The 285,945-nt window shown below is 42.5% G+C and overlaps 20 protein-coding genes, 1 long non-coding RNA gene and 1 other non-coding gene across 39 annotated transcripts in view; 15 read left to right on the top strand and 7 right to left on the bottom strand.

The window, feature by feature from the left end:
- The window catches only part of rspry1 (ring finger and SPRY domain containing 1), a 14,944-nt gene extending 3,943 nt beyond the window's left edge, over positions 1-11,001 (top strand). The window contains exons 4-15 of the mRNA XM_060060991.1: positions 773-885; positions 1,036-1,162; positions 2,160-2,218; positions 2,985-3,051; positions 3,402-3,533; positions 3,739-3,854; positions 4,352-4,495; positions 4,808-4,919; positions 8,426-8,528; positions 9,697-9,849; positions 10,014-10,118; positions 10,565-11,001. Of these exons, the coding sequence (XP_059916974.1) occupies positions 773-885; positions 1,036-1,162; positions 2,160-2,218; positions 2,985-3,051; positions 3,402-3,533; positions 3,739-3,854; positions 4,352-4,495; positions 4,808-4,919; positions 8,426-8,528; positions 9,697-9,849; positions 10,014-10,118; positions 10,565-10,661 (1,328 nt within the window). The 3' untranslated portion in view covers positions 10,662-11,001. The remainder of the gene's footprint in view (positions 1-772; positions 886-1,035; positions 1,163-2,159; positions 2,219-2,984; positions 3,052-3,401; positions 3,534-3,738; positions 3,855-4,351; positions 4,496-4,807; positions 4,920-8,425; positions 8,529-9,696; positions 9,850-10,013; positions 10,119-10,564) is intronic.
- Positions 11,002-13,372: 2,371 nt separating this feature from the next.
- Positions 13,373-15,864, top strand: arl2bp (ADP-ribosylation factor-like 2 binding protein). Its single transcript, XM_060060994.1, has 7 exons — positions 13,373-13,518; positions 13,804-13,873; positions 14,015-14,076; positions 14,580-14,686; positions 14,874-14,959; positions 15,254-15,350; positions 15,716-15,864. Exons 1-7 carry the CDS (start codon positions 13,500-13,502, stop codon positions 15,815-15,817), a joined length of 543 nt encoding a protein of 180 aa, XP_059916977.1. The 5' UTR covers positions 13,373-13,499; the 3' UTR covers positions 15,818-15,864.
- Positions 15,865-17,849: 1,985 nt separating this feature from the next.
- pllp (plasmolipin) lies at positions 17,850-22,714 on the bottom strand. 2 transcript variants are annotated; one of them, XR_009527288.1, is made up of 5 exons: positions 22,090-22,714; positions 20,780-20,953; positions 20,176-20,295; positions 18,228-18,704; positions 17,850-18,151 (listed from the first exon to the last, which is right to left on the bottom strand). XR_009527288.1 is itself a non-coding variant. In XM_060060990.1 (4 exons), exons 1-4 carry the CDS (start codon positions 22,252-22,254, stop codon positions 18,597-18,599), a joined length of 567 nt encoding a protein of 188 aa, XP_059916973.1. In that variant the 5' UTR covers positions 22,255-22,714; the 3' UTR covers positions 17,850-18,596. The 2 variants fall into 2 exon arrangements, 1 of the variants encoding a protein (XP_059916973.1); XM_060060990.1 differs by having other exon boundaries at positions 17,850-18,704.
- A 500-nt stretch (positions 22,715-23,214) lies between these two features.
- trnal-cag (transfer RNA leucine (anticodon CAG)) lies at positions 23,215-23,297 on the bottom strand. The gene has a single exon. It is a non-coding gene; the product is annotated as a tRNA-Leu (tRNA).
- A 991-nt stretch (positions 23,298-24,288) lies between these two features.
- On the top strand, positions 24,289-77,894 carry LOC132464546 (protein-glutamine gamma-glutamyltransferase 2-like). Of its 5 annotated transcripts, none has more exons than XM_060060987.1 (16): positions 24,289-24,396; positions 24,874-25,044; positions 72,019-72,249; positions 72,475-72,593; positions 72,814-72,942; positions 73,284-73,458; positions 73,681-73,813; positions 73,949-74,052; positions 74,303-74,445; positions 74,565-74,664; positions 75,145-75,225; positions 75,669-75,748; positions 75,886-76,015; positions 76,307-76,467; positions 76,771-76,907; positions 77,346-77,858. In XM_060060987.1, exons 1-16 carry the CDS (start codon positions 24,381-24,383, stop codon positions 77,530-77,532), a joined length of 2,097 nt encoding a protein of 698 aa, XP_059916970.1. In that variant the 5' UTR covers positions 24,289-24,380; the 3' UTR covers positions 77,533-77,858. The 5 variants fall into 5 exon arrangements, with proteins under 5 accessions (XP_059916970.1, XP_059916969.1, XP_059916968.1 ...); XM_060060986.1 differs by lacking the exon at positions 24,874-25,044 and adding an exon at positions 71,299-71,469 and having other exon boundaries at positions 24,366-24,396; XM_060060985.1 differs by lacking the exons at positions 24,289-24,396; positions 24,874-25,044 and adding exons at positions 70,741-70,889; positions 71,299-71,469 and having other exon boundaries at positions 77,346-77,894.
- Positions 49,454-52,776, top strand: LOC132464545 (uncharacterized). The gene is made up of 3 exons (XR_009527287.1): positions 49,454-49,861; positions 50,703-51,442; positions 52,753-52,776. It is a non-coding gene; the product is annotated as an uncharacterized LOC132464545 (long non-coding RNA).
- Positions 77,895-86,416: 8,522 nt separating the features above from the next.
- On the top strand, positions 86,417-93,339 carry LOC132464539 (protein-glutamine gamma-glutamyltransferase 2-like). Its single transcript, XM_060060976.1, has 16 exons — positions 86,417-86,581; positions 87,058-87,228; positions 88,079-88,309; positions 88,535-88,653; positions 88,875-89,003; positions 89,128-89,302; positions 89,509-89,641; positions 89,782-89,885; positions 90,109-90,251; positions 90,381-90,480; positions 90,653-90,733; positions 91,057-91,136; positions 91,274-91,403; positions 91,691-91,851; positions 92,159-92,295; positions 92,775-93,339. Exons 1-16 carry the CDS (start codon positions 86,566-86,568, stop codon positions 92,959-92,961), a joined length of 2,097 nt encoding a protein of 698 aa, XP_059916959.1. The 5' UTR covers positions 86,417-86,565; the 3' UTR covers positions 92,962-93,339.
- An 11,385-nt stretch (positions 93,340-104,724) lies between these two features.
- Positions 104,725-112,038, top strand: LOC132464540 (protein-glutamine gamma-glutamyltransferase 2-like). The gene is made up of 16 exons (XM_060060977.1): positions 104,725-104,872; positions 105,235-105,405; positions 106,008-106,238; positions 106,454-106,572; positions 106,878-107,006; positions 107,350-107,527; positions 107,821-107,953; positions 108,088-108,191; positions 108,450-108,592; positions 108,707-108,806; positions 109,290-109,370; positions 109,797-109,864; positions 110,002-110,131; positions 110,421-110,581; positions 110,885-111,021; positions 111,467-112,038. The coding sequence occupies exons 1-16, from the start codon at positions 104,857-104,859 to the stop codon at positions 111,651-111,653; spliced, it is 2,088 nt and encodes a 695-aa protein (XP_059916960.1). The 5' UTR covers positions 104,725-104,856; the 3' UTR covers positions 111,654-112,038.
- Positions 112,039-112,622: 584 nt separating this feature from the next.
- On the top strand, positions 112,623-118,862 carry LOC132464541 (cytochrome P450 2D15-like). 2 transcript variants are annotated; one of them, XM_060060978.1, is made up of 10 exons: positions 112,623-113,063; positions 113,749-113,911; positions 114,376-114,528; positions 115,067-115,227; positions 115,464-115,640; positions 116,497-116,629; positions 116,761-116,846; positions 116,968-117,069; positions 117,242-117,383; positions 117,851-118,862. In XM_060060978.1, the coding sequence occupies exons 1-10, from the start codon at positions 112,908-112,910 to the stop codon at positions 118,042-118,044; spliced, it is 1,467 nt and encodes a 488-aa protein (XP_059916961.1). In that variant the 5' UTR covers positions 112,623-112,907; the 3' UTR covers positions 118,045-118,862. The 2 variants fall into 2 exon arrangements, with proteins under 2 accessions (XP_059916961.1, XP_059916962.1); XM_060060979.1 differs by lacking the exons at positions 112,623-113,063; positions 113,749-113,911 and adding an exon at positions 113,953-114,107.
- Positions 118,863-119,909: 1,047 nt separating this feature from the next.
- On the top strand, positions 119,910-124,978 carry LOC132464544 (lathosterol oxidase-like). Of its 2 annotated transcripts, none has more exons than XM_060060984.1 (6): positions 119,910-120,549; positions 122,628-122,845; positions 123,108-123,240; positions 123,437-123,537; positions 123,983-124,111; positions 124,442-124,978. In XM_060060984.1, exons 2-6 carry the CDS (start codon positions 122,636-122,638, stop codon positions 124,709-124,711), a joined length of 843 nt encoding a protein of 280 aa, XP_059916967.1. In that variant the 5' UTR covers positions 119,910-120,549; positions 122,628-122,635; the 3' UTR covers positions 124,712-124,978. The 2 variants fall into 2 exon arrangements, with proteins under 2 accessions (XP_059916967.1, XP_059916966.1); XM_060060983.1 differs by having other exon boundaries at positions 119,924-120,514; positions 124,442-124,977.
- Positions 124,979-125,966: 988 nt separating this feature from the next.
- LOC132464542 (transcriptional enhancer factor TEF-1-like) lies at positions 125,967-149,128 on the bottom strand. Its single transcript, XM_060060980.1, has 12 exons — positions 148,887-149,128; positions 140,447-140,927; positions 136,092-136,156; positions 135,629-135,691; positions 134,879-135,010; positions 134,623-134,672; positions 133,776-133,837; positions 132,239-132,366; positions 131,583-131,759; positions 129,856-129,996; positions 129,499-129,651; positions 125,967-129,360 (listed from the first exon to the last, which is right to left on the bottom strand). Exons 2-12 carry the CDS (start codon positions 140,649-140,651, stop codon positions 129,247-129,249), a joined length of 1,290 nt encoding a protein of 429 aa, XP_059916963.1. The 5' UTR covers positions 140,652-140,927; positions 148,887-149,128; the 3' UTR covers positions 125,967-129,246.
- A 3,049-nt stretch (positions 149,129-152,177) lies between these two features.
- On the bottom strand, positions 152,178-164,813 carry parvaa (parvin, alpha a). The gene is made up of 13 exons (XM_060060982.1): positions 164,513-164,813; positions 161,535-161,624; positions 161,339-161,409; positions 160,990-161,092; positions 160,426-160,566; positions 159,254-159,369; positions 159,024-159,082; positions 157,597-157,616; positions 157,415-157,476; positions 157,069-157,137; positions 156,284-156,385; positions 153,700-153,772; positions 152,178-153,239 (listed from the first exon to the last, which is right to left on the bottom strand). Exons 1-13 carry the CDS (start codon positions 164,646-164,648, stop codon positions 153,163-153,165), a joined length of 1,119 nt encoding a protein of 372 aa, XP_059916965.1. The 5' UTR covers positions 164,649-164,813; the 3' UTR covers positions 152,178-153,162.
- A 901-nt stretch (positions 164,814-165,714) lies between these two features.
- On the bottom strand, positions 165,715-204,431 carry mical2b (microtubule associated monooxygenase, calponin and LIM domain containing 2b). Of its 9 annotated transcripts, none has more exons than XM_060060967.1 (37): positions 203,875-204,413; positions 196,080-196,497; positions 193,927-194,134; positions 191,855-191,974; positions 191,488-191,589; positions 190,422-190,577; positions 190,154-190,254; positions 188,850-189,107; positions 188,482-188,597; positions 188,021-188,147; positions 187,681-187,771; positions 186,741-186,888; positions 185,358-185,557; positions 184,530-184,624; positions 184,274-184,345; positions 184,011-184,136; positions 183,205-183,363; positions 182,650-182,943; positions 181,975-182,115; positions 180,786-181,283; positions 180,447-180,548; positions 180,190-180,282; positions 178,290-178,476; positions 177,914-177,984; positions 177,703-177,802; positions 174,202-174,324; positions 173,727-173,783; positions 171,252-171,382; positions 170,792-171,013; positions 169,757-169,944; positions 169,349-169,665; positions 169,182-169,255; positions 168,958-169,047; positions 167,937-168,030; positions 167,091-167,202; positions 166,608-166,681; positions 165,715-166,448 (listed from the first exon to the last, which is right to left on the bottom strand). In XM_060060967.1, exons 2-37 carry the CDS (start codon positions 196,341-196,343, stop codon positions 166,192-166,194), a joined length of 5,568 nt encoding a protein of 1,855 aa, XP_059916950.1. In that variant the 5' UTR covers positions 196,344-196,497; positions 203,875-204,413; the 3' UTR covers positions 165,715-166,191. The 9 variants fall into 9 exon arrangements, with proteins under 9 accessions (XP_059916950.1, XP_059916949.1, XP_059916951.1 ...); XM_060060966.1 differs by having other exon boundaries at positions 174,190-174,324; positions 203,875-204,412; XM_060060968.1 differs by lacking the exon at positions 183,205-183,363 and having other exon boundaries at positions 174,190-174,324; positions 203,875-204,411.
- A 731-nt stretch (positions 204,432-205,162) lies between these two features.
- dkk3b (dickkopf WNT signaling pathway inhibitor 3b) lies at positions 205,163-211,983 on the top strand. 2 transcript variants are annotated; one of them, XM_060060965.1, is made up of 7 exons: positions 205,163-205,449; positions 205,584-205,667; positions 206,258-206,338; positions 208,818-208,907; positions 209,127-209,271; positions 210,656-210,806; positions 211,174-211,983. In XM_060060965.1, exons 1-7 carry the CDS (start codon positions 205,282-205,284, stop codon positions 211,196-211,198), a joined length of 744 nt encoding a protein of 247 aa, XP_059916948.1. In that variant the 5' UTR covers positions 205,163-205,281; the 3' UTR covers positions 211,199-211,983. The 2 variants fall into 2 exon arrangements, with proteins under 2 accessions (XP_059916948.1, XP_059916947.1); XM_060060964.1 differs by having other exon boundaries at positions 205,165-205,449; positions 208,815-208,907.
- A 276-nt stretch (positions 211,984-212,259) lies between these two features.
- far1 (fatty acyl CoA reductase 1) lies at positions 212,260-231,160 on the top strand. Its single transcript, XM_060060963.1, has 13 exons — positions 212,260-212,365; positions 218,620-218,741; positions 219,115-219,231; positions 219,411-219,586; positions 219,798-219,977; positions 220,536-220,713; positions 220,846-220,890; positions 221,023-221,150; positions 221,239-221,306; positions 222,314-222,485; positions 225,681-225,810; positions 226,313-226,440; positions 228,408-231,160. The coding sequence occupies exons 2-13, from the start codon at positions 218,670-218,672 to the stop codon at positions 228,568-228,570; spliced, it is 1,557 nt and encodes a 518-aa protein (XP_059916946.1). The 5' UTR covers positions 212,260-212,365; positions 218,620-218,669; the 3' UTR covers positions 228,571-231,160.
- A 6,889-nt stretch (positions 231,161-238,049) lies between these two features.
- Positions 238,050-240,330, top strand: LOC132464534 (ovochymase-2-like). Its single transcript, XM_060060961.1, has 3 exons — positions 238,050-238,118; positions 238,493-238,590; positions 238,777-240,330. The coding sequence occupies exons 1-3, from the start codon at positions 238,056-238,058 to the stop codon at positions 239,006-239,008; spliced, it is 393 nt and encodes a 130-aa protein (XP_059916944.1). The 5' UTR covers positions 238,050-238,055; the 3' UTR covers positions 239,009-240,330.
- A 1,815-nt stretch (positions 240,331-242,145) lies between these two features.
- On the top strand, positions 242,146-245,617 carry LOC132464533 (ovochymase-2-like). The gene is made up of 5 exons (XM_060060960.1): positions 242,146-242,409; positions 242,667-242,791; positions 243,079-243,172; positions 243,670-243,801; positions 244,137-245,617. Exons 1-5 carry the CDS (start codon positions 242,382-242,384, stop codon positions 244,466-244,468), a joined length of 711 nt encoding a protein of 236 aa, XP_059916943.1. The 5' UTR covers positions 242,146-242,381; the 3' UTR covers positions 244,469-245,617.
- On the top strand, positions 245,616-248,526 carry LOC132464957 (serine protease 56-like). The gene is made up of 5 exons (XM_060061591.1): positions 245,616-245,858; positions 246,520-246,574; positions 246,739-246,949; positions 247,991-248,177; positions 248,463-248,526. The coding sequence occupies exons 1-5, from the start codon at positions 245,662-245,664 to the stop codon at positions 248,524-248,526; spliced, it is 714 nt and encodes a 237-aa protein (XP_059917574.1). The 5' UTR covers positions 245,616-245,661.
- Positions 248,527-249,557: 1,031 nt separating this feature from the next.
- LOC132464530 (NADH-cytochrome b5 reductase 2) lies at positions 249,558-253,495 on the top strand. Its single transcript, XM_060060958.1, has 9 exons — positions 249,558-249,721; positions 249,968-250,120; positions 250,419-250,491; positions 250,762-250,868; positions 251,099-251,228; positions 251,370-251,453; positions 251,656-251,741; positions 252,069-252,168; positions 253,032-253,495. Exons 1-9 carry the CDS (start codon positions 249,707-249,709, stop codon positions 253,202-253,204), a joined length of 921 nt encoding a protein of 306 aa, XP_059916941.1. The 5' UTR covers positions 249,558-249,706; the 3' UTR covers positions 253,205-253,495.
- Positions 253,496-253,940: 445 nt separating this feature from the next.
- On the top strand, positions 253,941-259,258 carry poglut3 (protein O-glucosyltransferase 3). 2 transcript variants are annotated; one of them, XM_060060956.1, is made up of 6 exons: positions 253,941-254,263; positions 254,930-255,127; positions 255,692-255,975; positions 256,512-256,728; positions 257,246-257,442; positions 257,557-259,258. In XM_060060956.1, exons 1-6 carry the CDS (start codon positions 254,029-254,031, stop codon positions 258,004-258,006), a joined length of 1,581 nt encoding a protein of 526 aa, XP_059916939.1. In that variant the 5' UTR covers positions 253,941-254,028; the 3' UTR covers positions 258,007-259,258. The 2 variants fall into 2 exon arrangements, with proteins under 2 accessions (XP_059916939.1, XP_059916940.1); XM_060060957.1 differs by lacking the exon at positions 253,941-254,263 and having other exon boundaries at positions 254,987-255,127; positions 255,781-255,975.
- rep15 (RAB15 effector protein) lies at positions 258,697-261,730 on the bottom strand. Its single transcript, XM_060060959.1, has 3 exons — positions 261,525-261,730; positions 260,933-261,327; positions 258,697-260,627 (listed from the first exon to the last, which is right to left on the bottom strand). Exons 2-3 carry the CDS (start codon positions 261,248-261,250, stop codon positions 260,085-260,087), a joined length of 861 nt encoding a protein of 286 aa, XP_059916942.1. The 5' UTR covers positions 261,251-261,327; positions 261,525-261,730; the 3' UTR covers positions 258,697-260,084.
- A 21,786-nt stretch (positions 261,731-283,516) lies between these two features.
- The window catches only part of LOC132464528 (liprin-beta-2-like), a 2,670-nt gene continuing 241 nt past the window's right edge, over positions 283,517-285,945 (bottom strand). The window contains exons 2-3 of the mRNA XM_060060955.1: positions 285,251-285,439; positions 283,517-284,756 (exon numbers count right to left, since the gene is read on the bottom strand). Of these exons, the coding sequence (XP_059916938.1) occupies positions 284,451-284,756; positions 285,251-285,439 (495 nt within the window). The 3' untranslated portion in view covers positions 283,517-284,450. The remainder of the gene's footprint in view (positions 284,757-285,250; positions 285,440-285,945) is intronic.

The raw sequence follows: 285,945 nt of genomic DNA, 5'->3' as shown, positions 1-285,945 counted from the left end.
GTGTGTGTGTGTGTGTGTGTGTGTGTGTGTGTGTGTGTGTGTGTGTGTGTGTGTGTGTGTGTGTGTGTGTGTGTGTGTGTGTGTGTGTGTGTGTGTGTGTGGATAGATATAGATCTCGACCTTCGTTCTCCGGGTTACATCAATGTAATTCAGAACGTGAATATCCAAGATCTTTCCAGCTTAACAAAAAAACGACAACCTTGTCAACTCCCCCTCGTCAGCTACATCCACAAGTTGAATCTAATTCTGTCAAACAAGTAATTTCTATGGTAATGTTATAAAATTACAACTGTTCAACATGCTCATGATTTTTTTGTATGATTGTTTTGACCAGGAATAACCTTGCTTGTCTAACCCAGAAATCATAATATATAGCTGTGGGTAGTCATCTAATGGTGGGCGAGCACGTTAACCTCACTTGACGTGAGGTGAATAAATTAACTTGACTTTGAACATGATTTTTGCGTAATTTACTTCATTTCGATTTTCAATGGCCATGGTAGTGAAAACAACAACTCCTATGTTCCCACGTTGCTTCACTGCATCATCAAACCACATCCTTTGTTATTGTTTGATTAAGAGAACCCTAGCTGCAAAAATGACTAAAGACTAGAATAGATATACTATTATTATTATACAATTGTTATGTGTTTGTGGTTATTCTCTAGGAGAATATATTTTTCTAGTTGAATGTGTGCGCCTCTGTATGAATTATGGTTTAGACGTCTCCCGGCTCATTTCTGACCCATCAAATGTAATAATGTCTCTCCAGACGACGGCTGGCTGGAGGTTGTGCAGTCTCTAATCCGAGTGATTCCATTGGACGATCCCCTGGGTCCTGCTGTGATCACCCTCCTGCTCGACGAGTGCCCCTTACCCACCAAGGTGTGCACCTTTTGTAGAGATAGTAATGAAGGATTAAAGAGTGATACAAAAAGGTGTCCAGTTGATCCATGGGGCAGACAAACTTGTGTAAAAATGTGTGTTTCTGTGCCGTAGACGACCTCAGGTTCTTAATGTGGTCTCTGTTTGTAGGATGCTCTCCAGAAGCTCTCAGACATGTTGAGTCTGAGTTCAACTGTGGCGCGTCAGGACGCTCTTAGCCCAGCGAAACACAGGAACACCACCGCTGTCCTGGGCTGCCTGGCAGAGAAACTGGCTGGTACGACACGCACACATGCGAGCACACGCACATTTCCCCAGGCGCTCACAGGCACATGACCAGACGCACAAACACACCACATGAGCACATGACCACACACACATACTAACGCATGACTGGACACACTCACATTCCCTGGACCTCACAGCTCCTCCAAGTGGTTTGTTGTGTTTACAGCACACCAACGTGGACACGCAGGCACATGCAAAGCAGGCCAAGCTCCAGATCGGGGGAATTAGCTGACTTTGTGGGATTTGGCTTGGCTTCTCTAGATAATGACAGAGCCTGGAGTACTTTCAGATGCAATGGTCAAGTTCGCTACAAGATAATATTACAGTCGTCGTACTGAAACAGATTCTCAAGCAGCCCTCTGCTAGCCACAGTGTAGCTCAACGGCTCGAAGGCTGCAGTACTCTTGTCATCCACTTGTTTGCTATATACAAGAAGGGGAGCGCACTGGGTTAGGGTTAGCTTCCATTGAATTGCAGAGTTACAGTTGCCTAGCTCCTGTTCCTGTAAGGTGAACACACTTGAGTACGTTCCAAGTCTCTTATTAAAGGGGAGATATCATGCCTAATGCAACACGTTTTTGAAAGACGCTGAAATTGGTTTTGCATAAATTAACAGTGTGAGAATAATAAGTCGTATTTCTTACATACAGGCATGTACCCATATTCTAGTAGTACCCCCAAATATAACTATTAACCCTAAAAAAACATGATATGGGATCTTTAAAAACGAGTTCACTATTTTCGGCGCTGAGGTCATTAGGCTACCTGTGATGCACCGCTGACCAGTAACCCGACTTGTAGACGACCCAGCCAGAAGAAGATGAGCATATAACTGCGCCGGCAGTGCATCACAAGTGGCATTATAAGCACAGCACCAAAAAGAATGAAGAATTCTCTGTTTAGAATAGTAATGTGTTTGAAATGGTGGCTTGATGTTTGATGGACCCACCCTTTCTTTAATAATGTCATGTTATTCCTTCTCTTAGGACCCGCTAGTATCGGACTATTGAGCCCTGGAACTCTTGAATATCTTCTGGAGAGCCTGGTGAGCATCTTTACCACTCAATCACTTTTACATTAACCTTTATTGGTTGAGACCCTATGGATTAAGATAGACCGTTTACACATTGTTGCCTCATTTCCACAGTCATCGTTAATATTCACCCATCAAAAAAGGTAGATATTTGATAAATGATGACTGCATTAGTGTATTAGTATTAGCCTAGTGTAGAAAAGGAAAAGATGATTCAAACAACCTCTACAAGTGAAGAAATCGTTACTTTTTTTCATCTGCCCCTCAAATAAGTCCTTCAAAAACAAAACACGGTAACAAGAAGCTGCATTTCCAGGTTAACCAGATATGTTAAGTCAGAATTCAGGGAATGCCTGAATTTTTTGGTTTCAAGTACTACAATTAGACTACTCTCAGTTCAGTTAGCATAGCGACTCAGGCTGTGAGCCTCACCCAGAGAAAACCTTTTGTTAGTTTGTTCATTGGTTTAGGTAATTGCAACAAGCAACAAGCAATTATATTGTTATGTAAAACTGTTGTATTCCATGAATTTTTTTTGTGTGATTTGTCTAAATTGAAGGAAAGGCAATTCATCTATACACACTGAATACATTTTATTATTAGTTTCACTATTAATGAGTGATTAAAGCTGCGTTAAAGCTTTGTAGGCACTCTCAACTTCTACATTCCGCATGACATGGTACTCTCAACTTCTATATTCGGTATGACAACTTCCATAGTATAGCGAAAGCACTAGCCTTTTTGTCCCTTCACTCTTGCCTTCTGTTTGGTTTTCCAGAGCTCTGAGGCCCACCCTACAGTCATGCTGTTTGCTCTCATTGCTTTGGAGAAGTTCTCCCAGACCAGTAAGTTCAAACACTTGACACAGTGGACTGCTGTATTTGAGGTTGATAGGTCTTTTCTTTTTGTGCTGGTTTCATATACAATTTCAAGTCAGCACCTGACTTGAGAGAGCACCACTCTTTTCCGACACCATTGCCACTTCACTATCCTGCCCCTTTGTTGATTAGCACATGCTATGTGTGTGAAAGTACAGGGTTAGTGTAATGGTGGGTGATTCTGTCTTTGATGTTTGATGGCCTTGGGTGACGTTTTGTTACAAATACAAAGTCTATTATGTTCTCGGGAACATACATCGATTACAATTCGTACACAGAGTATCACAGATCTCCGTGTGTTCTCCTCCTGTGTCCAGGTGAAAACAAGCTGACCGTGTGTGATTCGTGTATCAGTGAACGTCTCGCTGTTCTGGAGTTGTGGGCGGAGCAGTCTGATTACCTGAAGAGACAGGTTGGATTCTGCTCCCAGTGGAGTCTGGACAACCTCTGTGAGTAACCCTTCTTGATAGAATGTAGGCCCTTGTTGAGTGTTTTGATTAAAATGTGTAATTTGTACAGTACAAATCAAAGTATTAAATGTAACGAAAAAAAATTTATGTTTAACGACTTGTTTAATTAGTTTTCCACGAGTTGGCCTTAATGCCCCATACATTTTGACTAGAAAGTGACTTGTGCCTCTCTCTCTCCAACCAGTCCTGAAGGACAGTCGACAGTTCACCTACGAGAAGGTCAACCTTACGCACATCAACGCTATGCTGAACAGCAACGACGTCAGCGAGTACCTGAAGATCTCCCCTACCGGCCTGGAGGTGGGCTTTTGTGCTCCGCAGTCTGCCCTGTTGCTCATTTATGGAGCTCTTTATTCAATCAAACATTCATTGTTTGCTTGTGCATACTGAGGGTGATGAAATTTAATGAATTATAATGTAAAACATGTTTTTCTACCTGACTAGAAGAGTAAATGTGTAGCAGTCTGGCATAGCAACCAGATATGTGGGTGGACTTCTATTACCCATAATACAGTGAGTGCCCTTGAATAAATAGTTAAAGGACAAGGCCGTGATGGCCGTTCTGTCAAAATGGGAACCAGAACAGCAGTAAAAGTCTTCTTAGAGGACACTATCCAAGCTAAAACTATTAAAAAGAAAACAGCCTAATACGATTGAGGGTACCAATAATGGGGTCATAAGTAGATTTATTCTCCCTGCTTTTTCCGGTTTCTAAAATCCGTCTAAATGGATTTTGTTCTCTCTTGATCCTCCTCCTCCGATCGCCCCCTCCCTCCTTCCCCCCCGGCGCCGTGCAGGCGCGGTGTGACGCGGCGTCCTTCGAGAGCGTGCGCTGTACGTTCTGCGTGGACTCTGGCGTGTGGTACTACGAGGTGACGGTCATCACCTCCGGGGTGATGCAGATCGGCTGGGCCACCAAGGACAGCAAGTTCCTCAACCACGTACGCTCAAGACATTCATCCATTTGTTTTACGTCTCGGCTGTCCGATAGGATGGCTCATCATTGGTTTCTGTGACATTTGTAAAGTCTTTATAAAAATTAGGTACACTTAGCAGATCATTCCTATGTCTTGTTTCATTAGAAGCTAGTATTATAGACCTATTTTTGCATGGCATTTGTGTGATTTATAACAATCCATCATTGCCACCCTTTTTGAAGCACCTTCAATTACATATCATTTATCGATGTGAGTCGGTTTCGTGTTGTTTTTCTTGTATAAGAAAAGTTTTCTATGGTGTCCTTTGTCCTACAGGAGGGTTACGGGATAGGAGACGATGAGTACTCGTGTGCATACGATGGCTGCAGGCAGCTGATCTGGTACAACGCCCGCAGTAAAGCCCACTCTCACCCCTGCTGGAAGGAAGGTATAACGTCATTAAATGACCATACCTGTCAAATCTAATTCTTTGTTCTACTTTCAGTCCAATTACCTCTTAAAGGAGAACCAAACCCTAACACCACTCATAGATTTGTTTGCATCAGATGACTACCCCTATAGGTTAACTTTTAAATGTCCTTAATTTGTTGGATGATATCTGCTGATATCTCTGACCTGCTGATTTAGCGCTGATGTGATACACCTGCCCTCCGCCTACTAAAGCTGAAGAAGCCCTAGCCCAGAATGAGAAAAGCCTGAAAGCATTTTTACACAGGGGGCAGAGTGTTTCACTTTCCTTTTAACAATTGAAGATCCTGCCACAACCCCTTCTTAAAATGTACCCCCAAAACCTTGTTAACTCAATGCCAACCGTCTTCTCGTCGGGATTTTATAAACCAAGATCCTAGTTATCCCAGTTATCTGAAGTGTCTTTCACGCAGCCACCATTCGTGGGTTTGGGACCCAATCAGCTTAAATTTCCTCCACTAAAACAATTATCTGCAGTTCACTAACAGCCCATGGCGTTGCCCTCTGGGTGGGACAGTAACGGTGTATTTCGAGCCCAAGCCCAATCAGAATCAGAATCAGAATCTCTTTATTGTCATTACACAAAGTGCAACGAAATTGGGGTAGAGGCTCTCAAAATAAGTGCTTTTAAAACAAAAACTAAATGAGAAAATGAGTATTTTTTGAAAATAAATTTAGAATGTTGAACTCAAAAAAATATATACATTTTAAAATGTCAGCCAATTTAAAAGATCAGATTGGTATGATAATGCAGTCATTTATAATCCTGCATTATTTAGAGAAATAACAGCTCTGGGGTAGAAACTGTTTTTAAGCCTATTTGTTCTTGACCTGATTGCCCTGTAGCGCCGTTCAAACAGGTTATGGCCTGGGTGGGATGAGTCTCTCAGGATACTATGAGCTCTCCTGAGGCAGTGTCTATTGTACACATCCTCAAGAGAGAGAAGAGGACATCCAATGACTTTCTGTGCCGTTTTTATGACCCTCTGGAGCGCTTTCCTCTCAGCTGCAGTGCAACTGGCAAACCACAGCGAGATGCCGTAGCTTAGGACAGTCTCAATGGTGCAGCGATAAAAGCTCATCAGCATTTTCTCCTGAAGATTGTTCTTCCTGAGGATCCTTAGGAAATACAATCTCTGTTGGGCCTTTTTCAGAAGCGCCTTGGTGTTTATTGTCCAGGTCAGGTCCTGCTGAATGTGCATGCCCAGGAACCTGAAGTCCGAGACTCTCTCCACACTCTCCCCGTTCATGTAGATGGGCTGAATGTCCGGCTTATTCCTCCTATAATCAATGATCAGCTCTTTGGTCTTTGAGGTGTTGAGGATGAGGTTGTTCTCCGCACACCATGTAGACAGTCTTTGGACCTCCTCCCTATATGCAGTCTCATCCCCACCTGAGATGAGCCCCACCACTGTTGTATCATCCGCAAACTTAATGATGGTATTGCTGGGGTGGCTGGGGATGCAGTCATTGGTGTAGAGAGTGTAGAGTAGGGGGCTCAGCACGCAGCCCTGTGGGGAGCCGGTGCTGATGCTAAGTGCAGAGGAAAGATGGGCACCTACTCTAACTCTCTGGGAGCGCTCTGTCAGAAAGTCTTTGATCCAATAACAGATTGGTTGTGAAAGACCCAAGGCCATTTGTTTGGTGAGCAGTCTATTTGGTATGATGGTATTGAAGGCAGAGCTGAAGTCTATGAAGAGCAGCCTGGCGTAGCTCCCCTGATGTTCCACGTGTTGCAGCGTGGTGTGGAGCGCGGTGGCTATGGCGTCCTCTGTAGACCTGTTTGCTCTGTATGCAAACTGGTGGGGGTCAGAAGTGGTTGGCAGGCTTGTTGTGATGTGGCTCCGGACTAGTTTCTCGAAACACTTCATGATGACTGGTGTAAGGGCCACCGGCCGGTAGTCGTTGAGGCTGCTGACAGTAGTCTTTTTTTGGTATAGGAATGATTGTGGAGGACTTCAGGCAGGGTGGGATCTTGCACTGGGACAGGGATTGGTTGAATATATCAGTGAAGACATCAGCCAGTTGTTCTGCGCAGTCTCTCAACACTCTCCCCGTTACAGCATCCGGTCCAGCAGCTTTCCTAGGATTCACTGCCCGTAGTATGCGCCTCACCTCATGTGCCTGCACTGTGAAGATGTCGTTGCTGGGGGCTGGTGGATGTGATGGAGCCACCTCCAGTGTCTCAGCCTCGAAGCGGGCAAAGAAGCAGTTAAGTTCCTCAGATAGTGAGGCATCACCGTTGGTTACTGTGAGGTTGCTGGACTTGTAGTTTGTGATGTGTTGGACCCCCTGCCACACCTGCCGTGAGTTGTTGCTGCTGAAGTGGTCCTCAATCTTCCTCTTATATGCTGTCTTGGCCTCCCTGATGCCTCTCTTCAGGCAGGTTCTGGCAGCGCTGTAATGTACCACATCTCCAGACCTGAAGGCAGTGTCCCTCTCCTTCAGCAGGGTCTGGACGTCTTTTGTCATCCAGGGTTTTTGGTTTTGATACACCCGGATGCGCCTGTCCACAGTGACGGTGTCAACACAATGCTTGATGTAGCAGAGAACGGTGGAGGTGTACTCTTCCAAGTCCTGATTGCCCAGTTGGTATTTCCAAAACAGTCCTGCAGCTGCTGTGCGGCATCATCAGGCCAGGTTTTAACAGTCCGTGTTACTGGGGGGGCTTTTTTCCTAATTGTGGTGTATGCTGGAATCAGAAACAGGGACATGTGATCAGATGTTCCCAGGTGAGGTAGCTGTTTAGTCTTGTAACCATGCTTGATATTTGAGTAGGCTTTGTCCAGAGTGTTTCCTCCCCTGGTAGCACAGTTTATGTGCTGATGGAATTTGGGAAGCACTACTTTCAGATCAGCATGATTAAAGTCGCCTGCTATGAGATGCACTGCCTCTGGATGAGTGTTTTGCTGAAGGCTAATGGCGTTGTACAGCTGACTAAGGGCGGAGTTAGCATTTGCATTCGGTGCTATGTAAACAACCGTAACCATGACAACGGTAAACTCCCGTGGAAGATACTTGGGCCTGCATTTGATGGTCAAATACTCCAAGTCAGGGGAGCAATGGCTATCGATGGTAGTAACGTTGGTGCACCAATCGTTGTTCACATAAATGCATAAACCCCCTCCTCTGTTCTTACCGGAGTCGCTATTTCTGTCGTAGCGGTGGGCTGTACGACCTGTTATTTCGATAGCCGTGTCCGGTATGGATGAGTGAAGCCAGGTCTCCTTTATCAGCAGAATGCAACAGTCCTGGATTATATTGTTTGCTGCAATCTGTAGTTTTAGTTCATCCATTTTATTTGCGATTGATCTTGCATTAGAGAGGAAGATGCTGGGAAGCGGCAGTGTGTGTTGTCGTCGTTTTAGTCGCAAGAGAACGCCAGCCCGGCAGCCTCTTTTTTGCCTTCTCTCCCGTGCTTGTTTTTGATCCTTGGGGTTTCTCTTCCTCTTTTCTTGGTTGCAGGTGATGCTGTTGGGTTCCTGTTGGACCTCAGCAAGAAGCAGATGATCTTTTCCTTGAATGGTCACCAACTGCCCCCAGAAAAACAAGTCTTCTCCTCAGCCACGTATGCACACACACACATGCACGCACGCACGCACGCACGCGCACACACTCTGCAGCGGTGTTCATTGAACGTGCTCCTATACTTGCTGATCAGTGAACGGAAGGTACCCGTTTGAAGCTACTGAACATGTACGTGAGCGTCGTTCCCTCCGGCGATATATTGAACGACGCTCCCCGACGTATACCGGCACCCGAGTATTTACTGTAACCGGCATGCGGCTTCTGAAAACAATAACCACAACGTAGCTACTGCTAAAGCCAAAAGTGCAGAGGAACATCTATAAAAGAGTTGTATGATCAAACAAATAGAGATTTGAATGTGCCCTCCGGGTCTGGGGAAACAATTCTGAACGTCAGCCACATTAGCAACGAATTTGAAAAGACTTTGAGAATTGAAGAATCTGACCAGTCTAGGGGGATACATAGCCCATTTTGATGTTCTATGCCACTGACTTTTCTTTTTCTGTTTTTTTTGTTGTTGTTTATTCTACATTTCCAATTTCATAGGGTAAATATAATTTTGGACCCAATATAGGGTCCAAAATTAGCCTGGTCCTACCAGACTCTTGTACTTCATTTGCATTTGAGTCTGGCCACTCTCCATTTACAAACGTTTACTCACTTAAAGTCTGGTGTCTGTTGGAGTTTAAAACTATTGGATCTGCCCAGTTCCACTCTGGATCTGCCATAACCAATCGCTACGGTTTGACTACAACTCAATCTAGCGCACAACCTCAACGTCATTGTTCTCAGCCACTCCCTCTGTTCGCTGAATGGACAGCCGAAAAATTGTCTGCAGAAAACCCGCGAATATACCGCAAATCCATGTGAACGTGGATTTGCGGGAAAGGATAATTGAGCGGAGGAACGTAGGCGGGCCGTGCCAGGCTAGTCCAAAATAACTATTCAAAACTATGTAAGCAGTTGCTGCTGAAGAAAGATGTCTTGTTCATATTTTATTTTTTCTCTAAAATAACTGATAAGAGTACAGTTTAAGTACCGGATCAACAAAGAGTATCGATAGGAGTAGTAGTATCGTTCAAATCTTAACGAGACCCATCCCTAAGTATGGGCCTGTCAAACAGATGCATACTTTCCAGAGTAAAAAAAACTGGAGAAAACCAGTTGTATACAGTGACCTTGATCTCCTTCCCCTTCCTCTTCCCCAGGTCGGGCTTCTTTGCGGCGGCCAGCTTCATGTCCTACCAGCAGTGTGAGTTCAACTTTGGGGCCAAGCCGTTCCGCCACGCGCCCCCCGTCCGGTTCAGCACCTTTAACGACTTTGCCTCCCTTTTGCCCACCGAGAAGATCATCCTGCCCCGGTAGGACCTGCGCTGCACGCCCCCCCCCCCCCCCCCCCCCCCCCCTCCAACACAGACACGGCTCTTATGCAGGAGGAAGAGCCGTTGTCCAAGTGAACGATGGGTGTGTGATGTGTGTTTGGTTTGCCGTGTCACTGAGCTGGGATTGTGCTTGCCTCCACCAGACACCGTCGCCTGGCCCTGCTAAAGCAGGTGAGCATCCGGGACAACTGCTGTACGCTGTGCTGTGACATCATGGCCGACACAGAGCTGCGCCCCTGTGGACACGGGTACGTCTCGTGTGCGTGTGCGTGTGCGTGTGTGTGTGTGTGTGTGTGTCTCTGTCTCTGTCTCTGTCTCTGTCTCTGTCTCTGTCTCAAACTGACATGCTGTTATAAGACTAGATAAAATGTTTGCCAGATGGTGGTTATTTCAGCATAAGTACAGGACAGTAGCAAGAATTTAACAGAGATGCATACCTAAATAAAAATATCAAGTAATTGACAAAAAAGTATAAGTTCTGCTTACATTCTGCTAAAAATTGGATCAGTTCATATAATAATAACTATCCCAGGGGTCATCAACCTTTTTGAACCTGAGGGCTACTTCATGGTCACTGAGTCAGACGAAGGGCACCCAGTTTGATACACTCTTCTGAAATATCAAATTTGCTGAGTTTGCCTTTAGTTGTATATTGGTGTTGGTGTTAACGGTGTCTCTCTGTCTCCCTCCCCAGTGGTATATGCATGGAGTGTGCCTTACAGTTAGAGACCTGTCCGCTGTGCCGCCAGGACATCCAGACCCGCGTCAGACTGATTGCACACGTGTCCTGACACAGCCCCTGACGCCTCACACCAGGACACGCTCAGCACCCCCCTGGGCCCCGCACCTCCACGCCCCGGGGCCCCGGCACGGGTCCCCGGGTACGGCCATGCTTGAATGGGAAGGGACTGGCACAGGTGAGGGACATCGGGTTGGGGGAGGACAGGAGAACCCGAGCAAGGGTCGTTGGGAAGGGTGGATACCTTGGAGCCTTTTCTGGAACTGCCCCAGCTCACTGCTGGCGAGAGGAAGATGTCCGCAATTCACCTGCTTGATTGTTCTGGAACCAGAAGGAAGAATGGGAGGAGCTTATTCAATCACATTACAAATGGCAAGATTTTTTTTTAGACACTTGGAAGCCCCTTCTTTAAATGAATGATTATTCAAACAGCTCATAGACTACTTCTATTTACGCTGTTTTTACATCAGATTTAAAAGGTGTGTGTGTGTGTGTGTGTGTGTGTGTGTGTGTGTGTGTGTGTGTGTGTGTGTGTGTGTGTGTGTGTGTGTGTGTGTGTGTGTGTGTGTGTGTGTGTGTGTGTGTGTGTGTGTGTGTGTGTGTGTGTGTGTTCCATGTCATTCCTGAGAAAAGTTCTTAAAAGTTAAGAACGTTTCCTTCAGAAAGCCTTGCGTAATCAGTAGGTTAGATTGGCCATCTGACTTGATCGCACTGTTTGTGTTGAGCCTGTGAGTGATGAAATGATACCCAAGGTGCAATACTATATTATTTCATCATCATTATATAATCATAGCACAGTCACAGGCTTGATTACTACACTATTGCAAAGAAAATGGGCTTTCACTGAAATCAAATCCATTGAAAAGGCCTCCTTACAAAACCTCTGTCATCTACATGGTATCTCCTGGAACTACAATTGGTATGAAAACACCATCCAACCAACACAGCTCTGGCATTTCTGTGTCCTTTCAGCTTGTCATGGTCAGACACATATTACCTGCAGGCAGCCTGGTGAGATTAGGCAACATGTTTTAATTCATTGATAATGATTAACTGAAAAGGCCTCCTAACAACAAAACCTTTGTTATCTATATGATATCTCCTGGAACTATAACTTTGTCAATGTGCGGTCTGCCATTATGTCGATTTTGCATTGCCTACAGTTTAATGGGGTCACTAATTTATTCAGAAAGTAATTTGTACAAACCCCATGTGATGTTGCTGTCCCATGTGCTTTAAATAATTGTGCAATTTGATGTTGACACCTGGCTAGTTTACAGTAGGCTACAGGTAGTGGGCTATAGGCAGCCAGCGAGCTTTCAGTTGATGAGAGCAAAGAGCCGTCGGGATTCTGTGTTGTATCTGCCAATAAGTAAGCTGTTTAAGTATAGTGAATTTCAAATGATTTATTCGACTATTTTTCCTTCTACATACCCATACACAATATCATCAGTCAATGCATCACACAAATGAAGGTACTAAAAATAAAAATTAAATATCCCCATTGTAAAAACAATGGACACTTTCACAGAGATGTCATCATAGGTGAGGCAAAGCTCATATTACTAATTTTGGGTTGTCTCCTTTTGTGTAGCAGGATTATCTTCACTTTTACACACAAATACCGTGCCCAGGTACCTAAACTGAGCAGAATCATGATTGGTGTTTTGAGAGACAACGTTTGTCCTACGATAATACCTCTGTGAAAAGGGCTTTAACAGGCCCCACTGTAGACTTGAAAGGCCTCAGTCTACATTGAGTCGTAGTGAATATAATATAATACCATTTGATGCTACATTACTAAAAACAACCTGCATTTACATGCTTATGAATTGGATGATGCTGAATTCCGAAAAAAATAAGTTAATACTCTTGAGAATATTTGCTGTCTCTCCATTTTCTCTCGTTCTTCGTCCTTTCTCTTCAGTTTTCTCATATTCTACCCGGCCTCCTCCCTCATTCTCTCCCGGCGTTGTTTACTTGAAAGACCTCTGGTTTGACTGAATATCGATAGTTGATATATCTTTTTTTGATTTCCAATATGTTATATTAACACAATTATGATTGAAGAAAAATATATAACTTTGTAAAAGTGAAAAGCTTCATTGAATTGAGAGCTGGGAAAAGTTCTTAATGCTTTTTTCTTTAATCAAATCATTTAGCTCAAACAATTGTTAATGGTTCCCAATCTTACAATATTGCATGTAATTGGTTTCTAAAGCCATTCAAACAACTAGCGGGATTTCTATATATATGCATTTCTGAGAATGAAAAACACATGGTTATTGTTTGCTCTTTGAGCACTTTGTACATCCCAGAGCACCTTGAACATGGAAGAAAAAAAATACAATTCATCTCCGGGGCAGAAAATATTAATTCAAGACTGTAAGAAATTGTGAGTTTTACTTAAACATCTATATTGAATATTTTGGCCCTGGGTTTCCAAAGATGTGATTTATTAAAGAATTGTTGTTCCCTGGATTGTGATATTTGTAATAATTGTAAATTCTATTTGCTGGATTGCCCTTATTTTAAGTGGAAAAAATGGCATTTCATGACATAAACCCATGAAATTTGTAATGCAATGTTATGAACTGTAATATGCTGTATTATAAATGGAAAAAGAAAAGAAGTTGGCTATTTTATCGTTATCATTTTATTTTACAAATGTATTTATTATTGATGATAAAATGCATCACATGACGATATACCATCAAACACACCTAAAAAAATATGATTTGTTAATCTGCTGTCTACACGCTGTGGAACGTTTTGGGAGAAGATTGTCGCCCGGAGGAAAAAGTATGGACGCACATGCTTTACCCGTTTCCTTGGCAACAGAATTGTGCGTAAATAGTCTACGGTGTCTTTTCAAATTGCGGAGAAGATAATGGATGTCAAAGAACTTGGTAAGTGAATGATGTTACTTAATTTCCCTATATTTTGAAAGTACCTACATACTGGCTAAGGTGAAGGGCATCTTTAATGCCTTTCATCATTGCTAACGTTAGCAGGTATGCTAGTGAATACGATGAAGAATGTTTACGTTTGGGGAATTAATGCTTCTGTTGTGTTGAAAGAAGAGAGGTCATCATGCTATTCGTTAATGTGACCCCTACTAGTGTCTTACGTGAACCCTCTTCTCCACGGCTGTGACTAGGCTCTGATGTTCACTTAATTGCTCTTAATTTCAGATCTGTTGGATTTTGAGGATAACATGGTTGAGATGGTGGAAGAAGACGAGGAAAACTTTGCCCTTTCTAGGTAGGCCTACGTTTCATGACGTTCCTTATATGTAGGCTATTCGGCCCTGTTCTGTCTGTATGCTGTGGTAAATGTACAGTCAATGTATTGTCAATGAATGTACCATTTGGAAATGCGATTGCGTCTGTCCTTCTCTTCCAGTTCGTCCGCAGCAGACGCAGCCTTCGATGCCGTCATAGGGAGGATAGAGGACATCATCATGGGTCAGATTTCTCACTCCCAATTGTAAATAAATGCAAAGAGCCGGTGTTACATGAATCTCTTTGACCCTGTTGGTCACAGCTGTTTTTAGCAAACATCAGCTGGATAGTAGTCAGAATGCCTCATAGAGGTGGTCAGCGATGTTCATGAACACATTCCTTGTGTTGGGTTAATGCAACTGCATTCCTCGCAACATCCCTCAATACATTCATCACTGCGTACACATGGTGTCATGATGGAAACAACGCCACTAATTCTCTTTGTTTCTTCCCTCAGAAACAAATACTCTTTTACTTGTTTGCCTCATATTGGTGTCAATATGAATAGCACTCGACTGTGCTTTAATAATGTAAAACAACAGCTGCCACAGCAAGTTAAAGGGCATGGGTGTCTTCCATAGTGGCCAGCTGGTATTGTTGGCAACACTCTTGTTTACTCCAGCCAATGTAAGTGGACCCCAGGTATCAGATCTGAACAGGGTCTCCTTGTCTCTGGTGGTCCGCAGAGGGGGAGTTCCAGCAGCTGCAGCGGAGCTTCATGGAAAAACACTACATGGAGTTCGAGGACTCGGACGAGAACAAGCTCAGCTACACGCCCATCTTCAACGATTACGTATGTACGCCACTGTCGCAACTGCACCGCAGGTCCACACATGCTCTGACTCAGAACCCACGCCCGTGTTTGAGGAACACAGGTCATCTAGGTCTGTAATCAGCTTTACCGCTTGGCTGACCACAATATAAGTGGTTCCGGTCAGGGGTTGTTTTCCCCCACTGACGAGGGAGGATTTTGTTTCCAGGTGGACCTGCTGGAAAAGCACCTGGAGCACCAGCTGATGGAGAGGATCCCTAGCTTCAATATGACTGCCTTCACACACCTTCTGATGTAAGGCTCCCATTAAAACCTCTTTCTGGAATAGAATAGGGTTTTTATGGTGCGGCTTGAAATATTGTGTGACTGAAAGTCAAATCTTTATATACTCGTTTTGGTGATCCTGAATGATTAATATAAATGTACATTTAATTTAATTTATATTGTAAGGCACTTTATATAGTGAATGTGGGTATATGACACCTCACCCACTTCCAGGACGTATAGGGTGCACAGGCCGATAATGGGTATTTCTATTGATTGTTGTTCTCATTGGTGACTTTGTCCCACCTTCTCACACCTCTCCAGGCAACATAAAGAAGAGGTGCCTGTGGATATCTTCGACATGCTGCTCAGCTTCACTGACTTCTTGACCTTCAAGGAGATGTTTCTAGATTACAGAGCAGTAAGTGGTCACCTAGATCCAATATAATGACTATTGATCATATAGTGACTATTGATCAATGCTTGATCAAACAAATATCAATTTTCAATATAGCCTAGCATCAACCTTCATCTTAATACCTTAATATATTTTTTAAGGTAAAATAATTATAAGCATACAACACAAGTTACTTTAAAAATAATAATTAGGGAACATGTTAGTAATTGTCTTTACTATTTTTACTTTTACTTCTCCCTAACGTGTGTGTGTGTGTGTGTGTGTGTGTGTGTGTGTGTGTGTGTGTGTGTGTGTGTGTGTGTGTGTGTGTGTGTGTGTGTGTGTGTGTGTGTGTGTGTGTGTGTGTGTGTGTGTGTGTGTGTGTTAAGGAGAAGGAGGGGAAAGGGCTGGACCTGAGCGAGGGCCTGGTGGTCACCTCTTTGAGTTGCACAGGATGCAGCAGACATATTGGATCAACCGGAACTTCGTGACACACATGGCAAAGCTGGTCCTAGTGAACCCTTTTAGTTGCACTACGTGAAAATTGTTTGGCTTTGTTTTTTGCCTATTCCATCCTGATAACTGGTTACAAGCATTGCTTGAAAACAAAAGTGTTTTATAGAATCCACAGAATGCTCTGCGGTGCTCATGGGAAATGCTCGCTGGAATCTGAGTTATCATGAGGGGTCAAATGTGGTGGATGTAATGTTTGATGTGATATTCACATGCATTTGTGGATTGATCAGCAAGTGTTGGAAATGTACTTATTTTGTTTAAGATGAAAACGTGGCTTACACATCAACATAGGCATTGTAATAGTAAGATGTGTGTTGTTCATTTGTAATATAGATCTTTGTTATTTGTACACGTTATTTTCAATAAAGATGTCTTTCAAAAAATCATGTACAAATCTTTCCTTATTAGTTGGCTATTCCATAGTGATAACTGTTTCTTAACCATAGACTGTAACAAAAACAAACCCTCTTCTAAAACCCTCTCCAAACCATGAATGTGGTTGACAATTCTCCCCGTTTGCTTCATGAAATCTGCAGTGGGGATTGTGATGTAACTTAATTCTGGGGTCATGGCTGGTCTGTTTCCTCATGATAGAAGAAGAAGAAGGTCGCATTTGGTTATAGCTGTCTCAACACGTGATCAAGAACACTACAGCTTGACTGCTCCACCCTTCTTTCCCTTTACACACAAGGGCGTCGGCACACCCAGATACAGCCAATGTCTTCACTGATTCTCTCCCGTAGTGCGTGCCTTCATGCCTGGTCAGTTCGTCTGCTGAGATGGATGTCAGGCCCGACAGACAGGGGGACTGGCAGTTGTTTACAGACAGATGTCGGGCAACTCTGAATTCAGGATGCAATCAGAGAGCTGTCAAAACTCAAGTTGTAAGACAGCCATTTAACCGTGGACCCCCCCCCCCCCCCTCTCCATTATGCCAGCTGTATGACTGGGGTCTGTTAGGTCCAGATGTTGAATAATAACTAACGTGGGTGGACTGTATATCATCTAAATAAAAATACTTGATAATACACAACTGTCAAATATCAGGTTTGGAGGTCACTGCATGGTTTATACCCTTTGGAGAATCTTATGACACAGGAGTTTTTTCATTGCTTCTTTTGAGTCTTTCTTTCATTGTGAAAATATGACATTTTGTGCCATGTGTGTGTATCTGTCAGAGTAATTGTCTTTTCAATTTATTTTTTCTTTCTCTGTGGCGATTAGCGGTAATTTCCATGACATTCATAATATTGCAAATGCAACGGTTTTCTACAGTGGTTGAAAGGCTCAATGAGTATATTGTGATACGTCATTTGGCAATAGATAGACATAACAGACATAGTATTTACATAGCATATAGTAGGGCATCTGTCTCATAGCTTGCCTGAAGTTTCAGGCCCTTGGGAATGCTGCATTCAAAAGATATCATACATTTTGCACAGATAGACAGAAATGTGTTTCCCAGCTCAATGGTCAGCTGTTATTAATGCAAGGGAAAAAAGATTCTCCACCCAGTGATTCATACGAGATGTTGCATTGGAACGTGAATTATCTACAGGCAAAATCAGCTGATTACCATCAACGTGGCCTGTTCAAACGGACTCCCAGAGTGTGAGATCATGGTTGTCAAGATGTTGAGGAACTGGATAAGGAATAGAACTTACAACAATGTTTGATTTGATATTCACATGCATGTGTGGATTGATCAGAAAGTGTTGGAAATATACTTAGTTTGTTTAAGATAAAAACGTGGCTTACACATCAACATAGATAATGAAATAGTAAGATGCATGTTGTTCATTTGTAATATAGATCTTTGTTATTTGTAGGCCTACACGTTTTCTTAAACAAAGATGTCTCTCAAATAATCATGTACAAATCATTCCAACAAATCAGTGAGAGTGCCATTACATCCACCGGCACCACTACATTGTATTGGAATCTAAACAAACAAGACATATTTTGTCTCATTAGGCACAAAACTAAATAAAAGAATATGCAATAATGTCAATAAAAAAGGTTTTATTTTTGCCTTGAAATACTTACAGTACTTTGATAATGTACAGAATCACAGAATAAACATCTAGAATCATTCTTCATTATGTAAACTGCTGTACAGATTATGTTATTTTAATTGGTAACTCTACACAATAAGGGTACATTAATTGACCATTAACTTAAATTAATGCTGTTAGAAGCATTACCAGTTAATTAAGATTTAATGTATGTCATGTTTACTTGTGGTGTTCATGTTGACAAAGGTGTTCATGGATATTTAATTTGTCTAGGGTTAACCCTGACCGACATCCCTATGCTGAAGCTATATATTAATGCTCATTACTGCTTTAACTAATATTAATTAATGGTATTGTAGTTAATGTAAACTTATTGTTAAGAGTTTCCTTTTCATTTGTGATTGATGGTCTGAGTATAAGCGAGGTTAAGCAAGGTGTATTATACATATATGTCGATGAATGCTTTGTACTCCATTGAGCCTTTCCATTTGTAAACAGTTGCGTAGTTTAAAACTTTAAATGGGATGTATAGCTAGATTTATTTTAAATAGGATGCATTTCAATGCATGCCAGGCACTTTTTATATTTTTCCAATACCAATGATCAGAGCTGTATGTATTGGTTATGGAAATGTGTGTAAAAGGACTTAGGCCTTCACCCTTCCAGCTAAGGTTCCCCCAGAAACCAGTCAGGCTTTAGATCGTTCTTCCTTTAGGAGATAGAGGGTGCGTCTTGGGTTCTATGAGGGCCCAGTGCCTGATGCGCCATTTCCTCTGTCTCCCCTCCAGTCCAGGTAGGAGAAGTAAGCGCTAGCGCCATAGGCTACGGTCGTCACCGCCCCAAAGAACTGAGAGGGGAGAGAGAGAGCGACCACAAGATGAAGGACGTGAGTAGCAGGTACATTGTATCACATTTAAGAATACAAATAGAAAAAGCCCTTCGCAACCTCTTCACAAGTAGATGGATGATGAGATAATAGTCACATGTTTACTTATTTAAAAGGTAGATGGTATAGGCAGCTGTTGATGTTTTCACCAGTCTTTCGCCAGTCACCGTTTCCTCAGTCTCTTTTTATAGTTGGTCAAGTTGTAAACGGATATGAACTCTGCACATTGGCATGAATAAACCACCAACCACTCTCTCTTTATTTATTTCTCTCTCTTTCTCTTTCTCTTGTGTGTTTGACAGCCTTTGCACAGAAACACAGCCTTTGAATACTGCAATGGCCGTTTCCTCAATTTTATCTTTAGCCACCTTCCAACTGCCAACTCATTCTATGCAAACTGACACAAACTATGAGACATGAGAAACAAAAGCACGAGAAATGAGACAAGACACAGGACACAGAAATATGAGACACAAGACATGGGTCACAGGACATGAGAGACAACATGAGACAAAACACACAAAAGACATTACACACAAGTCACAAAACATGCAACATAAGTTCAATTCTTCAGTTTTCTCCTTAGAAAAACTGTTGCATAAAGTTGTGAGTGGTTGGTAATAAGTTGTTACGGTTTCACAGCCTTTGAATCTTGAAATAGCTGTATCCTTCCTCTCTCTTCATTGTCTGTCTTAAGTTTGTGCCATCGTTTTTATGCAAGCAGCATAATTAGCGCATAGCCCAACAGCCAGCTTTGTCAGTAGATCGGAGGCTGCATGTTTGGATGTTTCATTTTCTAAAATACCCTGACCACTTCCAGCAAGGTGTTTCCTATGAAGTAACACTATTCATAGTAACATCTTAGCTACACAGACCTCGGCGCCCTGGCATTTGTTCTACTTTCAAAGACAACCATCAGACACAAATGATCAATAAGTCTAAATAACATGTCTTAAGTGTGTGACACTTTTCTATGTACAGTCAGCCCGTAATAAGCACACACATAGCCCAACAGGCAGCCTCATGAGTAGATTCCAAGTTTAATGCTTGAATGTTTCACTTTCAAAAATGTATTTGTGACTCGAATCGTCTGAGACCCAGGCCACCTACCAGGCAGCTGTGGATGGTAACACATATAATGCAACAGTGAAATATGAAAATGGATTTGAGGCTGAATGCGTGGCTGTGTACTTTTCAATACTTCCTCATCCCCTCTTGCAAGGTGTTCCTTCCTTAGTTACACCTTCATTACACAGACTTTTGCCCTGGCCCTTTTTTACCTTCAATGACACACATCAGGAATTTGATCTGATATTGGTTAGAGAGAGAGAGGGAGAGAAAGAGAGAGAGAGAGAGTGTATGTGTGCGTATGTGTGCATATGTGGATGTCATTGTTTAGGAGGGGTAAGTTTGTAGGTCTTATCTGCCTTACTGCAGCGGCTCCAAAATGTCCATGAGTGAAAACGTGGTATCGATATGGGTAGACCGACGCTGCATTGGCCAGGAACGCCGTCAGGCACAGAATAGCAGCTACAGTGTGGTACAACATCACCTGTGAGAAATGATCAAGCAATTTGCTTTAAATATCCAAACACACCCATGACATGTTGAATGTCCATGGGAAACACATGAGACCAAGACATGAGACAGAAGCCACAGAATGAGACACAACCCACGCGACAAGCGATGAAAGAGAAAACTTGCGACACAAGACATGGGAGATGAGCCACAAATTTTTTTTTCTCTATTTAGGTGTAGTTTGTTTATTTTTCATCGTTGATCTTACTCAGTATCTGAGTTCGGCCCATTGAAGGATACTATGGATTTTGGTCCCTTTTCTTTTTGTTTTATCTCTGAGGACAACATATTTAGAAAAGTAGCGGCTGGGAGATGGAGAATGAGATGACAGAGGACACAAAACACGAGAATAAGATACAAAACATAAAACACAGCACACACAACACGAGACACCAGATATACAATAGGGGACATGAGAAAAGACACAAAGCATGAGACAGACTTGTGGGCGTGTATACCGTCAGGGGCCAGGGCACGGAGACGAGTTTACTCTGGAACTCAAAGAGGATCAGGCAGAAGAGCAGGCTGGTGAATAGCCAGAGGGTGACGGCCACGAACATTACCCAGCCGTACACTGGCAGTGCCCAAATGTAGGCGCTGGCTATCAGCGTCCACTGGAGCAGGCCTGACACCTGGTGTGGTGGAGGGGAGAGGGAGGGGTGGGGGCAAAGGTGTTATGGCTCGTTGAGGCTCTAAGGATCAATATGATCCTTAGAGCCTCAAACACACACACACACACACACACACACACACACACACACACACAAACACACACACACACACACACACACACACACACACACACACACACACACACACACACACACACACACAATGACACAAACACACGCACACACACACAAACAAAAACACAGAGACACACACACACACACACATTTTCTGTTGCCGTAGGTAAATGGAGTCTATTATTTATTTTGAGATTCTGTTTCAGCTCACAGAAATGCACAGAAAAACATTCACACACGCACGCACGCACACACACACACACACACACACACACACACACACACACACACACACACACACACACACACACACACACACACACAAACAAACCAACACAAAGGCAGGTAGTTGCGCTGACCTTTACAAGACCCCAATCAGAAGCTCAGTATCCTATATTTAGCTATTTATAGCCCAACTTCTAGCTCCACGTGCCCTACAGTAATTCTGTATCATGCATTTTGCTACATCTAGCTTCAAGTGTCCCACATCGAGCTTGCTGTATCCCACATCTTAGGTACCTCCTACATCTAGATGTATCCTACATCTAGCTATACACATTCTACACTCTACGTGTCCTACAGCTAGATCCATGTGTCCTAATTCTAGTTCCCTGTAACCTACATCTAGCTCTCTTTATCTTAGGTCTTGCCCTCTCCATTAGGGCCTTCTTGGATACGGGAACATAGTCTTGTTCCCTTTACTGCATTGCAGAGCGATTAATGGCATACCTTAGAGGGGTGTGAGAGCAAACAGAGAGGGCCTCAAGGGAGCAAAGATCTACCTGTCGCTAAGCCACTCACGTGACAGAGCAGGCTACTTCTGCACCAGCTGCCTTCGCAATTGGATGGGGTGACTCAGAATATAAAAAAGCTTCTATCATGCAAAATCAAGGTAGTCAAGACCTTTCTCTGAAGTATATTTGCATTGGAGATCGTTTTTGAACTTTAATCTGGCTTCTTTACTTTTTTTTTTAAGCTGTAAGTAACACAAAACAAACTAATAAAAAAATTATGTCACTCACTATTTCCACCAGCATGAGAATAGCAGGGATGCTTCTGATAAAGGACTGGTCCATCCTATTGGTTACGCCAGCAGCCAACCCCCGAAGACTGTTTCCCCCCTGTTGGCCGCCGTCTGACTGGGGTGCACTGGTCTCTGTGGTCACCTTGGATGGGAACTCGGCCATCTCTGCAGGTGTGTATCTTTGCCCAAATAATCCCAACAAAAGGAGATAATCTTCTTTGTAGATGGGAAACACTCCTCAGATTAAAGTCACCCTTCTGTAAAAAAAATCTGCTTTTCTTCCCCAACTCTAACTGTATGAATGGATTTAGAGAAGTCAATACTTCCAAGAGAAGCTAAACGTTAAAAAGAAAAACCGCCCCTTTGACCAAATCAGATCCGAATGAGCACACAATCGAAAGTCGATTGGGAATGTTGAGAAGGTTCCTGGTGAGATCACAGTCTGCTCGAAGTATCCTGTATCCAGGTAGACGAGCACAATTCATTTGAGTTTGTATAGAAAACCCAACGAAGTAGTGCACAGGTCAATAGCTGCACCTCTCAGTGTCAGGTGCTTCATCAAAGGTTGTGGGAGATTTCACTGTCTCATGCTCTTTGTATGTGTGTTCCCCTAGTGTGGTTGTTCTACTATCCCCGCCCCTGATAAGGCCCTAGAGGCTGTGTGCTGGAGTCCTATCTGAGTAATACATTAACATTGAGTGTGTGTGTGTGTGTGGGGGAGGCGGGGGGAATATGGGTTGCACTCACGTTGCATGACACCTGACATATACAACCAGATTCAGTGCCTGACAGTGTTGCCTTAGTTACAGTGTCTGATACTAATGGACACTGCTACATACCCCTTTAGGAAACTCGGATACCGTTTATTGAACCTCAAACAATATTACAATTATCAAGGGTTATTATCAGCAGTTGGCCTCAATTAAAAGAGGACAAATTGTACATAATGTAAAGCTTCGATTTAATTTTTGTATTGAGAAGCTGATTTGAAAGAATGCATTTAGCTGAAAGTAAGCCTCCTGATAAAAATGTTTTCTTAGACACAATATTCTTTAGACAATATTGACACAATATTTTTTACAAGAATGTTCAATATGCCAACTAAATGAAATGGAAAATGTAATGTCAGAAGTGGGATTCGAACCCACGCCTCCAGAGGAGACTGCGACCTGAACGCAGCGCCTTAGACCGCTCGGCCATCCTGACTTGTAGCACTAAGACCGCTAAATATAATTTTAAAACTCAAATTCGATTTGAACTGTAACTATATTAATGTATTAGGAAGCAGGATGTTATGCACGTGGTTATATTTCCGCTGCTTAATTTAGTAGGTAAAATGTCCAGTGCTGGCCCAAGCGGGGCAATTTGAACACTTTAACAGCAAATGCAAAAAGGCATCCACAATGAATCGACGACAACGTGCAAATATAAAGTTTTCTCGGGAACATAAACGGATATGGCGTTTTATATAGCTGCTTATTTCCCAATATAAATGTTCTATCATAACTATGATTCTTGGTTCCATGCATCCATGCATCGTATGTATGCATCGATGTATCTTATCCACTGACTGGTTAATTCTTAGTCAACAAATGTGACACTGCCCCCTAGCGCATCCAAATTGGTAACATCCATAGGGGGTTCTATAACTCACGTTCAATTTTAAACGCCAATGTTTTCCCAAATCTGTCTGGATAACACTTCTCTAGAGTGAAACTGTAGAAAAGACCAAGAGTATGATTCTTTTTCAATTATACCATTGGACAACCTTTTTTAGTCCAACTAATAACCTTTTACTCAAGTTTGTGCTCTATAGAACCATTAATTATATGGTTATATGAAAAAACAATTAAGGTTATTTGGGATGAGGCCATAGGAGAACCTTTTTGAGTTCCACAAAATGGGTGTTCTTTGAACAACCAACCACATACATACCATACAGTGACGGGTATGGGGTATGGGGAAGCAAATAACAATATGAGCAATAATGCTGAAACCTAATGTTGCAATATTCAAACTCATTTTCTTCCCCTCCCTCATCGCTTCCAGTTTTTATTATGCAGATAACCAAAAATCAGAGGGAGAAAAATAGGGATGCTAGTGGGTGTGTTCAGAAAGTTATGTCCAAGGTCAAGAGGTCAAGTTGTGTGTGATTCTGGAGGTGGGCTGAGAGCAGTTCAGTTCTGTATAAATACAGCGTCTTGATGAGGAGTAGGAGTAGGCTAGAGCCTAGCGCTGTAAACTTGGACCAGTGTAAGAGCAACTCTTGGAAAGAATTAAGCAAAGATAATGGCCCACACAAACCGTGAGTAGCATTCTAACATTGGTTTTCATCCCACGTTTTCCTCGCCTGTCCTTTGAATCAATTACTCTCTCTCTCTCTCTCTCTCTCTCTCTCTCTCTCTCTCTCTCCTTTTTCTTCTTCTCTCTTTCTCTCTCTCTCAAATATCTATTTGCATCTGCAAATATCTTTCCTCACTCCCTTTTCCACTTGTTTCTTTGCAAAACGTTCCTCTTACTGTCTGTCTCTGTTCTACACCTTATAAGGACAACAAGATGTCTTTTGCGATTACAGTAGGAAAGAGAAATGTGCTGCGTCTAACTCTGCACTAGAGTGTGATATGACCAATCCATATTTCATAAACTAATAGACCCACTACAGCAGATCTGAGGCACTGGGCCTCCACATAAAGAATTCATCAGGACAGTCATCCCACTGAAGCCAATAAACACGTAGCTGTGTTTTACTTCTTAACATCCTGTCTCTGATTTTCATTTTAAGGTTTAATTGCTGGTGTTGATCCGAGAAGCCAGGAAAACAACCGGGCACACCGAACTGAGGAGATTGATAGGAAGCGTTTGATTGTTCGGCGGGGACAAGCCTTCTCCCTGACGGTGCACCTCTTCCACCCGCTGCAGTCCGGCCATGAGCTGGCCCTGGTCTTAAAGCAGGGTAAGCAACTCAAGGGCCTCAATGCAGAGATGGTTGCATAAAATAGAGCTACGTGAATTGAAGAGTCTCACTTCTTGCTGCTCTATTCCTTTAACATTTTGAAATATTTATTGGACCAACTGTTTTTCAAAAGGTATGATACACAATCCATAAAACAAATCAAATCCCTCAGTAACTCCATCGGGGATAGAGGGGTAACTAGGCCTAGGGAACACATTGAATTAGCTTTTCATAAATGGCCTATCCTAAAATAAATAATGTTAAGAAAATAAAACAGTTAATTTCTGTAGCAAAAGTAGCTGAACCAATTAATGAATGTGTGTGGCAAGTATGAAGGAAATGGGGGGGGGAGGGGCAGTTGTTGGCGGGGAATGGGGGGGGGGGTACAGTTGTTGAGGGCGGGGAATATCCGGGTCTATGCGCTATATTTGTGTGTGTTTCTACCCTAGAGTATGTCTGAGAGAAATAAAGAAGGTAATCAATAAATCATTCACTTGAATTAGAGTATGATAAGGCATAATAACAGGATTTGAATATCAACATTTAATGCATGGCCTTACTCTTTGCATAGTGCATTCCATTTTGATATTGGAATTCTGCGTTGACAATGATCAAAATAAAAGTAATGAAATACATTCATTTATTCATTCTTGTCCATTTGTTACCCACAGCTACTTTGATTGACCTTGTGTTGCCTTCGTGTGTGTGTGTGTGTGCGTGTGTGTGTGTGTGTGTGTGTGTGTGTGTGTGTGTGTGTGTGTGTGTGTGTGTGTGTGTGTGTGTGTGTGTGTGTGTGTGTGTGTGTGTGTGGTGTACCACTGCTGAAATTGACGGACCTGGAAACCGGGAACAGGGTTGCTTGCTATGGGCCAGAAAAATACCTTGATACTTGCCTTTGTCAAACATTTATGGAAGCTTCTTTTTCTTCTTCTTTACAGATCAAATTTTTTTGCCTGGGGTGAAAATAAAAATCAATGATGCAAAGTCTTCTGTCTTTGGTTTATTTGACTTAGCTAATATAATTGAGTGCACGAAATAATATGTGGCCTCAGATTTAGCGGTGCTGATCCTCATCCCAGCCGCACTCGGCCGCCAGCCGATCCAGTGAGTGCTGAAGGTCACAGGCCGATGATCCAATGAGGACCACATCATCTGCAAAAAGCAGTGACGAGATCCTCGGACCACATAACTGCAAATGTGTCTTGTTTTAAATAAATGTAATAAACACAGGGAGAAACACGTACACACACACACACACACACACACACACACACACACACACACACACACACACACACACACACACACACACACACACACACACACACACACACACACACACACACACACACACAAACACGATCAATAATTAAATTCTTGAATATAATATATCCCGGGTTTGGATTGACCTGGGCACTGTTACATTTCTTTGGGGTAAAGCCTCACAATGGAGAGGGACAATCAATAACAGAGTTGGTTTTCATCAATTTGGGAGATCGCTTATCTTGTTATGAAGGGGTTAATGAGAGCCCGACAGGACAGACTAATAAACCAAACAGTAGATATCAATAATTGCAATAATCACGTTTCCAAATGGCTTCATTATACCTAGTTCGTATGCGACCCAAATACTAAATAGAAAAGGTAGGCTACGTTAATATTTGATCACTTTTATTCTAGAAAGGCTTTTCATGCGCTGCGTTCGATACGGAGGGAAACTCTTTATCGGCTCGAGCTTCTGGCTTGTCACAGCCATCCCGTTCTTGTTCTCATTAGCTATTAATTGAGTTCACCTGTGTCGTCCATGGTGTCGCCCCGCATGTGCGGGATGAATATTTTTGCGTTGCTCCCAAAAGCGAATTAAAATGGTCCCGCGGTTGATTGTTGGTTTTTTGTGCGCTTTTGACTGAACAATCCGGACAACGTGGCCACCAACGGGGGAGCGAGGACTCCCGCATGTAAGTAACCAATCGTTTGTTATTCCTTGAGCTGGTTGAAGTTGTTTGGTTGTGTTTGGCTGCTGTTTTCAGAATGTGTCCACCGCACACACGCATCGCTATATTCTTTCCCCTAAACTTAACCTGGATGTTACCGCTCGTCTGTTTGGTTTTGGCTCATTCTAAGTTTAGTGCAGTGTTGTAGGTTGTTTTTGAGTGCATTGTTGCACGTGTTTGTATGAGGCCTAACGGGGGACGACTAAACAAACCGAAATTAGGGCGAGTGTGAAGTTGTGACCTCAAACTTCCACAATGGGGTTTGTTTTCGCTCCACCCGTAACCCCACTGGACTGGTGTATGAAAAGCTGCCAGACTGACTTCACTAGACGAATGACTGCGGGCATGTTATGGTTTGGTTTCAATTGTTGGTTTTTGGCTTGGTAGGTTTGAATTTAGGAGATGGATTAGTTGATTTACACATCCACACAGTACTCTACATTCTCCCTTTTTTTAATCTTTCCTTTTTACAACTTTCCATACATTTGCAAATTGTTGACTGCTGCTGAACTTGTAGGCTACTGCTGCTTCATACTTCAATGTGGTTTTATTCTGTGCTAAATTATTTTATTTCCTTGCAATGTGGTTTGATTCTATGCAATACGGTTTTAATTCTTTGCAATTCTATGCACTACGATTCTAATTCTTTGCAATTCTATGCACTACGATTTTAATTCTTTGCAATTCTATGCATTATACGATTTTATTTCTTTGCAATTCTATGCACTACGATTTTAATTCTTTACAATTCTATGCATTATACGATTTTATTTCTTTGCAATTCTATGCACTATGATTTCAATTCTTTGCAATTCTATTCTAGTTGATTTACACATCCACACAGTAGGCCTACTCTACATTCTCCCTTTTTTGAATCTTTCCTTTTTACAACTTTCCATACATTTGCAAATTGTTGACTGCTGCTGAACTTGTAGGCTACTGCTGCTTCATACTTCAATGTGGTTTTATTCTGTGCTAAATTATTTTAATTCCTTGCAATGTGGTTTGATTCTATGCACTACGATTTTAATTCTTTGCAATTCTATGCACTAAGATTTTATTTCTTTGCAATGTGGTTTTATTCTGTGCAATATAATCTGAAATATGTACTCGGACAATTGCAGTTGGCCAATTGGGGAGTATGGTCGACCTATGGCTATAAGATGTGTATGTAAACATACTGACTGTACAGCAAATGCAATTGTGTTGGGAGCGTTTCACCTGGTAGCCTGGAAGCTAGTTTGCTCCAACGCAACTGTGTTGGGAGCGTTTCACCTGGTAGCTTGGAAGGTAGTTTGCTCCAACGCAACTGTGTTGGGAGCGTTTCACCTGGTAGCCTGGAAGCTAGTTGCTCCAACGCAACTGTGTTGGGAGCGTTTCACCTGGTAGCCTGGAAGCTAGTCGCTCCAACGCAACTGTGTTGGGAGCGTTTCACCTGGTAGCTTGGAAGGTAGTTTGCTCCAACGCAACTGTGTTGGGAGCCTTTCACCTGGTAGCCTGGATGAAAAGCTGTCAGACTGACTTCACTAGACGAATGACTGCGGGCATGTTATGGTTTGGTTTCAATTGTTGGTTTTTGGCTTGGTAGGTTTGAATTTAGGAGATGGATTAGTTGATTTACACATCCACACAGTACTCTACATTCTCCCTTTTTTGAATCTTTCCTTTTTACAACTTTCCATACATTTGCAAATTGTTGACTGCTGCTGAACTTGTAGGCTACTGCTGCTTCATACTTCAATGTGGTTTTATTCTGTGCTAAATTATTTTAATTCCTTGCAATGTGGTTTGATTCTATGCAATACGGTTTTAATTCTTTGCAATTCTATGCACTACGATTTTAATTCTTTGCAATTCTATGCACTACGATTTTAATTATTTTGCAATTCTATGCATTATACGATTTTAATTCTTTGCAATTCTATGCACTACGATTTTAATCCTTTGCAATTCTATGCATTATACGATTTTATTTCTTTGCAATTCTATGCACTAAGATTTCAATTCTTTGCAATTCTATGCACTACGATTTTAAGTCATTGCAATGTGGTTTTATTCTGTGCAATATAATCTGAAATATGTACTCGGACAATTGCAGTTGGCCAATTGGGGAGTATAGTCGACCTATGGCTATAAGATGTGTATGTAAACATACTGACTGTACAGCAAATGCAATTGTGTTGGGAGCATTTCACCTGGTAGCCTGGATGAAAAGCTGTCAGACTGACTTCACTAGACGAATGACTGCGGGCATGTTATGGTTTGGTTTCAATTGTTGGTTTTTGGCTTGGTAGGTTTGAATTTAGGAGATGGATTAGTTGATTTACACATCCACACAGTACTCTACATTCTCCCTTTTTTGAATCTTTCCTTTTTACAACTTTCCATACATTTGCAAATTGTTGACTGCTGCTGAACTTGTAGGCTACTGCTGCTTCATACTTCAATGTGGTTTTATTCTGTGCTAAATGATTTTAATTCCTTGCAATGTGTTTGATTCTATGCAATACGGTTTTAATTATTTGCAATTCTATGCACTACGATTTTAATTCTTTGCAATTCTATGCACTACTATTCTAATTCTTTGCAATTCTATGCACTACGATTTTAATTATTTTGCAATTCTATGCATTATACGATTTCAATTCTTTGCAATTCTATGCACTACGATTTTAAGTCATTGCAATGTGGTTTTATTCTGTGCAATATAATCTGAAATATGTACTCGGACAATTGCAGTTGGCCAATTGGGGAGTATAGTCGACCTATGGCTATAAGATGTGTATGTAAACATACTGACTGTACAGCAAATGCAACTGTGTTGGGAGCGTTTCACCTGGTAGCCTGGAAGCTAGTTTGCTCCAACTCAACTGTGTTGGGAGAGTTTCACCTGGTAGCCTGGAAGCTAGTTGCTCCAACGCAACTGTGTTGGGAGCGTTTCACCTGGTAGCCTGGAAGCTAGTTGCTCCAACGCAACTGTGTTGGGAGCGTTTCACCTGGTAGCTTGGAAGGTAGTTTGCTCCAACGCAACTGTGTTGGGAGCCTTTCACCTGGTAGCCTGGATGAAAAGCTGTCAGACTGACTTCACTAGACGAATGACTGCGGGCATGTTATGGTTTGGTTTCAATTGTTGGTTTTTGGCTTGGTAGGTTTGAATTTAGGAGATGGATTAGTTGATTTACACATCCACACAGTACTCTACATTCTCCCTTTTTTGAATCTTTCCTTTTTACAACTTTCCATACATTTGCAAATTGTTGACTGCTGCTGAACTTGTAGGCTACTGCTGCTTCATACTTCAATGTGGTTTTATTCTGTGCTAAATTATTTTAATTCCTTGCAATGTGGTTTGATTCTATGCAATACGGTTTTAATTCTTTGCAATTCTATGCACTACGATTCTAATTCTTTGCAATTCTATGCACTACGATTTTAATTATTTTGCAATTCTATGCATTATACGATTTTAATTCTTTGCAATTCTATGCACTACGATTTTAATTCTTTGCAATTCTATGCACTAAGATTTTATTTCTTTGCAATTCTATGCACTAAGATTTCAATTCTTTGCAATGTGGTTTTATTCTGTGCAATATAATCTGAAATATGTACTCGGACAATTGCAGTTGGCCAATTGGGGAGTATGGTCGACCTATGGCTATAAGATGTGTATGTAAACATACTGACTGTACAGCAAATGCAATTGTGTTGGGAGCGTTTCACCTGGTAGCCTGGAAGCTAGTTTGCTCCAACGCAACTGTGTTGGGAGCGTTTCACCTGGTAGCTTGGAAGGTAGTTTGCTCCAACGCAACTGTGTTGGGAGCGTTTCACCTGGTAGCCTGGAAGCTAGTTGCTCCAACGCAACTGTGTTGGGAGCGTTTCACCTGGTAGCCTGGAAGCTAGTCGCTCCAACGCAACTGTGTTGGGAGCGTTTCACCTGGTAGCTTGGAAGGTAGTTTGCTCCAACGCAACTGTGTTGGGAGCCTTTCACCTGGTAGCCTGGATGAAAAGCTGTCAGACTGACTTCACTAGACGAATGACTGCGGGCATGTTATGGTTTGGTTTCAATTGTTGGTTTTTGGCTTGGTAGGTTTGAATTTAGGAGATGGATTAGTTGATTTACACATCCACACAGTACTCTACATTCTCCCTTTTTTGAATCTTTCCTTTGTACAACTTTCCATACATTTGCAAATTGTTGACTGCTGCTGAACTTGTAGGCTACTGCTGCTTCATACTTCAATGTGGTTTTATTCTGTGCTAAATTATTTTAATTCCTTGCAATGTGGTTTGATTCTATGCAATACGGTTTTAATTCTTTGCAATTCTATGCACTACGATTTTAATTCTTTGCAATTCTATGCACTACGATTTTAATTATTTTGCAATTCTATGCATTATACGATTTTAATTCTTTGCAATTCTATGCACTACGATTTTAATCCTTTGCAATTCTATGCATTATACGATTTTATTTCTTTGCAATTCTATGCACTAAGATTTCAATTCTTTGCAATTCTATGCACTACGATTTTAAGTCATTGCAATGTGGTTTTATTCTGTGCAATATAATCTGAAATATGTACTCGGACAATTGCAGTTGGCCAATTGGGGAGTATAGTCGACCTATGGCTATAAGATGTGTATGTAAACATACTGACTGTACAGCAAATGCAATTGTGTTGGGAGCATTTCACCTGGTAGCCTGGATGAAAAGCTGTCAGACTGACTTCACTAGACGAATGACTGCGGGCATGTTATGGTTTGGTTTCAATTGTTGGTTTTTGGCTTGGTAGGTTTGAATTTAGGAGATGGATTAGTTGATTTACACATCCACACAGTACTCTACATTCTCCCTTTTTTGAATCTTTCCTTTTTACAACTTTCCATACATTTGCAAATTGTTGACTGCTGCTGAACTTGTAGGCTACTGCTGCTTCATACTTCAATGTGGTTTTATTCTGTGCTAAATGATTTTAATTCCTTGCAATGTGTTTGATTCTATGCAATACGGTTTTAATTATTTGCAATTCTATGCACTACGATTTTAATTCTTTGCAATTCTATGCACTACTATTCTAATTCTTTGCAATTCTATGCACTAAGATTTTAATTATTTTGCAATTCTATGCATTATACGATTTTAATTCTTTGCAATTCTATGCACTAAGATTTTGATTCTTTGCAATTCTATGCATTATACGATTTTATTTCTTTGCAATTCTATGCACTAAGATTTCAATTCTTTGCAATTCTATGCACTACGATTTTAAGTCATTGCAATGTGGTTTTATTCTGTGCAATATAATCTGAAATATGTACTCGGACAATTGCAGTTGGCCAATTGGGGAGTATAGTCGACCTATGGCTATAAGATGTGTATGTAAACATACTGACTGTACAGCAAATGCAACTGTGTTGGGAGCGTTTCACCTGGTAGCCTGGAAGCTAGTTTGCTCCAACTCAACTGTGTTGGGAGAGTTTCACCTGGTAGCCTGGAAGCTAGTTGCTCCAACGCAACTGTGTTGGGAGCGTTTCACCTGGTAGCCTGGAAGCTAGTTGCTCCAACGCAACTGTGTTGGGAGCGTTTCACCTGGTAGCTTGGAAGGTAGTTTGCTCCAACGCAACTGTGTTGGGAGCCTTTCACCTGGTAGCCTGGATGAAAAGCTGTCAGACTGACTTCACTAGACGAATGACTGCGGGCATGTTATGGTTTGGTTTCAATTGTTGGTTTTTGGCTTGGTAGGTTTGAATTTAGGAGATGGATTAGTTGATTTACACATCCACACAGTACTCTACATTCTCCCTTTTTTGAATCTTTCCTTTTTACAACTTTCCATACATTTGCAAATTGTTGACTGCTGCTGAACTTGTAGGCTACTGCTGCTTCATACTTCAATGTGGTTTTATTCTGTGCTAAATTATTTTAATTCCTTGCAATGTGGTTTGATTCTATGCAATACGGTTTTAATTCTTTGCAATTCTATGCACTACGATTCTAATTCTTTGCAATTCTATGCACTACGATTTTAATTATTTTGCAATTCTATGCATTATACGATTTTAATTCTTTGCAATTCTATGCACTACGATTTTAATTCTTTGCAATTCTATGCACTAAGATTTTATTTCTTTGCAATTCTATGCACTAAGATTTCAATTCTTTGCAATGTGGTTTTATTCTGTGCAATATAATCTGAAATATGTACTCGGACAATTGCAGTTGGCCAATTGGGGAGTATAGTCGACCTATGGCTATAAGATGTGTATGTAAACATACTGACTGTACAGCAAATGCAATTGTGTTGGGAGCATTTCACCTGGTAGCCTGGATGAAAAGCTGTCAGACTGACTTCACTAGACGAATGACTGCGGGCATGTTATGGTTTGGTTTCAATTGTTGGTTTTTGGCTTGGTAGGTTTGAATTTAGGAGATGGATTAGTTGATTTACACATCCACACAGTACTCTACATTCTCCCTTTTTTGAATCTTTCCTTTTTACAACTTTCCATACATTTGCAAATTGTTGACTGCTGCTGAACTTGTAGGCTACTGCTGCTTCATACTTCAATGTGGTTTTATTCTGTGCTAAATGATTTTAATTCCTTGCAATGTGTTTGATTCTATGCAATACGGTTTTAATTATTTGCAATTCTATGCACTACGATTTTAATTCTTTGCAATTCTATGCACTACTATTCTAATTCTTTGCAATTCTATGCACTAAGATTTTAATTATTTTGCAATTCTATGCATTATACGATTTTAATTCTTTGCAATTCTATGCACTAAGATTTTGATTCTTTGCAATTCTATGCATTATACGATTTTATTTCTTTGCAATTCTATGCACTAAGATTTAAATTCTTTGCAATTCTATGCACTACGATTTTAAGTCATTGCAATGTGGTTTTATTCTGTGCAATATAATCTGAAATATGTACTCGGACAATTGCAGTTGGCCAATTGGGGAGTATAGTCGACCTATGGCTATAAGATGTGTATGTAAACATACTGACTGTACAGCAAATGCAACTGTGTTGGGAGCGTTTCACCTGGTAGCCTGGAAGCTAGTTTGCTCCAACTCAACTGTGTTGGGAGAGTTTCACCTGGTAGCCTGGAAGCTAGTTGCTCCAACGCAACTGTGTTGGGAGCGTTTCACCTGGTAGCCTGGAAGCTAGTTGCTCCAACGCAACTGTGTTGGGAGCGTTTCACCTGGTAGCTTGGAAGGTAGTTTGCTCCAACGCAACTGTGTTGGGAGCCTTTCACCTGGTAGCCTGGATGAAAAGCTGTCAGACTGACTTCACTAGACGAATGACTGCGGGCATGTTATGGTTTGGTTTCAATTGTTGGTTTTTGGCTTGGTAGGTTTGAATTTAGGAGATGGATTAGTTGATTTACACATCCACACAGTACTCTACATTCTCCCTTTTTTGAATCTTTCCTTTTTACAACTTTCCATACATTTGCAAATTGTTGACTGCTGCTGAACTTGTAGGCTACTGCTGCTTCATACTTCAATGTGGTTTTATTCTGTGCTAAATTATTTTAATTCCTTGCAATGTGGTTTGATTCTATGCAATACGGTTTTAATTCTTTGCAATTCTATGCACTACGATTCTAATTCTTTGCAATTCTATGCACTACGATTTTAATTATTTTGCAATTCTATGCATTATACGATTTTAATTCTTTGCAATTCTATGCACTACGATTTTAATTCTTTGCAATTCTATGCACTAAGATTTTATTTCTTTGCAATTCTATGCACTAAGATTTCAATTCTTTGCAATGTGGTTTTATTCTGTGCAATATAATCTGAAATATGTACTCGGACAATTGCAGTTGGCCAATTGGGGAGTATGGTCGACCTATGGCTATAAGATGTGTATGTAAACATACTGACTGTACAGCAAATGCAATTGTGTTGGGAGCGTTTCACCTGGTAGCCTGGAAGCTAGTTTGCTCCAACGCAACTGTGTTGGGAGCGTTTCACCTGGTAGCTTGGAAGGTAGTTTGCTCCAACGCAACTGTGTTGGGAGAGTTTCACCTGGTAGCCTGGAAGCTAGTTGCTCCAACGCAACTGTGTTGGGAGCGTTTCACCTGGTAGCCTGGAAGCTAGTCGCTCCAACGCAACTGTGTTGGGAGCGTTTCACCTGGTAGCTTGGAAGGTAGTTTGCTCCAACGCAACTGTGTTGGGAGCCTTTCACCTGGTAGCCTGGATGAAAAGCTGTCAGACTGACTTCACTAGACGAATGACTGCGGGCATGTTATGGTTTGGTTTCAATTGTTGGTTTTTGGCTTGGTAGGTTTGAATTTAGGAGATGGATTAGTTGATTTACACATCCACACAGTACTCTACATTCTCCCTTTTTTGAATCTTTCCTTTGTACAACTTTCCATACATTTGCAAATTGTTGACTGCTGCTGAACTTGTAGGCTACTGCTGCTTCATACTTCAATGTGGTTTTATTCTGTGCTAAATTATTTTAATTCCTTGCAATGTGGTTTGATTCTATGCAATACGGTTTTAATTCTTTGCAATTCTATGCACTACGATTTTAATTCTTTGCAATTCTATGCACTACGATTTTAATTATTTTGCAATTCTATGCATTATACGATTTTAATTCTTTGCAATTCTATGCACTACGATTTTAATCCTTTGCAATTCTATGCATTATACGATTTTATTTCTTTGCAATTCTATGCACTAAGATTTCAATTCTTTGCAATTCTATGCACTACGATTTTAAGTCATTGCAATGTGGTTTTATTCTGTGCAATATAATCTGAAATATGTACTCGGACAATTGCAGTTGGCCAATTGGGGAGTATAGTCGACCTATGGCTATAAGATGTGTATGTAAACATACTGACTGTACAGCAAATGCAATTGTGTTGGGAGCATTTCACCTGGTAGCCTGGATGAAAAGCTGTCAGACTGACTTCACTAGACGAATGACTGCGGGCATGTTATGGTTTGGTTTCAATTGTTGGTTTTTGGCTTGGTAGGTTTGAATTTAGGAGATGGATTAGTTGATTTACACATCCACACAGTACTCTACATTCTCCCTTTTTTGAATCTTTCCTTTTTACAACTTTCCATACATTTGCAAATTGTTGACTGCTGCTGAACTTGTAGGCTACTGCTGCTTCATACTTCAATGTGGTTTTATTCTGTGCTAAATGATTTTAATTCCTTGCAATGTGTTTGATTCTATGCAATACGGTTTTAATTATTTGCAATTCTATGCACTACGATTTTAATTCTTTGCAATTCTATGCACTACTATTCTAATTCTTTGCAATTCTATGCACTAAGATTTTAATTATTTTGCAATTCTATGCATTATACGATTTTAATTCTTTGCAATTCTATGCACTAAGATTTTGATTCTTTGCAATTCTATGCATTATACGATTTTATTTCTTTGCAATTCTATGCACTAAGATTTAAATTCTTTGCAATTCTATGCACTACGATTTTAAGTCATTGCAATGTGGTTTTATTCTGTGCAATATAATCTGAAATATGTACTCGGACAATTGCAGTTGGCCAATTGGGGAGTATAGTCGACCTATGGCTATAAGATGTGTATGTAAACATACTGACTGTACAGCAAATGCAACTGTGTTGGGAGCGTTTCACCTGGTAGCCTGGAAGCTAGTTTGCTCCAACTCAACTGTGTTGGGAGAGTTTCACCTGGTAGCCTGGAAGCTAGTTGCTCCAACGCAACTGTGTTGGGAGCGTTTCACCTGGTAGCCTGGAAGCTAGTTGCTCCAACGCAACTGTGTTGGGAGCGTTTCACCTGGTAGCTTGGAAGGTAGTTTGCTCCAACGCAACTGTGTTGGGAGCCTTTCACCTGGTAGCCTGGATGAAAAGCTGTCAGACTGACTTCACTAGACGAATGACTGCGGGCATGTTATGGTTTGGTTTCAATTGTTGGTTTTTGGCTTGGTAGGTTTGAATTTAGGAGATGGATTAGTTGATTTACACATCCACACAGTACTCTACATTCTCCCTTTTTTGAATCTTTCCTTTTTACAACTTTCCATACATTTGCAAATTGTTGACTGCTGCTGAACTTGTAGGCTACTGCTGCTTCATACTTCAATGTGGTTTTATTCTGTGCTAAATTATTTTAATTCCTTGCAATGTGGTTTGATTCTATGCAATACGGTTTTAATTCTTTGCAATTCTATGCACTACGATTCTAATTCTTTGCAATTCTATGCACTACGATTTTAATTATTTTGCAATTCTATGCATTATACGATTTTAATTCTTTGCAATTCTATGCACTACGATTTTAATTCTTTGCAATTCTATGCACTAAGATTTTATTTCTTTGCAATTCTATGCACTAAGATTTCAATTCTTTGCAATGTGGTTTTATTCTGTGCAATATAATCTGAAATATGTACTCGGACAATTGCAGTTGGCCAATTGGGGAGTATGGTCGACCTATGGCTATAAGATGTGTATGTAAACATACTGACTGTACAGCAAATGCAATTGTGTTGGGAGCGTTTCACCTGGTAGCCTGGAAGCTAGTTGCTCCAACGCAACTGTGTTGGGAGCGTTTCACCTGGTAGCCTGGAAGCTAGTCGCTCCAACGCAACTGTGTTGGGAGCGTTTCACCTGGTAGCTTGGAAGGTAGTTTGCTCCAACGCAACTGTGTTGGGAGCCTTTCACCTGGTAGCCTGGATGAAAAGCTGTCAGACTGACTTCACTAGACGAATGACTGCGGGCATGTTATGGTTTGGTTTCAATTGTTGGTTTTTGGCTTGGTAGGTTTGAATTTAGGAGATGGATTAGTTGATTTACACATCCACACAGTACTCTACATTCTCCCTTTTTTGAATCTTTCCTTTTTACAACTTTCCATACATTTGCAAATTGTTGACTGCTGCTGAACTTGTAGGCTACTGCTGCTTCATACTTCAATGTGGTTTTATTCTGTGCTAAATTATTTTAATTCCTTGCAATGTGGTTTGATTCTATGCAATACGGTTTTAATTCTTTTCAATTCTATGCACTACGATTTTAATTCTTTGCAATTCTATGCACTACGATTTTAATTATTTTGCAATTCTATGCATTATACGATTTTAATTCTTTGCAATTCTATGCACTACGATTTTAATCCTTTGCAATTCTATGCATTATACGATTTTATTTCTTTGCAATTCTATGCACTAAGATTTCAATTCTTTGCAATTCTATGCACTACGATTTTAAGTCATTGCAATGTGGTTTTATTCTGTGCAATATAATCTGAAATATGTACTCGGACAATTGCAGTTGGCCAATTGGGGAGTATAGTCGACCTATGGCTATAAGATGTGTATGTAAACATACTGACTGTACAGCAAATGCAATTGTGTTGGGAGCATTTCACCTGGTAGCCTGGATGAAAAGCTGTCAGACTGACTTCACTAGACGAATGACTGCGGGCATGTTATGGTTTGGTTTCAATTGTTGGTTTTTGGCTTGGTAGGTTTGAATTTAGGAGATGGATTAGTTGATTTACACATCCACACAGTACTCTACATTCTCCCTTTTTTGAATCCTTCCTTTTTACAACTTTCCATACATTTGCAAATTGTTGACTGCTGCTGAACTTGTAGGCTACTGCTGCTTCATACTTCAATGTGGTTTTATTCTGTGCTAAATGATTTTAATTCCTTGCAATGTGTTTGATTCTATGCAATACGGTTTTAATTATTTGCAATTCTATGCACTACGATTTTAATTCTTTGCAATTCTATGCACTACTATTCTAATTCTTTGCAATTCTATGCACTACGATTTTAATTATTTTGCAATTCTATGCATTATACGATTTTAATTCTTTGCAATTCTATGCACTAAGATTTTATTTCTTTGCAATTCTATGCATTATACGATTTTATTTCTTTGCAATTCTATGCACTAAGATTTAAATTCTTTGCAATTCTATGCACTACGATTTTAAGTCATTGCAATGTGGTTTTATTCTGTGCAATATAATCTGAAATATGTACTCGGACAATTGCAGTTGGCCAATTGGGGAGTATAGTCGACCTATGGCTATAAGATGTGTATGTAAACATACTGACTGTACAGCAAATGCAACTGTGTTGGGAGCGTTTCACCTGGTAGCCTGGAAGCTAGTTTGCTCCAACTCAACTGTGTTGGGAGAGTTTCACCTGGTAGCCTGGAAGCTAGTTGCTCCAACGCAACTGTGTTGGGAGCGTTTCACCTGGTAGCCTGGAAGCTAGTTGCTCCAACGCAACTGTGTTGGGAGCGTTTCACCTGGTAGCTTGGAAGGTAGTTTGCTCCAACGCAACTGTGTTGGGAGCCTTTCACCTGGTAGCCTGGATGAAAAGCTGTCAGACTGACTTCACTAGACGAATGACTGCGGGCATGTTATGGTTTGGTTTCAATTGTTGGTTTTTGGCTTGGTAGGTTTGAATTTAGGAGATGGATTAGTTGATTTACACATCCACACAGTACTCTACATTCTCCCTTTTTTGAATCTTTCCTTTTTACAACTTTCCATACATTTGCAAATTGTTGACTGCTGCTGAACTTGTAGGCTACTGCTGCTTCATACTTCAATGTGGTTTTATTCTGTGCTAAATTATTTTAATTCCTGGCAATGTGGTTTGATTCTATGCAATACGGTTTTAATTCTTTGCAATTCTATGCACTACGATTTTAATTCTTTGCAATTCTATGCACTACGATTTTAATTATTTTGCAATTCTATGCATTATACGATTTTAATTCTTTGCAATTCTATGCACTACGATTTTAATCCTTTGCAATTCTATGCATTATTCGATTTTAATCCTTTGCAATTCTATGCACTACGATTTTAATTCTTTGCAATTCTATGCACTACGATTTTAATTATTTTGCAATTCTATGCATTATACGATTTTAATTCTTTGCAATTCTATGCACTACGATTTTAATCCTTTGCAATTCTATGCATTATACGATTTTATTTCTTTGCAATTCTATGCACTAAGATTTCAATTCTTTGCAATTCTATGCACTACGATTTTAAGTCATTGCAATGTGGTTTTATTCTGTGCAATATAATCTGAAATATGTACTCGGACAATTGCAGTTGGCCAATTGGGGAGTATAGTCGACCTATGGCTATAAGATGTGTATGTAAACATACTGACTGTACAGCAAATGCAATTGTGTTGGGAGCATTTCACCTGGTAGCCTGGATGAAAAGCTGTCAGACTGACTTCACTAGACGAATGACTGCGGGCATGTTATGGTTTGGTTTCACTTGTTGGTTTTTGGCTTGGTAGGTTTGAATTTAGGAGATGGATTAGTTGATTTACACATCCACACAGTACTCTACATTCTCCCTTTTTTGAATCTTTCCTTTTTACAACTTTCCATACATTTGCAAATTGTTGACTGCTGCTGAACTTGTAGGCTACTGCTGCTTCATACTTCAATGTGGTTTTATTCTGTGCTAAATGATTTTAATTCCTTGCAATGTGTTTGATTCTATGCAATACGGTTTTAATTATTTGCAATTCTATGCACTACGATTTTAATTCTTTGCAATTCTATGCACTACTATTCTAATTCTTTGCAATTCTATGCACTACGATTTTAATTATTTTGCAATTCTATGCATTATACGATTTTAATTCTTTGCAATTCTATGCACTAAGATTTTAATTCTTTGCAATTCTATGCATTATACGATTTTATTTCTTTGCAATTCTATGCACTAAGATTTAAATTCTTTGCAATTCTATGCACTACGATTTTAAGTCATTGCAATGTGGTTTTATTCTGTGCAATATAATCTGAAATATGTACTCGGACAATTGCAGTTGGCCAATTGGGGAGTATAGTCGACCTATGGCTATAAGATGTGTATGTAAACATACTGACTGTACAGCAAATGCAACTGTGTTGGGAGCGTTTCACCTGGTAGCCTGGAAGCTAGTTTGCTCCAACTCAACTGTGTTGGGAGAGTTTCACCTGGTAGCCTGGAAGCTAGTTGCTCCAACGCAACTGTGTTGGGAGCGTTTCACCTGGTAGCCTGGAAGCTAGTTGCTCCAACGCAACTGTGTTGGGAGCGTTTCACCTGGTAGCTTGGAAGGTAGTTTGCTCCAACGCAACTGTGTTGGGAGCCTTTCACCTGGTAGCCTGGATGAAAAGCTGTCAGACTGACTTCACTAGACGAATGACTGCGGGCATGTTATGGTTTGGTTTCAATTGTTGGTTTTTGGCTTGGTAGGTTTGAATTTAGGAGATGGATTAGTTGATTTACACATCCACACAGTACTCTACATTCTCCCTTTTTTGAATCTTTCCTTTTTACAACTTTCCATACATTTGCAAATTGTTGACTGCTGCTGAACTTGTAGGCTACTGCTGCTTCATACTTCAATGTGGTTTTATTCTGTGCTAAATTATTTTAATTCCTTGCAATGTGGTTTGATTCTATGCAATACGGTTTTAATTCTTTGCAATTCTATGCACTACGATTTTAATTCTTTGCAATTCTATGCACTACGATTTTAATTATTTTGCAATTCTATGCATTATACGATTTTAATTCTTTGCAATTCTATGCACTACGATTTTAATCCTTTGCAATTCTATGCATTATACGATTTTAATCCTTTGCAATTCTATGCACTACGATTTTAATTCTTTGCAATTCTATGCACTACGATTTTAATTATTTTGCAATTCTATGCATTATACGATTTTAATTCTTTGCAATTCTATGCACTACGATTTTAATTCTTTGCAATTCTATGCACTACTATTCTAATTCTTTGCAATTCTATGCACTACGATTTTAATTATTTTGCAATTCTATGCATTATACGATTTTAATTCTTTGCAATTCTATGCACTAAGATTTTAATTCTTTGCAATTCTATGCATTATACGATTTTATTTCTTTGCAATTCTATGCACTAAGATTTAAATTCTTTGCAATTCTATGCACTACGATTTTAAGTCATTGCAATGTGGTTTTATTCTGTGCAATATAATCTGAAATATGTACTCGGACAATTGCAGTTGGCCAATTGGGGAGTATAGTCGACCTATGGCTATAAGATGTGTATGTAAACATACTGACTGTACAGCAAATGCAACTGTGTTGGGAGCGTTTCACCTGGTAGCCTGGAAGCTAGTTTGCTCCAACTCAACTGTGTTGGGAGAGTTTCACCTGGTAGCCTGGAAGCTAGTTGCTCCAACGCAACTGTGTTGGGAGCGTTTCACCTGGTAGCCTGGAAGCTAGTTGCTCCAACGCAACTGTGTTGGGAGCGTTTCACCTGGTAGCTTGGAAGGTAGTTTGCTCCAACGCAACTGTGTTGGGAGCCTTTCACCTGGTAGCCTGGATGAAAAGCTGTCAGACTGACTTCACTAGACGAATGACTGCGGGCATGTTATGGTTTGGTTTCAATTGTTGGTTTTTGGCTTGGTAGGTTTGAATTTAGGAGATGGATTAGTTGATTTACACATCCACACAGTACTCTACATTCTCCCTTTTTTGAATCTTTCCTTTTTACAACTTTCCATACATTTGCAAATTGTTGACTGCTGCTGAACTTGTAGGCTACTGCTGCTTCATACTTCAATGTGGTTTTATTCTGTGCTAAATTATTTTAATTCCTTGCAATGTGGTTTGATTCTATGCAATACGGTTTTAATTCTTTGCAATTCTATGCACTACGATTTTAATTCTTTGCAATTCTATGCACTACGATTTTAATTATTTTGCAATTCTATGCATTATACGATTTTAATTCTTTGCAATTCTATGCACTACGATTTTAATCCTTTGCAATTCTATGCATTATACGATTTTAATCCTTTGCAATTCTATGCACTACGATTTTAATTCTTTGCAATTCTATGCACTACGATTTTAATTATTTTGCAATTCTATGCATTATACGATTTTAATTCTTTGCAATTCTATGCACTACGATTTTAATCCTTTGCAATTCTATGCATTATACGATTTTATTTCTTTGCAATTCTATGCACTAAGATTTCAATTCTTTGCAATTCTATGCACTACGATTTTAAGTCATTGCAATGTGGTTTTATTCTGTGCAATATAATCTGAAATATGTACTCGGACAATTGCAGTTGGCCAATTGGGGAGTATAGTCGACCTATGGCTATAAGATGTGTATGTAAACATACTGACTGTACAGCAAATGCAATTGTGTTGGGAGCATTTCACCTGGTAGCCTGGATGAAAAGCTGTCAGACTGACTTCACTAGACGAATGACTGCGGGCATGTTATGGTTTGGTTTCAATTGTTGGTTTTTGGCTTGGTAGGTTTGAATTTAGGAGATGGATTAGTTGATTTACACATCCACACAGTACTCTACATTCTCCCTTTTTTGAATCTTTCCTTTTTACAACTTTCCATACATTTGCAAATTGTTGACTGCTGCTGAACTTGTAGGCTACTGCTGCTTCATACTTCAATGTGGTTTTATTCTGTGCTAAATGATTTTAATTCCTTGCAATGTGTTTGATTCTATGCAATACGGTTTTAATTATTTGCAATTCTATGCACTACGATTTTAATTCTTTGCAATTCTATGCACTACTATTCTAATTCTTTGCAATTCTATGCACTACGATCTTAATTATTTTGCAATTCTATGCATTATACGATTTTAATTCTTTGCAATTCTATGCACTAAGATTTTAATTCTTTGCAATTCTATGCATTATACGATTTTATTTCTTTGCAATTCTATGCACTAAGATTTAAATTCTTTGCAATTCTATGCACTACGATTTTAAGTCATTGCAATGTGGTTTTATTCTGTGCAATATAATCTGAAATATGTACTCGGACAATTGCAGTTGGCCAATTGGGGAGTATAGTCGACCTATGGCTATAAGATGTGTATGTAAACATACTGACTGTACAGCAAATGCAACTGTGTTGGGAGCGTTTCACCTGGTAGCCTGGAAGCTAGTTTGCTCCAACTCAACTGTGTTGGGAGAGTTTCACCTGGTAGCCTGGAAGCTAGTTGCTCCAACGCAACTGTGTTGGGAGCGTTTCACCTGGTAGCCTGGAAGCTAGTTGCTCCAACGCAACTGTGTTGGGAGCGTTTCACCTGGTAGCTTGGAAGGTAGTTTGCTCCAACGCAACTGTGTTGGGAGCCTTTCACCTGGTAGCCTGGATGAAAAGCTGTCAGACTGACTTCACTAGACGAATGACTGCGGGCATGTTATGGTTTGGTTTCAATTGTTGGTTTTTGGCTTGGTAGGTTTGAATTTAGGAGATGGATTAGTTGATTTACACATCCACACAGTACTCTACATTCTCCCTTTTTTGAATCTTTCCTTTTTACAACTTTCCATACATTTGCAAATTGTTGACTGCTGCTGAACTTGTAGGCTACTGCTGCTTCATACTTCAATGTGGTTTTATTCTGTGCTAAATTATTTTAATTCCTTGCAATGTGGTTTGATTCTATGCAATACGGTTTTAATTCTTTGCAATTCTATGCACTACGATTTTAATTCTTTGCAATTCTATGCACTACGATTCTAATTCTTTGCAATTCTATGCACTACGATTTTAATTATTTTGCAATTCTATGCATTATACGATTTTAATTCTTTGCAATTCTATGCACTACGATTTTAATTCTTTGCAATTCTATGCACTAAGATTTTATTTCTTTGCAATTCTATGCACTAAGATTTCAATTCTTTGCAATGTGGTTTTATTCTGTGCAATATAATCTGAAATATGTACTCGGACAATTGCAGTTGGCCAATTGGGGAGTATGGTCGACCTATGGCTATAAGATGTGTATGTAAACATACTGACTGTACAGCAAATGCAATTGTGTTGGGAGCGTTTCACCTGGTAGCCTGGAAGCTAGTTTGCTCCAACGCAACTGTGTTGGGAGCGTTTCACCTGGTAGCTTGGAAGGTAGTTTGCTCCAACGCAACTGTGTTGGGAGCGTTTCACCTGGTAGCCTGGAAGCTAGTTGCTCCAACGCAACTGTGTTGGGAGCGTTTCACCTGGTAGCCTGGAAGCTAGTCGCTCCAACGCAACTGTGTTGGGAGCGTTTCACCTGGTAGCTTGGAAGGTAGTTTGCTCCAACGCAACTGTGTTGGGAGCCTTTCACCTGGTAGCCTGGATGAAAAGCTGTCAGACTGACTTCACTAGACGAATGACTGCGGGCATGTTATGGTTTGGTTTCAATTGTTGGTTTTTGGCTTGGTAGGTTTGAATTTAGGAGATGGATTAGTTGATTTACACATCCACACAGTACTCTACATTCTCCCTTTTTTGAATCTTTCCTTTTTACAACTTTCCATACATTTGCAAATTGTTGACTGCTGCTGAACTTGTAGGCTACTGCTGCTTCATACTTCAATGTGGTTTTATTCTGTGCTAAATTATTTTAATTCCTTGCAATGTGGTTTGATTCTATGCAATACGGTTTTAATTCTTTACAATTCTATGCACTACGATTTTAATTCTTTGCAATTCTATGCATTATACGATTTTAATTCTTTGCAATAATATGCATTATACGATTTTATTTCTTTGCAATTCTATGCACTAAGATTTCAATTCTTTGCAATTCTATGCATTATACGATTTTATTTCTTTGCAATTCTATGCACTACGATTTTAATTCTTTGCAATTCTATGCATTATACGATTTTATTTCTTTGCAATTCTATGCACTACGATTTTAAGTCATTGTAATGTGGTTTTATTCTGTGCAATATAATCTGAAATATGTACTCGGACAATTGCAGTTGGCCAATTGGGGAGTATAGTAAACCTATGGCTATAAGATGTGTATGTAAACATACTGACTGTACAGCAAATGCAATTGTGTTGGGAGCATTTCACCTGGTAGCCTGGAAGCTAGTTGCTCCAACGCAACTGTGTTGGGAGCGTTTCACCTGGTAGCCTGGAAGCTAGTCGCTCCAACGCAACTGTGTTGGGAGCGTTTCACCTGGTAGCTTGGAAGGTAGTTTGCTCCAACGCAACTGTGTTGGGAGCCTTTCACCTGGTAGCCTGGATGAAAAGCTGTCAGACTGACTTCACTAGACGAATGACTGCGGGCATGTTATGGTTTGGTTTCAATTGTTGGTTTTTGGCTTGGTAGGTTTGAATTTAGGAGATGGATTAGTTGATTTACACATCCACACAGTACTCTACATTCTCCCTTTTTTGAATCTTTCCTTTTTACAACTTTCCATACATTTGCAAATTGTTGACTGCTGCTGAACTTGTAGGCTACTGCTGCTTCATACTTCAATGTGGTTTTATTCTGTGCTAAATTATTTTAATTCCTTGCAATGTGGTTTGATTCTATGCAATACGGTTTTAATTCTTTGCAATTCTATGCACTACGATTTTAATTCTTTGCAATTCTATGCACTACGATTTTAATTATTTTGCAATTCTATGCATTATACGATTTTAATTCTTTGCAATTCTATGCACTACGATTTTAATCCTTTGCAATTCTATGCATTATACGATTTTATTTCTTTGCAATTCTATGCACTAAGATTTCAATTCTTTGCAATTCTATGCACTACGATTTTAAGTCATTGCAATGTGGTTTTATTCTGTGCAATATAATCTGAAATATGTACTCGGACAATTGCAGTTGGCCAATTGGGGAGTATAGTCGACCTATGGCTATAAGATGTGTATGTAAACATACTGACTGTACAGCAAATGCAATTGTGTTGGGAGCATTTCACCTGGTAGCCTGGATGAAAAGCTGTCAGACTGACTTCACTAGACGAATGACTGCGGGCATGTTATGGTTTGGTTTCAATTGTTGGTTTTTGGCTTGGTAGGTTTGAATTTAGGAGATGGATTAGTTGATTTACACATCCACACAGTACTCTACATTCTCCCTTTTTTGAATCTTTCCTTTTTACAACTTTCCATACATTTGCAAATTGTTGACTGCTGCTGAACTTGTAGGCTACTGCTGCTTCATACTTCAATGTGGTTTTATTCTGTGCTAAATGATTTTAATTCCTTGCAATGTGTTTGATTCTATGCAATATGGTTTTAATTATTTGCAATTCTATGCACTACGATTTTAATTCTTTGCAATTCTATGCACTACTATTCTAATTCTTTGCAATTCTATGCACTACGATTTTAATTATTTTGCAATTCTATGCATTATACGATTTTAATTCTTTGCAATTCTATGCACTAAGATTTTAATTCTTTGCAATTCTATGCATTATACGATTTTATTTCTTTGCAATTCTATGCACTAAGATTTAAATTCTTTGCAATTCTATGCACTACGATTTTAAGTCATTGCAATGTGGTTTTATTCTGTGCAATATAATCTGAAATATGTACTCGGACAATTGCAGTTGGCCAATTGGGGAGTATAGTCGACCCATGGCTATAAGATGTGTATGTAAACATACTGACTGTACAGCAAATGCAACTGTGTTGGGAGCGTTTCACCTGGTAGCCTGGAAGCTAGTTTGCTCCAACTCAACTGTGTTGGGAGAGTTTCACCTGGTAGCCTGGAAGCTAGTTGCTCCAACGCAGCTGTGTTGGGAGCGTTTCACCTGGTAGCTTGGAAGGTAGTTTGCTCCAACGCAACTGTGTTGGGAGCCTTTCACCTGGTAGCCTGGATGAAAAGCTGTCAGACTGACTTCACTAGACGAATGAATGCGGGCTTGTTATGGTTTGGTTTCAATTGTTGGTTTTTGGCTTGGTAGGTTTGAATTTAGGAGATGGATTAGTTGATTTACACATCCACACAGTACTCTACATTCTCCCTTTTTTGAATCTTTCCTTTTTACAACTTTCCATACATTTGCAAATTGTTGGCTACTGCTGCTTCATACTTCAATGGGGTTTTATTTTGTGCTAAATTATTTTAATTCCTTGCAATGTGGTTTGATTCTATGCAATACGGTTTTAATTCTTTGCAATTCTATGCACTACGATTTTAATTCTTTGCAATTCTATGCATTATACGATTTTAATTCTTTGTAATTCTATGCACTAAGATTTCAATTCTTTGCAATTCTATTCTAGTTGATTTACACATCCACACAGTACTCTACATTCTCCGTTTTTTTAATCTTTCCTTTTTACAACTTTCCATACATTTGCAAATTGTTGACTGCTGCTGAACTTGTAGGCTACTGCTGCTTCATACTTCAATGTGGTTTTATTATGTGCTAAATTATTTTAATTCCTTGCAATGTGGTTTGATTCTATGCAATACGGTTTTAATTCTTTGCAATTCTATGCACTACGATTCTAATTCTTTGCAATTCTATGCACTACGATTTTAATTATTTTGCAATTCTATGCATTATACGATTTTAATTCTTTGCAATTCTATGCACTACGATTTTAATTCTTTGCAATTCTATGCACTAAGACTTCAATTCTTTGCAATTCTATTCTAGTTGATTTACACATCCACACAGTACTCTACATTCTCCCTTTTTTGAATCTTTCCTTTTTACAACTTTCCATACATTTGCAAATTGTTGACTGCTGCTGAACTTGTAGGCTACTGCTGCTTCATACTTCAATGTGGTTTTATTCTGTGCTAAATTATTTTAATTCCTTGCAATGTGGTTTGATTCTATGCAATACGGTTTTAATTCTATGCACTACGATTTTAATTATTTTGCAATTCTATGCATTATACGATTTTAATTCTTTAAAATTCTATGCACTACCATTTAAATTCTTTGCAATTCTATGCATTATACGATTTTAATTCTTTGCAATTCTATGCACTAAGATTTTAATTCTTTGCAATTCTATGCATTATACGATTTTATTTCTTTGCAATTCTATGCACTAAGATTTCAATTCTTTGCAATGTGGTTTTATTCTGTGCAATATAATCTGAAATATGTACTCGGACAATTGCAGTTGGCCAATTGGGGAGTATAGTCGACCTATGGCTATAAGATGTGTATGTAAACATACTGACTGTACAGCAAATGCAATTGTGTTGGGAGCGTTTCACCTGGTAGCCTGGAAGCTAGTTTGCTCCAACGCAACTGTGTTGGGAGCGTTTCACCTGGTAGCCTGGAAGCTAGTTGCTCCAACGCAACTGTGTTGGGAGCGTTTCACCTGGTAGCCTGGAAGGTAGTTTGCTCCAACACAACTGTGTTGGGAGCCTTTCGCCTGGTAGCTAACCTGTGTGTTGTATTTATTCATATTACTTGATTGTCTAGCATCTGCATTAGCTAGCTATAGCTGCTGTATACGGGGAATGGGTTAGCCTAGCGATTTTTAGTACTTGCACTTGGTCCTATGAACATCAACACCGGCAAATTCAGATTTGTACTGCAAATTTAAATTTTTGACAAATTTTTCGTTTCAATATTTTGACAAATTTTCCATTTCAATATTTTGTCAAATTTCACAAAGTCCATTCCCAGATATGTACGAACTTCAGCAATGGAGGCAAGTAAGGTTTATCACTTTCTATGGCAATTTACTTGAGTTAAATTATTTGCTCTATAAAAACATATGGTTCTCACTGTACCATAATCATCTTGCTAGATATGCCTCATGCTGTCCTTTATATTACTTATTTGCAAGGAATTTAAGCATTGACAATTATTTATGAACGTTTGAACCATGAAAGAATTGAATTATTTTTGTTCAGGGGTGGGTTTGCCCCTGTACATTTATTTCAAGATCAGTGTTCTACAGCGTTTGTCAAATTCAGGACTGGCGCTGGAAGCTGTAGGTGGAGGGAAGACCAGGAATGGTGCAGCTCTGCAGATGCTGAAGGGTAAGACAATGGAATACACATATTGATGGCTTGCTTGGATTGTTTAGAATGACACGGTCAGCGACTCATCGTACAGATCTAAAGTAATCCATACAGATGTGTTCATTCTGACTGGCTGTTAAGAAAGCATTCTCGGCCACTAGGACTAGTCAGGATGTGTATTACATGTGGCTGGCTTTTGGGTTTGGGAGTAATGACTATTGTAATTAGTTCTATCAAAACAGCCCACTATGTACTGTGCTTTAAAAGTGCATATAAAATACCCTATTGACATCTGAGTGAAGTGTTGGACTAGCCTGGTTCTACCAGACTCTCGTACTTCATTTCATTTGTACAGAGAGTCTGGACCTAATCAATTGACAAACGTTAACTCACTTGAAGGCGGGTGTCTGTTGAAGTTTAAAATGATTGGATCTGCCCAGTGCCACTCTGGATCTGCCATAACCAATCGCTAACGTTTGGTTGTGACGTATGTCATGCGCCGGGAATCACGCGCAGGTTGTACACAAACCAAACACCTTGCGCGTCTGCACGAAAATGTCCGTCAACGACAGCTGCAGGTTTTGTTCGTCGAATTTAATTTATCAGGGAAAAATTGCACATTGTAAATCAACTACCGACCTACAACAACTCAAACTAGCGTACGACTTTATCGTCATTGTTCTCAGACACGCCCTCTGTTCGCTGATTGGCGGCCGCTGTGGCGGCACCAGAAAACCAAATTACATACAGCAGGTCCAGACCTAGTACCGAAGGGAAATTCAAATTGAGCGGAAGTACTTAGGCGGGCGGAGCCAGGCTAGTGTTGGACTGCATTAATGGGGAGAAAACAAATGTCCAGTGTGCCAAAGGGTCACGTGTGTTCCTGAAGGGACTGAGGCGACGCAGTCGGAGGTCCCTGCGGTGGCGGTCAGCGGGAGGTGTCAAGACCAACCAGCTCCTCGTCCAGGAAAGGGTTTTGTTTTTTAAACGATTTATGATGACTATATGCTCTGTAAGCTGACCTTGGGTGTCTTGAAAGGCGCCTCTAAATTAAATGTATTATTATTATTATTATTTCCTATGGTAGAGAGGTGCGTGATATTTATTCGAGAGATGGTACATGAAACGGATGACCTGTTAAGATGCTAGGGGGATCAACTCCCAGCAGCGGTACCGTATCCCCAACGTCTTAATGTTGTAACCTGTCAAACCCAACGCTAACATTTCGGGAAGCTTTCAGTGCATCCTGACAATGCCACTGTTGGATACATTTACACTTGGTTGGGGCCATTGTATAAAATTAATCCATCGATACCATCTCAAAATAATGCTCTCATAGTGTGTGCTTTTGATTTATTTTTTTCGCTTAGTCAAACTGATATTGGCTAATGCTTAAGAATCGTACAAATTAATAATTGCTCTTCCGGTCACACAATGCTTGCTTCCATCCTTTGTATAATTTTTATACCTACCCTTGGTGTATATTTTTTGCCCTTCTTGCTATGACTAATTTCCACTTGGGATCAACAAATTACTGTTTTTTTCAGGTCACGATGGAAGAGCAGATGGCTGTGCAGTTGCCATGGTGGAGAGACCCAGGTGAGAACTTTGATAAATGGTTCCTTCATTCTTAAATGGACCAAATGGCAATCACATAATCCCTCCCGATTTTAATAAAATTTTTGAAGACTGGGAATAGCTGAACTGACTTGTATACATTTATTGATGAAAGATGGTAATCCAGCACTGACTATTTTAATGTGGTTTTGATGTTGATGCACTATACAATTTTAATTCTTTGCAATTCTATGCACTATACAATTTTAATTCTTTGCAATTCTATTCACTATACGATTTTATTTATTTGCTATTCTATGCACTATACAATTTTAAGTCTTTGCAATTCTATGCACTGCGATTTAAATTCTGTGCAATTCTATGCACTGTACGATTTTAATTCTTTGCCATATGGTTTTATTCTGTGCCGTATAAGACGGAATATGTGCAGTGCGGTTCCTTTGTGATTGTTCTCAGGCGGTGTCCTTTTGGTTCAATCCATCTAAACATGTAATCACCAGCGAGACTTGTGTTTACATGACACTCGAGAACCAAATTATTGGGTTAGTCTCACTGTGATTGTATTTTTAAGATGCATGTATACACTTTAGTCTGACTAAAATCAGACCGGATCGGGTTTCTCATCGTCGGATTAAGACCTCTAGATTATTCGATTGATGGTCTCATTAATCGTGCATGTACGTTCAATCAGGGTTATGCGTTCTGCGCATGCTGGAGATTTTTTCCCAGAGCAGGAAATAGAAGGAGACAATAGTCATGGTGTTGTCACTGTCAATCGGCAAACACGATGGAGAGGTCCAGGAGCAAGACACACTTTTGGACTGACGAGGAAACTCACCATGATGTACCAGTTACAATACGTGCACAATTTACAGTTTATGGATGGGAGGAAGACTAGAAACTGATTTATTTAAAAAAGGTGATTGAAATGGGTGCCATGCCACCTATCGTACTGGGACATGACATGCTTCGGCCATTGAATCGATGTGTACGTGGACATTTGCAGTTGTTTCATGAAAACGTTGAAGACTCCCTGGGAATAGCTCAACTGACTTGTATCAATTATACATACATTTATTGATGAAAGATGGTAATCCAGCACTGACGATTTTGATGTTGTTGCCGTAATGACTTGAAGCCTTTTCTCTCCTGTAAATCAATATAAAATCCAACCTAAATTACTGAATGTAATGACCTATGTTTGATGCCAGATGGTGTTGTTGCTGCATTTGTGTCTTTGATTGGCCTTCACGTTTGGTGATCAAAATGTCTTCTAAATCTGCCAGCACACTGTGAGACGGACTTTACTTTGTGCCTTCAATTTATTTCAGAGTATGATGACCGAACAGTTGATCCCTGGCTACACCTACAATCCAATCTACCCCAGACATAACCACTCGGAGCTCAACAACTCCTACAACTCCTCCTGCCTCCTACACACCATACTGTTACCACTTTACCATTTTAACTTTAAAAAAAAGTACTGTAATTCACACCATGTTGTAGGAAAAGCATGCTCAATGATTTATACATTCTATTTCTGTGACCCCAACTATTGTATTTCTAACCCAGTTACCTTGTAACCCTCTTTCTAAGGGAGCGACTAAAGGGACAAAGCTGGAGCAAACCTGAGCTTAACAATCTTTCTAATCTTTCTTTCAAATGTCCTAAATTGAAACACATAAAATGCCTAAAGTAACTTGTCTAACAAAACAAAAAGCCAACCTAATACCCAAACTTAACCATCTAACTAAAGATCTCAAATGCCTAAACTCTCTTACCTTAACCGAGTACCTAAACCGAACCATTTAACTAAACGTCTCAAAGGCCTAAACTCGCTTACCTCAACCTAACCTAATACCCAAACTTAACCATCTAACTGAAGAGCTCAAACACCTAAACTCTTACCTTAACCTAGTACCTAAACTGAACCATCTAACTAAACATCTCAAAGGCCTAAACTCGCTTACCTCAACCTAACCTAATACCCAAATTTGACCATCTAACTTAAAAGCCCAAATGCTTAACCTGGTACCTAAACTTGACAATCTAACTAAGCATCTCTAATAACTAAACAATCTTTAATACAATCACTAATGCCTAAACTTAAACAAACACCAATAATAAAAGTTAACCATCCTTAATCTTAAACCCAAACCAGACTTGTCCCTGGGTCGCTCCACTTTGTTTCTTTAAAGGCATCTCTTTTCCCCTGCATCTGTGTTTTATTCCTTGAGGACTTCAGGTGGGGTGCCATACAGTGTTGCATGGGTTCTTGGGTCAATTGTGGCACCCATTGCACTCCTGACCATCCCTGGAAGAAGGGATCCCCTCCACTGCGTTTCTTCTCAAGATTTCTTCCTTGCTGATTCAAGGGAGTTTTTTCTTGCCCGTGTGGGGGCATGGGTAAAGGGGGGTGTCACAAATATTTGGCCTGTTAAGCCCTTTGAGACTGTAATGGTGATTAAGGGCTATACAAATAAAATTTAATTGAATTGAATAAAGATACTTCATCTTTACAGATTTTGTTTTGGGGAATTGGGACAGCTGAGCAGCTTAAGCATCCTTACTGGTGAATCTGATCTGACGATATCAATCATAGGACTATGAAGCTGCAGAGTTCTTCCAAGAAAGGGTTCCAATCCAGGATAGCTTTTAACACACTTTATTTGTTAAAGTATTTCGGTATGGTAACTACGGAGCAAAAGGAGGTGGAAGCGTGTTGAACACGTGCTGAGCGTCTCCCTGCTGATCAAAAACATTAACCCTTTGTCTGGTAGCAGCTAGAAGATTCTGAAGTCCAACTTCTCTGTCGAGATTGAACTGAAATGCAATGCACAACATGCAATTTGTCCTTATCTCAATTTTTAAAACTTTTTATATTTTTTATTATTACTATTTATTGTGCTGCGCTCTCTCGCTCTCTCGATCTCTCTCTCTGTATTAATACTGTACTTGACTTGGGAAGCCCTGCACAAGAATTCCAATGTGTTTGAACTGTCTGGTTTATGCACAAATGGCGAATAAAAACCTTTGAACCTTTTTGAGATTGATAGGGTGAAGTGGGCGTGGCCTATGTGACGTATTAGCCTCGGCTTCACCTATCTAAAGGTGCAGCCTTCTGTGTGGTTGGAGCAGCTATTGCAGCCTTCAATAAGGTCCTGCTCCCCTTGTGGCAATGTATAATATTTAGGGCTTATATGTTTGGTCCTGCTTCCTTGGTGCTATGTGGGGGCAGCTCAGGTTCTTAAAATACGTAACAAAGCCAATAACATAAGGCTGAATATGTGAAAAGACAAGGTAGATAATGATCGAGGAGTAAACAAGGAAATGATTGGTAAATATCTAAGATGGAACCAAATGCCTATTTATTTGATCTGTTACTGAGGGGTCGGCTTAGGTAGGGATAAGGCAGGCTTGTCTTCATCCTCAGTGTTTTCAGCCCCTGGCTTTTTGACCTTTTATAAATCTAGCCTTACCAGATTTATAAAAAAATGGTAAAAGAAAATTGTATTTCTGACGCCACTCATTGTGCAGTACATTTATATTATTGAGGCAGGGTGTAAATCTTAAATCTCATAAAATGATGAGAGCAAGAATTGAGAGCGGGTTTTAAAGGTAGGGGAGGTTTCACAAACGGTTATTTGGTCTCCGGTTCTCCGAGGTGCTCGTGCACCAGCAGTCAGTCCGTGAGAATCGTTCCCGGTTCGGGGCGATTCTCACGGGCTCCTCCCACCAGCAGGCCGGGAGGGGTCCGGGCCGGTCCCAGCGTTCCAGGGGGCCGCCTCCGACTCCAGCCCCGGTGCTGCAGCAGCCGCAGCTGCCGCAGACGGGTAGAGCAGCGCCACGGACCGCGAAGTTCCGGAAGCTTGCTCCTACTTTTTCTTTCCCTATTAAAGAAAAAAAGTAAAGACCGTTCGGCCGAACGGCAGTACATGGTACCTAAAGAGCGATATTCCTCAGGCCACCTGCGTCCTACGCTTGTGGTGCGTTCCTCCATGTTGCCTCTTTCCCCCCCTCAGCCCGGTGGCTGTAGGGTGGCGGTCGGACGGCGTGTTCACATGGCCTTTGGTTCATCTGCTTCTAAAAAGCGGCATCCTTTGGAGCCTCGTGGACGGATCAGAGACTCGTTGCACGAGCCCGTGGATACGGCCGCTTGTAGCGGTCTCCTGGTTCCCCACATTATAGGTGAGGAGACGGGTCCGCGCGCTGTGGCTACAGCCTGCGGACAGCGCATGCGCACAGGTGCGGCGGCCGGACGGCTCGCTCCCTGTTCAGCGGGCACCAGCGCGACGTCTAGACAGCTCGTTGTTTTTACAGCGGCTGGTTCTGGTACGTCTCCTACGCTCGCTGTGCCTCCTCCCTTTCATGGGAAGCCCCCCTTGGTTCACACGCAATGTGGAGGCGGTAGGGGCAGAGGAATACAGGTTATTCCTGGACGGTCTTCCTCAGCTGTCGGCTCGCCCTCTCTCCGACCGCTATGCGTGTTGGCAAGAGCGGTGCGTTCTGCCATCGTGGTTGGACACCACGTTGAGATGGGGCCATCCCATACAGTTCAAGCGTCGTCCCCCACACTTTATGGGGTTGGTGGAGACCACGCTACGGGACCCGGCTGCGTGCAGGGCTCTGGCATTAGAGGTGGCCCATCTCTTGGAGAAGGGGGCCATCACTGTCGTTCCCCCCCACGAGACTCACCTAGGGTTTTATTCCCGCTACTTCCTGGTTTCCAAGAAGTCAGGGGAAAAGAGACCTATTCTGGATCTTCACGTGTTCAACAGATTCATTGCCACGAGGAAGTTCAGAATGCTCACTGTCGGAGCGTTGTTCCGGTGTGTGAGAGAGGGCGTTTGGTTCACATCCCTGGATCTCAAGGATGCTTACTTCCACGTCCCTGTTCGGCAGGCGCACAGGAAGTTTCTCCGCTTTGCCTTTATGGGGATGGCGTACGAGTACCAGTGTCTGCCGTTCGGCTATTCCCTGGCTCCGCGCACCTTCTCGAAGTGTGTGGAGACGGCGTTGGAACCGCTCAGGCGTCAGGGACAGAGGATTCTCTTCTACCTAGACGACCTGCTTATTCTGAGCAACTCGGAAGAGACCGCGAGAAGGGACACCATGTTGGTGATAAACCATCTCTCCTTCCTGGGTTTTGCCATCAACTGGGAGAAGAGCTCCCCGCTCCCCAGCCGGCAGACAGTCTACTCGGGGCTTTGCCTAGACTCAGCCGCCATGACTGCGATGCTTTCGCCTCCTCGGCGAGACGCCATCCTGTCGGCGCTCTCCCGTTTTTTGCGTTCGCCGAAACGTGACCGCACTGTCCACCATGCGCCTGTTAGGGCGCATGGTGGTCGTTCCCCGTTCGGTGTCGCCAGACCTGGAATATTGGAAAAGACCCTCCGCCCTTCTCAGGGGTGTTCCCCTGGGCAGGGTGGCGTCCTACGTAGTGGTCTTCACGGACGCCTCGTTGACGGGTTGGGGAGGAACGTGCCTCTCTCACTCGGTCGGAGACGAGTGGCGCACGCCCCCTATAGCACACATAAATGTGTTGGAGCTCGACGCTGTGAGGAAAGTGCTGTTGCATTTCTTTCACCTGGTGCGCGGCCGCCACGTTCTGATCAGGACAGACAGCGTGTCGGCGGCGGCGTACATCAACAGACAGGGGGGAGTCCGCTCCCCTGCTCTCCACTGAAAGGCGGTCGAGCTCTGGCTTTGGGCTCATCAGTATCTCCTCAGTCTGAGAGCCCTGCATATCGCGGGCGCCCAGAACTTTGGGGCGGACCTCATGTCTCGAGGCGGTCCCCGCCGAGACGAGTGGCGGTTACATCCCGACATTGTCAGACTGATCTGGCAGAGGTTCGGGACAGCGCAGGTGGACCTCTTCGCGTCCAGGGAGAACACGCACTGCAGGTGGTGGTTCTCCCTCAGCCCTCGGGATCTTCCCCCGTTGGGGGTGGATGCGTGGGCACACACACCTTGGCCGCGGGCTCTCTTGTATGCGTTTCCCCCGCTCCAGCTGATCCTTCCTCTTCTGGAACGGGTCAGACAGGAGAGACTGTCCCTGATATTATTGGCCCCGGAGAACCGTTCAGCTCTGTGTTTTCCAGAGCTGGCCGCGCTCTCGTGGTCGGCGCCGTGGCCGGTACCGTTCAGGCCGGATGCGCTTTCACAGGCCCACGGGACGGTGCACCACCCGTCCGATGTCTCGGGACGGCTGTTGGTTTGGCTCCTGAGAGGTTGATCCTGCAGGGCAAAGGTTTGCCTGAGACGGTTATCAACACTATTCAGAGCGCTCGTGCGCCTTCTACTTCTTCCCTCTATGCGGCGAAGTGGTGCGCCTTCTCTAATTGGTGTGAGAGGAACCACGCTGTCCCATCTCGATGCGAGGTGGGAAGCGTGCTTTCGTTTCTGCAAAACTTATTGGAAAAAGGTTTGGCCTTCTCCACTATCAAGGTCTATGCGGCAGCCGTTTCGGCTGGCCATGCAGGCTGTGATGGTGGACCGATCTTCAGCCATCCACTGGTCAAGTGGTTCTTGCGTGGGGCTAGATGGGTTAGGCCTGTTTTCACGCGTGCTTACACCACGCTGGGATCTCCCCACCGTGTTGCGCGGATTGTCCAGGGATCCTTTCGAGCCTCTTTCTCAGGCCCCCTTGGATGCCCTGTCCTTTAAGACGGCACTCTTGTTGGCCTTGCTTTCTGCCAAGCGGGCCGGTGAGCTAACCGCTCTGTCTGTCAGCCCGAGTTGCTTGTTGCTAAACGAGGACAGCTCCTTCGCGTTGCGCAGACCTAATCCTGCGTTCCTCCCGGAGAACATTAATAGTTATTTTCGGTCGAGGGATATTGTGCTTAAGATGCAACTCCGCCTCTAGTGAGGCGGAGGCGGAGTTGCATCTCCTGTGCCCGGTGCGGGCGCTGGCTATGTACGTGAATCGCTCGGCCGCGTTCCGCTCCACACAACAGTTGTTTGTGTGTTATAGCGACGCTAGCAGGGGCCGCGCTCTCTCTAAGCAGCGGTTTTCTCGCTGGGTATGTGAGGGTGTTTGCTTAGCCTACTCTCGGCAGGGCTTGGCGCCACCGTTGGGCGTTTTTTCCCCCTCTTCCCCTGTCTTCAACATACGTTGAGTAGGATTGTATTCCGTAATATTAGAATAAGTAGGCTAGTAGAATGTAAGCCATACTCTGCAGCTGTTGGTGTGGGAGTGAATTCTAAATTATATATCATGTGACCAGATGAAGATAAATACCTCTTCCTCCTTCACCCTCAACTTGAACTTTTTTAGGACACAAATCCTTTGAGCAACTTGTGTCACATCTCGGTCAGATCTCCCCCCGCACCACGCTCTTTTGATTGTTGCTGACTATTACATTACTGTTTGGCGAGATGTCGAAACACTTTCAGTTTCACACAGAAAAATAAGCGGCAAGTTCTTTTCTGTTGCAAATGTTGCATATATAGGGGTTGATGGTTAACACGTTTTTCGTTATTCTATTTATTTCAATGTAAATGTGTAACTGTAAATGTATACGTTTGCATGGGAGAACTGCTTGAATTATAGTTATTAATTAATTTAGTAATTAATATATATAGTATATTAGAGTAATTATATCTATACCTATATCTTTATCAATACATGATATAACAATTTAAATAGTTGCTGGCTGCACTCAGCGGTTTTCTCGCTGGGTATGTGAGGGTGTTTGCTTAGCCTACTCTCGGCAGGGCTTGGCGCCACCGTTGGGCGTTAAAGCTCACTCCACACGGAGCGTGGCCTCTTCAACGGCTCTACTCAGGGGCGTTTCGGTGGAAGACATCTGCGCGGCTGCGTCTTGGTCTTCCCCCAGCCCCTTTGTCCGTTTTTACATGTTAGACATGTCCAGGGGCTCACTCGGCAACTCTGTGCTGGAGTCCGGGACCCCTTTTACGGCTTAAGAATATAGACATGTTCTTTAAAGCGGCGTGGTTGGATTTCCTCTCGCCGGCTGGCGAGTTGGACTTGATGTCTGAAGACTTACCAGTCGCAGCCTGTCCCCTCCCGTCCTATTAACTATTTATGGCTATGCCTTTTTTTCTTTTCAATATGACCAAACACAATGGCCAGAGGACCAGTATCCTTTCTTAACTGATAAACAAGATAATCTTTGAGTTTTACATGTTCTAGAAATGTTCATTAATTGACAGTCCTAATGTTTATTTTCTTGTCGTCTGATTCTTTATTACAGTATGGAAGGGGAGATTTGGAGGTACCTGGTCAGGGCTTGGTCAGCCTACAATTCCCAGGTGCGGAGACTTCAGGGATACCGCACAGAGAGGACACTAAAGAGCTGTCTCTCATTCATCGAGTGGACTCATTGGTTTGCGAATGACCACAAAGATGCTCCCATAGGCAGATTGCTGCATGGCATTCGCCACTTATTCAAATTGTAGAGGTTGAAGCAGTCTTCATTTTGGTCACTTGGCATAACACTGTCATGTGTTTTATCAAAACACCATCAGTAACATTTAAATTGAGTTGATGTGGACGGCTCTTTTTTTGTCCTATACTTTCAGTGTTCAGTGCCTGTTTTTGAGATATGCATTGTTTGAAAGATAAGCCTTTGATTTTGTTTAATTTTAATATGCCTTTCATCAACAGTGGTTTGGGGTTTTATAACTAATTAAGGTGCTTAACTACTGGTGAACAACGTTGCAGAACATGGTACAAGTTTGTGTTGATTGCATTGAAAAGGGAATAACCAGTTACAATTTATATGGTAAGAGCCTGATAATACCATGGAAACAAACAAGGCTTCCTTTTACACTACAGTTTCAGCTTACTTAGTGGGTAAATTCTCATGTTTTACTTAGTAACGTTGCAGAACATACATGGTACAAGTTTGTGTTGGGAAAAGGGAATAATCTATTACAAATGGAACCTGGTAATACCATGGAAGCAAGCAAGGTTTCCTACAAGGCAACCAAAAAGAGTGTCTTTGACACGATCTAATGCCATTGTATCAATCATTAGTCTACACTTAGTCAGTCGCTCCTTCCGCATATAGGCTATAAAGCTGGCAGTAGTCATAAATAACTATTACATTCCTTTAAACAAACCTCCCTTTATGAACCTTGTGCTGACACATTTTTTACGTTTTTTGTGGCACGTGTATGAACTGGATAATGAATTGCCCTTCTTGGGATACATAAGTTTGTCTGAATCTGTTACGGCCTCGTCCGTACCCAGCGGAAGCTCTGCTCCGTCTGTTGGGCAAGACGATCCCTAGTTTTCCGCGGCTCTACACCTGTTGGACACGCACACCTGCCATCCATCTCCGGTCATCATCCTGCCCTACCTAAACCCCGGTTCTTCACCCACTCATCGACAGATCGTGGGACTTCTGTGTTAGAAAGGTTTATGACACTGGATCAGTGTTTAATGATAGGAACCTGTAGACCTACTTACATTTTTTGGTTAAACACCAATAAGAACATTTGCAAAACTTAATATTTGGCGTATTGAATAGTTATGAGCAGAGGCTGTCATACAGTAGGGTATATAGGCTACGCTACTTGGACGGCTTGATAAAACAAGAGTGGAAAAATGGATGATTGTCTAGCAATAGGCTACAGTGCCACCCCATGGTAGATATAGGGACCTGCCTCTCGACTACTCTGTGGTGCACTAACCGGAAACTACGATTGCAACTGCCGCCGCGGCTCCTCCCCCGCAATAAACATCCTGCTTTGAACGATGAACTCTTAACACATAGTAGTTATAAAAAGCTATTAAAACTACAAAATGACTCCATTGATGCAGGCTATCTGGAAAATGCATGGACCTATTAAAGAAAATGCGCAGACGTTGGCTCAGCCTGGCTCCGCCTCTTCCGCTACGTAGCTAAGATGGCTGCCATAGAGTAAGAATAGGGGGGACGCATCCTTCGAAGGACGCGGTCTATGAAGGTCTGGCCATCGTAGACCGTGAAGGCCGGACCGAAGGCCGAACTAACGTTTTTAATGAGACTGTCTGTCCTACGGAGCATTTCAAGTTTGCGTAACAAGCCGTTAACACCCTTTACCTTGCGTGATGACGCGCCGCACCTGTCACCTAGCAACCCTGACAGCTGCGGTTCAAACCGGACGGCGGAGGAGAAATATGGAGCCGTTTTCAGAGATGTCCACTTTCACTTAGATGTCCACTTCTTACTTTATTCTTACTTTTATTTTATTGTATTTTATTCATAATTTTCTATTTTTTATAATCTTATCTTCTATGCTTAATTTCTATTTGTACGGAGCACCTGGAACAAAACAATTTCCCCCCGGGATCAATGAAGTTTTCCGATACTGATTCTGATTCTGATTCGGTTATATAATAATTTTTTAAAATATAACGTTAATTCGTTTAACGTTATATGGCTCGTGTTAATGAAATTGAACTTTGACAATAAAGTTACAAATTTAAACTAGAATTGCAATCCCTGAAGGTATTGCGGTGTGAATGCTAACGCTGAAATGCTCCGCTCTACTGCTGAAGCTGCACGTTGAAAAATCAATACCCTGAATCTAGGACATCTGCTGAAAATTTTGAAGGTAGAATGAAGTCTGTAGAATGAACTATGAATGAGTTGAATGGTAATTTTCGGTGAATAAAGTTGAATATCTCGGGAATTATGAAGAATATCAATGAGAAAAATAATAGCACAATAGAACTTTTTACATAGTTTTGTCATTGAATAATGTAATTTGCTGCAACTGCCGCTTCCGCTCTCTCTGACTGAAAAAAATCCAACGCGCAATGAATCTTGGGATACGTTGGGCCGTGAAGGATACATGTATCCTTCAAATCCGGGAAAAGAAGGCTGCATTTGTCGGCCGCATTTGAAGGAGTCTTCGAAATGGGACAGCCCTTGACGCGTCGCAGTGACGCAATCGCCCTTCGAATGCACCCTTCGAAGGATGCGTCCCCTGAATTGGGACACAGCCTATAGCTCTATAGCCACCTAAACAGACTTGTTTAGGTGACTAGGCTAACTACCATCACCGGAGCAAGTCCGGCTGTTTTCAAAAGCATCTGTCATTTCAAAGCAACAACAAACAGGTCGCAAATATCCTAACAACAGCACGGACGAGAGAAACGTATAAATCCCTTTATTTAAGCCGTTATGTTGTGATATACTGTCAATAAAGACCGAATATATATAGCTTTACATTTACGGTAATACTTGTCTTGAAATTATACGGAGGAGGCGGGCCGTGCTGGTGTCACATACCATTGTTGGGAATGGCAGTTACCGTTCCAGAATGGCATATGCCCTTCCACCTGAATGGCAGTTACCGTTCCTGAACGGCATATGCCATGGTATGTCAGTGGTCGTGGTGGCACATGCCACAGGCCAATAAACGATCTCGGCCCTACTGCAATCTGCATCACCAACATCCTCTACAGCTGTGAAGCCTGGGTTACTTACAGCCGCCACATCAAGTCCCTGGAACAGTTTAATATCCGCTGTCTGCAGCGCATCCTAGGAATCACTTGATGTGACCGAGTGCCGTACACTGAGATCCTTGGGAGGACAGGCTGCAAAAGTATTGAGGCCACAATCACTCGGCACCGACTGCGTTGGCTGGGGCATGTCACAAGGATGCCCTACAACCGTCTGCCCCTCAGAGTATGGACGTCATCATCGGTCTCGATGGACAACAACTGCTGCTGTGTAGTGTGGCTGCCTAGAAAAGTATATTAGGATCCTGAGACTCCTCCATGACAATATGTCAGCAGCTGTCCTCTGCAATGGCTCTGAGACTGAACCTTTAAGGTTGAAACTGGAGTCTGCATTATTTCCCCCGCCCTCTTCACAGTCTTTATAGCAGCCATCCTCCACCTCATTGGTAACAATCGACCCACCGGTGTCAAGTTTTTCTGCAGAACAAACGCAATTTGTTCTGCATTGTCATCTGCAATATGCAGATGACAATGCTATTGTGGCCCACACAGAAGAAGATCTACAGATCACATTGAATTTTTTTGCTAGGGCTTACAAGCTCCTTGGACTGATCCTGAACATCAAAAAGACCCTGGTTCTCCACCAGCCCCCACCAGACACCTTTGCACCTCCGCCGACAATAACAATTGCAAATGAATGCCTTGTGAATGTGGACCACTTTCCATATCTGGGTAGCCACCTCTCCTCAAAATCAGACATTGAAAGTGAAACACAATATTGAATCTGCTGTGCAAGTGGAGCTTTTGCAAAGCTCCGCAAAAGGGTCTTTGAGAATCCAGATCTAGGACTTGTATGTAAAGCAATCATCCTTCCCACACTCCTCTATGGCACAGAGAGATGGACAACATACAGCAGGCATCTAAGAGCTTTGGAGTCCTACCATCAGAGACACCTCAGGAAAATCCTGCGTGTCATCAGGGAAGAGGAACAGACAAAAATCAGCATCCTGGATGATGCAAACATACACAGCATCACCACCACTATCACAAGGATCAGCTGCGACGGACAGGCCACGTCATACAAATGCCTGATACCCGCCTCCCAAAGCAGGTACTCTACTCCAAGCTTTCGATTGGCCACGTGCACCTGGAGGCCAGAGAAAGCACTACAAGGACACATCAACAGTTTAAACTGGGAGGACACTGCGCGACACAGATCTACCTGGAGAAACTGCCTGAAAGAAGGTGCCACTTTCCATGAGGACCAACTCCCACAGGCTGCAAAACTCAAGCAGCAGCAAAGGAAGGAGAGGTTCACCACCAAACAGGCCTCCCCAATCCCTCCCCCTGGCACCTCAAATCCATGCCCACACTGCAATAGAGTATGTGGCTACAGAATTAGCCTCAGTGATCGCCGATGATGATGATGATGATGATATGTGTGTGTGTGTGTGTGTGTGTGTGTGGACCTTGGAGGAGAACTCATTATTGGCCTTGTTGTACTCCACAGCGCTCTGCAGGACCGACAGACGGACCTCCAGCCGCTGTTCAGACACACGGACAGTTAGCCTGTAGCCTCTGCAGCTAGCCCTAACCTAGTAGTTAGCCTATACCAGTCATACTCAAGTAGCGGCCCGCGGGCCTTTTGTGGCCCGCGGGGTGTCTATTAATGGCCCTCGAGCTGTTTTGAAAAGTTTATTTAATTATCCTCATCCTCATCCTCATCGTCATCCGTTTATCCGGGGTCGGGTCGCGGGGGGAGCAGCTCAAGCAGGGGGCCCCAGACTTCCCTTTCCCGGGCCACATTGACCAGCTCTGACGGGGGGATCCCGAGGCGTTCCCAGGCCAGTGTTGAGATATAATCTCTCCACCTAGTCCTGGGTCTTCCCCGAGGTCTCCTCCCCACTGGACGTGCCTGAAACACCTCCCAAGGAAGGCGCCCAGTGGGCATCCTTACCAGATGCCCGAACCACCTCAGCTGACTCCTTTCTAAGTAAAGGAGCAGCGGCTCTAATCCGAGTTCCTCACGGATGGCTGAGCTTCTCACCCTATCCCTAAGGGAGACGCCAGCCACCCTTCTGAGAAAACTCATCTCGGCCGCTTGTACCCGCGATCTCGTCCTTTCGGTCATCACCCAGCCCTTATGACCATAGGTGAGGATAGGAACGAAGATCGACCGGTAGATCGAGAGCTTTGCCTTGCGGCTCAGCTCTCTTTTCGTTACAACGGTGCGGTAAAGCGAACGCAATACCGCCCCCGCTGCTCCGATTCTCCGGCCAATCTCACGCTCCATAGTACCCTCACTCGCGAACAAGACCCCGAGGTACTTGAACTCCTTCACTTGGGCTAAGGACTCATTTCCTACCCGGAGTAAGCAATCCACCGGTTTCCTCCTGTTTATTTAATTATTAAAAAAAATAAAGAATATATATATCGTGCTGGGCGCTCTTATTTTGAAACCGCGCGCCGCGATCTCAATACGAGGCTGGGGGTTGCAACGATAAACAGATAGCACTCCAGCCCACAGACCGCTCCAGCCCTCCCAAACTCGAGGCAGACAGTCCATCTCAGCAGCAGTCAGTCACACGTATACCGACTGGAGCCGTAATGGCATGCTCCAAATTTGCCCCAAAAAGAAAACTGGACAGCGAAAACCGCCAGTTCCAACCAGAGTGGACAGAAAGGTTTGCATTCTTTCTACCACCGTCCAGCACTCGCCCTCTGTGCTTAATATGTCAACTGCGGCCAATTTCCCCCTGCTGAATAGGATGGCAGTGCACATCCTTACAATGTTTGGATCCACATACAGATGTGAATCTGCATTCTCAAAAATGAACTTCATCAAAAATCTGTACCGGAGTCGCCTAACCAACGAGCATGTGCATCAGTGTGTCTCCCTGGCAATCACACCATATCAGCCCAGGTTTGAAGCATTGGCCAAAGAAAGCAGAGGCCAATTCTCCCATTAAAGGGGACATGTGAGAAATGTGAAATAGTTTGTTAAACAAAGCACAAAAATGGGCTGTCTGAAGGCTTTTTTTTATTTTTTTTATCTTGAACAGGGTTATGTTTGGTTTTATTTTGTTATTTTTTTTAATATATGCCCAAATTAAAATTATATTTTTATTTTAGGAAATATTTTTGTTTTTAATAAAAAGGAAATGTTATGCTATAAAATGTTGTAAATGTTATACATACGTTATGTTATGATACGTTATCGGACGTACACGGTCCCAATAAATGGCCCCTTGAGTCACTGAAAAAAAATGTTGTGGCCCCTCATCATTTCTACTTGAGTACCCCTGGCCTATACCCTCTGTAGCTGATGATTTCAGATACTGTATGGCGACTATCGAACCACTTATTTAGTCACCGAGAGGCTAGATCGGGAAAATATGTTTTTGCCAGACGCGCTGCTTGTTCCAAGAATCACTTAAGAATGGGTACTGCGTTTTGTTGGTTTTATTAGAGATAAGTTAAAAACGTTCCATAGTAGCATAGTCCTAAAGTGATCGGTGCTAAAGTGCGTTAAATGTTAATAGATTGTGCGGTCAACAAAGTTGGACTTCCCCCGTCCACCCCCTCTCATCTCAAACATTTCATTCAAAAACCCACCCGCGCGTGAACAGCTGACTTTTACCACTGATCCTGACTGACGTAGCCCCAATACCACGTGACCTGTCAGTCTGCCTATACCTGTCACCAACAGATACTATGAAGAAATTACGAGACAATACAGCAGAATTTTGAATGTTCTTTCATGTAGAATTGTTTTGCACAACCCATAATGTGATCAACATCAGCATTTTAGTCACTTAGAGTTTTCCCCAAGGCCATCAGGCTTCAGCAGAATTTTGATTGTGTAATGTTTTGCAGAATTGTGTTGCAGCATGTTTGAGGTTTTATAGAAAAAATCTTGCGATGACACCCTCGCCCAGGCCTTTTATGTATTTATTGCTTGACATGTCACAAGGGATTTCACTATTCAGAAGGACCTTGGGTTTTACTGTGAATAGGACAAATCAAAAATTTCTCTTGGCATTCTCTTGGAAAGAAGCAAAAACAAAACGTCTAATCTTTTGCTTATAGGTATACGTAAACTTATGATAATGCAATCCTTCTTACTGCAGACATTGCATTCTATCACAAAAGTATTTAGCAAACCATTTTACTGCTTGGAAGAACAAGCCAATGTGTCAGGTTTCACAAAATGGCAGAAGAGAACCCAATAGCACGACAAGAGAAACAGTTCAGGTGAAGAAACTGTGTTTATTCCAAGCAGAGGTCAAATCAGGCAGTCAATCCGTGTAGCAAACAAATTCAGTAGGAGCAGGCAAAAGGGAAGGTCCAAAATCCAAACAGGCAGGTCAATCCAGTTGGAGCAGGCAAAAGGGAAGGTCAAAAGTCAAAAAGGCAGGTCAATCCACAAACAGGCAGGTTCAGGATCAGAATGAGAAGATGCGGGAGGGCTAGGTAAACACACTAGACAATCTGGCAAAGAACTGAGGGAAATGGGCCGTTACATATACTGAGGGGCTGATTAGCTGATGAGGAGCAGGCGACGTGAATGAAATCAGCAGGTAATGCAGAGCATGAGGGAGTGGCAGAGTCTGAGGCCACGTTTATATTGTGGCCTCACAATATAATATTTCCCCCCCTCCGTTTTAAAAAATAACATCGTGCACACAACATCGTTTTCAAAAGAGTTGTTGTTTACATCAAAACGCATAAATACGCCGTCGAGCGCCATTATAACTATGCCAAACCTATGGGCGGCATTGTAGGGAGAAGGATAAAGCCATGCAAGCCAATCAGAATCCTCAGAATCAGCAACAACGAATAACACAAGCCTCTTCCTGTAACAAACAAACTGTAAACATAGGGCGCTCATATGACGTTAAGCATTTCCTGGCGCATAATGTGACGTTTCAGAACCTAAAACCCAGTTTCTCACCGTTGACACGACAACACATAACCGGCGTTTTCAGAAAATCTCCACTTTGGCCGGAGTTTTTAGTAATGATTGTTTTCTGTGACAAAAACTGCGTTTTCGTGTAAATGAGAGGCCAAACCCGCGTGAAAATATCTGCGTTTTCCCTTAGTGTAAACAGGGCCTAAAATGACATGAGTTAGTGTGGCAAAACAGGAAACAGACAAATGAAAACCTAAAGCCTTGCTGAAGTTGACACAATGCTGAGGAACCTTTGTAGAAGGATAGGGGGATCAGTGTCAAACACTTTTGACAAATCTTTAATAACTGCACTGGATTAACTGCTGTCCAGATTCAGTAATATCATTTATGAATTTTAGAGCAACAGCAATGGTACCGTGCAGTTTTCTAAAGCCGGATGGAAATTCTGATCAAATAAAGTTGATTAATTTCATTTTTCAATTCCTTTTTCAAGCACTTTGATAGGACAGTGTCATGTTATGAAAAATAGGTCAAGGGTTCAATGATTCAATCAGCTGCTTACTTTAAGTATTCATCTAATTTATCAAGGCCTGCAGCTTTAGAAGTGTCCAGCAGCTTAAGGTCTTTGTGGACCTCCAGAAGGTCGTTTGACCAAAACAGGCTTCCAGGTGAGATAAAATGCTTAGATGTGTAAGAAAAAAAAAATATTAGATTACTTCAGATACTTCTATGAAGAAATGATGAGACAATACAGCAGAATTTTGATTGCGTTCTGTCATGTAGAATTGTTTTGCACAACCAATAATGTGATCAAACTTCAGAATTTTAGTCACTGACATGTGACACAATTCAAGCACAGGCAACCAGACTCACTTAGAGTTTTCCCCCAGGCCATCAGGCTTCAGCAGAATTTTGATTGCGTTGTGTTATTTAGAATTGTGTTGCAGCACGTTTTTAAGGTTTTATAGATAAGATCTTGCGATGCACCTGGACACATCTTCAGTGTTGTATCCTGTTGTTCATCAGGTGTTTCGGGTCTGCAACAGACACCCTCGCCCAGGCGACCCAGGAGGGATTGATTAAGTCCTGGCTTGTGTCCAAGTAGCACTCTGGTTTGTCTAAATGGTATCTACATCTCCTTTTATTTTTCTGTTGCTTCTGGCACTTGCCCTAAGCTCCTATTTAATAGGAGCTTTTTTTCTCCTATTTTTCCTAACAATTGTAATTACTTAATTCATTTTGATCCTTTCCCAATCTGAATTAACTCCCTAATTTGAGACCTTAGCAAGCCTTTCTTGGTAAGCGGTGTCCGCAGAGGTCGGTTCCACCCAGACAATCCCTTTCTATTAGAGGCAGTATCTCAGAATAAACTCACAAACCCAGCACACATATATTGGAGAGAGTCTCCTGCTTCAAGTTCCTCACTGTGTTTGTCAAAGATAATCTCACCTGGACCAGGCAGGTGGACTCTCCGGTCAAAACTGCCCGAAAGCGTGTTTACTTCCAGAGGAGACTGAAGAGGTTTGGCATGTCCGGCAAAACCCTCAACAACTTTTACAGATGGATTATTGAGAGCATCCTTTCTACTGCATTACTGCCTGGTACGGCAGCTGCTGCAGAGCTGATTGTAAGGCCCTCCAAAGGGTGCTGGAGACAGTGGAGTGCATCCTCATCCGGTCAGCTGGTTATGCCTAGGGTCAGGTCTAAGCAGGGTGGAATGGCATTTAGCCATTATGCTGTCCACTGTTGGAACCAACTACCAACAGAAATGAAATCTGCTCCAACTGTACTTATTTAAAAAAATTAATGAAAAACCCATTTATTTTTTATTGCTTTTAATTAATCTTGTTTTGTTTTATTCTATTGGTATTTGAATATATATTTTTATTATTATTTATATATTTCATTCATTCATTTCATTTATTTTTATTTTATTTATTTTAAAACACTTTGAATAACCACTGTGTATGATACTGTGCTATACAAATACATTTTACTTTGACTTCGACTAAGCACTGATTTTTTTACTTTGACTTCGACTAAGCACTGATTTCGCCTTGTAGTTTTGAGGTAGACCTCACACGTTTTGGAAGTTTGTTCCAGATATGTAGTGCGTTCAAATTAAATTCTCCACCAGGCTTTGTTCCAACCCTGGGAACAGTGAGCAGATCAACTACTGATAACCTGAGAGCTCTATTGGGTTTGTAACACAGAATAGATTAAAGAAGTATTTGGCCCTAAACTATTTAGTGCTTTGCAAACAACAAGTCATATCTTGATTATCTAGAAAAAAGGAAACCAGTGCAATGACCTTAGAACTGATGTTATGAAGACAGAAACATGAACACAATGGTTAGAGTGCAACTTTTAGTTGGTTATGGACTTGGCTTGAAATCCTTGGCTGCACTCTATAATAGGTATTCTACAATCATTACAGTCGCACAATCACACATTCTATGTTTCTCCATGTGGCTTCTCCAGCTCTACTTTTGTAGGCAGACATTTGGAAGGTGGCTTCCTTCTGCTGAAATTTACCTGGCAAGAAAACTAACTCTGATTAAAAGGGATATTTGACCTGACTTTAAATATTTGCAATATTGGTGAGCTCAACACATCAAGGTCACGTTGGACGCAAAGAGGAACAGGAATCAGATTTGGCTATTTTCCGCACAGCTGAAAGGTAACTTTTTGAGTCTAATTATAGACAAAACAGGAATATTAGAGGACACAGGCATTGCCATATGATAAGCACCGGTCAAACCAGTCAACCAACAGATAACCATATAGCCATTTCTGTTGTTATTTTGTCATTTATTTATTGTGCTATTTTGTTCTATTTTTCTTAACACTAAAGGTTATATTGGCCTCAGAGTGACATCAGGGTGGGAGGTATCGGGAAGCAATTACCTATATGAGCAATACTGCTGAAATCGAAGAATGTTGCAATATTCTAACACCCACACACACACACACACACACACACACACACACACACACACACACACTGAGAGCAGTTCAGTTCTGTATAAATACAGCGTCTTGATGAGGAGAAGGCTAGAGCCCGGCGCTGCAAACTTGGACCAGTGTAAGAGCAACTCTTGGGAAGAATTAAGCAAAGATAATGGCCAACACAAACCGTGAGTAGCATTCTAACATTGGTTTTCATCGCTAGTTTTCCTCGCCTGTCCTTTGAATAAATTATTCTCTTTCTCTCTCTCTCTCTCCCCTTCTTCTTCTCTCTTTCTCTCTCTCTCAAATATCTTTTTGCAAATCTCTTTCCTCACTCCCCTTTCCACTTGTTTCTTTGTAAAACGTTCCTCTTACCGTCTGTCTCTGTGATGTTTCTACACCTTGTGCTGCGTCTAACTCTGCACTAGAGTGTGATATGACCAATCCATATTTCATAAACTAATAGACCCACTACAGCCGATCTGAGGCACTGGGCCTCCACATAAAGAATTCATCAGGACAGTCATCCCACTGAAGCCAATCAACACGTAGCTGTGTTTTACTTCTTAACATCCTGTCTCTGATTTTCATTTTAAGGTTTAATTGCTGGTGTTGATCTGAGAAGCCAGGAAAACAACCGGGCACACCGAACTGAGGAGATTGATAGGAAGCGTTTGATTGTTCGGCGGGGACATGCCTTCTCCCTGACGGTGCACCTCTTCCACCCGCTGCAGTCCGGCCATGAGCTGGCCCTGGTCTTAAAGCAGGGTAAGCAACTCAAGGCCTCAATGCAGAGATGGTCACATAAAATAGAGCTACGTGAATTGAAGAGTCTCACTTCTTGCTGCTCTATTCCTTTAACATTTTGAAATATTTATTGGACCAACTGTTTTTCAAAAGGTATGATACACAATCCATAAAACAAATCAAATCCCTCAGTAACTCCATCGGGGATAGAGGGGTAACTAGGCCTAGGGAACACATTGAATTAGCTTTTCATAAATGGCCTATCCTAAAAAAAATAATGTTAAGAAAATAAAACAGTTAATTTCTGTAGCAAAAGTAGCTGAACCAATTAATTAATGTGTGTAGCAAGTATGAAGGAAATGGGGGGGGGGGGACAGTTGTTGGCGGGGAATGGGGGGGGGAGTACAGTTGTTGAGGGGGGGGGAATGTCAACAGTTGTTGACATTCCCATGGGCCCCCCTATGCCTTGGCCCCCCCAGCCAGTCCACCTTACACCCCCAGTCCGGCGGCCCTGATTTTCAGATCACCAATTTGAAACCTATTGCTGTATCCTACCTTGCATTTCCACAGATAAGAACAACGATGATATTGTGATCAGACAGCGAACGGCTGGAGGGTCCGGTGACAAGTGGTGGTTACACCAGCAGAGCGCGAACAACGAATTACTGCTGACTGTGTACAGTCCCGCCCGTGCTGCCGTTGGCGAGCACCGCTTGGCTGTTGAACTGATGTCAGGGAATAGACTTCTGGAGAGGACGGACTTTACCAAAATGTACTTGCTGTTTAATCCCTGGTGCAAAGGTAAAACTAGCAAACACTCGCACACAAAGACGCAGCACATGTGCACAAACAAACGGAACATCCACATACATCTAAAATCTTAAAACGATAATGAATATACTTGACCTTTCACCTGTCATTTCACTTCTGCAGCACATCCCCATTACCCAGAAGCACGTATATAAATATGGAGGTTCATATAGGCTTTGTGTGTGTGTGTGTGTGTGTGTGTGTGTGCGTTATTAGATGATGCCGTGTACTTCCCTGATGAAAGTCTGCTCGAGGAATACATTATGAACGAGAATGGTCGCATTTTCCGTGGGAGTGCGGATTGGATGAGTGGGATGCCATGGAATTTCGGACAGGTAACACAGAAATCACACACACACACACACACACACACACACACACACACACACACACACACACACACACACACACACACACACACACACACACACACAGTTGGATAATTCCTATATTATTACTATTATGATACTGTATCAAAATCAGTAATTTCTACTCTCTTTCTAAATTGTATGACACTCCCAACATTTGCTGTCTGTCCCTTTGTGACTTTTTCAGTTTGAAGACAATGTGATGGACATCTGCTTTGAGATCCTTGACCGCTTTAAGCCAGCGAGGTCAGACCCCCCAAACGACATGCGTCAGCGATGGGACCCTGTCTACATCAGCAGGGCAGTCGTTGCCATGGTAGGAGATATACACTTCCACCATTAGTTCTTTTTATGTGTGTGTTGCATCAGGACAACAGAGCCAAACGCAAAACCAGATCGCAGAGCTGGTTTTATACGGATGTGATGCATACGGAAATATTAGTAACTAAAATCTTTTTTATCCTGAAGAAAACCAAAATAAGCTATTGTTTGTGTATGGCTGTGAAACTTGAAGCGATAGGACTCTTTCATTAAAATAACTGTTGTAATAATTATTGAAGTAATAACGACATGACAGTCACAGGAGCATGAAACAGTTACATTAAGATCATTTTACATCGTTAATAATATTTAATACTGTATCGCCCCCTTATCCAGGTGAATGCCAACGATGACGGTGGAGTCTTGGCGGGGAAATGGCAGGAACCTTACACAGGTGGAGTACAGCCAACCAAATGGATGAGCAGTGTGCCCATCCTGGAGAAGTGGAGCAAATCCAAGTCTGGAGTGAAGTATGGCCAATGCTGGGTGTTTGCAGCCGTGGCCTGCACAGGTCAGAGGAATAACTTAATATTAAAGTACACACACACATATACACACATACTGAATCAAACCCTCATCTGAAAGTCGTCCTGAATTTAACTTTGCATTGTTACATGACTTGTGTGAACTGTAATGATTACAGTTAACACAAACTTGGTTGACGCAAAATAAAGGACAGACAGATGCATGGTGGGACTCTAGCCTTTCTAATGTGTCATGTGTCCCCTCACAGTGCTGCGATGCCTGGGCATCCCCACACGCTGCATCACCAACTTTGAGTCAGCCCATGACACAGACGGAAACCTCTCCATCGACCGAGTGTACAACATGCATAGGGAGAATGATGACCATGCTGACAGCATCTGGTAGGATCCTCTCGTGTTCACAGCACATGCAGAGACACAGAAATCTGTTATGTTATGTATTATGAGTCCCTGTAGGAATTCATAGCTCACAACTTTGTGTGATTATAATGTTTATTTTTTTATTATTTGTGTCAGGAACTTTCATTGTTGGATCGAGTCTTACATGCAGAGAGAAGATCTACCTGAAGGATATGGTGGCTGGCAAGTCTTGGACCCCACACCTCAGGAGAGGAGTAGTGGTAGGGCCCTCTTGCCAAGTTTAGAAATGGGCATCTTTACGCATATATATTTTCTTTTGCAACTTTTTTGTGTTCCCATATCAGTTTATATCCATATCAGTTTATATCCGACTTATGCTTTGGATATCATGATTATTCTTTAAACTCTTCTGTGCTCCGGTAACTATGGATTATTATTGCCAGTTAAGTGCAAAGTCGCTTTATGTACACTGAAAAATAAATTAATGAATCTGTATTTTTTCCTTTCTAGGTATGTTTCGCTGTGGCCCATGTCCTTTGAAGGCCATTAAAGAAGGGGACCTCAATGTGAAGTTTGATGTTCCATTTGTCTTTGCTGAGGTGAATGCAGACATCATCAATTGGGAAATCAGACCAGACGGTCAGCGAAAGCAGGTGGGTGATTATAATGCATGTCTTCATTCTTTATCCATTTTTATTATAACTTTTATTATAACACTTTTTGCTTATCTTTAAAAAAAAACATTTGCATTTTCTTTTTAAATGTTTCATAGCTTTCATCCAACTCTGCAAAAGTGGGGAGGAACATTAGCACCAAAAGTCCTTACAGCAACGAGAGGGAAGATATAACCCATCAGTACAAGTACCAAGAAGGTTGGTGTCATTTCGACATCAAGAGACAGTGTCATACTCACTTTAACCTTTACGATGAGGTGCTATGCTCACCCTATCATACAGTATAAAATACTATATCTTTAACGGCACCCTGTGAATGGAACAGGGGACTCTTAAAGATTTAGACTTTTCTTACCTATATTAGTCATGTTGATTGTTGCTGATCAAGATAAGACTAGAATGAGGGACTAATAATGACAATGATCCAAATTGATTATATGACATTATTTGAATTCCACTTTTTTATGGTATGGTGAGGATGAAGGGCCACAGCGATCGACAGACAGAGATAACGAAACCTCTCATTGATCACTGTTAGCCCCAACTCTAACTACATCAGAAGGAAAACCTTCTGTTTAGTTCAGAGCACAGTTGATGTTAATATTGGCCTCGGCAGAGGTTGTGGCTCTGCCCATGTCCATTGGGCTGCGGGTGACCGAATCTGCTCCTGCTCCACAGGTTCAGCCAAGGAGCGGGAGGTGTACAACAAGGCAGGGCGGTGCATCTCCGGGCCGGATGGAGAAGAGGAATCAAAACCAGGTGCAGTTTAGAGTCCTTTTGTTACAAATCGACCACAGAGCAACAACGTCATGTTCAATCGTTTGATTCGTACCCCCACGGAGGATAACCCACAACAAGATAAATTACCTTCTTTGAAAAGTTTTGTACATGCTTATAAGGCAGATGAGAAGGTGATTCTTCAGAAAATATAAATTAATTAGCATGTGCTTTGATAATGGTCAGCAGTATATATTCTGATGCTGATTGACCTGATCACTCCATAGGTGATTCCGGCCAGCATAAAACCTAAAAATCTCCTTTGGTTCGGAGCCCTTGACCCCCTTCCCCCCCCCCTTAGACTCCATGTTGATCCCCTTGATCACTTCTTGAGAGGTCCCATCACAGCAATATATACTTCAATATATACGTTAACATGTGAATGCATTCATCTTCATTATGCATTATTAATGTACTCTTCACAGCCAATGAACCAGGAAAGGTGCAGCTGGAGATCAAGCACGCACAACCTGTGTTCGGGACCGACTTTGACGTCATCTTTGAGGCAAGTTGTAATGTCATTCAGTGACCTACAGATGGAGATGCAGAGAGTGCATAACCCTGTACGATCCTGTCTTTGTGAGGTTATCGCTCATGGATAGGTCCTATCATCAACGGTTCTATCATTTTTCTTTCTCTCAGTTGGAGAACATGGGAGACGAAGAAGTCAGCTGCAAATTGAACATGATGTCAGAGGCTGTCACCTACAGCTCAGTTCACCTTGGATGGTGCCAGAACAGCACGGTCAATGTTGTCATTCCTGCTCACAAAGGTAGGTGGTTGAATGCCAGCACTTCAACCCTTCTTGGTTTAGAGACATAACTGCGGCGTTGGCTATTTAGTGTGAAATCACCAATTACACCCTGTGTAACAAAGCCTTGAAGTCTTCCTTCTATTTTGGACTCGTGGACAGGGGGTGCGGTTTATCTCTAGAAACGTTGTAGTTCATACATATATATTCCCATATTCTATGTCTTGGTAAATGGAGTGAAACGTTTTGGCTAGCTATGGTCGTTTGTGAATACAATATTTTTCTGTTGTGTTCATTCTGTTCCCCACACAGTCCACAGGGAGACGGTGCGTCTACTCTACACTAAGTATGCCTCAGTCGTCAGCGAACACAACATCATCCGGGTGATAGGGGTGGCAAGAGTGTCCGGCCAGGAAAAATCCATCCTGGAGATGGTCAACATCCCACTGAGCAAGCCCAAACTCAGTATTAAGGTGGGTTTCCTATTCATAAGCAAGACGCTAAGCCTCGTCCTTTGTGACATAAGTTGATATAAGTGTCAGTGCTGAATGACTAATATCTAAAAAGCTAAAAAACTGTTGATTAACCTTGAACCATTGCCAGTTTATATGCAGGTAGACAGGTTAAAGGTCAGATGTCATTTGAATAGAGTTAAATTCAACTCAGGCTCCTCTATTTAGTGTTAGTTTTTCCACAACATCGTCCACTCAAGAAGCCAGTGTGGACATAGAGTGGAGTGCACCCCCATTTAACATCCTAATCTCTCCTTTCTCCAGGTTCCTGGCTGGGTGATTTTAAATAGGAAAATCACCACCTTGATCTCCTTTACCAATCCATTGCCGGTGCCACTGAACCGAGGAGTGTTCACTGTTGAAGGGGCTGGCCTACTTTCAACCAAAGAGTTCCGTATTTCGTAAGTATCTGACCAAAGAAATCAATAAATCAGTAATGGCATACAACACATATCACATAACTGATATGGAAGGGTTTTCTTAATTTATGATCAACTGTCATACATACACCAGTATGTAAAAACATCTGATGCTGGCCTGACAGTGGGTTTAGCATTGAGCTGTCAGTCAATATACGCACAGTGTTTGTATATAAAACGAATCAAATGCAGTGTAAAATACTTTTATAGATAATTTATGCAAAATACTAATATTTTTCTGCAAATTAGTCTGTTAAGTGATGTTACCTTTCTCTTCAATATTCCATATCTTCCTAACCATGCCTTAAACTACTCTTCTCCTCATCTTCTCCTCCCTCCGTACTCAACTCTCACTCTTCATAACGCTCTTGAGATAATGTAAACACTACTACATATGTACATATGTTCTCTCCCGCTCAGTGGTAGCATCGCTCCAGGCCAGCGTGTGTCTGTGGAGCTGTCCTTCACACCCATGAGGGCGGGGGTCAGGGAGTTCCTGGTGGACTTTGACTCCGACAGGCTCCAGGACGTGAAGGGAGTCGCCACGCTGGTGGTCCGCAAGACTCCACCCTCGTATTCTTCCAAGTGTCCAGTCATATGTGGATAGAGAGGATTGTAATGCCCTACAAGTTGTGATCAAACCTTTAGCTGCCAGCAACGCTCTGGCACTCACTTTTACACTCACAAATATATTTAGCAAAGTCAAGCAATGGTTTCACTTCTCTTAATATACCATGATTGAACCATGATTGTGTAGTGCTGATTCAATTAATGAATAAATGAATTTCTATTAAAATGCAAACATTGCCTTAATTCTTTGCAATGTGTCAGGGCTATTCTAAAGCAGGGCTTATTGATATTAAATGTAGTATTGATATAAATATATGTCCATGCATTTTGCGCTTCTGCAGATCACTAATAGGTTGTTATTGATTTTTGTGTCTATTCTTGTAATTGTAATAAAGACATTTTAAGCAAACTATTATTTGAGCCAAATATGTGTTGGCTAAGCTGAGTGACTGGCTCACGGGTTATCCAATCTCTCCCAGGGCTTTGGTTGATGCAGTATTTAAAGAACTCCTTATGTGGATTCTGAAAGACATACAGTCTGGAGATTGGATTGAAACCGCTGGATTGCTCTGCTTATTATGTTGAGCAGGATGCTGTAGATGTGGTAGCTCATATGCTTTATTGAGCTGGGAGGAAGTGCCTCCCGGAGTTTCAACCAAACCCCTTCTCATGGCTAGCCAATTTGACATAAATTCACTAGACTGGATGTGTTGCAGATATCCGTAATTCAGTTTTCAAAAAGAACATTTCGGATATCCGCAACTGAATTCTTCCTATCCACAATTCAGTCATTTCAGATATCCACAAAGACATTCCTCACAAAAATGACGTCACTTTTGTGATTCATGTCTATGGGGTTTCTCACGGCCTATTCCATAGACTTCCGCACCAAGGCCCCCCATGTGTGACTGGAGCCCGGCCGCTCTCTGTGATGTCTTTGTGCGGGGGCCGGGTACATTAAACATGACCTCGTATATTATGAACTGCCGTCTACACTGGGGGGTCACCCGTCTCCACCTGCGCATCCAGGCTCGCCGGAGGGAGAGACGCTGAGAGTTCCAGTCATGTTCTGCCCTGCCACACAGTTCCCCTCACTCCAAGTCTCCAGTTACTCCTGCCTCCACCTCGTTTGCCTCAACCCGCTCCTGTAAGTGTGGAGGATCCTGAGCCTATGCAGCTGGGTCGCACCCGCCTCTCACCTGAAGAGAGGGAGAGAAGGCAGAGACAGAACCTTTGTATGTACTTCGGCCAGCCAGGACACTTTGTCAGCCGGTGTCCAGTAAAAGCCAGAGCTCACCAGTGAACGGAGGCATGCTGGCGAGCTCCATCGTGGTCCCTGCCTCCCCTAAAAGACCCAGCCTCTCCGGTGAGTTCCTGCTGCCTTCTGGCTCCCACTCCATCACCATCCTCGTCGATTCAGGGGCCGACGAGAGCATTATGGACCAGGCCCTCGCTCTCCGGCTTGGACTCCGCCCAGAGAAACTATCATTGCCCATCTCTGCCAGCACCCTGGATGGACATGTGCTGGGGAGGGTGACATTACAAACCAACCCTGCGCGCATGCTCCTGCCGGGGGGCCACAGTGAGACCATCCAGGTCCTGCTCCTGTCTACACCAATATGGAATGGGTTGTTTTGAGCAACCCATTCCATATTCTGAGCTAATTTCAAACCTTGGCATGACAGTTCAAGTCAAAACAGCATCTACCTTGATTTAATTTCTTACTACTTCCCTCCTTGCGCATGGCCAATACCATGAGGATTAAATGATAAGCAAACCTAACAACGCTGTCGGTGCAACCAACTTTGAAGACCATAACCTTAACTAAAATAAAACCAATCTATTGGGAAGGGAAATCGAAGCCAGTATATCCAAAACCAAAGGTAGCTATTGATGGGTTTACCATCAGCCGCCTTGAAACAACGCTGTACCCAAAGTCATGCACTAAACCGAAAACGTTACATGTGTCAGTAGGCCTATATACCGCAAAGGTTAAATAAACGAAAACGCAACATGCCCCGTTCCAAGTCCATCACTTCCACACAGCTGCCTGAGCTGACATATCTGACTCCTGTTCCTCTCACCAATTGGCCCTTCCTATGATGGTTGCAACTCATCCCTTCATGATCAAGTGAGCCAGTGCTCACAGTGACTCTGCCAAGTAATCGTGCCTGTGCCTGTCTTAGGTTGTCCCAGATGTCAAAATAAGCATGTAAGCTGTAATATCCGCACATAGTGGGAGCATCATCACACCAGAGCATGTACTACGTCATATAGACCACGCCTACTCTGTATAGGAGTAGGCGCGCGCCCCAGGGAGGACAGAAACACATGGTAGCCCATCTGATGGTCGGCTGGTTGGATCTCCGCGCGCGTCATATACAATTCCCCTCCTATTGCTTCATAGTTACCATACCGACACTTTAACGAATAAAGTGAGTCAAAAGCGAGCCTGATTCGAGTACCTTTTCGAAAGAACGCGACAATTCTGCATTTTATTTTCTTGCTGTGTAGGCTATATTGTGTGCTTAATAACCAGCAATAAATAATTTCATTTCGATTCAAATATTGAATTGGTATCCATTATTATCAATTGAATTTTCTTCTCTTCTATTCTTCCACTTTACCACGGCTCTCATGCGTCTTCGCGTAGTCGGTAAACTTTGTCGGTGGCAGGTTGCTTAAAATATTGCCGCTGTAAAGGATTAAGGGATACCTCTATCTCCTTCCCTTTCGCAAAGGTTGCTCAGGAGTAACCTTTGTTAAAGGAGGGTTAAAGGAAGCATCGAGGCTCCTTTCCTAAGCATTTTTTGAATTCGAACCACCTTTCCTCCAAGCACTTCCGGGTCATCTCCATAGGAAAGAAAATTTCCTATGTAAAAAAGAGAATGCCTAGAGGCCCCAAGGTTTCCTTCAAAAGGCCCCTTGGCATATGTTTATATTTTCTGAAGTTTTGACTTGTAATTAATAAGTTACTTTTTTAAAAACTAGACTTGTTTTTTTTAAATCGCTGTCTGGTGGCTTGTTACGTCACTCTGAGAGACACGCATGGACAGATTTTATAGTGACACAGCCTAAAAATCATTGAGCTCATTGATTTAACGAGGCAGGGTTATTTTAAACAATTAATTAAATATGTGTGAGAGGTCATTCCTCCTCTTGAGTGCATTTCCTATTTATGTCTAGTATACACCCCTACTGTCCACAAGCACCCCCTCCCCATATGGATATGCAGAATTCTTGCCACGTCCCAGTGGGGGTGGTATCATATATATGAAAGAGGGCATTCAATTATGCTACAATGATCAATTAGGATGCCGAAGTGATGCAATAGGTGACTGAGTCGAGGACATTAACAAGTAAGCTATAGACCTGGGGTCTCTTTTGTATCAAAGGGGGTCTCAAAGGACGCATACGATGATCAACTTGTGGCTCCAGCCCTACAGGAAATGACTCACAAATGCTCCAACTTGTTGCACCTCACCCAGCGGCTTGCTTGCAAGATTTTGGCCTGAAGTTCTTCCCAGACCTACAACCTAGCCATCCAACATGCATATCTGAGAATCAGGCCTCTCTTTAATAATGACAAAAGGTGAGAGGAGAGAAATGCACATTAACTTTTTGTTATCTCATAAGCGGCGTGGTGCCGGCTCCTTTTGACCCCAGACATCAAAAACCTCCTCAAAGGAGGAGGAGAGAGACTAATTACTCCTCTTCATACACACCTCGACAAAGGAGGAGGAGGGGGAGGAGGATGAGGAGGAGGAGGGGGAGGAATGGGGAGATAGGGAGGAGGAGGGGGAGAGTCCTACCAGGTAGCCAACTGGAGACTTCTTGCTCTTGAAAAACTTCTCTAGCTCCTCCCACTCCTCCTTCTCAGCCAATGACCTCAGCTTCAGCCACCAGTACCTAAAGACACACAGGCCATTACACACACACACTGTGGTAACCCGGTGCTCGGTGGGGCGGGTTCCAGGTACAAATGAGTCGATTAGTCAGGGTTCTAGCCGTGCTTGGCATGTCCTCATGGCCCTTTTAACGTGGCTCCGGTGCCATCCAGCAGGTGTCCCCCAATCACGCTGATTGGGGAGAGAGACGTGGTGCTCTCTGTCGCCGGTCGGTGGGTGGCGGCGGTATACGCCGTCCACCACCTCACCTCGGACCCGCCCGGGCCGAGGTTTATGGGGCGGGATGCCACAACACACACACACACACACACACACACACACACACACACACACACACACACACACACACACACACACACACACACACACACACACACACACGCGCCATTACACAAACACACTAAGGCCATTTCACACACACACACACACACGCCATTACACAAACACACTAAGGCCATTTCACACACACACACACACACACACACACACACACACACACACACACACAGGCCATTGCACAAACACACATAGGCCCAATCCCAAACATAACTTTTGAATACTTCAGTACAAAGGATGTATTGAATAATTTAGGTGAATATTGGCCTACACATACTAATCATAAGTCAGAACGGGCTACATTTGGCTGAAATATAAAAGATACAAGTAGTAATATGAAGAGCCGTTTGGGAGCCAAAAGAGCCGGCTTTTGTTGGTGAGCTGATCCAAATGATCTGGCTCACTAAAAAAAGGCTGAAATTCCCATCTTGTCACGCATTGACAGTAGCGTCTTCGTGTTGTTTACCTACCTAATTTCCGAATTTGGTCTCCGCAGTAACGTCACAACGCTTTAAACTGTGGGTTATTCCCTTAGATGAAGTCTGCACTGATGCTCACTCACGGAAAGGGCTCGGTAAGTGTGGACTCAAACCCTCACGACATTGGGACATCCTTAATAATTTTGCAAGAACGCGCAGCAAAGTCTGTGAGTCTGTGAGTCCGGACATTGGGATTGGGCCATAGACACACACACACATACACACAAACACCAAGGTCATTATACACACACACACACACACGCACACACACACACACCTCTTGTCCAACACTCTGAAGCCCCGGTAGAGGTGGTGTGTTTCTGGAGTCCAGACGCCAGCAGGGCCTCTATGGTCGACTGGCAACACACGGGGCCCTATCTTGCATCCGGCGCAATTTACTGTCTACACTGACGCATGTGTCGTTGCTAGTTTGCAACTGGCGCAGAGCGTTCTTTTCCCTCCTGCGCCACTCGTCGGTAAATTAGGGAATGATCTTGCGCCCCAAGGGGCGGTTCAGCGAAAGGAGGAGGCGTGTTCTGGCGCAAGCGTTCCCTGGTGCTATTTTGCAGTTTCAGAAATCACTTGCGCCACAAACCAGGAAATACCTGGTTTAAAGTCAGTGGTGCGTTGTTCAGATACTATTTTAAGGGCGCATGCATAATGTTGCTTGTGCACCTCACGCATACACTTTGCTTCTCTCATCTACCTATCCACTCATTCTTGGTCAATTATTTGGGAAAGAACAGCTGATACAGCGGTAATAAGTTGTACTTTTAAATCAATGCATCCTCAAACACCAGCAAACACATATTTTCTTGACCCAGACATCGTGTACATGCCCATAACTTTTAGGGTTGATGAGTATTTGATCGTGAGAAAACATTGTTTTACCGCGAGTGAGTGTTAAAAAGAATGAATGAATGCGGGCGCGTGTGTGTGTATCTGTAAAATAATAATTAACGTGTGTGCGTCCATCTGTTTAAACACACGCAAACTAAACACATAAAGCATAATACAGACAATGGCAATGTATATTAACGGGGGGACACATGCATATTAGGAAAACAAGTCGATAACGATCATGCATTAAATACTGATAAGAAACTATGTTTATAATGTATTGCGTAAATCATTAAATAGAACCACAGTTATCACATATCATCTGTGTGTTAAGTGTTCTTTGCCGAAATTGATTTGAGGAAGTTTTGGAAGAAAACCTTATTCCATGTGTGAATTAGGCCATATTATTTGGCCATAAACTGAGCCATTTGAAGTTTGAAATTCATGTGCATCTGTCTCATCGGAGACTGCAGACGCGCTGTCAAATATCAACTCGTCAGATTCAAATGCGCTCATGGCTCTTAAAGGGGATGGGGGGATTTATGAGTATCCCCACACCCGCCCGGCGCCTCACGCCCTCGGCAACTCCGGAGAAGAATAGAGTCCAACCCTTATCCAGGAGTACGGTACCAGAGCTGTGACTGTGCGTGGAGGTAAGCCCCACCAGATCTAACTGATAGCGCTCCACCTCCCTCACAAGCTCCGGTTCCTTTCCCCACAGCGAGGTGACGTTCCACGTCCCCAGAGCCAGCTTCTGCCGCCCGGGTCTGGTCCGTCGAGACCCCTGACCTTCACTGCCACCCATGTGGCTGCGCACCCGACCCCAACGGGTCTTCCCACAGGTGGTGGGCCCATGGGATGAGTTCGGGCTGTGCCCGACCGGGCTCCGTGGCAAACCCGGCCACCAGGCGCTCGCCATCGAGCCCTCCGTCTGGGCCTGGCTCCAGACGGGGGCCCCGGGCTTCCTCCGGGCCGGGTCACATCTCCTCTTCTTCCGTTATTCATTGAGGATTTTTTAACCATTCTTAGTCTGGCCCCTCACCTGAGACCACTCTGCCATGAGAGACCCTACCAGGAGCACAAGGCTCCAGACAACACAGCCCTCTGGTTCACAGGGACACGTAAACTTCTCCACCACGATAAGGTGACGGTTCCAGGAGAGGTCAATGGAAGTCTAAAGCTGCAAATATAAACACCAGGCTTTGTTCGAACCCTGGGAACAGTGAGCAAGTCAACTACTGATAACTTGGTAGTATTTTGGCCCTGAGCTATTAAGTGCTTTACAAACAACAGGTCATATTCTGAACTTGATTATCTAGAAAAAAAGAAATCAGTGCAATGACCTTAGAACTGGTGTTATGAAGAAAGAAACATAAACACAATGTTTAGAGTGCAAATTTTAGTTGGTTATGGACTTACGCTTGAAATATGGGGCTGCACTCTATAATAGGTATTCTACAGTCATTACAGTCACACAATCACACATTCTATGTTTCTCCATGTGGCTTCTCCAGCTCTACTTTTTTTCTTTCCAGACTGTTTAATTGATGGCTCATCCCCACACCTGAAGGTAGACATTTGGAAGGTATCTTCCTTCTGCTGAAATTGACCTGGCAAGAAAACTGTAACTGATTAAAAGGAATACTAAACATTAAAGGTCCCAGGGCATGCTACTTTATGGATGCTTTAATATAGATATTAGTGGGTGCCTAACACAGTATTTGAAGACGTTCCCGAAATTCAGCCGAGGTGCCGAATTCCAGGCACTACGAGCCAGTCCCACATTGAGCTTTCCCCAAACGCGCCGTTTCGGTGTCTGTAGCTTTAATGCAAATGAGGAGGAGAGAGGAGGGTCAAGGAGGCGGGTGGGGGTGTGGCCCTGAGCCGCTTGCGGCCATGGTGTTATAATTGGTAAAGAGGAACAGAAATCAGATTTGGCACTTTTCCGCACAGGTGAAAGTTACCTTTTTTAATCTAATTCTAGACAAAACAGGACCATTCGACGACACAGGCATTGCCATATTATAAGCACCAGTCTATTATTGGAGCAGTCAGTGAAGGGTGCCATTTCTACAGAGACCGGGAACTTGGAACATATCGATTGCTAATTTTATCGGAAAAACTAGGGGGACAGTGATATAAGGACTATTTGTACCAGTGCCAGGCAGTAGGCATCCTGGTGATAGAAGCCTAGAGATCCCACGGCCTCTAAAGAAGGTGTATGCATGTTTGTCACTTGTTGGCCCACCTATTTGACATCTGCTGGTCTTCAGCCATAAGGCCCATATGTCTCTAACAAAGAGCCAGTTGTTGCCCTGGACAAACACCTATGAGTGTTTGTGTGCATGTGTACAAATGTTTTTGTGATGGTTACACTAAATATCCTAAACCATCCAGATGGTAGTCCTTCAAACTTCCAACAGTCTATGAGATAGCCATTTCTGTTGTTATTTTTTATATTTCTCCGTTGTGCTATTTCTTAATCGTGCTATTTGTTCTATTTCTCTTACCACTAAAAGTTTTGGCCTCCGAGAGAAATCAGGGAGGACTGAAGAAAATATCTGCGTGCCATTACCCTTCCTGCATCCATCAACTTCCCTTCTGGAGGGAGACGGTGTGGTTGTGGTCCAGGTCACTGAACTAGCACTAGGGTGAGATTGGGACGAGGTCAGACTTCTTCCCGAAAAAGCTGATATCCAAACATTCCAGGAATACACGCCTAGTTTTCAGCCAAATAGCAGTTGGCTGAAAACCAAGCGGGTATTCCTAACAACAGAACGATGAGTATGGGGAGATATCGGAAATATTATGACATATTACAACGCATAATTTATATTGCATTCTTCAAATTAATGTGGATGCTCCCCACAAGGCTACATCCTTTCCAAAGAGGTCAACGAACGCAAAGTAACACAAACGCTGAGGTGATGTTCCCTGATGTGTCATAATCACTGATCTGTCACCAATCCAAGGGCTTGACCCAAAGTCCTAGGAAATTAAATACATTCGTCTCAGCCCCTCTTGTAAGACACACGATATTATAAAATTGTCTGCTAATTCACAGAAATGTATAATAGGACTGTTCAGAGCCCATGAGAATAGATGGAAGGACAGACACACACGCTCTGTGTACATACATACCATAAAGTGTAAACATAAACATACCATACGGTATGGGGAAGCAAATAACAATATGAGCAATAATGATGAAACCTAAGAATGTTGCAATATTCCATCGAATTTTCTTCCCCTCCCTCATCGCTTCTAGTTTGTATTACGGAGATAACCAAAAATCGGAGGGAGGATGTGAAAATAGGGATGCTAGTGGGTGTGTTAAGAAAGTCATGTCCGAGGTCAAGAGGTCAAGTTGTGTGTGATTCTTGAGGTGGGCTGAGAGCAGTTCAGTTCTGTATAAATACGGCGTCTTGATGAGGAGTAGGCTAGAGCCTAGCGCTGTAAACTTGGACCAGTGTAAGAGCAACTCTTGGAAAGAATTTAGCAAAGATAATGGCCCACACAAACCGTGAGTAGCATTCTAACATTGTTTTTCTTCCCACGTTTTCCTCGCCTGTCCTTTGAATCAATTACACTCTCTCTCTCTCTCTCTCTCTCTCTCTCTCTCTCTCTCTCTCTCTCTCTCCTTCTTCTCTATTTCTCTCTCTCTCAAATATCTTTTTGCATCTGCAAATATCTTTCCTCTCTCCCTTTTCCACTTGTTTCTTTGTAAAACGTTCCTGACTTTCTGTCTCGGTGGTTCTACACCTTATAAGGACAACAAGATGTCTCTTGCGATTACAGTAGGAATGAGAAATGTGCTGCGTCTAACTCTGCACTAGAGTGTGATATGACCAATCCACATTTCATAAACTAATAGACCCACTACAGCAGATATGAGGCACTGGGCCTCCACATAAAGAATTCATCAGGACAGTCATCCCACTAGCCAACACATAGCAGTGTTTTACTTCTTAACATCCTGTCTCTGATTTTCATTTTAAGGTTTAATTGCTGGTGTTGATCTGAGAAGCCAGGAAAACAACCGGGAACACCGAACTGAGGAGATTGATAGGAAGCGTTTGATTGTTCGGCGGGGACAAGCCTTCTCCCTGACGGTGCACCTCTTCCACCCGCTGCAGTCCGGCCATGAGCTGGCCCTGGTCTTAAAGCAGGGTAAGCAACTCAAGGCCTCAATGCAGAGATGGTTGCATAAAATAGAGCTACGTGAATTGAAGAGTCTCACTTCTTGCTGCTCTATTCCTTTAACATTTTGAAATATTTATTGGACCAACCGTTTTTCAAAAGTGTTGCACAACTTCAACAACTTCTCCTGCCTCAAAGTGTGTGCCTGTTGCCCTTCCTTTGTTTGGGATACCGAACCTTTTGATACACAATCCATAACACAAATCAAATCCCTCAGTAACTCCATCGGGGATAGAGGGGTAACTAGGCCTAGGGAACACATTGAATTAGCTTTTCATAAATGGCCTATCCTACAAAAAATTATGGTATGAAAACAAAACAGATAATTTCTGTAGCAAAAGTAGCTAAACCAATTAATTATGTGTGTGGGAAGTATTAAGGAAATGTATTAATGTTGTGAGCATTAGATTAATTTAAGTTGGACTAATCGTACTAATTAAACGGGTACGCAAACTAAATCAAACCCATCATATACACCACGTAACACGCCATCGCTACTGAAAGCGTGCTGACTGCAGTGACAACCTCTTACAGAGATCTTGTCAGCTCATTGACCACCAATGCCGCTTTCTGTCAGGGTGGGAGCCTAGGTTTCCCCCTTATGACCATATTGTGCAATGCGTGCTGCGCAGCTATATTACTTTGCTAATTGCATCAGTTGCTGGCAGCAACAAAAAAAAAAAACTTGATATATTCCTTCTACGAGCACACATGGTAATTAATGACACAATTTACCGGCACGTTGCACTTTCAGTTCGAGGGGAATTTTCAGAATACCAATTTGAAACCTATTGCTGTATCATACCTTGCATTTCCACAGATAAGAACAACGATGATATTGTGATCAGACAGCGAACGGCTGGAGGGTCTGGTGACAAGTGGTGGTTACACCAGCAGAGCGCGAGGAACGAATTACTGCTGACTGTGTACAGTCCCGCCCGTGCTGCCGTTGGCGATCACCGCTTGGCTGTTGAACTGATGTCAGGGAATAAACTTCTGGAGAGGACGGACTTTACCAAAATGTACTTGCTGTTTAATCCCTGGTGCAAAGGTAAAACTAGCAAACACTCGCACACACAGACACAGCACATGTGCACAAACAAACGGAACATCCACATACATCTAAAATCTTAAAACGATAATGAATCTGTACTTGACCTTTCACCTGTCATTTCACTTCTGCAGCACATCCCCATTACCCAGAAGCACGTATATAAATATGGAGGTTCATATCAACTTTGTGTGTGTGTGTGTGTGTGTGTGTGTGCGTTATTAGATGATGCTGTGTACTTCCCTGATGAAAGTCTGCTCAAGGAATACATTATGAACGAGAATGGTCGCATTTTCACTGGAAGTGCGGATTGGATGAGTGGGTTGCCATGGAATTTCGGACAGGTAACACAGAAACCACACACACACACACACACACACACACACACACACACACACACACACACACACACACACACACACACACACACACACACACACACAGTTGGATAATTCCTATTTTATGACTATTATGATATAGTATCAAAAATCAGGAGTTTCTACTCTCTTTCTAAATTGTATGACACTCCCAACATTTGCTGTCTGTCCCTTTGTGACATTCTCAGTTTGAAGATAATGTGATGGACATCTGCTTTGAGATCCTTGACCGCTTTAAGCCAGCGAGGTCAGACCCCCCAAACGACATGCGTCAGCGATGGGACCCTGTCTACATCAGCAGGGCAGTCGTTGCCATGGTAGGAGATATACACCCACTTCCACCATTAGTTATTTTTATGTGTGTGTTGCATCAGGACAACAGAGCCAAACGCAAAACCACATCGTTAATAATATTTAATACTGTATCGCCCCCTTATCCAGGTGAATGCCAACGATGACGGTGGAGTCTTGGTGGGGAAATGGCAGGAACCTTACACAGGTGGAGTACAGCCAACCAAATGGATGAGCAGTGTGCCCATCCTGGAGAAGTGGAGCAAATCAAAGTCTGGAGTGAAATATGGCCAATGCTGGGTGTTTGCAGCCGTGGCCTGCACAGGTCAGAGGAATATATGAAAACACACACATACACACATACTGAATCAAACCCTCATCTGAACGTCATCCTGAATTTAACTTTGCATTGTTACATGACTTGTCCATGAATGTCTTCAGTTAACACAAACTAGGTTGACCCAATATAAAGGACAGACAGATGCATGGTGGGACTCTAGCCTTTCTAATGTGTCATGTGTCCCCTCACAGTGCTGCGATGCCTGGGCATCCCCACACGCTGCATCACCAACTTTGAGTCAGCCCATGACACAGACGGAAACCTCTCCATCGACCGAGTGTACAACACACATAGGCAGAGTGTTAACCATGCTGACAGCATCTGGTAGGATCCTCTCGTGTTCACAGCACATGCAGACACACAGAAATCTGTTATGTTATGTATTATGAGTCCCTGTAGGAATTCATAACATAACTCACAACTTTGTGTGATTATGAGTTTTTTTATTTTATTTTGCGTGTCAGGAACTTTCATTGTTGGATCGAGTCTTACATGCAGAGAGAAGATCTACCTGAAGGATATGGTGGCTGGCAAGTCTTGGACCCCACACCTCAGGAGAGGAGTAGTGGTAGGGCCCTCTTGCAAAATTTGCCTAATTTCTTTGTGCTCCCAGCTCCCAGTTTAAATCCTGCAAAATAAACGACTTATGCTTTGGATATTATGTTTATTCTTTAAACTCTTCTGAGTTTGGTATGCTCCGGTAACTATGGATTATTATTGCCAGTTAAGTGCAAAGTCGCTTTATGTACACTGAAAAATAAATGAATGAATCTGTATTTTTTCCTTTCTAGGTATGTTTCGCTGTGGCCCATGTCCTTTGAAGGCCATTAAAGAAGGGGACCTCAATGTGAAGTTTGATGTTCCATTTGTCTTTGCTGAGGTGAATGCAGACATCATCAATTGGGAAATCAGACCAGACGGTCAGCGAAAGCGGGTGGGTGATTATTATGCATGTCTTTATTCTTTATCCATTTTTATTATAACTTCTACCTCTTTTTGCTTATCTTTAAAAATAGAATTGCTGCGGAAATTAATTTGCCTTTTCTTTTTAAATGTTTCATAGCTTTCATCCAACTCCGCAAAAGTGGGGAGGAACATTAGCACCAAAAGTCCTTACAGTAACGAGAGGGAAGATATAACCCTTCAGTACAAGTACCAAGAAGGTTAGTTTCTTTTTGACATCAACAGACAGTGTCATACTCACTTGTACATTTATCATGGGGTGCTATGCTCACCCTATCATAACGGTATAAAATACTAAATCCTTAATGGTACCCTGTGAATGGAACAGGTTGACCGAATCTGCGGGTGACCGAATCTGCTCCTGCTCCACAGGTTCAGCCAAGGAGCGGGAGGTGTACAACAAGGCAGGGCGGCGCATCTCCGGGCCGGATAGAGAAGAGGAATCAAAACCAGGTGCAGTTTAGAGTCCTTTTGTTACAAATCGACCACAGAGCAAGCAACAACGTCATGTTCAATCGTTTAATTCGTACGCCCACGGAGGATAACCCACAACAAGAAAAATGACCTTCTTTGAAAAATTTTGTACATGCTTATCAGAAGGTGATTCTTCAGAATATATTAATTAATTAGCATGTGCTTTGATAATGGTCAGCAGTATCTATTCTGATATGCTGATTGACTTGATCGCTCCTTGGGTGAAACCGGCCAGCAGATATTTTATTCAGCTTCATTATACATTAGTAATTTACAGGGATTCAATTTATTTCTCTTCACAGCCAATGAACCAGGAAACGTGCAGCTGGAGATCAGATACGCCAAGCCAGTGTTCGGGACCGACTTTGACGTCATCTTTGAGGCAAGTTGTAGTGTCATTCAGTGACCTACGGATGGAGATGCAGAGAGCGCATAACCCTGTACGATCCTGTCTTTGTGAAGTTACCGCTCATGGCTAGGTCCTATCATCAACGGATCTATAATTTTTCTTTCTCTCAGTTGGAGAACATGGGAGACGAAGAAGTCAGCTGCAAATTGAACATGATGTCAAAGGCTGTCACGTATAACTCGGTCCACCTGGGAGAGTGCCAGAACAGCACGGTCAATGTTGTCATTCCTGCTCACAAAGGTACGTGGTCTAATGCCAGCACTTCAACCCTTCTTGGTTTAGAGACATAACAGCGGCGTTGGCTATTAAGTATGAAACCACCAATTACACCCTGTGTAACAAAGCCTTGAACTCTCCTTTATTTTTTGACTTGTGGACAGGGGGTGCGGTTTATCTCTAGAAACTTGGTAGTTCATATATATATTCCCATAATCTATATTTTAGTAATGGAGTGCAAAGTTTCGGCTAGCTATGGTCGTTTGTGTATACATTATTTTGCTGTTGTGTTCATTCTGTTCCCCACACAGTCCACAGGGAGACAGTGCGTCTACTCTACACTAAGTATGCATCGTGCGTCAGCGAACACAACATCATCCGGGTGATAGGGGTGGCAAGAGTGTCCGGTCAGGAAAAATCCATCCTGGAGATGGTCAACATCCCACTGAGCAAGCCCAAACTCAGTATTAAGGTGGGTTTCCTATCCATGAGCAAGACGCTAAGCCTCGTCCTTTGTGACATAAGTTGATATAAGTGTCAGTGCCGAATGACTAATATCTAAAAAGCTTAAAAACTGTTGATTAACATTAAACCATTGCCAGTTTATATGCAGATAGACAGGTTAAAGGTCAGATGTCAGGTCATTTGAATATATTAAATTCAACTCAGGCTCCTCCCTTTAGTGTTAGTTTTTCCACAACATCGTCCACTCCAGAAGCCAGTGTGGACATAGAGTGGAGTGCACCCCCATTTAACATCCTAATCTCTCCTTTCTCCAGGTTCCTGGCTGGGTGATTTTAAATAGGAAAATCACCACCGTCATCTCCTTCACCAATCCATTGCCGGTGCCACTGAACCGAGGAGTGTTCACTGTTGAAGGGGCTGGCCTACTTCCCACCAAAGAGATCCGCATTTCGTAAGTATCTGTCCAATTTTTTTTATAAATCAGTGATGACATACAACATATAACACATATCACATAACTGATATGGAAGGGTTTTCTTAATTTGCGATCAATTGTCATACATACACAAGTATGTAAAAATATCTGATGCTGGCCTGACAGTGGGTTTAGCATTGAGCTGTCAGTCAATATACGCACAGCGCTTGTATATAAAACGAATCAAATGCAGTGTAAAATACTTTTATAGATAATTTATGCAAAATACTAATATTTTTCTGCAAATTAGTCTGTTAAGTCATGTTACCTTTCTCTTCAATATTCCATATCTTCCTAATCATGCCTTAAACTACTCTTCTCCTCATCTTCTCCTCCCTCCGTACTCAACTCTCACTCTTCATAACGCTCTTGAGATAATGTAAATACTACTACATATGTACTCCGTGATATAGATATGCCCATCATGTCTGTGTCTGTGTCTCTCTCCCGCTCAGTGGTAGCATCGCTCCAGGCCAGCGTGTGTCTGTGGAGCTGTCCTTCACACCCATGAGGGCGGGGGTCAGGGAATTCCTGGTGGACTTTGACTCCGACAGGCTCCAGGACGTGAAGGGAGTCGCCACGCTGGTGGTCCGCAAGACTCCACCCTCGTATTCTTCCATGATGCCCAACATATTCGGGTAGAGAGGATTGTAATGCCCTTCAAGTTGTGATCAAACCTATAGCTGTCAACAGGGCTCTGGCACCCGCTCTTATACTGACAATTATATATAGCGAAGTCAAGCAAGGGTTTCACTTCTCTTGATATACCATGATGTGTAGCGCTGATTCAATTAATGAATTAATTAATTTCAATTAATGTGAAGAAAATGCTAACATTGCCTTAATTCTTTGCAATGTCATGTAAAGCAAGGCTCATTGATATTAAATGTAGTATTGATAGACATATATCCATGCATTTTGCACTTCTGCAGATCACCATTTTGTTGTTATTGAATCAATGTTTTGCCACGATTTTTGTATCTATTCTTTTTTAATTGTAATAAAGACATTTACATAATTGTGGGGGCCAATGTATAGATATTGTGGTTGGGATATGGGGCAGTAATAGGGTAAGGGTTAATTATAGGGTCAGTGTTACACAGAGAACCTGTTGCTCAATATTTCTTTAAATAACCTTTCATTAAATAGTTCTATGACGAACCAACATACGGTTGAAAACAGCTGCATAGGGAAAAGAACTACAAGCCGACCAAAAAAAGTGTCTTTAACACCATCTAATGTCATTGTATCAATCATTAGTCTACACTAAGTCAGTCACTCCTTCCACTATTAGGCTATCAAAAGCTGTTAGTAGTCATTATAAATAACTATTACATTCCTTTAAACAAACCTCCCTTCATGAACCTTGTGCTGACACATTGATCTGTGGCCTCTGACATCTAACTAACTTGTCTTGTCTATGATTTTTTATTTTTTTTTGTGGCACGTGTATGAACTGGATAATGAATTGCCCTTCTTGGGATACATCTGGTTGTCTGAATCTGAATCTGTTACGGCCTCGGTCGTACCCAGCGGATGCTCTGCTTCGTCTCCCCCGTCTCCCCCCTTTGGGCAAGATGATCCCTAGTTTTTTCCGCAGCTCTACACTTGTTGGACACGCACACCTGCCATCCATCTCCAGTCATCATCCTGCCCTACTTAAACCCCTGTTCTTCACCCACTCATCGACAGATCGTTGTTTCAACGAGAGTGGTAGGTAACCAGTGTCGGCATTTAGAATGGTGCATTTCTTAATACATTTTGTATTCCATGTTACCTTCTGTTCTCAATCTCTGTGTTCTCCTTGCCCCAGGATCCACAACCCCATACCTGCCTGGCCTGCCATCCACCCTGTGTGCTCCTCTACCTGCCTACCTGACAGTAGCGCTGCCTGCCTGCCTGCCATCCATCCTTGCCTGTCTACCTCCTGTTTATTTCCTACTGCTCTCATCCTCCCTACAATAAACCTCTGGTTTAATTCAAACATGTTGTCTGCGTCTGAACTTGGGTTTGTTTGTAACCCTAACAGAATCTGAAAAAATTCCTTTTCATAAAAATTCCTTTATGAAATTACTTCATATCCCAACCAAAAAAAGTCCTCAACATACTAAGCCCGTAATGTAGTGTCCTTGTGTTTATGAATCCGATAAGTTGGTATACCGAATATCCGGCGTATATCAAACCGGAGGCTAACTTGCAAATGTTGAGGCAGCATGCTCCGGTAGAGCTGCTCTTTAGCATCGCCCTAACCGGGGCTAACAGAGCCTGTCTCTTCCCGTCCTATTAACTGTAGGCCTACTTATGGGAGAGAGCCCGATTAAATCCGGATATTTAAATAAGTTGGGTGTTTTAGGTTTTAAACAACATGTCCGAGTTGTTTGAATGACAGAAGCTCTGCTAGCTCGATGCTAAAGTGCTAACCGGAGCTAACAGCCTGTCCCCTCCCGTCCTATTAATTAACTGTATTTATGGCTATGCCTTTTTCTCTTTTCAATATGACCAAACACAATGGCCAGAGGACCAGCATCCTTTCTTAACTGATAAACAAGATAATCTTTGAGTTTTACATGTTCTAGAAATGTTCATTAATTGAGTCCTAATGTTTATTTTCTTGTCGTCTGATTCTTTATTACAGTATGGAAGGGGAGATTTGGAGGTACCTGGTCAGGGCTTGGTCAACCTACAATTCCCAGGTGCGGAGACTTCAGGGATACCGCACAGAGAGGACACTAAAGAGCTGTCTCTCATTCATCGAGTGGACTCATTGGTTTGCGAATGACCACAAAGATGCTCCCATAGGCAGATTGCTGCATGGCATTCGCCACTTATTCAAATTGTAGAGGTTGAAGCAGTCTTCATTTTGGTCACTTGGCATAACACTGTCATGTGTTTTATGAAAACACCATCAGTAACATTTAAATTGAGTTGATGTGGACGGCTCTTTTTTTGTCCTATACTTTCAGTGTTCAGTGCCTGTTTTTGAGATATGCATTGTTTGAAAGATAAGCCTTTGATTATGTTTAATTTTAATATGCCTTTCATCAACAGTGGTTTGGGGTTTTATAACTAATTAAGGTGCTTAACTACTGGTGAACAACGTTGCAGAACATATATGGTACACGTTTGTGTTGATTGCATTGAAAAGGGAATAACCAGTTACAATTTATATGGTAAGAGCCTGGTAATACCAAGGAAACAAACAAGGCTTCCTTTTACACTACAGTTTCAGCTTACTTAGTGGGTAAATTCTCATGTTTTACTTAGTAACGTTGCAGAACATACATGGTACAAGTTTGTGTTGATTAAATGGAAAAGGGAATAATCTATTACAAATGATATGGTAAGAACCTGGTAATACCATGGAAACAAGCAAGGTTTCCTACAAGGCAACCAAAAAGAGTGTCTTTGACACGATCTAATACCATTGTATCAATCATTAGTCTACACTTAGTCAGTCACTCCTTCCGCATATAGGCTATAAAGCTGGCAGTAGTCATTATAAATAACTCTTACATTCCTTTAAACAAACCTCCCTTTATGAACCTTGTGCTGACACATTGATCTGTGGCCTCTGACATCTAATTATCTTGGCTTGTCTATGATTTTTTAATTTTTTTGTGGCACGTGTATGAACTGGATAATGAATTGCCCTTCTTGGGATACATGGGTTGTCTGAATCTGAATCTGTTACGGCCTCGTCCGTACCCAGCGGAAGCTCTGCTCCGTCTGTTGGGCAAGACGATCCCTAGTTTTCCGCGGCTCTACACCTTTTGGACACGCACACCTGCCATCCATCTCCGGTCATCATCCTGCCCTACCTAAACCCCGGTTCTTCACCCACTCATCGACAGATCGTGGGACTTCTGTGTTAGAAAGGTTTATGACACTGGATCAGTGTTTAATGATAGGAACCTGTAGACCTACTTACATTTTTTGGTTAAACACCAATAAGAACATTTGCAAAACTTAATATTTGGCGTATTGAATAGTTATGAGCAGAGGCTGTCATACAGTAGGGTATATAGGCTACGCTACTTGGACGGCTTGATAAAACAAGAGTGGAAAAATGGATGATTGTCTAGCAATAGGCTACAGTGCCACCCCATGGTAGGGACCTGCCTCTCAACCACTCTGTGGTGCACTAACCGGAAACTACGATCGCAACTGCCGCCGCGGCTCCTCTCCCGCAATAAACATCCTGCTTTGAACGATGAACTCTTAAAGGCACCCAGTGCAACTTTCGAGGCTTAAAAATAAACATTCAATTTCTAGTATTTTTTACACGTAGTAAGTTTCAATAACTCCATACCATTACATACCGACATTTAAGCAGCAAAGATGAGACGTCGTTGTGTGGTGAGAACTGATACAAAATCGATAACAACAACAATGCCGCCATTTTCTTTATTTTTTGTAACCTACAATAAATAAAGCAGGCTTCCAGTCAATGGAAAAATGGCTTCTCCCCACCGGCGATTGTTGTTGTTTACGATTTTCTATCAGTTCTCACCACACAACGACGTCTCATCTTTGCTCCTTGAATGTCGTTATGTAATGGTATGGAGTTATTGAAACTTACTACGTGTAAAAAAGACTAGAAATTGAATGTTTATTTTTCATTGAATGTTTACATAAAGTTGCACTGGGTGCCTTTAACACATAGTAGTTATAAAAAGCTATTAAAACTACAAAATGACTCCATTGATGCAGGCTATCTGGAAAATGCATGGACCTATTAAAGAAAATGCGCAGACGTTGGCTCAGCCTGGCTCCGCCTCTTCCGCTACGTAGCTAAGATGGCTGCCATAGAGTAAGAATAGACAGGTGTCCCAATTCAGGGGACGCATCCTTCGAAGGACGCGGTCTATGAAGGTTTGGCCGTCGTAGACCGTGAAGGCCGGACCGAAGGCCGAACAAACGTTTTTAAATGAGACTGTCTGCCCTCTCCCAGCTCCAAGACTGCTTCTCAACAACAGAGTGGGGTCTATTTGAGAGTTTGGACCTGGAGGAGTACACAGAGTCTGTTTTATCCTACATCACATTCTGTGCTGAAAATGTCACCATCACAAAACAGACCAGGGTCTTTCCGAACCAGAAACCCTGGATGACGAGTAAAGTGCGGCCCCTTATCAAGGACCGCAACACTGCTTTCAGGTCAGGAGATAGGGCTCAGTACAGCACAGCCAGAGCGAACCTAAAGAGGGGCATAAGGGCTGCTAAGTTAGCATATAAAAGGAAAATAGAGGGCTACATCATGGACAAAAACCCTTGTCAGGTGTGGCAGGGAATTCAGCACATCTCTAACTACAAGGGCCACAACATCACAACTACCAACTCTAATGCTACAAGGGCAGAGGAATTAAACAGTTTCTTTGCCCGGTTTGAGACGGATAGACAACCAACGCCCCCCCCCCCCAGCCTTCACCAACACCCCGCTGACGCTCCAAGAACATCAGGTTAGAAGGACACTGAGGCAAGTGAACCCGAGGAAGGCGGCAGGACCCGACGGCGTACCGGGGAAAGAACTCAGAGCTTGTGCAGACCAACTCACAGGGATTCTCACCAAGCTCTTCAACATCTCTCTGTCCCTAGCCACCATCCCATCCTGCTGGAAATCAGCAATTATCATCCCAGTTCCAAAAACGTCAGCTGGTAAAAGCGGAAATGACCTCAGGCCCATTGCACTCACGTCAGTGGTGATGAAATGCCTGGAGAGGCTGGTTGCCCAGCACATCAAGGCCTGCCTCCCAGCATCATTTGATCCCCACCAGTTCGCTTATAGGGCTAACCGCTCTACTGAGGACGCCATCGCCATCACCCTCCACTCTACGCTGAGCCACCTCGAACACCCAGGCACCTATGCAAGACTGCTCTTCATAGATTACAGCTCAGCCTTCAATACAATAATCCCGGACATCCTGATAAATAAACTACTGGGCCTACACCTCCCTGCCTCCACCTGCGCTTGGATAAAGGACTTCCTTTCCAACAGACCACAACAAGTGAGACTCGGCCCCCATCTCTCCTCCCCCCTCACACTCAGCACTGGCTCCCCCCAAGGCTGCGTGCTGAGCCCACTTCTGTATACTCTATACACATCTGACTGCTCCCCCTCCCACCCCCCTCCCACCCCTCCAACCTCATTATAAAATTTGCTGACGACACCACTGTGGTCGGACTCATCTCTGGGGGCGACGAGACGGCATATAGAGATGAGGTCCAGCAGCTGTCAGCATGGGGTTCAGCAAATAACCTCCAACTAAACACATCCAAAACTAAGGAAATCATCATAGACTTCAGACGACACAGCCCAGCCCATGCCCCTCTGCACATCAACAGGGATTGCGTGGAGAGGGCTCCGTCCTGCAAGTTCCTGGGAACATACATCTCTCAGGAGCTTTCTTGGTCCACAAACACAACGGCAATAAAAAAGAAGGCCCAGCAGCGACTACACTTTCTGAGAATTCTCAGAAAAAACCATCTTGAACAAAAGCTGCTGGTGTCCTTCTACCACTCAACCATTGAAAGTGTGCTCACTTACTGCATCACAGCATGGTATGCTGGGAGTTCGGCGGCAGACAGGACGGCACTTCAGAGGGTCATAGGCACAGCTCAGAAGATCACAGGCTGCCCACTGCCCTCCCTGGAAGAGCTGGCCAGCTCCCACTGCCGAAACAGGACCAGATCCATTCTAAAAGACGCTGCGCACCCTGCTCACCACCTGTTCGATCTGCTTCCCTCTGGCAGGCGTTACAGATCAATGAAATCACGCACCACCAGACTAACCAACAGCTTCTTCCCCTGGGCCATACATACGCTAAACAAAAAATAACCCCTGTGCAATACAATAGACAACCACATAAACGATCACAACTACCTCTGGACATTCCTCATCTTGCTTACCTTCCTGGACCTGCTGCTATTTAGATATATGTGGGCAGAAGGCGTCTGGGAGGGAGGGGAGGGTGTAGGACACTTTAATGTGCCTTAAGTGGAAGGCAGGGGGAGGGGTTATTGTTGTTATTGTTGTTATATATTTATTAATAATTCTTACTGTATTCTATCTATTTATTTATTTATTTTTAAAAAAGCACTGAACAAGATCTGCACCTTAATTTCGTTGTGTAAATACATTGTATTTAACCCAATGACAAATAAAGATTATATTCTATTCTATTCTATTCTACGGAGCATTTCAAGTTTGCGTAACAAGCCGTTAACACCCTTTACCTTGCGTGATGACGCGCCGCACCTGTCACCTAGCAACCCTGACAGCTGCGGTTCAAACCGGACGGCGGAGGAGAAATATGGAGCCGTTTTCAGAGATGTCCACTTTCACTTAGATGTCCACTTCTTACTTTATTCTTACTTTTATTTTATTGTATTTTATTCAGAATTTTCTATTTTTTATAATCTTATCTTCTATGCTTGTAATTTCAATTTGTACGGAGCACCTGGAACAAAACAATTTCCCCCCGGGATCAATGAAGTTTTCTGATTCTGATTCTGATTCGGTTATATAATAATTATTTAAAATATAACGTTAATTAGTTTAACGTTATATGGCTCGTGTTAATGAAATTGAACTTTGACAATAAAGTTACAAATTTAAAATAGTCCCAACTTTATTTGAACACCAAAAAATGTTTTTACATAGTTTTGTCCTTGAATAATGTAATTTGCTGCAACTGCCGCTTCCGCTCTCTCTGACAGAAAAAAATCCAACGCGCAATGAATCTTGGGATACGTTGGGCCGTGAAGGATACATGTATCCTTCAAATCCGGGAAAAGAAGGCTGCATTTGTCGGCCGCATTTGAAGGAGTCTTCGAAATGGGACAGCCCTTGACGCGTCGCAGTGACGCAATCGCCCTTCGAATGCACCCTTCGAAGGATGCGTCCCCTGAATTGGGACACAGCCTATAGCTCTATAGCCACCTAAACAGACTTGTTTAGGTGACTAGGCTAACTACCGTCACCGGAGCAAGTCCGGCTGTTTTCAAAAGCATCTGTCATTTCAAAGCAACAACAAACAGATCGCAAATATCCTAACAACAGCACGGACGAGAGAAACGTATACATCCCTTTATTTAAGCCGTTATGTTGTGATATAGTGTCAATAAAGACCGAATATATATAGCTTTACATTTACGGTAATACTTGTCTTGAAATTATACGGAGGAGGCGGGCCATGCTGGTGTCACATACCATTGTTGGGAACGGCAGTTACCGTTCCAGAATGGCATATGCCCTTCCACCTGAATGGCAGTTACCGTTTCAGAACGGCAGTTACCGTTCCAGAATGGCATGCCCTTCCACCTGAATGGCAGTTACCGTTTCAGAACGGCAGTTACCGTTTCAGAACGGCAGTTACCGTTTCAGAACAGCAGTTACCGTTCCTGAACGGCATATGCCATGGTATGTCAGTGGTCGTGGTGGCACATGCCACAGGCCAATAAACGATCTCGGCCCTACTGCAATCTGCATCACCAACATCCTCTACAGCTGTGAAGCCTGGGTTACTTACAGCCGCCACATCAAGTCCCTGGAACAGTTTAATATCCGCTGTCTGCAGCGCATCCTAGGAATCACTTGATGTGACCGAGTGCCGTACACTGAGATCCTTGGGAGGACAGGCTGCAAAAGTATTGAGGCCACAATCACTCGGCACCGACTGCGTTGGCTGGGGCATGTCACAAGGATGCCCTACAACCGTCTGCCCCTCAGAGTATGGACGTCATCATCGGTCTCGATGGACAACAACTGCTGCTGTGTAGTGTGGCTGCCTAGAAAAGTATATTAGGATCCTGAGACTCCTCCATGACAATATGTCAGCAGCTGTCCTCTGCAATGGCTCTGAGACTGAACCTTTAAGGTTGAAACTGGAGTCTGCATTATTTCCCCCCGCCCTCTTCACAGTCTTTATAGCAGCCATCCTCCACCTCATTGGTAACAATCGACCCACCGGTGTCAAGTTTTTCTTCAGAACAGATTGCAATTTGTTCTGCATTGTCATCTGCAATATGCAGATGACAATGCTATTGTGGCCCACATCAAAAAGACCCAGGTTCTCCACCAGACACCTTTGCACCGCCGCCGACAATAACAATTGCAAATGAATGCCTTGTGAATGTGGACCACTTTCCATATCTGGGTAGCCACCTCTCCTCAAAAGTGTGTGTGTGTGTGTGTGTGTGTGTGTGTGTGTGTGTGTGTGTGTGTGTGTGTGTGTGTGTGTGTGTGTGTGTGTGTGTGTGTGTGTGTGTGTGTGTGTGTGTGTGTGTGTGTGTGTGCGTGTGACTTGGAGGAGAACTCATTCATGGCCTTGTTGTACTCGTCCACATCGCTCTGCAGGAAGGACAGACGGGCCTCCAGCCACTGTTCAGAAACAAGGACAGTTAGCCTGCAGCCTCTGCAGCTAGTGCTAACCTAGCAGCTAGCCTGCAGCCTCTGCAGCTAGTGCTAACCTAGCAGCTAGCCTGTAGTCTCTGCAGCTAGTGCTAACCTAGCAGCTAGCCTGTAGTCTCTGCAGCTAGCCCTAACCTAGTAGTTAGCCTATGCCCTCTGTAGCTGATGATTTCAGGTACTACTATGAACAAATTATGAGACAATACAGCAGAATTTTTTTTGCGTTGTGCTATGTAGAATTGTGTTGTACAAGCCATTATGTGGACAACATCAACAGTTGCGTTACTGATATGTGATATGTGACAATTCAAGCACAGGCTACCAAACTCACTTCCAGTTTTCCCCCAGGTCATCAGACTTCAGCTGAATTTTAATTGCTTTGTGTTTGGTAGAATGTGTTGCACCACGTTTTGGAGGTTTTATAGAAAAAGATCTTGCGATGCACCTGGACACATCTTCAGTGTTGTATCCTGGGTTCATCAGGTGTTTCGGGTCGTGCAACAGACAACCCCGCCCAGGCGACCCAAGAGGGATTGATTATGTCCCAGTACGGTGCAGTTCTCAAAAGCCAGATTGAAATTCTGATAAAATGAAGTTGATTCATTTCATTTTTCAGTTCATTCAAGCACTTTGATAGGACAGTGTCAAGTTATGAAACATAGTTCAAGGGTTCAATGGTTCAATCAGCTGCTTACTTTAAGTATTCTTCTAATTTGCAGCTTTAGAAGTGTCCAGCAGCTTAAAATCTTTGTGGACCTCCGGAAGGTTGTGCTGTGAAATGCTTAGATGTCTAAGAAAAAATATACATTAACTGACCGATACTACTATGAAGAAATTATGAGACCGTACAACAGAATTTTGATTGTGTTGTGTTATTTAGAATTGTGTTGCATAACCCATTATGTGGACAACATCCTCATTTGCGGCACTGATATGTGATACAATATGTAAAGGAAAGGGAAGAAACCTTTATTTGACCTTTCAAACACAGATTCTATTCAAAGTACTTTTGGCTGGAATAACATTCTAAAGTCATTTAAAGGAAGTCTAAAGCTGCAAATAGAAACACACCATACAATGCTGCTGCCAGAATTTTAACAAAATCCCCCAAAAAGAGAACACATCACACCAATCCTCAGGTCTTTGCATTGGCTTCCAGTACGAGAATCTTTAAGACACTCGATGGCCTGGGGCTGAAAAACATCTCAGATATGCTAGTCTATTACAAACCTAACAGGTCACTTAGATCTACTGACACTGGTCACTTGGTTGTGCCTAGGGTCAGGTCTAAGAAGGGTGAAATCGCATTTAGCTATTATGCTGTACATTGTTGGAACCAACTACCAACAGAAATGAAATCCGCTCCAACTGTAATTAACTTTTAAAATAAAAATTAAAAACCCATTTATTTTCTATTGCTTTTAGTTAATCTTGTTTTGTTTTGTTTTATCGTTACTTGAATAATAATATATATACTGTATATATTTGGTTGATTTATATATATTTCATTCTATTTTATTTATTTTAAAGCACTTTGAATAACCACTGTGTATGATACTGTGCTATAGAAATACATTAGACTTTGACTTTGACTTTTATAATAGGCATTCTACCGTCATTACAGTCACACAATCACACATTCTATGTTTCTCCATGTGGCTTCTCCAGCTCTACTTTTGTTCTTTCCTGACTGTTCAATTGATGGCAGCTGCCTCATCCCCACACCTGAAGGCAGACATTTGGAAGGTATCATCCTTCTGCTGCAATTTACCTGGCAAGAAGACTGTAACTCTGATTAAAAGGGATATTTTACCTGACATTAAATATTTGCCAGATTGGTGAGCTCAACACATCAAGGTCACGTTGGACTCAAAGAGGAACAGGAATCAGATTTTGGCAACTTTCCGCACAGGTGAAAGTTACCTTCAATTCAATTCAAATTCAAATTACTTTACTTATCCGTTAGGAACTTCACATGTGGAGGGGCAGCAGGGTGTGTCCATACCCAACAGTACATACAATAAACACACACACACACAAACACACGCACGCACGCACGCACGCACGCACGCACGCACGCACGCACGCACGCACGCACGCACGCACGCACGCACGCACGCACGCACGCACGCACGCACACACACACACACACACACACACACACACACACACACACACACACACACACACACACACACACACACACACACACACACACACACACACACACACACACACACACACAGCATCAGCCCACACTAGACATGGCAGATAAAATAATTAAAATAAAAATCCTTGCTAAGGATTTATTTATTTTTTTATCTGCCATGTCTACTTTTTTTATCTAATTCTAGACAAAACAGGAATATAAGGGGACACAGGCATTGCCATATCATAAGCAGCAGTCTATTATTGGAGCAGTGAAGGGTGCCATTTCTATAGAGACCGGGAACTTGGAACATATCGATTGCTATTTTTATCTGAAAAAATAGGGGGACAGTGATATAAGGACTATTTGAACCAGTACCAGGCAGCAGGCAGCAGGCAGCAGGCAGCAGGCATCCAGGTGATAGAAGCCAAGAGATCCCGAGGCCTCTAAAGAAGGTGGCTGGAACAGCGAAATATGCATGTTTGTCACTTGTTGGCCAACCTATTTGACATCTGCTGTTCTTCAGCCATAAGGCCTACGTGTCTCTTACAAAGAGCCGGTTGTTGCCCTAGACAAACACCTATCAGTGTTTGTGGGCATGTGGACAAATGTTTTTGTAATGGTGACAGTAAATCTCATAAGCAATCCAGACGGCAATCCTTTAAACTTTCAACAGCAATCCGCTAACAGTTATATTGGCCTCAAAGTTACATCAGGGGGGACAGTATTGGGAAGCAAGTAACGATAAGAGCAATACTGCTGAAATCTAAGAATGTTGCAATATTCTAACACACACACACACACACACACACACACACACACACACACACACACACACACACACACACACACACACACACACACACTGAGAGCAGTTCAGTTCTGTATAAATACAGCGTCTTGATGAGGAGTAGGCTAGGGCCCGGCGTTGCAAACTTGGACCAGTGTAAGAGCAACTCTTGGGAAGAATTTAGCAAAGATAATGGCCCACACAAACCGTGAGTAGCATTCTAACATTGGTTTTCATCACACGTTTTCCTTGCCTGTCCTTTGGATCAATTATTCTCTCTCTCTTTCTCTCTCTCTCTCTCTCTCTCTCTCTCTCTCTCTCTCTCTCTCTCTCTCTCTCTCTCTCTCTCTCTTTTTCCTACAGTAGGAAAGAGAAATGTGCTTCGTCTAACTCTGCACTAGAGTGTGATATGACCAATCCACATTTCATAAACTAATAGACCTACTACAGCAGATCTGAGGCACTGGGCCTCCACTTAAAGAATTCATCAGGACAGTCATCCCACTGAAGACAAACGAAACATAGCTGTGTTTTACTTCTTAACATCCTGTCTCTGATTTTCATTTTAAGGTTTAATTGCTGGTGTTGATCTGAGAAGCCAGGAAAACAACCGGGAACACCGAACTGAGGAGATTGATAGGAAGCGTTTGATTGTTCGGCGGGGACAAGCCTTCTCCCTGACGGTGCACCTCTCCGACCCGCTGCAGTCCGGCCATGAGCTGGCCCTGGTCTTAAAGCAGGGTAAGCAACTCAAGGCCTCAATGCAGAGATGGTCACATGAAATAGAGCTACATGAATTGAAGAGTCTCATTTTTTGCTGCTCTATTCCTTTACAATTTTCAAATAGTTTTTCAAAAGGGTTGCACAACTTCAACAACTTCTCCTGCCGCAATGCGTGTGCCTATTGCCCTTCCTTTGTTTGGAATATCAAACCTCTTTCATACACAATCCATAGCACATAGTACTAATTAAACGAGTAAGTGCACTAAATCAAACACATCATAATACACCACGTAACACGCCATCACTACTGGAAGCGTGCTGACTGACAACCTCTTAAAGAGTAACATCTTGACAGCTCATTGACCACCCATGCTTCTTTCTGTCAGAGAGGGAGCCTAGGTTTCCCCCTTATGACCATATTGTGCAATTCGCGCTGCGCATCTATATTACTTTGCTAGTTGCATCACTGGCTTGCAGTAACAAAAAAAAATACTCCTTCTATGAGCACACCATGGAATCTAATAACATAGTTCACCGGCACCTTGCACTTTAAATTCGTCGCGTATTTTCAGATTATCAATTTGAAACCTACTTCTGTATCCTACCTTGCATTTCCACAGATAAGATCAAGGATGATATTGTGATCAGACAGCGAACGACTGGAGGGTCCAATGACAAGTGGTGGTTACACCAGCAGAGCGCGAACAACGAATTACTGCTGACTGTGTACAGTCCCGCCCGTGCTGCCGTTGGCGAGCACCGCTTGGCTGTTGAACTGATGTCAGGGAATAGACTTCTGGAGAGGACGGACTTTACCAAAATGTACTTGCTGTTTAATCCCTGGTGCAAAGGTAATACTAGCAAACACTCGCACACAAAGACGCAGCACATGTGCACAAACAAACGGAACATCCACATACATCTAAAATCTTAAAACGATAATGAATCTGTACTTGACCTTTCACCTGTCATTTCACTTCTGCAGCACATCCCCATTACCCAGAAGCACGTATATAAATATGGAGGTTCATATAGGCTTTGTGTGTGTGTGTGTGTGCGTTATTAGATGATGCTGTGTACTTCCCTGATGAGAGTCTGCTCAAGGAATACATTATGAACGAGAATGGTCGCATTTTCACTGGGAGTGCGAATTCGATGAGTGGGTTGCCATGGAATTTCGGACAGGTACCACACACACACACACACACACACACACACACACACACACACACACACACACACACACACACACACACACACACACACACACACACACACACACACACACACACACACACACAATCACACACACACAAACACACCCACAAACAAACAAACAAACAAACAAACACACACATACACATTTGGATAATTCCTATATTATGACTATTATGATATAACGGTAGTATCAATATCAGTATTTTCTTCTCTCTTTCTAAATTGTTTGACGCTCCCAAAATTTGCTGTCTGTCCCTTTGTGACATTCTCAGTTTGAAGATAATGTGATGGACATCTGCTTTGAGATCCTTGACCGCTTTAACCCAGCGAGGTCAGACCCCCCAAACGACATGCTTCAGCGATGGGACCCTGTCGACATCAGCAGGGCAGTCGTTGCCATGGTAGGAGATATACACCCACTTCCACCATTCGTTCTTTTTATGTGTGTGTTGCATCAGGACAACAGAGCCAAACGCAGAACTAGATCGCAGAGCTGGCTTTATACGGATGTGCATGACGAAAATAGTAGTAACTAAAATCTATTTTATCCTGATGAAAACCAAAGTAAGCTATGGTTTTTGACTGGCTGTGAAGCTTGCGGCGTTAGGACTCTTTCATTAAAATAACTGTTGTAATAATTAATGAAGTAATAATGACATGACAGTCACAGGAGCATAAAACAGTTGCATTAAGATCATTTTACATCGTTAAAAATATTTAATGCTGTAATCCCCCCTTATCCAGGTGAATGCCAACGATGATGACGGTGGAGTCTTGGTGGGTCAATGGCAGGCACCTTACACAGGTGGAGTACAGCCAACCAAATGGATGAGCAGTGTGCCCATCCTGGAGAAGTGGAGCAAATCAAAGTCTGGAGTGAAATATGGCCAATGCTGGGTGTTTGCAGCCGTGGCCTGCACAGGTCAGAGGAATAACACAATATAAAAAACACCTACACACACACACACACACACACACACACACACACACACACACACACACACACACACACACACACACACACACACACACACACACACACACATACTGAATCAAAGCCTCATCTGAACGTCATCCTGAATTTAACTTTGCATTGTTACATGACTTGTCCATGAATGTCTACAGTTAACACAAACTAGGTTGACGCAATATAAAGGACAGACAGATGCATGGTGGGACTCTAGCCTTTCTAATGTGTCATGTGTCCCCTCACAGTGATGCGATGCCTGGGCATCCCCACACGCTGCATCACCAACTTTGAGTCAGCCCATGACACAGACGGAAACCTCTCCATCGACCGAGTGTACGACATGCATGGGCAACTAGTTCACAAAGATGACAGTATCTGGTAGGATCCTCTCGTGTTCACAGCACATGCAGAACACGACACACTGTTATGTTATGTATTATGAGTCCCTGTAGGAATTCATAGCTCACAACTTTGTGTGATTATAATGTTTATTTTTTTATTTTGCGTGTCAGGAACTTTCATTGTTGGATCGAGTCTTACATGCAGAGAGAAGATCTACCTGAAGGATATGGTGGCTGGCAAGTCTTGGACCCCACACCTCAGGAGAGGAGTAGTGGTAGGGCCCTCTTGCCATGTTTAGAAATGGGCTTCTTTACGCATAGATATATTTTCTTTTGCAAATTCTTTGTGCTCCCATATCAGTTTAAATCCTGCAAAAGAAACGACTTATGCTTTGGATATTATGATTATTCTTTAAAATCTTCTGTGTTTGATATGCTCCGGTAAATATGGATTATTATTGCAAGTTAAGTGCAAAGTCACTTTATGTACACTGAACTTTTTTTTAAATAAATCTGTATTTTTTCCTTTCTAGGTATGTTTCGCTGTGGCCCATGTCCTTTGCAGGCCATTAAAGAAGGGGACCTCAATGTGAAGTTTGATGTTCCATTTGTCTTTGCTGAGGTGAATGCCGACATCATCAATTGGGAAATCGGACAAGACGGTCAGCGAAAGCGGGTGGGTGATTATTATGCATGTCTTTATTCTTTATCCATTTTTATTATAACTTCTACCACTTTTTGCTTATCTTTAAAAAAAAACATTTGCATTTCCTTTTTAAATGTTTTATAGCTTTCATCCAACTCTGCATATGTGGGGAGGAACATTAGCACCAAAAGTCCTTATGGTAACGAGAGGGAAGATATAACCCTTCAGTACAAGTACCAAGAAGGTTGGTTTCCTTTTGACATCAAGAGACAGTGTCATACTCACTTATACCTTTACGATGGGGTGCTATGCTTACCCTATCATACAGAATAAAATTGTAAATCTTTAACGGCAACCTGTGAATGGAACAGCATGCTGTTAAAGATTGAGACTTTTCTTACCTATATTAGTCACGTTGATTGTTGCTGATCAAGTTAGGACTAGAAGTAGAAGCACTAATAATGACAATTATCAAAATTGATTATATGACATTATTTTAAATTCCACTTTTTTATGGTATGGTGAGGATGAAGGGCCACAGCGATCGACACACAGACATTAAGAAACCTCTCATTGATCACTGTTAGCCCCAACTCTAACTACATCCAAAGGAAAACATTCTGTTTAGTTTAGAGCACAGTTGATGTTAATATTGGCCTCGGCAGAGGTTGTGGCTCTGCCCATGTCCATTAGGCTGCGGGTGACCGAATCTGCTCCTGCTCCACAGGTTCAGCCAAGGAGCGGGAGGTGTACAACAAGGCAGGGCGGCGCATCTCCGGGCCGGATGGAGAAGAGGAATCAAATCCAGGTGCAGTTTAGAGTCCTTTTGTTACAAATCGACCACAGAGCAACAACGTCATGTTCAATCGTTTGATTCGTACCCCCCACGGAGGATAACCCACAACAAGATAAATTACCTTCTTTGAAAAGTTTTATTCTGATGCTGATTGCCTTAATCCCTCCATAGGTGAAACCGGCCAGCTTTAACCCTGGGCCAGTTTGAAAGGATTAAAAATCTCCTTTTGTTCGGAGTCCTTGACCCCCCCCCCCCCCCCCCCCTTAGGCTCCATGTTGATCCACTTGATTGCTTCTTGAGAGGTCCCATCACAGCAATATATACTTTGAGCGGTCCTAGTTTTGTCTCATATATGATATTTTAAGGTTAATGTGTCAATACATTCATCTTCATTATACATTCGTTGTGTACAGGGATTAAATATATTTCTCTTCACAGGAAACGTGCAGCTGGAGATCAAGCACGCCAAACCTGTGTTCGGGACCGACTTTGACGTCATCTTTGAGGCAAGTTCCAATGTCATTCAGTGTCCTACGGATGGAGATGCAGAGAGTGCATAACCCTGTACGATCCTGTCTTTGTGACGTTACTGCTCATGGCTAGGTCCTATCATCAACGGATCTATAATTTTTCTTTCTCTCAGTTGGAGAACATGGGAGACAAAGAAGTCAGCTGCAAATTAAACATGATGTCAGAGGCTGTCACCTACAACTCAGTTCACCTTGGACGGTTCCAGAAAAGCACGGTCAATGTTGTCATTCCTGCTCACAAAGGTACGTGGTCTAATGCCAGCACTTCAACCCTTCTTGGTTTAGAGACATAACAGCGGCGTTGGCTATTTAGTATGAAATCACCAATTACACCCTATATAACAAAGCCTTGAAGTCTTCTTTTTCTTCTTTGACTTGTGGATAGGGGGGGTGGTCTATCTCTAGAAACTTGGTAGTTCATATATATATTCCCATAATCTATATTTTAGTAATGGAGTGCAAAGTTTCGGCTAGCTATGGTCGTTTGTGTATTCATTATTTTTCTGTTGTGTTCATTCTGTTCCCCACACAGTCCACAGGGATACGGTGCGTCTACTCTACACTAAGTATGCATCGGTCGTCAGCGAGCACAACATCATCCGGGTGACAGGGGTGGCGGAAGTGTCCGGCCAGGAAAAATCCATCCTGGAGATGGTCAACATCCCACTGAGCAAGCCCAAACTCAGTATTAAGGTGGGTTTCCTATTCATGAGCAAGACGCTAAGCCTCGTCCTTTGTGACATAAGTTGATATAAGTGTCAGTGCCGAATGACTAATATCTAAAAAGCTTAAGAACTGTTGATTAACCTTGAACCATTGCCAGTTTATATGCAGGTAGACAGGTTAAAGGTCAGATGTCAGGTCATTTGAATTAAATTCAACTCAGGCTCCTCCCTTTAGTGTTAGTTTTTCCACAACATCGTCCGCTCAAGAAGCCAGTGTGGACATAGAGTGGAGTGCACCCCCATTTAACATCCTAATCTCTCCTTTCTCCAGGTTCCTGGCTGGGTGATTTTAAATAGGAAAATCACCACCGTCATCTCCTTCACCAATCCATTGCCGGTGCCACTGAACCGAGGAGTGTTCACTGTCGAAGGGGCTGGCCTACTTTGCACCAAAGAGATCCGCATTTCGTAAGTATCTGTCCAAAATAAATTATAAATCTGTGATGACATACAACATATAACACATATCACATAACTGATATGGAAGGGTTTTCTTAATTTATGATCAATTGTCATACATACACCAGTATGTAAAAACATCTGATGCTGGCCTGACAGTGGGTTTAGCATTGAGCTGTCAGTCAATATACGCACAGTGTTTGTACATAAAATGAATCAAATGCAGTGTAAAATACTTTTATAGATAATTTATGCAAAATACTAATATTTTTCTGCAAATTAGTCTGTTAAGTCATGTTACCTTTCTCTTCAATATTCCATATCTTCCTAACCATGCCTTAAACTACTCTTCTCCTCATCTTCTCCTCCCTCCGTACTCAACTCTCACTCTTCATAACGCTCTTGAGATAATGTAAACACTACTACATATGTACATATGTTCTCTCCCGCTCAGTGGTAGCATCGCTCCAGGCCAGCGTGTGTCTGTGGAGCTGTCCTTCACACCCATGAGGGCGGGGGTCAGGGAGTTCCTGGTGGACTTTGACTCCGACAGGCTCCAGGACGTGAAGGGAGTCGCCACGCTGGTGGTCCGCAAGACTCCACCCTCGTATTGTTCCATAATGCCCAACATATTCGGGTAGAGAGGATTGTAATGCCCTACAAGTTGTGATCAAACCTATAGCTGTCAGCAAGGCTCTGGCACTCACTCTTATACTATCAAATATATCTAGCAATTCAAGGTGCTTTCACTTCTCTTAATATACCATGATGTGTAGCGCTGATTGAATTAATTAATACATTAATTTATATTAACGTGAAGAAAATGCAAATATTGCCTTAATTCTTTACAATGTCACAGGGCTATCATAAAGCATGGCTTATTGATATTAAATGTGGTATTGCTAGACATATATCCATTAATTTTGCACTTCTTTAGATCACTATTTTTTCATTGAATCAATTTTTTGCCACGCTTTCTGTATCTATTCTTGTTTAATTGTAATAAAGACATTTTATGCAAACTATTATTTGAGCCCAATATTTTGTGGCTAAACTGAGGGGACTGGCTAACAGGCTATCCAATGTCTCCCAGAGCATTGGTTGATGCAGACTGCAGTGTATAAGAGATTGGATTGAAACCATTGGATTGCTCTGCTTATTATGTTGAGCAGGATGCTGTAGAGGTGGCAGCTCATCTGCTTTTATTGAGCATTCCAAAGCTTGGGCGAAAGAGCCTACCCGAGAATCAACCCAGCCCCCTCTTGAATTGCGCAATACAAGGTTTTTGGAGAAGAGTCAAGTACACACCGAAGGTCATTAGCTTTGGTGGAACTACACATCTTTTTGCATACTACGAAATCTTCTCAAACCCATCAAGGAAGGACCCTCCCGTCCCTTTTACTCACGCATATATATGTTGTAAAAAATGAAGTCCTCCAACAGGGAGGACGTGAGATAAGAAATTCAGGGTGTACATCGTACAACCAACAATAACACAGTACTATTAAATAAAGGCTCTGTGTGTTTTTGGAAAGTATAATAAATATAAGCCAACATGATTGATAGAGGGGGAGAGTGTGTGGGGGCGGGGAGGAGAGACGACCACTGACCGCCTTGGACTGCCACTCTCGGTCGTTAAATGGAAATAGGAATGGGTGTCGTGCGCCTTGAACCTCGTCCAAGACTAGGTAACCGGTCTTTAGCAAGTTTCACAGGTTTGGTATGTCTACCAAGGTCTCGAATGCTTTCAAAGTCAAAGACGTCACTCTTGTCACATGATCGAGTTTAAAGTGTGTTTCCTTGTAGAGTAGACGTAGCCTAGAGATCGTGCATTTGTTTGGGAGTTGAAGCGTCGTTGTATACATCCACAGCCTGAAGGATCGTTCTCTTCCACCATGATTGGATCTATGGTTCTCCTCTTCCTATGCCTGCTGTTCTTCTTCGTTCGCACCAGACGGCCTAAGCGCTTCCCCCCTGGGCCCCAGCCTCTGCCGATATTCGGGAATCTGCTCCAGCTGTGCCTGGAGAATCCTATGAGAGATCTGGAGAGGGTGAGAGCCAAGTTTACCATACTCTTTTACCAGATTTTTAGTGTTTGAATACATTAAAATACCCTCCGATTATTAAGAAGTATGCATTTATTTAATGGGGAAAAACTGTGGACAATTTACTGATAATAATAATAATAATTGTATTTGTTATTTCTGCATGCTTCTCATGTGCTTTCAAGTTTTTAACTGAGTTCAGAGCAAGAGCGTTTGGTTGGGGTGGGGACGGGGGTCTGACCTGTGGGGAACCCACTTGATTCCTACCTGTTTCACTGTCCTAATAAAATAATGGCGCAACTTGATGGGCCTGTTCCTTTGTAATTTATCTGCGTGCGTAATACAAAGTGTGATGTGTGAGCGTGTGACCAGGTTGAAATGCGTGTGTCTCACGAGACTTGAGAGCTTTACTATGTGTCCAAGATGTGACATTGAACGACAATAGAGATTACCGATTGCTAGTTGGGTGTAAAACATTTCCAAAAGACAGCCACACGTTTAGGCTTAAATTGTGTTTCAACATATTTTCGGACTCTAAGTAAACAAAACGTACATTCAAGACTAAGACTGAAAGTCTCGATAAACTGGCCTAACTAGTTGCAAATGTTGTTGTAGTTGCGTAGGATGTATGGGCATTAATGTTGGACGTGCAACTTGTGTAACTTGTGTAACTCGTCTGCTTCTTTTGTAGCTGAGACTTCGCTATGGCAACGTGTTCAGTCTGTATTTTGGAAGCCGGCCTGCGGTCATTCTCAACGGCACCAAGACCATAAGGGAGGCCCTGGTTACCAAGGGGACCGACTTTGCTGGGCGCCCAGATGAGCTGCTTCTCAGCCACATCACGCAGGGCAAAGGTGACATGGCGTGACATGTTTATGTCAAATATTTGCATTTATACAAGCCACAGTCCTCATGACACTTGTCTGCTCAAGACATAGCATTTAATATTCTCTCTAAAGGGAGTAAGATACTTAACGATGTTGGTACGATTTAAGAACTATTATTTGAGTGTTATTTGTTATAAATGGCATAGCCATCCATCAGCAAGTAGTAAGTGAAACAACACTCTGAGAATATCAGCTTTGAGTGGACAGTTCTTGCCTCTATATCTATTCAATTTGTAATCAAAATTTGTTGGTCCAAGGATTCATAAAAGATTGATATCTTTAGCTAAGCAAATAACTTCTGATCTGTGACGGTCTCTCCTTATCCTAGAACCTCTGATCATTGAAAAGCCTCAACATATGAAAATCCCCATTTCCACACAAACGATGTGTGGTGCTGTGCATTGAAGTGGGATTGTCGTTGTGGTCCTCAGGTGTTATCATGGCCAACCACGGCCCCAGCTGGAGGGACCACCGGCGCTTTGCTCTGATGACCCTGAGGAACTTTGGCCTGGGCAAGCAGTCGATGGAGGAGAGGATTCTGGGTGAAGTGGAACACGTCGCTGCGGAGCTGGAGAAGAGCAACGGTAAAGCTAGGGGCGTATTTCTTAGCAGGGAACCTAGGACGTGTTCACCATAGAGTTTTCACTTTGGGTTTAGATTCAGGGATATCAGCGGGGACAGGAATCAGCAGGATGCTCACGATGATACATGAACCATTTTAACTGCCAATGCATCATGTTTTATGATTCTGCGGTTTTCGCGGTTATGCAAATATTGCAATATGTTATTCTGAGTGTTTTTATTTAAATGTAATCTCCGTTTTTGCTGTTACAATATTGGTTCAACATTGTTGGCTGAACAGAACAGAACAGAAGTGGATACAAAATGACTATCGGCTCCCAATAGCGGCCTCTGTAGGATAGTACCATTGAGTTGCTTCTACAAAGATTACATTGGCGTTTATGCCATTGATTTTTGAGTCCACTTAACGAGTGTATTGCAGAAGCAAATACACCTGATACTTGAAATAATCAATTTGTATTTGTTTTCCCTGTCCATATGATCAAGATGTCTTATTCATGTCTTATTCATGTCTTATTCATGTCTTTATCGTCCACCAAGGAAAGCCAATGAACCCCCAGCTGCTGTTCCACCACGCGTCCTGTGACATCATCTGCTCCATCATGTATGGGAAGCGCTATGAGTACGACAACCACTTCTTCAGGGCCATGATCAAGATGATGGCCGACTGCTCCAAGATCGCCAACGGGGCCTGGGGGATGGTAGGTTTTACATTGTAGAAAACAAATTCAACACCTTTGTTGCTGTTCAAACACAACTCAACCCAAATCCCTGACTGTGTCATTTCGATTTGATATGTTTTATGTCTCCACAAGGGGGGAACTGGGTTGATCATGTAGGCACATCATCACACAAGACATGTTGAGAACATGATGGTGTGACATCGCTGTGGATCAAACACAGTAATCATGCCTCTATCTCTTATTCACATCTATAGATTTACGACAACCTTCCTCTGCTGAGAGGCCTCCCTCTGCCCTTCAAGAAAGTGATGGACGATTATAGCTGCGTCAAACGTCACGTCAAAAGCATCGTAGAGGAGCACAGAGCGACACGCGTTCCCAAACAGCCCAGAGATGTCATAGACAGTTACCTCGACCAGATTGATAAGATGGTAAGGCGTTCGGGCGGCTGTTCACCAGAAAAAAATCTCTCCCTCATCCAACGTTTTAACACTGCCAAATATGCCTGTCTTATGCCCGCCTTTTTCCCGGCATGGTCCGCGCGTTTACACTGATCAAGGTTATATACCGGCTTGATTTCGCTCCCCAATTTACCCTCTCAGACCCTACACATATTGGGGGTTTCATTTTGATGTAAATGCGATCAGACGGCTCTGCGGTTCCAGGGGCGGGACTTGGGTAGAGGTGTCGCTGGGTTGTCTCTGCAACAGAGGCAACGCAGCGATATCAACACGAGTAGTTCTAACTGGGGAGACGGTGAAATCCGCGAGATGCTGACCATCATGGGAGGGAAGGTGATGCAGTCGCATTTAACGAAAACGCTGCAAGTTGGTGTCATCTACGAGAACGAGGCAGAGGAACTTTCCTTACGAAGCTTTTGGAGGCGATAAAAAACATGTGGTCAGCAAAATATAGAATATGTAGGCTTTTTTACAATTGAAAATAGTAGCCTACACTGAGATGTCGTCTACTCATTCTTGCATGCGAGCGGCTTGAAAAAAAACATTCAAAAACATTCGGAGTATGCTAATTATTATAGCCCCGCCTACTCCAATGAACCAAGAAAGCTGTCTCCAGGACGAAGGCGGATTATACCTCCTCGGTTTTACACAAGCAAAACAGTGAATATGCAGGGTGTGACAAGCCGCGTCCGTGTCTGCTTGGCACTGTAAAAATGCTGACTCACTCTCTTTCACCTACAACTCTGAAATGGTAGCTACAGTACCTTTTCAACTGTATCCTCTCCTCACTTCTTATCCTCACCACACCTCCTCTCTCCTACCCTAGCCGAAGGGCAGTGTATTTGACGAGCAGCAGTTGCTGGCGACCCTGTTGGATCTCCTGTTTGCCGGAACCGACACCACCTCCAACACCATCTGCTTTGCCGTGTTTTACCTGACGACCCACCCTGAAATACAGGGTAGGGTGTGATGGCCACCTTGTTTCAATGACTATGCAGCTATCCAAATCTGAACTGGTTCTGGAGTCGATCAATCATTGATTGGTCAGGAAAATAAATAATTATTTTCTGTCACTATTTCTCTTTCTCAGAGCGTTGCCAACGGGAGATAGACCAAGTCTTTGAAGAGAAGGAAAGGGTCAGTTTTGAAGACAAAGATAGGATGCCCTTTATGCAGGTAATGTGAAACAGGATGGATCAGACTCAAACAGTTTAACCGAATGGACCCTGCGTGGTATATCCTCAACTATGCACAACATATTGTCCAGGGTGTGTCATTCTCCTTCTTTTACTCTCAGGCAGTGATTCAAGAGTCGCAGCGCTTTAGCAGCACTCTGCCTCTCAGCGTCTACCATTCCACCACCAGGGACACCGAGCTGCAGGGCTATCAGATACCCAAGGTAGGACACACTACTGCAGCACACACACGCACACACACGCATGCCACACGCACGCACGCACGCACGCACACACACACACACACACACACACACACACACACACATACATACATACATACATACATACATACATACATGGACATACACATTTTCATTTGGTGATTGCTCACAGGGAACGCTGGTGATCCAGAACTTATCGTCGGTCCTGTATGAAGAGGGACAGTGGAAATTCCCCCACGAGTTCAACCCTGACAACTTCTTTAATGATCGGGGAGAGCTGCAGAAGCTGGAGGCGTTCATGCCCTTCTCCATTGGTAAGAACCTATGTTTATTCCGATGGCCACTCTGTGCTAAGTTTGTGGTAAGACTGTCGATTTCAGGAACCTTGCTGACAACAGAGTGGTCTGAAAGAGATATTTTATTAAAACCGTATTGTACAGTCGGCGATAACCATAAATAGGTATTGCATCAAACGTGGAACAATTTCTAATGTTTTTATATCTTATATCACAGCCTGTGCTGTGAGAAGGTGACTCAAACAACCACAGAGAGAGTTGCAGAATTAAATATAAAGTTACTTTGGAATCATATATTGTGTTTTAGGCTAGCCTAATGACTAGAATTTCAGAAACAGCATGAACTGATAGAATAGAGTGTGGAACACAGGTGAACACCTGTCAATCTTTTGAAGACAAAGCTTTAAACTACAACTACAACAAGCCTGATGCCAGATGAACGGTAATGTCCCTGATACATCAATGACAGAAGTGTTTCTCTCCAGGCCCCCGCATGTGTCTGGGGGAGGGGCTGGCTCGGATGGAGCTCTTCCTCGTCCTGGTGACGCTACTGAGGCGCTTCCAGTTCGTCTGGCCGGAAGGTGCGGGAGTGCCGGACTACACGCCGGTGTTCGGGGTCACCCAGGCCCCTAAAGCCTTCAGCATGGTGGTCCTACCAAGAGAGAGTCAGAGGCACTGACGGAGGAATGAGAGGAATAGACATTGAGGTTCAGGAATCAGAATGCAAGAGAATGTGATGGAAAATCGCACATATCCTCCTAACTGATGATTTGGTAACAGGTGGGCTTTGGATGGAATGTTCTTAAAAGCTTTTTAGAAAATTAAATGGTCAGACAGACCATATTTATACAAAGTAAATATAAAGCAATTTGAAAGCATGTTACTGCACAGTATATTGCAGATACAGTATGGTGGTATTATTGATTGTATGTTAACCCTAGGCTACATTTTTGCACATATGTAGATATTTGGCAGTTCTCATGATTGAAAACTGCTGAGGTTTACACTAGCGGTCAGTATACAAAACATGAGCAACCCTTACAGTGTGTGTGTGTGTGTGTGTGTGTGTGTGTGTGTGTGTGTGTGTGTGTGTGTGTGTGTGTGTGTGTGTGTGTGTGTGTGTGTGTGTGTGTGTGTGTGTGTGTGTGTGTGTGTGTGTGTGTGTGTGTGTTTGTGCCACTTACCATGATGTCCTACAAGCAGGGACATAGTGGTTCACACTAGAGGGAGGGCTGGAAAAAACATCTGTGCATACTGCTTACTTTTGTCTGCAGCAGGTGAAGGCACATGAATTCCCCAGGTCCTCAGTTTTCTGGCAGCAGGTGCAACATTTCCTGCTCTTCGTTTGCTTTGCATTTGAAATGTCTTCAGACTCTTCCAGTGTTTCTTTATCCAGTCCGCAGCTCGGTTTAATCCATGTGTGTCTGATTTTTTTGTATATTTTTGGAAACCTTTTCATGCCTATAGAAAATACTATGTCTTGATAAAAATAAGAAATGTTGCCATTATTTATTTATTCATAATCTATGTGATATTTCAACAGTGTTTATTCATCTGGATTATTTTTAAGAATGGATAGTATTAATTTGACATCTGGTTCCTTTTCCAATATATTGAAAACGATTTATAAAAACGCTATTTATAATTTAAAGAAAAGAAAATGCACCAAAAAGGACAGATACATGCAGATAGTAAAATAGACTATCTGAGCTCATCCCTGATTTGAAATGTTTGGCTTTTAGGACATGCTCGGCTGTCCTATATGCAGTGTAAGTCTCTTCAATAGCAAACATTTGTGTTGACTCCTCAGGATCTCCCCTAAATATACTTATATATAAATATCTTATATTTATATCATTACTTTTCCCACCTGGAATGCCTTTTAGAATGATCCCCACTCTGTTCAAGCGGAATTTAGTTGAATAAGATTTCATTTACAAGCTTTTTCTAATATTTAAACAATTCTTCAGCAACACTGAAAACTATACGAAGGAAGATGGAACATGTGAACTGATGGGCCTGTTATAGGCCATCACTTCTTCAGATAGTTCTAGCCGATCCCGCTTCCCAACTGAAACAAAATAATTGGGGAGCCTGCCCTTGAAAGGTTTTCCTGAATTTCCTGAATGGACAGTTGCACATGGTGGAGAAACACAGGGGTAGGGAGGGAGGGGGGGGCACGCAAACGGATAGAGTGGGAAGAAGGAGGGCTGCGGGCCTTTTTATCTTTTAAATCTTTCATGACCTGTGGTCGTCCCACTGGACCCCTCCAGAAGGTTCCTTGAGTTATACACAATTCAATTGAAATGTTTGATTTAAAATGTAGGCACATTGTTTACGTCAAAATGAACCTCCTGAAGGTCAACACACACATGACTGCATGTGATGTATACAATGTGATTTAAAACGTTATAAAACTTGGACTTGTAACTCGTAAATCATGGTCATTCAATCGTGACACCAGCTGAATTCTCTCTCTCTCACGCATAAAACCAACCTAGTAGGTTGGTTCACTAAATCTGGGGATTTCTTTGGGGTCTGTACCCCAGGAAGCTGAGCTCCTTGTGTGTGCCGGCCACAAACTGGTTTCATTAAAGCAATACAACAGCTTAAGAGACAAGAGGAGACTCAATGGCCTAGCTGTGTTTCATGTTAATTATATCTCATGGTTACGTTAGTCAAACAATGTCTCATTGTTTAACTACTAAAAATGTATTATTGTTATGAATAATAACCCCAATTCTAGTTGATCGAAGACTGACATCCTCTGACACAATTCAACAGCATGAGATTGATGTGAAAAACATAAAGGTGGCACTGTGTGTTGGATTCCTATGGTGTGTGCCTGCGTGCGTGCGTGTGTGCGCGTGTGCGTGTGCGTGGGTGCGATTCTGAGAAATGAATCCGAGCAAGGGGCTTCCTTAGTGGATATCTTTTACTGCGTCCCCCATGTCCCGGGAATCCGGGATCATATTCCACCCAAAAATGTCTGGGACTCTTTCTGCTTTGCAGCCCTTGCCACACTCCATTGACAGTCAACACTGATCAGAGATCATAATGAAACTTCACTCAAGTTAACTTGATCTTGGAAGGACAAACTAAATCCAAGTTACTTTTGGAGGGCCAGGATCAGACCAGGTGGCAGAAGGGTAAGAACATGGCGACAGTGTGAAACGTCTGGTCCGTGAGTCACTTTACTGTAAATGCCTCTCAACTTTTTAGATGCTTGACAACCTGTTCTTCACGCATTCAAATGTGCAAGAGTTTATTTCTTTAACAGTCCTTTCTTGATTTTATGCAACATTATATTTATTTATACATTATATTTATTTTTATATATACGACAGACTCGACGGACGTCCGTCCGTCGAGTCTGTCGGTCGTCTCCCGACCGTCCCCAGGCAAAGGGCCGTCCGGGTAAGGTATCTCGGTCCACTCCCAGCTCCTGCATGGGTCACATACCCTTCCCCCTAGACCACGTCTCCGCTTCTCTATTATATAGCCCTCACCTGGGTCTGATTGGCCTGGTAGACAGGTGTCTCCCGTTGGCGTTGAGTGGGACCGCGCTAATGCGGCCCTTGGCGCCCTCTAGGGGAAAAGGGTGGTAGACTTGTATTACCTGCCCCTCTGGGCTTCCAGGGCCGCCGTGTCGGGGCCGGGTTGCCACAATATGTACATTTATTTACATATTTATACATCTATTATGCTTTATTGCTTTTTACTATTTATAATATATAAATTGAAATAAAAATGCCATCCACTCAAGGAAGATAACATTATGCTTCCAGTTTGCAAGTGTTCATTTGATAAATATCCCAAAATATAAATATCAATACATTTATTATTACATTTTCTGTTGTACAGAGCACTATTAACATTTATCTATATATAACTTTATATTAAGCATTTAGAAGGTCAAAGCCATGTCGTTATCTGCCGAGAAGCCCATTCTTCCTGATGGATTAAAGGGGACATATTATGAAAACAACACTTTTCCTGGGATTTGGGGTGTTGTTTTGGGTCTCTGGTGCTCCCACGCGCATACAAACTTTGAAAAAACTCCATACATGATTTTTTCTGATGTTCGCACATCTCAGAAGCAGGGATATGCCAAAGAGCTCCTCCCGCTCCAGTGGGGAAAGCTCTGCGGCAGTCCGGCAGCTCCGGGAGTACCATCCCTTTCTCCACCGGAGCTGCCGGACTGCCGCAGAGCTCCCCCCGCCGGAGCTGTATATTATTATTATTATTATTATTATACTATATTATATTATATAGATATAGAGCCCCAGGAGTCCGCAAACGGCAACAATCATTTCACCTCCATGCGGTGGTTCACTCTGACAGCTCATTGGTCAATGGGCAGCAGCTCATTTGCATGAAAGCTACAGAGACCAGAAAGAATGCGCTGGCATTCTGAAGGGACTGAAACCAGGGGGATATCGGTAGGCGAGATTTTTTTTTCTAAAAGCTATTTCCAGCAAATAGCTTCAAACACATGTTTCCTGGAACTCAAATACTATGTTTACCATCATATGTCTCCTTTAACCTGCTGGTTAAATTACTCTGTTAGAGATTATACTACTTGGTAGCAATGAGGGTTAATTTACTTTTTCAATGGGACTTAAACACGTGGGTGGAATACAGAACAAATTACATTAATACATGGAATACATGAACAGAGCTATGTTCACTGGTGACACTTTGACAACACCAAGGGGAAACAGTATTGACTGTGGTTAGGGTGGGACCGGGACATCCTCAGCATACTTCACAGGAGGGTGATCATACCGTCTGAACTCTACAGCTCCTTCATAGTTGGCATCTCTGCGTCTCAACAGTCTCCTTGTTCAGAAGAGTGTGAGGTGACTTCCTCACTGTAGATCCAAAAATGTATAATGGGATAACCCCACACTTAGATATGTTCTACCCTTTTCCTAGTGTATGCATGAAATAAATTACTTTATCACTAAATTCGTAAATTCTCTTTAGTCCTCTTTTTAAAGATAAGTTAAACTCTTATCATTGGTTTAAGCTTTGAGAGAAAAGCGCCCATGTGAACTCCAATCTGGAGTTGACACATTCTTCAAGTGTACAAACAGTATGTTGCAATGTATTTTCCCATCATTCATGTTTAAAAGTACTTCTTTCTTCATCCCTTACAAATCAAAACGGTCTATACTGTTTTTACGATTGAACACGATTTTGGGGATTTAAAGTTAGTCGTGGTCATGTAACCTGGCCATCCCCCGTTGGCTGCTACAGATTGATCCATGGACTACGTGCTGGAGGCTGCAGACCGTAACCTTCTCACTCCCTATGTGTACCCTGCGTCGTGGTCCGAGGGCGGGGCCCTGCGGCAGGTGCTCAGCCTGCTGCTGCTCACCAACCTGGGGGCCGAGCTGCTCTACCTCGGGTTTGCCTCCCTGAGCTTTTACTATGTCTTCGATCATCGTCTCATGAAGCACCCATTCTTTCTTGAGGTAGGTGGTTTGAACAGATGATATTTATTTTACCCCAAAAATTATGTATAATATTTTTAGATACATGTGTATCAGAAAATAATCCCTAAATTTCTCAACCGCATAACATGCTGCTTTCAGGAATGCTTTTATTTAAGATTGAAACCTGGCACCGTTCTGTACCAGTCTTCACTGTGTGAATCCCTTTATATCAACGTGAGGTCAGTACAACATTGCAAACATTCTGCTTAAAACCTTTACGTTGCCTCGTATGATTTCACAGAACCAGGTGCAGAGAGAAATCAAGCTAGGGGTGACCTCCATCTTCTGGATGAGCTTCCCCACAGTCGCCTTCTTCTTTGCTGAAATCAGAGGCTACAGCAAACTCTATGACAACATCAGTGATTCGTCCTCTGGTAGAGGCTACCTCATGGGCTGCCCCGATGGCATCCCACTGAAATATTACAACTGCTGGTTGTTCTGCTCTGGGCTAACAGAAATGGCCCTTAAAGCTGACAAATTGATATCAAATCTGCACTCAAGAAGTTGTTTGGAATATCAAACCTTGATGACCGGTCTATAACGTCCACCTTTGGGGGATTTCTGTCACAGGCTGGCCATTGGTGATCCTGAGCATTGGCGGTTTCCTGTTCTTCACAGACATGGTGATCTATTGGCTGCATCGGATTCTGCATCATAAAAGTGTTTATAAGGTGAGCTGTAGATTCATCTTAGGATAAACAGTCCCAAGTAGGCGGTGGATTGTGTTCTACTTTACATGGATATAGGATGCCCTTAATATTTAAAGGTATTGTCTTGTGGAAAATGAAATAGGGACAATCTATTGTGTCTTTATTGACAGGTGAATTGGAAATGAGAAAGGAACCCAACATAAACGGATTCGTAAAAAGCCATTTCTGCTTCCGAATTATTCTCCTCTCACATTTTGTGACCTTTGATTTCGATATGATAAGTTACTCAGAGTGCATGACAAACAAATTCCTAAATCAACACACATTAATAATAACAAAAATATACACACAGTCCTTAAAGCCAGTCTCTTATCAACTCGATTCCATTATTAAACATTATACAATGTGCTGTATGAGTGTTTAACACACCCAAGCCTAACTTGACTCATCTCTTTCGCCGGGTTAGTATTTGCACAAGCAGCATCACATTTTCAAGGTCCCTACGCCGTTCGCCAGTCACGCTTTCCATCCGGTGGACGGGTTCCTTCAGAGTCTACCGTACCACATCTACCCGTTCCTCTTCCCTCTCCACAAGGTGACCCCAGCACGCTGACTCGCTTCACTAAATACTGACACATATAGCCACCTTTTTAAGTCTGGGATTAATTAACTTTACCACTATCTCTATCTTTGTAATTAAATATGACTGTCTGCAATGAGAGTAACGATAGCTTTTTACAATTCTCTTGCTAGTTAGTATTAACCATATATCTAGATAGATGGATCGATGGATGGATAGAAAGAGATAGATAGATAGTTATGCTGGCTGCATATAGGCCTATCTCTACAGTACAATAACAAGAAATAGGTTTCTATTCCATTATGTTTATTCAACCATCTGTCATATCCATCGGCTTACCACCAGGTGGTGTACCTCGTCCTGTTTGTGTTCGTCAACGTCTGGACCATCTCCATCCACGACGGAGACTTCCGTATCCCCTGGCCTCTGATCGAGGTGATCAACGGGGCGGCCCATCACGTGGACCACCACCTATATTTCTATTTCAACTACGGTCAATACTTCACTCTTTGGGACCGTCTGGGAGGCTCGTACCGACACTCTTCCGCCCTCCTGGGGAAGGGGCCGCTCGACCACGTACGAAAGCTCTCCGCCGCGGGGAAGTTAAGGAGATGAGTGTCAATGTGATGATTGGGTTCAGCTTCTTCATGGAGTTAGTTTGACATGTTAGGTTGCAACAACTCACTGCGGCCAACCGTCAATGAATAGTGTTGACAATGTTTCCTAAACTGAACTGGATACTTTGCACTGAAGTCAAAAATAAGATTCTGAAAGTGCAAGTGCAAGAATTGTTAATGGGATTAAGCATTAAACAATGACTATTACATCCTCATCCCAGCATAATTGACAAATATATATATATATATATATATATATATATAGAGAGAGAGATATCCACCTTATAATAGTATTATGTGGAGAGTTTATCATTAAAGTATCTATTGTCAATGACTTCTTGATGAGCTATTGATTTAATGTTATTTTTATGAATTAACTTACATTAAGATGCATTGCAGAAATGCTACTGTTTCACTGGAAATCTCAATTTGTTCTAAATATTTTACATTGGATGCACTTTTTTTTTTATAGTAGCCTATGAGTAAACATTTTGGTAGGGAATAGTTTTTCCTGCCCTGAATGTATTATATATAATGAGATATGAGTAAAAAAAAAAAAAGGCATGTCAATTTCATATCTTGCATACAATAACACTGTGAAAGGTTTGAACAGGGCCCCAACCACCATCTAATTTAGTATTTGGCTCTGTGCGAATTTGGCTCCAGGTCAAATGTATCTGCAAAGGAACCTTTTTATCAGATATAGGTCTTAGAATCTTAGCAAAAGCATTGCGTTTAATGGATTTGGTCACTTATTTGGGGCCCACATCAAATACATCATGATGTTAAAGACTTGAAACCTTATAGCTACAGCAAGTATCTGAGTGAGATAATGGTGCGAAGGCTTCCGGTATAGTCCACTAGGTGGCGGCAGTTCACGATAAAATTACAATCTTTTTAAAATTTTCGTATCCGTAGCAGATGAGGCATTTTACGTATTTTTCCCCATACAATTCATAAATAGTCATACCGATAAATACTTATTATTCTATAGGTTCAACTATGTGAAAAATGATTTCGACGATTATGCTGAAATGTATAGCTGTAGAGATTGGGTCCAGATTTTGATGATTCATGAAATGAAATGGTTCTGCGTTAAGGCCTATTAACCCTGATATTTTCTTATTATTTTTTTAAATAATTTAATTTTGATTCCTTGGTAGTGTAGGGGGCGAGGGCTCTAGATATTAAATCAATGTATTTATAAGTTGTTGTATGGTTAAGTATTGCATAAATAATATAAGAGCCAAGTGTACAGATGACTGTTTATTTAAATTGAATAGCATATGCGTACAAAGTTTCTACAAAGCTATAAAATATCTAACATCATACTTTTAGCCATGAAGAAGAAAAATCAAAAACATATACACCAACCAAAGATCAGACCCTGTGCAATACCAATAGAGACCAATCCTAAACGCATCTCTGTTTCTTCTCAAAATTGGATAAACATTATAATATCAAAGATATACACAACATCTGTAACAAACATTGTCACCTCTATACAAAGTAATTTATAGAAAACATATCCTGCAAAGGTACTTTCAAGGCCATATTGGAGTTAAGAGATAGAATTTGTATAATGGGCAATAGGTGGTTTTGAAAAGTTACAACCTACTAGCACTCGAGACGAAACGGGACGAGACGTTATTGACAACAAGAGACGATAATGATTAATTTCCTTGTGAAAAGCACACAACACATTACAGCTTTATCCACTTGAACCAAACCAGGCAAACGCGTTTGCCTTACATTTTTTTGCACATTAGCCGTCATGTTGTGTGGACATACAGACTCTACAAGTGACTCTGCTGATCAGACAGAATGTAACCAACTTATATATAGTTCTTAATATCCCGACGCAGAGCTGCTCATTGCGTTACGTTTTAGTGTTCGCTATTCAGTGATTATCTAATGTGGAGTGGTAATGTAATGGCAGACAGACAGACTCCATTGAAGCAGTGAGCTACCTTAAACAGGTCGATAAAGCGACACGGTCCAGACAAGCAGTACTTGTCTGGTTGGAGACCCCGTCTAGTTCTCCATTCACAGTATATCACATAATGTATTTCAACCAATTCATGGTGCTTCAAAACAGTATTAATAGGAATCTATGCCCAGCGATTTGAGCCAGGGCAGAATACACACACGTCGGGTACATGACGCAGAGCTCCAGTGTTCACTGTGCTTCCATGCTCCTGGATGACATCAATATATGCTCAGTGTTAATTCTGACACCTGCCCGCCATTACACATTCAGGCTGCCACAATGAGGAATACTTCACATTGTAAATAGGACTGATTTCCCCTTCGAGGGAATGCCGGTGCAGATTTTCTCAATATGGATCTGTAGGCACATAAAGCAATGATGCTTTATGCGCCTACAAGACTGCCTGTCTTGTTAATGTTTAAAGGTGTTAAACTGTGTTTGTTCGGGCAATATTAAACTGTGAATTCGGAAAAAAATTGATGTCACCATGGAATTTCCTCAATCTTATAACATCTTAAATCTAGGCAAAGTCATATTATTGTGGCTTGGTGGTTCTATAAAAGGTGCCATGCACTCAGCGCGTTCTCTTCAATTACTAGGGATTAGCCACGATGGATGGCTCCATGAGGTCTTGTTATTGCATTGAGATATTCCAAGTAGGTTACATATTTCATTATACGGTTGGCAAGAGCATCCAATTAGCATATATATACACACAGGAATATTGTATTAAGGCGGGAGTTACATATTTAACCCTATGGCAACCACATGGTATGAATATACCAATAACTATAACTATGGGGACACGGTGGACGTGGAACCAGTAACATCATTAAAGAAAACATTTCCATGTGAACAAAGCTTACTGAGAACGTTTCTGAATATTATGTTAACATCTAAAGGGTTGATTTGTAGTTGAGGCGTTTTCAAAAGCATACAGCAACACCTGAAAAGCGTTTCCTAACAGAAGGCACTTGATGGTATGTATAACCTCCGTTTGTGTTTTTTTTCTTAATAAAGGCAAAGTGTTTTCATATATCAACAGTCTTGATTATAATAAACTGCACCATTAAAACATTCTCTGTCCATATTGATAGGATCTAAACATGTGGGAGCTGTTGGCATGGTGACCTGGCGTACAATAGGATGGAATGTAGAGGGTGACGTTGCCATGATACAATCAATGTGACGCAAGCCTTCGTCTGTCTGCCAGTGTGTTGGGAATTATTAACATATTGGTTTCTTTCTTTGGTGCCATGTTATGGGAAACCATGAGGGGAAATTTTGTTTTAAATAAGGAGCCTGTATAATTATTGCAGGTGTAGGAAATGCATTGAATTTCTCCAATCAGTTTATACCAACGAGCATGTATCCTTTTGCCATGTATCACAGTGTTTCTCCATGGGAGTGACCATAGGATGTAACATTTAATAGGGGTTGATAGTTTTTATATTTAGTTAACTAGCTTTCGGTCTAGTAACAAAAGAGAACAGGGCGTAGCTATTAAGAGTAGGAATAATTCATTCTTATAGATTTGTAACAAAATTAGATGGGTTTTATACACACATTTATATATATATTTGTATATATATTATTGTCAACGTTTGCTTGTTAGAATGTTTTTGTAAGCAAAAGCTACAATAAAGGTTGTGTATTTCTTTGGGATAATCCTTTTTGTGCAAGAATGTGCCTCACAACTTTAAAGTATACACCACCGCTATCCATACACAAACAATAATGTCGTCACCACAGCTCTGTTAATAAAGTTATTCTCTACCACAGCTCTTCATTAATGATACATAGGGTCTGATCTTCAATCTTGTTTCAGTGTCCGCACAGTTAACACACACACACACACACACACACACACACACACACACACACACACACACACACACACACACACACACACACACACACACACAACACCATACACTTTGAGCGAGGAGGGCCTCGGGCATGTTTGACTTTCTTGTTCGTCTTTACCTACGCAGAAGTGCCATCCCCTTAGCAGACAAGTTGCAGTGGATGGAGTAACGACTGTGACGGAGATAAGGCCAGCCCACTGGGATCGACACTAGCCACGTATGGCTAGTTGCTTGTGTCTTCACAAAACCTGAAACGTCACATTCCCTGAAGCGCAAAAAAAAAGCCAACAAAGTAATATCAGCACAAACCAGACCTGGATCGTAGAGCATTTATGGCTGCGTTACCAGCACCCCTTTCGCAAACAACGATCCCCTGCGTCAGGAAACCTTCTTAAAAAGTGGCATAGCGTCCGGCAGGCTCACCCTGCCGTGTCTCGGGTAATCGGTAAACTACAGCCTTAGAGTTCTGTCGTCAATGCGGTCAAAGGTGGACTGCTGGGTCGTCTGGGTTTCGGAATGGCAGCGGTTGGGAAATCGCAGCCGGCTTGCGTCTGAGAAGTCACCGACGACCATGTTAGTGGTTTGAAAACGAAGCGCGCGTTCCCTCACACACATCTCCGGGTCGGCCGCTCAGAGCCGGGTGTCCCGGCGGAGGTGGTCCCCGAGGACGGCGGGTTATTCCTTGATGAGGCGGTAGATGTGGTGCTGGGCCCCGTGCTCGTTGTTGGAGACCTCAAAGACGCACGCCATGCACAGCAGCGTCTCCTGCGTGTCCCTGTTGCTGACCACCTGCAGGGCCACACGGACGCGCACACACACGGTGAGACCACACACACACGACTCACTCAGCTCATAATGTGGACGGTATATATATGCTGTGCATGTTAAATACACACACACACACACAAACATAGATGGTATCCTCACCAGTAGAATAGTGAAGTTCTCCAGCACACTGTTCATCATGTATTTTTCGGGCAGATGTTTGAGTTTGTGTATAAAGTTAATCATGTATTCACACATCGGGGATCGGTTGATCCTGTAGACGAAGCGGCCGTTTTCGAATCTTGCGTACTCAGTCTGGGGATAGGGAGAAATCAAAATGACCCACGAAACAAATCCGTTCAGAGGGTGAATGAATCTTCTTCATACAAACATGCCATGATAGTTCTATCAAATGATACAGGGAAAACATTTATTTCTGGTTGTTTCTGCAGGGTTTTCAAAGTTTCACCTAACAGTGTTCTGGTAGCTGTGGTCTGACTCATCTTGACCTGGACTCACCTCAACCTTCTCCACGACCTGCTTCCCGAAGGAGCACACCTTGGTGGAGCAGGTGATGGTCATGTTCTCGGAGCTCTCGTACTGGCTGGTGACGCCGTAGAACGCCGTGGGGTCCTCCTGCACGTTGTAGCTCAGGTCCGCCTGTAAGGACCAAGACAAACATGCACATTTAATACAGATTCACTAGAGAACTACGCATAATAGAGTCACGTTTGCTAGTGTAAAAAAGATCGTGTGCACCATAGGCGCTTTGCAGACGGTATTGTGGTTATGGAACACAACACATTTGCCTCAACCATTTCCAATTAATTTACTAAACTCAATCCTTTATTCTCCTTTTTGTTTTTCGCTCAAAAATAATGATTTAGTAACATGTAAGAAAATGTGTTCATTAGGCCACGTCTGGTCTAATAACCAGATTAATTCAGTGCATTCAATTAAACCTAGTCGGGCTGCACACACTCAAATACACACCAATTTGTTTGATTTAAAATTCGGAAGCCTTTGTACAATCTTTTTGTGTGGAAAAAAACTGCCGGGTTGAATTTCTGGACAGTTTGTGCCCCGACAAAGTGAGCTTCCCAGCTCCACTGGCCGGATTAAGGTGGTGGATCAAGCGGGAGCATTCTTGCATTGTGTTTCGTCATTGGAGGCTGGAAAACATTCAATGGTGGCAGTACGAGTACACGGTGCACCCTGATTACAGGCTGGGGAAAAGTGGAGACGCATTTGTGCATTGTGTAATGAGTTCTCAGAGGAGAACAGACAGGCCTAAGGACACACACACGCGCACACCCACCCACAATGACAGCATGTAGGAACCTGTGAATTTAGAAAAAAACGGCACATTTATTATTGAACAACCAACTGAAAGATGAACCCAGGTCTATGCTTAAGCCTTATTGGTCTGCTCTAGGGCTCAAGGCAGTGCTGCCTCCTGGTGGAGTCTGCACCAGAGATTTTGGTGAAAGAAAGTATCAACGGTTGGCTTATTCTAAGAGACGGAGAGCAAGAAGCATAGAAATCATGAAAAGGCACCGAGCGACGTGAGGATGTCCTGGCGTAGCTGACATGGTCAAAGTCTTTGCAGACAAACAAAGCCAAGCACAGCCAAGGAGATAAGGAGAGAGAGAGGCAGAGGAGGAGGAGGAGGGGGAGGAGGAGGAGGAGGGGGGGGGAGGAGGAGGAGGAGGAGGAGGAGGAGGAGGAGGAGGGGGGGGGAGGAGGAGGAGGAGGAGGAGGAGGAGGAGGAGTGGGAACAACAGAAAGAGACTTTCCACCCTCTCCCTCACTCTCACCTGAGTCAGGAGGAGAGCAGGTGTTCAAACAAAGCCTGTGCCACTGCTGTCATCAACCCACCACCCTCTAACACACACACACACACACACACACACACACACACACACACACACACACACACACACACACACACACACACACACACTCCTACACACACACACACACACATACACACACACACACATACAAACTCAGGAGGGAGGGGCCAACTACGCCAACCCCCTCCATTACCTATGTGCCTTCAAACAACACACTCCACCCAAGCACCCCCCTCCCCCCACACGACACACCCTGCAGTGGAGCTGGGGAACCAGTGTGTGTGTGTGTGTGTGTATGTGCGTTTGTGTATGTGTGTTTCTTGTGTGTGTGTGTGTGTGTGTGTGTGTGTGTGTGTGTGTGTGTGTGTGTGTGTGTGTGTGCGTGCTCACCCAGAACTTGATGAGGTAGAAGGCTTCCTGCGGCCCCTTGGCGAAGAGCTCCTTCAGGCCCCCCTTCTTCTCGGGGAACTTGTCGTAGATCTGCCTGATGTCCACGTACTCCAGCATGGGGTCGCTGTACCGGGGGCTGGTCTGGCCGATGTGCACAAACAGGTGCTTGTTGTACGGCTGCAAAGATCAGGGATGTACATTGTGTTACGAATTGTGCATGTGTCTGTGTGTGTTTAACACGGAACAAAACCCTCCCACCAATGCGGGATACCTAAATGTATAATGCTTATAAAATTGTATAAGTAAGTACGATTTGTTGTATGCATGCAATACATGATAATAATTGTAATCAACAGTACTCAAACAGTGGTGGAAGGTTTGTGATTCTCTATCAAAATCAGCCTTCATTTTTTGGTTTGAGGTTGAGTGTGTGTTTGTGTGTGTGTGTGTTTGAGGTAACGTGCATGCATGCGTGTGTGTATTTGTGTGTGTGTGTGTGTGTGTGTGTGTGTATTTGAGGTTAGAATTTATCTATGCGTGTGTCTGTGTATGCGTGCGTGCGTGTATGCGTGCGTTTGTGCGCGTGTCTGTGTATGCGTGCGTGCGCGTGTCTGTGTATGCGTGCGTGCATGCATGTATGCGTGCGCATTCCTCACCGCCTCCTGCTCCCTCTGCGTCTCCAGGAAGGAGGAGATCTCCACCAGCCGCAGCTTGGTGGTGCCGATGGAGCGGCCCTGCCAGGCGGGCTCCCGGTGGGTCTGGGCGGCCCCCGTGGGCTCGTAGCCTGCATAGCACCAGAGAAGGACCTCGCTTCACAAACGGCCGAATTACGCACAAACACATTACGCAACTCGTCTTGGCCCGTCGAAGGGCGGCTGCATAGCATCCTCCAGCTGAACCTTACACAAGCTGTGAGGTCAGATCAGAAATCTCACTGTCTCAAACTCGCCCAGAATGCACGTCAAGCATGATTCCGATAGATATATTTTGTTTTCGTAGTTGCAAACGAACGAAGTGCAATGGTAAAAGTGACGAGTTGGTGATAAATCTCGGTCACAGAGGTTGTCCCACAATCCTTACCAGACAACTGTCATTTTCAAAAACAAGAAAAATACCTTGTTTCCACTATCCAAGAAAGTTTGCTTCTTTACAAGGTGGTTACAGTAATCAGATTAATCATAATACTATCTCTAGTGATAACTCTAACACATCCAGTTATCTGGTGTAAAACAACACGCTGTTTTCCTCCACTGTATAGTTTGAATAACCTGTTTCTCTTCTGCTGCCAACTTCCCCATGGGGACAATAGAGTGTCTTCTAATGCAATCTAATGGAGCCTAATGTAATGTTATTTAATCACATATTCTGTCGTTGCAGCTTTACAGTAAGAACTGCCATTGTCTCCTTGTGAACATGCAGAATGCTGAGCTGTATTTAAAGACAGCCTCACTTTCCCCCTTCCTTTTCTCATTTCAAGTGATGTTATTCCCTTCTCAGTCAGCTAGGCCAAAAACAATTCCAAGAAAGATTTTTAAATCCAATTCTAATCAATGCAACTTCCTCTACAGAGATATAAAGGCAAATCAACACGTCCACACTGCCCAGCGTAACGATTCAACCAATGATATCGACGTTTCTGCTCCCATTCATATAAATGGTGCTAGCCTGTTGGACTAGCACAGCTGGATAGCGTCTGGCCACTTCGGCCTGATCCAAATAAGCCAATCCCCTCGAACATTTATCTTGCTTTAAATCGCCCACTACACTTGAAAATAAGCCATAAGGCAAATGCTTTGAAAACCATTTGCCGTTTAAAATAACAATGTGATTCTCCATAGTCATCATTTAAATAAACATTCTGATATACGAAGAACATTAAAGTTCCCGCTGAACCCAAATAGTGCATATGCACCACCGTAGCGGATATACAGAATGTCATCCGCATTGAATGTCACCCGTCAAGAACACTTCTTCCACTGTGTGACCTCCCAACGAGGAAAAAAATAAAAAAGAAGAAGAAGTTGCAGTGCCCGCGAGTCCCCTGGGGGGGCCCTGGGACCACCCGGGGGGGCCGTATTCAGGTGTTGCAATGCGCCCCCGCTGTGAGCGGGAGGGGAAATGAGAGGGAGCCGGGACTGGCTATGCGGCGAGGTAAATAAAAGGTCATGGTGCCGCGGTGTGCGCCTCTCTTACCTGAGATGGTGGTGGTCCCTGCTGTCTGCACCGGGTAGGCTTGCTGAGAGTACGGCTTAACGCTGACAGAGATAAAGAGGAGGCCAGGTAGGAGGAGACATAGAGCGGGGGAGAAGGAGAGGGAGAGAGAGAGAGAGAGAGAGAGAGAGAGAGAGAGAGAGAGAGAGAGAGAGAGAGAGAGAGAGAGAGAGAGAGAGAGAGAGAGAGAGAGAGAGAGAGAGAGAGAGAGAGAGAGAGAGAGAGAGAGAGAGAGAGAGAGAGAGAGAGAGAGAGAGAGAGAGAGAGAGAGAGAGAGAGAGAGAGAGAGAGAGAGAGAGAGAGAGAGAGAGAGAGAGAGAGAGAGAGAGAGAGAGAGAGAGAGAGAGAGAGAGAGAGAGAGAGAGAGAGAGAGAGAGAGAGAGAGAGAGAGAGAGAGGAAGAGAAATAGAGAAGGGAAGAAAAAGAGAAATAAATATTTGATGGACATTGTTACTGGGCCACATGATGACCTAAATGGGTGCAACAGCACTATTTCATACTATTTGAAAGCCCGCTTTCTGACAGCAATGACAGTGGGAGATCCAGGAGGTCCAAACCTTCCCACACTATATCATACTAAAGATAATATAACGATGCAATAGCCCAATTTACTGGCACCACGTGGCCACTGTTATTGGAATCATACAGGTGTCACCGGGAAGGTTTCATTTTACCTTTATCTACATTTCTACATTCATTTGACCGCAAAATATTTGAATCATTTCACTATGGACTTCGGGCCCTTCCCAATCGCATCAAAAGTAATGTTAAGTTAACGTTCAATTTTGGTGAATCTAGAGTAGGAAGGAGTAAACAGTGTGTGACCTACTCTTCAGTGGTAGAGCTGGACTGGCCTCCAGGAATCATGCCCTGCCAAAGCTGTAAAAAAAGAACACAGAGTACATCATCAGATTATATACCTTATAATAACAATATACCTTGGGTACTCATAGAAATAGCCTAATATCGCTTCTGTTTATTTCGACTCACCTTATTGGAATTTTTATTTTTGAAACATCTAGTGAGGTGGATGTGCGTGAGTGCGTGCGGCGTGCGGCGTGCGTGCGTGTGTGTGCGTCTCTCACCTGTGCGTTGCTAGGGAAGCTGGCCCTGACGATGCCGGGCAGCAGTTTGCTGTGTATGGCTGTGGCCGAGACGATCTGGGCCGAGGACATGGCGGAGATGCTCTGCAGAGCCTTCTCTTTAGCACTGTGGTCCTGGGACGACACGTTAACCGCATTAGTACAGGGATTCATACACACCATGTGCTGCCACCAGGAAACCACTATTCCTTGAGTCAATCGAGTGAAAATGTAATGATATAAAACACAAACATTAAACATTGAGAGCTATAGGTTCAGAAATGCATGTGTATTTTGTTGTTTTGCTGAATGCTAGGGTGGGCAGTTTGGAGAAACGAGCCAGAGTAAGCTTGATTTTAAAAGTACCCAACCGAAAAAATATCGCCGCTCCCTTCAGGCCTCCCTCCAAAGCCCCTCCCCCTAAACATGTGACCAGCACACTAGCTTTAGAACCAGGGCTGCCTTACGGGAGACTCCAGTCATGCACAATGAGTACTGGGGCAGAGTGCTAGCAGGTAGCTGTGGGTAAGCACACAGGTAGCCATCCAATCAGTTCATTTGGGTCAAATTACATGATTTTGGATGGGTTTATAACTGCTTTTAGTATTTTATTTATTGACTGCCCTCGGGAAGTATAGAGATTTTAAAATGATAATAAATGGTCTACTCTAGCTTTAAACATTAATAAGTGAGTGACAGGTGATAAAGCAATTATTTCATTTAGTGGACATAATCAGGTAAGGGTCCTCTTACCTTTAGCTTGGAGTGAAACTCCCTGGATTTCCTGCGAGCGAGGACCTGGATGTGGCTGGACACCTGGGGAAGACCACAGAAAGGAGAGGAGTAATTAGGAGAAACAAAGAGCAAGCAGGACGGAACAAACACTAGGTTGCTATGGCAATTTCAAAGGCCGCCTGCCTTGCTAAAGGGTCATAAGCAGTATAAGGGCTTTAGTGGTTTATTTGTCTTCCTGTCCCATGTTGATCCAAACCCCCTAGGTGAATTGTTCTACAGCCAAAAGGTTTTGTCTGATATTAATTTAATTAATTTAAAGCTTACCAATTAGTGTTAAGAATCAGATTTTTGAAGAATCACATTCTATCTAATCACTAATTAGATATTATTACATTATTGTATACATAGCATACTATATATTATAATCAATCCTTTTGAGGCTACATAGTACATAAGAACATTAAAGCATCCATTGAGTCACCTGCTTTCGGGTCCGCGTCTTGCCTGTTCTGAGTTTGATATATCTTGCTATGAGTTCATTACGACCTGAAGCAAAAAGAGACAAAAAATACTTAACACACCGTAATGAAACACATCCACACACAGCCAGGGACGGGCAGAGGAGCTGCTATAGGCACCATAACCTCCAGACATGCACATTCATAGTATAATTATAATTACCAATAGTCCTGAATACATGCCTGCATGTGCACACACACACACACACACACACACACATAAACACGCTCACACAATGGTCCTGCATACACATGATTCAACAATACAGGCATTCATGTAGACGAGCTGTCCCTCTGATTAAAAGGAACCAGCAGGCCAGCTGTACACCCGCTCACATACACACACACACAAAATTCACCCTATTCAATGGAGAGCACAGCAAAATCAGCATGACCTGGCTAGTAGATTACCGAGAGAGCGAGAGAGAGAGAGAGAGAGAAAGAGAGAAAGAGAGAGAGAGAGAGAGAGAGAGAGAGAGAGAGAGAGAGAGAGAGAGAGAGAGAGAGAGAGAGAGAGAGAGAGAGAGAGAGAATAAAAAATAAAGGGTGTGTGAAGATTGAGGACCTTTAAGCAGCGCATTACATCGCTGCAATAAGAACTGTGTACGGGTAAGTGTGTGTGTAATTTGTGTGTGTAATTAGCCAACTGTTTAAGTGATTTTAGTCTAACATTATTTCCACTCCCCATTAGTCCAACATTATTTCAGCTCCCCAACAGATTGTTCTTGGTGACTTGGCTCCCCTGCTCTCCTGCTCTTAATGTAGGCAGAGTATGGAAGTCAGGCCAGCTGGCCCCGCGATGGTCAAGATCAGCACAAAGCCAAAACCTCCACACACTACCCAAAAGACTCGCAACAATAGCCTTAACTAACTACCAGATGGTGCTTGTGTGTGTGTGTGTGTGTGTGTGTGTGCGTTCTATGTGTGTGTGTGTGTGTGTGTGTGTGTGTGTATGTGTGCATGTGTGTGTGTGTCTTTCTGTGTGTGTGTTTGACCAATTCAATCTGAGCGAGATAGGGAGCTTAGAATGATACAAATCTACAGCTCTATTGCAGGTGTTTTCCTTCTAGCAGTCAAATGCAGCAAGGGACAAACACCCACAACCAACACACATTTGCACAAACACACTTACCCCTACACATGCACACACACACGCCTACACACACACACACACACACACACTCACACACACGCACCCCTACACACACACACACACACTCACACACACGCACCCCTACACACACACACACACACACACACACACACACACACACACACACACACACACACACACACACACACACACACACACACACACACACACACACACACACACACACACACACACACACACACACACACACACACTCCTGGCTGCGGAGGGTGACATCTGACTCCAGAGGGGCCAGCTGGGCTTTCTAGGAGGCTTAACGGTAAATTATCATCCTTCACTAACCCTGCGGCGTGCACGCACTCTAACACACAAGCCCCTGCATGCACACACTCACACACACACCCATCTGCTAAAAACCTTACCAACTTTCCAATAAACATCTCTTTCTCTAACCCACGATTCCTCCTTACTCATTCTCTGACGTTCTAACCCCCCCCCCCCCCCCCCCCCCAGAAGGCTCCCCCCTGACGGTACTGGGCAGGCCTAGACTCCCCCAGTTCACCCCCTCCTCTTTACACACCACCCGCCCAAAGAAAGGCATCATGGCCGAAGTCGAACCATGAATCCCTCCAAAGTATCAAGAAAACTAAAACGGTTGAAATTCTCTAAAAATACAAAATGTGGCTTCTTCTCAAAACACTGGACAGGCAGTCTTGCAAACTGGTGAAAAATCGAATTAGAATCAGCAGTAAAACATGAGATGGAGCCAGAGAGCGTTAAAGGGGTTGTAAATAGCCTGTTTCTGCCTGTGCGTGAGGTTCTGAAGGACTCCTGAACCCTGGAGATTTGTTTGGTCTGAGTGAGGAGAATTACACCTTCAACGTCATCCATCGAGTGATGGTGCCACGATTTAGCAGGATTCAAGACTCAGGCCTTGGTCAACAAGACCGAGGTTGGCAGTTTGGCGGCAAAACAAATTGGGCTTCAAAAGCCCCCAGTGTGCACAAGCCGGCTGTCAGAACCTTTCGAAATTGGCGCACAAAGATGCTGGACAAGCCATCGCTACCATTATTGGTCAATGATCTTTCATGCTATTTTGGGCTCTTTCTGACTGCTTGCCTAGCTCCAGTCACAATTATTCGCCAGTCGTCTCTGTAGTACAAGATACTGGTTTTGTGTTAGGTTCTAACAGTAAAACCACAAATCTGTCAAATTGAAGTCATGTATCACATTGAGCAAGCGTATTTAACCAGGCTTGATAAATGTAGCATGGATATCTGTAAAGTCTTAAGTATTGCAATGTACTGTTTTGTGTGGGTGAACGCTACCAGAAACAGTTCTTGGTTAATGGAACTAATTCATTTATAGAAAGATAAAGATTTCATGAACATTTGTATTTATATATCACAGCATTTTTTGCCATCTCTAATAGATTGACCCGAACTGCAAATAAAAATAACCAATATTGGATAAACATCTGAAAACATAAATTTATTTTGAATACCTTCATCGCTCTTGTTTTGACCAACCAATTCCACCATATAAATGATCCACCAAAATGATGGAGAGCGCGATATTAAAGGAAAACCTGCAAGAATTCTTTATTCTTTTAATGTCTCTGCCTCTACCGCATCTTCAACCCCTCTCCGCTGAATTTTAAGTCACTTGACATTTGGTTGAAACAAGAGAATCCCCCCCCCCCCCCCCCCCTACCAGGAGGCCGCCAGCTCAGGCAGTCAGCCACACTTCCAGTGTGTGTTGGTGTAACGGGAAAGGAGAACATGAAAGCCTACAAATGTGTGTGCGCTCTAACCCACACACATTTTTTTTTTTGAAAAGAGGGGCGGGGGGGGGGGGGGGTACATCCTGAGTGAATCCGCAAACATGCATTGGATTTTTAAAGGGGAAAAAAAATATCAAAGGCATGGTTAAAATGCATAATGCCACGACATGCAGGACTGAGTGTACAGGCAAGTGGAGTGACGCGTGCATGGAGGTTTAGTGCACGGCTAGTCCGTGAGACATGATCCCCACAGGAGCTCTGGATGCTCTGAAGAAGGAAGGATGCTTCTGCAGCAGTTAATGACATCGCAAATGCCACGAATGACAGCGGTGTACAAGTGTGAGCCGTCAGGTTAGGAAGACTTTCTCACAGTTATTCTCACAGTGGTTGCATGTCAATACTGCTTGTTGTACTGATTTCCCGGTCAATTAACGCTCTGTCGATTTATTAACTCAAACTGGAATACATGTGAAGGGGAGCTCTCAAACCCCTTGCCTTAACCCCTTTCCCACGACAAGATGTCAACATCTCCCAGGCGAACACATTGCAAAGATTTCATGTGAGCAATTGTTTCTATTCTGACTCACGGTTAGAGAGGACCAGAGTTAGGATTGACAAATCGATGACTAAATAAAAAGACCAAAAACATGATGTTCACTAGCAGGTTGAAATGGCCCAACTGTCCAAAAAAGTCTGGTAGTCAGAAGAACTCATACTTCACAGTTGGCTAAAGAGGAGTAAAGTAGTTTCCCAGAGAGAAAGAGCAAGAGAAAGAAAGAGGGGAGGGGGGGGGGGGGTGATGGAGGGGGGCGCAGCTGGTGGCAGCCAGAGGACCATCTGTTCCCCTCTCTAATAGTTCACACTAAACACACACACACACACACACACACACACACACACACACACACACACACACACACACACACACACACACACACACACACACACACACACACACACACACACACACACACACACTTGTTCTCAAACAAAAAAAACTATCTCTGTCTCTCCCTGTCTCTGATGTTCCTAGCAAAGCTCCATTAGCTCCCTGTGTCTCTGACACGGGCTGCCTGTGAGGCTACCAACCCGTCCTTCCTTGGTGACGGGTTGGTAAACAAACACGGGTGCTATGTATGGATGCTACACTTTTCACCACTTTTAGGGACTCAATAAATAAGAATCAAATATAAAAAGACATAGAAAAGGGTATTGCTCCCAATAAACACAGAATGCGGCACACGGATTACAACACAAAGGTATAATCTAATCTTCCTGGTTTCCAACTGAAAATAACAGTTGGAGACAGGGATCAAACAGAACCATAGAAAAACAGAAGACCCCCCCCGCCCGAGCCATAACAGTGGGGGGGTGGGTAAACAGATAAAGAAGCAGCAGAGCAATGTCACCGCAGTACTCACCATACATCTTCCCCTCGTCAGACAGTATAATCTTCCTCCTTCCACAGGGGGGGTAGATGGCCAGGGCCTCCTGGAAGCTCTGCTCGATGTCTGGGCTCCAGACCCCCTCGGGGTCCCCGTCCATGGTCTTGTCTCCCCCGGAGTCGCTGAGGCCGTCCATGTCCTCCCCGGGACTCTCGCTGCCACTCCAGCTGCCGCGGTCCATGGTCGCTGCCTTACAAAACCCGGCCAATGTCTACCGCTGCCCAAACGCACTGGCGATGCCAAACGGCGTCGGTGCTGCGGACTGGGGCGGGTGAAGGCCGGGGACAGAGGCTGTTTTGTTATGCTGGTTATTCTTAGTGTCCGACAAAGCAAAAAAAAATGGTACGCTAGGGCACACAACTTTTGGGGGCAAACAATAACCAGTGATCGCTGGCCAATGGACTTCTGATTGATGTGAGCCAATGTTTCCCCCCTCTGGTCAGAGCGAAATGCAAACCTAAGAGAAACAGAGAAAAAAAAAGGGAATACTTTGATTACATTGACATGAGACGGACCTAATCAAGCAGCGCCAGATCCCTGGGAGCCGAGGCCTCTTAGCAACGTCAGCCTCCAGCGACCAATCATGATTATGTTTCACATGCCGCTCGACATGGAAATATCAGTGCACACAGTCGCGCAATGTTGTCAAGGTCCTTGTGTTCAAAATTCAAGGCGACTATCTCTGGTCTACTCATTGATTTTGGCAAGCGTAAGGCATACTGAAATGACATCTCACTATGGTCCTCTCATCTTTTTAATTAATTGGAGACAGGGGTCTATGTGGGATTAATGCAATTATGTGTATGTGTTGTGGAGAACCTGTGTATGTGTGTAGAGTTAGGTTTATGGTGATGTAGGACCAAGGATGATCATGGGACTAATGGACTTTTCCTGGAATGGAGTCCCAAATGTATTTACAGTACACTGGCAATGTACTCACATGTCTCTGAATACAAATGTAATTACATTTGAGCAAATGCCTTGACACGTATTTCCCCCACTGTCCAGTTGTGTTAAGATCAAACTTATACCAATGCCTTGACCTGAACATAGACTGTAGCATCCTGAAGTGGTGTGGAATTAGTATACAGGTGAGAAACGCAGCTGACATATAAACGGTAAGCAGCGGTTCATCAAGGGATTCATTTTTACTATATAAGAAAATGCACTGGGCTTGGACTCACAGCTGAATCCCCAGAGATTGTATTGTATGGTTTTGCATTCGTCGCTCTTGTTCTTTGCTAACCCCCCCCCCCACATTCCCTTCAGAGGCTTTTTTAAACAAACAAGGATTCATTCATCCCATGGGCCTAACTGCAACACACCGGCAGCATGTGTTTCCTCCACTGTGTGTTTGTCTAGGCCATTAGGAAGGGAATATGTTAGAATCCCTAAAACTAATCCAAAGAACCGTTTTGTCCATAAATGGATGTTGTGTTTCAATGAAAATTAAAAAGTAAACCCACCCTAAAGGAAACGTTGATTAATTTTTTATAACAGGAAACAATGAAGGCGATGCAATGCTCCCAACAATCCTGATGTAGTCCTTCTAAAAATCTATTTCTAACAGGACACATTTTGTTAAGAAGAGTTGAGGCAATTCTCTGACGCAGCTAAACACAAAACTGCGAGCCCAACTAAAAGACAGACAGAGAGAAAGAGCAAGAGACAGAGAGAGCTGGAGAGCAAGAGACGGAGAGAGCAAGAGCAAGAGACAGAGAGAGCTGGAGAGCAAGAGACAGAGAGAGCTGGAGAGCAAGAGACGGAGAGAGCAAGAGCAAGAGACAGAGAGAGCTGGAGGGCAAGAGACGGAGAGAGCTGGAGAGCAAGAGACGGAGAGAGCTGGAGAGCAAGAGACGGAGAGAGCAAGAGCAAGAGACAGAGAGAGCTGGAGAGCAAGAGACAGAGAGAGCTGGAGAGCAAGAGACGGAGAGAGCTGGAGAGCAAGAGACGGAGAGAGCTGGAGAGCAAGAGACAGAGAGAGCTGGAGAGCAAGAGACGGAGAGAGCTGGAGAGCAAGAGACAGAGAGAGCTGGAGAGCAAGAGACAGAGATCTATGGCCTGCGTGGCTACTCCCTTCATACCCTGATTACACTCGCTCCCTCTCTTATGGTAATCTTCCCTCCCTCCTCAGATCCGGGGCCACTCCAGCCAGGACCACCAGGCCTGGCAGTGTTCTCCTGCGGGGGGCTGCAGGAGAACAGGCTACAGGCTCTCTGCCACACTCCTACAGCTGTGTTGGATCTCAGCTACACTACAGCCGTGTTCAATCTTGTCCACTCGGGTGTCACCTTCAACCTCCATTGCCTTCCATATTCTGTGTGTGTGTGTGTGTGTGTGTGTGTGTGTGTGTGTGCGTGTGTGTGCGCACCAATGTGAGTGTGTGCCTGTGTGTGTGAGAGTGTGCGTGCGTATATGTGTGTGTGTGTGTGTGTGTGTGGTGTGTGTGACCCATGCCATCAAAACCCATGCCAATGGGTTTTGATGAAATGTAATGATACACACGTGTGCTTGGGTCACCAGAGGCATATTGCGTGTGTGTGTGTGTGTGTGTGTGTGTGTGTGTGTGTGTGTGTGTGTGTGTGTGTGTGTGTGTGTGTGTGTGTGTTGGGTCACCCAGGGATTTTGTTGGTTTGACAAGTCGACAGTATTATCGCAAGCCTTTCTGTCGTTCTTTTATTTGGACCACTTCACAGCATCTGTTTCAACCTCTTCCAGCACACAAACACACACACGGTTTTGAACAAGAGGATTGTCTCTATAATCCTCAAAACAAACATTGTTCCACTTTACCCTGTTTTGCCATGCTACGATCCGTTCCCAAACAGTCCAAATACAACCACAAACATTTCTAGATCCATGCACTTAATAAAAAAAACATTACAATAATAGAGTGAAACAAAAGCACAAATGATAAAAAGGCAAATGAGTCCAATGCGAAAAATTTGCTTTTGGATGTCTTTCCCTCCTGTACTAATGTAAATATGGGGATACAGCCTTTTTTTACTATGCAGGACCATTTTTATTTTGCCCTTTTGTTCAATCATGACAGATTTAAAAACTAGAGGAGTATAAAAAGTCATTTTAAACCAGGCATAATAACCCAACTATATGACATAATTAAACAGTAACACAATCAGTTTAATCAATCAAGTCGGTCAAAAATGGTATTCCCATTTAAAAACTGGTAATACTTGTGATTCTAAAAGGTTTAGCTGATGTCCGTCCCAAAACATTAGATACAAATTAGCGACAAATTGTTGAGCATCTAACAATTCATCTTTTGTATTGATTTTTAATGAATAGAGTGCAAATAAGAACTGTAAAACCTTTCAGGCATTTGACATACATTTCTGAGGCCTCTTGTGATGCATCCAGATAAAAAGTGTTTTGTGTATTTACTGATTGGCTGGTTAAAGATACTAAATGGGATTAGTTTGTGTTTGTGTTGTATTATATATGTATGAAAATCCCTAATAGTTAATCCTTCACTCATAATCTTGGCGTGCCTGTAGTTGTGTTTATCTAATGCTTGCAAACAAAGCTCTGATGAAAGCATATTAAAATCTAGAAAGATTGTGCTCCACTAATTAAATTGCTATCAGCAAGGCTTGACCCATTTGCTGGCTTTTTGCATTCACTCATTCATTGTTTCTGCAACTTGAGAATTTTCTCCATTGGGAGGTTTCACTCCATCATGACAATGATTGATAAAGACCAATATATATGATACGTCACATGGGACAACTGACTGATCTCAATTTTAACGCATACAGAACTTCATAAAACACACACACAGACGCAAACAGAGGTTGTGTCGTACTCTTATACATTTAAATACATTACCATTTGTGCACGTACACACACGCGCGCACACACACACACACACACACACACACACACACACACACACACACACACACACACACACACACAGTAAACTTGGGAGCTCCCAGATGCAGAAATAGATGCTGTGGAAATGCTTATTAGAATGTTCGTTCAATTAATGCTGAGTCCGACACACATTCTTCGTTGATGAGGGTATTTTTCCTAGCAATACACATAGATTAAGGTATGTAATGCCAACTGCACAAGGATGTTTGAAAAAAAGAAGAATACGACAGACTCGTCTCACTCACATCTGGCAAGGAAATAAATGTTATACAGACCACACTACCGGGAACACAGTGGGAAACCTCAGTCACGTCCTCATGACTAATCTAGCATGAGTCTCAAAGTCGAATTTTCCACACATTTCCATCCTTCAGAGAAATCATTAAAATTCTATATAACATAAGAAAAAAACAGCTTGTAGACAAACGTGTGTGTGTGTGTGTGTGTGTGTGTGTGTGTGTGTGTTAGAGAGCTTGGTTGTGTACGGTGTGTGTGTGTGATTGCTGTGTGCCTATGTGTCTGTATTGTACGTGTGTGTGTGATTGGTGTGTGCCTATGCATGTGTCTGTATTGTACGCGTGTGTGTTTGGTGTGTGCCTATGTATGTGTCTGTACGGTGCTTGTGTACTCGTGCGTGTGTGCATGAGTCACTCTAGAAATCAATAAACATGTTGCTTTGATCTAACACTGATAGAAGCCGACACCCGCTGTCCGACTGTGTTGTTTCTTAGGTTATAACATGAAGCATTCAATTGCTACCTATGTCGTCCCGTTAGAGAATAGCTAGATGTGTGTGTAAACCAACTGTTATCTTTCTATTCACTTTGGTCTCAATGCAAGGAAGCTGTACAGAAGTGGTTTGACGACTTCCTGGTCCCTTCTTGTCATGGCCAGGAAATCCCATACAAACCCTGAGTGGTGAAGGAGCCATCTGCTGGCCCCGCCCAACTTCATGTGTTCATAAATGAGTGATACCAAACAAGTGATACCAAGTTCAATTAAATTGACTAATACACTAATGGGGAAATTTGGTTACATATAACAAGTGTGTATTATTACTATAATATCATAAGGGGTAAAAACATTTAAAAAGATTATAAATATACATTTCAACAAAATATCCTAGACTATCAAGCTTAACAAAAAGGTAGTTTGACTTCACCAAAAATAATTGGTGAACACTCTCTCTGCTTATATATAATTTACTATATTTCCACCCCTTGATTCAACTGCCTGTCTGTCTGTCTGTCTGTCTGTCTGCCTAAAAGCAGGAAATCAGTTCCATTGGCCCAACAGACCGAGAATACAGGCAGGCAAGCCAGCACAGGCTCCACTGCCCCTGCAGCCAGCTCCCTCCCCTCCCCTCTACCCTAGTAACCCCCATCCCCCACCATGTCCACTCTCACCCCCCAACCCTGGAGGCCCCCTATTGTTCCCTTGTTCCCCAAACAACCCCCCCCCCCACCCCCCTCCCACCCAAGCCCAGTACCCCATGTCACCCCCCCCACCGGCCCCACAATACCCCACCCATACCCCCTCCACAGCCATACAACGGTCTTTCTAAGGACCAGGATACACCCCACTCTGATTCCGGCGACTGCGCAAACGATGGGGGGGCTACTAGGCAAGCAAAATTAAAATTGTCTGCATACTTGGGTGTTTTGCAAAATGTGCATCTTTCTTTGAGGTCTAAGTGCTGTATCTGCTGGAGGGCAGTCCTGAATCCTTCTCCACCCGTTACAAATGCGTACACAGATGTCTTGGAACAGTTCTTATTTCTTCCTCAGCTGTTCTGGTCAAACTATACAGCAGAAAAGCTCTGTTTGTCTTTAATATCTATTTTGTTTATATTCATTTTAAGTGATATGCTTTGTCTGAATCACACCGGTTAATTCAGGTACTGCACCTTGTGGACAAATCAAGTCCATCAGAGGGCATACATCCTAGCCAGCTTGTGTACTTTCATCGAAAATGTTATTCAAGCCCTCAAAAGATCATATTATTTTCTTAAAAAGCTTGGACTACAATCACAGCAGAGGACTTTGACTTTTGTCAACCACGCGTCCCTTTCCCTCCTTTCTTTAACACGCTTGTGGTTAATCAGGGGGAATTTGCCGCTTTACCGAAACGATGAGCGTGTGCATTTGGGGAGGGGGTGGCACGTGTCAACACAAGGAACGACTGAGTCATGGGTTTGGTTTCACATTCAAACATGATCAATTATACAATACCACGTTAGAAGTCAAAACTAGTGACACTGAAAAGAGAGTGAAATAGTGCATTTTTAGTGTGCCATTGTCGATCAAAACCAGCAGCATGTGATGTTAACCTCCCATCACCTGTTCATACTCTACCTCTTTTTACTGATATCATACAAATGTGCTTCATACAATGATATATCTTTTTTAAATAAACTTCTTCACATCAGGCCTCAGCAATAGCTAATACAAAATTGTATAAGCTGTGTAGAATTTCTGCCGTGCTCCATAGAAACAAGGTAACAGATGATACTGTGTAAAAAAACAGAAGGGAAAGAAGCAAACATCCGTCCGAGGCTCCAGCATATTGCAACAGCATGAACATGAATGCGCACACACAACACACACACACACACACACACACACACACACACACACACACACACACACACACACACACACACACACACACACACACACACACACACACACACAGGCAAAGACGAAAGCACACACAAGCCATATGGTGTGTCTTGGACTACCGAGCGACGCCTGTTGCTGCCATAACAATGGGCCTGCCTGCTCTGGACAGCGAGAGGCAAACACGTACACACAGACACAGACACAGATACACACACACACACACACACACACTCACACTCACACTCACACTCACACACATACACACCAAATGGTCATTAGTCAGTCTGCACTGGGAAGGCCTAGAACAAATGCCTTGGTTTACATTCTGCCCCCTCCTCCTTTTTAAACACACACACACACACACACACACACACACACACACACACACACACACACACACACACACACACACACACACACACACACACACACACACACACACACACACACACACACACTCTCTCTACAGGTGCATGGAGCACTCAAAACAGATGTCAATGAAGTGGAGGGAGAGGGATGAGGGCGGGGAAAACAGACAAAAGCTTTGCACACTTTCTGGACACTGTTAAAACAATTAAGAATCTGACCGGGAAAACTCAGTGCACAGGTGTACAGGCCTAAAGCACATAGAGCTACACGCATGATTTATCCAGGCTGATAGTTAGAATAGAAAGGTGTGCATGTGTGTGTGTGTGTGTGTGTGTGTGTGTGTGTGTGTGTGTGTGTGTGTGTGTGTGTGTGTGTGTGTGTGTGTGTGTGTGTGTGTGTGTGTGCGTGTGTGTGCGTGTGTGTGTTGAAGAATGGGGGACAATAATCATAAAAGCAAAGAGAATACATAATTCTTATTCTGCCCAACGTTTCATTATCTCTAGAATTTTAATTACTTTTAATGATGCACTGAACAAAAAGGAAAGCTTTCCCTTCAACGGCATTAATACAACCTATTTGTACTACTCAATGTTCTATAAAATGTTTTGTACAAAAAACTAAGTAGGCTGCTGGCATATGTGTAGCAGGCCTACATCATTGTCAATTATTCATCATGAAACGACCAAAGACAGAACGTTGACAAAGCAAAGTATTTAAAAGGGGGTTATATCCAAATCGTTTTAAAATTTCTGCTACAAAAACGAATATAAAATACTTTTTTGTTTTACTATGGTTGTACTATAAAATAAAATCAGTTTGTACGTTGGATTTTTTTATTATTTACATTTAAATTAACCATTCAGGAATTACAGAATCTCAATGGGGCCAGATGTATATTTCGATAAGTTTTGCGTACTCAAATAAGCTGCCATGAGTACCTCCTATAAACACTATCAACACGGTGTGGCGGTGTAATATGGTGTGAAAAGGCAACTTGGTGGAGCGGTTTCCTGTGGCCTAGAGAGCGCCAGCCCTGCTGTATGGAAACCCGCCGATGCAACAAGTCCTCCATTCACTTGGAGCTTTGTTTAGCCGCCTTTCAGCTGCGTACAGCACCTTTCAATTGGCTAGCGACAACACAATAATGGATTTCAAACGCATACAGTTAACATACATACGTTCTAGGTATATATATAACGTAATGTCGAACGCGATAGGATAAAATACTTCAAAATTTGCAAAACGGGTCGGATGTTTTTGGGGGAAGAGATAGGTGATGTGCCTAGTCGACATCATTCCCAAATCAGTCGCTTAAAAGCTCCGTGCCCGACTAGTAGCCAACAAGCTGGTGAACAGTACCTCCAGTAAATATCAATAATGTTTTTCTTTCAATGAAGTGAATATATAGCCTAAGATATTTTTCGGTTTCTATTCGGGTCAACATTTCCGTCCGAAATAGATTCAACGTTAGTGAATTATCCGGGGAAGTGTTGACTGTAGCCTACGGGCTCATGAACTCCTTGGGAACTTACCTTAATTCAAACGTCTCCTTAATAATATATGTCACCCTCTTTCTCCGCGAATTAATGTTGATACAGCATCAGGAGGATCTTGGCTAACTCCTACAGGTTTTGTTTTTGCTAGATCGGGCGGTCCGGATGTGTAAAGTGGCTTCGTATCTTCAGGGATGCGAAATATGCGCGGAATGAGAGCAGGAATGGGAACAGGAATGAAATGAACGCAAAGATTGAGTTAGCGGGGCGGGGTAATAGTGGCGTCACTCTGAATGTAGTGAGATGGGAGGATGGGTGGAAGAGAAGAGAAGAGAGGGTGGGGGCCAGGGGGTAGGTGGAAAGGGGACAGACTGTATGGGCTGCATTTAACAAAAGAACAGTGGTGAGCCTCAACTCAATTCAGAGAAAGAATGGTCATAGGACCCTAATGCGGACAAGAAAGACGCCATGCTTAAGATAATGAAAAAAACATTTATTCAGAAATATAGTTTTCATTTAAGAAATTACAGCTGCCATTTGACTTCACAACTAGTACAAATACTTTGACTATGTGAGGAAATTCACAATATCAAAACGAATATGTTAATAGCAAAGTGTACATGTAAGTAGTTAATCATAACTACAAAAATGTAGGCCTTCTTATTTGTAAAAGAAAATTGTAGTGTCATCAAAATCAGCACCCTGACCATGAAGTCCTTTTGTGTTTGAATTCAGTGGGCAGCGCATAAAGGAGTTGTTGTTTACTACTAAGCTCTACCCTGTCTTAGGTTTCAACCCCTTAGGCATTGGCAGACTGTCATCTCCCCAGAGGGAGGGGCCATGATATAAAACAAACACAGATATGGCTGGGTCACAACCTGAACTGGCTACTGCAACATGACACCACAGCCAGGCCATCCAGCACACAAGAATTCCACACCTAGTGTGGACATGTGTATGTGTTCGTGTATGTTAGTGAGGTGGAGAGAGAGTGAGAGAGATTTTGTGCTCCATTCCATGTACATTAAATGGGTCAGCATTACAGAATTGTTTGTATTATATATATTTGTTGTTAACATCACTAACACACGAAGACACACAGCTTTACAAAAGAGGTCAGAGGTTACTGGCTTGCCGCTTGTTTTTGTCTGTTAAAGGTATGTTTTTGTTTATTTTGTGGGGTAAAACAGTTGCCCCTGACCACTGCTTTTGCAGTTGAATAGATTTAAAAAATGCAACAAGTAGGAAGGATCTCTAATATTACTAGAAGGAAAAAACAACATTCCTACATCAAACTAAAATGTAACTAGATGTGGAGTGAAAATATTTTTTTATTTAGAGGCCTTTATTTGCCCAAATACTCTCTGATGCAACACATCTACATTATTATGGGCTTTGACGTATTTTTATCATACTTTTGTGTGAGTCCTGATACGTTATTAAGTAAAGTTCTGCTATGCATAATGTCCATATATATATATATGAACTACAGCTCCCTGTTCTTGTATGCCAGCTAAGCAGGGAAACAGATGAGCATGAGAAACATGGTTTAGATTAGACTCTGAGTATCAGGACGACGACAGAACACAAAAGAAATCACAAAGCAGACTGGACCAATTCCAAGGGAAGCAGCAAGTCACTATTCAAGTTTACAATAAAACATCATGCTAGTAACTACAAAGACATTGACACAAGCAAGAGCTGCATCAGCAAGGTTCCAGTAAGAAACAACAGGACTGAGGGCAGAGGAATAGGAGTTGGGAAACAAGTGCTTGTTAAGGAAATGATATTAATTACATAGTACATCTTAGATGTACTATGTAAAACATTTGTTATTTCAGTGTTCATTTGTACATGAAGAATGAAATCAAACACATTGCATTGCAAACCAAATGTGACATTGTCAAGCGATAAAGGCTCAATTAAATGACTAAATGACCATTATTGAAATTATAATTATATATGATTAAAAAGCAGTTATGCAAAATTTGAACCACATAAACCTTCAGCTAATGGATGAAAGACGACGCTGGACCACAGACACATTGGGTCATACCAGCAGAGACAGCAGTAGCAGTCTGTTCTCTTACTTCGCTCTCTAATAAGCTTGGACTGCACTCTCCATCCTGCACCCCAACTACCAGAACTCAAACTGCTGAGCACCAGACCACAACGTTATCATATTCAATTCAGGGTGTCCTCGAATTTAACCTTTTTCATTCTGCCAATAAATCCCTTTGAATCTGAATCAGGAATATAAAAAGAGGGAGACAGAGTTGAATGTGGGGGCTGTTTTATCAACACTATTGGAGAGAATAGGACCTGGCCACGATTCCATATGGCATCTGTGACATTTATTTGACAGTTGGAGAGTGTGAGGACCCATACAGAGGAGAAAGATAGCAGGTAAGATAGGGGTTGGTCTTCTGCGTCCCGGAGACTTTATCTCAGAGACGATCAAGCCAGAAGGGGGAAGGCGAGGGAGGTTGAGCCATAATTCTTTTAATTTTCTTTTGTGCGCATATATACTAATTAACTTACTGGTCAAACGCCACAGAGCAAACAGAGACAGTTCTTTGGTGTAACACTGACATCCTCAGCCGCTGAACCAGACCTCTTGCTGCTCCCACTCAAGGTTATTAATTTAGCTGTTAGGAGCAAGGGCAAAATACCCTGTTTTTATGTTCATTCATTTAAGGGAATAGCCTCTAACCCAAGGGGAAACTGTTCATTCATCAGGAAAGTGAGAGTGATCGGTATTCAGCAATTCCACCTTTTCTCTAATGGAATCTCTTTATGTCATCACTTAATATTCCCTGACAAACTTTCAACAGTAAGCATCAGATTAGCATGTCAAGGGGATACATGAAGCAACTTCATCCATCCAAGGGTGAAATTATGAATGAGTTATCAAAACAAAACAAAATTATGATTATGGATATAAAATGTAATCCATGCTTGATACGTAATATGAAAAGCATTTTAAATTCCTTTTGGATGATGCATTCAGAATTAATTTAATACATTTCTTATTGTGACATATTAACTCGTTTATTTATATTGTCAACAATTATATATTTATATCATGTCAAATTACAACTTCATGGAATTCTTCAATGGAAGAATTGCATTTCACACACTCTCTCTGAAGTGTGTTTAAATCAAATTGCCCGAGAGTGTTCAACACAAAACCAGGGTAAAATGAATAAAAGAAACACAGCCTTTTGTCCATAACACTTATCAAAAATGTCCCTTGTATGGAATTTGCCAACAATAAAACCTCATACTGAATGTAGTACCGTTTATTTTGGAGAGAATGAATGAGAAACATTCAGAGAATGAGTGGTTTATTGAATGATGCACACTACATTTATGACAAACCTTCAATAGACAGGAACAAACAATTTGTGGGCAGCTATATTCATCGCTATATACTTAGGGTTTTGTTTGCATGTATTAAGGCCTATGTTATCCAAAAATATTTGAAAGGTCCATTCAGCAGGAGCATAAAACTAAGATTTATTTCAGTTTTCTCTTTAAACCATCAATAAGGGGGGTGACCATAATCACAACTTGATCCCTTTTCTCAGAAACAATACAACTTTAATTATCTTACCAACTTATCTTTTATCTTATCTTATCTTTTAAACATGTATTTTTCTTGCCTTACTAACGCAATGTGTGTGAGAGCAAGCTAGTCATGTCCACGCCCAGTACTGCATAGCCTGGTTAACGTGCTCCATGAAACCGGTCAGGTGAGTGTTATAGTTTCAGCCGGCAGAACTGATTCAACATCTACTGGGACGAACTAGGATGTTAAATCAGGCCAGTGGTTAATGCATTATAAAAACAAATAGAGAAAAATAGATTTCTTATAACAAAGCTTTGGTCACACTTTTACAGTTCAGCTAAGCAAAGACACCATAACATGGTGGATGCTAATGTACAATAAATACATCTTAGAAGGAAAAAAGAAGCAAGCGTCTCCCACCAAAATTGTCCAAATGGCGTAACCGAAATCTAGGGATGGCATGGCAACAGGATACTAAAGATACAATGCTTTATGCGTGTAAAAATAACATTGCTTCACCTAATGGGTCATATGTCTACTACAGACTTTACAGGTCTGTTGAGCAGTGTGGAAATGTGCAATAAGCAAGAGAATACGGTAAAGTGAAATGTGGTATACGGGAGCAATATTTTGGAAAATATATTTTCTTCGGAGGGAGAAAGTCAATGGAAAATAAACAAGATGACCAAATGTACTGATGGGGAGGCCCGCTGTAAAGGGATTACCTCCAGCAACAGAAGCCGGTCACTCAACGTTCCTGTAGCGGGTGAAGAGGTTGTAGAGCACACGCAGGGTGGACTTTAGGTCACAGTTCACGATGTCTGGAGGGAGGGAAAACATGTTGCAATTACAGTAACAAAAGGAAAAATGTATTGGTACTAATCCCTGGTTAAACAAAACATCACTGTATTATACAATATTTCCATATTAAGATAGGCTTAACAGGGGCAGAGGCAGAGACACATGATCTGGGAACTACTGCTGCTTTGGGGCTTATATCTGAGCCAATCTGCTTTTTTAGTTGCTAAACACAACAAATTTGAGTTCTGAGATGCCGTCACCGTGTTTGGGAATCCTCATCTCGTCCACCAATCCATACTTGGCAGAAAAACCTCTTCTCACCAGTTTTGAAAGAGCATCTCGACTTGTACTTTCCCCGACTACCAAACTTCCATGCACATCCGCAAGTCTTTGCAGTCCCCGTGAATGATTAATCAACTGTAGGCAGAGATTGCATGAAGTGCAGAAAGGAAAGGGATGTTTTAAGCAGACGAGCCCTACCCTCTGGCCTGGGTTTGGGCCTCTCCAGCCCTCCATCCTGCATCAGCTCGAAGGAGAAGGACACATTGTGGACCTGCGAGAGATGGAGCAGGATTAAAAACAAAAACGTTCACTAGCTTGTCAATCCTAATGTAAAAGGTTAATTTACGTCCCATGAGCTGACGGTCTTCTTCCATCAGCTCCCACTCAATCTTTGAGATTTTACCAAGTACATTGTGGTTTAAGAGAAACATTGAAATAGACTCAAATGTTCATAATTCATCGATGCATCTGGTGCCAAAAAGCATTTCCAGAAGGTCGAGATGATTAAAGGTAGCCTAAATTGATTTATACATCCAAATCGTAACACTAATAATCGTTCTTTCCGAAATGTAAATACTGAAAGGCAACATTTGGCATTCAGATATTTAACATGCACAAACACAAACCTGCAAACAAAAGGTGAGTGAATGCACAAAATAAACACAGCACACATGTGTACACAGAGGCTTAGGGTAGCCAGGTGGACAGGTGAGCACGCGCGCACGCAAACACACACAATTACCACGACGACGGTGATAAGAGACTGTGGAAAGTGGGTCGATAAAACCCACAATAAACTGGAGGTCAGCTCAATCCTCAACCTCAGCTTCCTCTGTGGGCAAACAGAGGGGGCCTTGTTCGACACAGGAGGCCTAAGCCTATAGCAGCTGCACAAAACTCAGTCTTCATTAATCATTCGATTTATATCACTGCACCATACTTGCCTTGCTAGTCACCTTGAGGCAACACTCTCCTACAGTTCTCCCGATTTAAGAGAATATCAATGTATTCTTTCTAATCTGCCAGTTGTATCCATGTGGCTGGTTAACAGGGATTATCAGAAAGTTTGTTAGAAAGTATCAAATGCATAAAAATCCATATTTTGGAAATTGACTTGAATAGTGTTGTTGTAAAAACTACTCTATTGCCAAAACTCATTCAACTTATTAAATTCAACCCTTAATAACTTTCCATATAATAATAATTATATCATATAAAATCAACCATGACCCTGCGAAAGACATAATGTGAAGACGATCTAACAACCAAACAAGGAAAGATGCATTGTCTTTTTCTTCCCATTGGCTGCATCCCACCACTGCGTACTAACCAGAGGCCATTAGGCCAGAGATGTACTCGCTTATTTCGCATTAGTCTCTTCTGCCTGTGCTTCATTAACAGGCGGTCATGGCAGCCGCTTGAATAAGGCAGGCAAGACAGAAGGTGGAGTACTACAGAGTTCAGCAACGTACCATAGACGTGTTTGGAGAATGTAAGAGGTCATACAATTACAGTATGTTGATATACCGGGGGGGGGGGAGGAAGCAATAAAATATAATAAAACATCTAGATAGACCTGTGAAACTGTCTGAACCATCTGTGCACATGTACATTTTTAAAACCACCTATTTCTGAGAAGATCTCTTTATACTGGACTTGCGACCAATCAGAAAATAGAATAAAATAAACCTCGAAAATGTCAGCGCTGGAGACATGAGATCAAACAGAGCCCATCTTTCCACTCATCTGTGTGGACAGACACATAATTGTGTTCCTCCCCCACAGGAAGTAGTCATCACACAGGGTTTATCAGGGCTCATGTCATATATGTGGTTATCCAACACAGTGGTGGAGAGAAGGAGAGAGAAGGACATTCAGCTGTGGTACGGATCTACTAACCAAGGCATCAACCACCAACGACACTATGATCACACACACACACTCTCTCTCTCTCTAAGCCCCCCTAGCCACTCAGCGTTCCCTGTGCAATAGGAGATTACAGATGCTTTGGGGCTGGTGCCTTTTCTTCCAGGCGGAGACTATCTCTGTGTGTGTGTGTGTGTGTGTGTGTGTGTGTGTGTGTGTGTGTGTGTGTGTGTGTGTGTGTGTGTGTGTGTGTGTGTGTGCTCTTGAGAGTTGATTTGTGCGCACTGTAGCAGTGATGCCCATTCGGCTGCGCGGCTTGGCAGGGCATGTTGGCTGGCAACCAAACACAAGGCTACGGAGGTGTCTGCGTGGATCGCCTGTCCAGAATACCGCGGTACAACAGAGCCCGCTGGAGTGGCTGAAAAGATGCTCGAGCGCTGAATGGAGTCCAAGGGGACAAGGGATGCTATTTATCAGGCCTAGATTTACGGAGGCATTTCTTAAGGAGGGGAATCGGTGGCAGAGACAGGTTGCGATCCCGTGTCCATCAGGTCCCGGTGAACAAGGCGCCGGTATTGTCTATACACTGAGGTTCCCACAGTCATTGTCATGGTTTTCAAGGTGAGAGGTACAGAGGCCGTGGCGATTTGAATGTTCTGTATTAGAGAACGGTAGGGAGACATGAAATGTGTCTCCCTACCACATTTCATTGACATGAAATGTCAGAGACATTTGGAAATAATGTTTTGTGTCCGTTAAGGTTTGCCACAGATTAATTTCATGTTAGATGTCTCTGACCTGACAGTTTCAGCTATCCTTTAAGTGGAAACATTAAAAAATGGCAGAAGTCCTCACAGAAGACTGTAATACAAAACACTAATCATGGAATTGAGGTCAGAAAGCAGTCTAGCTGTACCTTTTGGTCAAAGTTCTCCGGAGTGAGGAAGAAGTTGTAGAGAGGCACAAAATACCCCTCCAGGAGCCCCATCAGCAAGACCAGGTAAACACCATCTGCAAACTATAAAGGCGTTCGCTGGTCAGTACAAAGAGGCCCTAGACTCCCTTTATGACTCACAGATGGGGGGGATAGGCAAGTGACAGGAACACAGCGCTTGTTAGTTGTATCATCAAATAGGAGGCCACAGAGTCAAAGCTTGGTGCTAGCAAAGGTAATCAGTAACAGGAAGCAAACGTAGCGATTCCATTAGAGAATATCAATGAAATATAGACATCTGAGATGATGACTGATGGGGACCACAGTCATTTTCCACAAATATAAATCACTGTGGACCGATGGAAGTCCTTATTTGGGTACTTATGAAATCAAAACATACAAGGTCCATGTCTAGAGTTATTTATAAATTTTATAAAATAATATTTTATACTTTATAAATCACGACTAATAGTAATCCATCGTCACTCCTTAAGTATTTTTGTGATTTTATTGCAACCAAAAATGAAATGCTTGCAAGGCCTACACCACATATTCAAATATTTGTCGTCAAGGCACTTTAGAGATAAACCATAAACCCCACCACTCAATGAATCACAGTCACTCTCTTTATGAATAACAGTGTGTGTGTGTGTGTGTGTGTGTGTGTGTGTGTGTGTGTGTGTGTGTGTGTGTGTGTGTGTGTGTGTGTGTGTGTGTGTGTGTGTGTGTGTGTGTGTGTGTGTGTGTGTGTGTGTGTGTGTGTATACCTGTGTGTCCAGTTCAGACACCTCAAGGTTCAGTTTGTTCAGGTGTTTGTTCACGAATGTGATCAAAGTCTGAGGACCACAAAGAACAGTCAGTCACCAAGGCTGAAATACTCCTCCTTAATTAAAAAGAGTTTGATTTATTGATCTGCCTTATTAACCTAGCGGCCATCTTGGTTCTAAATGCTAGAGGGGCAAGGGGAGGGGGGGGGGGGACTGAATATGGACGATGGCTGCTAGGTGAATAAGCTCCATTGGGTTTTGCACAGAACCACGGAAATTGGCAGCATCACGCAAATTTAAAAAATACAACAAACAAAGGGAGATTGTTTAGGGGAGAACTTATTACCTTTTTGACAACATTCAGCTTATCTGGAGCGTGGTCGAACAAGGTGTCAAAAGCATCCCGTTCTAAAGACACATGAGAACATTTGGTCAAAAAAATGCATTAAAAAAATAGAAAATAAAATAATGTATATTGATGGAGGCATACAGTGTCCTTTTAAATAAAACAAAGCAAACAAAACATACCATGTCTTCCAGAGAAAGCCCTGGGACAGAAGACATCCATCAAGAGAAGAAACATGGCAGAGATGGGGGGGGGGGGGGGGGGGGGGAGCGAGACAATACATCAGCCAAATCAAATGCAAAGGGCCCGTTTGCACTTATGTACAATATCCCACTCTTTGATTTCTGTTCCTCCTGAAGTGAAACGCCTCCAATTCAACCGCAGAGGAATGCTGGGAATGAGCAGCACCTTCAGAGGAATGAGGTGGACGATGGGTCTGTCCGGGGACCCCCTCATGTCAGCTACCACAGAGGGCAGTGTCTTGTGTATTGCCCACGTGGAAAACCACAGAGATATATGGGGCATCACATATGGCATTATACTGTTGTCCTCAGACTGGCGGTCAGGCTGCCTATGGTAGTAGTAGCCTGTTGCCATCATCTCAACAAATTGAAAACTGCTCAGCATGACTTTGTTGTGAGAAGATTGCATGTTTGCGTAATGTCTGTATAGGTTTCACTTGGCGGGAAAAGGCAGCCCATTCTTTGCATTGTTGTTGTTGGATTATGCTGGGATATTATGGTCTGGGGCGAGGTGAGGGCTGCTCAGGTGGCTTGGAGTGTAGGGAATGTTGGGCTGTAAGTGGCCCAGAGGAAGGGATATCACAATGAACAGGCCAGCAAGACATGGCAAGAGCCCCCCACACACACACACACACACACACACACACACACACACACACACACACACACACACACACACACACACACACACACACACACACACACACGTGTAATCTGTGATGGCAGAAGCAGGCACGTCTGGGCAGAGGCCTTGATGGTGTGGTAACAGCTGATTTGCCAGTGTGACAGTGTGTGTGTGTGTTTGAATTATTAACATGGCATGTCTATCTACCATGACAAAATGTGTGTGATTGGGTATGTGTGTGTGCGCTTTGGCCTGGGTTTATCTGCACAGCTGCTGCTGTCAGCCTGCAGGACCGCCGCAAAGCGAAAGGTGTGTGTGTGTGTGTGTGTGTGTGTGTGTGTGTGTGTGTGTGTGTGTGTGTGTGTGTGTGTGTGTGTGTGTGTGTGTGTGTGTGTGTGTGTGTGTGTGTGTGTGTGTGTGTGTGTGTGTGTGTGTGTGTGTGTGTGTGTTCCTTTAATTGTCTAATGCTTCCACTTGGCAAGTGTGCCTCCAGACCCCTTCTTCTTACACAATTGCTGGTCATTCATTATTGCACTAGTTGTTCCACAAGGCAGAGGAAAAATGTGTTGACCATAATGGATGTCAGTTGTAGGTAGGCAGGGTATTCAACATTTGAGTGATCCATCGGAGTATTGGCATTTTCATGTCATCCAGTATAATAGATAGCGATGCAACCAAATTAACGTAATAAATGAATGTCCATTCATAGTGCCAGCGATGTATGAACAGCTGGCTGACTTACTCTGTGTTTCCAGTGATTTCCTCTTGAATCTGCCGGGACTGAAGAATGCCCTCTCTTTTCTGTGGAAAAGCAGCCAATAAAATAAAATGTGTTGGACATGATTGTCATCATCATCATCATCATCATCATCATCATCATCATCATCATCATCATCATCATCATCATCATAATAATAATAATAATACACACACACACTCAAAGACACATTCCAGGGAACATGCCAAACCCACCTGGACGACCACTACTTGAATGGAGACATGGTCGGGCAATCGGATTGGAGCACGGAAGTGTTGGGACAGCGCCACCAGCAGGTGCAGGATGGCAACAATGCTCTTGGCGTGGACCGCTGTGGTGGAAGGCTTATATTAAAGGCTTTTCAGTTGCGAGTCTTTTGTTGAACCTAGAAGGTCTTCCAGTCGAGACATGGGACCTTCATATTAGTTGTATGCCTTTTAAAAAGACGGCCTTCAAAAATAAAGCCGTGGCTTTTAATGTGGCTGTATAATATGAATTATTTTCCATAGTTATATATATATATATTATATATTATATATATATAGTACGCATACGCATGATAAAGATGAATGCACGCAGCAAACCCTGCTATGTAGTCCTGCCAAGAATGTGTGTGTGTGTGTGAGTATGTGCATTTGTGCACGTGCGCGTGTGTATGGTTGAGTAATGAAAGAAGAATTACGATGGAGCGGTCTACATCGGAGCGAAGTTTGCTATTTAGGCAGAAATATGACATATTAGAACCACAGGAGGCAAAACAACAAGGATCAATTAAGTGGCCAAAGCCTGCCTTTGATTGTGCCCACTGGTAACTTCAAATTAACAGAGTGGACTAAAAAGAAGCCTATTGGATGGTCAGTGGGAACCTGAGTGAGCAACATGAGGGTGAAAGCAGGCAGATAAGGCTTTGACCAAGGTAGGGCTGAGCGAAAAGAAGCAAAAAAGTGTATTGATTAGAATGTTTTGCAAAATGAATTACATGCCATGCTATTCTCAGCCCTCAGAGTCCTTTCACTTTTGTGAAGGGATTCATTGCTTGAATTCCATTTTCAAAGAGGCTTTTAAATAAGGGGGAATTTCTAATGGTAAAAAGAAAGTACAAGTCTTTCATATTTTACTTTCCAGCATCGGGCTTCCACAATAAATTCAATGACGTTCATTTATTAACCCTTTTTTTTTATGTCTGCCAATCATTTGAGTTATTTGTATGTTGAGCTTAGAGTTTACCTGGCTCAGGTACCCACACAAGATAGAAACTTAACATTTTACTCCAATACTTTATGCCCCTGCTGGAAGGCCTTGGCATACCTGGATCAAGGTAGTAAAGTAGTTTTAAGGTCTAGCAGGCTAGTCTATTAAAGTGTAAGCAATGGGGGGGTGGTCTTACAGTCAACATTCCAGCGGATGCTACGGGTAGACACCTTGATGGAGTCGTTGATGCGTTCCAGAACTGTCTGGAGTTTCTGTTTCTGGGCGATCTCCGACTGCGTAACCTCCGCCACGTTCAGCTTCTCGCCCTCCAGCTTCTCTGTGGACCAACAGACAAAAAAAAAAAGTTTAAAAAAAATGTACACGAGCAGACAGCGTTTGAGACAGAAAACCAACGCTCTGAATGGCGAGCCGGATAGCATCAGGTGACACCCGTTTCTTCGTTACACACGGTTACATCAGGAGAGAGGATTACAGTGGATGACACCCGTTACTCCCTTACACAGTGTTGGTATCAGGAGTTAGGACGACAGTGGGTGAAACTGTTACTCCGTTACACAGTGTTGGTATCAGGAGTGAGGACTACAGTGGGTGAAACTGTTACTCCCTTACACAGTGTTGGTATCAGGAGTGAGGACGACAGTGGGTGAAACTGTTACTCCGTTACACACTCGCCATCTCCCGCTGAGGAGAAGTGCCGCCGCAGTCGAACACTACCAGATGTTGTCTCTGTGTTTCTTACCGAAGAGTTTCTGCAGGACCTGTCCATCGTACAGGTCCTCCGCCAGGTCCTTAACGATGATCCTCTCTCCCACTAGTACGTCATTGATCCAGTCGATCAATACCTGGACGCAAAAGTACAAACACCACAGTCAGAAGTTAGAACAGCTTTACACAAGATGTGTCAAGAAGACCCATTCGTTTTTTATTCCATTTTCATTTTTTGTGAACATGAATTTTGAACCATTAACATCATCACTTGGTCAGGAACTAAGGACTAACGTCACAGCAACTCCAGCATCAGCATTTTCATGAATGCAGAATAACTGGTAGTTAGGTCCTTAATCCTACCTGCTAAAAGTCAGACTTACCCTGATGAGTTCCTGTAGCTTGCGGTCATTCTTGGAGTTAGGGTCCACCATGGTGCGCACTTCATTCTCCTCTAAAGGGGGGTTCGGGGGGGGGGGGGGGGGGATGAGACATGGGGGGTTAAAACCAGACCGGAGCACAGGTTTCAGCCACCAGATGAGATTTGAATAGAAGTACTGGCCGGTGGATTGGTACTACCTAGCATTGTGTCCTCAGGATCCAGCTCATAGTGGGAGGGGCTGAGAGGATGATTGATGGCGTTTATCCCCTCCTCCTGAAGCTCGGACACTGGAAGAGAAGGAGAAGGAGGAGTCAAACTAACTTCATGCCCGACACTGAATGTGCATTATGATCAGTTTGGTATGACATCGTTTGCACCCGGCTTCTGTTCCCCCTCCATGGCTCCAATATTATGAATAATGTGGCCACAGGGGATCACTGCGGCTACTTTGATAATGAAAAAAATAATAATCAGGTGGCATGTCACACATGGCCTTCAGTTTCAACGAGAACCAAAGACGCAACTTTTAGGATTTAAAAACGCCCATTCTTCAAATTGTAACTGTTTTGTTTTGACAGTTTTGTTGCTCTGCCTTTCCATGCCGCAATGTGGCAGGGTCTGAAAGAGCCTATGGTGCCATTCTGCTCGTCCAGTCTGACACATTGATTCGTTCCATCTCTGCACATACATTTCACTTCACACGCACGCACAAAACATTTACATACACATATATAATACATACATGCATACTATTTATACTGTGTGCGTGTCCATGGAGCCCCCAGAAGAGGCTTCAGGGGTTTGTCGGATCAGCTTGTGTTAGCTTGCACTTCTATACAAAGCTTAGTGTGAACATCACCGCAAATTCACCTCCCAGGAGAGCATCCTTCTAATCAACACCATCCATAAGTGTGCATGTCTGTGTGTGACACACACACACACACACACACACACACACACACACACACACACACACACACACACACACACACACACACACACACACACACACACACACACACACACACACACACACACACACACACACACACACACACACAGAGGGTGCATGAGAACAGAGAACATTAAAACACATTCAGAGCCCCAGTGCTGTACTTTCCCCGTGAAATAAAAAAATAAAGAAATCAACTAGAATTTCACACTACAATAACACCACTAACGGAGTCTGTTAGATCCAATATCCCCTTCGACCTGGGGTGGTGTCAACTCCCCTTGCCTTCCTCCCCACCGCCACCTGTCGTGAGACACGTTTGAGATTCTCCTGTAATGTACATGATTAATTACACAAACCAAAGCACGGAGGAGGAGGCTGAGGAGGTCTATGACACTGACACACGAACACACACCATTGTGTACCTGTGTGTGTGTGTGTGTGTGTGTGTGTGAGACATTGCCTCTTCCTTGTGTTTCTCACATTGCCATAGTTTGTAAGCTCCCCAGTGAGATTTCTGGGAGGTTTGTTTTGTGAAACGGATCTTGGGCAGGTGAGCGAGATCAGTGCCACACTGCATGCTGCACCACAGGGCCCAGGGCCCGCGGCGGAGGTGGGGCGGAGGGGGGGCTGGCAGGCCGGTACCCCTGGCAGTATACCGGGGCCAACATCATTTTAAGACCTAGTTTGTTGTACACCAACGGTCGAGGTAGGGGGAGTTTATCCAACTCTTCAGAAAGAGGGAGTCGAATTCTAGTTATGTATTAACTTTAATATTAGGAATATTTAAGGCCTTTGATATTGTGTCAAATCGACGCACCAGTTTTTGTTAAACAAACAATTACTAGAATCAAAATCGCCATGCTGTTCAATGAGTGAGTAGTAAAATAAATATTTTGACAGTAACAACGTAACGTAACATACGGTTTATCCCTGCCCCCTTCATGGTGGGTTTCAACGCTACTGCAATGGCAGCTGCTTTGTGCGGTGGTGCGTGGGAGGGTGCGTGTGTGACCCGCGATGGGCTCTGACATCATGATGTACTATGGATAAATGAGCACCCCTCCCTCCCTCCTTTCATCATCTCCCCCATCGTTACATCTTTCATCTCCTTTTCTTCCACTTCCACATCCCCACCCATCTCCCATTTCTCACTCCCAAGCCAATCGGTAGTCTTATCCTAAGCAACCCCCCAGCCCTCTATTCCCTCTATCCACACTGTCTCTGTAGCCACCTGTGTCATAAACGTCCCCGGGAACCTAAATGTAATTAATGGCAAACACAAAAGGGATCCAGCCAAGGGTTCCCATTAAATCATAGGCGTCTGGGTACTATGCATGTTGCTCTTTGTGTTTGATGTTGTGGATGTGTATGTCACATGCGCTGGCTGTCTGTTGAACACAGTCCACAGGAAAAAGATAAAAGTGGGTGTAATGTGATTTGGTGTATATGCGCTGCTTGAGAGGAAAAATATGGAAACATAAAACTGGGCTCAGCTGGTGAATAGCATCCGGAATGACAACAACAATTCATTCCACAATAAAAACCTACACAAGAGGCCCATGTCATATTGTCCAACAGCAATTTATATAGACATTAATCAAAATGGGGTCAACAAAAGGACATACCTCGTTATTTTTTTTTCAGATTCAAAGAACAAACTGTGTCATAATGACTATGTCAAACAAGATTACAGTCCATTTAAATATTACATTACAAATCATCAAACCCCTACCATGAGCAATGAAAAACGATTGGCTGTACATTTCTGCATATCGGAGACTTAAAAAGTAACATTTCACATTCTCCGTGAGAACAAATGCTAGACTCACCGACAACTATCCTACTACAAGCCAGAAGCCCTGTGTTTACCATTATGTCATCCCTCGGTTATTGCAGTTATAGTGGAGTCAATACCCTACATGGAAACATAGCCCGCGGCACCGCAAAAAATGCGAGTGTGACGCGTTCATTACCGTTTGAGTTTAGGTTATCAAATAAACAATAGGCTACTTTAGTCAACCATATTATATCATAAATAGTTATTTAGTAAAATAGACCGAGTGAATCATAGTTATTACGACATACGGCACTCAATGTGTAAGACTCATAACAAATAACTAATATTGTTGCCCATCTCCGTCGATTATTTTACAGAGCACAGTAAAAATGTTGAATAATGTTCAATGTCACGTCCGGATTGTTTAGTGAAACATAGTTTACCTTCCTTAGCTTTTTTCCTTCTTGCCAGAGTTCCTCCAAGTTTTCCCAAGAACGAATCATCTTTCTTTCTGGAAGACGGTGATTTAGGTGTCGGGGACTTGGGAGAGGACGGAGACTTCTGAGGCGACGAAGCCATCGGTGCAACTTATCCAAGTCGATGGCAAGAAGAAACTTTATGCGAATTAATAGAAAAAGTTTCCGCGGGGCGAAGAAATGAAATCAATGTCCACTCCCTAAAGCGGAAACGGAATTCCAGTTATTTGGAAACGTTGTTCGCTGCATTCCCGTCCCTCCCCTAGGGAGAGGAAAACTAGAGAGCGACTGTATGGCTAATGTTTATGGAAAGTGGAGGAGGTCTGAGCAGAAAGCATTAGGACACGATTTCATGGTATTTCTAATTTTCTAATATTTATTCAATTCTGAAGGGGAAATTATTCCGGCCACTTTTAAGAAACTCCACGATGGACTTTATAATAATAGTATAAAACAAGTGCGGGTCGGGTCGCGTTTCCACCGCCAAAAGTGGGCGTGACCCGGACTTTGCCGTACCCGTTCCGGCCCCGTTCTCGGGACTCCTCCGTTGGGGACGAGAGACGAGACGCCTGAAAGGGTCCCGTGAAATTCTAGCTACACCCCCCCTCCGTTGATTGGTCGACAGAATCGTCACTTCCGGGTGACGCGGGGATAAAAACAAACGAACAGTAGCCTCGAGGTATTATTCTTTACAATTAACTTGTCGCGTAAAACGCTTGCTTGGGCGAACAAGGAGGTGGAGACGTTCGTCTGCATTCTTGGGGAGGAAGACATCCGGCCTACCACAAAGGGTACTGTCGGCAGTGGAAACGCGACCTCGGAACTGAGCTGGGCTATACCGCCCCCTCCCTACCGCACCTTTGCGATCCGATCCGTTCCGCACCCTGCAGTGGAAACGCGGCATTAAGACCTACTGCTGGCATTATCTAGGTCGGATATACATGCATAGCCTACTACTGTGCATACATACATATATAATGTTGACATATATACTGTATATCTATCAATATATAAAATATATCTACCTATTAATAATATAGATCAATACAATTATATGTTAAACAAGTAAGCAATTTCTGATAATATATGAGAAATAGCTTACTTGTTAACTGTAGAATTTATGAACTCTAAACTCAGATACAAATGGTATATTATAAAGAAAACAACGATTTTAATTTCAAACTTTATTAAATAATTCTTTAACATAAAACAGTTATTTTACGATAAAATCACATACATACCGAACTACATGTTAACCTTTTTTGACTATTGAAGCCCTTCTCAAGTAAGATCCTGGGTAAATAAGTGTCTATTCATACCGCTCGAGGCAACCCGCCATCTTATATTCTTCCATACATTCTTTGTTCTCTGTGCTCAGCACCGGAGAGCACGCTGTTCAAAGTGCAGGTATCTTCATAAAGACCCATATAGAAAAGTTGCCCTTCTACACGGCAGTAGGTCGTGTTGCTTCCCTCTCTATGGAGAGACCTCGGATCGAAAACACAGTGTGTGGGAGTATGACATGCATCATGGTACGGTGTAGCAGGGCACAGCAGGAGTAAAATGACAACATTGATACAATCCATACCATGAAATACTCTATTTGATAACGAAATAGAAGCGATGGCCGACCCCCGGCCCCTGGGCTAGCCCAGCGTGTCTCCCTGGCTGCCTGGCTCGACCCCAGATCCCTCCAGGTTGTCCCACCAGCCCAGGCTCTGGCCGGGGCTCCAGTGGAGCTCGTAGCCCCTGGACAGGCTCTCCAGGTCCCGGTCCTCGTCCCTCTCACTGAGCCGCTGCTCCTCCAGGAGGGAGACCAGGGTGTCCCGGCGCTCCACCGTCCTCATGAGCTCAGACAGGAGCTCCTGCTCCCCCTGCAGCTCCGACGCGCTCTTCGTCGTGTCTGGAGGGACATGCAATGTGAGCGCCGCTCCACCAAACGAAGGCTGGGTTTGTCTGTGTCTGAGTGGGTCATTCTTTCTGGAAGACGTTTTTGTGTTTGGGGGACTCGGGAGAAGAATTGTGAGGCACGTGTGTGCGTGCGTGTGTGTGTTTGTTGTACCTTCTATGGCCATCTTGCGTCGTAGATCCTGCTGTAGGCGACACTGTGTGTCCTGCAGCTCCAGCTCTTGAGCACTGGTGTACAGGAAACACAACAATGTGCTGTAAAGCCTGAGCCAGTCTGAGCCCTCTGGTATTTATTAAGTCTGTCTCATACCACTCATCTATACTAAAACCTGAGCCAGTTCTCCTCTCTGGTATTTATTAAGACCATCTCATACCACTCATCTATACTAAAACCTGAGCCAGTTCTCCTCTCTGGTATTTATTAAGACCATCTCATACCACTCATCTATACTAAAGCCTGAGCCAGTACTCCTCTCTGGTATTTATTAGGTCTGTCTCATATAGCTGCTGCTAGGCACTTTAACATCCTTTGTCATGATTTGTTTGTTGTCTGTGTCTGCTGTATTGTTGTCTTTTGTTGAACATGATGAAAAGGCAATATTACAATTAGCAATAAGTCACGTGGAGAGTTACTCACAAGATCATGAGCTCAGACTCGTAGCGGGCCAGTCGGTTCTTCTCCAACACCAAGTTGAACCAGGACTGGTGGAGCTGGTTCTCCGTCTCTTCATCTGCCCGGTGGGTCTCCCCTGGGCAGCGACAAAAGAGGAAGCGAGATAGCGTGAGTGAGAGGGAGGGCGCTACTTTTTCAACGCTGTCTAGAAAAACCACGATCACGCTGTTCATTCGCAGCGCATATTTCAATGTTCCCCCACCGAGCCACTTATTGTTGGGGAACCTTTGAACATGTCGGCCTGCTAGTTGACCAAACACCATACTTTGGTGTTTGGTCAACTTTGTGACACAATTAACTTAGGGAATAATGCCCTGCCAGTTACAAGGGAGGGCTACCAATTCAAACTACTTCATTCTCAGCCGACGAATCAAAATAAAAGAAAAAAGAAAAAAGACAAAGAAGACCGTTTGTACATAAAAGAGCAAGCGAGAGATGCCAAGAATAAGAGGATGAGTTAGAGAGCAATGATGTTTGGGAAGAAAGAGGAAGAGGGAAATGGACAGGAGCGGGATTGGCAAGATACGATTGAGGAGGAAGAAGTCATGAAAGGGGGATTTGGAGGAGCAGAGTGGAATGAAGGGAGGCATGGAAGCCAAGAGTAACAGATGTTTTTTAATATGGGCATACACGCACATGCACCAACGCACATGCACACATGTGTACCACGCCTTCCAAGTTGACTTAAACTTCAAAGATAAAATAGAAAAAAGTAAAGATAAAAAATACAAATCCTTGTTTCCCATCTGGGAGTTGTGTGCGTGCATGTCTTTATGTGTGTTTGTGAAGCCGTCTATTTGTGTCCTTTACCAGTCTCTCCCCTAAGGCTCTTCTCTAGGGTCACTCCTCTCTCCTCCACCACTCTCTGTCTCTCTCCCACCTCCTCCAGGTGTCTCTGGATCGCCTGGGCAACAGACATCAAAGGACAAGCATATGAGGTTAGATAAAGAAAGACATGAAATGAACAGTAAATCACATCGAAGCAACAGGTGTTTTTCAGGATTGGTATATGAAAGAATAGGATTTATAACTGGAGAACAATACAGAACACTGCATCATAGTACCACTCCAGCCCTGCATTCAAAGATCAGTACTCCATGCATTTTCCATTCCCATTAAGCATTAAGCATTGAGAGAACTGAACAGTACAGATCCTGTATTGTTGATGGTAATGCTCTGTTTTTTTTAATAAACATGAGAGTACATCTTCATTCAATTATTGAGAAAAAATGGCCGGCCGCAACACCAACTCAGTTCCTGCAACAAATTCCGGTCCATACTGGAATTTTTTCGTACTAAAGTACTCCATTGGTCTGATGAGTTGCAGAAAATGAAAAAGGGTCTATTTAAAGTGTCTCTTTTCATGCCGCTATAAGGCACTTCGACACCGACTTAATATAATGATAGTATAACGCCAATCTTTGGTGCGTTTTAAAGATAAGATTGCTCAATATAAGGCTACAAAACAACGGCACAAGCTTTAAAATAAAACGTGTAAAGGAGGATACCAACAATTCCCCCCTCCTCCCTACAACTCAAAATAGTTTTCTTTTTCAATATGTGTTCGAAACGATCTGAAACACAGGGTACACTTACTACTTCTATAGAAGAGTACCTGGATTGATATTGTAGTATAGCGCCTGTATTGGACATTATTGTAAGGTATTGAATAGTTTAGCCCTTGTTGTGGATACTATACTTCCAACCTTTGTATCTGATAGTAATCCCACAGACTCTAGGCTGGCTTATTACAGTACCTTTGTTAGATGCTATGCGTTCATCTATTGGAGGCCATAGAAGAGTTCTTGTAATGGATGCTATGTTACCGTACCTGAGCTCTGTGAAGTCTCTTCAGCTGCTCTCTTTTGGCATGCTGGGCCACAGTCTTCTCCTGCTGCTTCCTCTGTCTCTCCAAACTCACCTGAGACAGGGACGAAAGAGTGAGTGGGTGAGTGAGACAGAGAGAATTTAACTACACACCCTTGTCTGTCTGTCTGTCTGTGTGTACACATATTCCGAACAACTGCAACACACTGTTGCAGTTCTGCCCCTTACCTTCTGATTGGCTGATTGGCAGGGCTCCTCATCGTCGCTGGAGAGGGACTCTTCCAGGTGCTGTTCGCTGGAAGCTTGACAAAAGGACAAAATGATATGATACAGTTAAATGAACAAATCCACAATAAGGTACACCACTGTCTATCTACTAACACCCCAGCACTGACCTTTGTTACGGAGGTTGGCGAGGATGGCCCTGACCTTGTCCTGCCCGTCCACCTCCACGCTCTCGCTCTGGGATGCATCCCTCTTCCGGAGGCGCAGCGAGGAGAAGAAGTTGAGCTTCCTGCGGGGCGGCAGCGTGGCCATGTCGTCTGAGAACGCCCCCTCAGCAGAGCCCTGCTGGCCTGCCAGGGAAAGCCCCCGCATCACGGCCGGGAGATCCTTCCCAGACTCGGGCTGGGGCTGGCCAGAACCAAGGCCAAAGAGGCTGTTGGAGGGGACCTTTGGCTTATGGGGGCCCTCGGGTTTGCTGCTGGTGGGGCTGGATAGAATGGAATCAAACAGATGCATGATTATAATTTAATAAGATTAAGTTCCTTTTAGATTTAGAGAAGAACACATGATGTACTGACATGATGACGGAGGCGGCAGCATTGAAGCTGCTGGATGTCCTGTTCCCACTGAAGGACTTCCTGAGGGAGTTGGTGAAGAGCTGGAAGGTGGAGAGGGGCGAGGCGGGGGTTTGGTCTGAGATGGGATCCTCTACCCGGCCTACATCTGTCTGAGACTGGTCAGGCTTTGACCTGCTCATAGGTGGTACCTGAGGCAGGTCAAAGACACAGATGGAGGAAAATGTCTTTGTTACTTTGTCCTATGTTGATATTGATTCATGTTTTGGAGTAGAGCACAAACTGCATCGTTGAAATTCAAGGGCACCTCTGAAGAACACCCTCTTCCTTGAACATCTCACAAGCTGAGCTGTGACATTCTGCTGATTTGTGATTATCAACCCCTATTAGTCTAGAACATGGGGGCTCAACCCCCTGGTCAACCACGTATTTGGAGGACCAACGTGTGTGTTTCAAGATGGTCAGGTCCCACATAACTAAGTTAATAACTTAAAATAGAACACACTTTTTTGAGCTTGAGCTTTGTGATATCTACTACTCGTTTAACATCAAATACACCAATGTATAATAATAATTCAAGTTGCGACATGTGCATTTTCTGAAGAAATTGTGTGTGTTTGCATGAGCCAACCTGTGGTGTGCGCAAAATGTCATGCCCGTGCTCACATTCTGATGCTAGCCTTTTCAAGGTTTTCCAAAACGTTCAAGGTCCAGAAAAAATGTCCTTTTGGACACATAATGGATTCAGCTTGTCAAATCTCAAGTAAATTTTGATTCAAGTGTCTACGTAGTCCCATAATAATACTGATAGGAGAACAAATATAAATCAGCTGGTCAATTAAGGCCCAGATACCAAGTTGGGGGCGTGGCCTTTTGGGTTTGAACTCAAGTTATATCGCCCCCTTGTGGTCACAGCGTTAGAAAAGGTTTATGAGACCTACTTACTTTTGGTCGACTTATAAGTCGCTTTGGATAAAAGGCCTAAATCTAAGGTCACCAATGGATACGAGCTCAGTCCTGAAGGGCAGCGTATCCCACCTGGTCTTCAAGGCGTGGCGTGGGCGTGTCGGACGTGAGCGGCAGGTCCCAGTCTAGTAGTTTCTGTTTCTCGAACGCCGTCATCATCAGACGCTTCTTGGGGCCGGAGGACGGGACTGGTGCTGTCTCTTCTTCACGTCTGTCACTGCTCACCGGCCTCTTCTCTGCCAGTGCCTTGCTGACATCACCACCACCAACCCCACCACTGTTCCCACTCGGAGCCTAAGAACCAGAGGGCTTCCAGTTTTGAGTCTTTCCAAAAAATAAAGACCTTCCAAGACAAACTGGAATGTACACACATTGCACCCATTTCTTTCATACCTATTCCTTAAAAACATTGATGTGGACTCTGATCTGTTTTTGCTATTTTATTATTATCATGGTTTATGTGCTGAATTTGTGTGTTGTCCAGTGTACACAACACATAGGACATATGGACTGTCTGTGGCCATACACGTACACTTTGCTTTCCCCCCAAGAGTTGGCCGTCTTTGCTGTCCTCCTCGCGGATAGACTGCCTCCGCACGGCAGACTCTGCTGGCCCAGCCTTGGCCTCGGAGGAGCTCCTCTTAACAAAGAGCAGTGGGAAGGCTGCAGGGACATGAGGGGAGGGAAAAAAAAAAGGCTGGATGAAAAGGGCTTTGTCCCAGAATGCATTGCATCTGGTTTTGCAAAGTAAATTGAAAAAAAAATCTGTTAACGTATCTGGTTTCTGACCTATTTTCTGACCGACCCAATAATAGCCGTTATAGTTATGTAGCCATCTAAGATGACTCCATGGAACCCTTTGAAAAAAAAGCGCATATGTACACAAGACAATTCAACCTTCTTTGGAACACAATTGTAGCAACAGCGGTGATTGCTATTAAAATGCTAATAGCAATGATGATGCTAGTAATGGTAATACTAGTTATGGTGATGTATTGACTGTTTGTCTGTTGAGGCTATTAAGGATAACCTTCTCCCCAGATACTTGTTGCACCATTTCTTAGAACGATCAAATAATGATAAACTACTCTGCAAAGTACTCTGCTAACCCCTAGTGTCGGACACGTTGCAGTGCAACAGTGCGGCCCCCCCCTGCTTCCCGGCTCCCACCCACACTCCGTTCTGCTCTTCTTGGAATAAATCTCTAGAAGGTGCTACATGAAGTTATTTTGACAGATTGTGATAGTACCATTTTTAGCCATTATCAAGCTATGGGAATTAACCCCATGTCTTCATAGTCATCAATAAATCAATAATATTTTAACTCCTTCTAGTTATAAACGACGACCCAAGTTTCCACTGTACATTACACAAGCACAGACATCCTACTGGTCTCCAAACCCTGTGCCTGCTTGTGCGTTGGCGTTTCTATATAGACTATAGAACGTGATCTGGGGATGATTAGTGAACTGTCGTTAGCGAATGGTTAGTGGTTCACTAACCAGAGCACGCTTTATAGGCAAGTTGGTTCTCGAGAAGCCAGTGCACAAGCATGCACAGGGATTGGAGACAGAGGTAGGATATCTATAGCGTAGAGACAGAGGTAGGATATCTATCTATAGCGTAGAGACAGGTAGGATATCTATCTATAGCGTAGAGACAGAGGTAGGATATCTATCTATAGCGTAGAGACAGAGGTAGGATATCTATCTATAGCGTAGAGACAGAGGTAGGATATCTATCTATAGCGTAGAGACAGAGGTAGGATATCTATCTATAGCGTAGAGACAGAGGTAGGATATCTATCTATAGCGAAGAGACAGAGGTAGGATATCTATAGCGTAGAGACAGGTAGGATATCTATCTATAGCGTAGAGACAGGTAGGATATCTATCTATAGCGTAGAGACAGAGGTAGGATATCTATAGCGTAGAGACAGAGGTAGGATATCTATCTATAGCGTAGAGACAGAGGTAGGATATCTATCTATAGCGTAGAGACCGAGGTAGGATATCTATCTATAGCGTAGAGACAGAGGTAGGATATCTATCTATAGCGAAGAGACAGAGGTAGGATATCTATCTATAGCGTAGAGACAGGTAGGATATCTATCTATAGCGTAGAGACAGGTAGGATATCTATCTATAGCGTAGAGACAGAGGTAGGATATCTATCTATAGCGTAGAGACAGAGGTAGGATATCTATCTATAGCGTAGAGACAGAGGTAGGATATCTATCTATAGCGAAGAGACAGAGGTAGGATATCTATCTATAGCGAAGAGACAGAGGTAGGATATCTATCTATAGCGTAGAGACAGGTAGGATATCTATCTATAGCGTAGAGACAGGTAGGATATCTATCTATAGCGTAGAGACAGGTAGGATATCTATCTATAGCGTAGAGACAGAGGTAGGATATCTATCTATAGCGTAGAGACAGAGGTAGGATATCTATCTATAGCGTAGAGACAGAGGTAGGATATCTATCTATAGCGTAGAGACCGAGGTAGGATATCTATCTATAGCGTAGAGACAGAGGTAGGATATCTATCTATAGCGTAGAGACAGAGGTAGGATATCTATCTATAGCGAAGAGACAGAGGTAGGATATCTATCTATAGCGTAGAGACAGAGGTAGGATATCTATCTATAGCGAAGAGACAGAGGTAGGATATCTATCTATAGCGTAGAGACAGGTAGGATATCTATCTATAGCGTAGAGACAGAGGTAGGATATCTATCTATAGCGTAGAGACAGAGGTAGGATATCTATCTATAGCGTAGAGACAGAGATAGGATATCTATCTATAGCGTAGAGACCGAGGTAGGATATCTATCTATAGCGTAGAGACAGAGGTAGGATATCTATCTATAGCGTAGAGACAGAGGTAGGATATCTATCTATAGCGAAGAGACAGAGGTAGGATATCTATCTATAGCGTAGAGACAGAGGTAGGATAGGTAGGTTATGTGCAACAGCCCAGCACATGAGGAGGCTGTTTTCACCTGCTCGGATCTTCCTCTTCCATCGGCTGCTTTTGTCTGGGCAGGGGGGGTCGGAGTCTGACAGGTGGGGGTCGGGGGACACAGAAACAAAAGGGAAAGTAGAACTAATGTGTCATCAAGTCAGTTAAGATTGTAGCATTATCACACGTTTTTATGTAGCATCTCCCAGGAACGCAAAGCATCTCGGTTCAGCTGCAGAGGTAGACCAACAGCCAGACAGGTTGCTGGTGTCTAATACAGAGCTGTATGTGTGTACGTATGTATATGGGAATATTTCTGTGTTTGTGAATATGTACCTTCATTTTGCTGGGATGCCAAAATAAATATTCTGGGATTTTGAAGATTGTTAGATAGTTTAAGTTGGTTACTTTATATCAATGTGATGTTTTACAGTATATACACACTAAATAAACGCTGGATCTTAGTTAAACAACCAGGAGGGAGAGGCAGACGACTCAGATACCTTTGTGACCACCTGTATCAGCTGAGGCCTCCGTAGCTTCCAGCACCTCCTCCACCATGCCTGCTACCGGGCAAGTTCCTGGAAGGCCTTTCTGGGCACCCTGCCCTGAAACCACAAATAACCCTGCATGCCCACCTGAAAGTAAAGACGATGGGTCTAATGGTGAGTCACAGGTAACACATACACACATACAACTGGATAACACAATTTCAGCACCACACCAATACTGTGCTTCTTGAACAGCTCAATACAAATAAATACCCTCAACACTGCATTTACTCTCTCTCCCTGTGTAACGTGAATCTATTCCTTATCTAGTCTGTTGATTGAAATGCAACAAGAGGAGATGTGCAATCAATAGTAGTTATGCATGGCCACCTATAAGGTATCATGCATTCAATACTCACAGTCAGTCAACAGTAGTCAACAATTTAAAGACATTTCCGGAAGTTATCAAGTATGATTGATAACAAGAAAGCAAAAAACAGAAAAAAATAAATGGTGAAAAAATACTCCCTGTGGAGGGCTGAGTCAGCCATAACAAATACTCAGAAAATGTTGAATACAACAGAAAGGCAGTTCTAAAATTGATGGTGAAGGACCCACTGAGAGTAAGTACGAGAAGAGAACAAGAGAAAGACAACAGGAAAAGCCCACTGGACAGCAGAAATCAGCATGTGATCAAGTCCAGAAATTAAGTTTTTGATTGAGAAGTGTGAATTGAGTTGAGCTTTTGCATTTGCTTGGACGTTTTTAATAGAGACGTCCGTAAACGTTAAGACAGACTGACACAATCGGGCGAGCCAGCTGAGCTGTACCACTCAAGACAGAATCTGTGAATTTAAGTTATGAGTCAGAAGCAGGCAATAATTTTTTAAAAATAAAGAAGTGTGAACGTTTCTTAAGCCTTTGGACGTGGTGGTTGGTTAAAAGCAATGTTGTTGAAAGTTAAAGTGCATCCGATTTCTCTGGTAGAGATGGGAAGTTCTAACTGGCTACTTCTCAATTCTGACCTTTTAAACCATTGCCTCTTGATGGTTTCTTTACCAATATGCGTAATTTGTAACAAAGGAAGAAGCAGGTCATTTATTTAATTCAATGTTTTATTTTTTCCAAAAGTACAACGTTAATAAATAAATGGAGGAACTGAACAGTTTCTGAACCGTGCAACATTAAATTACAAGGGTGGCAGGGAAAGTTTTAAGGATTTAGCTATTATAGACACAGCTATAAATATAATATATAGAAAATACATATAACAGTTAAGTAGCGTACAGCTAAGCGAAATGCTGCGGCGCTGTACCGCCTAGTACGAAGTGCATGAGAGGGACCTGGAGAGGGGCTGTGGGGGGGGCGGGGCCTCCTTCTGGAAAGGGAAGGAACCACAGACGCAAACCACAGACAGAGACCACACAGAACGTGGAGACATACCAGACTGTCAGGAGGGTTTGTGAGGAACGCAGAGCAGAGGGGTTAATCATCGCTCATAAACGGGTATCCAGTCGATTGGATCTGAATTGTGTGTTAGGCAGACAGGAGTTAGACCACGGCACAACCCGACTGTAAGATGGAGAGCAGATAGCTTAAGAACGATCAACTTGCAACTCCTAACTGAACGGAAATCCAAACTATTCTGGGACACAAGACCCCAGGTCTGAAGGATAACACACACGTCATGCCAGCACTTGGACCCATGCAGTTTGAGATTTTTTTAGTCTGGGGGAGGTGGTAGAGCTATGGAGGCTGGCAGGCAGCCAAAAAGGATCACAGAGAGCTCAGTGACCATAGCAGGCCAAACATCAACTTCCCTGTTGCCGTGAATCAGCCAATCAGAGGATGCAGCATTGGAAACTTGAAAAAGACTGAATGGAATGGAGTGATTAAGAGTAAACATGGAAAAGTCTATAGAGGAATGGAAATAGAAAAAATGGAATGGAATGGCAAAGATAAAGGGGCAAATTAGCATTAACTCGCTGTACTTCATTAAAAAAAAAACGATAAAGCTGTAGTACATTTAAGTTACAACACAATGTGACAATTTAAATACGACATCGACAAAAAAAAAAATTGGTATCATTGCCTATCCAGCAAATATACAATTATTAAGCAATCCATTGTCTTAATAATGATAAAAAAAGCACCAATAAAATACTGATTTGGCATTTCCATTGCGCATCTCTGTTGCAACATAAACCTGGTAGGTACCTGGTAAGTCTAGATGCAGAGCAGGCAATAAGAATAGCTTGCATAACCACTCAAGTTATATAGCAGCATATTGTTTCATAGCTCAGAAAGATTCACTTTGTGTAGCAGCTGTACCAAATACTCAACGATCACAAATGCAAAAAAAACATGTGTTTAACTTTTTACATAAATTGAAATTGTTGTGAATGGTGTATACAGCATATTGAGTGTGCTGAGATTTGTACTTCTGTAAATCTGTAAATTAGAGCAAAAACAGGTTTTGTTTTTGTGCCTAATTATATGTTTGTGTAAGCCAGGAAATAGACTTTTGAATATTGTGGGCACTTGTGATTATTGACACTAATCTGACTTCATTCTAGATTGGCTGATAGAGAATGTGGATTTCCTCCGGTAGCACTTAAAGAATAAACAAAGTATAGTATAATCCTCCAGTATTTGGACAAGGCCTTGAGCCTACTTCAATATACATAATAAAGACACACTGGATAGGTGCATAAAGCCTAAATAAAGGGATACAAACGCCTTTTCATGTTCTGCCTAGTATGCAGCACACACAATTTAGTGCACATCAGTCTGGTGTACATGCTATTAAAACAGGTTCTGTAGGTACGATTTACGAGCTATTATTTGAGGGTAATTAGACAGAGTATATCCAAACACCAGCTATTGGTGAGTGAAATACACTGTGAGAATATAGGTTAAAAGTCGACTGCCCCTCTATATGAGCCAATTTAGATTTATTTTTGATTGGTTTGGGAACCATCTCGCCTGTCGATCAGCAGTTGAATTGCAACACTTCTCAATGGCGGAGAAAAGTAGTGAATGAGGGCAGAAGCATAGAGGGAGAGGACATTTATTTGGATGATGCGTCTACCCTGTTCTGCTCTCCCATTACAACTCGTGAATCTTACCTACAGCCACTATAATAAGTACAGTTGCACACTCCTTTCTGGCAATTGTTCTGTGAACTTGACCCCACTGCCTTCCTCTTTTAGGCCAGCCTGAGACCTAAGAAGGCCAGGCTGAAGGCTGCGTGAGGCCTGGCAGCAGATGCTGTCTATGGCCGCTGCGTCTGGGCCTCCTGGTACATCTGCCCCAGCACCTGGTGCATGGAGCAGACCAGACCAAGGCCCAGGCCCAGCAGCTCGCACAGGAACACATAGTCCTCTGAGCGGCTGCTCAGATGGGCCCGCACGGCACTCGCAGTCTCACACACATGCCCCATTACCCGCCCGGGCAACACACAGACGGCAAGGCCGGCGCGCCACGGCCAGCTCAGGCCGCGCCTTAGCCAGGAACCCAGGGTACCTGATGTCGGGGCGTGGGGGCCCGCCGCCGGGAGCCCATTGGTGGCCCTAGATGACGACAACGATGATGAGCCAGATGTCCCAACGCCGTTGTGGTCACTCTGAAATGGGACACGACAAAGAAGGTCGAAGCAGATGTTAAGAATAGATTGAATGAATGAAGGATCGGACAAGGATTCAGTTGTCTCAAAATGCATTGCAGCATGACTTACCATTTTCTTCTTAAATGCGTCCGGTTTAGTGCCTAATCGCTGCTTCACGTGGTTTTTACAGTAGAAATTCCCTGCAATAGCATACACATTATCGCTTAAAACAAGTACATAATGCACCTATACCATTTCAAATCAAAAAACCGGAATGGTTACAAAAACATACAAATGGCAAAGAACAAAAGATGCATCATAAAACCAAGGACCATATAGAGGCAAAGAAATCTATACGGACTATAAAAACATGATTCATGTAATTTTTTACGTGCAAAATAGAATAAAAGCATTCTAACTCAGGCTTTAAGGAGGACACATCCTCGCCCGAACTATTAGGAAACCTCCGGTACAAACAGCCCCATGTGACCCGACCGCGACGCACCCTGCTGCGAGTCGAAGGAGTGTGTGCCGAGGCGCAGGGTGCAGCCGCACGCGGCGCAGCGGAAGCACTCCCTGTGGAAGAAGTGGCCCTCTGCGCTCAGCCGCTCCATGATGTACACGCGCTTCAGGCAGAAGTGGCAGGTGTCGCTGCCGCCCAGGCCCGGGGCTGTGGCCTTCCTCACTGAGCCCTGAACCGGGGATGGGATGGGGGGGGGGAGGAAGAGGCAGAGAGAGGCTTTAGATGTCGAGAAGGAACCAGAGCAGGCCGAGGGCGCAAGGTTAGCCGCGATGACAGCATCCACTGATGGATAAACCCCAGAACCAGTGTTCACCGTTCACAACCTCCCACAGTGGATACTACCCACCTCACAGTGGATACTACCCACCTCACAGTGGATACTACCCACCTCACAGTGGATACTACCCACCTCACAGTGGATACTACCCACCTCACAGGGGATACTACCCACCTCACAGTGGATACTACCCACCTCACAGGGGATACTACCCACCTCCCACAGGGGATACTACCCACCTCACAGGGGATACTACCCACCTCACAGTGGATACTACCCACCTCACAGGGGATACTACCCACCTCCCACAGGGGATACTACCCACCTCACAGTGGATACTACCCACCTCACAGTGGATACTACCCACCTCACAGGGGATACTACCCACCTCACAGTGGATACTACCCACCTCACAGTGGATACTACCCACCTCACAGGGGATACTACCCACCTCACAGGGGATACTACCCACCTCACAGGGGATACTACCCACCTCACAGGGGATACTACCCACCTCCCACAGGGGATACTACCCACCTCACAGGGGATACTACCCACCTCACAGTGGATACTACCCACCTCACAGGGGATACTACCCACCTCACAGGGGATACTACCCACCTCACAGTGGATACTACCCACCTCACAGGGGATACTACCCACCTCACAGGGGATACTACCCACCTCACAGGGGATACTACCCACCTCACAGGGGATACTACCCACCTCCCAGGGGATACTACCCACCTCCCACAGTGGATACTACCCACCTCCCACAGGGGATACTACCCACCTCACAGGGGATACTACCCACCTCCCACAGTGGATACTACCCACCTCCCACAGGGGATACTACCCACCTCACACAGGGGATATTACCCACCTCCTACTACCCAGAAATCCCAGCCAAGTTTCAATGCCAGACTACAGCTAGCTCAACTAGATAATGAGTAATTGCAATGTGCCAATACTTTTAGCCTCATCTGCTTAAGAGTCACTGCATATTATACAAATGTAACTCAGCAGATTGCCTATTTTCTGCCTTACAGATTTTCATCAGTCTCCCTGCAGAGAAGCAGGGATGGGCGTTATATAAGGCCATTATAGAAGCAAACCTCCTAGATGTGACATAGAGCTCCAAACACACTCAAGTCTTGGTCCATTTGCTTTGGCCTCCACAGATAGAGACAACACATATACAGTGCCTATTGACTCCTAATGCCTTAGGACCCGCCAGCACAAAGACCCTGGCCCCTGGAAGGGCAGACATTACATCTGAACACGGCTCGAACTTATGTGGTTGCCAGTGGTCAAGGTACGCCATATTTAATCCTAACACTGAGTAGAAGCTCCACTCATTATTGTACAACCTCCATCCGGACAGGGCACTCAAACACTCAAAGTGTCCTCGCTAATTTTGGGTGATCAAACTTTAGAAAGGCACATAACGGAGGAAGGGAAAGTGGGGTCCTTTTCCACCTTCAATACAAGTAAGAACCTGGGGTAGAAATTAAATCATGCCCTTCTTCAGTACAAATATATATATATAAATAATTTGGTTACACAGCTCAATTACAAGTCTGCAAGCAAGCACACGCAGCTTACCGGCGTGGCATTGGGCCTGTTGATTGTCTCATAGAGGATCGCCAGTTTTTGAGCCTTGGCGTCAATGGCAGAAGACACCTTGCCAACGGTACGCTGGTGTTCACACCAGACGGAGGTAGGGGGAAAACAGGAAACACAACGTACACACGAAGAATGAGAAGGAATAGAGGGAAACAGAGAACAGTAAGAGTGAGGAACAAAGGGGGGAAATGACAAAAGGAAACGGCGGTTCTACACTGAGGTATTGGAGAAAGTACCTCTTTACTGTACTTCTGCGGGCCTGCGGGACAGCGGTCCGAGCGCGCTACAGGCTTTCGAGTGATTCTTCTCGAGTTGAAAAGGGCCCCACTCCCCGCGGACTAAAACAGACATCACAGTGAGGGGCTTTGAGTGACCACCCCTCAGAAGCCTCAACCTAACCATAAGCTTCTCAGATCTTCAAGATCTTCAAATCAACTAGGATCATGATTGTACAATAACTAGGTTTGCTTTGATTAAGTGTAAAAACATTTACAGATAAGCTTATATCAAAAGGGAGAGCAGCCTCCATACATCTGCCTTAGGTTCCGATATGCAGAACACATGCATTTCTTTACCTTCTCTTGGACACTTTCGGTCAATTTGCATCCGTTAAGCATCCCTAGAGATCCTCCACTGAAACTCTCCTCCCCGCGCTCCACATTGACTTTAAAGCCGTCAGTGGTGGCGGCAGGCATTGTCTGAGCGGCCGCGCACACGTCATTGGTGTGAGACAGAGCGGCTACCGTCTGACACACTCGTTGAACCCCAGAACCCGCTGGGGGAGAAGGGGTACCCCGGTGTCCATTGTCACGGTGCTTATCAGAAGAGTGACCCTTCTCAGGGTTGTGTTTGTGTTTAGATTCATTGGGCCGTGCAGGGAGAGATGTGTCAGGCTTCTCTTCTGGCCCCCGTGGAGGGTGAGAGATGTGGGAGGGGAGAAGAGGGGTGGAGGAGACGCCCGAGATGGAGGGGTGAGGTATGGGGCTGTGGATTGCACGCTGGAGTGGAAGGCTCTTAGATGCGTTTGTAGAGGAAGATGAGGAGGAGGAGGAGGAGGATGTACGTAGTTCTGTCTATAGAGGAGGAGGAGAGAGGGAAACAGTGTAGGGAGCAAAGGCCAAATGAGGGAAGAGGAGAGAAGTCATTCTGTGGAGAGCTTCAAAAGTTGGTTTCACACAGTCCCAGCATGCATCAGCAAGACAAAATTGGCAGACAATACTTTGTTTTCCATTCGGATAATCAAATCATTCACAATAGTTAGTGCCTCCCTGGTTGTTGGGTGGGAGTTTAAATTACTAATTGAGATGATAATTTCTTCTCCATGAGCCTTGTATACGAGTCTCCAGATCACAGACAGCCAGTCCATCAAGCAAAAGTGCACTGCTCAAACAGGCATACAACCAGAAAGCATGACAAGGAGTTAGATGTCCTTTTAGATCATGCTCAACAAAAGGTTCTTGGAAACTCTTTACAAAAGTGCTGAGTCTGGTTATTCTGCCCACACAGAAGCATTTTAGTCCAAACCCACACGGCTCAAAAGGAGATAACAAGCAACAAACACAAAACCAAAACCAGCAAGCTCTTACATAAGGCAAATCTATCGGTTGAGTGATAATATAAGAGGAGATAGTTTAAAACTCTAGGACTCCAAGGTTAGTGATATAGACCATGATCAAGAATAACACTGCAGGCACACAAGCAGATCAGATCTCCTATCATGTTAAGAGATGAAAGCATGGCATCGCTGTCGCATCACTGAAAGACCTCCGGAGAAGGACGCGGAGGAGGAGAAGGGGGAGATGAAGAAGAGGCGGGCTGTGTGCTGGAGCCAGGGAACATGGAGCAGAGGATGCCAGCCCTCTCCTTAATGCTCCTCCTGGTGAACTCCCGGGTGGACACCTTGCCCTGCACACAGGGCCAGAGGCGCTCAACTCCACGGAGCCATGACTCCCTCACCACGCTGATGGTGGTTTCTTGCAAAATAACATGACAACGTCTTCACATTGTGATTGAATCAAACGGAGATGAGGGCATCGAGGGAATTCCAGCAGAACTGTTTGTATGTTTTCCATCCCTACCCAGTTCTCTATCTACTTCTCGATGTAGGATTTCTAAAGTGTACATGTATGCGACAATATGAGCAAAATTGGGCAAAAAGAAAGGGTATTGAATGTGTCATGATGACCTTTGGGGAAACGGAAGTAGTTATTCAAGTAGGGCAGTGTGCCAGCTAACTGAACGATGAAGAAGAGCTTCTAGGACAAAGTGAAGGTCATAGAATGGCCAGCAACCTTTGAATGTCACAGTTCTCTGCATGCATTTTTAGTCGTCATACTTAAACCTGTGATAGAAGAGAACTTGAATGTCAAAATATAGAATTAGAGGGAGGGACAGAATAAGATTAGTACAGAGAGACAGCGAGCGAGGCCTGCAGTTCACCTGGCTATGTGTTTCGTCGTGCTCTTCAGCCTGATGATCATCTCCTGGTCTAGAAGGAACGGTGTTAGCGAAGTGGCTGGTGGAGGGGGCAGCAGGCCTACGCTCGGAGTAGTGTTTAACGCCATACGCCTTTGGGCTCGGCGATCTAGATGGGCTTGTGGGGCTCTGAGACCACGAGAGAAAAGGAGATTGGTCGAAACCGTTCTGAGTAGGAGGGGTCTCAGGGGAATACACAGGGCTGGTTGGCCGGGCCACGGCATTGGGATCCTCCAGCAAGCGAAGGTAAATGGAGGGCTGAGAATAGAAAGTAGGAGAAGGGGGAGAGGAAAATAAGAGGAAATCAGAGATAAAAAGAAAAAATTGTAAGAAAACAAAGAAAAGGAAAATTAAGACTAGGTAAGTTAAAATCACACACACACACACACACACACACACACACACACACACACACACACACACACACACACACACACACACACACACACACACACACACACACACACACACACACACACACACACACACACACACTTTGATTCACGCAGCAGATTTTACCTGCCACTTGGGGCGTGGGGGAGGAGGAGGAGAAGGGGTAAGCAGCTTTGGCTTTGCAAAGCGAGGGTTGTCCCCCTCCTCCAGCTCAGGGGGTAAAGAAGGGCTGGAGATAGGAGACGGTGGAGGGGAAAGGAAGGGATCTGAAGCCTCACCGTCAGACTAAGGGTGATGCACAGAGAATGAAGGGACAGGAGGGTAAGAAGGGAAGGAGAAACGACCCAGTATGAAAACAACAGGGAACGAAGTGGACGAACACGGACGCGTCATGAGGAAAGCTCTTCCATGCAGTCCTAATGTAGTACATAAAGTACCTAAAAAAAATCTAATATAATCAGAAAGAAATGGTGTTGTACTGGCAAGATTTTGTCAACAGCAAGCTCTCCTGCATCCTGTTCTTCATCTGGTTTACATAAGGACAAGAAACCACTAATTATAGTCCGACGCCCACTCAGCAGCTCAGCAACAAAACCCAAACAGACAAAGGCTGGGGATCCAGCCAGCTGAACACCAAAACGCCAACAAATCTGTTGTTCTCCTCTGCCAAGACTCCAACATGGATACCCCTTCAGCTACAAGAACACTTGACTAAGTAGGTTGGCAAACAAAAAAGTAAGGAATCCTGTCATCAAAATACCTTTCCAAAGATTATGGAGGTGCCAACATGGCAAGCTCCTTAAACGTTCCATTGTCATTCATGATCACTTGCTTTACTCAATTTGATCTGCAGGACACAGACAGACAGACAGACAGACAGACAGGCCGTCTGCCTGAATACCCCAACAAGCGTGTACCTCTCAACCTCTCACCTTGTTGTGGAGCCTTGTGGACGAGGAGTTCTCCTCAAACTTGGCCAGGAGGCTTGCCATTGAGCGGTCCTTGTTTTCCTGCAGTTCTCCGTCGGTACCAGCAAGGGGAGCACTTTGACAGGACAACTGTTGGGTGGCAAGGAGACCGGGCAAGAGAGGTGAGTGAGAAGGGACAGAGGTGGAACATATTCAATGTTGGATTTCTACACTCATGTTATTTATGATTTAAGTGATATATCCTCCAAATATTTCATGAAACACACCTCAGCAAGGTAATGAGTTCCTTTCCGTCTTTTCTTGTTGGTAGAATCATTGTCTTCCAGCTTTTTGTCATTCTGCATGAAGATGGGATATCATAAGGTATCAGATCAACATAGCTTTCCACAAGTTTATTTCTGGATTTCGGCTCAGAGCTTTTGTGACTGACTGATTAATAATATCACTACTTTTCTGTTTTAAAGTGTGTGCTTGACATAAAGAGGAGCTGAAAACAGGTTAGTATATGACCGTGTATTTTACCTTAGGGATTCTCTTTCTATGGTGAGGTTGGTTCAGGAGGGTGTGGTTTGTTTTGCCTGAAGACTTCTCATTATTCTCATCTGGTTCATTTGAGTCTGGTGAGACAAGAATTGTTGTCAAAATTATGAAAACATCACTCACTCTGCCTGATACCACTGGAATGATTTGTTCATTATGCCATTTTATCCCAAAAAGAAACACTGTGATTCAAGCCCCCTAAGGCTATACACCGGAGCGTTCTTGAACAGTTTCAAGGTAAATTCTAAGCTCCATAGTGGACTCATTATAGGATGAAATATGAACAAGCAAGTACTGTTGCAGGGCTGTGATTGGACCCTCTTAAAACTATTACGAGGGCTGGCGGCCACCAGCGTCACACAGTGGAGTGTGCCACTCAACCAGGCACACATACCACTCACGGCTCTGGCAGCAGAGGCTAACCTGACCGTTTTGAAGGACTTGTGCAACATGCAACTCTACTCTGAACTGCAACTCTACCGGAACAAATGTTCCAATGGCTTGACTGGCATTGGTTTGGGCACGTAAGGACCCTGACATCACTGAGAAAGAAAAGATTACGATTTGCCAACTCATATGAACAATGGCTTTAAGGTCGTTCTCCCAGGGATCATACGATCATTTGATCCTTTGTTGTTCTGCATTTGTAAGATTCAAGCCAAATTAACAAAATGTTTCTTTGAAGTTCATGTGACGCGGTGTTGACGACGTTCTGAATTCCCGATACGGAATTCCACAGCCAGAGCCAGGTTAACCATATCTCCAGGAAGACCCTGAGTGGGATTAGGAAACAGGAACAGAGGGCCTCACCACTGTGGCCCCCAGGCAGTCTCCTGAAGGCTTCATAGAACTTGGAGAGATAGAGCACCAGGAGGAGCTGGTCCGGCTGCTGCTCCAGGGCCAGCTCCTTCCCCGTGGTCACGGGCTGGATGCCAAACTCCCGCTCCGCCAGGTCAAAGGCCAGCTGGTTGTTAGACGCAGAGTCCTCTGCGGCCAGGGACTCGAAGTCTCTGAGGGGGGGAGAGGAAGAGGAGCCTCAAGATGAACGCTGGGGCCAGGGCGGGATGGAAGGGGGGACAAGAGGGGAGGATAGAGGAAGAGTTTCTAAAAACAAAAAGAGTAAACAAGATGAACACCCCAACAAAGTTTGGGTGGTTCTGTTGAAATAGGGAGTGTGTGACTGAGATTACAGTGCGATCCAGATGCCTCGGACACCCGCCTTCCGAGTTACAAGTGGGGAAATCTCCCAGCATTTCATGTAGGCGCGCCCCCTTTTGGTTGGCCTACCTCGGAATTCTGAGAGTATACCGAGTTCAGTGATGACGCTCTCAACAAAAATGGCTGCGCCGGTTGGTCCGTTTAATGTCGTTATGCATTGCACGGTCTTGCTGTTTGTGCAATACAATGTAAATGTTGTTTTCGAGTTGGTTTGCTAAAAAGTCTTATGTAGCGAACAATGAACAAAGACTAGCCAATTTCAATGCACAATCAAAAAGACGAACGGGAACGCTATACTGTAAGTGCTCCAGGACCGGAAATGACGTCACCAGTGCAACTCGGAAGGCTGGTGTCCGAGGCATCTGGATTACACCATTAGGCTGCATTTGTCCCTTTTAATTGAAATTATAATTGATGATACTTAAAGCTAATTAAATAAAGATCAATATATTCTGAAAATCGACTTCTGAGTTGAGGTCAGATTTAAATGCTTTGTATTGATCAATACACTTGATAAAAGGGTGATAAACAGCCCTGTCTGACAGGTGAAACAAGTTTCCATAGAACTAGACAATAGCAAACAAGGAAATATTGTCACATTTTTCAAACAAGGATGTGTATTTCCGGCTCAAGCAGTCACTTTATGAGTTGCTTTGCATTGCTGCAAAATTACATTTCTGTAAAGTCTTCACATTTTCCCTTCTTTCTGAGTAAAATTTGAATAAAGGACTAAACAAGAGACAGCTTCAAGGTTGTCCTGTGGTGAAACCTTTAGTGGTGCAACAGGTGCTGACATTGATGGACCAATTGAAATGCTGCCATATTAAAGGGGTCATACTCATCGCATTGCGCTTACATACTGATGAGGAAAGGGACTGGGAGTGACTTGAATGTGAGGCATCCAATAATCCGCAAGCTTATAACATTCCCTCCCACTGTGTGCCCGCATGCGTGCGGGCGTGCGTACGTGCTTACATGAGGTCAGGTCTCTGGTGGTGTATGAGTGAGCAGAGGGCCAGGCCGTCCCTCCAGGAGGAGCCCAGGTCGGTGACCTCCACTCCCCTGTAGTCCTGCGTCTGCTTCTGGCACCAGGTCAGCAGCTCACTCTGATGCACCACCGCCTCTGACAGAGGGAGGCAGAGGCAGATAGACGAGTGAGTGAGTGAGAGAGTGAGAGATGTAAAGTCCTTTGAATTCTGCAGACTCTATTTCGTGTAGTGTCACAGGAAATTTTTGTCAGAAGTGTCTCTCTTATTTACCATAAGATGTAAACTTATAGACCAGTTAGGAGGAACTCTATGACAGACATGCAAACATTTTCCTCTCAAGATGACCACATTCCATACTTCCATTCCATACTACTTTTGTGACACTACAACAAATCCCTCCCACTCTGAACAGCTTCTGGTTGACTGACAGTAAGCCATACTGGATGTATCTGGCATTGTAATGAACAGCAACATGTGATCAAACACACATAGAATCTGCTTTTCAAGAACTGCAAGACCTTCAGAGGGCCCAGTGCTAAAAATAATGATTGGTAGTGGTACCCATTTTGCTTAAAGATTTAATATATTCCACCTTATAATAGATCCTCAAATGACAGTGTATCCAATACATTGGAAACGTTCAGAGTTCAGAGTTGGGACACACATGAAGACACAGAGGCAGGTGGAAAATTGAACAAAAAGGACAAGCAACGTCAACGCGCAAACTATAAACAATTGTGACGAAATTAGGCAACATTATCAGTATGGAGACACGATGTCAGTAGGATTCAAATCTACATTTGAATATTCAAAGTCTTGGATTTAACCTCACTTGACTTCACTTGAGATCTAGAACTAGAAGAGAAGGCCTGTTGAGGAAGAGTATGGTCCAGGGTGAAGTATCATTAGTTTGGCCAGAGCCTCACCTGTACTGGAAAAGTTGGTAGATCTACGAGAAGGTCCTCTCCTCTCTACCGGATAGGAGTGCTCCTGGCCGTTCATCAACAGATGACGCACCTAAGAGAACACATGAAGGCAATATATTTACATGGCACTTTCCTTTATACTTAAAGACACTTAACAAAATAAGACATAACCAAGAGAAGAATAAACAAACAAGAAAAACATAAATGAACAAAGTCACATTAAAAACACATACAAAGCGGTGTATAGAGAGGTGAAGGAAATGAGCAGGAATAGATGATAGGATAGAGTTATGGGTTAAATATCTATCTATTTAAATGTCCTGTTGACTGTCACCCTGACCTGGTGTGGGCGTATGACACTGGAGTTGAGGTTGGGGTAGCGGGTGCTAGGCTCAATGGAGTACTGCTCAAAGTGTTTGTTGATGTTTTCAGTGGTGGTCTGAGGCAGCAGCCGATACAAACTCTCCCTGGTGAGAGAGCACAGGATCTAAAGCTCAATGACATCTTGACAGTAAAAGGCTCTTTGACTTGATGATAAAAACACATGGCAGGAAAGGGGCTCTTTGACTTGATGACAAATAACAGCGAGGAACGGTCGTTTAAAATAAGAGGGCTGTAATCTAATATTGGAGCATCCAATTGTCAGCATCCATGACCATCTTCCAAAATCTATGCAAAGTGCAGAATGTGGCACAGACCATGGGTTTTAAAAGTGAACCAAATTACAAGGTGATAACATGTGAGAATGACATCTTCTTCGATGGTATCCCACCATGCAGCCATCAAGTCAACTAAACACACCTCTCAGCCAGTACATCCAGAGGGCTCCGGCCCTGGGTCCAGCCCCTGACCATCCAGGCTGTATCGAAGGCAGCCAGGAAGCCCCGGGCACAGCCGGTGCCCATGGGCCAGAAGGGCTGGGGGCAGACACCACAGAGGGATATGAGTGGGGAGACACCAGAGAGGAGGAGGGCTCAAAGCTGGGAACACAGCTCCCCTCGAAAGACAGGACAATGACAACAGACAACAACAAGGCTTCACCTCTGCACGTTCTTCTCCGAGCAAACTGAGCTGATGTTTCAGACAGATACATGCTCTCTTATAGTACACAAACGCTGAGCTGGGCGGATCGCCTTCACGTCACACGTAACCCTGCACACATACGGTACCTCCAGCAAGCTGTCCCCCACCAGCGCCACCAGCACCTGCCGGCCGTGCCTCTCCCGCAGCAGCGCGGCGTTCTCCGAGGCGTACATGGAGGTGAAGTCGAACATGGTGACGTCGGGCTGGTCGTAGGAGTTGACGGCGTAGTCCAGCGACGGCAGCTGGTAGTTGGTGCCGAAGTCGGCCGCCTCGCGCGCGTAGGAGCGCAGCGCCTCGTTGTCGATGTTGTCCCGGTGCAGCAGGCGCTCCGTCTCCATGTGGTCCTGCGGGGGGGGACACATCGTACCGCCCACTCAGGACAACCTGTTTGGTGTGTCAACGTGTACTGCGGGAACTAAGGATAAAGGTCTTGGAGATCAAATCACTATTCAGAATTTCAATTCATTTATCTGTAAATATGACTTATATTATTTCATTTGACCTATTTTATCCTTTTCTATATGTTGCGCTATGGGTCGGAGACAAACGCAATTTCGATTCCTCTATTTGTCTTGCACATATTTTGGAATCAACAATAAAGCTGACTTTAAACTTAGAAATGGGTTCAAAGAACTAGGAAATAAAATATGAACTAGAAAATGTGTTTATGAATCTGAAAATGAAAATATTGCCAAGCACAATCAATTATAACATTTATACACCATCCGGCCTGCATACACACACGCGTGAGGCGATAATGTTTATTTTGTAACGTGGGAGCCATGTGGGAACTTGCGGTCAGGCCTGTGCATGCATACATACACACGACACAGGCTCCAGGAGGGTATAAGGGAGGGACGGGTGGAAATTCGGTGTGCGTAAGCATGTGAATGCCTCTGTAGTTCAGTGAACATGATAGCGTGTTATATATCTAAATATAGATCTATGTCTATGTCTATATATCTATATATTAATACGTGTGTGTACCCGATAACTTGGCAAATACTTGAAGAGGCATCTGCCTCCTCTGTTAAGATGTCATCTTCATATGATCCGGGCAGTTTCCCCATGGTATAATAATAACCTTGTTACCCCCTCTAATCCCTGCAAAGACCATGGCTCCCTGAGGTTTGGCAACTCCAGCTCATAGTGTGCGTGTGCATGCGTGTTGTTGGAAAGGAGTGGGGGGTTGATTCATGTGTGGGCACAAACAATTACAGACCATTTCATTCACATCCCCCCACTTGTTGACAAAGCATGTAATGCAATGCCCTTGCACTCCCTTTTAATAGCACACATGCAGATGTCTGCGTAATGTCACTTGGGATTCTCCAATACGTCCCTCGTGAGAGTTTACATTGGCACACAAAGAAAAAGAAAGTGAACTCACGTTTAGGATGACACCTTTGTCCAGCAGGCTCTGCTTCTTAGCAGTCATGACAAAGTAGTGGGTGTTGTCTTTGTAGTAAACTATATTCTCCAAGTCAATCCCTGTCATCATAATAATTGAGGTGAGTCATGACATTGATTCAAGAGGCCGACTGTGACCCGGTTACCTTTTAACCTTATCTACGTCCTATTTGTATACTGTGCAAACCAATAGTATTAATTACTATTAATCGGATGAATGCATGTCAGTTTTAGGTTTATAAACTGACCCGTTTCCTCCTTGAGGTCAAGGAAGAACTTCTGGTTGAATATGAAGGCCACCCCACTGATCTCCTCCACGCTAGCTTCTGCCGTGGTGTTCCTGTTCACAAAGTTGGCCGTGATGGCGATGGCCAGCTTCCCGCGAAACTCCTTCCGACTGAAACCTGTGTGGGGTTAGGGTGGCACAAGGAGGTGTGATGCATCATTAAATGTAAAAAATGGGGGATACATGGTCAGTTATATTAGGCATTGTAGTGTTGGTGGTTGTTGGCTTGCTTTAGCACCCTAACCTGGCCCCAGTCGTGTTGCTTAGACTCTGTGGCTGGATGAGGCTGCAGACCTTTGGTGCATTGGGCAATATACGGATACAGTATAAACCAGCCATAAACACACACACACTCAAGGAGAGCTCTGACATCCGATTTGTTTAGACTCTTGGGCTGGGTCAGGTAGCGCACCTGTGGTGCATTGGGCATACAATGCACCGTGTAGACATGCCTGTACTGTCTTCGCAACATTTTGCCAGCCAAATTTTCCCAACAATGCAATAAACCGGTTTCTTACATCAACTACCTGTGTCTGAGGAGACCAGTAGAGCCACCTGGTGGCATGTGTAGCCACCTGGGTGGCAGGAGCAACTGCTACAGGTATAAGAAATTAAAAACCTTAACAGAACAAATGCATATGCAAACTCAAACGCAAACGTTTCCCTCCCAGCTGAAATGTAAAGGGTCTAAACCACCAACACATACTATCTTCCATCTGAAACTATGTCAACAGGAAATGCTTTTCTCGGTCAGCAGTGCAACATGCCTAACCTCATTTCCGGTTGGAACCTAATTTCACAGCGGCTGACTTTATGATGAATGTAGGCTATATTAAATCCACAAACCACACATACAATATCGACCACTTTAAATCACCAGGGTTCGTTTGATGTGGACTATCCCTCACCAGGTGTAGTTTCAGTGGGATTATCTATCCAGGGTTAGTTAATGGGACTATCCATCAGCGAGTTTAGATGGAGTGGGCCTTCCGATCACCGGGATTCATTTGACTCAGACTACCCCTTACCATCTAAAGTATTTTTGCGTCCATCAGCTCCGATCACAACGTCAAAGTCTATTTCTGTGACAGGATGGTCCGATGGCCGGATCGCAACTCGCCACCCAGGACCTTAAATCAGAAAACATTGAAAAAAAATAAAAATACTGTAGCAGTCCAGAGCACAACTTGATCGCTCAGATTAGCTGTTTTAAGATCAGCATCATACCTAAATATTCATGTCCCCCAATAGAGTGAAGGCAAAACCAGAGGGATGATTTTGGCAATAACGATTATGTTCTATCGTTAGCCATACAGTAGAGATAGGAGTAATATTTAGCATAGATGTGCTTGTGGAAGACTGTGTCCAAGTACAGACACAAACACACATACTTACTGTCGCTGTCGCTCTGGTCCTCACGTGGCTCCAGGAGTTCAACAAACTCTACGTTGACGTGAATCTCCACCCCCAGGATCAGACACACCTTGATCAGCATCAGCTGGAGCTGGCGGATACCTGAACACACACACACACTTTCATTTTCTTACTCAAATAGTACATCAGTATTGACCAGGAAACATTGTTACATCACACAACAATATAATGTTTCTCTCAGTTCTTCTCAGTTTCCTTCTTATATTTTAAGTATGTTACATAGTCATTGGAATGCATATGTGAACCAGGATTTACAAGGCCGTCAAATAGAAAGTAACAGTTGGGGCGAAAGTCAAATAGATCCTGACTTCCCCAATTATTGGCAGTGATACAATATAATTAAGTAAATGAGTTGAGTTCTATATCTGAACAGTGCACTCATACTGCTGTCACACAGACGGATGTCTTTATCTGGTAGCATTCCCCTACCATCAGATGGAACCGAAAAGAACATGACAGAACCTTTAGCTGATATAACAAGTGAGGCTGGTGAGATAGTTCAGTCAGCATCTTTGTAGGGGATATTAATACATGGCACGGTTGCTAAAGCTGGACGGGGGCAGTCTGGGTGAGTGGGGGTGGAAACATCCCACAAGGAAGTTAGATTCTAGAGAGACAAACAGCAATGGCTCTTACAGTTGACAGACACACAGAGCCAACACCAACACTATGTGATCCGTCTCCCTACCAACCCACCTAAGCAGCAAATCCAACAGATTGTCATTCAAGCCTGGCTTATGAAGAAAAGCTTTGCCTTTGTCGGCTCACAAAATCCCATCCGTGTGGACTGTAGAGACTAGACAAACCCATGGGAAGCCATAATAATATTTATGGTCCCGGAATACTTTTTGGTTTCTTATAATAAACAAGAGGCAGAAGGGTAGCTTTACTTATTTATTTTTCATGCGTGTTCCACAAACTGTATTGGCAAATTGTTGTATTTGTAGTTGCCTTATAATAGGAAATAATCCTTGCAGCAGGAACAAAAGCTTCAACAATTTTTTAGCCCAATTATATAACGATGGGGTTAACATTTTCAATAGTAGTTCTAAAACACCAGTCCAACAAATAACTACAAAACCCATTCAAAACAATGGTCATGGTGACGGTGGTTGTTTGGAGGGTCAGGAGGGGTTTGGGAGGCATACGGGTAGGACCTGGATGTGACACTGGTTGACCAGTCGTCCGTTGCTACCAACATCGCTACGACAACCCTCTCCTGCAGATCCCTACAACATCAGGAGGACACATCCCTTCCTCAACCAGAGGCCACGCAGATTTTGGTCCAGACTCCGGTCATCTCCCTTATGGCTGCTCTGCCTGCATGGGCCATTTGTGCTCTGCAAGTCATCCAGAATGCAGCAGACTGACTGGTCGGCAACCTACCCAAGTCATCCTACAACACACCTCCCCTCCGCACCCTGCACTACCTTGCCGGGGCTGCTTGCATCTGATTAAAGTGACCTGCCAACCTTTCTTTGAATGGCCATCCTACATCCAGGACATGGTCAAACCCTACACCCTAGCCCGTCCCCTCCTCTCTATGGCTCCTACGAGATCACTACGATAAGGCACCAGCTGACTTCCAACAAAATAAGGACATTTGAAACTCTACACATCTTCCATCGCAGACTAAAAAAGAAATTCTAATTTTGTTTCTGTAACTCAGCACTTGAAGCGTTTTGCTAAATGAATTAGGGCTGGCTCAAATGTATAATATCAGGCTTCAGATATTTGTTAGGTTTCCAAACGAATATCTGAATATTCAGCGAAGAGAAAAATGAAAAAAAGGTCATAAATAATGCGTATGAAAAACAAAACGAATAACACAATGCTGAACTAAGATTAGAAAACCAACCTAACGAACAAAGATCTGAATATTAGAATATTTAACCTCAGCCCGATTATATATATGCACTTGACCAATCCTGCACTTTTTGGGTTCTATCTTCATGGTTGAATGCACTTAATGAAAGTCTCTTGGACAAAAGTGTCAGCTAAATAAATGTATTGTAATGTGCGGCCAGCCTCACTGATGTGGTCGAGGGACCCGGCGCAGAATTTGCCATAGAAGTTCTTGGCTCCCAGGGCCCGGAGGTCGTGGATGGTGTAGGGCCAGAGGTGGAGCACGTTGTTCCTGGAGAAGGTGTCCCTCTTCTCGATCACCACCACCTTGCAGCCCAGCAGTGCCAGCTCGATGGCGGTCCGCAGACCGCACGGCCCACCGCCCACGATCAGACACTGGGGGACCAAGAGGCAGGGGGGGGGGGGGTCAGAGAGGAGATAGCAGGGTGGGTTGACACGTATGGCACAAAGAAAGACACAGCAATAATAGCTAATACTTCTTAATGACCCTCACTTTTCCAATCCATCGACACTCGCTGTTTTTTTGCATACTATGACATTAAGGCAACAATGTGTGTAAACAGTGCGTATTAGTATATTTGTAAAGTGTCTTGTGCCTTCATTTATTCATTGAAGGATTGTTGACACAGACATTTGTGTGTGTGGGTTTTGCATCAGGGAGTATTGGATGATAAGGGTAATTAGAAATGTGAATAAACATAACTGAAGTGCAGCTTTTCACCGACCTGAGAGACCAATCTAAAACTGCCAACCTCTATTTTGTTTTACTGATACAATAAACTGCTAGAGCTGCTGCCCCCGGACCTGAACCCGGATTGAAGATGAGGATACAATAAACTAGAGAATAAGAGAGGGAACGACAGAGTGGTTGAGGGAAGGGGAGAGAAAAATAAGGACGAGGAATTGTGGGGAGGAAGCTGGAAGTCTTGTCAGGAATGTCTGCAGTTGAGACCCACCCTGCCGATGGTTCGGCTCCAATTCCAAACGTTCCCTTGAGGAGTGCAAACTTTTCGCTTTAAGAAGAGACGCAATAAGAGGAATACATCCAATACGTCATGTGTATTTATCTGTTCCAATAATGCAGTGTTTCTGAGTCTTTCTGAGTCTCCGATAATGACTGGGCTGGTCTTAAGAAGGAACTCCCTACTTTGGTCTCCTTATCAGTAGGGTACAAGCCTCTGGCCTTCCTCTTGGGGGGGTTCTTACAACTTATCTATCTTGACGAGATGTCATTCTTCTACCACACCAAACATCCTGACCACAAATGCCTCTCCAAACCATTAGAAATGAAGTGCTGTGCTGCTTTGGCAAATCAGGATTATGTCCAAAAGAGAGATCAGAAACAACAAACCAAAACCACCCTGGTCATCAGTACATGGATAACATTTGTTTTTGCTGTCACAGGCAAAGCAATTAAATGTAGGCCTTTCCCAAATGTCAGTTTGACAAACTCTGGATAATGGTGCTGTACGTGTGAACGCAAATGTCAGAGTCCGCCCCTCTGGAGTTTAACCTACCAGGCCCTTAGCGTAAAAATCAGAAGAATCCGAGAGGGGGAGAATGTGGATGTTGCTGATGTGTTGATGACGCTTTTATCATGCGACTGGCGTGGAATGGGAGTGAATCTGATTTGTACTATTTTCTTCTTGCCTGTAGCCACTTCCAGCTTCTTCAGCTTTCTTTTAATATTGTGGATACATCTAAATAAATGCAGTGTTGACATCACCAAAAAAGAGTAAGAATTACAGAGTTGGTAGCCATCTCCGATGTGTTGTAAACAAAACACTGCTGCATATTTTTTGTGTCACATCCTGCCTCCTACACCCTCTACCCAGGTGCCTCCTATCGCCTTAAGCTCACAGTACACTGAGTATTTCCAACATAGGTGAAGACGTCTGATGCGGCTTATTTCCTGTTGTGTGTTGCATGTGTGAAAGGGCAAGGGCAAATCCGGACCAGATTCACCAGTGTTAAGCCGGAGTCCATGTGTGAAAGCCATAATTGGCATTGTAAGGCCAGACAGTTTACATTCAAATGATAGTATAGATGGTTTTGGAATTGCCTTCTATAGGCGCCACCATGTTTTGTATATTTTTGGAACCAGCTGCGGAAAAGAAAAATACAATATTGAGACAATTTTTTCATGGACTTAGAATGGGGATGGGGGTTTCGGTATCCAACCACAACAAACCATTTATAAGCTATGAAAGAAACTAAACTCTCGTCGCTTCCGCCAGGGCTTAACAAACAGTAGAAGCAAAAGGGACCCAGACTTACATAGACACCATTGATCTTATGGTCTTAAAGGGGTCTTCCTTACCTTGGTGCCTTGGCAGGCTTCACCGTGGTTATAAACCTTCTGTCCGGCCCTCTTGTCAAGTTTGGTCCACAGGCTTTTGACCTTCCAGGAGCTGATGGCTGCCTTCAAGCGGCTGTAGAAATGTGTGTAGTCCAGCGGGTCCAGATCCATCTGCCTGCAGAGGATGCTAAATGCCTGCAGTGTCCCCTTGCAGGTGGTCGCTTGGACAAATGTCTCAAACAGCTGGCCGGCCTGCGCCGTACGTTCGTCCTCCGTCTCGCCCATCCTCCCAGGGAGGAGAGGTGCCTCTCCTCAGTCCTCACTTTGGTTGCCTCTTTTTCGTGAGTCTTACCGACTGTCTCCTTCACCTCACTCCTAGTTCGGAGTATCAACCGAGAGTGTGGCTTAACCTGCTTCTGGATTTCATGGCCTTTTGATTCTTTGAAAAGAAAGAGGGAAAAGAAGGCTTTAGAAATAGAGTGGAAGTCACCATAGAATAGCATTCATTGCTTGTATTCGGTTTTATACAGGCGATACCCAAGTGAGTAAATCACACCCCATAGCAAACAAAATAAAATCCCACTAATAGCCAAAGGGACTTTGTAACCATTGTGCTATAAAACAGTCATCCCCAGTCAGTTCAAGGAAACACGTGGTTCATTTTTCACTCCACATACCCTTCCAGCATGCTTCAACAATGTTGTGGAAAACTCTGAAATCGTATCAAGGGGAGGTCGCATTCCATATGAGAGGAATGCACATAACACACACTGGAAATAAACCGCTGAGGTCGCCCTGGTTGGTGTCCAGAGTGCCCTGTCCAGTGTTCTATATGTAGGACCCATGGGCACACACAGTCTACTGGTTATGCCACAAATATGGACCTTATCAGCCATTATCTCTGCACAGGCATGTTGCTTAGTATCCAGCACAAATACTGTTAACAATAAGGACCATATAATGTTGGGTTCAAATGTTCATTGGCTGGACATATCTTGTTCTCCAGAAAAGAGTTGCTCTGGCTTCACTGAATGCCTGATATGATAATAAACAAGCTGCACAAATGGAAGGATTTCAGCAGAGTGGTCACATGTGGGAAGGAACATGTAATGCTGCCCTGTGGGTACATGCATTAGCTTAAAACTCACACTATCAGCATTCCCATGGATCACTTCCAGTAGGCACACAGATACCCAAACACAATTAGATGAAGTTCATGTCCTTCAATAACTGTTATGATAACTGATGATATGATAACCTGATCTCCCACTGAGCAGGTATTAAAGCATATATGCACTCTGAAAACACAACACTTAACAATAACAATAACTGTTGAAAAGCACTGAAAAGAAGAAAGAATTAGAACTTAATGTGAGCTGCTTCCCAGTGTGTGTGATTTAATTTTTAGGTAATAGTGCTGCGCTTAGAGTACACAGAACCATCAGCTACAGTGAATCATTGCATTTACATTATTACCAATGTCTCTACAGTGTGCAACTCAACTGACTGCTCCATCATTCTGTTTCAGGCGCAATCTGCACCAAGTTCAAGAGGCCCATGGGGGGGATCAGATCTCAGCCAACTAACATAGCTTGGCAGCAAACACTAACCTCTCAATTTCTACACCCACACTTACTGCAAACCACGCACACCCGTGCACACTATTTGAAGTCTGTCTCAGTCTTCTTGCATAGTTTCCAAACTCTTACAGTTATCTTGAAGACATATAGAGCGGCTAGGTTAGTAGTAAACAATAGGTCTTTTGTCCAGGAAAAATAACAAATAAATGTAAATGAACTTGCAGTACCAAAAACACGATTTTTGTCTGAACAAGGTAACAAGGTAAGAAAATGTCTTTCAATACTCTTCCCATGGACTCCAAGATTCAATATTTCCAAGCTAGCCTATATATAGCACTGCATGCATACTTTCTTCCTTGGGATTTGGTACAAAATTCAGAAGACCTCATGATCCACCCCCTAACCCATTGAAATTGGTTATGCGGTTGGGCAAATTTCTTTACTTGTACGGTAGAGTAACTAAATATACTATGTCTTATATATTTCACATACTTCACTCTGCAGGAGTTAAATATAAACAAAATATAGGCCTAACCAAGTATTCAGTGTACACATCCTATGAAAGTCACTATCTATATGCTGCAGCAACATCATATGTCAGTCATTTATAACCACAACAGATCCCCAAACAGTGATGTGAAAAATATTACGTTTTCTTGATCTTAATTATATATCTTTATAAAGGTCATCAGCAAGGTACAGAGGCCCGGCCCCAGGAGAGGGGAAAACGGTGCAATGCCCCCTCAGCTAAATATTTTACTCCCCAAGTTTGATATTAATTAGGGATGCACTGATGCATCGGACGAACATCGGTAACGGCCGATATTCGCGTTGTTGACTGCCATCGGCGTATCGGAAAATATGACATTCACCGATGGCAGTGGCCGATGTTTACATGTTTAATGCTTCCTCCTCTTGAAACGTCACTGGAACATGTCTTACAAACTGCATAGCGCTGATCTTTCTCCGAGACGAAATACTCCCACACGACCGACATTTTCTTTCACTTTTATTTGTAAACAAACCACACATGCACGCTGTCGTACCACTCCGCAAGCGTCCTCGGTTGCTAAGCGACGTCAAGGTCTTCTGCGGACTATTTCTCAGCTGATCGACACTACGAATGCTGGTAACAAATGAATTGTAAAAAGACACACCGTGTGAAGCTATTTTTTTGGCCCTAGTTTCCATATGCTAATGACCGTCATGCAGGCTGTGTTCAGTAAAATAAATAAAGATCTGTTTTCGAAGCATGTAGGCCTATCTGCCTAAGCCTAGGTTGAAATAATTTTGATGTTGAATGTTGATGGAGCAGTTGTTGAAATATACAGATTGATTCCATACAAATCATAAAACCCTCTCCCTGTGTCATTGTGTGTGCGCGTGTATACGAGGTGCTTGTCTGCGTGCGTTTGTGGGTTTGTTTCCCTGATACAAAAGGGGAAATAAATAACACAAAAAATAAAACATTGGTATCGGCATCGGCTAAATTTTTATTTTAAACATCGGTATCGGTATCGGTATCGGCCAAGAATTTCACAATCGGTGCATCCCTAGTATCCATATTTCCTATCACACTATCTCAAAAAAGGTAGGCTGCACCGAGTTGGTCCTGCATACAAAATATGGAACTTGCAAAGAGTGCACCGTATTGTAATGGATTTACTGTATAGGGTGTGTCTAACTCGTGAGAAGAAACTAGTTCTGGGGAGTTAGTGATGTGTTGACAAGAATGAAACGATAAAGGAGGAGGTTTGTAGGTCAGCCTGAGGGAAAGGCAGAGTCTTTGTATACCCAAAAGGTTAATTCTGTGGTATTGTACCACAAGGGTACGGACGTCAGCTAACCTAACACCAGTACACAGTTGTGTTATGAAAATACAAAAGGCAAGGCATATGATAAGGTTTTTTTTACAAGTCATAACATATAATAAATGCAGTAAGATCAACCAAAAAATTATAAAAATAAAAAGGTAGAGGTCAGACAGATGTGCTTTGATTAACAATTTAGTTTGATGAGGGCAATGGTCATTAATATTCTCTTGCATGTATGTGTGGTTGTAATCTGTTTAATCAGTCTAGAGCAGTCTAGTTCCTGATTATATGCCAGAAGTTTCTTTCTGGACCGTAACCAAAAATATCTCCGTACCAGTATAGATATAGATAGTTATATAACTTTGGACTGCAGATAATGGTGGCAACAATAAGATAACCTTCCAATAAACATATGCACTGTCAAATGTTTCCGCGGAAACTGTTTAAGACTAAAGAGTCATCCGAACATATAACAATTAGGCTAATTTATTTGAATAATAAAACGTACAATAACATACAACAAACATACATTAGTCGGAGGCCTCACATTAATCCGAGGCCTCAGATGGAGGTGTCCGGCGTCGTCGCAAGGAGAAGTGAAATGCATTGGCAAGCACTTCTTATATAGTGGCAAAGTCATCAGAAAGGCTCAGAAAAGAGAACAGCTCTGCTCCCCAATAAAACGTTGTATTGGTTTACAAGATGGCGGTCAACAATTGATGAAACTCCTCATGAAATGTGATGGACAGATCCATATGTTGTTTCCTTTTCATCCTCTAAGCTTTGTCCCCCATTCCTTGCACTGCCTAGCCGCCCTACCTGTTCCCAGTGTGTATCCACAGGTTCACGGTAGCGTTTTGAGTACATGCTTCGCGTTGTGCCGGCGAAATGCACATCGCTTGGACCCCTGGATAACTGCTTGCAGTTCTAGTTTGATTTGATCGTTGACAATTACAATGTGTGGAGACGTAGTGCCTTATCTTATCAGTTGGAGACCTTGATCTCCGACAACCCAAAGGGCCTCCGGGCGAAGGAACACTCAACAAATGGCAGTTAGAAAACTGAATGGAAAATATAATTTTCCCATTACACTCTCTGATGTTAAACAACATCAGCGGGTTGCTTTTCAAGTTATCAAGTTGACTAAAGAATGCAAAGCAATACAGGTTATCGGACCTGATGCCGCTGAAATAGCAAAAGATCATTTTCCAATAATTGACTGTAGTCATCTGTCAAGCAGTATGCCCTGTGCACAGCACTGTATCTTAAGTTGTTGTGAGAGACCTAATTTTCATTCGACACTTTAATGGTTGAACACGTTTTTAACAGAGACTAAAGCCAGGCATGCCGTTATTCTTTATTTACGTCCCGGTATCAACAGTAAAACATGAACTGGCAACTGGGTATTAAATTAAGCCTTGAAAAATGCTGACTATTTCGTCTAAATCATTTTGGGGTCTATTTGACCCTAGCATTTCTGGTTCAAAGAACCAAACAGTGTCACAGGATAAATGTAACTTAGGAACAATAGCTGGAAGACATTAATGTTCATACTCAAAGATATACATCTAACATTAGCCAGCCACTGTCCCTATGATGAAGGAGGCTGTTTAATTGTGAGGTGCCAAGAAACAGGCAACACTCTATCTGTCTAGATTAAAGATGAAATGTTTGCCAGAATTTGTAAATGGGCTAGAATTGGTTAAACAAAGCTGAATAACGATTCATAAATAGCCTTAAGCTGATGTAGTCCACATGTTTGCAGTCCTTACAAGACCATTGAACGCACAAGATCTTTTCAGCCCTGCAAGAACACACTAACATGCAAATATTGATATATTCTTTTGAGAGTATGCCTACGAGAAACTAATTTTATGTCAACACTACAGGGAATAGAAACTGTACGCAATGAAACAGCAACTTCCTCATCGGAAACGCACACCTGCTTAGATAATTAGCATGAGATGCAAATATTAGAGTACATACAAATCTTCCAGAGGAGTACAATTCAAATCAATTTAAAACAGTACGATTTATTGAAGAAGACGTTAATTGTAATGAAGTGATTATCAAACCCCCTCTGTACAAAGATTTCACTTGGTTAAAACCAAGAACTACAAGGTAAAAACAACCTACATACAAGGAGCTACAAACAGACATGTGATATTAAGATTATTTAAAACAGATTTTGTGTTTGCCGTGGCCAGATGCAGACACAATTTTTCCCAAATGAAGGCCAGTTATGACCTGAAATAAACAAAACTCCCATGGCGTTACAATACATCATGATTATCGTTTTGTCTTCAGTTGATACAAAGTCAGATATAGTTAGCACAGGATAGCACATGAAATGATAAATAAAATAACCACACCACACCAGTGTCAGGCTTGCATGGGTAAAGACAATAGCCAAGTAGGGTTAGAGACAATATGATTAAATAGGAGAGGATTCTTCTCTCCAATGTGACCAATAACCGATAACATCCAATTCATAATCCGGTAAACCTATTAAGAATAAGCAAAGCTACAGGCCAGCTTTGGCCAGAGAGTTTACTCATGGCTGCAATGCATCAAGCGCTCCATTGGTTCTGGAGTAGATCTGGTGAATCTTAAGTGTTACCCGATACTGCATACTCCATATCTTTGCTAGAACAATCCACAGCTTGGTTAAGCAGGACCTTTAAGCAGAACAAGCCAAGAGGAAGTTTAACTGTCTGGTACCGTTGCTGAAACTTAATGTATTGCTGAGAATATATTAGAAAGCTTGATGTAAACCAAACTGATTTAGAGTGTTGCTTGTGGGCTTAGCCACCATTCCTAATCCTTAGTATTAACACAGTGTAGCAAAGAAGTTTGGAGCTGGCTTTAGCCTTTTAGGCTAGTTAATGGTGTTGGTTCATGAAAACAAAGTTATCAGGTTTCTCCTTTGTAATGGCCAAAATGTTTGCATAGAGAGTCAAGTTACAATAAGTAGTCCAATACATATTTTGTTGATAATTCCTGATAATTCCCCATAGACCTTGTAGTTGGTATGTAAAGATAAATGGTCAGTAATGATGATGGCACCATTAGATAAAGAGAATGGAGAAAATTGGCTGTTTCCATTGTTGCAAATCCATCCACTCCCACACAAGGACTTAAAAAAGTACACAAATGTCTGTGGGCTTGGTTTAGATTTAACTTAACAACCTCTACATTATTGGATGGGATTTGAGTCATGTGTCTTCAGGATTTTAAAGACAAACAGGCGGCTTAAATTGGTATATGCTGTAAAACACTGAATATTGCAACAATGTTTCCGAATGTATTGTGGACAGGTTCAGGCAGAGCATTTAATTTGCTACCACATGTGGTGGTTAACAGTGGGGACATGCTGAAGCTTAAAGTGGGGACACTGGCCTCCCTAGTGTATTTCTGTCTGCCCCCCTCCGTCATACGTTCTATGTTTCTATCTTGCTGTCCCTGACTCCCACTCTCTCACCCCCTTATAAGTCTGCCAGTTATTCCAGGAAGTGGCAGCTTGTGTGACGTTGTTGCTGATGAGGAATACTTTCATTTTAAATATCTCCATATTTGTAAATAGAAACAAAGATATCAAAGTCAGCAGGATAATAGTAAATTATTGTCAGCATACATATTCCGCTTCCATCTGAATATAGTTAAATGCCTAAAAGTTTCCAGCTTATAGGTCTTCTGTGTCAGTTTAATTAAACGTGGTTAAGCCCTTCTTGCAGATCAATAAGGTAAACGTTTATAATTCAACTCAAACCTTACACTAGAACAAACGACAAATTAAGAAGCATTGGGCCTTATGCATGGATTTTAGAAACCACCTGCTAGACACCATGCCTGCGAATGAGATGACCATTGGCAACATCATGTAATCAGAAGCTCATATGCATTACATGCTGCCTCTGTGTGATGGGGAAAACTTTGACTGTACGCATTACTTTCAATGTTGTGGGCCCATTCCAATTCAAATTATGGAACATTCATATTAAGCAAAACATGGGAAATGTAACCTACATTTGACCCAATTAAACCAGTTCCCCTTAAGTAGGCGGTATAGGCTATCGCTTAGAAATATTTATTTTGGACATGCCTCCTCCACCTTAAGCTTCACTGAGGGTAACTTTAACCAACCATTGCACTAAAACACTGACGTTATATAGACGTTGTCCTTAAGTAACTTTGCTAAATAATTAAACAACCCACAACATGTATCCTTAATAATAGTACGATTCTACAATAATGCCAACAAACGGCCAACCACAGAGAGGCAGCCCCGTTGTTTCCATCAAATCCACGATGCATAAGTACTCGTCAATTTGGCTTGTAAGAATCATAACGAAAGCTTCGTAATATTAATCGAATGGCCGCACATTCACAATTATGAGTCAAATCCACCTCCAGTCTACTTACACATAAGTGTCAATTTTGTAATCCTCAAAAAAATGATAGCTCTCGGGTTGAAGACAGCGTTGTTGTCTTTAGGAACATATTGAGTCGGTTTGTGATAAAAGCCGGTGGATATCCCGGTGTTGGCCGCTCCTGACAGCTCACATGACGGTCACTTGGACCCCTTCAAGTGCGACTAACCACACCGGAGCGCCGCTGGAAGGCGGTGCTACCTAGATTACTCCAACGACATCCAATGAGATACATTTGGGAATATCAATGTAAAACGCGACTCATTGTTTCAATGGGTGGGCGTCGATGGGGAAATCATTGTAGGGGACAAGGACGGGAACAAGCTGGACAATATGATGCACAGGAAAATACCTGTGGATGGAATTTAGTAAATGAACCGACCACCTGTGGCTCCCACTTAAATAGTTTAAAAAATGTTGCTTATATAGGCCTAAACCTAATCGTAGCCTAAATGTATAGGCTAAATTAATAGTCTGCTCATTTCTGTCTCTGTGTAGACCTATGTAGACTATTTTCTCTGTCGTTCAGTTCATTCCACTTTCTGTCTCACGTTTCAGGGTAGTCCATTTACTGCTCCGCGGCAGCTGTCCACTGGGAGCCACGGCCGTGCCTGGTATCAACTTCAACGATGCATAGTAAACGTCAACAAGTGACTCCAAACCTTCGACCATTTAACTACTATCGTGTCCTGCGCTGGGAGTTACGTGCGTGCGAACCATCCAGTTCGTAGCATCAACAGAAAACATAAATATAAATGTTCAAAAGCTACGTGGGTGGTCCAGACGCATCGAAAATGTATATTTTTGCCTATGAATGTGTGGGTACGAACGGCCACGCGGTTGTCTGAAAAAATAAATAGCCTAAGTGAACGACACCATCTAGTGGTAATGATATGCAATCACATTTTTTATTATAGCTAGACAGACTGACGCTGGAAAATAGAATTGGACAGTTTCTTTCGATTAAATAATGTAGTTCTAAGTAATTACCAATACTTTAGTATTTTGACGGGGCAAAACATGTATTATAGCTATGAAGAGAACTTAATATTAATCTTTGTGGAAAATTTGGGGGAATCTTTGGGGAAATTTCAGATTATATTAGCTATTAAAGAGTGTGAATTAAGACCATAGGCTATTTAAGTTCACAAACTATACATTTATTTCCTAGAAAACCAAGGTACTTTCATTCCTTTGTCAAGCTATTCATCTTGAAAGTTTCTGGTTTAATTTTGATTTCCCCCTTCTCTTCCCCCCCAGACTTTTCCAAATAAAAAACGTTGTTCAGCTGTGTCCGGCTGTGAGCTCTGCGTCATGCGTCAGGCAGCTCTACCCGCCACGGCGCTCTTTCTTTATCCTGCTCTAGTACGAAACACAACGTCCCGCTGCTGTTTGGAAGATGCAGTCGGTCGTGTTGCTTCTGAATTTGGGCTTTTCTTTGCTTGTGGCTGGAGGAAGCGTCGAGGATGCCGTGGAGCGTGGACCAGTGAGTCTGAATGACATGTTTCGAGAGGTGGAGATGCTGATGGAGGACACACAACAGATGTTGGAGGAGGCTGTAGATCAGGTCAGAGATATTTGACTTAAAAATGCATTGACTTTTACACAATTAGATTATAGACTGTGACAAAACACGCGTGTGTAGACTTCATTTCCTCCATAGCTGAACTTCATTTGTTTTCAACACATGCAAACCCTCAGATATCTACGGAGAGTGCCAAATCATCCCTATCGTCACTGGCTCTACCCGGTACCTTTCACAACTACTCTTTTACAAACGACAAGGTACGTAGGACTATATAAATCCATAATAAAATATATGAATCATCTTTATTAAAAAGTGGGCATAAACATAAAGTTGGCACAAAATAAGTTGTAGAGATGCTTAGGTCTTCTGAAGTTTCTTATGTACATCCATCAATGATGATAGGCCTATATGGTCGAGTAGTGCATAACTATCATATGAAACAAACAAAAAAATTGCCTAATACCTAGAAGAAAAGGGATACAGCAATAACTTGTTGCTTTTTCGCCATCTTGCGGTGATATTATTCGTCACCGCACCATCACAATGTCTTTAGACCTACTACTACTCTAAACTATATGATTGCAGCAATCAAATTCATTGTAACACATGAAAAGGTTACGTAATTTTCTTTCAAATTGTCAATAAATTCACTAGAGACAAGACACAGAACACTCTGTCAATCCATACTGAACATGTAAATGTGTACTATGCTTTATACCACACATTTGAAGGTAATTATATCTGTAAATGTTTACTTTCATATACGTTCCATGTATTTTTTATAATTTTTTATCTTTTATTTTTTTTAATAAAATTAATTAAATAATTACTAATTTGCCTTCTGTAGGAAAGTAATAATGGCACAAGAGAGTCTCACCTTTCACATGCCCATGTGGAGATCTCCAGCCAGTGGAACAATGTCGATCATGTGAGTTTTAATGAACAGTCTGTCTTTTCAGTCTCAGTCAAAGCCCTGTGTAATGATCTGTGTTGCTCTTCAGCTCATTTAGTAGCTGTACTTTTAACACAGAGAATGAAACGCATTTGTTTACTGTAATATTACTTCAGGCATCAAGCTTTTAAGTGACATTTTTGGCCAAGGAAAATTGTAAACAGTAATAACACATATTGTATAATGTAATATACAACATTAGCAAGTTGTTTGAGAATCTAACAGCATATGTCAATCTAAAAACCTGACTCCAAAATAACCATAGCCACTGTTTATGTATCATATGAAAACAAATATCCAACTGCCCTAGTTTCAGAGCCAATGTATCCCTTCCATTCCATTTTTTTCAATGGCTAATCAGGCCTACTTATGATGTAAACTGCTAAAGCTGTTTTGTCAAACAAGAGGCTAGCAGAGTTAATCCTTTCAGTTATATTTCAGTTACATTTCCATTGGCAATACTTCCATTGGATGCTTTTCTTGTCTAATGCTACACTTAACTCAATGACAATTTAATAAAGTCATAATACAGCAGTTCACGTTGTCCTTGGCTTGAGGATACTGACATTAAGAGCTGGAATACTTTCTGTGGCTTTATTTAACCCAAGGAACGTCTTACAAGGGTGAGATCATCCTGAACAGTCAGACCAACCTTATACTTATCACAGTATATGGAACCAAGACAAGACCAGTATGGCTTTAGGTCATTATTTTTCCATGCTGCATGTGTTGCTATTCCAACGTTTTTACAGCACTGTTAATACCATGTTCTTTCCTGGCAGTCTTGCGCAGTGTAGCTTCATTAATAGAGCAGGCTCTTGCTAATAAAAACCAACCCAGGGATGAGAAGGAACAGGCATGATGACTAGACAGGAAAGTCTGTAGAAAAGGACTAAATCAGTTGGCATATCTGAGCCTGTATGTGGTTGACTTGTAAAGTCAGCAAACAAAAGTACATCGGTCAGTTTCACGGCCCTCAAAGACTAGTTTATTCAAATTTGAAATGATCCATAACATTTTTCATTCTTTATACTGGCACGGAAATGTATGTTTTTGGAGGCAGTAGAAGCTATTTTCCCCTATGAAGTGGAGGAGATGGAATTTAAGCAATGACTACTGATCTTGGGTGATTAATAGCAGCTGCTGTCTTATAAAGTCGACTCACGAGCAGAGGGGATTCTGTGGCCTACAAGTCTGCAGTGTTTTGTGTTTAGCCCAATGATGTGTTATCTTGACATCAGAAAAATGCATCAGAACCGTGTGTGTTTTTTGTTATTTTGAATAGTACTATATTCAACTATTTATAGCAAAGATTAAAAAAGCTGAAAACGAGAAGGCACTGCCTGCAATTCAGTAGACTAGTTAAATATGACTTATGTGTGGGCTTTGAGCAGTTGAAATTACTAACAGGATGAAATGAACACTCTGACTAGAAGTGGGGAGATTTTATTGGAGACAACTGCCTTGTGTTCAGCTATGTGAAGGAGAGGTTGGGACTGAGAAAATGAGCATTTGAGACAATGAGAAAAAGAGGAAAATCAAAGGAGACAGAGAAATTTAGTTCTCAAATGTCTCCTTTCTAGACTAGACATGTCAACGAGAAGAGGGTGTGTGTGTGTGTGGTGGGAGGGGGGGAGGTGTTTATAGAACTGTTTATCCAAGTTGATGTGCATGGGTGTGGTTATCCTCGGTCCTTGGAAGACTGCCATGGAAACACACACATCCCTTAGTCACTCACCAGGGAACTAATTATGTAATAAGCCATAGAGTTCAGGAGATGGCTTGGCTGCTGTGGTAAGCAGATGATGGACTTTAACAGACTGTACTATCTCAATCTTGCTTCCTAAGCTTTGATTCGGTTAAGGACTGAGGGAATTCAGTGTCCTACTCCCAGGAGACAGAGGAGAGATGATTCTAAGCATGCAAAGCCTGGTTGTGGCTGGAAGTACTTTCATAGACCGAAATTCAGGACATGGTTTACAACTCATAATTTCTGTAATCCTGTAATACAAGTCAGACTATAAGTAATTAAAAAATATATTTAATGGATTTATACACTTCATGTTTCTGTATTCAAATTCAATATTTGGCTTTACAAGTAATGTATTAAAAAAATGTTTTATTGATTTGCTATTTAGTTCTGATCTAATTAACAAATGAATGATTAAATATAGAAAACTTCATTTAAATATGGTTCAATATATTTCCTATTTGCAACCAGTTTGCACCTTAATGCAAGATTAGAAGTATTGCAAATGATATAGAGGTAGATAAGGTCAAGAAACAAGGAAACAGGGAAAGACAACACAAGGAAGTTGAAATAACCTGCTCTGTGACCCGCTCTTAGCCAACTGTCATTTTGGACTTCACATGCATTGTGGTGTTTATTTAGTTCATTTAGTTTTGTTGTTTAGAATATGATGGCCTAAGGTTGTATCATCGTTCTCTCCAGGAGTGCATGATAGATGAAGACTGTGGCGACACGAGATACTGCTTCTATGAGATTGAAAAGTCCAAGTGTCTGCCATGCATCCCGACTGATATGGTGAGTATATAGTGTGCAGCATTTTAAAATGAGTGAGATTGGTATTTATCCAGTGGATATAGGAAACATAATACTGTGTGTGTGTGTGTGTGTGTGTGTGTGTGTGTGTGTGTGTGTGTGTGTGTGTGTGTGTGTGTGTGTGTGTGTGTGTGTGTGTGTGTGTGTGTGTGCGCGTGTGTGTGTGTGTGTCTGTGTGTTTGTTTGTGTGTGCGCCCTCAGCCCTGCACTAAAGATGAGGAGTGCTGCTCAGATCAGATGTGTGTATGGGGTCAATGTACAGAGGATGCGACCAGTGGAACAGAGGGAACCATCTGTCAGTCCCAGAGTGACTGCAGGCCAGACCTCTGCTGTGCCTTCCAACGAGGTGACCATGACATGCCGCTCGAGCCCATAGACTGAATGCTACAGTCACTTTTTAAGGGTGAATGCTGCCGATACTTCGCCCATCAGTCTGGAGGGTGGGGCACTTGAGGAGGTGGAGGAGTTCACCTACCTAGGCAGCATTGTTGACAAACAGGGCGGAACTGATGCTGATGTACGCGTTAGGACTGGCAAGGCCAGAGGAGCATTCATCCAACTTAAGAACATCTGGAGTTCAAGGGACCTGGCCATCACAACAAAGATCCGGATCTTCAACACCAATGTAAAGTCAGTTCTGCTGTACGGAGCCGAAACATGGAGAACCACTGTGCGCACCATAAACAAAATCCAAACCTTCATCAATAACTGCCTTAGACAAATACTCCGTATCCACTGGCCCGACACCATCAGTAACAAAGATCTGTGGCAAAGAACCAACCAGCGACCTGCTGAGGAAGAGATCATCAAAAGACGTTGGAGATGGATAGGACATACTCTCCGCAAACCCGCCTCAAATGTAACAAGGCAATCTTTGAAGTGGAACCCCCAAGGAAAAAGGAAGAGAGGACGACCAAGAAGTTCCTGGCGCAGAAAGGTGAAGGCAGACACCAAGCGGATGGGCTACACGTGGGGATAGCTGGAGAAGTTATCGCAGGACCGGGATGCTTGGAGAACCCTTGTTGACGGCCTAAACCCCAGTAGGGGTAAAAGGCGATGATGATGATGGACTCTTCATGCACGCCACTCTTCATGCACTGAAGAACTGTTATCTTCCACCGGCCATTAAGACTGGCAATCAGTCTTAGATTTGTGTATCTCAGTCATGTTTTAAGTAGTTATAGTATATTCATCTTTTGAACCATGGTGTTACGTGTTGTTTGCGAGAACTTTTTTTCACATTTGAACACTGAGAACTGTGTGTTGCAAAACCAAAACCTTTCAAGCTTGAACTGAGGAAGTTAAACACATTACAGAGATAAGAAAATCTATACTTTCATGATCGGGGGATAATATGGTATGATTCTAAGGTTAACTGAGGGGTTTACTGGTTTAAAATGCAATGATCTGCGATCTTCAGGATGACCACCACCAAAACGCCAGAAGAAGTCAATTCAATAATGGAATATTTTGAGAAGCCTGTAATTAGCCTATTCCCCCTATAATTTCCTCATCTCTGCTCCTTCTCTTTCTCTTCTGCATTCTACTACTTGTCCACCCTGTCCCTTCTCCTCTTCTCTCCCTACCCCTCCTCCCCATCTCTATTTCTCCCTCTCTTTTCCGTCTCCTCCTCTGCATATCTACCCCTCCCCTCCATCTGTACTTCTCCTCTCATTGTCCCTACTCCTCCTCTCTGTCTCCTGCCTCTTGGTTCTCCCGCCTCTCCACAGAGCTGCTGTTCCCTGTGTGCAACCCCAGGCCAGAGAAAGGCGAGTCCTGTGTGAACCACCCCAACCTGTTGATGGATCTGCTGTCCTGGGACACGGACGGGCCCCGTGACCACTGCCCGTGTGCTGGAGAGCTCCAGTGCCAACCTCATGGGTGAGAGCTATGATGGACAGAGGAGGGAGTTTAGGTTTCGGTCAGCACAGCAGTGGCCTGGTGAAAAATAAAATATGAATAGAAGAGCAATGAGACGCTTAGTATTTACCCTTTAATACATGGGCCGATTGATTGTGAAAATACAAGAAAGCACTTGCAAATCGTGATTGAAGTGTTTATATATAAATATATATATGATCAGTTAGGCAATCGTATCTGCAACAGGAACATTTGGACTAATGGTGGAATGGTAAACATTTGCTTGAACATTTGTATCTCCTATTTGAAATGGCAACCTTTAGTGGTCATAAAGTGTGTTTGTTGATGTGTCCACTAATGTTACTATACAATTGTTTCCCCCTCACAGGCGTGGATTTCATTGTGGAGAGTAGCTACATGTCTTCAAAAATGGAAGATGAGAATGTACCAGGAAGAGGAAGACTTTTTTAAAGTCCTATTAAACTATTCATTTGCTCTAAGGTTGAATTACTTCACAATGGTTTGTATCAATTTACAGATGTCACAAATGGTCCATGTAGGGTAGTCAGTTACTGTTTGCACTATGATTATTCACCGGAATACAATATAAAGGATTTTTTTCTCTCAGAAGCCAGAAAGAAAACAACCACAAGTTGAATCTTGATTGGACAGGGCTGCAAAATGCAGTGTTGAACACTAGATGGCAAAGTTGTGTATTTTTTTGTGCTTTCCAACCAGTAAAATAGTCGGATAACGGTGTATCCGACTAAACACTATCTCTTCGGTAGTTCATTCAAATTCTGACCATGCAGTGCCAGCAGTACTTTCCTATGGCTAAAGGGGGGAAATGTTATATATTATATAAAATCAAGAAAATACCGAACATTTATTTCGGAATGTCTTTTGGAATGTAACTTTTTATTTTATTTTATATTGTAGGCTACTCTTTAAATTAATTGGTCAGACTATGGTGGCCATTTTTTCTGTAAATTCGTATTAGGCTATGTTTGGATACGCCTACAGCACAAAATATTCAATGTAGCCTATGTATCATTGACAATGTTGGTGTGATAAGAAATGGTCCACTTAGGACTAATAGGCCTACACCGTTTTATATTTACTATTTGGTTATGTTCGGGTTCTATGTATGATTTTTAATAAACGCGGACGAATGGAGTCCTACGTCTTTCTTTAAGTGTCTCTGTCGCCCAACGATTATGTTTTTTTTTTTTTTTTACCAGACCATCCACCGCAGATCGGTTGATTAAATGAGTGTAAATTATAGACTTAAGAAACTAGAAAAATATCGATTCAATGAATAAAGGAATGGATAGCTGAAAACATTCAGTTCGGAATACATGTATAAAAAAGGCTGGTGGAAGCATAATGATTTGTGATTAACAGTGCAGTATAACATAATAGTAACAGGAATCTGAATCAACGTTATTTGGGGAAGCGGTGCTGACGTCACGCTCGCTAAATGACTCCACCACCCTTCATGTTTCCTGTTCTCGAGACTCGAGCTGACGCTGCTCGCACCACACAGGACACGCGGGTTTCATTCACACGTTTTCATCCGGGTAAGCAGTTATTTGTCGATATTCTAGGTACGCGTGTGTTTCAACCGATTCTGAAGCATTTTTACTCGTATTCTGAGATCGTATTTGATCTCGGAAAGCAATGTCTTGATATGAATAACCGAGTATAGCTTGGGCTCCATTGCGTGCATTGCACAGAGGCAGTCGTGGAAAGGATGCGCAACAGAGGGAGGGGTTGGTAACGTTAGTCGGGAGGAGCTCCAAACAAACAGGGTAGTTGAAGTCACATCTTTCAATACACCGCGGAAAATACCCACAACTGAGTGGTTACGTTGTCCAAGTGGAAGGACAGAAGGGGTCAAATGTCTTACTGCTGCCATTGAAGGAGCAGTTTAGCACAATAACTAGTGTCGCGTCATAGCACCGTACTAATGGATACCACGACATACTTCTTTTAGCCACCCCTAGCATTTCATCACAAAACAGCTAAGGATCTAGGCTGGTTCACATTCAATCTGTTTCCCCCTGATGATTTCAAGGCTTCTTGGTGAAATATCGGTGGACACTCTTGTGATGGCATTCAATGTTTAAGAAAACGAAGCACAATGCCGGGGTTGTCATTTTTGTAATGATGTGCGCCAGCTGTGTGTGATTGGCACCACGGGATCCGTTGAATCTACTCTCAATTGGAGCTCTACATTTTAGTTATTCTACAAATGTCTCTTATTAGACAGTTATGCATTTTCCTTTGGTAAAATCCAGTTAATCGCGCATAACAACGCATTTGTTTTACTAGACAAAGCCAACTGGGTGCCATCATGTAGTTTGATGAATGCGTAGGTTGAGCATTAAATTAAGCTTTATACTTCTGGAGTTTCTTGAAACGTTAAAGAACAATTCGGTTGTCTCTCATCGCCTCACGTGTGGATGTCAAGCCCTTCTCTTAACTGTCCTATCCTAACCTCAAAGCCAATGTTTGTTTTGCCTGAGAAGAGCAGCTCTGGCAACTTGCATGTTGTTTGCCAAAATCTTTCATGAATTCTGTATGGCAAGCCGAATTGTCATTTATTAACTAAGCTTGACTATCCGGAATTTACATTGTAGATATCAACAACTTCATTCAAGATATCTGTAATGTAGTTGTGACTAGTCGAAACGACAGTTAGAGATATCTGTAATGTAGTTTTGACTAGTCGAAACGACTGTTAGAGATATCTGTAATTCAGTTTTGACTAGGCGAAACTGAATTACAGATATCTGCAATGACTTCACGGAAAACGACATTCAACTCGTCACACATCTTAAATGACAATTGCAGATATCTGTAATTCAGTTTCGCCTAGGCAGAATGAAAGTTAAAGATATCTCAAACGTCATTTGAGTGTTGGGCATTACGTTTTAGATATCCAGAAATACGTAATTTCCCCTTGCCGCCATAATCAAAGAAGAAGTGGGTTCATTTCCGAATGGAATAAGAAAGGAGCAGTCATGGCGTTGGCTGTGATCGAAAAGATCACGAGAAAATATGGAGCGATGTAATCAGTGAATTGTGTGAATGATGATTGAACAAGGAGCTGCTCCGCTCCCGCTTAAAGTAAACGGTCCTATAATTTGTCATTACAGATATCTGAAACGTCATTACAGATATCTGAAACGTCATTTCGCCTAGTCAAAACTCGAATTCAAGATATCTATAATTCAGTTTCGCCTAGGCAGAATGAAAGTTAAAGATATCTACAATTGTAGATATCTCTAATCAAAATTCCTTTCAAGATATCTATAACTTGATAATAGATATCTACAACGTCATTTTGACTAGTCGTAACTCCAGTTAGAGATATCTACAACGTCATTTTGACTAGTCGTAACTCCAGTTAGAGATATCTACAACTTCATTTCGCCTAGTCAAAACTTAATTTAAGATATCTGAAAAGGGACATGTAGATATCTTGAATTGAGGTGAATTGAAGATATCTTGAACTGGAATTATGACTAGTCAGAATCAAATTGTAGATATCTCAAACTGGAATTACAGATATCTACAATTCAGTTGCAGATATCCGTAATTCACAAAGTGGATATCCGCAACTGAATTGTAGATATCCGCAATGAGAAACCCCATAGACATGAATGGCGAAAATGACGCAATTTCGCCTAGGAGGAATGTCTTTGTAGATATCTGAAATGACAATTGCGGATAGGAGGAATGTAGTTGCGGATATCCGAAATGTTAGTTTTGACTAGGCGAAACTGAATTGCAGATATCTGCAATGTAATTTCCGGATAGTCAAACTTAGTTAATAAATGACAATTCGGCTTGCCATAATTCTGACATTGTCATCTAACCTTAAAAAAACTAGTAAATAACCTGACCTGTTTGGCAAGTCTATTGGAGAAGGACGCTCAAAATACATAGAGCATAGTAACGGACACGAATGAGACAGATATTTTTTCTTGCTTGAGCAGGGGATTGTCAATTGTGTGAATTGAAAAGTTAAGTGAGCATTGATAAATGCCAAATGTGGATTGCATATTATTCCTCCATAGTTTTCTCTAGTTGCAAGTAGTATATTAATTATTCTGAATAGTGCACAAACTGTGTTGATCCATTATTCAACGTGAAAGGTCTGTGTTTACTTGGTCCAGTGCTAAAGCTGGTCCTGATAGCATGGTTGCACTTGCATTCAGTTGTCAAGCTCATCCAATTAAAGTGTGACTCAAATATCACACCTCTTTTCTTAAGCTCAGGTTATAAACCTTACTTCAACTGCCTTTTGAATTTTTTTTCTAATTCAGTTTGATGAGCACATACAATGCATTTTCACATCTATTCAAATAATTTCATAATCTGATCATTGTGTTCAGTCATTCCATTTGCTGTCTTTTTTAAAAAAACATTTGTTACTTTACAACCTTTTAAATATGCATATGCTACATTTTCTTTTGGGGAATGACGGGTCAAACATCTGCATCACTTCTGCATCCTTGATCAATTGTTTGCTTTGGTCAGTTTTGATTTCTTCCCAAACTGGTTTTTTTCAGAATCTGTGTCATTGTTTTTTTTGCTGTGGTTGGTTAGGCAATCTTACAGTTGAAGCCGGGGACTTAGAAATACATGCATTGCAGCAAACCCTACATCTGCGTCATCGGCCAGGTGTGTGTGTGTGTGTGTGTGTGTGTGTGTGTGTGTGTGTGTGTGTGTGTGTGTGTGTGTGTGTGTGTGTGTGTGTGTGTGTGTGTGTGTGTGTGTGTGTGTGTGTGTGTGTGTGTGTGTGTGTGTGTGTGTGTGTGTGTGTGTGTGTGTTGCATTTTTTAAGATCTCAGTGTTCGAATTCCCAAAGTAACCAAATGCAAGTACTTGCTCTGTGGAAAAGCGGAATCTCTAAATCCCTGGCCTGAATTATTGAAGGCACATTCCTGTCTATTAAAATCAGGCCTCTAAAATTCATTAAAGGTGGCTTAAATGTGTGCTGTTCCCTTGGCTGTTGCACCGTTCTCTTTGAATAGCAAACCATAATGGACAAGAAGCAAATTTATAGAACTGGTTTTCCAGCGTGTGTGTGTGTGTGTGTGTGTGTGTGTGTGTGTGTGTGTGTGTGTGTGTTTCCGGCTTTTGGAGAAATGGATGTGTGTCATTGGTCTCCAACATTGCCTCAGAGCTTTAAGAGTTTGAATTGTAGTTCACAAGATAAGCCTATCTGTACCAGGTATATATATATATAGGTAGCTATGTATACCATTAGGTTCCTGCGAAATGTGTTGGCATTTCACATAATGTGCTCCATATAGCAAATGTAATGGTTGACTATCCTTTCTGAAAGGTTTATGAAAAGTGCTACATAAATAAAGTTGCCTTGCCTTGCCTTTCTGAAAAAACGTTAGAAGGCCATTTATTATCTTTGTCCAAATTAAAATTTGACACAGTTCAGACTACTGGGTTGTGGTTGGTTTGAGACACATTTTGAGACCCTTACAATGCAAGAACGGAACTTTGGTTAATTATATATTTGTATAGTCACCGGCCCCTCATTTGTCTTGGTGGAAAGGAAACGCCTTCTTTTGACAACATAGCCTTTTATTTTTCTACTATTTACACTACTTATCACTCATGCAGGTGCCTATATTTCCCAGTATGTGTACCTGGGAAGCCAGTTGGGGATGTTACAAAAGCATGGCGATATTTGAGTTAATACACACAATTGTATTAATGGACTATCTTGGCCACTCCAGATATTGTGTTGCCAACACAAACTCAACATATGTTGCACTTTATTTAGTGTTAACTTTCCGACTAGTATAATCCCGTCATATTGTGGAATATTTTTTGGCTGATAGAACTCTGGGGGCCCTATCTTGCATCCGGCGCAATTTACTGTCTACACTGACACATGTGTCGTTGCTAGTTTGCAACTGGCGCAGAGTGTTCTTTTCCCTCCTGCGCCACTCGTCGGTAAATTAGGGAATGATCTTGCGCCCCAAGGGGCGGTTCAGCGAAAGGAGGAGGCGTGTTCTGGCGCAAACGTTCCCTGGTGCTATTTTGCAGTTTCAGAAAACAATTGCACCACAAACCAGGAAATACCTGGTTTAAAGTCAGTGGCGCGTTGTTCAGATGCTATTTTAAGGTTGCTTGCATAATGTTGCTTGTGCACCTCGCCCATTCACTTTGCTTCTCTCATCTAGTGCACATTCTTGGTAAATTATTTGGGAAAGAACGGCTGATACAGCGGTAATAAATTGTACTTTTAAATCAATGCATCTGCAAACACCGTACAGCAAACTCATATTTTCTTGACGCAGACATCGTGTATAAGCCCATATCTTTTAGGATTGATGAGTATTTGATCGTGAGATTGTTTTACCGTGAGTGAGGGATAAAAAGAATGAATGAATGCGGGCGCACGTGTGTTTATGTGTAAAATAATTAATGGAAGCGGGCGCGAGTGTGTGCGTCCATCTGTTTAAACACACGCAAACTAAACACGTAACGCATAATACAGTCCATGGCAATGTATATTAACGGGGGTAAACATGCATATTAGGAACACAAGTCGATAACGATAATGCATAACATACTGGTAAGAAACGATGTTTGTTAATGTATTGCGACTCAGTGTTTCTGAAGTTGTGGAAGAAAACGTTATTCCATATGTGAATGAGGCCATATTATTTGGCAATAAACGGAGCCATTTGAAGTTTGAAATTCATGCAGTCATGCATCTGTCTCATCGGAGACTGCAAAAGCGCTGTCAAAATATCAACTCGTCAGATTCAAATGCGCTCATGGCTCTTAAAGGGGATGGGAGATGGCCACTCTCATTGGTTTATTGCACGTTACGCCCAAACCACACCTAAGGGTAATTAGGCTGCTTCAGACCAACCCTTTTTAGAGCCATTTATGCACCGGTAAAATGGCAACATCGCCATAGAACCACCCACAAAGCTACTTGCACTTGGCGCTTCTCACTTGCGTTTCAGACCGTTAAAATAGGGCCCTGGCTGTTCATATGGTAGTGGGGTACTAATTTCTGTGAATGTCAGCATAACACTCAACAGTTGTGTATCTTATACTCGTTTCAGGTTACAAGTAGAGTGCTTTTTAGGCCTTAGGGGCACTACATGCAGTCTTCAAGTAACACGTATGTTGTATTAATGCAAACTACAAAGGCAATCCACCCCAAAATAATGTACCAGTATGTGCAGTGTTATCTTCTGCTAATGATACCAGCCAGAAAAGTATGGCTGGTCTGTGCTGTCTCACCCTGCATTAGAAGTTAATTAACAAACGCACCTTCTTACCTGAAATACTTTGCCCAATGACCAATATTAAAGTCAGACTTTAGGGTGATATCTTTCCTCAACTGGCATCCTGTTAGTTGTATGCAATGGTATGGCAGATAATGTTGAATACGTATATTTATTATGGCCTTGGTTTTATGATGCCTAGTAGGCCTATTGGATACTTTATCTGTTAACTAGCTACTGGTTTATTTGCCTATCTCAATTGGCCTACCACCTCTGTAAATGGTTAAACCTCAATATCTGATATCAGGAGCCCCGTGAATGACTTCTGCATTGACCAATACTGATAAGCCTCTATATGACTAACTTGCCACGGGCTACTGTTTGAAGTTCTCTCTGCAAATAGTTGTTCTTGCTGTATAGGTGTCAATTGATTCAGAATTTATTAATTCTGTCAATTTATTTCGGTGTGGTTTGATCCTTTCTGAATACCTTTTTCGAATTTGGTGAATGAAAAAGGCTAGCTGACGTTAAACTAATTCTTGTTTGGTTTTCAGGTGAACTTTTTAAAAGCTTTTGTCCAAATTAAAATTGGAGGGCTGTCATCATGGTGAGCATCCCAGAATACTATGCCGGAAAGAATGTGCTGATCACCGGTGCAACTGGCTTCATGGGCAAGGTAGGTCCATCAGGGCTGGATAAATGTCAACAATTCTGCACTGGGTCAACTCTGGGTCTCCATTCGTGATGTACATTGCAAAAAAATATTGATTCTCTAAAGTCTTAAAGACCTATTCAGTATTGGCCAGTCGAATTGAAGGAAATTAAATCTAGGTGTAAATATTTATCGGTTGCACCATGTTCTAATTAACTTTTGTTTATGCTTCAGTAGTAGAGCTGCGCCGGTTAGTCGATCAGCTGTAAATAATTTAATTACACATGGATAATTGCTTTATCAAAGTCATTTAACAAGTACAAACGCCAAACATTTGCTGCTTAATGCTTTTGAAGTAAAGACCCTTGGTTTGAGGTTCCCTGGCCTTGGGTTCCAGGTGCTCCTGGAGAAGCTGCTGAGGTCCTGCCCGCAGGTGCGCTCCGTCTACGTGATGGTCCGGCCCAAAGCGGGCCAGTCTCCCCAGACCCGCATCGCAGACGTCATCAACTCCAAGGTGACCATCCAGTCCTTTACCACTTCAATGAGAGAATAACTGTCTGCATTGATTACTATCAAAGAGAAGGACCTTTTTTTTCTTTTTTTTTCTCAATTTATTTTGCGATTGCTTAAAAATGATCAAAATGACCTCCCTGGAATCCGGTTTTCCTCACAGCATTTGGTTTGCATTGTCAGTTGTTTGACAGGTTGCAGGAGGAGCAGCCAGATTTTGCGGAGAAGATCATTGCAGTGAACAGCGACCTCACACAGAAGGACCTGAACCTCAGCAAAGAGGACCAGGCCACCCTGGCCGAACACATCCACATCGTCTTCCACTGGGCCGCCACTGTTCGCTTTAATGAGCCTCTCAAGTGAGTTGATATCGCTGGGCTTGATTTTAATGTGTCTCTTATGAATATATTGGTCCTCTCATGAATATAAACCAGAAACAAATGTATTTCAGAGCATTTGTATTCAAATATATCTAGATTCAATTTTTTTAAGAATGGAAAAGATCTGCCTAGTGATAATGATTTACACAAGAGTTGACTCCTTTCATAGCCATTTGTCCTCCTTTTTTAGGGATGCATTTCAACTGAATGTCTTGGCCACCCAGAAGATGGTGACGCTGGCCCACAGTATGAAGCACCTGGAGGTGTTTCTCCACGTCTCCACAGCCTACGCCAACTGTGACCGGGAGCTCATCGAGGAAGTGGTCTATACCCCACCCGTCGACTACAGGAAGCTCATTGAGAGCCTGGAGTAAGTTCATCAATGGTCGTCGGTTACTGCTGGACACTTGGGCATTTTGTAAGCAGCAGAAGACCTAAATCATGTAATGCCCGGTTTCTGGTTGGCTGACATGTCAGATATGATGTCATACCAAACGCCTGCTTGGCCAAATGATGCAGAAAAAACATTTAGATAGAAAGGACTCATTATTCAACTAAATTTTTTTATTAACGTATTCCTCCCTTCTGTTCTTCAGTTGGTAACAGCTGCATGCACGGTTCATAGGATTATTTAGGTCAGTAATGCAGCAAGCACAATAGGGAGCCACGCCACTATAGTGCAGTAAAGGTTTTTACACGTTGCAGTCCTAATTAAGATCCTGCTAGTTGGGCCAATCAGAAGAAGTCATTTTAGTCCTGAGTGCTCATCAATATGAATGATTGCATCACGGGATTGCTCTCACCCAGTGAAATGAAGATACAATTATTAGCAGTTGTGTGGGTTGAAAATTGCTTGGATTGCAGCCAAGTCAAACCCGCCTACCTGTTGCAGCTCTACGTAATGGAATAACGCACGTTCTCCCTCCAGCTGGATGGATGAGAAGATGGTGTCAGCGCTGACTCCCAAGCTGCTCGGGAAGCGCCCCAACACCTACACCTTCACCAAGGCCCTGGCTGAGCACCTGGTGCAGCAGGAGGCCGGGAGCCTGAACGTGGCCATCGTCAGACCCTCCATAGTGGGAGCCAGCTGGAAGGAGCCCTTCCCTGTGAGTCAGCCCCAGACATGCCAAGATTATGCCAACATTTGTCTTGTTAGAAATACACTACTAGTGCACAGAATTGAATTGTATAATCTTCTCCAATGTGTTCATCCATCAATATTTATTCATTTTATTTAGGGGTGGATTGATAACTTTAATGGACCCAGTGGAATATTCATTGCTGTAAGTATCAACCACAGAAAGACGACATGCGTGAAGCATATTTCTTCTTTTCAATGTCTTTTATTAGATTTATTATATACGTGTTCCACTAGTTGTCTGCATGGCCCTCATCCCTTCCCTCATGATAACCAGGCCGGTAAGGGCATCCTGCGGACCATGCGGGCCGCCAACGACGCGGTGGCGGACCTGGTGCCGGTGGACGTGGTCATCAACACCACGCTGGCGGCCGCCTGGTACTCTGGAGCACAGATGCACAACAGGTCCGACACACGCACGCACACCCACTCATGACGGTCCCCACTCGCTCCATAGTCCACACGGTTTACTTATTGCCCTTTCTGTGAACAGGCCCAAGAACATCATGGTGTACAACTGCACCACTGGGGGAATTAACCCCTTCCGCTGGGGAGAAGTTGGTAAGCTTTATTTTTTGTGGATCGAAATGGCGATACTATTTTGTTGTTTTTTGGAGTTGATGGAAGTAGTAAATCACAAAAAAAAAATTAATGATAAACGTACGACATGAAATGTACAAGTTCATTCAACGTCTTGTTTTTTAAGTGATGCCTATCTGTTGTGGTGCATAGTAAGCCGTCTTCACACCAAAAGCAAAGTGACTTTAAAAAAACATTGACCGCATGAATGCAAGTGGTTACTCGCGCCAAGAACGTCTCTCTCCGCCAGCCGTGGGCGGGATAACCACCATGACACCAACTCTTGTACTGGTCCTCTCCAAGAGCTGTGTCTGGATGACTGCTGCTTTGTCATGCAATCAGGACTTCAGGGCGTTTGGTGACGCATTATGTCAAATTCGTGCCGAAGTTAAAATATTACAAATCCCGAGAATAAGGCGTGATCACGTCGTTCGAGCAAATTGAATCATGCCAATTTTGCGTTGTTGTTCTCTTTGTGAAAAATTTGCTACGGTTTTGGTGTGAAGGCACCTCGAGTTGAGGAAATGGGTCAGTCTTTTTGTTGACTCGTTACTAAGGTGAACGAGGTCTTCAACGAGGTCTGCAACAACTATTGTTTGCATGTGCCGGTTCTTAAAGAAAAATAAATAACCAAAAGCTGCTTGACTTGTTAAACCAGATGGAAGCGTATACGTTGGAAGCGTATACATTGGAAGCGTATACGTTTCATTTAAATATCGTGCCTGGCATTCTGTAGAGTGGAGAATGAAAATAATCCTTTATATTTATAGACTTAATTTATGGCATGGAATGTTCAGCATAAATAACTGTCATGAGCTAAATAAATCAGCTGGACAAATGTGTAACGTACAAAAATGGTGGACTCCCTAATGTTTAGTGATATGGAACGGATCTGAACCAAGCGCTTTGACTCGATAAATTGTCATGTTTTACTCTTGGTGTGGCCTTGGTAACCGTTGTCATGTCATTCCACACCTTTTGTTCCTCAGAGCACCATGTAATATCCACGTTCAAGAGGAACCCGCTTGAGCAGGCTTTCAGACGTCCCAATGTTAATCTCACAACAAATCACCTAATCAATCAGTATTGGATTGCCGTGAGCCACAAGGCTCCAGCTTTCCTCTATGATCTGTACCTCAGGTTGATTGGACGAGAGCCAAGGTAAACTTGACCCCGCCGACTTAAGTCGTCCACCAAACCTGTGCCTCCCCATTCCGTGTACCTTCTGCTGTTTCACCTCTAATGTGCTTTGCCTCTTTACTTATACCTCTCACAATAATCTCACTGCCAGCGCTAAATGTCACGTGACTCTTCTTGGTTGTCGCTTTGGGAGCTTAAGGATGTACAACCCATTGTACATGTACAGGATGGGTTATACATTCTTTACTTTGGTTTTCTTCATGGTGTATTTCATTTTTATTTTTTTGTTGCTGTGTTTCCAAAATGCCCTGAAGGACACTTTGGTTCTTTGGAGACCTGATTTCAGATGGTAGTTGTCACTGCATCGGCTGTAATGTCCTATAGTCAAGGGTAACGGCCTTCTTGTTGGTGACTATTTGGACCTCCTTAGTAAACTGTATCAACGGGTCGATGGTTTTAGGACCATGCATTTGATGGCTTGAGCGTCAAAGAATTGAGCACATCCTCATCGTCTCATCCCATTGTCTCCTTGTCTTGTGATGTATGTGTCTTGTCTCCTGCAGAGACCTCTGTAAACATGAGCTTCAAGATCAACCCCTTAGAACGTGCCTTCAGAAGGCCCAATCTCAATCTACGCTCCAATCCCTTTACCAATCAGTACTGGATAATGGTCAGCCACAAGCTGCCCGCACTGATCCATGACGGTTACCTTGGTCTGACCGGCCGTGAGCCCCGGTAAGGCTGGACCTGTCCTGTTCCCTCACCGGGAACCCCATCGGGCTTCACCTGCTCCACCAACCGCTTTTCACTAAGGGGTGTTTTTTTTTATTGTGTGACGGTTAGGGATGCACCGATTACACCTTCTCAGACTAAATACAAGTCCTTGCGTTTGTGTACAGAGTACTTAAACAGAGTACTTAATAATACTAGTGCAGTTTAAAGAGCCAGCGATCCAGTGACTCAGCAGGAATTCAAACACTAGGGGCTGTGAGTTCTAGGAAAAGGGATTGTGTTATTCTGATGGGTACTGCCCACGCTAACCTTGATGCTTTTTTCGTACAGTCGTATTAGTGATGTTGTATTCGAAATGCGTGGCCCACGGTAGTGAGGTACATTGTGTCCGTAAAGCCCAACCCTCAGACATGGAAATAAACCTCTGCTCAGACAGAGCTTCGCCCTCCACACACACGCATAGGGTTATTCTCCATGTCTGGGAAGCCCCACCCTTGGAAGTTGGTATTGAATAAATCTCTGCTCAGACGGAGCCTCACCATCCACACACAGTTGCGGTATACAATACGTTTCCGAAATGCTCAACTTTCTTTTGGATGTCGCAGTCAACCCCTGCCCAGATAGAGCTACACACAAGATGAAATGGAATAGATTACAGCCTTGACTATCATGTATATAACAAATTACCACGGAAAAAAATAAGTTATGGGTTCACTGGCTCTTAAATGTTACGGCACTTTGTGTAAAGTGGTATTGGCCTCCCAAGTATCAGTATCGGTGCATCCCTAGTGACGGTTGTCGGGTTAGGAAGGGTAACGGTGAGAAGGGCTGCGTTTGCGGTGCTTGTTACCTCATGGAATGGCCTGGACTTGGGCTTTGTTAAAGGGAAGCTAACATCTTTATCATGACTGCAAATGTTTGTCTCTGCAAGCATGAGTTTGATTTACATTGCACCGCCCTGCATTTACCTGGGAATGTACTTTAGCCAGATTTGCATTGGGACCTTTTTGTGGTTTAATTGTTTTGTTTTTTCTATTCATGAGATTGGCTTTTGTATGTTTTTTTTGGAAAAGCCATGTTGGCAACATGAATTTACAGTTATCCCTTACTCATTCGGTATTTGTGAAGCCATGGGCCTTTAGGGTTTGACTAAATCCATGTTGTGTTCAGGATGTGACAGCAATTGCAGTCTATTGATTGCAGACCATAATTGGCTCCAGTGTCAAGTGTTTGTCCTGCTGAACACAATAAATGGCCTGCTGAAGTGAGTGGCATTTTCAGAAAATAGAAAAGTTAATTGCAAGCCGGAGTTATTTCAGGCGTGCATCATTATGCAGAAATGGTGCGTGTTCTTTTCTGAGTAGATTGTTGGAATTTCACTATACTTATAACATTGAGCTTTTGCGGTGTTGAATAATTAATTCAATAAAATTCATTCTTATTTGATTGGATTTTATTACAGCTTTCATCATTTGATTGGAATATAGGTACCAATTACTGCCCCTTTAATTTATTCAACATTCTAATGCTCGGATGTCATTAATTAATGCACTGATTAAGCGCTGCATTATGTATGTTTATTGCTGCATCAATGTCAGTATTCAAATGATCCAAACCAATAACCTTTTATTTAAAGGGCATAGTCTTCATGAATGGATCTCTGGTAGCGGCTCGGTGGTCTGTGGAGCTACTTTTCAGTGATGGTGGCCTAGATGCAGTTGCTCTACACAAGTGGGATACGTTCCCCTGAGGCCATTTCCTCCTCACCTCTATATGGACTGATTAATGTCCTTTTGAATCCCGTAATCAAAGTATTTGCGAGACACCCTTGACACCATTTCAAAAGAACTGAAAGGCCCCTATTGGTACTTATCAGTGGTTCAATATAGCCATACATTTCAAACCAAAGAAGTGCAAGGCCCCTATGGGTACTTATCAGTGGTTCAATATAGCCATGTTAAGGGGTTGAGCTGCTCGTGTCTGCATGTCAACCGAGGTCCTGAGTATCTTCCACACGGAAGAAGGGGAGAAGCGGTGTCTCCATGGCGATACTTGATTTTTTTTACCACTGGATGACTAAATAAACCAGAAATTGGGATTCATCTTTTATCCAAAGCAAGGCTGAGAAAAGCATACTCAAAATTGTCTAATAATTTTGTGCAGCAGTCAAAGCATACAGAGAGCAAAATGGCTATAACGGAGATTTCATTTTAGAAATGAAATTTAATTATTAAACAAAATTCCCTTGGACCAACCGCTTTCGCTGGCATGATTATCTTGTTGCAGACCCTTTTACCCTATCCTCTCCTCCAATACCCAACCCATCTCTATTCACTCTTTACCCACCTCCTCTAACTCTGGCCCCCTTCACCCCTCACAACCTATGCTGACCACATCCTTTCGCCCAATTGAACTGAATCACTCGATTCCCCGCTGTAATTCTCTATTCTCCATTAATCTTGGTCCTGTCCTACTGACTTCCAGGATGATGAAGACGATCAATCGTCTGCACAAAGCCATGATGGTGTTGGAGTACTTCACCAGCAACTCCTGGGTCTGGAACACTGAGAACCTGAGTATGCTCATGGCTCGAATGAGCCCAGAAGATAAGAAGGTGACACTTTAATTAATTAATCTTCATGGATATAATCTCTTCAGTCTTCAATACATGCTATTTTGTATCCTTGGGCGTGTGTGTATAGAAACGGCCGACACGAACACTGAGATGGGAGTGTGTCTTATTTACAATGGTGTGATTCAGCGTTGAAACTCAGATCAACACTGAATAGACGTATTGTCTTGGCCTGTTCTTGTATCTGCTGGAATTTAAATGATCAGGACAGTGGGTGAAAGCTTGCATTTCTGCTCCACTCTTGGTCTTGTGAACCTGCTTTCAAATACATATTCCTTGTCTAGATGTCTATAGTGGAGAACATTATTCATTTTTTAAGATGAGGAGACCACTGCTGACATTGCAAGTGTTTCGCAATGTCTAGGCTAAGTAGTACAATGGATCTTTGTTTTCCTTACCAACCGCAGAAGAGGCCCGTGTTGACATGAGACTTGAGTCCTTGTTCCCACTAGATATGACCAACTCCTCTACCTTCTGTTGCTAGGTGTTTAACTTTGACGTGCGCCAGCTGAACTGGGCAGAGTACATGGAGAGCTACTGCATGGGCACCAAGAAGTACGTCCTCAACGAGGACCTGTCGGGACTCCCCGCTGCACGCAAACATCTCAACAAGTGAGTCTAGACCGGGCCCACATGACCAACTCTGGTTTAAACCACTCATGACTAGACTCTACTTATTCACTGGAGCTAAATTCAAATGTTGGAGTTTAACTTTGTCTGTCCTTACATTGATCACTCACTGATCCACACATGCCCAGATAGTTCCTGCTTTGCCATGATCCATCGGAAAAGCCTTCCTAATGGATAGTCTGTATTAGGGCCCGACCGATATTGATTTTTGAGTGCCGATGCCGATTATTTTCAGAGAAAAATTACGATTACGATTTAATCGGCCGATTAAAAAAAAAAAAAAAAAAAAAAAAAAAGCATATAAAACGTAGTTTTTGATACTTTAAACACGTTTGACAAATATGTGAATTGAATGCAGAACCTTTGAGTGTTTTAGAATACATTTACAGTCAAAAATGAGTGTAATTTAAAATGTATAATAAATAACAAACTCCCAATGTGCTGAACTCGTGAGCAGTGACTAACACGTGCGGGCTGAGCAGTATGGTCTCACCGTTAGATTCTACAGTATAACAAATTAACATGGCCTGGGACCTAAAGAAAAACAGGCACAACATGCTCAAACAACGCGTCTTGTGTACATCGGTGAGGTGAGCGCGCAGCTGCCTGAGCGAGCGTGCTTTCATGTTGTACGGTAAAATTCAATCTCCTCTTTTTTACTCCAGCTAAAGTTGTTAGTTAGCTAGGCGAGTAGGAGCGCAATCTGGATACTAAGTGCAATAACATTTCTAAAAAAAAATAAAAAAAAATCGGTTGTAATCGGCGTCTTTTTGGCAGATGTCGATTATTTTCAAAAAGGCTATAATCGGCCGATTAAATCGGCAGGCCGATTAATCGGTCGGGCCCTAGTCTGTATGAAGAGTGGCAGTTCTCCAACGCTATAGAAACATAATGGGACCGCACAGGCAAGTTGTCGGATGGAACCTTGATGCACACATTTCGTGTTCAACTATAACGAATGAGCATCACCTAAGGATAGTCATAATTTCACAAGAACTGTGCTAAAATGAATCTTAATTTGCTTTATCATTGTCGTTGTGTTGTTGTCGCCGTCGGAAAACGAGAAACAGCGATTTATTTAAAAAGGAAGGAGATGGAGGAAGCCGGTGTCGTGCCAATCTAGTTACCCCCTATAAGAAGTGTATCCCCAGCTGCGGGAGTGGGCATGCATCCATTGCATGCAACTAGTGCATGCGCACTTCGATTTCACCCAAGGCTGAATTAAAAGTACATGTTTATCTAAATGTTGTTCATCAACAAGGTTGTAAAGTAGTAACTTCGGGCACATCTTTTTACACAGCTGTCTACTGAAAACATCTTTCTTGAATGCCGTCAGTTTGTTGCTGCTGGGGACTTAAAGAGGTCAGCCGGTGGCTCTATCACCACTAGTGGAAATGCGTACAGCGCCACCTATCGTACCGGGGCATGACATGCTTCGTGCAATGAATCGATTTTCTCACCGCCATGTATACTCTGGCAATTGCAGTTGTCTAATTGAGGAGCATAATCGAACTATGGCTGTAATCGGATTAAGCGGTCCAAGTAAACGTACTGTAACGTAGTGTTGTCAGAAGTTCTGTGTTGCTTAAGACATTTCCACAGTAAGACACACAATTATTTTTTACCATAATGCAGGTAAGGTGATCTACCTTTGCAAGGTCAGAAATAGTCTGCATGTTGCATTTCTCAGGTTAGCAAACCTTGTGCTACCAAAGCGGCATCCATTGGTGTATTACCTATGTGGGTAGGGCGCTAGTGGTGGGAGCCATGGAGCCGCCCAATCAAGCAAACGTTTTGCCATCATGTCTTTTCGGTAATGCATTTTGGGGATACAAAAGTTGTTTTATGGTAGTGTATGTACTAGGCTGTACTGTAATTCCCCTCAACCAACCTTATCCACCCTAAAGTAGTTGCAAGTCTGTTCTAAAGCAGCACTTGTGTAATTTCAGGCTGAGGAACATCCGCTATGCCTTCAACACCATCCTGGTGGTGCTCTTTTGGCGTGTCTTCATCGCACGCTCCCAGATGGCCAGGAACATCTGGTACTTTGTGGTCAGCCTGTGCTTCAAGTTCCTCTCCTACTTCCGGGCTTCCTCCACCATGAGATACTGAAGAAGACGCATGAGGTAGATGGAAGAAAGGTTGGCACTTGGAGGCATTGAGAGAAAAGATGTCTAGGCATGGGGCCCTTCCCTCTGATCCGCCTACTTTTATGTTTACCTGTTTACATTAAAACCAGCTCAACACCATGACCATGCACAGACTGTGGGACTAGTCTCGAAAGTCCAAGGAAGCTCAATGTTGCATATAGTTAAAAGTATCTCTCCAGAAGTCTCTATTTATCCCATTTCATATGGATAATGTTTCCCTGGTCCACCGGTCCTAGGCACAGTTCCAGCCTCATGTGATGGAAGAGCGGCACTTGGACTTTTCCTAATGAAACACCAGGTCTACATTAATGCATAATGAGTTGAGAATATATTTACTTTTTGGATTTGTTAGGAAAGTTGCATGGGTTTGGCTTTGGATGATCTCCCTCTCTTGTTTTCCAACTGTAACTCCTTGTTGAATCATTAACACATTCTAGCTGTACCAGGGCAAACCCTTGTGTCCAGCGGTAATGTCTTTAAATGTTTTGAGTATGCAATGGCTGGCTTACAAATGTTGACCAAGCACAAGGTGTTTTCTTTGAAACCTGTGCCTATGGAAAAATATATTATACATTTGAAGAGCTTTTCTTTTGTTATTTTTTTCTGGTCTTTTTTAAATCCATCTCTGGTCATCAAGTATTTACCTCCCTAAGGTAAAAAAAATAAAAGCTTATGAGATTGATGGGAAGGATGTTAGACCTTTGAGGCACTGTAAGTATAATTATCATGACTTGTATTTTTCATCATTTTGAAACCATACATTTCTAAAGGCCTCTGGTTGGCTGATATCCTATATGATATCCATTTTAAATGCTCTAATTGAATACATTTTCTTAAAGGTCCAATTTCCCTTTTCCAGATTTTTTTTCCTTGTATTCTCACTTTAAATCTACAATTTCCTGTCCACTACTTGTACGATTATTTTACCTTTAGCAATAAAGTATATTAATCTGTACTAAGTCCAAACCTTCCCAGGGTTGTTTCAGACCTGGAAATGTCTTTCAGGGTTTGCATCATGGTGGAATCAAATAAAACTCGCTCGTCTTTGAACACAGGCTGACCTGTGTAGCCTTATGTACACCCCACATCCTTCATAATCCCTGCAGTGGTGTGCTTTTTTTGTTGAATTCCCCTCCCTTTCTCTTGTTACTCGTCATTGTATTCAGTGTTTAACATGGGTTTACCTGGCATTAAAGTGTACTTGGGCAATAAAACCCTAAACTGAGAGGTTTTTCATGTTCGAGTGGATAACGGAACGACACTGGCCTTGACATTTCTGCAGGATGAGTGATGGACATACGGTTTATAGGATAAAATTGCACTCCTGCGAAAAACTTGGCATGACCTATGCCTGAAGGTTCAATTGTAAATCAATGTGAAAGAAAAGCAAACATGTTTTCTACCACAAAAGGATGTTAACATGACTGCAAGGATATGAATGTGACTGTCGAGTTGCTTGTCAGTAAACAGTTTGTGTACAATTAATGTTTTCCTGTAAATGTAACCAATTACGCAACATGTTATTTAATACTTTTTTTTGCACAGTGGCAAGCTTCCCAATACTCACTGCACGGATCACTGTCTGTCATTTTGTTTTAAGAAATCTTTTCAATCTCTGCAGCTTTGTCAACTATATCGACGCAACGTCTTGCAAGTGGGATCATTGGGCAGTTTTGGGGTTGTTCTGCCCGTTTAGTATGCTCTGGTACGGTGTGGAGTCTCCTGTCTAAGGATTATTGGGAAAAATGTAATTCAGGGTTCCTTCAACATTAATAGTTGATAACTGAGAAGGATTTATTGTGCCTTTGCACATTCTGTTATGTCAGGGTGTAGACGTTAGTGGATCATGGCCATGTCTTGTGTTTTCACAAATCACTTCCTGTTCGTTGCAGCTGCATCATTGCCATGATTATGCATTCAGGAAATCTAAAGAATCCAGACTTTTCATTTGCCATTAAAAACCCCAGCGCTTTTGTACTTTTAAAATCGATTACTGATGGGAAGGTTTTCCCTTTTTCTTTTCTCAAAATTTGTTTTTATGCTGATTATATATATTTTTGACTTATGGGTTCACATTTAGTATGTTTTTTTTTTTTTTTTAACTGCCAAGTCATTTTTGTCTCCTGCGTGTTAAACATTGTGCTTGTTGCTAACCCACACAAATTCTATCCATTGATTTTGTTCTACTCTTTTAGGCTTTCTTGTCTTATCTCCAAGATCCCCTGCGCTCGATCAATTAAGCTTGAAGTGAGCCGGAAGGTTTGGACGAGTACCCCTTTACCATATTGTTTATATTTTTTTGCCTTCTGTTCTTGGTGTCCACCTCTCCATAATATTTCATTACCATACACAGTCACGTTATTTGAGGTGCAGCTCACAAATGACAGCCATTGTGTGTATGTGTGTGTGTGTGTGTGTGTGTGTGTGTGTGTGTGTGTTTTCATTGGGACTTAAACAAGTTCTTGCATTGTCAATGGTAACCTCTTAAAAACAAATGAATCAATGGGTGCCTTGTTTGTAAATTTAAAAAGAATAAAGTTAACTATATTTAATTCCTCTTGAAGCATTTCTTTCCTCCTTTCTGTCTTCCTTACTAGTTCTAGTGTAACGGTTACTGGTATAGCTGGATTTTTGCCAACTTCTAAATAACCAATACACAGGAAAGTACCTAAACTACAATAACTTACATGAGTGGCTTACATGACTAGATTTGAAAGTCTCATCATCAATCCTTTATTTAACCAGGTAGAAATTCATTGAGATTAAAATCTCTTTTACGAGAATGACCTGGCCAAGAAGGCGGCACCATGATAAAATAAACACAATCAACCGTCACATCAATTCTCACAAACCACACTCGGCACCAGTCAATGTACAGTTAAAAATCGCAGAGCAAAGTGGTAGACAGTTTCCAAATTTTCAGTGAGGCCGAGATCGTTTATTGGCCTGTGCCACCGCGACCACTGACATACTATGGCATATGCCGTTCAGGAACGGTAACTGCCGTTCTAGTTCTGAAACAGTAACTGCCGTTCCAAACAATGGTATGTGACACCAGCACGGCCCGCCTCCTCCGTATAATTTCAAGACAAGTATTGCCTTGAATATAAAGCTAGATATATTTGGTCTTTATTGACACTATCACAACATAACGCCGTAAATAAAGGGATTTATACGTTTTTCTCGTCCGATCTGTCGTTAGGATATTTGCGATCTGTTTGTTGTTGCTTTTGAAATGATTTTGAGGTACTGTTCTGGTGCGTTCATACATAGCAGGTCACCGTAATCCAACAATGGTAGAAAGGTTGCAGTGAACAAATGTTTCCTGGCCTGCATTGTGAAGCAAGATTTATTTCTAAAAAAGAATCCTAATTAGATTTTCAATCTGGAGACAAGTTTTTCAATATGTAGTTTAAAAGAAAAAATTTCATCAATAATAAAACCCAGGTATTTGTACAAATCCTTTCAATTTCGACCTTGAGGGTTTTTTAAAAGCTTTGGCCTATTTGTTGGTAGCTCTTTACCATTTAAAAAAAACATTCATTTTGTTTTATCTGTATTTAAAACCAATTTCAATTTTGAGAGCTGCCTGTTAAACGTCAGAAGCAGACTGCAGGAAATAAAACGTTTCCACCATTGAATGGGATGAACAGTAAATAACGGTATCATCTGCATAGAAATGACAGGCAGAATTTGATATTTTGTCACAAAGATTGTTTATATTTATTGTGGTACTAGGACAAACAACAATGGTCCTAGTATGGAACCCTGGGGCATGCCCTTTGAAAGAGGGAGAAAAGAGGACGAAGACCCAGCAAACTGGACACAATGTGTTTGCACTGACAAATAATTTGAAAACCAGTTTACAACCTGCCTGGATAAACAACTTATCTGCCAAGGTGACATGGGGAATACCACGAACCTCGCTGAACATAGGCTTTCTTGGGAAAACCTGGCTCGACAGAGACGGAACTCGCAATCAGAGTTAAATGGTACCACGACGCTCACTTTAGATTAAATCAGTCAAACCAGGTTTTCCGCTTTAGGTTCAATGTGCGTTCACATAAAAGGGGCGTTTATCACGTCATTTGACTCACCCTTATGCAAAATGAATCAAGCGAGAGCGGTGTATTATTATGAATTCTCACGAGGAATTCAAAGTCCAAATCACAGCCTAGGGGGAACACGGTTGCCCATAATATGGCTAGGGTGGCGTGCTGGCAAAAAAATAGCCGACCATGTTAATTCGTAAGTGAAAAGATTCTGCATATTGTCTAAAAAATATCATGTATCATCATGCCTTTTACCCCCATAGATGTGGTGCCAGCACGCTCCTACGAACATGGGGCCAAGTCAAAAATAAATATAAAAATATTATTCAATGTGGTTGTAAGCAGCCATTTGAATAATTTCAGGTGAATCTAGCCTATAATTTGCAATGGCCTAGGCTCCAACCTGTTAGATTTCAGCTTATTTCTAAACTGTTCGGACAGACTCTGCGTTGTGTATTTTCAGTCGTAGTAGTAATTCTTGAAGTCGAAATCAAAGCAGCTTGACAGGTTGGATCAGAGGGTTGAATAGATGGTTTATTCCAGGAATACAGCGAGATACAGACTTAGGTTGAATAATCTATAGTGGACCCGGTGGTCGATGACTTGTTCCTTGGCTGTCGAACCCTCTTCTCGTCGAACCAAAGGGTTGGGGCGAGTATTATACCAAAAGGGGATACATGAATAACACGAAAACAGACGCACTCTCAGCACTGATAAGGTATCTGGCCCTGGCTATTTCCCGGAGGACCAGGTCGGTTCAACCTTGTTGAGACATAACAATGGCAGAATGTTGGGGATAACTCCTTGTGTCAGTATGAGAGGCCCTGGCCTGTTCCTAGACTAGAAATGTGAACAAAAGAGAGACACTAAAATACACCAACATTCTACAAACCTTTAATGTCATGTTGATTACCTGTAGCAAATAAAAATAAAACCCAAATTAATACGACTGGGAGGGGGACCGCTCCACCCCCCTTCACCACTTCGGAGGAGCTGGCTCTCGCCAATAACGATGGTCGCCGATGATGGTAGGAGTGGAAGAGGGGATGTCCTCTGACCCCACTGCGTCGACATCCAAGGAGTTTTTAATGAGTATGTATTCATGTATTTGCAATGGACATCAATAATTGTCTTGCTAATCCAATGTGAAATGATTGAGTGTAAATTAGGCTATGTGAGGGACCGGCGTGGTCGCCCCACGTATCTGGGATACGGCCAACTGGGAATTCCGAGTGTGGGCAAAAATGAGGGCAACGGACAGAGGACTAAGAAAAAAGTGAAGTTTTAATGTCTCCAAAACATTCACACAAAAATATAGCAACGTTCCAAACGAAAAGGAAATGACTGCATCGGTCAGCAAACAAAACTAAGATACATAACATAGGATATCATAACCTTTCGTACTGGCCTCACGTCAAGCCAGCACCACTTTCAGCCTCTCTAACACCAAATGAGCAGCCCTTAAATAGGGAAACGCCAATTGGCCCAATCAAGGCCGTATGGGCCAGACCATTAGTAGGGGGGGGGGGGAACATTCTTCACCTAAAGCTATTTTACTATAACTATACTGCCCCCTACCGGGACGGAAGACTAACTTCCACCAGCCCAATCTAATATATATATACACAAACACACAATATAATAATAACAATAGCTCCAATGCGAGACAGTGAGAAGGGGGAGGATTTCACCTTCTCACATTTCCCACCACCTCTGGAGTTTCGCCAACAGGATGGCGAGACAAAAAGTCTGCCACAGTATTCTGCCTTCCCGCCCGGTACTGCACCGTGAAATGAAATGGCTGCAGTGCCAAGAACCAGCGGGTGATGCGAGCATTCGAGTCCTTCATGCTACCCAGCCACTGTGAGGCGCGGTGATCCACAACGAAGGGGTCACGACCCCTGTCTCCCCCTTAGCAGCCTCTGTTACACAATCACAGAAAAGGCCGCTTTACCAAGGGGATCAGTGGCCTGACCCATGTTCATCGCCACGTAGGCGCTGCGTGCTTTGCCGGCGAGGTAGGGTACTATAAAGACGGCCCAATCCTCTCTTGGCCAGCCAAAGCCATTGCTAACCTCACAAATGTCATGAGGTACTGCTCAAATGTCCTTATCCTCTTCCAGCCTGGGAATGGCCGCCCTGGGCCAGGTCACGGGCGCTACTGGTGCAGGTGCTGGTGCAGGTGCTGGTGCATGTGCCGGAGCTGGTGCTGGATCTGGTGCAGGTGAAGGCCTCCCGCTCCAAGAGCCTACGCACCGCGGCAAGGTCAGACCCCTCAAGCGGGCCTCCGCTGGATGCCTGGTCCTCACCATGGCCGCATCCTCCATCTCCAGTAGACCCCCTCGGGACAGCCTCTGCTCCATTCGCCACCAGATTCGTCCTCGTCCTAGCTGTCCACCGAGTCCCCGTCTTCCCCCTCGTCTCTCCAGTTTCTCTGATGGCGTCGAAAAAAAGATCCCACCACTGCCACCAAATGTGAGGGACCGGCGTGGTCGCCCCACGTATCTGGGATACGGCCAACTGGGAATTCCGAGTGTGGGCAAAAATGAGGGCAACGGACAGAGGACTAAGAAAAAAGTTTTAATGTCTCCAAAACATTCACACAAAAATATAGCAACGTTCCAAACGAAAAGGAAATGACTGCATCGGTCAGCAAACAAAACTAAGATACATAACATAGGATATCATAACCTTTCGTACTGGCCTCACGTCAAGCCAGCACCACTTTCAGCCTCTCTAACACCAAATGAGCAGCCCTTAAATAGGGAAACGCCAATTGGCCCAATCAAGGCCGTATGGGCCAGACCATTAGTAGGGGGGGGGGGGAACATTCTTCACCTAAAGCTATTTTACTATAACTATACTGCCCCCTACCGGGACGGAAGACTAACTTCCACCAGCCCAATCTAATATATATATACACAAACACACAATATAATAATAACAATAGCTCCAATGCGAGACAGTGAGAAGGGGGAGGATTTCACCTTCTCACAGGCTAATTGTCATTTTTAGTTGAAGGTACAAACATTATTTTGGAGGAGCCGCCGACGATCAATCTCCAATCAGAGGTATATAACTATCAAAGCAAAGTGTCACGTATTCTTCTAAATGTTTAATTTTTGGAAGAAATGTCCTATAATAGGTTTCCCTGATTCTTGCAGGAGAGTGTCGTCCTGTTACTCCAGGGCGACTATGGAAGTGATTCTTCTCACAGCTATAATATGAATTTGTGGAATAAAAAATGCCTAGGCCTAATTGTGTCACTGACATAGCGGTTAAGTAAGGGATAATGGACAACACGGCACTTGACTATCCAAGGTTAATGTACGTTGAACGTGGGGCCACCTTTGAACTTGAAACACAGACACACTGCGCAACAGTAGGTGCACGGCTTCTTTGTGTAGCATTGCCTACATACGGCCCAACAAGGACGATCAAATAACGAATACCCTCTGATGAGAATCTGTATCTCTCATAAAGAATATCGTCAGACAATGCCAAGGGATCGGTTCTGTCTCTCCGGAGAGACGCCTGTACGATAAGTGTGCCGAGGTCCACGGGAACACCCACAAATGGTGACGCCTTTGTCGGAGGAGGGGCTAGGAAGCTGCGCACGCCGATTTAAGTAGCCGATCTCCGGGTAGTCTAAGCTGAAAACCTGCTCCCAACAAGGTTTTGTTGAGAGCGTAAGTCACCATGGTGATACAGCGACGCTTAAAGAGATCGACTTTCGTGGTACAACTAACCCAGGCTTTGCGCTCAGCATACCTCGCTAACCCTCTAATCGAGCTTCGTAGTACAGGCCCCTGGTCAACCATATCAAATGCCTTGGAGAGATCAATAAAAACAGCAGCACTACAGTCTACAGTCATGGTGCCTGGCTTATCCTACCCCTTTTACTTTGCACCTTCCACGTTCAGGGTTCTGTCTCTGAAGCCTCCCTATATCTGAGCCAACTGCAGCCAGGAAGCCCTGAAAGGAACTGAGTCACCACTGTGGTGCCTGGTGGTGCTGGCCTTGCTGCCTAGCATCAACAGGAACCCGCAGGCTTACAAGGATTTAGCTGGGCGGTGTCCCTGCTGCTATGGTGATGTTAGACAACACGTAATCTCCCAGAAGTCCCTTAAGCTTAATTGCTGGATTGCTTCTGTTAATGATGCCCACAGATGTTTACATTGGGGAGTATCAGGTTTTGTTCTTCTGGGTATGGTGTTGGGTGATCTATCTCACCTGCTGTGTGAATTATGAGAATACTTTTTAGAAAGAAAGACTGAAGACTGGGCTAATACTCTGACATATATGGCCAACATTTGAACAGATAAGACTACACACTGTGTGTGTGTGTGTGTGTGTGTTTTCTATTTGACGATCAAACTTTCCCGAATAAAATAAAACCCCTTAACTTCAAGTGGGAAGTCTGTTGAACACTGACTTTGGACTGATATGTCTCTGACATCCGTCCTCACACCTCCACTAATGTTAGAGAAGTGATGTGTTGTTACTTTTCAGCGTAAAGTAGCTCACAGAACACAAGGTTACACCAGTTTAACTGTTGAACTCAAGGGCCACTCAGTTACTTTGTTTCATATCAAACTATTTTAGAATATCCATCAAGGCTAAATGTGCAGTTCTCACTCACACTAATGCTCCCACTGTTCATCAAACACAACTGAAGGTAGGTCGCTGTGTTTTCTGCTTGTCTGATTTTGGGAAATAACAGTGTGGAACACAGGAACTGGCATTGTTCCCGTATAGTTTACAGCCTTTTGCTTAGGTGTTATACTCTACTTCCTGTTTTCCTCCCTCAATATTTTACTGTTTGTTGGCAACATGGGTCTTTGCATTTGCCCTTGTTATCTTCATGTCCCAAATGTAATTAAATCAGATAAGGACATAGTAAACATATTGAGGAGGAATTTGTGTGTTTTGACACTAATAAGATGTCTGCCCACATTCCATACTCCCCAGCATTCAGTTTCACTGGCTTGTTAAAGAGGCATCCTCATTCTCCCACTGCATTCGCTCACACATCCTCCTGCTCTGGCCTAGTAGCAACAATGCACGCGTTTGCTATGAAGGTCTACAGTGCTCTGATATCCCTCTGTTTCTGCCTGGACATGGGCGAAGAATATCCTACAAATACAGGTATATCATTCAATCGATACAACTCGTGTGTGTGTGTGTGTGTGTGTGTGTGTGTGTGTGTGTGTGTGTGTGTGTGTGTGTGTGTGTGTGTGTGTGTGTGTGTGTGTGTGTGTGTGTGTGTGTGTGTGTGTGTGTGTGTGTGTGTGTGTGAAATAAAATAAAATGACAGGGACGAATGTTGTATCTGTGTCTACATAATGCACGGTGAGGTGTACCGATGAAGCTCCGTTAACTAGGCCGGAGCCCCATGGACCAGGCCCTGAGGGTTGTCGGTGGGACAGAGGCCCGCTACGGATCACATCCCTGGCTGGTGAGTCAACCTCGCTGCTGAGCTTCTCCCTTTTCCTCGAGCTGCGTTTATTGTCAACTACATCTGGTCCTTTGTTTCATTGTGTAGCATATTGAACAAGTATAATGGTGTTAAATGCACTACTACCATATACTGTGACCATACTGTTCTGTATGCAGTACGTGCATTTTATAACGTAGGGACATGTTCTAATCAGGTAATTGTTAGGCCACACTGATACCGATCCTTAAAATTACATTTCTTTATCAATATAAAATATATAAATAATTTATCAGAAGAACAAACGAGAGGAGGCTGAATAACATTTCCATAGAATATCAATCAATCGCCTCGCTCCCATGACATTGAGGAATTGTGTGCTGGTCATCCCTCAGGTCTCGCTGAAGATGAAAGGATCTCATTTCTGTGGTGCGGCCGTCCTTACAGACAGCTGGCTGATGACCGCGGCCCACTGCTTCACCTCCACCTCCAGGTATACCTCACCTGATCCACGCCTGGATGCACTCTCTCCTCATCTCATTTCAACCTGATCAGAGTTCAATGTCAATGTATTCATAAACTCATCCTATGTCAAGAACTGAGACTTGTGTTACATGGAATCTCTCTCTCTCTCTCTCTCTCTCTCTCTCTTCCTCTCCCTCTCTGCACGCTGATAAAGAAACACCCTCGCTGGCATCACAGCCGTGGTGGGAGAGTATGATCAAGGATCACGTGATGAAGAGGAGCAGGCCTTCCTCATCAAGAACATATCCGTCCACGAGAGGTTCCACCACGCCGCCCCCATGAGCTACGACATCGCCCTGGTGGAGCTAGAGGGCCACATTCAGCTGGGCACGTTCCTCTTCCTCTGTGCCACACACAGTACATGTTACCAGAGAATGTCTGAGTAGACAGGCTCTGATATTACTCTTTTTCGGTATACAGTCTAGCAGGTTCATTAATAAAATAAAATGTCTAACATATAATATATTTAATTTATCTGAGATAAAAATATAGTTATAAATCCTTGTTGTGGATGAAATTCCTTCACTATTACTTGGATATCCTTGTCCTTTTAAATTAATCCACTGTGTTTATTGCTAGTCATGTCGTTTGGTTGGTTGAATTCTTATCTTTCTAACAGAACCTGTGGGGTCACCATCGGCAGCCACTCTTCCTCTACAACCCAACTAGCCTATGGTGTACCGCAGGGTTCCATTTTAGGTCCTATTTTATTTCAATAGATATGCTCCCTCTCTGCCAACTTATCCAGCGGCACAAATGTTTCTTTTCACTGCTATGCTGATGTTACAAAGATATACCTCCCGCTGTGACCCAACGATCCGAGAAGCCTAGCTGCTGTTTTAGACTGCCTCGAAGACGAGAACCGCTGGATGGCCCATAACTTCCGCCAACTTTTCAACTCCAAATCTGAAATAATACTGTTCAACCCTCCGACCACCATCACCAGTCCCATCAGTCTCGGCCCATTATCCAGCAATATCATGCCCACTGCCAGAAACATAGGTGTCATTTTAGATTCAGACTTGTATAGAGTTGTACAGTCCTGTTTTCTCCACATCAGAACCATTTCTAAAATATATATTTTTTTATCACAACCCGACCTCAAAAAAGTAATTCATGCCCTCATATTCTCGCATTTAGATTACTGCATCGTAAACGGCATCAACCAAAAATCACTCTCCCGCCTCCTGTTGGTTCAAAATTCAGCAGCTAGGCTTCTCACTGGTTTTAACAGATGACATCACATCATTTGTGTCTTAGCTTCTTTGCACTGGCTCCCTATCTGTTTTAGAATCGATTTTAAGATTTTATTGATCACTTTTAAGGCTCGTCAAGGTTTAGCCCCTGAGTACATAACAGACATGCAGACCCCGTACGAGCCTCTCATAGCCTTAGGTCCGCGGGTGAGGCCCTCCTTACTGTTCCAGGGATGAGGCTCAAGACTACAGGTGATCGGGTCTTTTTCACCAGGGCGCCTCGGCTTTGGAACGACCTGCCTGCGGAGATAAAGCTTGCAGAATCAGTAACTTTTAAATTATGCCGTCTTTTTATTCTTTCTATTCTCTTTCTAAATGTCTTCCTAAATGTATTATGTCAAAGCACTTTGTAAACCATTGTTTTTAAATAAAGATATTATTATTTTATTTTTTTAGGAGCCCATGTCCAGCCAATCTGTTTGCCTTTACCCGAGGAGAGCTTCACATCTCCAGCCAGCTGCATGATGGCTGGTTGGGGCAGGGTGAGAGAAAGTAAGAGGTCTCAAAAGAATCGCCTAATACCAAAATGATCTGATCACTTGATTTGATTTTCCCTATTCTTTAGTCCCCTGTACATTAGTAACTTCTCATTCCTTGCCCGGTGATAGGGGGGCGCGTGGCTGCGGTTCTGAGAGAGGTCCGGTTGGACCTGGTGGATCAGGCCAGGTGTAAGCATGTCCTGGACACGGTCAGGACCGCCTTGCAGTACCAGGCAGCAGGCCAGCCTCAGCCCACCTTCACCGTACTCTGTGCTGGGCCTGAAAGAGGAGGGAAGGATGCATGTCAGGTAGTCTAACAAAACAACACCTCGTGAGGGTTAGACAAATGGATATTTTTTTGTATAATTACTGATAGATTGACTGGTTGATTGAAAAGACGTGGTCATCCATGGTTCTCCCTCCTGGCCCCAGGGGGACTCCGGAGGCCCCTTGGGATGCCGTGTGCAGGGCGGCGGCCGCTGGGCAGCCGTGGGCGTGGCCTCCTGGGGGAAGGGCTGTGGACGGAGCTGGGGAAGCAACCGGAGCCGGCCGCCCGCGCACCGGGGCTCTCCCGGCGTGTTCACTGACGTCAGGCTGCTGCTGCCCTGGATCCGCCGCACGCTGAGAGCAGGCAGGTGACGGGCGGCGGGGGGCTGCTCTGTTAGGGCTCTCCAGGGGACAGGCGTAGGAACAACCTTCACCCCGTTTAGCCAAACCCTGTTCTCAATGCAGTAGGAGGAGCCTGTGCAGTGTTAGTCTGAGCATGGTGATGGGGTGTAAGGCAGGTTTATCTACACCACGTCGCTTCATGGGTGTCGTAGTGACTGTGTTTGTATGGGAAAAGCACAAAAAGTCCTGTGTTAGCTGTTGGTCATAAAAGTCAAGTAAGAGTTTGTTCTTTTATTCATTCAGAAAGTACAATGTTGTGCAAACATTGTGGAAAGGGCCAAAACCATTTGTTTATATATTCTGTGTGTGTGTGTGTGTGTGTGTGTGTGTGTGTGTGTGTGTGTGTGTGTGTGTGTGTGTGTGTGTGTGTGTGTGTGTGTGTGTGTGTGTGTGTGTGTGTGTTTTCCAGGCCTCCAGAGCTGTGGGGTGAGAGACGGGCCTGTAGCTGACAGTTTAGGGATCATCAGAAACCCTGCCCTTCCTTGTCATCACTATAGCAACAACGAGTGGGTCCCAGCCTAACCCTAACGTTAGAACAAACTCAGCATAGAATCACCAAGAGAGTTACACACCTCAGGGCCTGAGTGTCACTGAGGAAGACAGACACTATGAGCTATGCTCATTTAACACTGTAAAGTTACAAAGATGTTACTTTTTTGATGAAACATGACCAACAGGAAATGCCAGTGCTTCTGTGCCCTCCTGTTGCCAACACGAAGGGTGGAGCTGTGGGAGTATTATGGCCTGTTTTGTCTTGAAGTCAGCCGTTATATCAAGAGCGACTCAAGTAGGCCAGGACTATGAAGTAAACTGCTCATAGATGATTCAATAGATTTAAACTAGCTGAGATAATCTCTCTCTCTCTCTCTCTCTCTCTCTCTCTCTCTCTCTCTCTCTCTCTCTCTCTCTCTCTCTCTCTCTCTCTCTCTCTCTCAGGTTTTGCACGTGGACCATCCATGCTCCACCAGGCTACAGCATTCTGTTGGAGTTCCACCATCTTGACCTAGAGAATGACTCCCGGTGTCTCTTTGACCGACTCACTGTGGCTGTGGGTACCCACGGGCCTGTTGGTGAGGTTACACATGCACAGGAGCACATATTTATATATATATATATATATACAATTCAGAACTATAATCAGTATAACATGTTGTTCCCCTCTGCATCTCTTATTGTCCTTCCCCCCCTGGGTTCCTGTTCTTCTCTCTGGGGAACTGTACTTCCCACCAGGGATATACTGTGGACGCGTCCCACTCGGCCCAGTCCTTTTGAATAACTCCCAGAGTGCAACACTCTCCTTCTCCTCTGACGTTAGCAAAACAGGAAGTGGATTTGTCATCCACCACCGTGCTGTGATGGGACACCTTCCACCTGTTTTCAAATGTAAGGCCCTCTCTCTCTTTCTCTCCTTTTTTTTCCTCTCTCTCTCTCTCTCTCTCTCTCTCTCTCTCTCTCTCTCTCTCTCTCTCTCTCTCTCTCTCTCTCTCTCTCTCTCTCTCTCTCTCTCTCTCTCTCTCTCTCTCTCTCAATTTCTCTTTTCCAGCAGTGAGTGAGTTCCCATATTATTAATTCATGAAGGATTTGGGTGTTCCCATACACAATAACCACGTATATCACAGTGTGCTATTTTGTGCATGCAGCGTACGGTATGGTGGTTGTTGTCGACGACCAGAGTATTGTGCAAAGCCCCAATTATCCAGATGACTACAGTAACAACTTCACCTTCACCTGGGTCATCTATGCTCCACAGGGTCATGTTGTCAAGGTGACTCACACACACACACGCACACATGCTGTAAGCTCTTATCACTATGGCTATCTTTAAAATATTAAGTGCAACTATATTAATCCCAGAGGGGGATATTTATGAAGTTGAACATGGACTTTCCTTGAAAATTGCAGGGTCAAGAGGAAAATGTTGACTCAATCACTATATTATCTGATATTGCATTGCAGGGCATTACAAAGAAGTTGGAAACAAAGATTAAGAGTTTCCTGTAGGGTTGTGGTGCTGAAAGGCCTGGAGATCATTGGTTTATTTGGCCTTCCCAGCTGGACTTTACTGACTTTGACCTGGAGGAGTCAGACGGCTGTCTCTACGATTCCCTCGTTGTCCTGGGAGACGTAGCAGGTGTGGATCGACTCGGTGAGATCAATGTGTTGCTATAGGTTACATCACTACAATTGAATACCTCATCGCATTGAAAGGTGTGGACCAATGAGAAACATGTTCAAACCAATCTACTTGAAAAATATGAGTGAATACGACGACTAATATCTCAGTATTATCCGTTAAAGGTGACAAATTATACCACCAGGTCTGACCGGGCGTTTTGAAAAACTGCCACTTCTGACAGCATAGGTGGGTGTGTCCACCTAGATGTATGACGGATAGATGAGCAACGTTTGCTACACTCCACTAGGTAGGCTGGTAGACTGACCTATCCATTAAACATCTAGGTAGACACGGCCACTAGTGATGTCAGAAGAGGCAGATAAAAAAAAAAGACGTCTCACAGCTGGTGGTGTAATCTGTCACCTTTAACATCCCGCGATGATATCTTGCGCTCTCTCAGTGTGCCCTAGCAGACTCAATGCCTTGATACAATACACTGGATAAGCAGTAGAGTGTTTGTTCTGCAGCGGTGCTGTGTGGACGCTGGGTCCCTCCCTCCGTGCTGTCCTACGACCGGGTCATGGTGCTCCAGCTCACCACAGATGCCACGCTGACACACAGAGGCTTCAGGGCATCGCTGGCCTTCATCCACCTTGCAGGTGAAGGAATTCAAGTTTGTTTTTTGTGTGTGTGTGTGTGTGTGTGTGTGTGTGTGTGTGTGTGTGTGTGTGTGTGTGTGTGTGTGTGTGTGTGTGTGTGTGTGTGCATGAGAGATATTTTTACCAAAATACCCACGAGAAAAAGAGAAATTGTACAATTGTGTATGTGTTACGTGTGTGGTTGTTTTCCTGTGTCTCCCCTCTCGTCCTCTGTAGGTCTCACGCCATTGGCTGTTCCTCCACCATCGTCCAACCCCCTCTCCAATCTGGGAGCTGTCTGTTGGCCAATCAGTGTCATCAGGCCTTGATAACCTTACTGCTCTGTTTGTCTGCAGACCTGCACAACGAGGAGCGGTCAGATACAGCGGCATGGCAACCCAACCAGACAGACCAACAGACAGACACACAGACAGGCAAACAGACAGATGTGAAGACAGGCCTTCAGACAGACATAGGGACAGGCCAACAGACGGACTCACAGACAGACCAACAGACGGACTCACAGACAGGCCAACAGACGGACTCACAGACAGACCAACAGACGGACGTACAGACAGGCCTTCAGACGGACGTACAGACAGGCCCCGTGATCGGTGGACAGATGGACAACCGGGACGATTTGTCAGCTAGTTCCCGGAGCACACAAACCTATGGCTGGTGGTTTTGAATCCTTCCTTTTTCTTTTTTTTTAAACTGGCTCCACAGCTCATTTCCTAACTTACATACGCTTACATACTCCCTTCTCTTCTTGAACATCCCTTTTCCTTTTCGGAAAAAAACCCACCCCAGGGCCATTAGCACCATAACAACCAGGGAACCGCTTATTTCCCCCCTGAACCGGTGAATCACACTGAGTCACCAGCACATTACTGAATCACTGCCAAAATATCAGCCAATAAACTGCCCCTCAGGCAGTATACAGTTAGTTGGCTGCTATTCAGCATCTGGCCTGCGCATCCTCATCCCAAACTAAACAATGCAATTCGCACACAGACTTTTCAGAGTGTCAGAGGCCCCCGCTGGAAAAAATCCACTTGCCGATGAGCTGCATTCCTGCATGACGCTCGTTTGCCTAGCGGCAAGTTCTGGTTCGCCCCAGTCCTGTTTGGACGTGTGTGTGTGTGTGCTTCTTGCCTGTCCCGCATCCATAAAATGTATACGAGTGGCTGCTTTTGTCATTGGAACACATGGATACTACGCATGTCTGTGTCCTGCAGACGTTGAATTACCCGTCTTCCACTCAGTGATTATTAGGTCATAGAATATTATTAACTCTTTTTTGGAAACTATTAACCTCAAACTAGTTTTCTTTTTGTCTCTTTCCTCGCTTTTAAATCTCTATTTTTCTTTCGTATTATTGTTAGCGCTGTGTGTGTATCAGTGCTTTATTTTAACCGTTCAAAGTAACATATACCAGAGACCTATTAGTGTGTCATTGGGAAATTGGACACTGACCTTTACAACCGAGGAAACTGAAGCCTGTTAGGAGTATACAGACAGCAGTCAGTCTCTATGCACTGGTCCCAAATGGTAATCTATTCTCCATTCTAACTTCTGGTCGAATTCCTTACGCACACACACACAAACACACACTTGCACAAACACAAAACACACAGTGACACACACAAAAACAAGAGGAAAATAAAGAAAAGCGTCTTAAGCCTAGATGACTAGCCTCTGGGCTCTGGGCTGCGGAGTCAAACAGACTATTCTCTGAGGGTTATTACTGAGGGTTATTACTCAATCAGGAACTGGTCTGGAACTATTGTTCAACTTTGCGTGTGTGGGGCAGTGATTCTGTATGTATGTGTGTGTGTGTGTGGAGGGGGGGGGGGGGGGCATTTGTGAGTGTGTGTGTGCATGCTCTGTTTATTAGTATCCATGACAGAGCCTGTTAATGCAATACACCTCCTCACAGCCATGGTTGGGAAAGAGGCGTCTGAGGATAGAGCTCTGCCCTGGATAGTGCACCTTCTCCTGGATACTGAGCTAATCTGCACTGGGGTCCTTGTCCAGGCCCTCTGGGTCCCAGCCCCTGGTCGCTGCACCGCTGGCTTGTCAGTAACCCTTACATCCCAAGCTCTTAATACACACACACACACACACACACACACACACACACACACACACACACACACACACACACACACACACACACACACACACACACACACACACACACACACACACACTACATGTACAGGCATGCAAACACAAGTAAGAAACTTGCATTTATCTGTGATCTCTTCACATGAGGTATTCCCTGTAATCATTCAAACCTAAGCCTTTAAGGAGGTTTACACACTAGGGGGCAACAACAAAGGTTTCGGTAATTAACTCCAGTTGCCATGGTACACATCCGAATGATCCAACAAAGACATGTATTCTAGCAAATGAAAAGTGTGTTGAGCCTTTTTTAAGATATCATGTTGGATAATAAATACTAAATTCAACTTGTTTGAGTATCGTCCACATTCCGTTCCATATGATTGTTCGTGATGTTTGTCCTTTAGCTCCACATTCTTAACCTTTATTTTCCCTCAAGGTTCTCTCAATCATTGTTTAAATAACCCATTCTTGTGGGTGCTCTTCTTTTCTACACACACATCGTCGTGTTAGCTTTGGAAGTTGCCATTCCCTCAGTATATGACCACATCACATTGCCCAGAGAGAGCTTTTACCAGACATTCATGTAGCTGTATCTCTAACACACTCTAGAGACACAGAGTCCGTGGCTAAGCTGGCCATGGAAACCACCGGAGCCCAAAAGCAGGTACGCGTGTCTGCCCGCATGCACGACCAAGCCTAAGAACAACAGTTGTCAGTCTGTTTTCACTTGCTCTCTGCATGCATGAGCATGTTAATACATGCTCATTTGCCTGTTAAATGCGGAAAGATATATCTATGGGCTGTTTTTCTATTGTGTAATGCCCTTAGGGAAGCCTGGTTGCCAGGGTGGTGATTCTACACCCAACTGACCCAAGATACAATGCCTCCTCTTGGGGCTGTAATGCTGCTCTGCTCCAGCTTGCCTCTCCCCTGCCTCTCTATGAGCATGCTCAGATCATGTGCCTGCAAGAGCATCATGGGAGCCAGGACAGGTTACCTGCCCAGGTGTGCATCGTCTCAGGGTGGATTCTACTAGAAAGTAAGGATTACTCAACAATTTTTGTTTCACACCCAAAGATTCGCAGTTACAATGGCATTTGCATTTTACTGGTCTTTTTGAACAAATTTCCCCTCATGACCTGGTATGGGCACCCCCAGATACTTGAAGCCAAAGCTTGCATGAATGGACATGATGTGTTTAATGTCATTAAGAGGATGCTTAACCAACACACAACAGCAGACTTTTCCACTAAGGGCTAAACAAAACACAATCCTTGAAATCATCTATAAACTCTAAATATTGCAGGGTTTTTGAGTTATTGTATGATAACCTTGAAATATTCTACAAGCTCTAAATATTGCAGTGTTATCGTGTTATTATATGATATATTATTATATACATTATATAATTTACACATGATTTGCTCTCAGGTCCCCCTCAGAAGAACATCGCTGCGTATTATTGCCAGACAACAATGAAAATAAATGTTGCACAATGCGTTAGCCACCACGCTGGGGAAGCTGTGAAGTGTCTGTCCGGTGTCACACAGTACCAGTCTCAAACGTTGTGTATGGTGAGGAGTTCTTTCCTTCCTCAACTAGACGCATGACACATAGAGAGAAGATATATAAATCTTCAGTTTATTCAATTCTGTATATAGATTACTCCAGACTGTTATAGGCCAGAGCTTTAGGCGACTGGCCCCAAAGTGTGCTATAGGCTACATTTGTATTTGTAAGTAACTATAGTGTGGATCAGTTTCAAAGCGGCAACGATTAAATGTTTGGTATTTGCATAGTGCCTGCCCTCTGGTGAAACTGAATGGGATAGCTTCGTGGTGGTTGCAGCCCCTATCAATAATGTAAATGGTTTGCGCCCTCTTGCGAAACTTTTTGGAAGTGTACTGTTATGACCTGTTTTTTTTGTTTTTTTAAATAAGTTACATCTAACAGCTTTATTGTCGACTTCCTCCTCTTCAACAGGAAGTAGAATCAGTAAGCAATATAGTAAAAAATAGAATTAAAATATTAAATATAGGAAATGATTGCACTTGAACTTGTCGTATTCTTGGCATCACAGTGGGCTTACGGTGCAGCCCTGGTGTGCCAGAGGGCGGCCTCTGGGTGGCTTTTGCTGGGGCTTTTGAGCGGTGTGGCATATGTGGAAGCAGCCCTGGGAGAAACATTTGGAAGCCCCAACACGCCAGCTGCAGCTGGGTTCACCTCTCTGGCTGCACTCAGAAACCAGATAGAGGACCAGCTCAGAGGTCAGTAGCCTAACCAGACTCACTGATGTAATAAAAAAAAATTCAACTTATGCTGTGTTGGTCCTTTATATTTGGCAATATTTCTGCATTAGTCGTGTGTGTGTGTGTGTGTGTGTGTGTGTGTGTGTGTGTGTGTGTGTGTGTGTGTGTGTGTGTGTGTGTGTGTGTGTGTGTGTGTGTGTGTGTGTGTGTGTGTGTGTGTGTGTGTGTGTGTGTGCGCGCGCGCGCGCGACAGTGCTGTAGGTAGAGCACCATCCAGAGCTCAGGAGTCTGTGTCACCAACAGGCCGAGGCCACCAGGGGGAGTATGGAGCTGGGGAACAACGACACATGCCACAGACGGAACATAAAAGGTAAGATTTAACCGTAAAAAAATATCAGGATGGTCTCACAAGGCTTTATAATAAGCTTTACAATATAAAAAAAATTCTAAACGTACTGAGGAATATAAATACATTGTGTGCATTACAAACCCTACCAGTTTAAAGGACTACCTAGCCTATTTTCAACCATCTTTGTATCTTTACGATGTGGTTAGCATTTGCAGATGAATGTACTTCTCTCCATGTTGCTGCAGCTGCACTCAGATCTCCCGCTACTCTTTTCCACCGGATGGCGCTAAACTTTTCTTGGCAGGTAGCGGTGTTCATTTTCATATAGGCCTACTACCAACATTTCATGATAGACACACGGTTGGACACACACACACACACACACACACACACACACACACACACACACACACACACACACACACACACACACACACACACACACACACACACACACACACACACACACACACACACACACACACACACCTTGTCATCTATTACACTGAGGTCACAAAGAACAAAAGCCTAATTCCATTGGTCGATGAGCAACATGTCTTTGGCCCTAGTGTCAACGACATTTACTTTCTAGTTATTATTCTTTACTATTCTTTCTAGTACATCCATAACCTTCACCACTGCTATTCCTTGTCTTTTTGCTGTTGTGAAAAGATATGTTTAATTGTCATTTAACTCAGTCAGATCCAAACTCTTACAAACATAAGTATGTTTATGTGTATTTATTTTCAGAATAAATGATACCTGATTTTCTGAATATTTGTTTGAATAAAATCACTGTAGTAATGTATTTCCATTTCTCTGCCTGGTAACAGAGGGTTGTACAGTAACACAGTATATTACTATTATGTAGAGCAGATCTAGGACTGTGGGTCCCGCCCACTGTCCTCCTGCCACCTCCTCCTTCTCTCTCTCTCAGTGGTGTGACAGCATTCCGTACACTCCCCCTTGTGTGTGGAATATCAGATCCCTCTTCCTAATTGGTGCCTTCAACCTTCCGTTACTGACCTTTGTTTCAAGCCTCGCCCCCTGAGGCCCATGTGTACGTGAGGGAGAGGGAGGGAGGGAGGGAGCTGATGTCAAAGTGCAACCAGGGGAAAAGTGCTCCTTCATACTCTGCACTCTGATAAGTCCAGTAAGAGTCAAATACAGGTTGCACTTTTACATAATCTAAACAGCTATGGATCAGATTCTGGTAAGCATTCATTCCAATGTTGTTACATTTGAGGATATGTTGTCCATTATTTAGCCTGCATAAGTAATTAACAACTATTGAACTAGATTGGTCCAGTGCGTGCCACAGGATTGACCTGCTTATTTTAAGCTGAAATGTATGTGTATCATACTTGATCTGAAATAATTAAACAAATATACTTGCAATCAAAATTGTATCTACAACTTAAAGACTTCTTTAAACAGGTGTTTTGATGCTATTTGACAGACCCTCCCTGTGATAGCGGCCCTGAGCTTGGTGGCAGTGTCAGTGCTGTACCTCCTCTTCAGAGGCTCAGGAGGAACCCAGAAGAAAAGGAAGCTGCTGGTGACTCTGCAGGATGCCACCATCAAATATCCACTCCGTCTTATTGATAAAGAGGTACATTGGAAACACATGCAAACATAAAAGATTGGCTGTGTCACGCCTGCTGAACAAAATGTGTGCAGAAGAGGGTTAGGGCAGCTGTGGTCATACTTCATGAAAGGGAAAGTGAAACTTTGAATAACTTACTTTAGATTATCACTATTGACTAGGCCACATACGATTACAAGCTTTTATTTTGGGAACACATTGGTCTCCAAGCCACAAACTGGGCCAGGGAACTATCTCTATCAGAAATTACTTCTTTTTTTTTAACATTTGAACATTCATCCTTACTTACTTTGTCACGTTTCAGGAAATTAGTCATGACACCAAGAAGTTTAGATTTGGTTTGCCGTCTCCAACCCATATCCTGGGACTGCCAATAGGTATGCGTACTGGCTTTATCTCTCTTGCATCTTCACTCACTGAGTTAAACCAAAGTTAGACAACTCAGTAACTGGTCCATAAGGCTTTTCTATCTTTCTCAGCCTTTTCGATATGATCGAGCCGTCATTATAGATACTTTGTGCCAAGTGATTTATCAAAGGACACTATTATGGGACTTCTCTATGGTCCCTACTAGTCCATACTTGTACCACATTGATATACAAGGCGGTGACGGCGGTCTCTTCCCTCTCACCTCTTCGTTGCCCCAGGTCAGCACGTGTACCTCTCCGCCAAAGTCAACGGCAGTCTGACTGTGAGGGCGTACACCCCGGTCACCAGCGACGAGCACCAGGGATACGTGGACCTCGTAGTCAAGGTATGTCCTCACGTCATTATTGCACAATGAAAAACAAACACTGTTTAGTCTTAGGACAATGTTATATTAAAATTAGAACAGCATCTTTGAGAAACTATTTATATTGCATCCTTTTACAAATGAACAACTTTTAAAGGTTGTATGATCAGGATATAGGGTCTTACAAGGAGAAAAGGCTCACGTTGGCAAATTGGATTGATATCATATGTGCGGAACGTGTCATTGTCTAGGTTTACTACAAGGACTCCCACCCATCCTTCCCCGCAGGCGGGAAGATGTCGCAGTACCTGGACGACATGGCTGTGGGGGACGCCATTGATTTCCGAGGACCTAGTGGCTTGCTAGTGTACAATGGGAATGGTATGTTATGTGTGCAAAGGAGACCATACTAGACAGTACCATATTGTGGCCAGCAGATGACAGTGTATGTGTATTCTAGGATTTGTGTTGCATGCTTTGTTTATTGCAATTGCTTTGTGATTAAATCCCCCACATCTGTAGGTAAATTCTCCATCCGCCCTGACAAGAAGTCTGAACCAAAGATTAAGACGTTCAAACATATTGCCATGATAGCTGGTGGAACAGGTACATGTACTTTTCTCTTGTAAATAAACGTCATGTGGGATATTCTAGTAATAATAGGCTTTGTTGCATTCCCAAAACTGACTACTGTGGCTGTAGTCAAGCAAATACAATTGATACCTTGGTTTTGTGAACAAAGAAATTATAACACGGTATGTAACGGTAGAAAAGGTTACAAATGAATGTGATTATATTCTTCTTACAGGTATCACTCCAATGTTGCAGCTGATTCGCAGCATCGCAGCAGACCATATGGACGACACAAAATGTTGTCTCATATTTGCTAACCAGGTCAGAATCTACAAATGTTTTTTTTTTCAATTTTAACTGAAACAAAGTGGATTATGCAGTAATGAGGAAAAGGATGTACCAAACAACAGTCGTATACTGTTATGACCGACTTTCTTCGCTGTTTCGCCTGCCAAACACTCCCTTGCAAAATAGAAAAGCTTCAGACCTTGTCTTATACAGCAGGGGCTGCAGGGGGCGTCATTTCCCCCAAAATAATGCAATTTATTGTCAACGTGACCTGGGCTTGTTTTTTGTAAATCCTTATATGACTATGATATAGACTCTGCAATAATGGCACAAACAATATTTAAATGTTTTCCTCTTTAGACTGAGAAAGATATTCTACTAAGAGAAGAGTTGGCAGAAGTGAAGGCTAACCACCCGGATACACTGGAACTATGGTTTACTTTGGATAAACCTCCAAAAGGTAAGTTGGTGTCTGATAAAACCTCATATGAGACCAAACCTCATATGCAGCACATAAAATCTATTTATGCTACTGCTGAAAACAGATCCACAATTAATTGCAAACATATACGTAAGTAAACAAAATGTTTTACTTGGTGCTGTACATGCAGAGTGTAACTATTTATCATTATACCTCCATATTCAAAATCTCTTCAAAAAAGTATGACCTAATGGCAATGAAATATGCCTAATATTAAATAGAATTGCTTTTGGAGGGTGGGGCTGGTAAAGAAAACAACGAAGGCTAGGAAGCCATGTTAGGCTCTAAAACAGGGTGTAACTACAGCTGTGTCGTTGGCTCACATTCTTTTTATAATCCTTAAAGCAAATACTTGCATCAAGTATTACATCATGAGAAGCAGTTTAAACTTCAAACACATTGTGTGTGATCATTAATGGCCCAATCAACATGCACATTAGATGTTAATTGTTATTCACGGTTAAGGTTATTTTTGTTTGCCCTGAAAGAAGACATTACTTTCTGTAGATGTAAGCACTTGTTACTTGTTTTTGTACTAGTTGACACACATTCAGAATACAAAAAAAACGAAAATGTTCTATTTACTTCAGCAAAACATTATCTTGCTGCATGGCACAAAAAGTAGTATTTTCTGAATATGGATGGAAAAGTGTATGAAAGCAAGCAAGGTCAACCAAAATCATTATATGTGTTTAGCCTTCATTTGATTTAAATTGTAATCAATTGAAAATGTGTGTCTAGTAGGGTGGAGGCAGAGCCCTTTAATGCATATCTAAATATTGTTTAAATGTGGGGTTGCATCAATTTAATTCATGTTCTCTTCTTCATGTCTTGTCCTCCAGACTGGAGCTACAGTTCAGGATTTGTGACAAGTGACATGATCAAAGAGCACTTCCCGCCTGCATCCAGCGATGTTCTCATCGTCCTGTGCGGCCCGCCCCCCATGATTCAGTACGCCTGTCTGCCCAATCTGGAGAAACTGGGCTACAAAACAGACAACATCTTTGCATATTAGAGTAGTCTATGATGTGGCCCAGGGCTACCCTTCATCGTGGCTAACAGTGTTGACAGTGAAGGACACGGCTGGGACTTGTGTCATCTAAAGGGAAGGACTTAATGCAAACACCTGAGGATTGTGAAGTACTGGTGAATGAGTGACCATCAATAGTGGAGTCTTTTGCTGTTCATGTTTTTCATTTTTGTAGTCAACATTATGACCCATACCAACTGTCATGGACTATGAAGTGATTGAGAAAATGCTGTACATATGAGCCTTTGAATAAAAATTAAAAAACAATTGCAAAAAGCTAGGGTGGATCATTAATTTGAAGGAACCTGTCCGACCGAAAAAGAAGATGATAAGCCAGTTAGGTTAAGGGATCTGTTGTTAACAACAATACATGAAGGCACAGGTTGGGGGGACACTTACGGAAAGCGGAACAACTATAAAATCAACATAAAACAGTAGACATTTTGAAGCAACAAAATGTTTAATATACAACCAAATCTAGTAAATCTTGGTCCCTCCAAAATCGTATAACCTCCTTGTAACGGACATAATGATCTATTCCCTCTTAGGTATTGATTTGTGACATTGACAAAGAAATTGTCAATGTCTTAAGCCAATCATAAGTTAATATGCCAAGCCACTCCGGATGCTATTGATGTTGGCCACATTATGGATCCTCCCCAAATGGGGAACTGGCCTATCACAGATCACCATTTTGGCTTATTCGTTTCCGCATGGGCGTTTCTCACCGGTTTCTATGAAATCTCGACAGACCCTTGCGAAGTTCTTTGATGATGCATGAGTGTTTTAGTGACTGACTTTTAAGAAATATGTTACGCAAACTTACAGGCGGTCTTTTCGAATTGTTAAAAAATACTTCACTTCGTTGTTACCTCGTTTTGATTGTGTACACTTGGATAATTCCTGTTTGCAAAACATCCGAAATCTGTACAGAAAGTTCTCACATATGGGGCCCAGGACTCGAACCCAACGCAGTGTTGCCAGTTCGATACTTCTTTATTCAAGCAGTAACGTCAAAAGGAGAAAACTTCACCAGCTCCCCAGGTAAACAAAAACAATATAAATGAGAGATGTCATCTCCCGTTATCTGGAGCCAGACAAACAATGTTGCACTGTTTGTCAATCTCTCAGTATCGTCGACTTTCTGAAAACACACAATTTGTTCCGATGGCATTGCCTGCACGTGTAATTTAATTCTCACAGCTAACGTATTTAAAAATACAATAGTACACTTATTTGCATTATATTATCAATTGACAATGACAAGCAGAATAGAAGGCTATCAAACTGGTTACTGTTGGGTTTGCAAATCCTGAGGGAAACTTCCACTCTGTCTTACTTCCTTAATTTTAGTCGGTTTGTTATACATACTGCCATCAGGACAAAGACAATGCGTAATGATGAATGACAGCACTAGATACATGATATCATACAGGTCTTTAAGCAAAAACCATTATGCACTATTTTGGTTTGTCCTACATACTGTAAATGTACACGAACAGACTCATTATTAGCCTAGATGTGCCCTTTTCTTTCTGTGTGAAGGAGATTTATGCATCAATATATACAGCAAGTTCTACATACATGCGTTTATAATGATCTTCTTGCCGTCAGAGCATGTTAAAGCAAGTTCAAATGGATGTTGACTTATGCAACAGTAGTAGGATTACAGAAAGGCAATATAATTGTATGTGTTAATCGTTCTTCTAGGGAAAGACACTTTCACAGTGAAGATCAGCCCGCTGCACCCTAAAGATCATGTCCGCATCCACGTCCCGCCGCCCCTGGACAGGGACGATGGCACCTTCCTGGTGCGGTACAGGCTGTACGGCACCTCAGTGAAGGGCCTCAGCATCCAAGTCCTCCACCGCAGCGCTCCGGTGGCCAAGTCACCGTATCTTCTGCAAGGTGAGGCCTGCCTGGTGCTTGGGGCCTTTCTTATTAAAGGTGCTGTAGGAGATTGAAGTGGTATGGTTTGAGTCTCATTTGTAAAAAAAAAAATTAAAAAAAAATCAATAGCCTCGCAATCCTTCCATCCGTTAGTGAATTAGATGATCTGTTTCGAGGTGATCATTTGGTGGCAGGGAGGGAGGGGGCGTTCTTTAGGTTGTTTCAATTTAAAATCTTCCTCTCAACGCTCAAATCATACCTACAGCTCATTTTATGAGCACAGATGGCCCATTGGTTTTGTGGACACCAACACAACATGTGTTCATCAAAATATAATAATAAAATATACATTTCTTTTTTGGATAGTGGTCCCATAAGTAGCCAACGACCATGTCCCCTGGATCAGAGCATGACACGTGTATTCTAGGCCCAATCCCATTTCTACCCCTTACCCTTACCCCTTCCCCTTCCCCCTCCCCCTTGTGTTTAAGGGGTAAGGGGAAGGGGGAAGGGGTAAGGGGTAGAAATGGGATTGGGCCCTAGTGTATGAATTGGATCGGTGACTCCTTACTGTACTTTAAGGACCTGTATATCATGAATACTGCGACTGCCCCGAGGTGGACGCCCCCGTCTGGGAGGGCGTCATGCAATGCCCCGTCTCGGATCCTCAGATCGTGAGGGACCTGTCCTCCTTCCCCGCCGTCGACCTGGGCTACCTGCGTCAGGAGGTCCCCCGCAGGTTCTCCAACAGAGGGGGGCTCATCCACTACGCCGTCCTGGGGAACCAGGTGTACCGCCGCTCCCTCGGCAAGTACACCGACTTCAAGATGTTCTCCGACGAGATCCTGCTCTCGCTGGCCAGGAAGGTAGGAGCCCCTCTGGCGTGGTGTTCTTTATGCCTGCCGCAGGTTCATCTCGGGACCAACATGCCTACTGATGTGTAGCAGGACTAGTTGAAGGCGGCGGCACAGAGCTTTGGTCAGAAACCCAATAGGGGCGTGTGGGCGGAGTTACGCCTTGTATCCCATTGGGCAGAGTTTGTGAAGCTTTCAAAAGGGGATTTTTATCAAGTTTACTTCCACGGTGTCCAGTCTAAACAGTGATGATTTGAAACCTTTATCGACACTTTTTCTCAGAATAATGGTGTCCGGCCAGAATGCTTTCTTTTCCCACCTGCTACGGGAAAGGTTTACTAGTGCTGGCCGAATTTGCTATATGAAAGTATGAAGCTCCCCATTCCCCCAGGTTTGAGCTAGCCTGCTGTCAGACTTTAGACAATCAATCTAAAGTCCGATAACTGAGACTCCTTGAGGGTAGACTATCAAATGGAACATACTAATGAAAGCAGTTCAGGTGAGCTGTCCCATTTCACGGGATCTCCTGATTTAATTTTATTCTGAAGGTGCGTTTACCTGACGTGGAGTTCTACATCAACGTTGGAGACTGGCCGATGGAAAAGAGGGCAGTGGGTGCCGATCCTGGGCCGGTTCCCATCCTCTCCTGGTGTGGCTCAGAGGACACCCGGGACATAGTGCTGCCCACGTACGACGTCACCCACTCCACCCTGGAGGCCATGCGAGGGGTGACCAACGACCTGCTGTCAGTTCAGGGCAACACAGGTGAGCCCCACGCCATGGGACGCTGGTGACTTTCATTTTTGGGTTCGCTGGGTGGGGCGTCTTTATTCAAATGAGCTCACTTCCATGAGTTCCCTCCTAGATTGTAACCACAAAACCCTGATTTGCTTAGTGCTGACTGTTCTAGTGCTATTAAGTAATCAAATTACATTTCTCCATGGCTGCTTAGATTGGTCTCTAGAACATGGTGGAGAAATGTTATTACAGTCAGCGACTGTAGCATGTAAAAACAGAATACACCGTTCTTTTTAGAGACATAGCTGATGAAGAAAGTGGATTCAGAAATATAAAATAACACCTATTAATCTCATTGAAAAAAATATATAAAATAATGATATAGCCTATACATAAATTGGTCATCCTGTCTTTCTGTTTGTATCTCACCCTCCACAAGCACCAGCTGATACAGTTTGGTTCTTTGGTTTCTATTCGGGCCCCTCCTCTCCCCTCTGGTAACGTTCCTCTGCTCCTCCTTCCACGGTGTCGGGCCGTCCTGCAGGGCCTCCCTGGGGGAACAAAACGGAGCAGGCTTTCTTCCGCGGTCGGGACAGCCGTGAGGAGCGGCTCTACCTGGCCTCCCTGTCCAAGGAGCACCCGGAGCTGCTGGACGCCGGGATCACTGGCTGGTTCTTCTTCAGGGATCGGGAGAAGGAGATTGGAAAAGCACCGCTTGTTGGATTCTTTGACTTCTTCAAGGTGAGGGAATATTACTTTTGAATCCTTTGATAAGGCTTTCCTCTGTGGAGATGGCAGCACGTAGATAATATCGAAGACAGGGCAGTCCCGTCACTCACCCTCGTCTCCTTCCAGTACAAGTACCAGGTGAACGTTGACGGGACGGTGGCCGCGTACAGGTTTCCTTACCTGATGCTGGGCAACAGTCTGGTGCTCAAACAGAGGTCTCCGTACTACGAGCACTTCTACGTCCACCTGCGACCGGGCGTGCACTACGTTCCTGTGCAGAGAGACCTTTCCGACCTGGTGGAGAAGATCGAATGGGCCAAAAGCAACGACGCAGAAGTGAAGGAGATGGCGAGGCGGGGCCAGGCTGCAGTCCGCCAGCTGCTGCAGCCCAACAGGCTGTACTGTTATTATTACAAAGTGCTGGAGATGTACTCCAAGCGCCAGACCAGTAGACCCACACTCCACCCGGACATGGAGCTGGTAGCCATGACCGAGGACCTCGCCGCTGCTGCTTGCACATGTGAGAGGAAGAAGGTGGTGGAGGACCGACCCACCATGGCCAAAGTAGAGCTGTAGCAGAAATAGTCTCCCGCCCTTTTGTAATAATAATAATAATAATCTCTGTATTCAAAGCTCTGATGTTGAAACCTTTCTACCACATGTTGTTGTCTTCATAATTACATGTAGCTGGACAGTAACTCGTGGAGACACCAATGTGATGGCCTTGTTATAGACCTGCTCGGGGTCGGGGCCAGCTTGATTCGGTCTGCTATGGAGGAACACACGGATTCTCAAACCTCTGCACAACAACCGCTGCTGAATAACCGCACACCACCCCCCCTCTCAGACCCCCACAAATTGTACGCTACAGCTCCGCTTTTTCCAAGGATGCATACTTACAACTAGCCTCTGGGAACCAGAGGAGTCTTGCAAGCTCATGTTTCATCTGCTCGGCAGATAAGGTCTGGCTCCCCTCCCATACAAAAGGATTTCTGCCCGGTAGGAGATAGAGTGACCAATCACAACCGTTTATCTACTAATGAGGTGGAAAATACCAGGTTGGTTCCATAGAGGTAATTTCAACCACAACAAAGATGGCTACCGCTGCATCACTAGAACAAGAAGCATTTTAGTTTAAATGCACCAGTGGGAAAAGGGCAAATGCAAAAGAAACTAAGCCCCATTGAAATGTTTGAGTTCAGGGGTTCAAAAACTTCAATGACTTGACCCAACTGTGAAGGTTTTTATGTTCATTGGAGTGTGTGAGTATTTGTCCAAGTTTCAGACTTAGGGAATAATTAATTCCCCGAGTCTGTTTTAATTAAATGTTCGTGTGTGCCTCACTACATTATCATGGCAACCAATGGTATTTTAAAGAACTACTCTTTCAACATAAAACCACTATACCCCCTTTACCGGATCATAGTTGTCTCGGTGACGAAGCGAAGAGGGCTGTTGATTATCAGCTCTGGAGAAATAGCTTCAGGCGAGGAACTTTTATTTGCATGCATTGTAGGATATAACATCGAATGGATATTTCCATGGAAACGTAATATAATCATGCCATTGAAAAAGAGTATAGCAGGTTGTTGGCTCTCCAGACCCAGGTGGATGGTGGATGGTGGTCTCCATGGAAACCCTAAAATACATCTCACGTTTGGGAGGCAATTCTCATTAAACTGCCGCGGAATAACCTTCTTTAATAGGTCAATGGGAATAACTTGGGAGAGTTTGCCGTACCTGTCGTATCAACTGGTACTTTAACTTTGTAGGACAAAATGCTATTATTTTCAAACTGTCTCTAAATAAAATGTTTGCTTAATTGCAATTTTTGGTACGGAAAATCTGCTGGTTTCTTGTGATTTGTCTAACATTACATTCACAATATTTATTTGCAGATCTAATCTCTTTTTATACTTGATATTCAGTATGTGTTTTTAATAAAGTCCTGGCCACTGGCTTTTTGTTCGTTGCCATTTATAAGCGTTGTCCCATGTAACTTTAAAATAGAGCATGCTATTGAAACATCCAAGTATCCGGTTGTTTCAAACAAAACAATCTTTGATCAGGGAAAAGCGTAATAATAAATATACAATAAATCCATCTCAACAACGTTTTGAGAAAGCAAGTTTCTGCAGCCTAGTTTAACCGTTCTTGGGATTTCATTCATTTTATTAATGATTTCAATTTTCAATTCAATCTGTGGTCTAAAGCATGAACACCGTCACCTTGCCTATACATTTTAAACATTAGTAAAATTACTTATTAGACATAGTTATGGAAGGACTACCTTTAAATTATGATGTAGATAGAAGACACAAGATAGAAGGGACATAATTAAAGACAAAAAACATATATAGTCAAACATGTTAATAACCCTTAATATCTCTTTCAATGTTTGCATTCATTTATATTATATTTATTTATGTAAACAATAGGCACATTGGTATCTAGGAAGAATGAAAATGGCAATTATAGGCTATTCCAAAAAAATGTGTGCTGCAGTGGTATAGTAGCCAATTTAACTTAGGAAAGGTGTTGCAACTTAACTTCATGTAACGCTAATTCCAATGATGGTCAGAGTTTTGAACCACCTCTCTGCGATCATGTCCCCCTCATTTGAACACGGCTATGAAAGAACTTTCCACAGCTGCTCAGTTGAATTTGATTAGCACCGTGAGCGGCTCCTCGTCCTTCTTGGTGGTAATGGTCTGCAACATCCCCGTGGGGGTGTGTAGGTACCGGGAGCCTTTAAAGAAGTTCTCAATCAGATCCCGGTCGATCTTATCAACCTTCCCGGCGGCGGCCTGGAAGTTGTTGCTGAGCACGCCGTAGATCTTCCCCGTGTCGTTCTTCCGTCCCATGAACAGGAAGAGCGCGTAGCAGTCCTTACCGATGGACGCGCAGAAGTCCACCATCCTCTCGCACACCGTCTTGTTGCTGGACTCCTGCTGGGCCATCTGCAGGGACTCTGTGCGCCCCTCTGGAGGGTAATCCTCCGCGATGCCCTCCCTGTCGGGCAGGTGCAGCACCCTGACGGCGATCTGAATGCGAGGGTTCTTGGTGGGCCTCTCCAGGACGGCCCACACCCAGTCGGCCCCCAGCAGGATGCGCTGCTCAGGGGTCATCACGGTGCAGTTGAAGTGGTCCGTCATGTTCAGGCTGAGGCTCTGACCGATGTAGGTCATGAGGAAGATCTGCAAATATTAACTGTCAAAATTAACTTCTAAGGGACGTGAGGACAATGGATTTTGGTAACATTTTTGTTAGTACAAGTAACGAGGACAAATGCATTTTTTCAGCAGCTCCGTCATATAAATGTATAATTTACCAAATAACTTGGAAGTAGCTACAATATGTAGGTAGCTGTTCACCAGGGAGACGTTTTGGTTATATGCTACCATTGTTCAAAGTAAACATGATAAAATTAAGGGATTGAAAGCATATTGCATTTGTCAGTATTGGCTTTTATTCTATTTGGTGTGTTCTTCTATTTCGTTACCTGAGTGAGCACCTCGGGAGTGGGGTGGAACTTGTCCTCTGGGTCTTTGAAGAGCAGGTACTCCTGGGTCCTGGAGCAAGCCTTTGCAATGCAGTCGCTGTAGAGGGGGATGAAGTCATCGGTGTTGGTGAGGTTGGGTCGCCACAGGGTGGCGAAGATGTTGGGCTTGGGGGACCCCTCAGTGCCGCTGGTGTCCGGGGGGGGCCTCTTCTGGAGAGAGGCTCGGAAGGACGACAACAACTTGCTGTTCACAAAGGGGTTGGCCAGGGGCTTAATGCTGCTGCTGCTGCCGTTGCTGCCGTTGCTGCTCACTTCCATGGTGGCGGATCGGTGTGTCTGTGGGTTAGTTGAGGTGGAGGACAGGCGTCTGGTCCGATGTTGGTTTCTCGAATGCACTGAAGGCACCACAAACAATAATTAATAATCACACCGTTATTGCTCACCATATGGCGCCCACCATAAGGACAATCATTATTATTGGTATTTCTGCAAGTGCATTTCAATTGTAAAATGTAAGCAGTGAAGTGACTACAACCACCTCCACCAAACTATAACACACTATAACAAGGAGCTAGCAGAGAGAAGCACTCACCGGGATGCTAGTGTCTGTGGGGTCCAGTAGTGCTCTGCCTCCTCTTCTCTCCAGCGGCCCTGCTGAGACGCACAGCCAGCCCAACCTGACGCTTCACGGGTCCACTTGGGTGTCAAAGGTGGCAGGCAAGGCAGGCGGGTTAAGTAAAATAAAAGAGAAGACCCCGAGACAGCAGCAGAGTGATTCTACGAGGGTGACTCCTCGTTAGCACTGGCGCAGCTTATGAGGCAGGTATTTAATTATGTCAACAGAAGACTCAACTTACCTGTTGGGTTTGAGTGACAGCATCTCGGGAGGGCTTAGCCGGGGGGGTTGAGGAGGAGGGCGGGGGAGGGTGAATTAGTGAGTAAACAACGCAAATGTTTCTTTTTTTGAGGACAGAAGGCGCACTGGTAGATCTTGGGGCCGGAAGCCAATGAAGTTTACTGAATGAGGTCATGGCAGGGGAGAGGCGGTGGCTTCTATCAATACTGTTCAGGGAACATCCCAACAGGTTCCGAAGAAATCTTCACATTGGGGTTTGGGGACACAGAGATGACACTGTGTCAAACAGTGTCATCTGGTAATGATGTCCTGGAGCCATGTCCATCTAGAATGCTTGGCCTGTAGTGTATTCTATCGTTATAGGTCCTAATGTTTGACAAAACACCACAAGAAATTGTGCCTTTGGCTGTGTTTCATCGTTGTTTTTTGATTTAATTATACTTTCACTTCCTCTCAGGGACGCTGGAAGTCAGTCCGAGGTGGGGGTGCTGAGAGAGAGTCTATATAATGACGTCGTAATAAATGCTGCGCAACATCCATTGTTTACAGAGACGAGATGACGGGTGACGTCACATTCAGGGCTCCGCTCCTGATAAACACTCTACTGGTGTGTAAAAAGAGTTCTGCCAACTAGCCAATGTTATTCACAAACGTTAGCAAGTAAACAATGTGGAAATTAGAATCAACTCGAGATACTGTGCTGAATTTCACACACTAACAACATGTCGACAAGCTGTTGCGGTCCGTGATCAGACACAGTGTTATAACAAGGATTCAGGAGGTTATTTCTAAAGGTTTACGAAGCAAAGTGACAATAAAAGAAAGCCTTCATTTTCATAATGTAATATAAGGGGTAACACTGTCGTTTTTTGTCGGTCGTCATGAAAAAAACCATAGGGGGTAACACTGTTGTTTTTCTTTGGTCGTCATGAAAAAAAGCACATGGGGTAACACTGTCGTTTTTTATTGGTCGTCATGAAAAAAACATAAGGGGTAACACTGTCGATATTTATCAATTAAAACATAGGGGGTAACACTGTCGTTTTTATCAAATGAAACATGAGGGGTGACACTGTCATTTTTCTTTGGTCGTCATGAAAAAAAACATAAGGGGTAACACTGTTGTTTTTCTTTGGTCGTCATGAAAAAAACATAAGGGGTAACACTGTTGTTTTTTATTGGTCGTCAAGAAAAAAAACATAAGGGGTAACACTGTTGTTTTTCTTTGGTCGTCATGAAAAAAAACATAATGGAAATAATAGAAATACACACATACATTATAATGTCAGGTATATCCTCTTTTTTGATGATTGATTATAGAGAATTTTCATCGCCTCAGTGGTGCAGTGGTGTGCACTCTGCCCTATCCCCCTGGAGACCGGGGTTCAAGTCTGGTTGATGTTCTCTGTTGGAAGACTCTTATTTCTATTTCATGCGAATTACAAAGTCAAGTATAACCATTATGATTTCGGTGTCTTGACGGTGCATTGATAAGTTCGGAGGTTAACACTCTAAACAGCTTCGGTTCGGATCCCCGCAAAAACATCAACGGGGGTACCACTGTCTTATTTTATTGGTCAACATGGAATAAACATAAGGGGTAACACTGTCGATATTTATCAAATAAAACATCGGGGGTAACACAGTTGTTTTTCTTTGGTCGTCATGAAAAAAACCATAAGGGGTAACACTGTTGTTTTTTATTGGTCGTAATGAAAAAAAAACATAAGGGGTAACACTGTTGTTTTTTATTGGTCGTCATGAAAAAAACATAAGGCGTAACACTGTCGTTTTTTATTTGTCGTCATGAAAAAAAACATAAGGGTTAACACTGTTGTTTTTTATTGGTCGTCATGAAAAAAAACATAAAGAGTAACACTGTTGTCTTTATCAAATAAAATATAAGGGGTAACACTGTCGTTTTTTATTGGTCGTCATGAAAAAAAACACAAGGGGTAACATTGTCGTTTTTATCAAATGAAACATAAGGGGTAACACTGTTGTTTTTTATTGGTCGTAATGAAAAAAAACATAAGTGGTAACACTGTCGTTTTTTATTGGTCGTCATGAAAAAAAAACACAAGGGGTAACACTGTCGTTTTTATCAAATGAAACAATGGGTAACACTGTTGTTTTTTATTGGTCGTAATGAAAAAAAATATGAGGGGTAACACTGTTGTTTTTTTATTGGTCGTCATGAAAAAAAACATAAGGGGTAACACTGTTGTTTTTCTTTGGTCGTCATGAAAAAAACATAAGGGGTAACACTGTTGTTTTTTATTGGTCGTCATGAAAAAAAACATAAGGGGTAACACTGTTGTTTTTCTTTGGTCGTCATGAAAAAAACATAAGGGGTAACACTGTTGTTTTTTATTGGTCGTAATGAAAAAAAACATAAGGGGTAACACTGTTGTTTTTTTATTGGTCATCATGAAAAAAAACATAATGGAAATAATAGAAATACACACATACATTATAATGTCAGGTATATCCTCTTTTTTGATGATTGATTATAGAGTATTTTCATCGCCTCAGTGGTGCAGTGGTGTGCACTCTGCCCTATCCCCCTGGAGACCGGGGTTCAAGTCTGGTTGATGTCCTCTGTTGGAAGACTCTTATTTCTATTTCATGCGAATTACAAAGTCAAGTATAACCATTATGATTTCGGTGTCTTGACGGTGCATTGATAAGTTCGGAGGTTAACACTCTAAACAGCTTCGGTTCGGATCCCCGCAAAAACATCAACGGGGGTACCACTGTCTTATTTTATTGGTCAACATGGAATAAACATAAGGGGTAACACTGTCGATATTTATCAAATAAAACATCGGGGGTAACACAGTTGTTTTTCTTTGGTCGTCATGAAAAAAACCATAAGGGGTAACACTGTTGTTTTTTATTGGTCGTAATGAAAAAAAAACATAAGGGGTAACACTGTTGTTTTTTATTGGTCGTCATGAAAAAAACATAAGGCGTAACACTGTCGTTTTTTATTTGTCGTCATGAAAAAAAACATAAGGGTTAACACTGTTGTTTTTTATTGGTCGTCATGAAAAAAAACATAAAGAGTAACACTGTTGTCTTTATCAAATAAAATATAAGGGGTAACACTGTCGTTTTTTATTGGTCGTCATGAAAAAAAACACAAGGGGTAACATTGTCGTTTTTATCAAATGAAACATAAGGGGTAACACTGTTGTTTTTTATTGGTCGTAATGAAAAAAAACATAAGTGGTAACACTGTCGTTTTTTATTGGTCGTCATGAAAAAAAAACACAAGGGGTAACACTGTCGTTTTTATCAAATGAAACAATGGGTAACACTGTTGTTTTTTATTGGTCGTAATGAAAAAAAATATGAGGGGTAACACTGTTGTTTTTTTATTGGTCGTCATGAAAAAAAACATAAGGGGTAACACTGTTGTTTTTCTTTGGTCGTCATGAAAAAAACATAAGGGGTAACACTGTTGTTTTTTATTGGTCGTCATGAAAAAAAACATAAGGGGTAACACTGTTGTTTTTCTTTGGTCGTAATGAAAAAAAAACATAAGGGGTAACACTGTTGTTTTTTATTGGTCGTCATGAAAAAAACATAAGGCGTAACACTGTCGTTTTTTATTTGTCGTCATGAAAAAAAACATAAGGGTTAACACTGTTGTTTTTTATTGGTCGTCATGAAAAAAAACATAAAGAGTAACACTGTTGTCTTTATCAAATAAAATATAAGGGGTAACACTGTCGTTTTTTATTGGTCGTCATGAAAAAAAACACAAGGGGTAACATTGTCGTTTTTATCAAATGAAACATAAGGGGTAACACTGTTGTTTTTTATTGGTCGTAATGAAAAAAAACATAAGTGGTAACACTGTCGTTTTTTATTGGTCGTCATGAAAAAAAAACACAAGGGGTAACACTGTCGTTTTTATCAAATGAAACAATGGGTAACACTGTTGTTTTTTATTGGTCGTAATGAAAAAAAATATGAGGGGTAACACTGTTGTTTTTTTATTGGTCGTCATGAAAAAAAACATAAGGGGTAACACTGTTGTTTTTCTTTGGTCGTCATGAAAAAAACATAAGGGGTAACACTGTTGTTTTTTATTGGTCGTCATGAAAAAAAACATAAGGGGTAACACTGTTGTTTTTCTTTGGTCGTCATGAAAAAAACATAAGGGGTAACACTGTTGTTTTTTATTGGTCGTAATGAAAAAAAACATAAGGGGTAACACTGTTGTTTTTTTATTGGTCATCATGAAAAAAAACATAAGGGGTAACACTGTTGTTTTTCTTTGGTTGTCATGAAAAAAACATAAGGGGTAACACTGTCGTTTTTTTTTGGTCGTCATGAAAAAAAACGTAAGGTTTATCACTGTCGTTTTTTATTGGTCGTAATGAAAAAAAACATAAGGGGTAACACTGTTGTTTTTTATTGGTCGTCATGAAAAAAAACATAAGGGGTAACACTGTTGTTTTTCTTTGGTCGTCATGAAAAAAACATAAGGGGTAACACTGTTGTTTTTTATTGGTCGTAATGAAAAAAAACATAAGGAGAACAGACTGCCTTCATTCAAAGACAATTTTCTAATATGGCAACCTGTGGGACAAATAAAGCTTTAGATCTGTTGTTTTTTTATTGGTCATCATGAAAAAAAACATAAGGGGTAACACTGTCGTTTTTTTTTTTTGGTCGTCATGAAAAAAAACGTAAGGTTTATCACTGTTGTTTTTTATTGGTCGTAATGAAAAAAAACATAAGGGGTAACACTGTTGTTTTTTATTGGTCGTCATGAAAAAAAACATAAGGGGTAACACTGTTGTTTTTCTTTGGTCGTCATGAAAAAAACATAAGGGGTAACACTGTTGTTTTTTATTGGTCGTCATGAAAAAAAACATAAGGGGTAACACTGTTGTTTTTTATTGGTCGTCATGAAAAAAAACATAAGGGGTAACACTGTTGTTTTTTATTGGTCGTCATGAAAAAAAAACACAAGGGGTAACACTGTCGTTTTTATCAAATAAAACATAAGGGGTAACACTGTTGTTTTTCTTTGGTCGTCATGAAAAAAACATGAGGGGTAACACTGTTGTTTTTTATTGGTCGTCATGAAAAAAAACATAGGGGGTAACACTGTTGTTTTTTATTTGTCGTCATGAAAAAAAACATAAGGGGTAACACTGTTGTTTTTTATTGGTCGTCATGAAAAAAAACCTAAGGGGTAACACTGTTGTTTTTCTTTGGTCGTCATGAAAAAAACATAAGGGGTAACACTGTTGTTTTTTATTGGTCGTCATGAAAAAAAACATAAGGGGTAACACTGTTGTTTTTTATTGGTCGTCATGAAAAAAAACATAAGGGGTAACACTGTTGTTTTTTATTGGTCGTCATGAAAAAAAAACACAAGGGGTAACACTGTCGTTTTTATCAAATAAAACATAAGGGGTAACACTGTTGTTTTTTTATTGGTCGTCATGAAAAAAAACATGAGGGGTAACACTGTTGTCTTTGTCAAATAAAATATAAGGGGCAACACTGTCGTTTTTTGATTGGTCGTCATGAAAAAAAACATAATGGAAATAATAGAAATACACACATACATTATAATGTCAGGTATATCCTCTTTTATGATGAATGATTATTGAGTATTATCATCGCCTCAGTGGTGCAGTGGTGTGCACTCTGCCCTAACCCCCTGGAGACCGGGGTTCAAGTGTGGTTGATGTCCTCTGTTGATAGACACTTATTTCTATTTCATGCGAATTATAAAGTCAAGTATAAACATTGTGATTTCGGTGTCTTGATTGTGCATTGATAAGTTCGGAGGTTAACACTCTAGGTTCGGATCCCCGCAAAAACATCGACAGGGGTACCACTGTCTTATTTTATTGGTCAACATGGAATAAACATAAGGGGTAACACTGTCGATATTTATCAAATAAAACATCGGGGGTAACACAGTTGTTTTTCTTTGGTCGTCATGAAAAAAACCATAAGGGGTAACACTGTTGTTTTTTATTGGTCGTAATGAAAAAAAAACATAAGGGGTAACACTGTTGTTTTTTATTGGTCGTCATGAAAAAAAACATAAGGGGTAACATTGTTGTTTTTTATTGGTCGTCATGAAAAAAAACATAAGGGGTAACACTGTTGTTTTTCTTTGGTCGTCATGAAAAAAACATAAGGGGTAACACTGTTGTTTTTTATTGGTCGTCATGAAAAAAAACATAAGGGGTAACACTGTTGTTTTTTTATTGGTCGTCATGAAAAAAACATAAGGAGTAACACTGTTGTTTTTTTATTGGTCATCATGAAAAAAAACATAAGGGGTAACTCTGTCGTTTTTTATCGGCCGTCATGAAATAAACATAAGGGGTAACACTGTCGATATTTATCAAATAAAACATCGGGGGTAACACAGTTGTTTTTCTTTGGTCGTCATGAAAAAAACCATAAGGGGTAACGCTGTTGTTTTTTATTGGTCGTAATGAAAAAAAAACATAAGGGGTAACACTGTTGTTTTTTATTGGTCGTCTTGAAAAATACATGAGGGGTAACACTGTCGTTTTTTATTGGTCGTCATGAAAAAAACCACAAGGGGTAACACTGTCGTTTTTATCAAATGAAACATAAGGGGCAACACTGTTGTTTTTTATTGGTCGTAATGAAAAAAAACATAAGGGGTAACACTGTTGTTTTTTTATTGGTCATCATGAAAAAAAACATAAGGGGTAACACTGTTGTTTTTCTTTGGTCATCATGAAAAACACATAAGGGGTAACACTGTCGTTTTTTGATTGGTCGTTATGAAAAAAAACATAATGGAAATAATAGAAATACACACATACATTATAATGTCAGGTATATCCTGTTTTTTGATGAATGATTATTGAGTATTATCATCGCCTCAGTGGTGCAGTGGTGTGCACTCTGCCCTAACCCCCTGGAGACCGGGGTTCAAGTGTGGTTGATGTCCTCTGTTGAGAGACTCTTATTTCTATTTCATGCGAATTATAAAGTCAAGTATAACCATTGTGATTTCGGTGTCTTGATTGTGCATTGATAAGTTCGGAGGTTAACACTCTAAACAGCTTAGGTTCGGATCCCCGCAAAAACATCGACAGGGGTACCACTGTCTTATTTTATTGGTCAACATGGAAAAAACATGAGGGGTAACTCTGTCGTTTTTTTATTGGTCGTAATGAAAAAAAAACATAAGGGGTAACACTGTTGTTTTTTATTGGTCGTCATGAAAAAAAACATAGGGGGTAACATTGTTGTTTTTTATTGGTCGTCATGAAAAAAAACATAAGGGGTAACACTGTTGTTTTTCTTTGGTCGTCATGAAAAAAACATAAGGGGTAACACTGTTGTTTTTTATTGGTCGTCATGAAAAAAAACATAAGGGGTAACACTGTTGTTTTTTTATTGGTCATCATGAAAAAAAACATAAGGGGTAACTGTCGTTTTTTATCGGCCGTCATGAAATAAACATAAGGGGTAACACTGTCGATATTTATCAAATAAAACATCGGGGGTAACACGGTTGTTTTTCTTTGGTCGTCATGAAAAAAACCATAAGGGGTAACACTGTCGTTTTTATCAAATGAAACATAAGGGGCAACACTGTTGTTTTTTATTGGTCGTAATGAAAAAAAACATAAGGGGTAACACTGTTGTTTTTTTATTGGTCGTAATGAAAAAAAAACATAAGGGGTAACACTGTTGTTTTTTATTGGTCGTCTTGAAAAAAACATAAGGGGTAACACTGTCGTTTTTTATTGGTCGTCATGAAAAAAAACACAAGGGGTAACACTGTCGTTTTTATCAAATGAAACATAAGGGGCAACACTGTTGTTTTTTATTGGTCGTAATGAAAAAAAACATAAGGGGTAACACTGTTGTTTTTCTTTGGTCATCATGAAAAACACATAAGGGGTAACACTGTCGTTTTTTATTGGTCGTCATGAAAAAAAACATAAGGGTTAACACTGTTGTTTTTTATTGGTCGTAATGAAAAAAAACATAAGGGGTAACACTGTTGTCTTAATCAAATAAAATATAAGGGGTAACACTGTCATTTTTTATTGGTCGTCATGAAAAAAAACACAAGGGGTAACATTGTCGTTTTTATCAAATGAAACATAAGGGGTAACACTGTTGTTTTTTATTGGTCGTCATGAAAAAAACATAAGGCGTAACACTGTCGTTTTTTATTTGTCGTCATGAAAAAAAACATAAGGGTTAACACTGTTGTTTTTTATTGGTCGTCATGAAAAAAAACATAAAGAGTAACACTGTTGTCTTTATCAAATAAAATATAAGGGGTAACACTGTCGTTTTTTATTGGTCGTCATGAAAAAAAACACAAGGGGTAACATTGTCGTTTTTATCAAATGAAACATAAGGGGTAACACTGTTGTTTTTTATTGGTCGTAATGAAAAAAAACATAAGTGGTAACACTGTCGTTTTTTATTGGTCGTCATGAAAAAAAAACACAAGGGGTAACACTGTCGTTTTTATCAAATGAAACAATGGGTAACACTGTTGTTTTTTATTGGTCGTAATGAAAAAAAATATGAGGGGTAACACTGTTGTTTTTTTATTGGTCGTCATGAAAAAAAACATAAGGGGTAACACTGTTGTTTTTCTTTGGTCGTCATGAAAAAAACATAAGGGGTAACACTGTTGTTTTTTATTGGTCGTCATGAAAAAAAACATAAGGGGTAACACTGTTGTTTTTCTTTGGTCGTAATGAAAAAAAAACATAAGGGGTAACACTGTTGTTTTTTATTGGTCGTCATGAAAAAAACATAAGGCGTAACACTGTCGTTTTTTATTTGTCGTCATGAAAAAAAACATAAGGGTTAACACTGTTGTTTTTTATTGGTCGTCATGAAAAAAAACATAAAGAGTAACACTGTTGTCTTTATCAAATAAAATATAAGGGGTAACACTGTCGTTTTTTATTGGTCGTCATGAAAAAAAACACAAGGGGTAACATTGTCGTTTTTATCAAATGAAACATAAGGGGTAACACTGTTGTTTTTTATTGGTCGTAATGAAAAAAAACATAAGTGGTAACACTGTCGTTTTTTATTGGTCGTCATGAAAAAAAAACACAAGGGGTAACACTGTCGTTTTTATCAAATGAAACAATGGGTAACACTGTTGTTTTTTATTGGTCGTAATGAAAAAAAATATGAGGGGTAACACTGTTGTTTTTTTATTGGTCGTCATGAAAAAAAACATAAGGGGTAACACTGTTGTTTTTCTTTGGTCGTCATGAAAAAAACATAAGGGGTAACACTGTTGTTTTTTATTGGTCGTCATGAAAAAAAACATAAGGGGTAACACTGTTGTTTTTCTTTGGTCGTCATGAAAAAAACATAAGGGGTAACACTGTTGTTTTTTATTGGTCGTAATGAAAAAAAACATAAGGGGTAACACTGTTGTTTTTTTATTGGTCATCATGAAAAAAAACATAAGGGGTAACACTGTTGTTTTTCTTTGGTTGTCATGAAAAAAACATAAGGGGTAACACTGTCGTTTTTTTTTGGTCGTCATGAAAAAAAACGTAAGGTTTATCACTGTCGTTTTTTATTGGTCGTAATGAAAAAAAACATAAGGGGTAACACTGTTGTTTTTTATTGGTCGTCATGAAAAAAAACATAAGGGGTAACACTGTTGTTTTTCTTTGGTCGTCATGAAAAAAACATAAGGGGTAACACTGTTGTTTTTTATTGGTCGTAATGAAAAAAAACATAAGGAGAACAGACTGCCTTCATTCAAAGACAATTTTCTAATATGGCAACCTGTGGGACAAATAAAGCTTTAGATCTGTTGTTTTTTTATTGGTCATCATGAAAAAAAACATAAGGGGTAACACTGTTGTTTTTCTTTGGTTGTCATGAAAAAAACATAAGGGGTAACACTGTCGTTTTTTTTTTTTGGTCGTCATGAAAAAAAACGTAAGGTTTATCACTGTTGTTTTTTATTGGTCGTAATGAAAAAAAACATAAGGGGTAACACTGTTGTTTTTTATTGGTCGTCATGAAAAAAAACATAAGGGGTAACACTGTTGTTTTTCTTTGGTCGTCATGAAAAAAACATAAGGGGTAACACTGTTGTTTTTTATTGGTCGTCATGAAAAAAAACATAAGGGGTAACACTGTTGTTTTTTATTGGTCGTCATGAAAAAAAACATAAGGGGTAACACTGTTGTTTTTTATTGGTCGTCATGAAAAAAAAACACAAGGGGTAACACTGTCGTTTTTATCAAATAAAACATAAGGGGTAACACTGTTGTTTTTCTTTGGTCGTCATGAAAAAAACATGAGGGGTAACACTGTTGTTTTTTATTGGTCGTCATGAAAAAAAACATAGGGGGTAACACTGTTGTTTTTTATTTGTCGTCATGAAAAAAAACATAAGGGGTAACACTGTTGTTTTTTATTGGTCGTCATGAAAAAAAACCTAAGGGGTAACACTGTTGTTTTTCTTTGGTCGTCATGAAAAAAACATAAGGGGTAACACTGTTGTTTTTTATTGGTCGTCATGAAAAAAAACATAAGGGGTAACACTGTTGTTTTTTATTGGTCGTCATGAAAAAAAACATAAGGGGTAACACTGTTGTTTTTTATTGGTCGTCATGAAAAAAAAACACAAGGGGTAACACTGTCGTTTTTATCAAATAAAACATAAGGGGTAACACTGTTGTTTTTTTATTGGTCGTCATGAAAAAAAACATGAGGGGTAACACTGTTGTCTTTGTCAAATAAAATATAAGGGGCAACACTGTCGTTTTTTGATTGGTCGTCATGAAAAAAAACATAATGGAAATAATAGAAATACACACATACATTATAATGTCAGGTATATCCTCTTTTATGATGAATGATTATTGAGTATTATCATCGCCTCAGTGGTGCAGTGGTGTGCACTCTGCCCTAACCCCCTGGAGACCGGGGTTCAAGTGTGGTTGATGTCCTCTGTTGATAGACACTTATTTCTATTTCATGCGAATTATAAAGTCAAGTATAAACATTGTGATTTCGGTGTCTTGATTGTGCATTGATAAGTTCGGAGGTTAACACTCTAGGTTCGGATCCCCGCAAAAACATCGACAGGGGTACCACTGTCTTATTTTATTGGTCAACATGGAATAAACATAAGGGGTAACACTGTCGATATTTATCAAATAAAACATCGGGGGTAACACAGTTGTTTTTCTTTGGTCGTCATGAAAAAAACCATAAGGGGTAACACTGTTGTTTTTTATTGGTCGTCATGAAAAAAAACATAAGGGGTAACATTGTTGTTTTTTATTGGTCGTCATGAAAAAAAACATAAGGGGTAACACTGTTGTTTTTCTTTGGTCGTCATGAAAAAAACATAAGGGGTAACACTGTTGTTTTTTATTGGTCGTCATGAAAAAAAACATAAGGGGTAACACTGTTGTTTTTTTATTGGTCGTCATGAAAAAAACATAAGGAGTAACACTGTTGTTTTTTTATTGGTCATCATGAAAAAAAACATAAGGGGTAACTCTGTCGTTTTTTATCGGCCGTCATGAAATAAACATAAGGGGTAACACTGTCGATATTTATCAAATTAAACATCGGGGGTAACACAGTTGTTTTTCTTTGGTCGTCATGAAAAAAACCATAAGGGGTAACGCTGTTGTTTTTTATTGGTCGTAATGAAAAAAAAACATAAGGGGTAACACTGTTGTTTTTTATTGGTCGTCTTGAAAAATACATGAGGGGTAACACTGTCGTTTTTTATTGGTCGTCATGAAAAAAACCACAAGGGGTAACACTGTCGTTTTTATCAAATGAAACATAAGGGGCAACACTGTTGTTTTTTATTGGTCGTAATGAAAAAAAACATAAGGGGTAACACTGTTGTTTTTTTATTGGTCATCATGAAAAAAAACATAAGGGGTAACACTGTTGTTTTTCTTTGGTCATCATGAAAAACACATAAGGGGTAACACTGTCGTTTTTTGATTGGTCGTTATGAAAAAAAACATAATGGAAATAATAGAAATACACACATACATTATAATGTCAGGTATATCCTGTTTTTTGATGAATGATTATTGAGTATTATCATCGCCTCAGTGGTGCAGTGGTGTGCACTCTGCCCTAACCCCCTGGAGACCGGGGTTCAAGTGTGGTTGATGTCCTCTGTTGAGAGACTCTTATTTCTATTTCATGCGAATTATAAAGTCAAGTATAACCATTGTGATTTCGGTGTCTTGATTGTGCATTGATAAGTTCGGAGGTTAACACTCTAAACAGCTTAGGTTCGGATCCCCGCAAAAACATCGACAGGGGTACCACTGTCTTATTTTATTGGTCAACATGGAAAAAACATGAGGGGTAACTCTGTCGTTTTTTTATTGGTCGTAATGAAAAAAAAACATAAGGGGTAACACTGTTGTTTTTTATTGGTCGTCATGAAAAAAAACATAGGGGGTAACATTGTTGTTTTTTATTGGTCGTCATGAAAAAAAACATAAGGGGTAACACTGTTGTTTTTCTTTGGTCGTCATGAAAAAAACATAAGGGGTAACACTGTTGTTTTTTATTGGTCGTCATGAAAAAAAACATAAGGGGTAACACTGTTGTTTTTTTATTGGTCATCATGAAAAAAAACATAAGGGGTAACTGTCGTTTTTTATCGGCCGTCATGAAATAAACATAAGGGGTAACACTGTCGATATTTATCAAATAAAACATCGGGGGTAACACGGTTGTTTTTCTTTGGTCGTCATGAAAAAAACCATAAGGGGTAACACTGTCGTTTTTATCAAATGAAACATAAGGGGCAACACTGTTGTTTTTTATTGGTCGTAATGAAAAAAAACATAAGGGGTAACACTGTTGTTTTTTTATTGGTCGTAATGAAAAAAAAACATAAGGGGTAACACTGTTGTTTTTTATTGGTCGTCTTGAAAAAAACATAAGGGGTAACACTGTCGTTTTTTATTGGTCGTCATGAAAAAAAACACAAGGGGTAACACTGTCGTTTTTATCAAATGAAACATAAGGGGCAACACTGTTGTTTTTTATTGGTCGTAATGAAAAAAAACATAAGGGGTAACACTGTTGTTTTTCTTTGGTCATCATGAAAAACACATAAGGGGTAACACTGTCGTTTTTTATTGGTCGTCATGAAAAAAAACATAAGGGTTAACACTGTTGTTTTTTATTGGTCGTAATGAAAAAAAACATAAGGGGTAACACTGTTGTCTTTATCAAATAAAATATAAGGGGTAACACTGTCATTTTTTATTGGTCGTCATGAAAAAAAACACAAGGGGTAACATTGTCGTTTTTATCAAATGAAACATAAGGGGTAACACTGTTGTTTTTTATTGGTTGTAATGAAAAAAAACATAGGGGGTAACACTGATGGTTTTCTTTGGTCGTCATGAAAAAAAGCACAAGGGGTAACACTGTCGTTTTTTATTGGTCGTCATGAAAATAAACATAAGGGGTAACACTGTCGTTTTTTATTGGTCGTCATGAAAAAAAACATAAGGGGTTACACTGTCGTTTTTTATCGGCCGTCATGAAATAAATATAAGGGGTAACACTGTCGATTTTTATCAAATAAAACATAGGGGGTGACACTGTTGTTTTTCTTTGGTCGTCATGAAAAAAAACACAAGGGGTAACACTGTCGTTTTTATCAAATGAAACATGAGGGGTAACACTGTCATTTTTATCAAATGAAACATAAGGGGTAACATTGTCGTTTTTTATCGGTCGTCATTAAAAAAACCTAAGGGGTAACACTGTCGATATTTATCAATTAAAACATAGGGGACAGTGTTTCATTTGATAACACTGTCGTTTTTATCAAATGAAAAATGAGGGGTGACACTGTCGTTTTTTATTGGTCTTCATGAAAAAAAACATAAGGGGTAACACTGTCGATATTTATCAAATAAAACATAGATGGTAACACCGTTGTTTTTCTTTGGTTGCCATGAAAAAAAACACTGTCGTTTTTTATTGGTCGTCATGAAAAAAACCATAAGGGGTAACACTGTTGTTTTTTATTGGTCGTCATGAAAAAAAACACAAGGGGTAACACTGTCGATATTTATCAAATAAAACATAGGGGGTGACACTGTCGTTTTTTATTGGTCTTCATGAAAAAAACATAAGGGGTAACACTGTTGTTTTTTATTGGTCGTCATGAAAAAAAACACACGGGGTAACACTGTTGTTTTTCTTTGGTCGTCATGAAAAAAAACACAAGGGGTAACACTGTCGTTTTTATCAAATGAAACATGAGGGGTAACACTGTTGTTTTTATCAAATGAAACATGAGGGTGTGACACTGTCGTTTTTTATTGGTCTTCATGAAAAAAACATAAGGGGTAGCACTGTTTTTTTTTATTGGTCGTCATGAAAAAAAACATAAGGGGTAACACTGTTGTTTTTTATTGGTCGTCATGAAAAAAAACATAATAACTTGTTTTTTATTGGTCGTCATGAAAAGAAACATAAGGGGTAACTCTGTCGTTTTTATCGGCCGTCATGAAATAAACATAAGGGGTAACACTGTTGTTTTTTATTGGTCGTCATGAAAAAAAACATAGGGTGTAACACTGTTGTTTTTTATTGGTCGTCATGAAAAAAAACATAAGGTGTAACACTGTTGTTTTTTATTGGTCGTCATGAAAAAAAACATAAGGTGAATCACTGTTGTTTTTTATTGGTCGTCATGAAAAAAAACATAATAACTTGTTTTTTATTGGTCGTCATGAAAAAAAACATAAGGGGTAACACTGTCGTTTTTATCAAATGAAACATAAGGGGCAACACTGTTGTTTTTTATTGGTCGTAATGAAAAAAAACATAAGGGGTAACACTGTTGTTTTTTTATTGGTCATCATGAAAAAAAACATAAGGGGTAACACTGTTGTTTTTCTTTGGTCATCATGAAAAACACATAAGGGGTAACACTGTCGTTTTTTATTGGTCGTCATGAAAAAAAACAAGGGTTAACACTGTTGTTTTTTATTGGTCGTAATGAAAAAAAACATAAGGGGTAACACTGTTGTCTTTATCAAATAAAATATAAGGGGTAACACTGTCGTTTTTTATTGGTCGTCATGAAAAAAAACACAAGGGGTAACATTGTCGTTTTTATCAAATGAAACATAAGGGGTAACACTGTTGTTTTTTATTGGTTGTAATGAAAAAAAACATAGGGGGTAACACTGATGGTTTTCTTTGGTCGTCATGAAAAAAAGCACAAGGGGTAACACTGTCGGTTTTTATTGGTCGTCATGAAAATAAACATGAGGGGTAACACTGTCGTTTTTTATTGGTCGTCATGAAAAAAAACATAAGGGGTTACACTGTCGTTTTTTATTGGTCGTCATGAAAAAAAACACACGGGGTAACACTGTTGTTTTTCTTTGGTCGTCATGAAAAAAAACACAAGGGGTAACACTGTCGTTTTTATCAAATGAAACATGAGGGGTAACACTGTTGTTTTTATCAAATGAAACATGAGGGTGTGACACTGTCGTTTTTTATTGGTCTTCATGAAAAAAACATAAGGGGTAGCACTGTTTTTTTTTATTGGTCGTCATGAAAAATAACATAAGGGGTAACACTGTTGTTTTTTATTGGTCGTCATGAAAAAAAACATAATAACTTGTTTTTTATTGGTCGTCATGAAAAGAAACATAAGGGGTAACTCTGTCGTTTTTATCGGCCGTCATGAAATAAACATAAGGGGTAACACTGTTGTTTTTTATTGGTCGTCATGAAAAAAAACATAGGGTGTAACACTGTTGTTTTTTATTGGTCGTCATGAAAAAAAACATAAGGTGTAACACTGTTGTTTTTTATTGGTCATCATGAAAAAAAACATAAGGTGAATCACTGTTGTTTTTTATTGGTCGTCATGAAAAAAAACATAATAACTTGTTTTTTATTGGTCGTCATGAAAAAAAACATAAGGGGTAACACTGTCGTTTTTATCAAATGAAACATAAGGGGCAACACTGTTGTTTTTTATTGGTCGTAATGAAAAAAAACATAAGGGGTAACACTGTTGTTTTTTTATTGGTCATCATGGAAAAAAACATAAGGGGTAACACTGTTGTTTTTCTTTGGTCATCATGAAAAACACATAAGGGGTAACACTGTCGTTTTTTATTGGTCGTCATGAAAAAAAACATAAGGGTTAACACTGTTGTTTTTTATTGGTCGTAATGAAAAAAAACATAAGGGGTAACACTGTTGTCTTTATCAAATAAAATATAAGGGGTAACACTGTCGTTTTTTATTGGTCGTCATGAAAAAAAACACAAGGGGTAACATTGTCGTTTTTATCAAATGAAACATAAGGGGTAACACTGTTGTTTTTTATTGGTTGTAATGAAAAAAAACATAGGGGGTAACACTGATGGTTTTCTTTGGTCGTCATGAAAAAAAGCACAAGGGGTAACACTGTCGGTTTTTATTGGTCGTCATGAAAATAAACATGAGGGGTAACACTGTCGTTTTTTATTGGTCGTCATGAAAAAAAACATAAGGGGTTACACTGTCGTTTTTTATCGGCCGTCATGAAATAAATATAAGGGGTAACACTGTCGATTTTTATCAAATAAAACATAGGGGGTGACACTGTTGTTTTTCTTTGGTCGTCATGAAAAAAAACACAAGGGGTAACACTGTCGTTTTTATCAAATGAAACATGAGGGGTAACACTGTCATTTTTATCAAATGAAACATAAGGGGTAACATTGTCGTTTTTTATCGGTCGTCATTAAAAAAACCTAAGGGGTAACACTGTCGATATTTATCAATTAAAACGTAGGGGACAGTGTTTCATTTGATAACACTGTCGTTTTTATCAAATGAAAAATGAGGGGTGACACTGTCGTTTTTTATTGGTCTTCATGAAAAAAAACATAAGGGGTAACACTGTCGATATTTATCAAATAAAACATAGATGGTAACACCGTTGTTTTTCTTTGGTTGCCATGAAAAAAAACACTGTTGTTTTTTATTGGTCGTCATGAAAAAAACCATAAGGGGTAACACTGTTGTTTTTTATTGGTCGTCATGAAAAAAAACACAAGGGGTAACACTGTCGATATTTATCAAATAAAACATAGGGGGTGACACTGTCGTTTTTTATTGGTCTTCATGAAAAAAACATAAGGGGTAACACTGTTGTTTTTTATTGGTCGTCATGAAAAAAAACACACGGGGTAACACTGTTGTTTTTCTTTGGTCGTCATGAAAAAAAACACAAGGGGTAACACTGTCGTTTTTATCAAATGAAACATGAGGGGTAACACTGTCGTTTTTATCAAATGAAACATGAGGGTGTGACACTGTCGTTTTTTATTGGTCTTCATGAAAAAAACATAAGGGGTAGCACTGTTTTTTTTTTATTGGTCGTCATGAAAAAAAACATAAGGGGTAACACTGTTGTTTTTTATTGGTCGTCATGAAAAAAAACATAATAACTTGTTTTTTATTGGTCGTCATGAAAAGAAACATAAGGGGTAACTCTGTCGTTTTTATTGGTCGTCATGAAAATAAACATAAGGGGTAACACTGTCGTTTTTTATTGGTCGTCATGAAAAAAAACATAAGGGGTTACACTGTCGTTTTTTATCGGCCGTCATGAAATAAATATAAGGGGTAACACTGTCGATTTTTATCAAATAAAACATAGGGGGTGACACTGTTGTTTTTCTTTGGTCGTCATGAAAAAAAACACAAGGGGTAACACTGTCGTTTTTATCAAATGAAACATGAGGGGTAACACTGTCATTTTTATCAAATGAAACATAAGGGGTAACATTGTCGTTTTTTATCGGTCGTCATTAAAAAAACCTAAGGGGTAACACTGTCGATATTTATCAATTAAAACATAGGGGACAGTGTTTCATTTGATAACACTGTCGTTTTTATCAAATGAAAAATGAGGGGTGACACTGTCGTTTTTTATTGGTCTTCATGAAAAAAAACATAAGGGGTAACACTGTCGATATTTATCAAATAAAACATAGATGGTAACACCGTTGTTTTTCTTTGGTTGCCATGAAAAAAAACACTGTCGTTTTTTATTGGTCGTCATGAAAAAAACCATAAGGGGTAACACTGTTGTTTTTTATTGGTCGTCATGAAAAAAAACACAAGGGGTAACACTGTCGATATTTATCAAATAAAACATAGGGGGTGACACTGTCGTTTTTTATTGGTCTTCATGAAAAAAACATAAGGGGTAACACTGTTGTTTTTTATTGGTCGTCATGAAAAAAAACACACGGGGTAACACTGTTGTTTTTCTTTGGTCGTCATGAAAAAAAACACAAGGGGTAACACTGTCGTTTTTATCAAATGAAACATGAGGGGTAACACTGTCGTTTTTATCAAATGAAACATGAGGGTGTGACACTGTCGTTTTTTATTGGTCTTCATGAAAAAAACATAAGGGGTAGCACTGTTTTTTTTTATTGGTCGTCATGAAAAAAAACATAAGGGGTAACACTGTTGTTTTTTATTGGTCGTCATGAAAAAAAACATAATAACTTGTTTTTTATTGGTCGTCATGAAAAGAAACATAAGGGGTAACTCTGTCGTTTTTATCGGCCGTCATGAAATAAACATAAGGGGTAACACTGTTGTTTTTTATTGGTCGTCATGAAAAAAAACATAGGGTGTAACACTGTTGTTTTTTATTGGTCGTCATGAAAAAAAACATAAGGTGTAACACTGTTGTTTTTTATTGGTCGTCATGAAAAAAAACATAAGGTGAATCACTGTTGTTTTTTATTGGTCGTCATGAAAAAAAACATAATAACTTGTTTTTTATTGGTCGTCATGAAAAAAAACATAAGGGGTAACCCTGTCGTTTTTATCGGCCGTCATGAAATAAACATAAGGGGTAACACTGTCGATATTTATCAAATAAAACATAGATGGTAACACCGTTGTTTTTCTTTGGTCGCCATGAAAAAACCATAAGGGGTATTACCGTTGTTTTTTATTGGTCGTCATGAAAAAAAAAACACAAGGGGTAACACTGTTGTTTTTTATTGGTCGTCATGAAAAAAAACATAGGGTGTAACACTGTTGTTTTTTATTGGTCGTCATGAAAAAAAACATAAGGTGTAACACTGTTGTTTTTTTTTGGTCGTCATGAAAAAAAACATAAGGTGAATCACTGTTGTTTTTTATTGGTCGTCATGAAAAAAAACATAATAACTTGTTTTTTATTGGTCGTCATGAAAAAAAACATAAGGGGTAACCCTGTCGTTTTTATCGGCCGTCATGAAATAAAACTTAGGGGTAACACTGTCGATATTTATCAAATAAAACATAGATGGTAACACCGTTGTTTTTCTTTGGTCGCCATGAAAAAACCATAAGGGGTATTACCGTTGTTTTTTATTGGTCGTCATGAAAAAAAACACAAGGGGTAACACTGTCGATATTTATCAAATAAAACATAGATGGTAACACCGTTGTTTTTCTTTGGTCGCCATGAAAAAAAAAACACAAGGGGTAACACTGTTGTTTTTTATTGATCCTCTGGGAAAAAAAACATAGGGTGTAACACTGTTGTTTTTTATTGGTCGTCATGAAAAAAAACATAAGGTGAATCACTGTTGTTTTTTATTGGTCGTCATGAAAAAAAACATAATAACTTGTTTTTTATTGGTCGTCATGAAAAAAAACATAAGGGGTAACCCTGTCGTTTTTATCGGCCGTCATGAAATAAACATAAGTGGTAACACTGTCGATATTTATCAAATAAAACATAGATGGTAACACCGTTGTTTTTCTTTGGTCGCCATGAAAAAACCATAAGGGGTATTACTGTTGTTTTTTATTGGTCGTCATGAAAAAAAACACAAGGGGTAACACTGTCGATATTTATCAAATAAAACATAGATGGTAACACCGTTGTTTTTCTTTGGTCGCCATGAAAAAAAAAACACAAGGGGTAACACTGTTGTTTTTTATTGATCCTCTGGAAAAAAAACATAAGGTGTAACACTGTTGTTTTTCTTTGGTCGTCATGAAAAAAGCATAAGGGGTAACACTGTTGTTTTTTATTGGTCCTTTTATTTTTATTGGTTTTATTGTTCATTTGATAGATGATCTCAGTACATACTGAGAATAAAACAACAACCTTCCATTATGGATGAGGAATGGGCTAGTGCTTGGGCCTATGTGGCCCAAACCCACATCGAAGGATTTGGATAGAAAGTTAACGCTTAGGGCTTTTGGAAGCAAGGAAGAGCTGTTGTGAGAAACATATCCCAATGCCACTTTTTGAAAGAACAAGTAAACATTAAATCTATTCAAACGTTTTAAATCTGATATTAACATTTCTGCAGAGAATATATTTTTTTTAAAAGTTTTCAACTGAGGTGATCTGTGGCTGGAGGACGTGGCTTCAGGCACAGGTGTGGGGGTAACGTCAGGAAACAGATATCGGTGTCCGTTGGCAGCCCTTAGCGAGTCAGTAGTGGGAGTCCCTTCAAACTAGAGCCATTTGAGAGTGTCTCAGCTCCTCCCGTGTCTGGTCTAGCTGTAGCAGGTACTGGAAGCAAAGCATCATGGGAGTGGCAAAGGGTTAGATCGGTTGTGGGAGGCGGAGAGGGAGTTTCATTCTACAGCTGGTTAAGAAGCAAATTATTAGCCCGAAAACTGCCTGCAATACTTTAATTATCATCGTCCTGTAGAAATTATGAATTTGTTTTCTTTCATATTGTATCAAGCAAAACACATCCTTTAGATAAATTGCTTATTATTTATGTATATTTGACATTAAAATAAATGAAAACTAAAAAGTTCCCACACTAAAGTTTTCAATGAAACATCAGCAATATTTATTGAATGTATGTATAGTATTGATTTACTATGCATCAAATTGCAAGGTACCAACTGTCTTCATATGTGTAAATAAGTGAATGAGTGTTTAGAGGAAGGGGACACTTACTGTGAGGTTATTGATGCTGTTAGATAGGGCTTCTATTTCTAAAAGGGTTCCCGCCATCTGCAACACACACATGTGTTATTCTGAGTGCATTCTGAATTTAATATTAGGACCCTGTCAATCTCACAATATTAATAATAACACCAATGAAGGACACATCTGCCATATGCTCTGCAAACCCAGAACAAGGTATCATTAGTTTACCTTATTGGAGTCCTATTCAAACCCAGAACAAGGTATCATTAGTTTACCTTATTGGAGTCCTATTCAATCCAAGCACAGCGGTCTTATGTGAGAGGCTTGTGTGATGGCGTTGGGTGGTGGTGAGGGGGGAGCAGCCAGAGAGGGTACGGATGATAATGGAGGCAGAGTTAGTTGATGCAGGGTCCCCTGGTTGCATGCCAGGGGCATCTTGGCATGAGGTTGTTTAACAAAGCAGCACGCCACACGTGTTCCTGCTTCTCATGTTCTCTTAAGGAAGTGAACGGAATAACTTGATGAAGACTACCGGCATCAAGTTATTCATCACAAGGAGAAATAATTAGATGGCGAAATAACAAATCACTTACTTTGACCTGATGATCTGACATAATATACAATGCTAAACTTTATATGATTGCCACTTACTGAAAATATATTTAGGGAAGCCTTAAACCTTAAAGTCAATCCATATGCTCACGTAAATTGTGACCATACAGAATAGAGAAAAAAACACATTTATATATTTAAGTCAAAGGGGTAGGATATATATTTATTGATTTACATCTACCATTACCACAGGACAGCCTCTTTTATTGAAGGAGTATTTTTTTACCTATAAAAATACTATAACAATCAAATATGAAAATCAAAGTACAAAATAAATGTTTTCAGCTTACACACTGTGTCATATATCTGTTCCTCTCATTTATTTTGTGCTCACATAAATATTAAATAAAATCCCTCTTAAAAAAGTATGCAAATATTGCACGCGGCTCATTTCTTCAACTCTGTGTCCTAGTTCCACAATACAGAACTAGTTGGACAATACATTTGTTTAAAATGAACTCTGTGGCTGAATTACACACACAATTACAAAATAGATATAGCAAGGGTGCAGAGATAGGCAAGAACTATCAGCCCAACCCACATAGGTCATACAGAAATGGATGTCCAAAATGTAATCGTACATGAACGGGATTGTTAGAGTCTATGGAGACGCTCTACATCTACGTCGTTCACAGGTCACGACGGAGGGGGGGGGGGGGGGGGGGGGGGGGGGTCAGGGGGGGGGGGGGGGGGTCAGTCCAGGCTGGAGCAGGTCGGGTAGGAATGACTTTTGTTATGTTTGAGGTATGCAAGGTTTACAGTAAAGCCTTCACGGGAGGGAACCGTGTCTCTCATGATCAATCAAGGAAGGGGTTTCCCTTCGAAATAGAAAAGATGAGAGCAGATCCCAAGGCACAGGGTCGGCGGGGAGGGGAGGTCGGAGGGGTAGGTCGGGAACACCGGGAGGAGGCGCGCGAGGAATTGTCACGGCGGTATGATGGGATTAGAAGCAGAAGGTGGTAGCAGTGGTAGTGGTAGTGATGACGCCGTCTTAGTACTGTCAAGAGGGATTGGCGGGCTCGGTTGCGATGGCGCTCCGAGTGACGTGGCGACCGTCACCGTGGCGATGCCACAGGTCAACTGTCGCCGGGCCCCACCTGCTGGGCGGCGCGGGGGCCGGGCTCCCGGTCCAGGACGGGGCTGAGGCCCCGGGAGGCGGCGTAGGACGGCCCCGGGGACCCGTTGGCGGCGGGCCGGGAGACGGCGGAGGAGACGGAGGAGGTGACGGAGGAGGTGACGGAGGGGGCCATGGAGGAGGCCATGGAGGAGGCCGGGGGCATGGAGGCAGGCAGGGAGGAGTCCAGGGGGCAGATGTAGTCGGTGGAGTCGCCGGGACGTCGTCTCCTGAGGTGGGTCAGGTTGGAGAAGACCAGCTTCTTCGGCTGCAGCGAGGGGGACAGGGGGGGGGGGGACAGGGGGGGGGGGGACAGGGGGGGGGGCGGGGGACAGGGGGGGGGGGGGGGACAGGGGGGGGGCGGACAGGGGGGGGGGGGGACAGGGTGGGGCGGGGGTACATTGTTCATAAGCAGCCGTTGTGTCGTAGGGAAGAGTTTCACTTCCTAAAAGGAACAAGACGCGCGATCTGCACGTTCGTCTAGAATGATCCAGTCTAATGTATAAGAACAAAGAGATCCCGGTAGCCTTAGAGTCAGTGTCTAAAAGACTGTATTTTAGAGCATGTGGAATTTTTCTTTGTTCTACATATTGTACCTTCAACAGACACATCTATAATGTATATCTCTATGCAAAATATAACACATATCAACACATCTCAATTGCCAAAGCCATCATTGATTCAAAAAGGTTTTAAATCCTTTTTAATCCGGTGACATTGCCTTGGAGCTCTCTGCGGCGGGGTCCCTGCTGTCGCTCTCACCCTGATCTTGGCGGTGGTGCTGAGGGGGGTGTAGCCGGCGGCCCCCATGTACTCCCTCTTCTCCCGCTCCGCCTGCCCCCCCACCAGGCTGCCAAAGTTGGAGGCCAGGTGGCGTCGGAGGAGGGTCTTCTGGGGGGGGATGTTCAGCAGCAGGGCCAGCGTGTCCGAGGTGAACCGTGGCTCCAGGATCTCCACGGGGAGGGAAATGAAAACAGTCAGTCAGTCAGTCAGTCAGTCAGTCAGTCAGTCAGTCAGTCAGTCAGTCAGTCAGTCAGTGTGTGTGTGTGTGTGTGTGTGTCTGCATTGCTATGTGGAAACTAAATTATAGTTTATCTGGGGGCAAAGAGAGACACACACGCTAAACAGAAGTCAACAAGTTGACAATGCCTAGAAGGCAGAAGTGCTGGCATAGAGGTGTCCCACAACCTGACATGAACCTGAACCTGATATGAAGCCAGGATAATGGAAGACGTGCAGGTGTGTGTGTCGGTGTGTGCAGGTGTGTGTGCAGGTGTGTGTGCAGGTGTGTGTGTCGGTGTGCGTGTAGGTGTGTGTAGGTGTGTGTAGGTGTGCCTGTAGGTGTGCGTGTAGGTGTGTGTAGGTGTGCCTGTAGGTGTGTGTGTAGCTTTGTGTGCAGGTGTGTGTGTAGGTGTGTGAGTAGCTGTGTGTGCAGGTGTGTGTGTGCAGGTGTGTGT

The sequence above is a fragment of the Gadus macrocephalus genome, chromosome 9 (genome assembly GCF_031168955.1).
Source record: "Gadus macrocephalus chromosome 9, ASM3116895v1".
NCBI lineage: Eukaryota > Metazoa > Chordata > Actinopteri > Gadiformes > Gadidae > Gadus > Gadus macrocephalus.
Note: the sequence above shows the minus strand (reverse complement) of the source record. Positions and strands in the feature narration are given on the sequence as shown.

Coding starts and splice junctions, on each gene's coding strand:
- arl2bp (XM_060060994.1), top strand. Junction 14,687..14,873: donor CGCCCATCTTCAACGATTAC/GTATGTACGCCA, acceptor TTTTGTTTCCAG/GTGGACCTGCTGGAAAAGCA. Junction 15,351..15,715: donor TGTTTCTAGATTACAGAGCA/GTAAGTGGTCAC, acceptor GTGTGTGTTAAG/GAGAAGGAGGGGAAAGGGCT.
- pllp (XM_060060990.1), bottom strand. CDS start 22,254: ATGGCCGAGTTCCCATCCAAGGTGACCACAGAGACCAGTGCACCCCAG. Junction 20,954..22,089: donor TTCTCATGCTGGTGGAAATA/GTGAGTGACATA, acceptor CCACCACACCAG/GTGTCAGGCCTGCTCCAGTG. Junction 18,705..20,175: donor GACATTTTGGAGCCGCTGCA/GTAAGGCAGATA, acceptor CTCCCCTCTCAG/TTCTTTGGGGCGGTGACGAC.
- LOC132464546 (XM_060060985.1), top strand. Junction 76,016..76,306: donor TGTCATTCCTGCTCACAAAG/GTAGGTGGTTGA, acceptor TTCCCCACACAG/TCCACAGGGAGACGGTGCGT. Junction 76,908..77,345: donor ACCAAAGAGTTCCGTATTTC/GTAAGTATCTGA, acceptor TCTCCCGCTCAG/TGGTAGCATCGCTCCAGGCC.
- LOC132464539 (XM_060060976.1), top strand. Junction 89,303..89,508: donor TGCAGCCGTGGCCTGCACAG/GTCAGAGGAATA, acceptor GTCCCCTCACAG/TGCTGCGATGCCTGGGCATC. Junction 90,481..90,652: donor TCAGTACAAGTACCAAGAAG/GTTAGTTTCTTT, acceptor CCTGCTCCACAG/GTTCAGCCAAGGAGCGGGAG.
- LOC132464540 (XM_060060977.1), top strand. Junction 107,954..108,087: donor CACAAAGATGACAGTATCTG/GTAGGATCCTCT, acceptor TTTGCGTGTCAG/GAACTTTCATTGTTGGATCG. Junction 110,132..110,420: donor TGTCATTCCTGCTCACAAAG/GTACGTGGTCTA, acceptor TTCCCCACACAG/TCCACAGGGATACGGTGCGT.
- LOC132464541 (XM_060060978.1), top strand. CDS start 112,908: ATGATTGGATCTATGGTTCTCCTCTTCCTATGCCTGCTGTTCTTCTTC. Junction 116,847..116,967: donor ATAGGATGCCCTTTATGCAG/GTAATGTGAAAC, acceptor TTTTACTCTCAG/GCAGTGATTCAAGAGTCGCA. Junction 117,070..117,241: donor AGGGCTATCAGATACCCAAG/GTAGGACACACT, acceptor GATTGCTCACAG/GGAACGCTGGTGATCCAGAA.
- LOC132464544 (XM_060060984.1), top strand. CDS start 122,636: ATGGACTACGTGCTGGAGGCTGCAGACCGTAACCTTCTCACTCCCTAT. Junction 122,846..123,107: donor AGCACCCATTCTTTCTTGAG/GTAGGTGGTTTG, acceptor ATGATTTCACAG/AACCAGGTGCAGAGAGAAAT. Junction 123,241..123,436: donor CATCAGTGATTCGTCCTCTG/GTAGAGGCTACC, acceptor TTTCTGTCACAG/GCTGGCCATTGGTGATCCTG.
- LOC132464542 (XM_060060980.1), bottom strand. CDS start 140,651: ATGGACCGCGGCAGCTGGAGTGGCAGCGAGAGTCCCGGGGAGGACATG. Junction 136,157..140,446: donor TGACGAGGGGAAGATGTATG/GTGAGTACTGCG, acceptor TTTTTGCTTCAG/GTCGTAATGAACTCATAGCA. Junction 129,652..129,855: donor AGGTCGTGGAGAAGGTTGAG/GTGAGTCCAGGT, acceptor CCCTATCCCCAG/ACTGAGTACGCAAGATTCGA.
- parvaa (XM_060060982.1), bottom strand. CDS start 164,648: ATGGCTTCGTCGCCTCAGAAGTCTCCGTCCTCTCCCAAGTCCCCGACA. Junction 159,083..159,253: donor TTCAAGTAGTGGTCGTCCAG/GTGGGTTTGGCA, acceptor GCTTTTCCACAG/AAAAGAGAGGGCATTCTTCA. Junction 153,773..156,283: donor CGGAGAACTTTGACCAAAAG/GTACAGCTAGAC, acceptor CATCTCTCGCAG/GTCCACAATGTGTCCTTCTC.
- mical2b (XM_060060966.1), bottom strand. CDS start 196,343: ATGGGCGAGACGGAGGACGAACGTACGGCGCAGGCCGGCCAGCTGTTT. Junction 194,135..196,079: donor AAGCCTGCCAAGGCACCAAG/GTAAGGAAGACC, acceptor TTGGTCCCCCAG/TGTCTGATCGTGGGCGGTGG. Junction 180,283..180,446: donor CGCAGAAGTACAGTAAAGAG/GTACTTTCTCCA, acceptor TGTGAACACCAG/CGTACCGTTGGCAAGGTGTC.
- dkk3b (XM_060060964.1), top strand. CDS start 205,282: ATGCAGTCGGTCGTGTTGCTTCTGAATTTGGGCTTTTCTTTGCTTGTG. Junction 206,339..208,814: donor AGTGGAACAATGTCGATCAT/GTGAGTTTTAAT, acceptor CGTTCTCTCCAG/GAGTGCATGATAGATGAAGA. Junction 208,908..209,126: donor CATGCATCCCGACTGATATG/GTGAGTATATAG, acceptor GTGCGCCCTCAG/CCCTGCACTAAAGATGAGGA.
- far1 (XM_060060963.1), top strand. CDS start 218,670: ATGGTGAGCATCCCAGAATACTATGCCGGAAAGAATGTGCTGATCACC. Junction 220,891..221,022: donor CCAGTGGAATATTCATTGCT/GTAAGTATCAAC, acceptor CATGATAACCAG/GCCGGTAAGGGCATCCTGCG. Junction 222,486..225,680: donor TTGATTGGACGAGAGCCAAG/GTAAACTTGACC, acceptor ACTGACTTCCAG/GATGATGAAGACGATCAATC.
- LOC132464534 (XM_060060961.1), top strand. CDS start 238,056: ATGGACCAGGCCCTGAGGGTTGTCGGTGGGACAGAGGCCCGCTACGGA. Junction 238,119..238,492: donor ACGGATCACATCCCTGGCTG/GTGAGTCAACCT, acceptor GTCATCCCTCAG/GTCTCGCTGAAGATGAAAGG. Junction 238,591..238,776: donor TGCTTCACCTCCACCTCCAG/GTATACCTCACC, acceptor ACGCTGATAAAG/AAACACCCTCGCTGGCATCA.
- LOC132464533 (XM_060060960.1), top strand. CDS start 242,382: ATGGGACACCTTCCACCTGTTTTCAAAT. Junction 243,173..243,669: donor AGCAGGTGTGGATCGACTCG/GTGAGATCAATG, acceptor TTTGTTCTGCAG/CGGTGCTGTGTGGACGCTGG. Junction 243,802..244,136: donor GGCCTTCATCCACCTTGCAG/GTGAAGGAATTC, acceptor GTTTGTCTGCAG/ACCTGCACAACGAGGAGCGG.
- LOC132464957 (XM_060061591.1), top strand. CDS start 245,662: ATGCTCTGTTTATTAGTATCCATGACAGAGCCTGTTAATGCAATACAC. Junction 246,950..247,990: donor AGGGTGGATTCTACTAGAAA/GTAAGGATTACT, acceptor TTGGCATCACAG/TGGGCTTACGGTGCAGCCCT. Junction 248,178..248,462: donor GATAGAGGACCAGCTCAGAG/GTCAGTAGCCTA, acceptor TGTCACCAACAG/GCCGAGGCCACCAGGGGGAG.
- LOC132464530 (XM_060060958.1), top strand. Junction 251,454..251,655: donor CATGATAGCTGGTGGAACAG/GTACATGTACTT, acceptor TTCTTCTTACAG/GTATCACTCCAATGTTGCAG. Junction 252,169..253,031: donor TTTGGATAAACCTCCAAAAG/GTAAGTTGGTGT, acceptor CTTGTCCTCCAG/ACTGGAGCTACAGTTCAGGA.
- poglut3 (XM_060060956.1), top strand. CDS start 254,029: ATGTTACGCAAACTTACAGGCGGTCTTTTCGAATTGTTAAAAAATACT. Junction 255,128..255,691: donor GTCACCGTATCTTCTGCAAG/GTGAGGCCTGCC, acceptor CTGTACTTTAAG/GACCTGTATATCATGAATAC. Junction 257,443..257,556: donor GATTCTTTGACTTCTTCAAG/GTGAGGGAATAT, acceptor GTCTCCTTCCAG/TACAAGTACCAGGTGAACGT.
- rep15 (XM_060060959.1), bottom strand. CDS start 261,250: ATGGAAGTGAGCAGCAACGGCAGCAACGGCAGCAGCAGCAGCATTAAG. Junction 260,628..260,932: donor CTCCCGAGGTGCTCACTCAG/GTAACGAAATAG, acceptor TAATATTTGCAG/ATCTTCCTCATGACCTACAT.